This window comes from Homo sapiens, chromosome 10 (genome assembly GCF_000001405.40).
Source record: "Homo sapiens chromosome 10, GRCh38.p14 Primary Assembly".
NCBI lineage: Eukaryota > Metazoa > Chordata > Mammalia > Primates > Hominidae > Homo > Homo sapiens.
This window is the reverse complement of record NC_000010.11, coordinates 60,855,937-61,124,954: the sequence shown is the minus strand read 5'-3', so window position 1 is coordinate 61,124,954 and position 269,018 is coordinate 60,855,937. Positions and strand designations below refer to the sequence as shown.

The following is a 269,018-nucleotide window of genomic DNA, read 5'->3' as shown; positions in this document are numbered from 1 at the left end:
ATGTGCCAAGTGCTTAGAAGAATACCTGGCACGTAGCAAGTATTTGCTAAGTGTGTGCTGTTGTTATTACTATCACTATGCTATCCTGCCTGTTCTGTGTTGTGTGCTTTTCTGTTTCAGGACTAATTGTTTCTTTGTTTTAAGCAAGATGTTATGCTATTGTGATGCCTATTAATAAATGAACATGTGTGTAAATGGCCTTAGAGATGGTTGTTTCACACTTGCTACATGTCATAACCGAAATCCAAGATTAATTAACTTTCTGAATATCTTTCCTAATTTAACAAGTGATTATCCAATTTAATGTACATGGACAATGATTTCAATAAATATATTTTCTAATTATGTTTCACTTCTGTGAGCATGATGTGATAATTTAGTCTTTAGCAGCTAGATGCATGTGATTAGACAAAATTGCTCAGATATTGAGAACATTGTGAAATATTTCCTTTAGATTCTCACTCAGCATAAAATGGATCTATTGTGACTGATTACATTTCATACTCAGGCTAGCTGTTTCTGAGTGCCAACTCTGGTACTGCTCCCTTTGCCTGTATAGTGCCTCCTTTGATTTTTTATTCGATATACTCCTTCCCTTCCTCAGAAACCCAGACTAAATGTCACCTCCAGGAAGCCTTCCAGACATGCTCTTCCTTTCCAGATAAAATTTTTTCTCCCGGGCCTGAAATCCTGAGGCAGAAAAAGTCCATTATCTTCTAATAACTGACCTCTCTTATTACTCAGTTAATGAACTTCCAGTTTGCAGCCAGCATATGGCTTTCCAGAATAAAGACTGTATCAGCCTCTCTTGCTGCCAGGTATGGCCAGTCGTATGGTCAAGGTTTGGTGAACAGGATGTAGTCAGAAGTGCTGTGCTTCTAGAAGTGTCCTTAAAGAGAGGAGAGCATGGCATTCTTCACTCCTTTCCTCTTTCTGCTTGCTAGATTATTGATTTGGTGGCTGATGCTTGAATAGCCATGAGGTGGAAGTCAAGTGTTGATGACAGCAGAGTATCTAGATAGCAGGAAGCTGAGTTCCTGGTGACTGTGGAGACAGTGGGCAGCTTGGACTGCCTACTACCAAAAATTGTCTATGTGGAAAGAACTAAACTTATATTTTCTATCATTTGCATGTGAACCCAATCTTGACTCATTCAATTTCTTTAGCATTTTTAAAACTATTTGTACCTGTATCTCTTTAGTTCAGCACTCACAATATCACATTATATCTACCTGCTACTTCAGCTGTTGCTATACTAGATGTGAGCTGTTAAAAGCAAGAACTGTTCATTAAGCACTCAACGTGGTGCCAGGTTCTTAGTAGGTTCAGAGTAAATGCTTGTTACATAAAGACAACCTGAATCAGAGTGTGTGGAAGACACCAAAAATACAGGTCCTACTGTCACTAAATCAGGAGAATCCTTTTTCATATAAGCATGAAGTCTTTTTTTCATGCACAGACTTAAAATACAAAACAGAAAAGGGGAACGAAGCATTTTGTCTGGGTTGCTGGGCCTATTCTATTGTACCTATTCAGGATGACTTTATTGTAGTTAAGATATTGAATTTTCTTGCTTTACCATTATTTATTTGTTTGGTGGATCCAGCGGGAAAGTGCATATATTCGGCTGGAGAACCATGTAGTCTGTGAAGGTCACCCTCCTTGGGTATGAAGATTTAGGAAGTGTGACTGGTAGCTCTGGAGAAAAAAAAGGCCATGGCATCTTCACATGGTTTTTCGATTTGACCTAAGGGATATGATTATAAGAATTATGAGACTTGGCATGTGTCACAGGTTTAATCATTTGCTGTCTACTTCTACACTTAGTCTAAGTTCTTACCCAGAATACCTCAAGTTTACTGGAGAGAGTTAGTGAAATCAATAATCTATATTAATATGAACCATGGGCTTTACACAGTAGCAAGAACAGGAAATTTTAGGCTCAAAAAGCAATATTTTAGCACAAGATCGTACTTTGGGGAATATAGGGTTTTGGGTTTTCTTATTTTTTGGAAGAAAGCAATCAACTAAGAGAAAATAGAATGTCAGGCATGAGAGCCTTTATTGATTTATCCATTCTCTGCTATGATCCTGTGAGTCTTTGGTAATGCCACAAACTCTGAAATTACTATGTGAACTCTGCAAAAAACACTACTCCAATGAGAATTCAAAACTTAACTCTAGTATAAAGCACTTAACTCAGTTAAATTTCCCACATCTTTGACGTCATGAAGCTCTTCAGAAGGTTTTGAGTAGGATAGAAAGAGGTTTGTTTGAATTTTAGAACTTAATGTGCCTCATTTAAAAGAAAAATATAATCTCATTAGTGGCAAAGCTTTTGAGATACACGTACAATATTGCACTGATTTGGCTGTACATTTTTTTTTCATAATGCTTCTCTAATATATCTTATTTTTCGCTGGATGCACATCACATTCTATCTTTTTTAAATTCTGCTTTAAGTTTTAGGGTGCATGTGCACAGCGTGCAGTTTTGTTACATAGGTATACATGTGCCATGTTGGTGTGTGGCACCCATTAACTCGTCATTTGACATTAGGTATATCTCCTAATGCGATCCCTCCCCTCCTCCCCCCACCCCACAACAGGCCCCGGTGTGTGATGTTCCTCTTCCTGTGTCCACGTGTTCTCGTTGTTCAATTCCCACCTATGAGTGAGAACATGTGGTGTTTGGTTTTTAATGACAAATAAATGAGCCATGTACTTTTCCTCAAATTCACACAAGGCCAGTGGTTAGAATCTTTTCATACCATTTCCTCTGAACCAGGATCGCTTCATCCACGGGACAAAGAAAGAATGATTTAGTACACAAGAGCAGCTTCAGAAAATGCCCTGATTGCCTTTCTCAGGCCCAAGACAAAATGGAAAACGTATATCCTTATGATGTCAGAGTCGCTTAACACATTGCTCATACTAAGGTTGAATGTCCTAGGTGACCATGTATTGGCCAGTTTAAAAACCAGCTCACTAATACCAAGAGCAGTACAGTCAGGGCTAATTCATCCTAGGTATTTACCTGTTGAAAATAAGTATTTTATCTATAGAAAGCAATGCAAATGTCATTGAAACAATTTAACCATGAGGCATAATCATTAAACAACTGGGCCTGACTACATCATTGTAAGGGTGGGTGAAATGCCTTTTAGAATCATCCATCACCTAAGTTATTTTCACAGTGATAAAATATTTACCACCACCAAGGAAGAAAGGAAAGAAAGGAAGCAGGGTTGGGGGTGGAGGAGGGAACACATCTTCAGTAATATGTCATAACTTCTTCAATTTTAAGGGCCGGAAAATCTTCTTTAGACAAGGATCTGAATCCCTAAAGATGTAGCCAAATTTTGACTCCTCTGAGAAACTGCTGCACAGCTGTTGTCTTTGATATTTGTCTCAGCAGAGCTCTAAGGACTTAGGGACCAGGGACCACAAATTTTATCTGTGGCTCTGTCCAACCCTAGATACTTGAGAATGAGTAGGTTCCTTCTTTTCTCTATTCTTTGTCTGCGATTATTGTTTTCAAAGTAGTTTGGGGGATGAATAGAGAGAGACAGAGTGTGAGACAGAGAAAGAGGAAGGAAGGAAAGGAAGCATGAGTAGAGGAAGGGCAATAATATTAACACAGAGGAATAATTCTCATTTGTACTTCAAGTTTTCCATTTTTTCATCTATCTGGGAGGCTTTGGGGGCTGAAAGTACTGAAATGGGGAACCACATTCAGCAACTGGTCTGAAATACTATGTACTCTAAGTACTAAGTACTAAGGTGTGATGAGAGTCACAAAGAATGGCCGAATTATAGGTAGAATCAAATTCCTCATGTATTGTCTTCCATTGAAACACTAGGCCGCAAACTAGAGCCCAAAGGCATTTGTAGAACAACCAAACCAAATGCTAGCACTCCTTCCTGAAACCAAAACCACAGTTTCAGAATTTCTAACCAATCTGAACTTAACCCCAATAGACAGAAGCTTGCAAACTTCTACTGAAATGGAGTCAGCTCCAGAAGTCCCACTGAGATGGTTTTGACTTATGGTAAAGTCTGAAAGAGTTTATAAAGAATTCAACCTGAAACTCTAAAAGAACTTGAAATCAGGTGGAAAGAATTCTTCATCAAATTAAATCAAAGAGAAAATTGTGAGAAATTACATGATTTTTGTGTGGAACAAAGCAAAAATTATTTTGACCATAAACTATTCTTTATTTAATAGATACCTCACACTTGCTAAAATAGTGCCCACCCCTACCTTATTATAACTCAGAATGTTTAGTCATAAAGTTATTAAGCTTCTTAGGTTTGTATCCCTATAAGTTGGTAACAAGATCTGAGCTATGTTCATGGATACAGTAAAACCATGGAGGCCAGGCACGGTGGCTCATGCCTGTAATCCCAGCACTTTGGGAGGCCGAGGCAGATGGATCATGAGGTCAGGAGTTCAAGACCAGCCTAGCCAAGATGGTGAAACCCCGTCTCTACTAAAAATACAAAAATTAGCCGGGCATGGTGGTGGGCATCTGTAAGCTACTTGGGAGGCTGAGGCAGAGAATTGCTTGGACCCAGGAGGCAGAGGTTGCAATGAGTTGAGATCACGCCACTGCATTCCAGCCTGGGTGACAAAGCGAGACTCCATCTCAAAAAAAAAAAAAAAAAAAAAAACCATGGAACTTGAATCTAGAGGATTTCTTTTGTTTGTTTTTAAGAATTTTAATGACAACTATAACTCCTAGGAAAAACATTTTCATGCTAAAATACTGAGTTCCCTGTTTTTGAGAAATCTGTTGAAGCATAAACTTTTTATTTCTAAGTAATATTTCTTAGTTTGGAAAGGGCCCTCCTCACTTCTTTCCTTCCTCCATGCGACTTTCCCCCAACAACCAAATATTTTTGGAAATTTATTCCTTTGGGCTAAAAAGATACAAATTTGGTTTAAATGAAAATTTTGCCTGATGTTCAGTTACCTTGGCCATAAATTAGAAAAATCCAAATGTGGTAGGCAGTACTCTAAACTGGTCCCCAAGATTACAGCTCCCTGCTGTACAAGCCCTGAATAAACCCCTGCCTCCTCTTAGGTATGGAGAGAACCTGTGAATGTAATGAGATATCACATCCATAATTCAGTAACTGATCAGCTGACTGAGTTAATCAAAAGGGAGACTATTCTGGGTGGGCCTGACCTAATCAGAGCATTCTATAAAAGAAGGTGGAATGTCAGAGGGACATTCTCCTGCTAGCCTTAAAGAAAACGTCCATGTTGTTAGAAGAGAGTGGTCTCTAGGAACAGAGAGCAGTCCCCAGCCAACAGCTAGCAAAAAAACAGGAGCCTCAGTCATACAAACACACAGAAATGAATCAGCCAACAACTAGTGAGCTTGCAAGCAGACTTCAAGTCTTGGCTGACAACTTGATTTCAGCGTGGTGACAGTCTGAACAGGACACCCATCTAACTGGTATCTAGAATCCTGACCCACAGAAACTGTGAGAAAATTAATTTGTTGCTATAAGCCACAAAGCTTTTCGTAATTTGTTATGCAGTAATAGAAAACTAATACACTGACAAGCACATGTAAAAGCCTATCAGTCAACAGAATCTGTTACTTGCCTGTGCAGTAAATGGTATTACTTTATGTTGCTGGTAGCAAAAGCAAAGGTCAGATATAGTATCCAATGATGTCTTCTTTTCATTGCCCAATTCTCAGATGTGGTTTAAGTGCCTGGAAAAGCATTTTCATTTCTTTGTTGTCACTCTCTTTCAAGGACCACATAATCAATTTCAGATAGAAAAGCATGAAATGATTCATTTGTAAGTTACTGAAAATCAACCTTATATTAAAAAGAACAAACGCAGTTAATCATCTTCATTAGCTGGAGAATTTCTTCTGTATTTGGTATCTCCTCAAATACAATCAGAATATGGTCTATTGAAAAATATGTGCTTATGAAGAGAGAAGCACATCGTGTCCAGTTGTATATACGGATTATATTAACATTTTCATCATGGATGTATTTATTTGTTTTTCTTTTTCCATTCTGTAAAAATAGTAATAGCTGAAGTAGTAGTAGCAGTAACAGCAGTAATATCCTTTATGGGTGGTTGTACTTCCTTGTTTTCTCTTTACTGAGACTACTGAAGGAAATAAACAGGCTAAATGAGGAGATACCATATTGTAAGTGAAGTACAATGGATTGGATGTTAGGAGACCTAGGTTCTATTACCTGTTTTGACAGTAATTAGCTTGTGATTTTATGTTTATTTATTTATTTTTGAGACAGGGTCTCACTCTGTCACCCAGGCTGTAGGTCTCAAGTGATCCTCCCACCTCAGCCTCCTGAGTAGTTGGGAACTACAGGTGTGCACCACCACCCCCAGATTATTTTTTTTTAAGTAAAAATGAGGTCTTGCTGTGTTGTGCAGGCTGTACTTGAACTCCTGAGTTTAAGTGATCCTCCCACTTCAGCCTCCCAAAGTGCTAGGATTACAGGGGTGAGCCACCATGCCCAACCAAGTTAATGATTTTAAACATAAAATTTTCTTTCTGTAGGTCTCAGTTTTTTATATAAAATAAAGGATTCTATGAGATTACCATAGTCCATGGTTCTTAAAACCTTCAAGAACCCTGAGCTAACACCTTGGTGCAAGCAGAGATTGTGAATGGAGTAGAGGTGGAAAACCAGAGCTCTAGGAGCTCTGCCTCCACTCCCGTACGGGTTAGTTATTCTCTATTTCAAATGCAAGCTGTACGGAGGACTTCACTTCAACAAGGGCTGCTACAGTCTTAAAACAAAAATGTTGGGAAACACTACAGACTAGATGGTCTGTAAGATCTTCTCCAGCAAAGACCTCATGAGTCTCTCAAAAGAAATAAACACAGAGAATAAGTATATGGTCATTCTTTCTTCTGATCATCACTTTGGATATTTGATTCTGTTGAAATAGGAACACATTTTTTTCTAAAGATGATTGAATGTTCTATGAGCTCCCTGGCACTTCACCTTCCTTTCTTATGTGGGTTCTTTATTTTGCATTACAGTAATGCATTTTATAGACAGCCCCCCTACTTGCAGCAACCAAGATGTTCCAGTATAGACCCTATTTCATTTGATTTTAGCTATATCAATAAAACCAATTAAATGGGCATGTTAAAAATGTATTACATCGTAAAGCTGCTTATGTAACGAATTCAAAAATCAAGAAAAAACTATTTTTCTGTCTTTCTCTATTCTTGGCTCTGGTGGCTGAATTTATGTTTGATGCTAGGATAAGACCAGACCCACCATCAAGCAGAGAAATTGCTCAGCACTCTAGGAAGCTGGGTAGAATATTAACAAGTGGAGACCTCTGGGCATGGGCAAAAATAGGAGAAAAACCAGGAAAAATGAACAGGGATAGAGTATATAGGAATTGGTGAAGCCAACCATTAGGGAACAGAGACACAGTTTTGTTATTCTTGCCATACTTCACCTCCACTCTTATTCTGACATAATATTGATAAAACCAAGGCAAATACTTCCTATCCCGTCTGCCGAATGAAAGCACTGCCAGATATTGACATATATCATCAACCAATTTTAATAGAAACTATATTATTATAACAGTAATGACTACTTTTGCCAATATTTGCTGAATTACAGTGTACCAGAAACTGTGCTGAGCACTTTACTAATATCACCTCATTTATCCTATGCAACCACCTGTAGGGAAGGTCTTATGTGCCCCAGTTTGCAAATGAGAAAACCGAGGCTCACCGGAAGTTATTTAACCTGCTCAAGTCTCACATCTGATAAGTGACAAGCATATATCTGTCTGGCTTATAACACTGAACCACTGTGGCTGGAGAAGAAGCTGACTCTTCTCTAGGCACTAGTCTTAGCTGCTTTGCAACAAAAGTTAAGACATCTATTTTAGGATGTCCTCAGTCCCCAGGACACTACCTTGCACAATAAATGGCATTCAAAACTAATGTTTATTGAAATAATTACCCTGATCATTACTGATGATAGAATGAAACACAGTCCATTGGAAGATAAGGAAATATTAAAACACTGTTTAGTGGAGTTAATGTTTACTTGTTGCCATCATGACAGAAACACACACACTCACACACACACACACACACAGAAAAACTTAAGTTTAATTTATATAATCTTTTCTCTAAATTGACTTGTGAGCATAGGACCATTGTCATTTATATTTGGAAATTCCTAATTCTCTATAGCACAATATCTAAAGAAGAATATCAAAACAACTGAGCTAAAAATATGAATAATCTAATCTCTATTGATTTTACTGTCTATAATCTCTTCCCTAAATGGATTTGTTATCATAGAGCCATGGTTTCTCATTATGAAAATTTTTAATTCTCTAGAATACAGTATTATTTAAAGAAGAAAATTAAAGTAATGAATCTAAAATAATGACTGATATAGTCTGGGTTAGTTTGGGCTTTGTCTTAAAATAACATTTAGCTCATTAGCAATAGCAGCCTGATCTATTCTCCCTACTTAGTGTTACATATGGTATTGGCTGTATTTTCCAAACCCCAGATCAGGGTACATGACATAGTATTGGTAGGGAATATCCAGAACATATGGTTGCCATCATATTAGGGAACAGCCACTGAAGATACTTTGGAGTTGCTATTCTGAAGCACATATGTGTTTCAGAGAATAACCTCTTATTTTCCCAAAGATGTAGCCCAAATCTATCAGAAGCCTTCCAGAGCTGAAGTTAATTATATATCCAGGTAGGTGGGCCAGCAAGAAAGCTCAGAAAACAGCTTGATAATACAAGGAATCAACCCTTCAACCATTTTCAGTTTAGAGAAGCCACATCAAACCTTAATGAGAAACCACATGTAGTGGTAAATTCTGGCATTTAATTTTATGATTATTTACAGCCATTCTGGTGCATAGCATATGGCATGGAGCTACCTTTTAAAAGTACCAGAAAGATAAACTAGAAAGGACTAAATACATCACAATTGAGTTTTATTCCTCTTGATAGAGAGATGAGAGGCACATTTAATTAAATAGAAAAAAAGGATAAAATGGTGTGAGCTACGGGTAATAATTTATACTTTTGAAACTGCTTGGCATTATGCCTTGGGTAAAAACTGCTTACAAATATTAAAGAAGGAACAGAAGTTCCAAAGTAATTTATTCTTAGATGAATGTCCTATAGTCTGCCCAAAAGGTTCATTCTTTTAATTCTAGGACATTTGTCATCCTTATAAAATGTTACAAATTACATTATAAAAGCTCTCACCTATTTGGTTTTTAAATTGTTTTCCAAAGTCTCATAGTAGACTTTGGCAGTAGAAGCAACATTAAGCTTCATTTTTCCTTCCTCCACATGAATAATGCTGTCGCTCATCCATATCCTTATGTGTAAAACTAACAGATTTGAGTACATTTACTTCCAAAAGCACTATTATGGTGTGTTTCATTAAGTGAATGAAGAACCATATCACACATGATATGGTTAAAAAAAAAAAGGAAAAAACAAAAACAAAAACAAAGAACTTACAGGTACAGGTTGGGAAACCAGGTATTCCCCTCCCTTTCCATCAAAAAGCCCACCAAAAAAGGACTATAAGCATAAGAACACAGACAATGGGAGAAAAAGGCAATTCTTCACATTTCTGGAATTGGAAAGCAGATGTAAATATGCTGATGGATAAAACAGTGTAATAATCCACAGTCCAGAATCTACCAAAGGGAATATAAGGCTAATGGCAGCCAGGGAGCCAATAGAACTAAACAGGCTCCAGGATAAAACGTTGTGAGCCTATGGACAAGAAGGAGAAACAGGCTGAAAAGAGAGAGGTTGGTTGGAGGACAGTAGACTGAAGACCAACAACTCCAATAGGTCCCTATCTCCACCTCAATCTACAGACATGAAGACTGGCAAGGCAAAGGCAAACTCTTGGCTCTCCGGCAAAAATTAACACATAAATAAATGTTGGCCGGGCGCAGTGGCTCACGCCTGTAATCCCAGCACTTTGGGAGGCCGAGGCAGGCGGATCATCTCAGGCTGGGAGCTCAAGACCAGCCTGGCCAACATGGAGAAACCCCATCTCTACTAAAAATACAAAATTAGCCGGGTGTGGTGGCACATGGCTGTAATCCCAGCTACTCGGGAGGCTGAGGCAAGAGAATCGCTTGAATCCGGGAGGCGGAGGTTGCGGTGAGCCGAGACCGCGCCATTGCGCTCCAGCGTGGGCAACAAGAGCGAAACTCCATCTCAAAATAAATAAATAAATAAATAAATAAATAAATAAATAAATAAATAAATGTTAAGAGAACAGTTCTTACGTTTTCAAAAATACTGGAGCCAGCCGCGTACTTCTGGATATTGGCATCTGAGATCTCACGAAAATATTCACCTCTGTTACTGTAATTGGCTATGAATTTAAGGCAAAGGAAAAAATAATATAGAATTAAAGGTAAAAAAGAAAGTACAAGATTTTCATTCATTATTATTTGGAAACAGTGTTCGAACCTTTGCAAACATTTAGTGCCCATGATGCTTATGCTGAAATGTCTTATGTAGCTAGGAAGTAGACACTATCCAGGCACCCTCTGGGTCACTATTTTTCTGAGTCTATCTATTTATTTGAAATGGTCCATTAGAAACACCTCTCTTCTAAGCCACTTGTAGAAACTGAAAATAGGGCTTGAAAGGAACCTGGTTAAAACCGAAGTCCACAGCATGGGACAGCTGGATATACATACAAGTGCTATGTTGTCTTTTGAAGTCCCCCAGCTAGAAAGAAACAGTTAATGGCAGGCAGCTAAGAATCGAAGGAAAACATCCGCCATGTGCCCTCTGCCTAGATATCAGTAAATGAGTGTTTCACCAAGTAGATTTTCAAGGTGGGCTATTTTTATTGTGGCTTCTCAGAGGTCTTTAAGGAAAAGCATCTCACTTATAGCTGTATCTACTCTCCTGCCATTCCCACCTTCATTCTCATCATCCCCTTTGCTAACCCAGCATGTCTAGCAATGAGTCTTAACTCAAAATCAAACAGCATTGAAATAAAGGATGTCAACATATAATGGCTAAAGGAAACTATCAAACACTTCAGGAAGTAAAATCCACCTACCTCCCAAGAAATTCTATAGTTGATTTGCTCCAGAATTTGTTAACCTATGGTTCTCATCCTGATTTTACAGTGAATCTTCAATGCCCTGGTCTCACTTTAGATGACTTACATCAGAATATCTACAGAAAAGCCAGTAATCTCCTCATAAATGTTCTCCAGGTATTTCTAATGTGTATCCAGAGTCCAAAACCATTGAATCTGCCTCTAGCTATAAAACTATTGCAGATGATTTGAATGAGGAACTACAAACATCGATATAGGACATGAGTATATTCAAGTATTTCAGAAGCATATAACAATTCCAGATAGCCACTCAACAAAAAAAAAAAAAAAAAGACTGTTCTGCATCATAAAATACTGTAATTATAAAAGTCTCAAAAGGCCAAAGGATGAAGAAATGGAGGCTAGGTCACCACAGAACCCCAATTCTCTTCTAACAAATAACCCCTTCACCCATTATCAACTAGCAAACTTCATATTGACTTAACTCCCGTCTTCAGACCTAGGATAGAGTGACCATGTGACACTAGTCTAGCCAATCAGGGCATTTCCTTTCTCTGGCCATAATAATTGTTCAAGGATGACCAAAAGGCCAAATCAGAGCAAATAAGACACAATTTTGCTGCAACTCTGACACTAAGGGAAGTGTTCTTTCTCATGAGACTTGAATCTAAAATAATTAAGTTAAAGTTGGTAGAGGTAATATTTTTAACACAACAGACTACTTATCTGAGAATAACTCCAATAGAGAGAAGAATAGCTAGCTGACAGACTTTGAAAGAGAACCAGGGCCTGATTACATCATTTGGATCCCTGCAGCCAACAGAGATTGAAGCTAAATCTACAACTGAATATTAAGTTACCAGAGCCAACAAATTCTTTTTTAATAGGTTTATGATGTCTTGGATAATCAAAAAAATCCCAAGTGAAACACACTTTCATCTGCACAACAGACAGTTTCTTTCTCCCTCTCTCCTATACTGTTCCCATTACCAGCATAAACATACAACATTATTTATACAGAGTCCAGTGTTCACATTCACAGGCATAAAATCACAAACCAACTCATTCACTCTCCATTCTCAAAAGCCCAGTCCCATCTAGCTCCGTGATAGACAGGCCTAGAAAGATTACTTCCATATTATTGCACAAAGAAAAAGCTTGATTGGAAGGGAATTCAGATCTGATTGTCTTAATCAGTGGTTCCTATCATCAAAGATATCAAGACACAAATACATAATGAGGATAAATGCAAAGAAAAACACACATAGGCTTATTGTAGTAAAACTACTAGAACCCAATGACAAAGAGAAAATCTTTGAAGAAACCAGAATAAAATGCACATTACCTAAAAGGAAATCCTAATAAGATTTACAGCTAATATCTCAAAAATAATAACGAAAATTAGAAGACAATTGAATAACATCTTCAAAATGATGTAGTAAATTGCAATATATACTAGAAATAAAAAATTTCTGTATCTGTGTGTATAATGTAGCATTATGAAAATCTTTATTAGCATAACACCAAAAAGGGAAACCATGAAAGAAAGAATAAACATAACCATATAAAAAGTATATATTTACAAATCTGCATGTTAGAATACATGTTATATAACTATGGAAACTATTATCTTTAATAGATAAATAGTCTTTACAAATCAGTTTTTTAATGCAAACACCCTAAGATTAAAACAAGCACAGGGTATATACATAATTCACAAATAAACAAACATAAATGTCTAATAAGCATGAAAAATATTTAATCTCATATAGTGTAAATAAAAATTAAACCAAAATGCTATAGAATGTTTTAGGTATAAAATGGTCAGTGTTTAAAATAAACTTAACACTGAGATTTCTAAAAAGTTGCTGATAATTAGGCCCCTCACATGAATATTAGGAGTCTAAGCCCATACAATATTTCTTGAGGGCAACTGAGCAGCACATATGAAAAATAAAATGTTTAAAGATATGTCCTTTGGCTCATTAATTATATTTCTAGGAAAAAAATTTTAGTCAATATCCAAGAGGTAATTGAAGATATAGTGATAAAGTTTGGGAAGCACTGTTTATATGAGTAAAAATTTAGAAATGACCTAAATTTTCTACAATAGGAGAATTATCAAAATAGTAAAATACACTCTAATTATGAGGTAGTCACAGGCAGAAGGATCACTTGAGCCCAGGAGGTCGAGACTGCAGTGAATTGTGATTGTGCCAGTCAACAGATACAGACCCTGTCTCAAAAGAAAAAATAATTACAAACAAGTAAGCATAGTATTATTCCATTTTTTGTAGAAGAGTAGACTATATCACATTTTATAGAACAGCACAAATTATAAATATGTTGTCTCTTGGACTCCATTAAATGCCTCTCCAGATTTGCTCAACCCCGTTGACCTCTGCAGTTTAACAAAGTATCCCAGATGGACACTGAGTTAACCAACTTGAATGAGTTTGATGATGAAGCCTTTGGGTGCATCTAGGCAGGGTACATACTGGGAAATGGAAGACTCTTTGCTGATTCTTAGATCACATTCCAAAAGTCCTGTTTACATATCTAGGAAGTGCCAGAGTATGAACATTGAGTGTACAAAGAGTGAAGAGGTGAGACCAGTGTGTTCATGTCTTACATCTTGCTTTTTCTTTTTGTTGGTAACTATGAGGAAGAAAAATAACACCTGAACTTGGAATGATTAAAAGATTACCCTGGAATTCAACACCATTGCCAATTCATGCAATGAATCCTTGAAAACAGTTTGAAAGCATCATCTGTGTCTATGCCCTAAGCAGATTGAATCTATGGCTACCCACAGTCATCATCTAAAATACTCTCTTCAATGTTCCTTGAAAGCAAATCCTTTTGAGCCTTCCCTTTCTTAAACACAATCCTCCTCCATCCCACCTCAAACCTAGGTGGTATTAAATTTTGTTGAAAGTAATAGCAAATGCTGACAGTAAGACAACAAAAGACAAGATTAAAGATTCCTTAATCAGATGTCTCAGAATGTAGGCAAATTTACTCAAATTCTGACCATGCAAATGTTGACTTTAGCATGCTTTTAGAAAAATCCAGTTAAATCCATACCAACATTCTGATTCATAGAATCAAAGTCAAACATTATTATCTCTTATAATAAGTTTCTGTTGCCAAGACACAAATTCCCTTTTTGTGATCTCAGCAGTGGAGATAAAAAAAATTTTTTTTAAGAAACCTCATATGTATATTTTTACAAAGTGTGGCTGAAATTAGTTATATGAAAATACTAAGCTGGGAAACTTTCTTTAGAATCTTAAAGTTGGTGAGAATCCCAAAATATATGAGTCACAAGTCTGTATATTGTCCAAGAATCAAGACTTTTCAATCATAATAGAAATCATGTATGTTAAAGGAAAGTAAACAAAGATCTGCCTTGTGCACTCAAATTACATTATAAATAAACATTTTATAAGTCTATTTGTCTTATCTCCACTGTGGATTCTAAGTTCCCAGAGAACAGCAGATTTTAAGTTCCCAGAGAACAGTAGTGTCTGTTCATTTATTACAGTCCTTTAACAGTCTAGAATAGTATTTTTACAGTAATTTTTAATTGACGATTTTGCATTAGAAATTCTCTTTGCTGCTAAATTTGCCTGTGAGATTTCTTCCCAGTAAATTCTTGCCTCATACACATGATTAACCTGGAAGCAGCCATGTTAGTGACTTCATCCTCTTCAGGAGTGGGCGCGTAACTCAAATAACCCAGTAAATCCCTTCCATAGAATATTAGGACTTGAAAGAGAACAGATTGCAGGTAACGCCTACCTTGGTAACTGAAGGTTTAGGATAGGGAACCAGGGAACTGTCAACAACCATGAAGAGAAAAAGCAATGTCCAATAAAGGCATGATATAACCTGCAGAGGGAAGCTGAAATGGGGAATTAGAGGGAACCTAATGGAATTTTAGTCTTTTGCTGAGCCCCAGCCACAGCCTTGCCATTCTTGCAGTTATGTCATATCAATAAAGTCCTCCTTTGGCTTCAGCCACTTCATGTCAAGATCCTGTCACTTGTACCTGAAAGATTTCTGACTAATTCGCCATTTTTCCCTATAAATCCTCCTTACTTAGTCTTTTCCTGCTCTTTATTTCCAAATTCAAGTTGCATCTCCCTCGAGACAATCTATCTATATTTTGTTAAACAGTGAACCAAAAGAACCCAGATCAGATATCATAGAATTTTATGTTCAAAAGTATGTATTTATTAAACTTATAGCATTAAGAATCACTCAAAACAAAAGGCCTTCAGTTAAAATTTAAAGGTGTTTTCATAACAGCATATAACACAAGAGTAATCACCGAAAACATGTTTTCAATTGATCCAATTACATTTCTTATTAAACTCGATATGAATTTTCAATTGGTACATTTTGATTTTCTTTCCAACCACAATCCCTAACATTTGTCTAGTCTTTAAAATTTTACAATGTCTTTCCCATTTGTTATGTTTGAGGCTCTCAACAACCATATGAAATGTAGAATAGCTATTATTTGCATTTTTATACTGCTCCTGTTAGGCTAACTGCTACAATTCATAACCCGAAAAGCTCAGTGACTCAGAACAATAGAAGTTTGATTTTTGTTGATGTGGAGTCTGCAAAATCCAGGCAGCTCTCAGATGCCCTTGTGACATCACCATCTTCAATACCAACATAGCAAGAGAGAAGAGCAGGGGAAGGCACATCAGATAGCCAACCTCCACATCCCATTGGCCAGAAATAGTCACGTGGCCTTGGCTAAGCTGCAGGGAAGGATAAATGTAGTTGAACAGCAGCTTCCCAGAAACAAATCCACACTATGGAAGAAAGCATGGATTTAAGTTGCCAACTCTGTCATAATTTTATAAGGGAGGACACTGACAATCACATAGAGCGAGAACTGCAACAGACCAGTTACTCCAATCCAGGTCTTTCATATTTTAGATGATTTCCACTCACAGTGGCATGCATGTAAAGTTGATATTGAGTTACCCATACTGCTTTCCTTCTTCTCACTCCATTCATTTAGCTTTTCTTTAGAGACCCTTTTTAAAAAGTCAGTTATTTTAGAATTTATTTTTCTGATTTTCTTTCTCACTCTTGTCTTGCCCCACCACATTCACCACACTATCTCTGTTTGTGCACTTATTAGTATTTATCTATCTGTAATGTATTTCACAAAGATCTGTATTCCCTAATGGAACATGAGCACTTTGAAAGCAATCTTACTGCTTTAGGTATTTGGTACACGAAAGGTGATCAGTAAATGTTTGGTGACTCGGGAAACACTTTCTTCACATCTCAGTTTATTCAACACCTTGATCTCTCTCTCATAGATTAGATTTCATTTTTCCTGTATTAATAGGGAAGATCCAAACCAGGGAGCCAGAGCACACATTTCAGATATAAAAATGTAAGTTTGCATTCTTCTATATTTATCCCACTTTATTATCATTCTTGTTCAGTAGCAGGAACAGTCCCCCTTTTAAAAATGTTTGTTTAATCCTACCATTCAGCAGCCTTGAGAGTCAAGGTCCCTGTATTAGCTCTGAATTGATGGTTGGATGAGCTTTAAATCTTTGTGTTTTTTGACACTGTGCTGAGACAAACTCTTTGATTCAGGAAAACTGCATACTCCATGGAATAAAACTGCAGCAATTAATCAAATATTTAATTATATTGTAACAGAACACAGTTATCAAGCTTTTAACTAACAATAGTAAAGAGTCCCCAGTGACATAGCCAACAGAAGACACTAAGACACAAAAGGCTATTAAAATCTCAGTTCTTGCCGTCTCAGTGGAGAAATGCATGAGTGTTTAGTACAGATCAACACGAGAAGGCTAACAATTTGACAGCCAAGCCATTGAGACAAGTCCTTTCCCTTGGAGATTGCTTATTCCAGAGGTTCCCAATCACTGGTCTAGATTGACCTGGCAAATTTTTACTGCCTTGCACACCCTGAAGCAAAGCTCCTCATTCCCTTTTCCCTCTTGTCTCCTTTCTCACCCATGGAGTTATGGTCAAAAATCTAGATAGCATAATCCTGACAGTTTGCAGAGCGATGTCTTGAAAAGCATGCAACAACAAAACCATCAGAAACAATCCTACCACTCTACTTTTGACTAATTGAAAATCAATTCAGAATCTAAAAACTAATGTGAAACATTAATTTTGTGTTCTTATTACATGCACCTTACATGGTATCTAGATGTCTCCTCTTCTTGATCTCTTTCCCTCCTTTTCTACCTCTCAGCTTTAAACCTAAACTTCTGGTTTATTCTACTGCTGTCTTTCTGTCCAAGGACATAGAAGCAGGTTCCTTTCCCCTCCTGCTGGTAAGGCAAGGCTGGAAATGGATATTCTTTAGACTGGAGTTCATGTAAGATAATTCAATTTCTCTCTCAGTAATATTGAGATGGGTTTAAAAAACTCTTCATAGCAATGTGAGTATGGGGAGAAACAAAAGTGATAAGGGAACAGAGAGTCTCACTCTGCCACAAAAGTTTACCTACACACCACAGTCTGGGATGGGAAACAATTGGTCTATCCAACATAACTCTTTCTCACATATACAGCCCACACCCACTTTTCCAGACCAAAAAGAATTATTTCTGCTTTCCAATAAATGTGTCAAGAGCTGTCTATCAGTGACAACGTTCAGATTTAAGGTGAAGGTTTAACTCTTATGAGGCCAAAACTGAAAAACTCTGTGGTGGTTAACTTATTTTTACATTATATTTATGGAGTTGGAAAGGGACATTAACTGGGTTCCTAGTACATGCATGGTGGTGTAAAAAGTCTTATGAAATAAAAATAGAATCAAACTTCACTTCTTGCTTTTTAATCTAGAAGGAGAAAGAAGAAATATCAACATCTTTACATACCTTTGGTAACTCTTCATTTTCTATATAAAGTCCAAACTTTGTAGCACAGTATGATGGAGTGGATTATCATTTCAATTCTTCACTCCTTTTCTATTAAAAAAAAATGCATCTGCACCCTTAGCCATCTGATTTTCAGTCCCACCTGGTAGAATGAGAAAAAAAATACACAATGCTACACTCAACTTGGTCATGTGGCTTGCTTTGAGCAGAAGAATGTGGATGAAAGAGAGTGTGACACTTCAAAACAGAGAGTTTAAGAGGCATTGCTTGCACCCTGAAGCTTAAGCCCCTACCACGAAAACAACACATCCCATATGTTGGCTCTTCCTTTAGCTTGGGTCTGGGAATGAGAAGGCACGTGAAACCGAGTCAAGCTGAGACAAATCAAACCAAGTCAAGCCCAGCAAGAGCCAGCAAAAGCCTGAGTGCCTTATGTAACATGAGCAATAAATAAATATCTCTTGTAGTAAGTTACTGTAACTTTGTAGTTGCTTATTGCTGCAGCAAAAGCTAACTAATACATATAGTGTCAAAAAATTCGCAATCCCTCCCCAGCATACCTTCTCAGTTGCACCTGACACCCTTCCACTCTCTACAAACTGTGTTTCAGCTAAATGTGCTGTTTCCTAAATGTATGCTGTGCCTGTCCTCCTCTATGGCTTGGCTCATGAAGATCCCCTGGCCTAGAATATACATGTTCTAGTGGAAAGAGCAGAGGCTTTGGAGTCTAATAAGCCAGGTTTTCAAATCAAGACCATCACTCTATTAACTGTGAGGTGCTGTACAGATTACTGAACTTCTCAATCTCAATAGCCCTCTCTGTGTGGATTTGGGGGAGATCAGGGAAAAAAAGCATAGACTATAAAATCAGACCAACTCATATTCTCTGCTAATGATTATTTTGAGCCAATTAATTTGAGCCTCAGTCTCATAATCTGTAAAATCATGATCATGGGGTGGTTAGGATGATTAAATTGCATGAAGTTGGGAGATCAAATAGCATAGCACTTGACACTCAGAAGGTCCTAATTAAATTTTTGTTGATGGAAAACAAACAAATAAGTAAAGTAACAATCCAACAGAATAAAAGATACCATAAAGCAGTTTTAAAATAATTTTTAGATTAATAGATATGCATTTTCTAAATCGTGCTTCATAGAACATTAGTTTTGCTCAAGATATTAAAATGTGTTTCTCCAGAAACGTGTTCTATGGTTAAATAAGTTTAGAAAACCCTGCGTAAAATATCTCCCTTTAGAGATTTATAAATGTACATTAACAATTAAAGGTTTTGAGAAGTCATGTGATAAAGAATCCTATTTAAATTAATTCAGTACTTCCAAAATTACTTGATCATTCCAACCTTCCCCTCATATTGCAACACTTATTACCATCTGCTGGGCTACAATATTTTTTAGGACATGGTTTGTGTCTTAGGCTTCGTGGGCTACCATAACAAAATACCATAGACTGGGTGGATTCACCATAAGCAATTTATTTTCTCACAGTTCTGGAGGTTGGAAGTTCAAAAGTAAGTTGCCAGTGTGGTAAGTTTCTGGTGAGGGCTCTTTTTCTGACTTGCAGATAGCTGTCTTTTCACTATGTCTCTACATGATGAGAAAGAAAGATCTCTCTCTCTCGCTCTCTCTCTTCCTTTTCTCATAAGGCCACAAATCTTACAAGATTAATACCCCACCCTTAGGACCTAATTTAACCTAATTAACTCCTAAAAGTCCTGTCTCCATATACAGTCACCTTGGGCATAAGGGCTTCAACATATGAGTTTGTAGGGGTGGAGAGAGGGGGATGCAATTCAGTTGATAGCAGTTTGGAAAATGCTGGTAAAACATGGAGTATAATAGAGATTTAGTAGGGTGAATTCAGCCTACTTTGGCAGAAACAGGGGCTCTTTTACTGAGAAGGTAGGATTTAAATTAGCCTGGGCCCAAGGGGAAATTTAGCAAGTTATTTGAGGGATCTGTAAAATGGTCTGTTTTAAGCTGTTGCCCTCATCAAATTTCAGGAGTATGAGCAATTTACTGATTCAGGATGAGTAGATAGGATAGGAGTATTTCATGGCTAAAACCTCCAACATTAAAAATCAGATGTGTTCATTCACTTCTCTGCCTATGTATGTCCTTCCACCAACTTCCAACATTGCCCTACTAAGACATTAGGAAGAAAGATTTACACCATGATAATCATTTTGGAGGCTACCAAACACAGAAACAGAAAGAAATGAAAAGTAAATTTTATTCTCACCTTTTGGGCTCAAACCAACTTCCTGCCAAGAAATCTTCTGTTTAGAGGGCATGAATCTGGGGAAATGGTCACATAAATGAACTTGAATAAAGGGCAGATAACTCAGCTCCATGGATTAAGGCCCAAGAACTAAGGCAACTAGGATCATCGGTAGCCTCCCTCCGTAAATGGTTAACTTGATTAACTCCAATGCTTCCTTTTTTCACACATCATGGTGTAGAAATAAAGCAGGAACTGGAATTAATTATGTCACAAAGCTATTGCATCTTATTTGGTGCTAGATCTCTGTTTTTTATCAAGCCATCCATTTTTTTTAATAATGAGAAGAAGCTTGTTTGTTTTAAGTTTACACAGCTTAAGAGAACATTCTAGTACAAATTAACTTAATGTGCTATGAACATATACAGAATTGAAAATGCAAATGTTCACAGGAACAAGCATGGCAAATGCAAATGAATATAATTGGTCAAAAGTACAAATGGTAGGGAGTGGTGGGAATAGTAGCAAACTGGGAGTATGTGCTTCGTCTAAAGGGCCCTTCCTACTCCAGATTTCTAACCAATATTACCTTGTAAATATGTAAACTTAGTGCTGCCACATCTCCTGATTTTTCAAGTAAAGCTTGAAATCTGGATTTTTATGTGAAATATTCTAACTTTTAAATGTTGGCAACCAATTAGACATTTTTAGACTCTCTCTATACAGATATAAATATAGTCCTGCCCCTGACACGTATACATATACATATGCACACACATTTGCAGGACAAGTCCAGCCCACAGGTCGCCACTTTTTAACCTGTGCCATAGGCAATAAATACTTACTAATTGAAGACATCAAAACTATCCTAGAATACACTGCTTCTCCCTTCAATTGAGGAATACATCAGTCCTGGTATTTTCAGACCAGCAGCTGGGATTGTCGGAATGATACAACATTGGTTTTCATCTTTGTTCTATAAAGAGAATTGGCCGCTAAGATTTATGGAAATGACTGAGAGAAGTTGCCATCAAATGTCATTTCTTCTCTGTTATACAAATACTTCATAAAGATCCCTAGTTAAGATGTCATTATAGATGAAATAGGTGTGGACTTTCACCACCTGATTAAATGTCAAATTGGAAACATTACTACCCTTCCCATACTTATGATGAATATTACTTCAAGATGATGACATTAAGTCATGCATAAAAAGTTATGCACATAATATTATGTCATTAGGATTTAATTGCAAGATGCATTACATATAAAACCCATACCTCAAATAACTAACATGGTTTTTGTTTGTGTATTTTTTCTCCGGGATGGATGACTGTCACCCTCAGGAGAAGATACCTCAAGAGCAAAGAAGAAAGCTGAGGTCAAATTTCAGAGGATTTGCAAAATTCTGGTTTTTCTATGGAAAGCTGTGTTTCTTGCATTCCTTTTCCAATTCTATACCTCACCTGTCTCCCACCCAAAGAGAAAACAAGATTCAGGGCGTTGACAAGGTATGTTCTGGTTCATTTCTTAAAGGATCAACTTTTGGACCATCTTCCCCATCCCTCTTTACTGGGAAGGTAGGAATCTTTTCCTCCCCTGCCAGTTGTACGACCCTCACCCACATCCTAGGTTCTCTGCCTGCTACAGGCATCCACTTGGCCAAGAGACTTGCCCCAGGCTAAATAATTAGATCTTTTTACCCCCATAATTGAAGTGGGATCTAAGAAACAATCTGAGCTTTTGTTTTAAATAGAGGAGATGTGAAATGGGCACCTGTGATGTGGCTACCTTCCACCAGCCTAAGAAATAGCAAAGAGTAATGCAGAGAGATGGAGCAATCCTTTGAGACAGGGAGAAAGTTCTGGGAACTGCTGTTCATGTTTCTAAATGCATTCTACTGCCTGTCAGCATTCACGCTGTTGGGCTCCTTGTGACGACTCTATACCCTTAAAACAAATACTCCTCTTCCTTTCATAAGCCAGTTCAAATCTGTTATCAAGAACTGATGAGTTCAACAGCAATTCTCTTTTGCAAACCTTATCAAGTTCAATCCAAGACATTGTATAATATAAAAACTAAACAACTTTTTTTACCTCAAAATGGCTGGCTGGAAAATGAAACTCATGGTGTCTCTTTAGAGGTGTCCATCCAAATTTAGTCAAGTTTTTATGGAGAAAGTAAGAAGAAACATGACATGATGAATCTTTCACTGAAATGGGGACCTCCTTAGGCAGAGCACAGTCCGTACAAACATAAAGCTGCCTCTTTTTCTGTTTTCTTCCAGAGAAGTGAGAGACCATAGCAAAAGTGCAGGCAGAGTGGTTGGGTCCACCTACAACTGGGTCAACTGAAACTTGCAAAACAAGGTAGTAAAGCAGGATTCATTCCATTTAAGGCCATCATTGTTACTGAGTACCAAAATCTGATGGCAAAACCTTGCTATGATTTATTCCACAGAAGAGGGTCCCTCCCTGGTTCTCTTTTCTGGGCCTCAACCCCACCCCCACCTCCACCATAGCTTTATAGTTTTACTTTTAATTTCACCCAGCTCAACTCTTAGCTTTATAATGACTTTAACTGTTCAATATTTAATGAACCAATTAATTAAATAACATTTATTATTCCGTAGGACAGTGGTTCTCATATTTTAGTGTGCAACAGAATTACCAGGGGAGCTTGTTAAGAACTCCAGGCACCCACCAACCCAGAGATTCTGATTCAGTGTGTCTGAAGTGTGGAGCAGGGATTTTATTTTTAACAGTCATTCCTGCTGCATCTGATTTTGGTGATCAGTTGACAACATTCTGGGACACACTACTCTAGAAATATAGAATTATAAGACTACATGCTCTGGAGGTGGTAATGAAAGCTGGCAAGATGTTACAAACTCCTGGTTTGTTACTAAATAGCTGTGTGTTTGGGGGCAAGTTATTAAATGCCCCAAGACTCAGTTTTCTTATCTGTAAAAAGAGAAAAATAATAATATCTAAGTCATGGGGTTGCTATGGACATTAAGTGAGATAACATAGCTAAAGTTCATATTCCAATCTGCCCTGCTTAAGAATCTTGCTAATTCTAGATGCCTCCTGCCATCAGCCAGCAGTTCAAGAGCAACGCGGGAAAAGGGTCAGGCTCTGCTAAAAGAACCATGGAAAGTTCCAGAAAAGCACATATGCATCCCAGTTTATCTGTGGACTGGGGAAGAAAGGGGCAGTAGAGTAGTGTAAGCTAAAATGGTGTAATGAGTGGGAGATGTTCACCCATAAATCACTCACCTCAGGGGATGAGAGGCAGTACTATGTGAAGGTAAACGAGGATGATCACTGCTACCAAGGTGACCCCAAGAAAATCCCTTTGGGATGAGTGACACTTTCCAACCTAAATGATCCTGTACTTGGCATCATTTGCAGTGTATATACATAGATGTTACAGTCTTATATTTAGAAAAAAATGGGTAGCTGGTGGCCGCTGACCTTCGCTGGCCCAGGGTGACCACCTTAAATCAAGAGCTTGCTATAACACAGCTGAGCTTAGCGATTTTAATGAGAAATCTAGTCCTGCTGGATTACTGTTCCTGGGACACATCTTGTCAGCAATTCCTCAGGAAATTATTCAACCATCCCCAATTGCAAAGAAACAGATGGCGTGCTGGAAAAAAAAATACTCTGAAGTGTATGCGCTGGTAAAAAGCAAATTTAAGGACACAAAGGCCAACACTGAAACAAATACTAAAAGTACTTTTTCCCTCAGAAAAATGGTCTTGCAGATATTTTTGTTTTCCCTCCCCTTTTAAACTGTGAACTGTGCCAGTCATCAGCTTGAATACGCAATGGAGAGATTTGTTTGACATTTCAGAGGCATTTAACAGAGACAGCTTTTTTTAATAATATAGAATAATACTGATCAAATGTTTTCATGGAAGATCAAGTTTTAAAATTTGTATTAATGCCCTGCTTTCTTTCTTCTAATATCCTTTAACCAAGACTCTTGGATCACACTCTATTATGCCAACTGCCCATTAAGAAATGCTGAACTATTATTAAAAATTATCATGGCACCTGAGAAAATAGCAGTGTAACCCTCATGAATATTAAATCTTTTCATAATGATCAGTGTTATTACCATGAATACTAAATGTTATGAATTCATTGCAAATTCATAATGCTTAGTGTGAACACTTGGCCTGTAACCAGAAAGTCTGAATTATATTTGGCAAATGTTTGAATCAATTTTAGTTATAAAACCAGAAAAAGAGAAATGGATAAAACTTTCGGTCTTCAGTCTCAGAGGCCAGTGGGTCTTAGGACTCTTGCAAAAGGAATGCCAGTTGCAATTTTCAAACATTTCATGTCAGTGTTTAAATCTTTTTCAGAATTCCCATTCCTATTTAATTATATCCCAGAGAAGAAGAGTTGGAGCATTATTAGGAATGAGAGACTAGCACATTCAGCTCTTAGTCTGTGACAGTACCTACATGGCATTAACTTTGAGAGTTTAATACTACAACATAGCATGGAAGTGATTATGACCCTAGAAGAAACTTGCAAAAAATAATCATGACAAAGCCTGCAGTTATTACAAACAAAGCCAATTTTTGGTCCTTACACCTCCCACTGAAGCAAGCATCAACAAGTTTTGCTCCAATAACTGAAATGCACAGCTACACAAAAACAAATATAAGGAGCGTTTGTTATGATTGACTGATCGCAAACCTTTGACCATGTGTTTTTATAATCACATGACATTCAGGCAAATAAAACTGAATGATTGATTCTCAAGACATTCCAAGAGCAGAGTAACAAACAGCGGCTCTGGCAAATGGATCTTAATGGAAATCTGATGGGAAAGTGGATCTCTCTCACGGGGGTTCCTGCTCAAAAACTGTTGGATGGTTTACAATAAACTGAAAATCTACATTTCATGAGCATCCCTTAATGGAATCCCATACAGTTATCTTTAATAAGTAGGTCTCCCCATTCATGTTGTATGATCAAAACTCATAACAGCCAGACTTTTGAGTTTGCATTCATGCAAAGGAGCTCAAATTCAAATTCTCTCCTTGAAAAATACATTTCAAAATCCATAGATATCCTAGATGTTCAGCATCCTTCAGGGGTTAAAAGCATGTACAATATAGATTTTAAGTACTATAATTTTATCTGAATTAGTTTAAGTGCCACCTGCAATTTTATTGAAAATATCCTAAAATATTCTTTAGGAATTAGAAAAGGTTTTGATTGATGGGCAGATTTAAGCATCTCATAATTTCCTAAAACATTTTCTCACAGTCCTTAGCACTAATTCTTTAAGGTGATGAGGAATAGGAGACAGATGCTAATTTTGCCTCAGGGAATTTCTATGAAGTTATAGGATGGCACTGAAACTGCAAAACAGCAGGATTTAACTAAACAGAACATCAATCAGTAAAGAACAGTATGGTGTGCCTGGAATCCATTCAGAACTTCCTCAGGGCAGATTCCAAGATATTTTTTTCCCTCTAAATTTTAAGTCTCATAAGTAATGTCTTAACATTCTTCCAGTAATTTCTTACATTATACAATCACGGCCAACCAGGTGGCTCCCACAAATTACTAAGCTAACAGTACACTAGCAGGAATTATTGGGCTCTTCAGAATAATTACCCTGCATTCTTCTTAAATTTATCCAGATTCCTTTAGCATCCTCTGAATCCCTTTGGTTTCAACAACACTTTCTCAACAGTTTCAGAAGTTCTTCAGAGTCTGAAAGTCCCAGAGTAGAAGCACAGGTAAAAATTTTTCATAAGTTCCCAGAGAATCAGGAATAACATTTCTAAGTTCAAAAATAGCAAATGTGAGGACACAAAGGCCAATGCTGACACAAATACTAAAAGTACTTTACTTATCAAGGCTAACAAACTGTGTGAAATTTTAAAGCAGTACCATGGGGAAAGAAAAATTTCAAAATCCCAGTTTACATGAATTCAGATGAAAGAGTATGTTAGAAGGAATAAAAGGATCTGATTTTGATTCCTGGGTCTTTCATGTAAAGTGAAAGATTACTTGACTTTTCTGGGTCTCTGCCTTTATCTGTAAAATGGGGATAAATAATTACATACCTTGCAGGATTGTTGTGAGAATTAAATGAAAAATCATTTGTAAAGCACAATGGCAGACACGGAAATTTGGCTTAATAAACATTTATTTTCCCTAGGATTAGAGGGTCCTCTCATAAGTGTTCTTTTTCTGTATTCTTATAGAGGGCTGGGACAGGGACAGCCATTTTTGTTAATCTCCTTTTTATAAAGCCCCCTCATTAAATGATAGCTTCTCTTCTTTATCAGAAATTGCGGACTGCAAAGAATAGACACTCATTTAAACTAAGCTCAAATAAAGCAGGGAGATTGGAAGGATATGGGGAAAGTGCAAGGAAAGGTCTTTGATGACTTAGGAACACAAATGTCGTGTGACCAAGGCAACTGCTCTGCTTCTCTCTGTCTTTCCCTCTGAAGCCAATTGGTCTCTCTTCCCTGCTTCTCTTTTCTTGTCTCCTTTCCTCTCCTGTGTCACTTTGAGGGCTCTTCTTATTAATCAGGAAAGCATGTGGCTGAAAATATACCCTGTCCCAGCCCTATTACTACATGGTAGCTGCATGTAAGCATGCATCTTCCTATGAGTACACACTCAGAGTCTTTAACATCAGACTTGCAAGACAAACAATACGGCTTGTCTCTGGCAAACTGAGTTGATCTCTATTCTGATAGATTGTGACAGGAGGGGGAAACAGAAGAAGCAGCTACTCAGACCCATCCCTTCAGCAACGGCTATGACTCGGGGCAGTTCCCAAGGAAGAAAGTGTAAATTAGGGATGCAACCCAAAGAAGGTCAACTCAGCTTCTCAATAAGATGTTATCTTTGGCTTTGTTTCTTATGCCTCAAGAGCCCAGAGATATTGGTAAAGCTGCAGCACAGTGCTGTTGGTCAATGAGCATGCATAGTTGTCATGTCTCTCAAAAACTAAGATCATGAACAACTTTGAAAGTCAGGCCCTAAGCAACTGCAAAGCAGGTTCATGTTGCACTGGTTATCCCTTCAGCCCATTCATCTTGGGTAGTAATTTCTACCTGTTTCATGAGTGAGATGGAATACTCACAAAACGAGTTGAGTGAAATAACTTTATTACTCACAGGTAGGCAACAAGGGACAGTAGAAGCCAATGATTTAAGACAAGCCAGTTTTCCAAGGCTCAGGAAAACTACACGGGGCAGAGGGAATCTTGTCTGTGCATTCCACATATCATACTTCAGCTGAGGGACCCTGAAAAGTAGCCCACTCTGAGTTATATACCCCAGGATTATGTGACACGCTGAGCTACAGTGTGTAAAATGTCTTGTTCTGGGAAGGACAGAAACAAAGCCCAGGGTGTTTTCAGCCAATTTCTCTTTATATTGAGACATTGCATTCCCAGCACATTCTACAGTTTTTCTTGAGAACTATAAATGAGAAAGGAAAAGGAAGTGGGTCAGTCCAAGGCTATTCAGATAACTGTCCCACAACAACCACAGAAATTCTCAAGCAGCTCCAAAATTAGAAAATAGTGCTAAGCCTATTGCCTTTCCCATTTCTTCTCTCACCTATTGTAAATATGTCTAGTCACTCCCACACATATATTGCACACAGTCACCCCCTTGCACAGGTGTACCCACAATTCACAGTCTGTAATGAAGCCTTCTCTTCCTCCCTTAACCAAACATTTTAAATCCCTCTCCTTCTTTCCAACTACTTTACTTAACATTTCTTCTATTCTTCCTTCATTTTCCAGTTTTTCAGCCCTCAATTCCATCCAGAACTAAATTGGGATCTGTATACAATACTAAAATCAAGTTATAGTAGCTAAGTTTTATTGATAGATGTCTAAGGGATATCAGGGATAAAATAGATGTCTAAGGGATAATAGGGATAAAACAGATGTTACCTTGCTTCATTTGTTCTAAATCAAATTTACTCTTGTGCTAAGCCCCTCACTAATCAGAGAGTTAATAAATTGAATCTTAGACATGCAAATGTTCTTTGTAAAAGTTTATGGAAAATTATGACACAACTATTTATGAATTTCAAATTTTTTTGCACCAAAATAAACTCATACTAACTTGTTATAACATGTCTAAATAGGATTTAGTTTGAAGCACTATGAAGGATAAGAAATCACTTTGAAAGAGACCCTATCATAGCAACATTAATTCTGCTAAAATTAAAGCAGAGGTAAACATCAAGTTTATAAGGAAGCTTGGGTGGAAGAATGGTGAAATTGTTGGTGCTTCACAGTTTATGAGGACAATGATCCAAAGAAATCAGATTACAAAGGGATATGACGTTTTAACAAAGAACAAGGCAATGGTGAAGATAAAGCCCTCAGTGACAAACCATCTACATCAGTTTGTGAGAAAAAAATGCATCTTGTTTGTGCCCTAATTGAAGAGGACCAACAATAAATAGCACAAACAATAGCCAACACCACAGACATTTCAATTCATTCAGTGTGCACAATTCTGACTGGAAAATTTAAGTTGAGCAAAATTTCCACTTGATTAATGCCAAAACCATTCCACCAAGATTAGCTTCATAAAAAGAGCAGAGCTTTCAATGGAAATTTTAAACAAGTGGGATCAAGATTCTTAACCATTTCTTCAAAGAATTGTAACAGGAGATGAAATGTGACTTTACTAGAACAATCCTGAAGACAAAGCACAATCAAAGTAATGGCTACCAACAGATGGAAGTGATCCAGTCAAGAGCAAAGGTTACGGCAACAGTTCTGTGGGATGCTCAAGGTATTTTGCTTGTTGACTTTCTGGAGGGCCAAAGAACAATAACATCTGTTTATTGTGAGAGTGTTTTGAGGAAGTTAGCCAAAGATTTAGCAGAAAAATGCCTGGGAAAACCTTCTCCACCATGACAATGTTCCTGCTCATTCCTCTCATCAAACAAGGACAATTTTGTGAGAGTCTCAGTAAGAAATAATTAAGCATCCCCCTTACAGTCCTGATTTGGTACCTTCTGTTTTTGTTTTCTAATCCTAAAAGAATCCGTAAAAGGCACCCATTTTTCTGCAGTTAATAATGTGAAAAAGACTTTATTGACATGGTGAAATTCCCATGACCCTCAATTCTTTAGGGATGGACTGATATCATCGCTTCTAAAAGCGTCTTGAATTGATGAAGCTTATGTTGAGAAATAAAGTTTACATTTTTGGTTTTTATCTTTTAATTACATTCTCCATGAACCTTCTGAAATCCTCTTATATTTAGGGAGTTCTCCTTCTCTCTAGGGAGTTATTCAGTAGAGCCAGAGGGTATATCCAATCTTTAAATTGGTGAAAGAGGACTCTTTTCTTCAAACCATCATGACTGTCTTTGAGATGCTTGTTAGCCAGGGTACACACATTCATACACAAACACACACATTCACACATAAATACATACACACACTCTAGGCTCTCTGAAGGCAAGTGTTTCTCCCTACGTCTTGCTAAGCTTGGGCATGGGACATTTTGCCCTGGCTGGGATGCAGTGGAGAGATTTTTTTCAAGTATTTATGTGAACATGCCCACCTGGAGTATCTAGAAGGTAGCCAACCTTGAATAGGAGTGAGGAAATCCGGTTCTCTCCTTTCTGGGTCAAACCACATCTCCTTTTTCTGGTGTTCTGAGACCTATTCCCTTTTAGGCAATCCATTCCCTCAGTGAATTTATATTTTCAAAAACATAAAAGTGGTAATTTCCCCCTGAGGGCACAAAATGCCCAACTTCTGGCACTCTCAGCTTGGTCACTCTGTGAAAGTTAAAAACAAAAAAAAAAGAGAAAAATAACCCTCATTTATTTTCCAACTCTCTTGTAACTGTGAGAACAAAACAGATATTAATATTACGTGTCTTAGCAACTCCTTATAAGTGAAACTTTTAAAATGACTATGTTCTGGGCCTCTTCCCAAGCTGCTGATTACAGGGGTATTTTCCCAGAAGCTGAAGGTGAGCATTTTGACCATTTAGTTGGTCTGTAAGGGGTCATGGAAAGGAGATATTTCTACTGTCTCCAACACTGGTAAAGAGGCCAGTGCCTTCAGGCAGCTAGAGTAGAGTGGTGACTGCACAGATGTTCTAATGTGCCCCTCCATTTCTTTCTTTTTTTTTTATACTTTAAGTTCTAGGGTACATGTGCACAATGTGCAGGTTTGTTACATATGTATACATGTGCCATATTGGTGTGCTGCACCCAATAACTCATCATTTACATTAGGTATATCTCCTAATGCTATCCCTCCCCCATCCCCCCACCCCACAACAGGCCCCAGTGCATAATGTTCCCCTTACTGTGTCCAAGTGTTCTCATTGTTCAATTCCCACCTATGAGTGAGAACATGCAGTGTTTGGTTTTTTGTCCTTGTGATAGTTTGCTAAGAATGATGGTTTCCAGCTTCATCCATGTCCCTACAAAAGACATGAACTCATCCTTTTTTATGGCTGTATATGTGCCACATTTTCTTAATCCAGTCTATCATTGATGGACATTTGGGTTGGTTCCAAGTCTTTGCTATTGTGAAGAAACATACGTGTGCATGTGTCTTTATAGCAGCATGATTTATAATCCTTTGGGTATATACCCAGTAATGGGATGGCTGGGTCAAATGGTATTTCTAGTTCTAGATCCTTGAGGAATCGCCACGGTGCCCCTCCATTTATCTATTAAGCAGGAATAATATTACGTATGGCTGTTGTAAGAATTGAGTGTGGTAACACTTGAAAGTGTAACTCATACTATGTTGTGCAGGAGTTGACCTAAGAGTAATGCCGGCAGGGTATTTAATGATATTACAGAGGAAGTTTCTTATGCTGTACAATCAGGAAGCCACTGTCTCCTTGAACTCCAAGAACTATCTTTCTGCAAGAGAGTTTTAAAACACCCACCCTTGAATAGTTGCAGGTCGCAATGAATGCTAATCAGTGCAGAAAAAATGTAAGGCTAAAGCAAAAGCTAAAGACTACCTAAAATAAGAGATGGGCTCCACAGTTCAGCAATAAAGCTGGAGCCAGCATTTTTCAAAGAATATCATCCACCTGCCTTCCACCCTCCTCACTGTCTCTCATCAGTGTCCGGGGAGATAATGTCACATGTGAAAGTATATGAGCTCATCTGTTGGGGTACTTGGGGCAAAAGTAAGCTTTTTTGTGTAAAAACAGGTTTGGGAAGCAAGAAAAAGTTTCTTTTTCTTTTTTTTTTTTAAGTGAAGTTCTTGGATGCAGTAGAAAAGAAATGAAGGAAAAGAGATGTCTTATCACATGACACATGCGTGGGCAGGTAAGGCCAAGAATGGGCAGCTAGAAAGCATTTGCTGAGCCAACCTGAGTAAAGTTAGAGGGCCTTTAACAGGAGAGCCCGGAGGTCAGGGTGGAATGAAAGATCAGGGAGGGGAATCATACTCAAACACTATAGATAAATGCAAAGCTTTCATTAAGAATAGTGATTTTAACGCTACTGATAAAATACTGCTAACGTATCTGGCTTTTTGTTGCTGGGCATTATTTGAAGCATTTTAATACTTTACTACATTTAATCTCACAATACCTTGTGAAGTAGTTCTATTGTTATGGATAGCACAGCTAGGAAGTGGCAGAGCTGGAACTAGAATGTAAGAGGTCTGACTTCACAGTCCAAATGCAGACATGGTCCTTATTAGATGTACAGAACTTCTTCGGGTATTTTACATATTATAACTCACTCAGTACACTTAGCCACTCTATTACATAAATGCTATTAAAAACCAATTATGTATCTACAGATATTCATGGGAAAAGTACACTACCCAAAGATTATATTTTGGTCACATATGTAAGGAAAAGCTAATAACATTCAGAAATTAGTTGGATGAGCCCTGAAGCATGAAGCAAAAATCCTAGGTCAGACCATCTTCTGAGGATGACCTGGACCAGACTGGCACAAGGGCTAGTAGTACAGATTACTAGCATAATCTGTAGAATTATGCTTTCTACAGATTATCACCAAATCCTCTATGAAGATGAATCTGAGACTCAAATCACCATGAAAGAGCATTTATTAAATACTTCATTAGATATAAGAGAAATTCACTTAATGCATATGACATATATATACATATATGTAGATATATAGATAGATAAATAGGTATCTACAGATAGATACAGACTTATAGGTATCTATAAAAAGATATAAATATATACAAAACACCTGGATCAAGCTAGAAATCCAGGTAAGCAGCACATTCTTATAGAATTCAATCTGAGTTCTGAGCAGTTATAAACCAAAAACAACAGCAACACACACACAAATAGCCAGCACAGTATCTAAACCAGGTAGGAGATAAACAAACTAACATTTATTGAGAGCTTAATTCCGTGTGAAGAAAACTTTAGGCACTTCATTCTAACTGGTTTAAATTGTTACTTACACAAAAGTATATCTATTTAAATCTAAGAAATTTTCTTTCAAGACCATCGGCTGGCTTTCCAGGGGCCAAAAATGAATGGCGAAAAAACTACTGAAATTAAGGTATTTTAAGAAGACATAACTCTATGTCAAGGTGTAGCTTAAAAGTGATAGAGGAGAGAGGATGATGTGCCTTAATGGGGAGAAAGTTTCAGGCATCCCAGCACAAGGAACATGTTGCAAAATTCTGCTTTGGCCAAAGAGACTCAGAACCACACCGGCATTATGGTGATAGACTGTAAGCACCTCAATAGTGTCAACAGGAGACTAGAGCATTGCTGAGACAGAACTGGGGTATTCTACCTGAATTGGAGTGCACAGACCTTCACATTGTCAAGAATGTGCTGGAAGAAAGAAAAACAAAGATCAGAGAAATAGAGTGATGCTCAAAGAAATGGCAACAGAAGAACATCTCTGTGGCAAGGCAATGATGTGCCCTGACAGCTCAAACTTTGGGGTTTTCAGATGCAAATTTCAAAAGGAAATGGCCACCCTTTCAGCTGAGCTGATGGTGAATAATTACTTCATGTCTATACTTATGCTCAAATTAGATGGTTTTTAAAATATTACGCTGACAGGCAGGTCTCATAGCAATCATAATTCAATATTTTGATGAATAATTTTCTCTGAACATCATGACTACTGCACTGGCCTGTCTTTCTTATGTCACATGGAATCCAAGTGAAGGGAACTAATGTGGAAGTGAATTATATGACCCACCAGGTGAGCATATAAAGAATACCTTTGCAGGGTCAATCATAAAAGTAAGGTTTTTTTTTCTTACCTTTCAGTTCTTAAATAAAGTGAGGGGCCTCTCAAAGAGGCAAATGGTCTGAGACTGCCTGCTGTTTGGAGAATGAAGGCAAGGTAGTGAAAGAAGCTGGAGATACTGTAGTACTAGATCTTGATTTGAATCCTGACTCTACCATTGAACCAGCATTGATGTGCTTGGCAAAGTGACTTTTCTGGGCTTCTGTTTTCCTTCCTGCTTAACAAGTAGTTTTATCTATTTCACAGGGTTTTGTGAAGAGTTCAAATCTAAACATATTTGAGTGTGACTTTCACTGTCTCCAGAAGGTTTACCTGGGGATCGCATTGCCAAGCCTGCAACATACATCATATGAAAACTGTGCCTTATCAGTTCCTATGTCAATAATGAAATATGAAGACATTGCTTTACAAATCATTCATTTTTCTAAGCATTTGTTCACTTAATTTTTAAAATTCCGTCTTATAATTCCTACAACTTGTAATGCTAAAATGTTCTTCCCTATTTTAAAAATGATATAGTGCATAAAACCTGTGTAAAACACTCTATGCATATCTGAGGTCTCATAGGAAGAGGCACTTGACAAAATCTACTTTTACCTTACAAAACTTCATTTGTGCAGACAACTAAATACTGCTCTCTCTAGATTTTGACCACTGGATTTATTAAGTGATGTATCTGAAAGAATAAGATTGTTCACTGGATGTATAATGATTTATATTAATAAATAATATATAGCATTAATAAGTAGTTAAAAATTATTAAGATATATTGGAAAGGCATATGTTATACTAGATACCTAGTAATATATGTAAAGTATCTAGTACAGTAGTGGCATAAAGTGAACACTTAGAAAATGATAGCTGGCATCAATGAGTGTCCTATAGAAGTTAATAGTCAAAACAAAGTGCTAGTCTGCTCACTTGGAATATGCTTTGCCTTTTGTAAATAGCAGCAGCCTACATCCTGAAGGAAATGATCTTATCTTGATGTGAGAGTATTTAACTTTTAAAGGGCTATTAGAAGATCCACTATAATAACTGTGCACGTTTTGGGGTCCCTAATTATCTTTTTAGGCAACTTTGATGTTTCTCAGCATTTCAAAGTCTCAGTCAGTATATACTAGTGCATTTTCTTTGTCTTACAATCTATTAAAAATACTAGAATCTGTTATTTTGTTATTAAAAACATCACTTTACCTCTGACCACCTATTTTTGCTGTGCAACATACATCATAATTGTCAGCTATTGCTTTTCTGAATGCATCAATTGAATAGAATTTGTGACTGTGAATGTCTGAATCACAATCCACCACCTTTCAAAAGCAACAGATCTCTTGTCACTCTCAATCAAAAGTTATATCCTCCTTCCTCTTCTAGGGTAATACTTGGTAGCCTGATGCTATATGAAACCTATGTACCTATTAACTCTTGTATTGTATGCCTCTTGCTAGGATATTGATAGCCTCTAATTGTTCTGAACTTACAGTCCAGAAAATTTCTTAGACGAAATTGTAGCAGGGGCTTATATCTCAATATGGCATCAGCGTTTATCTCCTCTCTCTTTTGGGACACCATCATACTGTTACTAAAGGAACAGATAGATATAACCCAACAGCAACAAAGAGAACGAGAGTGAAATCATCTGTAATCAAGACATTTCATAAAATTTTTATAAGACAAAAAAACAGACAGATGAGTCTGAAGACTGTTGGAGAAAGACGGAGAAGGCCATAACCAAGGATACTAGTTAAGTGGATTGCAATCTGTAAGAGAACAAATATGATGGAGGACAGATTCAAAGCATAGGCTTGAAAAGAGAAGGGTTAATTGAAAGCCTATAGATGGAATTGTCAACACTCTTTCTCTCATCTACCCAGGCAGAGCACTCTGAAGTGAGATATATGTATCCTTTCCCCTGGGGGTTGGGAAAGGAGTGTCCTCTGGATATGTTGAATAAATTATCTGTGAAGAGGTAGGGCAGTCAGTGAAGGAATGAGCAACATGGAGCAAATCTCTCGTCATTCTGGTATTTAGGAGTCCCAATGCATAATCTCTGGTTTCCTATCATCTCTTCCATAATTTATTCCTTCCCCTTCAACAAGTCATATTCACATACACAGGGCTTATGGTCAGTTTCTTAATGCCCCCAATGATGAGATTTGAGAAAAAGCTGAAACATGCACAATAAAGGCAATAGACAAAAGTGACTGAAGATAAAATAGAAGTAAAGGGGGAGAGAGTGAGAGTAAGAGAGAGAGAACAAAAGTACTTCCAATTGGTCTTCAAAGAGAACGTTGAGAAGATATTGCAACCATAAGCCAAAAAGAGGGTACCATGAAAAAAGTACAAAGACAAAAGAAGACTCTTAGAAATCCAAAATTTCTCAAATTTTGAAAAATTAATAGACATATTGTAATAGTAAATTAAGCAAATCTCCCAAGTAGAACAAAGACATTGAGATGGAAAATACTGTTATATCCTGTTTAAATAATATGAATTATCCTTATTTTAAATTTTTAGAATCATCTTGTAGGCAAAGTACAAAATGCTTTACTATAATTACTGAACAGAATGTATACATTTCCAACCTTACCAAGAACAGAATAGATGAAGGGAGGACGAATGTGGAAGAAGTGTAGGAACATGGATTCCATTATCTTCATGATAAGAAATCAGTAGATACTGTCAATTATAATGGAACAAGAAATGATGATGTAATATTGTTGAGTGGTGCAAAAATGACCTGTGAAGGACCTATGTGTACCTTTGGATAGAGGTGAGGATGAGACTATAAAGGTCAGTATTATTAAGCTAAATAAATCCTTATCTACTGTTAGTAGACAGAATAGTGATAAATTAAGAAAAATAAATTTGGAAACAGCAATATGAAAATTTGTATATGAAGAAATGGAAAAAAACACATGAATAGACAAAAGCAGAGATAATGATAAGTAGTTATCTCTGAGAAGTGGAAATGGAGTAAGGAAATTACCGGAAGGCAAGAATTACGGTTTTTCCTTCTATGTGTTTCTATACTATTTGATCTTTTAAACCACGAGCATTAAATAAAATATATACTTTTATTTCATTTTAACGCAAATGTTAAGAAACCAAATAGCCTCCATAGGCCTCAATCTCAGACCATTTGAGGGGCTATCTCTGTCCTTTTGTATTTCTTTGGTGGCTGTTCAATTGCCTCAGCATTTTAACATCATGGGAGTCATCTTTCAGCCGTTCCAAACCTCCTTAGCAACCATCTTCTACCTATTTCACAGAGTGATCTATTTCTGAATTAAAAATAAAGTGGTAGAGAGAAACCAGAGGAAATAATCTCATTTTACCTGCAGAGTCAGATATGTTCAGGAAGTATTTTAGTACTTAGCCTTTGAAAATATGCTTAGTTTATTACAAAGGAAGTAAATTCTTGATTATTTAGAATTCAGTGTTGTAGAACCCTCGGAAACTAACCAGAATTGTTGCTGTTGCTGCTGCTGTTATTGTTGTTGTTTTGTTGCATTTTACCTCTAAGAAGAAAGGAAATATGCATGTACACATCTCAATCCACTTCCAATCTAGTGGAAATACTAAGTTCCTGAGCATACCAGTATAATTTCATTTCAATCTTCCTTGACTCACTGAGGTTCAGAAAGGTGACTCGGTGGAACTGAGGGACTTTTTTCTGCTTCTTTGTATCTTTTAATATTTTTCTGATTGTGTATAATATAGACATATTATCTTTGGCATTTTAAAAGAAAATAAAAGTCGTCAGGGAAAAAATCCAATGAAAACTTGAGAGATCTCAATTATGAAAGGAAGAGGGATGCATTTTAATTACATACAACATATTTATAAGACAAGAAAGGAAGTGCCTACATTTCGAATTTGTCTCACATGGTTAGACAGCTTTCTAAAAGAAATTCTAATCAAGGAGCTCAATATCAGTCTCACTCTTTACTGAGCTTGGAAACTGCAAAACACTCTCTCACCATAATTTTATTCTTCATTTTCATGCAGTTCCTTGTCAGAAAATTTCTTTCTTCCTGTATTGTATGTATTGGATGGGTTTCTTTACATATTACAAAACTAATACATGCTCAATGCAGAAATACTGGAAAATACTGAAAAGCAAAAAGTGAAAACGACTCATTATTCTACTACCTGGAGACTACCATTATTAACAGTTTGGTGAATATCTTCCAAGTTCTTTTAATATGTATATAATTTTATACAAAAATATGCATATATTGCACATGTAATTTGGTAGCCTGCTTAGCAAATTATTGTAAACACTCTAAATATATTTCTCCAATATATTTTTTAAGACATAAGATCTCACTCTGTCACCAAGGTTGGAATGCAGTGGCATAATCACAGTTCACTGCAGTCTCAAACTCCTAGGCTCAAGGAATCATACCATCTCAGCCTCCAAAGTAACTGGGAATATAAGTACATGCCACAGAAGTCTGTTAACTTTTAAAATTCTTTGTGGAGGTAAGGTCTTGCTATTTTGCCCAGGCTGGTTCTCAAAAAAAAATTCTATTTTTCACAAAATATTCCATCTGGTGTCTGTTTTACACTTTTCTCAACCAATCCTTTATTGTTGGATGTTTCAGATGTTTCCAGTTTCTGACTATGATCATGAGTACATTCATAAATGTATTCATACATACATTATTATACACATCTCTGAGAATTTCTTCTGTATGAATCATTAAGTAAGAAATTGCAGGATCAAAGATTATACATATTTTTAAGTCTTTCTTAAAATGTATTACTTACGTTACACAATTGGACATAAAACACTCCTCAGCAAATGCAAAAGAATAGAAATCTACCAAACAGGCTCTCAGACCACAGTGCAATAAAAATAGAAATCAAGACTAAAAAAGACTAAAAAAAATCACTCAAAGTCATGCATTTATATAACTTTGGGGTAAATAATGAAATTAATGCAGAAATAGAGAATTCTTTGGAACTAATGAGAACAAGGATACTACATACCAGACTCTCTGGGTCACAGCTAAAGCAATATTAAGGGGAAAATTTATAACACCAAATGCTTACATCAAAAAGTTAGAATGATCTCAAATTAACAACCTAACATCCAACTAAAATAATAGGGAAACAAGAGCAAATCAACTCTGAAACTAGCAGAAGACAAGAAATAATGAAAATCACAGCTGAACTGAAAGAGATTGAGACATGAAAAGCCATTCAAAAGATCAATGAATGGCTTTTTGAAAAAAATTAATAAGATCAATAGGTCACTAGCTAGATTAATAAAGAAGAAAAGAAAGAAGATCAAAATACACACAATCAGAAATGACAAAGTATATGTTACCACTAACCCCACAAAAATACAAATAACCATCAGTGACTACTACATACAAACAGCTTTAAGCACACAAACTAGAAAACCAAGAAGAGACGGATAAATTCCTGGACACATACACCCTCCCAAGACTGAGCTAGGAAGAAATTAAATCCTTGAATAGACCAATAACAAGCTCCAAAATTGAATAAGTAATAAAGAGTCTACCAACCAAAAAAAGCCCAGAACCAGACGGATTTATAGTCAAATTCTACGAGATGTACAAAGAAGTGCTGGTACTATTCCTACTGAAACTATTCCCAAAAATTGAGGAGGAGGGACTTCTCCCCAGCTCATTCTATGAGGCAAGCATCATCTTGATACCAAAACCTGGCAGAGACACAACAAAAACAAAACTTAAGGCCAATATCCTTGATGAACATTGTTGCAAAGCTCCTCAACAAAATACTTGCAAACTGAATCCAGCAGCATACCAAAAGGCTAATCCACCATGATCAAGTAGGCTTTATCTCTGGATTGCAAGGTTGATTCAATGTATGCAAATCAATAAATGTGATTCATCACAGAAACAGAACTAAAGACAAAAATCACATGATTATTTCAATAGATGCAGAAAAGGCTTTCAATAAAGTTCAACACCCTTTTATGTTAAAAATTCTCAAGAAACTAGGTATTAAAGAAACATATCTCAAAATAATAAGAGATAAACCCACAGCCAACATGGTATTAAATGGGCAAAAGCTGGAAGCATTCCCCTCAAAAACTGGCACAAGTCAAAGATGCTCTCTCGCACCACTCCTATTTAACATAGTAGTGGAAGTTCTGGGCAGAGAAATCAGGCAAAAGAAAGAAATAAATGGCATCCAAATGGGAAGGGAGAATGTCAAATTATCCCTGTTTGCAGATGACATGATTCTATAACTAGAAAACCCCATAGTGTTAACCCAAAGCCTCCCTCAGCTGATAAAAAACTTTAGCAAAGTTTCGGGATACAAAATCAATGTACAAGAGTCACTAGTATTCCAATGCACCAACAACAGTCAAGCTGAGAGCCAAATCAGAAAAGCTCCCCATTCACAATTGCCACAAAAATAATAAAATACCTCGGAATACAGCCAACCAGGGAGGTGAAAGGTCTGTACAATGAGAATTACAAAATACTGCTCAAAGAAATCAGAGATGACACAAACAAATGAAAAAAAAAATTCCATGCTCATTGATAGAAAGAATCAATATCATTAAAATGGCCATATTGACCAAAGCAATTTACAGATTCCATGCTATTCCTGTCAAACTACTGATGACATTCTTCACAGAACTGGAAGAAAACAATTTTAAAATTCATGTGGAATAGCTAAGGCAATGTTAAGCAAAAAGAACAAAGCTGGTGACATCACATTACTCAACTTCAAACTATATTACAGGGCTACAGTAACCAAAACAGCATGGTATGGTATAAAAACAGACACATAGACCAATGGAAAAAAATAGAGAGCCCAGAAATAGGACTGCACACCTACAACCATCAGATATTTGATAAAGCTGACAAAAACAAGCAATGGGGGAAGTACTCTCTGTTCAATAAATGGTACTGGGATAATTGGCTAGCCATATGCAGCAGATTGAAGCTGGACCCCTTCCTTACACCATACACAAAAATCAACTTAAGATGGATTAAAGACTTAAATGTGAAGCCTCAAATTATAAAAACTCTGGAAGGCAACCTAGGCAATTCCCTTCTGGATATAGGAATTGGAAAAGATTTCATGATGAAGACATCAAAAGCAATCACAACAAAAGCAAAAATTGACAAATGGGATCTAATTAAACTTAAGAGCTTCTGCACAGAAAAAGAAACTATCAACAGAATAATAAACAAAATGAGAGAAAATATTGGCAAACTATGCATCTGACAAAGGTCTAATATCCCACATCTATAAGGAACTTAAACAAATTTACAAGAAAAAAACAATCTCAATAAGAAGTGGGCAAAGGACATGAACAAACACTTTTTAAAAGAAGACATACACATGTCCAAAAAACATATGAATAAATGTTCAACATCACTAATCATTAGAGAAATGTAAATCAAAATCACAATGAGATATCATCTCTCACCAGTCAGAATGGCTATTTTTAAAAACTAAAAAAATAACAGATGCTTGGCAAGGTTGCAGAGAAAGGGGAACACTTATACACTGTTGGTGGGAGTGTAAGTTTCAACCATGTGGAAAGAAGCGTGATGATTCCTCAAAGAGCTAAAAAAAGAACTACCATTTGACCCAGCAATTCCATTAGTGGGTATATACCCTAAGGAACTGATATCATTCTACCATAAAGACACGTGCACACACATGTTCATTGAAGCTCTATTCACAATAGCAAAGACATGGAACCAATGTAAATGCTCATCAGTGGAAGACAGGATTTAAAAAATGTGGTACCTCATGTACCCTTGAGCCTAAAATAAAAGTTAAAAAAGAAAGAAAAAAAAAAGTTAAAAAAAAAAAAGAAAATATGTGGGGATAAGATTAAGAACAGAAATAGAGGAATTGGTATTGAAGAAGTGGAATAATATTTTGTCTTCTGAAATGGAAAGAAAAAAGATTAAACATTGCTATTGGGCTATATTCAGAGTTGTAGAGGCAGGAAGTTGATGAGTTTTTATCAATAATCAACTAAAATTTTCCGTTAAAATGTAAAGTAAATTCTTTGTTGGAAGAAAACAAAAGATTTTCTCTTGTAGCATTTTGAGATCTATAAAATAAAGTACTGGAAGTAAATATATCAAAATATTTGCACTGGACTTTGGGTAATGAGATTACGAGTGATTTTGTTGTTTAGCCTTTGCAGAATTTCCCAGACTTTCTTCAATAATCACATATTATTTCTTAACTTAAATTTGTCAGCATTTAAAATAAAAAATATAAACATTAGTATGTGTAGTATATATGATGTCAGCCAATCTATTTCCACATTTAACTTCCCCTTTTGTCTTAATCTAACCTGCCCATGGATCTTTGATTACATTACGTTCTGCCTCAACCCAACTCAATCTCTGTCCAGCCATTGGTAATTGGACCAGCAAACAGCTGTTTACCCAGGGAAACCAATTCATAGCCTTACCTCAGCCAATCCAGTTCTCTAGAGTGAGATATAGAGACTGCCATCCATTGTTGGTAGGTTCTGGAGCTAAAAAGTCATGTATGTGGAGCAGCATTACCTAGAAATAGAGGAAGCTGGTCTGCAGAGAGAAATGGAGGGGTGTTTCTAGAAAGGCAGAAACACAGGACCATGTGGCTTTAGAAAGACACAGAGACAGATACTACAATTCCCAATTTCTGGTTCCCAGGCCTGTCCCCATGAACCCTGGGGGTTATTTCTTTCCAGTCATATATAATGTTTATGAGACAGCCAGTTGTATCCTTACTTCCACCCCCAAAAATTACATATATATATATGTGTGTGTGTGTGTGTATATATATATATGTGTGTGTATATATATATATATGTGTGTGTGTATATATATATATATATATACACATACATACATATATTTGAGTTTTGGAACCACAAACTGCTCACTTGAACAACATATGACCACTGACTTCATAAGAAGTTTGGTGTAATACTGACGTTCTAAACCGAAAGGTGCAAACCTCCATCATTTTCTGCTTGGTCATATCATGTTTTTATGAATCTGGACAAGCATTTATATATAAGAAGATTTTACATAAGATCTGGATCTTCATCTTTTTTGAAAAAAAATTTCCTAGATGGAGCATCACTGAGCCCACATTTCTGCGTGACCTAAATTGGGCACTTTTTGAGCAGTTGCTGACCCTTTGGGGTATAACATGTCACCTTCAGTTCACATCCTGCACCACCCAGGTGGTACTTGCTTTGTTATTTTCCCTGCCCAGCTGTGTTCCTGTCCTTTACCTTTTAGGCCTCCATAGGAGTTAAGTTCCCCACCCTCTCTTCCAAAAGATCTACTCTGAATTTTTTCCCTCTCCTTCGCATGCTTCTGAAGGTCAGATTCCTGGGTTCTTCATAAGAGATTACAGGCAATCTCGCTCCATCGCCTGCATTTTCACCAGAGCACCACTTTTTAACTGAAGTTAATGGCTTGTCATTAAAAGGTGATGTTGGTGCGCCCGAGGAACAAGACATTTCATTTGCCTCAGCAGTATATCCATGGCAAAAGATAAAAGCTAGAAAAATCAAACACTTCCTCATTTCTCCAGAAAACCTTTCTTTTACTAAACTAAAAATACCTCCTTTGGAATATCTTTTATTTTTTCTGCAGAGTGAATCTTTGTCACCACATTATTATCCCAAATCCCAAACACAAGCCATGAGGTTGGAGGTTCTGATGAAGGATTCAATCTGAACATTAAAAGTACTAAACCTCAATTATGAAACTGCCTGGCTTAAAGAACTAATGAGATATGCATTTTTTTTTTTTTTTGGCCCTGAGAACCTGTTTTGAAGAAGCAAACAATGTGTCATGAATTTCCCTGCTTCAGATGGGAGCAGTGGATGCTGGCCTTGAGCACTGGCTGGCCCGAAGCCCTCTTCACGCTTTAATGCCCTTGGAATAAACCAAGGGCAATATGGATTAATGAGGGGAACTCACAGGAGATCTTAATCTCCAAAGTCTTGAAAATCTGAAGTCTTGGCATCTATTAAACCACAGAGGAAAATTTTTTGTTAAGAATGGATACTTTTTGAAGACTATGTGTAAAGAAGCAGATTATTCCTTTTACTCTCAAGTTTTTGAAAGCTTTTGATCTGAACCATTGACATCTTTCATAAGGAGCCCAATCCTTGGCCAGCTAGCACATTTGGGAGGATAGTCTTTGCTCTTAAGATCTGAGTGAACTTCTCCAGCTTACCACTTGAGAGCAGGAGATCAAACCCAGAATTGAATGTAGTTTAGGCTAGTGAAGAATGTCCCACCTTCGGCCGGGTGTGGTGGCTCACACCTGTAATCCCATCACTTTGGGAGGCTAAGGCAGACGGATCACAAGGTCAGGAGATCAAGACCATCCTGGCTGACACGGTGAAACCCCGTGTCTACGAAAAATGCAACAAAAAATTAGCCGGGCATGGTGGCACATGCCTGTGGTCTCAGCTACTTGGGAGGCTGAGGCAGGAGAATTGCTTGAACCTGGGAGGCAGAGGTTGCAGTGAGCCAAGATCATGCCACTGCACTCCAGCCTGGGCAACAGAGTGACAATCTGTCTCAAAAAAAAAAAAGAAAGAAAGAAACGAAAAAAAAGAATGTCCCACCTTCTATCTATAAAGCCGCACCTCTATGAGGTAGGAGGAAAAGGCATCCACTATGCCACTGCTTTCCATTAGTCAAGGTAACATATTTCTTGGCAGAAATATTCATAGTTGTGAATTTCAAACACAGTCAAAGTAGAGGTTCAGCCCAGGCTTACCTGTAGTCAATATTACCCATCTTGTAATCAGGTTATTTTAATATTTTGTTAACAATAAAAATAACATGGATTGTGTATATTTATCCAATTCACCATTTTGAGTCTCAAGCGGACACAAGGAAAGATTGGCGAACTGATCCAGCAACGTACAGTCACCCTCAACAAGAATATTAGGTGTTAACATACCTGACTTGAAGGTGTAATTAAATGTACATCTGAAAGCTACTGCACAAGAATCTGGAGGGAATCAGACCCTTTCATTCTTTACTGACACCTTAACATTCTACACTGAATATGGAATATCTCTGCTTGTATTCATCACTATCGAGATTTGCACAGAGCTTTAAATTATAACTTCATTTGCATAACCATAGGCTTGTTGCTAGGTATTTGTCTCATTTTTAGCAAAGTGAGAAATTAGGGACTCCAGTAGGTAAAGAAGAAATAGCCAAGAGCCCCCTAGGATATAGCCCTGTGATTTCTGCCTGGTAACAACTATGGACACCCAAGACAACTGGATACAGCTTAGGTCTCCACTGAAGTTCAAACCCCAGAATTCCAGCTTCGCCCCACAAAGAAAGAAGTTTCCATTTTTAGGAAGGAACATTTATAATGAAATGTGAAGCATGTTTTATTAGCAGTAAAGACCTCAGTGATAAGTAGTTAAGTCAGTTTCTGATTTGCTGGTTTGCTAGAAAACAATGTTAACTAACAAAATAGAAAACAGATATTTAAAAAATATATATGTATCACTGTTTCTTCCCTAGACATGCTCCTTCCTTCATGAAACATTAGATATTGGGGGAGATTAAATAATAAAATGCCATAATGTCTCACTTAACAGAAACAGAATAGTAAGTTACAGGTAAATGAATTTTTGAAATAACTGAAATTTACTGCATTAAGCATCAACTTCTTAAAAATACATGAGATAGAGAAATAAATTTTAAATTACATATATTACAAAAATATAAATTACAACTTTATAAGGTTAATACATGTTATATAATTATATACATACAAATTACAAATTTACGACTTATTTTTTACCATTTAAAGCAGAAGGTATTGACCGTGGCTACTTCTTGATAACACGGGCTCCCTAATCAGGACCATGTATCTCTGTGGCACTCTCAGTATCCTAATATTTTCATTCATTCATTTTGATTTGGCTTTTTATAGTTCTTTACTTTCCTTTTTACTTTCAGCTGTTCAGCATTATTTCAGTCTGATGGTTCTAAGAATCTTTCTCAGCCACCCCAAATGCTCTTGTTCTGAAACCTTAGTTTTGAATCCTGTTCTGAATCCTTAGTTCTATCTAATCTGCTATGTACAAGTAGATTAAATGTTAGGGAGCATGTGTATGTGTGTGTGTGTGTTTGTGTGTGTGTCTGTGTGTCATAGGATTGTAAATCAGCCTTTAAGGACTCTTCCAAGAGTAAAGTCAGGAGTTTTAGTGACTGGGCATGATAGCCACACTTTTGATGGCTCAGAGTTCCCTTTCTTTCCCCTGGCTCTTAGCTAGGCTCCCAATAGTCGATGTGGCTGATTAAGTGGCATTCCGATAAATGAGGTATCAATGGGCCATGATAGTATATAAATTCTTTTCAACTGAAGCTTTAAGTACACAATTCAACTTTCAAGACCAACTCATTTCCATCTCCACATTGTGCAACCTTGATGTGCAATGTAAATAAAATATTATTGAGCATAAACATCATTTAACACATAAAGAGCAAAGTATTAATTTTGGGATCATAAATGTTTGGAAAGAGAAAAAAAAAGGCAGCATATTGAAAAAAAAAGGCAGCATATTAGTAAACACTCTTCTGATGAATCCTCAAAGAATTATACCAGTCACATGCTTCAGAGTCCCAGGAGGAGCTTGTTGGCTTGTTCACACGTGTCTGTGGGCCCCAGCTGGAGACTCTGCTTCTGAAGGTCAAGGAGAAACAGTGCCTCCCTGAGTTTTTTAATTTTCACAGTTAATTCTGACCATTGTAAACCACAAGAAATGAACCCTCCACATTCTTACCCCAGGGTACTCCTTGTCTCTCTGTATGCTATTATTTTTCTCCTTTCTCTCCTCTTCATCTCCAACTCTGTTGTCCATTTCATCCCCTTTCTATTATATTTCTTGTTCCTTCTGCCCTTGCAGATAGCAGAGGCTCCCATGCTCTCTTCAAGAACTGTGAGATCTTTTGGTTTACTAAGGCACTGATCTATGTTCTAAACTTTTTTTTGCTCAAAATTAATATATTCTAACATTCCTTGCCTTCTCCACCCACATTGCTCTTTAGTAATTATTTCCTCCTGCTTTTTGTTATAATGAATGATTTTTTTCCCATCAATATCCCCAATACATTTAAATTCATTGAGAACAAGCATTATTTCTTACTTACATTGATATCTTCCATAACACCTACTAAAGAGTAGTCATTAGCTCTATATACATATACATGTAAATATAAACATATATTTAATTAAATTGACCCTATTAATATACAGTAATAATAATTATATTAATATAGTACATTTATGTGTTGTTTCCAAAGCACTTCAATATTCATTGTCTTAATTTAAGTATATAGCAAGCCAATGGTTTTAATGGAACCAAAATAGGCATTTATTATTTTGCTTGCCCAGCATTCATTTACTTTTCTTCTGACACCAATACTCTGATTTTCTATGAAAAATAATCTCTACCCTACTTTTATTCCAAGTGTTAGATGTGGCACTAACTCCTGCCCTGAATCCAGAAACAGTCAAGTGATGGATGTCTGACCTATCAGAGCACTGCATTCCCTGGACTGTAGTGATTGCTTCAGGGATGAACATCAGGTCCAAAAAAGAAAAAAGGGATTAAATCCTGGGACTTTTGTAAAATTGTCAGTAACACAAAATAGCTCATTTCTAATTGGTGTTACTGTGATTTTTAGAATGTAAGCCAACTTGGCAGTGTAAAGAAAGAACCAACAAGGAGAACAGCAGAACTGAGGGAAGGAGAAAATACAATTGACTCTTGATGACATCATTTGAACCCCATGATCCAGCCATACCTAAAGCCTGCATAGAACTTTCATTGCTTTATGAAAACCAATACATTTCCTTTCACCATGAAGCCTTTTGAATAGGTTTTCTCCACTTAAAAAAGGAGTCCTGACTAATCCAAAACTAATATCCCTGAAGATTAAAATTGTCCCAAGATCCATCTAAAATCATGTAATTAGTCCTCTCAGGATCAGAATCAGTTCTTAACTAGTGTTTTTTCAGATACCCTTCTCTCACTCATGGACTTTAAACTGCAAAAGGTTTTGAGGACCATGCTAGATTTTTCCTCTCCTCCAATGCACCCCATACTATTACTTCTCTTTGACATAGTGTTATAAAATACCAACGTCCCTTGGCAACATTCAAGGAGAGTCAGAAAACAACTTTCAAAATAAGTTAGTCAGTGGAGTTTTGAAAAAGTCAATTTCTTTGTATATAACCAGACGTGAGACTGTTAGATAGTATTGTAGTTCTTTATCTGCATTCCCATGTTTATTGCAGCAATATTTATGATAGCCAAGAAACATACTCAACCTATGTGTCCATCAACAGATGAATTTAAAAAAGTGTCATATATACACAATGAAATACTGTTCAGCCATAAAAAAGAATGCAATCCTGTAATTCACAGCAACATGGGTGAGCCTGGGAACATTATGTTAAGTGAAATAAGCCAGACACAGAAAGATAAATACCATATGTTCTCACTCATATGTGGAAGCTAAAAAAGTTGATCTCATGGAAGTAGAGAATAGAATAGTGGTTACTAGAGGCTGAGAAGGGTAGGAGGAAGTGAGCATAGGGAAGTGTTGGTTAACGAATACAAAATTACAGCTAGATAGGAGGAAGAAGTGCTAGGGTTCTATGGCACTACAGGGTGACTATAGTTAACAATAACTTAACTGTATGTTTTCACATAGCTAGAAGAGAGGATATTTAATATTTTCAACACAAAGAAATGATAAATGTTTGAGGCAGTGGTAATGCTAATAATCCTGATCTGATCATTACACATTGTATACATACATTGAAATACCACACTGTACCCCATAAACATGAACAATTATTATGTGCCAATTAAAAATAAATTTTAGGCCAGATGAAGCGACTCATGCCTATAATGCCAGGACTTTGGGAGGCCGAGGCAGGAGGACCACTTGAGGCCAGGAGTCCAAGACCAGCCTGGGCAACATAGTGAGACCCGCCCCCACCCCGATCTATACAAAAATAAAAAATAAAATAATAATTTTTTAAAAGTCCACTGTTGCCACAAATTTATTTTACACAGTTAAAATGAGTCTACCAAATATTGACAGCTTTCACAATTTTACTTATCCATAGTATGGGTGAATACAATCAGCCATGTTTCTTTCTATAGTTTCCTCCTGATCCCACATGTTAACACATGATTTGGTCTTTCCCTCCAGATCCAGGTAAGTCACTGTACCATGTGATAAGAATAGAAATTATTCAAGCAGAATAGATTTTTTAAAATGTCATGAACTGGGACAAAGGAATGAAATTGATCAAACCCTGCCTATGTGGCATGACTAAATAATTCAACAGCAGATAATTCTGGCAATTCGGGCGGCTCACAGTAGTTAAGAGTTTAACATCTCTGCCCCAGGCAGAAAGAGGCTTGCTTCAGCTGCTTCAGCAATGCCTATCTGATATCAGCCCAAAATACTGGTCACTGTGTACTCATCTGTCTTCTTTCATAAAACAGAACCTACTGGAACAAGGAGAAAGGAAAACAAACCTGGAGGCTCTTGTGACATGCTGGCTGCCATAGCTGATAGGAATAGGAACTGTCCTTCCACTGGGTAAAAGGTCAAGGTCAGGCTTGTCAGTTTTTATTCACCTGTGAAGCTGAAGAGGTAATCAATCTTGGGGGATTACTTTTGTTTGCTGTTTGCCCATAGTACACACACACACACACACACACACACACACACACACACACAGGAAATCCTCATTATTGGTGGATTTACAGATTCTGTATTTGCAAATTTGCCGCTGTGATAAAATCTGTCACTCCAAAATCAATACCTGTGATGTTTTCATAGACATACTCAGAATGAGAAAAAATTTTAGTTGCCTATGCAGTCCCAACCGAGGTGAACAAGGCCACAACACTTTGTCTTCTTGTTTCAGCTCTCATACTGCTACCAAGCATCCTTTCCACAGTCTATTCAGTGCCATGTTTTTCTCATTTTTTTTGTGCTTTTTGGTGGTGATTTCACTGTTTAAAATGGCCCCCAACTGCAGTGCTGAATTGCTGTCTACTGTTCCTGAGTGCAAGAAGGCTGTGATGTTCCTGACAGAGAAAATGTGTGTTAGATAAACTTCCTTTAAACATGAGTTATAGTGCTGTTGGCTGTGAGTTCAAGGCAAATGAATCAAAATATATATTAAATAAATAATCACATAAAACAAGGTTACATATTGAGCAGTTGGTAAGAATGAATATTGTGAGCCCACAGGGAATCTAACTGTATAATTTTCCTAGAAGTAATGGTTCAGTATTTCATACTGAGTATTTACAGTTACCATACAGAATGTAACTACTTTGAATAAAGAGACTTGACCGTACAAACATATATAATATGCATATGTGAATGTATATACACATTATTTCTTTTCTTATATATTTATTTACTTGACAGATAAAAATGGTTTATAATTGGCTGTGCACAGTGGCTCATGTCCTTAATCCCAGCATTTTGGAAGGCCAAGGCAGGAGGATCCCTCGAGGCCAGTAGTTAGAGACCAACCTGGACAACATAATGAGATACCCTCTCTACTGAAAAAAAAATAGCCGGGCATGGTGGTGTGAGTTTGTAGTCCCAGCTACTCAGATGGCTGAGGTGGGAGGATCACTTGAGCCAGGGAGGTCGAGGCTGCAGTGAGCCGTGATCATATCACTGCACTCCAGCTTGGGTGGCAGAGCAAGAGCCTGTCTCAAAAAGTAAAAAAGAGATTTTGAAAAATTGTATGTATAACATGTTGTTTTGAAATGTGTATACATTGTGGAATGGTAAATTGAGCTAATTAACATATGCATTACCTCACATATCTTTTTTTTTTGTGGTGAAAACACTTAAAATCTACCTTCAAGATTACAGTAAATTATTATTAACTATAGTCACCATATATACATAGATCTTTAATTGGCATCATGTACAGGCAGACTTTCATTCAAATTCCCATTTCTTAGGAGAAATGCTACACTATCCTTTCTGTATTTAACATGACATTCCAAAAATGGAGCTGTGGTCAGAAAACTCAGGGTCTACTCCATCCAGTGCCAGCAGATAAGAGGTTATAAAATACTCAGTGTGGGACAATCTTGACGAGGGTATGAAAAATGAAAGATCTGACTTTGAACCAGTCAATCACTGCTTCTGTTATTTGTCCCAGTAACGATATTCACTGGGGAACCATGGAAACTGTTTATCTGAGAAATAACAAGAAGGTACAAGTTCTACCACGCTCCATTTCTCTGGACCTGATCCTAACCTCTGAATCTCCTTCACCACATGTGGCAATTACAGTGGGATCTTTTCGCCCACTCCCTACCTCCCAAGTTTAAGTGAGGCATTGATTTTTCTATCAAATCTAAGAGATTATAGTCATATTGACCAGAATTTTATTGTCAGCCTCATAACCACAAACCCATATGGCACACCTGCTAGGGAATGCGTGGTGCAAGGCAGTTTGAGGCAATACAGAGAAGTTCAACATAGGATTAGTATTTTCAGAAATCATACAATGATCACAGGAAAAAAGCGGATATAAAATTCCAATTTTAAACTTTTGAGGACCTTAATTAATTTGATATTTATGTGAGCTAATTCAGAGTTCCCATTAAAATAATTGAAAGCACAGTAGCAGGTCCAATGTCATGACTCAGGCAGAAAGTAGAGTCATGCGCTGATTAGCAATGTTTTGGTTAATGACAGACAGGGTATTCAATGAGGGTTCCATAAGATTATAATGGAGCTGAAATATTCATATTATCTAGTGATATCATAGTCGCCCTCACATCATCATAGAGCAACAAATTACTCATGCATTTGTGGTGCTGCTGGTGTGAATAAAACTGCAGTGCCAGTCCTATACAAGTCTACATACATATAGTTATTTTTTATTTTATTCTGCTTTAAGTTCTGGGATACAAGTGCAGAACAGGTAGGTTTGTTACATAGATATACATGTGCCATGGTGGTTTTCTGCACCTATCAACCTATCACCTAGGTTTTAAGCCTAGATGTAGGTTTTAATGCTCTCCCTCCCCTTGCCCCCATCCCCCAACAGGCCCTGGTGTGTGATGTTCCCCTCCCTGTGTCCACGTGTTCTCATTGTTCAACTCCCACTTATGAGTGAGAGCATGCAGTGTTCAGTTTTCTGTTCCTGTGTTAGTTTAGCACATACAATTATGTATAGTACATAATAGTTGATAATGATAACAAACAACTATATTACTGGTTTATGTATTTGCTATACTTTTTAATCATTACCTTAGAGTGTACTCCTTCTACTTAAAAAAAGAAATGTTAACTGTAAACCAGCCTCAGGCAGGTCCTCGAGGAAATATTCCAGAAGAAGGCATTGTTATCATAGGAGATGACAACTCCATGAGTGTTATTGTCCCTGAAGACCTTCCAGTGGGACAAGATGTGGAGGTGGAAGACAGTGATATGGATAATCCTGACCTGGGTAGCCCTAGGCTAATGTGTGAATTTGTGTCTTAGTTTTTAACAAAACCGTTTAAAAAGTTAAAAAATAAATAAATAATTTTTAAAATACAGAAAAGCTCATAGCATGAGGACATAAAGAAAATATTTTTGTGCAGCTGTACAGTGTGTTTGTGGGTTTTTTTGTTTTGTTTTGTTTTTTTGAGATGGAGTCTCGCTCTGTCGCCAGGTTGGAGTGCAGTGGTGCGATTTTGGCTCACCACAACCTCCACCTCCCAGGTTTCAGCAACTCTCCTGCCTCAGCACCCTGAGTAGCTGGGACTACAGGTGCGCACCACCAATCCAACCAATTTTTGTATTTTTAGTAGAGACCGGGTTTCACCATGTTGGCCAGGATGGTATCGATCTCTTGACCTCGTGATCCGCCCACCTTGGGCTCCCAAAGTGCTGGGATTACAGGTGTGAGCCACCGCGCCCGCCCTGTGTTTGTGTTTTAAGTCAAGTGCTATTACAAAAGAGTCAAAAAGTTTAACAAAATTTAAAAGCTTATAAAGTAAAAAAAAAAGTTACAGTAACTAAGATTAACTTATGATTGAAGAAAGAAAAGATTTTATAAATTTAGTGTAGACTAAATGGTTAGAAAGCCAATAGTAATGAACAGTAATGTTCTAACCCTTCATTTTCACTCACCACTCACTCACTCACTAACCCAGTGCAACTTCCAGTCCTGCAAACTCCATTCAAGGTATGTGTCCTGTGTAGCTGTACCCTTTTTTTTAATCTCTTATATCATATTTTGACCATACCTTTTCTTTATTTAGATGTGTTTATAAACACAAACACTTACCATTGTGTTACAATTATCTGCAATATTCAGTACAGTAACATGTTGCATGGTTTTATAGTCTAGGAGCAATAGGCTATACTATATAGCCTAGCTCAGTATAGACTACACACTATCTAGGTTTGTCTAAGTACTCTCTATGATGTCCACACAATGGTGAAATTGCCTAAGGATGCATTTACCTGAATGTAATCTCATCATTAAGTGATGCATGACTATATTAGCACGTAAGCCTTGTGAGATAGAGTGTACTATTTTATTTTTTATTTGTTTACTTTTCTTTCAGTGGTAATTATGTGGAATGCTAACAAGGGAGTGCAATACATTGTTGTTGAATTAAATGGAAGGTGTCTGATATTTGGTGATATCATCCTAACTCAAAGCTCTGGCCTTAGACAAATATTGACGGTTATAAATCAATTTTTTTTTTGAAACGGAATCTCACTCTGTCTCCCAGGCTGGAGAGCAGTGGCACGATCTCAGCTCACTGCAACCTCCGCCTCCCAGGTTCAAGCTGTTCTGTCTCAGCCTCCTGAGTAGCTGGGTTTACAGGCGCCCACCGCCATGCCCAGCTAATTTTTTTGTATTTTAATAGAGGCGGGGTTTCACATGTTCCCTAGGCTGGTCTCAAACTCCTGAGCTCAGGCAATCCACCCGCCTCGGCCTCCCAAAGTGCTAAGATTACAGGCGTGAGCCACCGCGCCCAGCCTTAAATCCATACTGCTTTTTTCCAGATTGCTTGAAATGCTTAAGAAAAACAAATCTTGAATCCCAGCACTTTGGGAGGCCAAGGCGGGCGGATCATGAGATCAGGAGATCGAGACCATCCTGGCTAACACGGTGAAACCCCGTCTCTACTAAAAATACAAAAAATTAGCCGGGCGTGGTGGCGGACGCCTGTAGTCCCAGCTACTGGGGAAGCTGAGGCAGGAGAATGGCGTGAACCCGGGAGGCGGAGCCTGCAGTTGCAGTGAGCCAAGATTGCGCCACTGCACTCCAGCCTGGGGGACAGAGTGAGAGTCTGTCTCAAAAAAAAAAAAAAATGATAAAGAAAAACAAATCTACTGCAAAAGTGTCCCCTGAACATGATACGAATATGATAGAAGGAATGAACACAGATAGACAAGGAAGGAGAGAGAGAGATAGGATATCGGTAAAGGGAGGCAAGTTGGAAGACAAGCACCGAAGCTTTATTAGGCTCTGGTAATGTTGCAGCTAGTTTAGAGTATACCAGCCAGAACATCCAGCTAAACATTATGGATTGAACACATGCATTTACTTTCATTTTTCTCCCCAAATCTATTACAAATAATTATAGACACAAGAACTTAGCAGATCACAAGTTTTTCTTCCTTGCTCATAAACTTTAAAACCTTTTTTTAGTTCCTCATTCCTTATCAGTAAGAGAAAAATTAGAATTACCAAGTAAATAAGAAAGTTCTCTAACATAAAAAGAGGGTGGAAAATACATTAAAAATGACCATCAAAGATGAAAAGATACAAAAATATTATCATAAGAAAACTTAGAAAATTATCATTATAGCATCAGAGAAAAGAGTAGATATTGAAACTGAAAGAAAGTAAAGACCACAGGAAAAAAAAAAGGTAGAAAATTATTAAAGTAATAATTTATACCAAATTCCTAGAACTGGAAGGCAAAAGTTTCCAGATTTGTTGGACTAACCTAGTACCCAGTATAATGAAAAAGACCAATTGAAGACCCATCACCAGTACACAAGCAATAAAAACTGCTAGAATGAAAAACTGTCATATAGAAGGAATCAGGAGACAAACCAGTATCAGTCATTTTAATGCCAACACTAGAAGCTAAAACCCAAAGACAAAATGTCTTCAAAATTCAGAGATCAGAGTGATTTCCAAAATTTTGTACTGCTATGGTTTGGATATGGTGTGTTTGCCCCCACTAAGTCTCATGTTGAAATTTGATCCCCAGTGTTGGAGATGGGGCCTAATGGAAGGTGTGTGGGGTCATGCAGGAGGATGCCTCATGGATGTCCTGGTGCCATTCTTGCTGTAATGGGTGCCTTCTCACCCTATTAGTTCCCAGGAGAGCTGCTTATTAAAAAGAGCCTGGCATGTCCTCCACCCTTTTGCTTCCATTCTTGCCATGTGATCTCTGTACACACTTGCCATGAGTGGAAGCAGCCTGAGTGCCTCACTTGAAGTAGATGCTGGCACTGCACTTCTTGTACAGCCTGCAGAACCATGAGCCAAATGAACTTCTTTTCTTTATAAATTACTCAGCCTCGGGTATGCCTTTATAGCAACACAAATGGACTACGACATTGACATGGTTTTGCTGTGTCCCCACCCAAATCTCATCTGAATTGCAGCTTCCATAATTCCCATGTGTCATGGGGGAGACCTGGTGGGAGGTAATTGAATGATGGGGACAGGTTTTTCCCATGTTCTTGTGATGGTGAGTAAGTCTCATGAGATCTGATGGTTTTATAAAGAGAGGTTTCTTACACAAGCTCTCTCTTGCCTGCCAGTTTGTAATATGTGCCTTTCGCCTTCCTCCATGATTGTGAGGCCTCCCCAGCCATGTGGAACTGTGAGTCAATTAAACCTCTTTTCTTTATAAATTACCCAGTCTGAGGTACGTCTTTATTAGCAGTGTGAGGACAAACTAATACAGACATATATCTAGCCAAGTTATCAATAAGTGTGGAGATAAAGACTTTTTAAGCATGGGAGACCTCAAAACCTTTATCATCTATGCCCCCATACTCTAAAAGATGCAGGACAATGTTCTCCACCAAAAGGAATATATTAACCAAAAAAGAGAAAGACATAGAAACAAGGAAACTCAGGATCCCACATAAGAGAGAGGCAAAGCAAGTCCTAAGATGGTAGTGAAGTCCCAGGGTGACCCCTGTGCCCAGGCTCAGAAAGCACAAATCTAGACTAGAGCATGAGCAAAGAAGGCTCCCCAGAAGTTCCCTCTACAAAAAAATAAATTAAAACAGATATATCACCTCATATGTTCCAATGTATTCAGAGTTATTTAAATATGACAGAGACTGGAATACATTTTTTCGAACATAAAATTAAGGATTGGACTAGCAGATCTCTAAGTCTTTTTCACCTCAAACAACCTATGATCTATAACCCGTGACCCTGCATTCTTGCAAGATAAAATTCATATTTTAGAGCCAAGGTCAAAGATATATGGTTCATGCACTTACCCGAGAAAAGAGCCAAACAATAATATTAAGAAAAACATTTTATTTATATGAGGATTTTAAAAGTGAGCTATTTTGCCATATAAGCTCTGCTTTCTCCAGTCAAACCACAGCCCATTTCCCCACCTTCTTTCATGCACAGATTCCTTTTCAAGCAGTTTTATCATATGTACTAATCAGGGTTCCCAGAAAGAGGGCTGTAAATAGACCACAAGAAATACCTTTACTAATACTGGAATCTCCCATGGACAGACACACTGGTCTGCAGACTAAGAGAATTTAAGGATTAGGAAGCCACTTAAGTATAAGACTCTAATTAGCCAATTTATCCTTCCATTTGCTAATGACCAAAAATAAAACTTTAAATATGTGTGAAGGGTTCTAAGTAACTAGAAATGTAAGTCTATTTCCTTAGAAATCATTTTTTTCTCTTTAGCTTCCATATAATCCCAGTTATGAAGATTGGTTCACACATTTCATATCTAGCAGAAATGAATGCCCGACCTTAGCAGTAAGTATAAAAACAGACAAGAAAACTCTTCTTTCTTTTCATTTTCCACTCATTTCTAGCTTCGTTTCCACTCTAGTTGTTGTCCTTAGCTGTACCTTTCCTGTTGCAGCCTTGGCCTGATCCTACTTGCCACACTTTCTCCAACCTCCCCACTATCTTTAGTCTGTCTTTGTCCTCAGATCCCCTCTCCTTCCGGGATGATCTCCAACCCTGCTGCTCCTTATGCCAAACCACTGGGGAAGCACCATCAACAAGTCTTAGTGACAAGGACATTGGTCAAGGGCAACCTGTTCAGACGTTTCAGGAAATCAGGACAAAAACCCAGTCAATCCTGGGGTTCCCTTCATACTTCAATACTGTCACCAAGAAAACACAATGCAAATTGCATGTAATCTGAAGAATCAGGAAACCCAGGAATGCACAGGGCACTCAAAAGGTAAATGACCACATATGCCTTGGGTTTAGGGAGATATTCATCTGAAGATGTATTTGCAAGATGTCACGTCTGCATTAAAGCTGTAAATTCTTAAATCTGTCTAAACTGGGATTCTTAATGTCAGGGGGAGGCATCTTCTGCTTTGAGTGTTTGCAGTAGACTAAGGTACAACACAACAGCCTGAAAGTGTTCATGCAGACAGCAGAAGGAACAATTCATTACATTGGAAGAACCTAATCCTTCTAGATAAGTATACCTTTGTATACAAAACTTACATTTAAAGAAAAAAAAAGTTAAAGTCCATGAGAGGAATTGCAAATTCACCTGCTTACGGGTAATTTGTCAGGAGGTAACAGAAATGACTGGCTATGGGCACGTGTTATGGATGGGAATGGGGGAACCATAGGGTATTAGAGGGGAAAGATCCTATATAGGAGCAGTTGCTGCTTAGCTCCAGCCATTTGCTGTCATGCAATAACATAAGCCTAGTATCAACCTCTGTTTCACTCTTTAATTGTAAAATTTCCCAGATTTTAAAATGCTACAAAGGAAAAAAAAAATCTGTAAACTTGCACCAATCTAACCTGTTACATTTTAGAGAGTCATGCAAATTTTTATCTTTCCCAGCCAAACAGCTCAACAAATGAGCGGCATCAGTAAGGTTTAGATAACCCTCTTGGCAACATTTCCAAATTTCAGATACTTCAAACGTGACCTCTGGCTCTTTACACATGCCCTTCTCTCTCATCGACGTCAGCGGGAGTTAAGAATTTATCAGATCAATTATATCAAGATTTTCAAATGTCAGATCTTCTTTTCATCTACCCTATAGCAAACACATTTATTTCATAATCCTTTGAAATATGGGATTTCAGCCTAAACAAAGAACATTGAATTGTTTCTATTTAAGAAAATATTTATATTAATCAGAGGCCAAAAGAGACTTATGTGAGTTGACCAACGATCAGTTCTCTGTGAGTTGCATTAAAAACGTTTGACATCAAGTTAGGTAAAAGTGTCAGGAAGTATTCTTAAAGCTTGGCTGCTCAGGAAGGATTTAGGGATGTGAGTGTTCAGTTGAGCATTAGGACATTATTGGTGTTTTTCCCCAGCAAGTGTTTGGCAGATACTGTTTCCTCAGGATATGATTGTCCAATTCCTTCTTTAAATTTAAGCTAGTATTTTTATTAGGGCACATGGATTAGAGAGGATCCATGTGCCCTAATAAAAAGAGAAATTGCTTGGCAAAAGATAAAATTCAAACACTAAGCAACATCTTAAATTGAATTGCCTTGAAATAACCTTACAACAAGGTTATAAAAGTTTAAAACATTTTAAGGGTCAAAAGCTCTGAATCCCATGGCATTTCTAATTAGCAAAATTCAGTTCATAGAGGGGAACTAAGCTCTCAAAATTAAATCCAGCTGACGCTCCCAGCGCTCCTAACTAGTACACCTGACTGAGCCATGGTCTCCATTTTTTCTATAAGACATTTGACTGACGTTACAATGAACAATTACACTTAGTAAGTTATTTTCTAGAATGTCTACTCACGGGTTTTATGCTTACAATGAGTTGCTTACATTTTTCTCAAGTCAGTTTATGCCAGTTTACTATTAGAATTACACAATTAAATACACACAGACTGAGGAAATATGAATGTGGAAAGAGAGACTTTGGTTTCTATAAAAACCTAGTTGAGTACATTAGAAAGAGTTCATAAAAGCAAGTTTGAAAGAAAATTAATCAATAAGATGTGGGTGAGATATCCATGAAAGAGTAGGATACATTTGTAAAACTTTAGACAGACTCTGCTTTCAGACAGCTTTACAATGGTCTTTAACTTCAAGCGCTGCTCTTAATAAATGGGAACTAGTAGAAACAGTAGAAAATGTATTGTGGGTATAATTTATACAAGAAAGATGAGTGAGCATTCCAATCAGTGTACCTACACTCAAAGGAAAGGCACTGGCTTTTCATCAGAAAAAATTGACAAATAACATAAATACTTAAAATATGTGCATCTTATTTTCACGAATCTCTTTTCAATTACTGACAAATTTATCCACCAATGGCAATCACATTAGATAATAGAGCTGCTACTATGGACATTTCAAATAAACCTTATGTTTAATCTAAACAAGGTAATATTTCTACCAAATGTATGATGTTTTAAACGCTTGTCAACATAGAAATTATCTCCTCAACATACAATCATGTCAACCTACTGCAAAGTTTACATTGCAGCGGACTAAAATCAAGGTAATGCCTATGGAAAATTCTCCATTGTGAGGTGGCTTTTTACTCCATGATCTCATGAAAACTTTTATGTTTACAAATAATACAAATTGATTAAATGACTTTATATTTCTAAAATAACTCTGTTATAGAAATCTCTGAAATACTAATAATTAGGGCAAAATTTCAAGATTTGGTCATCATTAGTAATATTATGTACCAGACACTTTGCTAAACACTATCCAAGTTTGTATGTTTGTTTTCAACAGCACTTATTTTATACATGAGAAAATTAAGTTCCAGAGATAATAAAAAGTTGTTCATGGTCACTGTGTGTGATGTATGGGGCAGAGCCAGAGCTTGGCCTTCAGTCTCTTGAGCTCTAAAGCTGGTGCTTATTGTCGTTATGATGTTATCAGCAGTTCTACAGAATATGCCTCTTTGATGTTACTCAACTAAAGGCCCCTAGATTCTTCAGGCTATCCAGATTTTATCTTTAAAAGTTACCGCATACAGTTTTGAAATCACTGGTTGTAATGTGTAATTACATAATTTTAAAATACTAGATAATTCTTCACAAAATTTCTTCAGAACACAAAGGTATTCATACTCATTATTAATAAGAAGTACTTCCAAGGAAGGATATAAAGAGAATAATTCTGGGATTTTATTTTAATTCGTTTATCCACACATCTACTCTGGGCCTTATGCTCAGCACCGAGAACACAAAGGTGTCTAAGACATTGTCACTGGATTTAAGAAACACATGGCCTGAGTGAGGAAGAGACAATGAAGTAGTTGTAACATAATCTGACAGCAGTTCTAACGGAGATTCCATAGTAAATGCAGTAGAAACTAGGAGATAGTGAATGTGCAGGAGGGTCACCTAGGCAGGGGTAGCTGACACCTCCCACATAGAGGAGTCTTTTGTCACCGACATTCTTTCAGTTGCTGGTACCTGATGCTAAGAAGAAGCAGATGATTTTACTCAATTTTGATATTAACTTTCTACAGAGTGCATTTACTACTTGCCGTCTCTACAGAATGAATTCACTACTGCCCGCACCCAGGTGGAGCATTCCCACCACACTGCCCTCTCTACCCTAGGGCGCCACTGTGAATTTGAAGTAGGTCTTGCCTAATAGCAAAAATGGGGACAGTCATTTTAGGCAGAGAGAGAAGTCCTATATTTGAACAGGCATGGTAGTATGAAAAAACAACTAGGCAGGGCAAGAAATTTGTTATACCTAAGCACAGGATACAAGGAACCAAATTACTGTAAGGATAACCTAAAGTCAAGCCTGAATCTTAGCGGACTGGCTCAGGAATCTGGATTTTATCCTATAGGCAATGGGCAGACTGGGTGGTCTGATGTCTCTAGAGTCCTAAGTTTAGCTCTTGGCTCTGCCATTTAGCTACCACACAATCTCAACCTGTGAACCTATTGAACCAAGGAAATGACATAAGGCCTAACTCATAGTGTTGTTGTGTGGATTAAGGGAGATGATGAATGCTGAATACCCTGTATGGTACTTGGAAATGAGTGGACAACACACATGAGCTTATTGAAGGAGTTTAAACAAAAGAATGATGTAATTGGATCAGTGACTTAGGGAAAAAAGACACTCTGGCAACAGTGTGGAGTCAGGAAGATAAATAAGAGATTTATTTTTGCAAAACTACAAGTAAGGAATGGGGAACGTCTGAATTCTAGGGAACATTAGTGGTACTTGAAGCAGGCAATAGGTTCTAGGGATATTTGGGGCAGAAAGGGTGGACTAAATACGAGGGAGGGAAGAGCTATTTTATTAGCAAACTAATAATCAAAATGATTCACATAATGTGTGTGTGTGTGTGTGTGTATAAATGATTTCTTCTACATTAAACTCATTTATTTTTACATCTGGGTTGGGAATCAACTATACCAAATCCAGTTCCAATTCAGCGCTAGCTGGCTCTATGACCTGTGCCTCAATTTCTTCATTCATAAATATGAACAAAATGTTCATTCTACCCACACATAGGATTTTGAGAAGAATGAGGAACTGTATTAACAATAATTGCAAGTTCTATAATAGGTATTGAATTAATAAGAGTGTAGTTGTCCATGGTTATATACAATGTTTTGAAGGAAAAAGTTAATAGGAGCTCTATGCTATTTATTGCACCTTTTCTTTAAGTCTCAGATTATTTTGAAATAAAAAGTTAAAACAATGATAAAGGTGTGAATACATCTGAAACCCATGTGTGAATCTTAATAGCTGTCATCAGACATGCGGTTTGCGGAGAAATGGGCCTATTCAAGCTGAGTTTAAATGATGTTCCCCTGGTGGATTGAACGACTGCCCAGTGACACACTGACTCTTGGAAGCTCCCTTTTGGCAGCTTGCTGAAATTTGCTCTTGCCAAACATTTCTTTCTTTTCATGTAAGAATGACAGTAAACAGCCAATTCAAACAAGAACTGTTTGGCTTGTTTTAAAGAAGCCTTTGGAAAACTGCTTTGAGTTGCCATTTGTCATTGCCACCAAATCCTGGGGAAGTGGGGGGTGAAACTGCAGTGTCATTCCTTAGCCCATCTCCAGGAGCTTTTCTTATTTGTTCTTTCACACAGATCAGAAGGTCCATGTGGAATCTTCTTGGAACCGAAATCGCCGGCGCAAGAAGGGCAGATGAACATTTTTTAATTGAAAAGTAATACGGTTTAGCAGCTTCCATTTCCCTTTGAACAGAAGACTTTTTTGAAGTTTTGATTAATAGGGCACATTAGTAAGAAAATAAGATTTATGTGTGTGTTCTACCATGCTGAGGTTATAGGTATGAGCACAGAAAAAAAATAAAAATAGTTGCTGCCTATTGCATGTTTATAATATGTCAGCTACTGGGCTATGGATTTTCCACATATAGTATTGCTTTGTTTCCTTCTAATAAACAAACAAGCAAACAAAAATACTTTACTAAAAAGTAAACAGGAGTTTAGCATGAAGCAACTTACTAAGAGTCTCTACTTTTAAACTCTTAGACTAAGTAGACTCTTTTATTTCAGAACAGTTATTCTTATTTAACACGATATGCGGCAACTAGTCGGGGTAGATCTGAGTTGTACTTAAAGTAAGAAAATAAATACATACAAACAGCCTTCATCGAAGTCATCTATCATTGCTGTGAAACTACTGCAGATGAGCCCATCTTACAATCACCCACTCCCCCATCCAACGACAGGAAAAATATTTTAAAGCACCAGCACTGACTGAAGCAGAGCCTCTCCCAGCAACATAATCACTGGATTACAATTCTCCTCACACACATGTGCAAAGGAAGGTCTTTCGAATAGAGCAAATACTCCATTAAATACTCAATTAAAGCCATTTCCAGAACGTAAAAGAATGTGATTTAGGTCACACACATGATGTCAGAACTATGGGTTGAATCTCATCAATGCAATGAAGCAGAAGAAAATAAGATTGAAACCCGTTGTTTGGCTTCATGTAGCTAAAACAACTGCCTGATTAACTAAATTTTTCTCTTTCAAACCCGTTGTCATGGTACTGTGCAGAGAGAATCTTAGACAGAGCCTGCAGAAAACAAAAAATTTGTGACATCTTGCCCTGACCCTTATTTTGCAATTATATTAGGGCTGTCATTCTGGGATGACGTAAAATCACTACAGTCTCTTAAAAAATCTCAGAAATTCAGGAGAAAATAGTCAAGGCATCAGTTCAAGGCCATATTTTAAATTATTTTAAAGATGGCTTTATTATTTTCAAATATTGTGTACATTTGAAACTCAGATATATGTGAGTACTAAAAATAAATCCAATCAAGAAAATGAAAAAATGACAAAAGTCCTCTATTATAAAGTAATATATCAAAAATATACAGTTATTTCAGTACCCAGACATCGATTGCTTTACTCTGGGATAAATGAACTACAGGTCAGGCGCAATGGCTCATGCCTGTAATACTAGCACTTAGGGAGGCCAAGGTGGGAGGATTGTTTGAGCCCAGGATTTGGAGACCAGCTTGGGCAACATAGCAAGACTCTGTCTCTGTGAAAAATTTAAAAATTAGCCAGATGTGATGGCAGGTGCTTGTAGTCCTATTTACTCAGGAGGCTGAGGTGGGAGGATGACTTGAGCCCAGGAATTGGAGGTTACAGTGAACTATAATCACATCACTGTGTTCCAGCCTAGGCCACAGAGTGAGACCGTGTCTCAGACAAAAAAAAAAAAAAAAAAAAAAAAAAGACACTTTTACTCAAACAAAATTATAGTAATGATGATAGTCATTAATGTTTATTGGACATTTAGAACATGACAGAAGTTTTACATGTATTTTCTCACTTAATCTCACTATAGCAATTTGACATAGGGTCTAAGGTGATGATATTTTACAAATGAAGAAGCTGAGATTGAAGAGAATAAGACTCCTGTCCAAGATCACACAACTAGCAGCGGTGGGGCCCCTGTCCACTAGATGTCATGGCCTAAAGCCTTAACTCCACCCCGAATCACCTCTAAATGAGCACACTCTAAATTGATGGGTGTCATGGATATAGAGAGGGGAATGATAGACAATGGAGACTAGGAAGGGTGAGGAGGTGGGAGGGGGGTGGATGATAAGACATTATTTAATGAGTACCCTGTATGTTATTTGGGTGATGGATATTCTAAAAGCCTTGAGTTGATCACTACACAATCTATGCATGTAACAAAATTGCACTTGTATCCTGCAGATTTATATAAATAAAAACAAGTAAACTGGTGGGTATCCTGAGCTGATTCTTCTCAGTTAAGTTTCTCATCCATCTTCAGCCCCTCTTTCCAATCTTACTAAAACTAGAGGGCTCTTTTCAAATAAAGACTCAATGAATGATAATCTATTAATAAGTTTAAAATGTAAAAGCAAAGCTCGAAATCTAAAGCAGCTAAGCTGAAATGCCTAACTCAAAATAAAGGCATTTTACTTCAACAAAAACTTTCAGGATTTTAATCTGCTTTCTCCATTGTTAAGAGACACATTTTTTCCTTGTTTACTGAAACTATTAAAGTGAAGTATTTGGGTGATGGGCACACTAGAAGCCTAAACCTCACCATTACACAATATATCCATGTAACAAACCTGCGCATATACCTCCTGAATCTATAAAAATAAAAAAAAACCTCATAAAAATCTTGTTTAAAAGACAGGAAAAAAGAACACAGTTAATAATTTCTCTACACCTTGTTTTCTTATTTTGTAGAATGATAACAATAAAACATAATTTTTTATAAAAAAAGAGTCTTTAATGAATAGAATTCTTTTTGTTGTTGTTGCTTTATACGGAAAATTTCTAGAAAACTTCACCTTTCTTTGTTCTCTGGGTTACATTTTATAGAGACCATAAGCATGCGTTTATGAGGGTGACAATCTTTCTTGCAAAAGAATGGAGCAGCAGGTCTGTGGGAAATATTGGAAAACATAACTACTTAAACTCGAATAACAAAGAATAATTTTTCTCTAAGCCAAGAAAATTCTCATTCTTTAGGATCCACATTCAACTTGATACTTTCTGTAATATATTTTAGCGAGTGCCTTGGAGATGTGGGTAGCGACTGTGGAAGTCTCTCTTTAGTCCCCTTCCCCAGACCCTGCACAGCGAAGATGGCAGTAATCCCATGCCGTCCCATGCTCTGAAGATGCAAATAGACACCAAAAGAGAATTAAATCAGAACACACACTGCAGCGTGTTTTTTGCCCCTAGAGGTTCAAAAGTGGAAGACTGACAAAATATGCACCGTGTTTCTGTTGGCAGAAGTGACAACTCATTATTTTAGAACACAATTCCTAATGTTCATAACTTAACAATAAAGGGAAACGGGCAATAATTCCTCATCTGTAATGTGTTTGATAGACCATGACTCTGATTTCCCCTCCCCACTGGATTATTAAGTAGAAAGTCAATATGAATATGCAATAGAGTTGTATCATTCTTTCTTTTTTTTTTTTTTTTTTGGCAAACTGGTCTTTGCTCCTAATTCCCAGTAGTATCAATTAACAACGCATAATTTTATAATAGAATGCTTGAAAGTACCAGGCTGGTGCTGTAAAAATTAATTGTCTTGAGCTGATTTCCTGTAGACACCATTAATCAATATTATGCCACCTCACAAGCAGCTGCTCGCCTTCTTCCCAGTGATTCAAGAAAGGAAGGAATGTGAATAAGGTGGTCACATGGTCTACAGGTATGTGGGTGACATTTGAATTCTTAACATCTTAGAATATACAATCCTAGCAAGAAAGTGAACATTTTGGTTTTTAAAGCTGTTAGCTAAAGTTCTTAAGAAGTTCTCAGAGTGGACCAGGCGCGGTGGCTCACGCCTGTAATCCCAGCACTTTGGGAGGCCGAGGCGGGTGGATCACGAGGTCAGGAGTTTGAGACCAGCCTGGCCAACATAGAGAAATCCCGTCTCTACTAAAAATACAAAATTAGCTGGGCGTGGTGGTGCATGCCTGTAATCTCAGCTACTCAGGAGGCTGAGGCAGGAGAATTGCTTGAACCCCAGAGGCGGAGGTTGTGGTGAGCCAAGGTCATCACGCCATTGCTCTCCAGCCTGGGCAACAAGAGCGAAACTCCATCTCAAAACACAACAACAACAACAAAAACAAAAACAAGTTCTCAGAGTGATCTAGATTAAATGACTGAATTAAACAAGGTATGAAGAAAGACTTCTCATAACAATGGGAACTAAAATTTGGTCATTTATTGATGCCAAACTCTGGAAGTTATGCACAAATATGTCAAGAAGTGCTGCATACAATCATTTGGTATATTCAGACATAAAATGATGCAGTGTATATCACAGAGGATTTCTTTAAATCTCTATATCAGCATGAGTATTTGAAAAGGGCATTCACTATAGAATGAGAAAACATGAATTCCATGGCCCTGCCACCTTCTATGGGGCCACCTACATTCCATAAGACAATGTAGAAACTAATGTTGCCCCTTCCTGGATGAAGATTTTCTCATCTATATTCAGATGGAAGATGGGGGTAATCTCTAAAGCTCTAATTCCTTGATTTGAAAACAAAGGGTTTAGAGTGATTCACACAAGCTTAGTCTCAACCAAATCTTTTCACACATATTCGCCCAGCAAATATGGAATAGCTGGGCATGCTAGTTTTCCAGGCCTGTGCTGCCCAGTGCTGCAGCTATGACACACATGTCACTATTGAGATGTGCTGTGTCAAATACACATCAGATTGCAAACAGTCAGTATTTTAAAAAAGAATGCACAATATCTCCATAATTTTATATTGATGACATGTGGATATGCTATTATTTGAGATATATGATTAAACAAAATGTGTCATCAAAATGCATTTTCCTTGTTTTCTTTACTGTTTGTAAGGATTCTTCTGCTATTGGACAGCCCTGATCTAGCTCCCTACTGCTTAGCAGCAAGTGAAACAGACAAGCCCTCTCTCTTAAAGAGCTTTCACTTGAATGGAAGGAGAAAAGAATAAACAAGCAAGTAACACTATGTTGAATAGGAGTGGTGAGAGAGGGCATCCCTGTCTTGTGCCAGTTTTCAAAGGGAATGCTTCCAGTTTTTGCCCATTCAGTATGATATTGGCTGTGGGTTTGTCATAGATAGCTCTTATTATTTTGAAATACGTCCCATCAATACCTAATTTATTGAGAGTTTTTAGCATGAAGGGTTGTTGAATTTTGTCAAAGGCTTTTTCTGCATCTATTGAGATAATCATGTGGTTTTTGTCTTTGGCTCTGTTTATATGCTGGATTACATTTATTGATTTGCGTATATTGAACCAGCCTTGCATCCCAGGGATGAAGCCCTCTTTTTCTATTGATTGGAATAGTTTCAGAAGGAATGGTACCAGCTCCTCCTTGTACCTCTGGTAGAATTCGGCTGTGAATCCATCTGGTCCTGGACTCTTTTTGGTTGGTAAGCTATTGATTATTGCCACAATTTCAGCTCCTGTTATTGGTCTATTCAGAGATTCAACTTCTTCCTGGTTTAGTCTTGGGAGAGTGTATGTGTCCAGGAATTTATCCATTTCTTCTAGATTTTCTAGTTTATTTACGTAGAGGTGTTTGTAGTATTCTCTGATGGTAGTTTGTATTTCTGTGGGTTCGGTGGTGACATCCCCTTTATCATTTTTTATTGCGTCTATTTGATTCTTCTCTCTTTTTTTCTTTATTAGTCTTGCTAGCGGTCTATCAATTTTGTTGATCCTTTCAAAAAACCAGCTCCTGGATTCATTAATTTTTTGAAGGGTTTTTTGTGTCTCTATTTCCTTCAGTTCTGCTCTGATCTTAGTTATTTCTTGCCTTCTGCTAGCTTTTGAATGTGTTTGCTCTTGCTTTTCTAGTTCTTTTAATTGTGATGTTAGGGTATCAATTTTGGATCTTTCCTGCTTTCTCTTGTGGGCATTTAGTGCTATAAATTTCCCTCTACACACTGCTTTGAATGCGTCCCAGAGATTCTGGTATGTTGTGTCTTTGTTCTCGTTGGTTTCAAAGAACATCTTTATTTCTGCCTTCATTTCATTATGTACCCAGTAGTCATTCAGGAGCAGGTTGTTCAGTTTCCATGTAGTTGAGCGGTTTTGAGTGAGATTCTTAATCCTGAGTTCTAGTTTGATTGCACTGTGGTCTGAGAGATAGTTTGTTATAATTTCTGTTCTTTTACATTTGCTGAGGAGAGCTTTACTTCCAAGTATGTGGTCAATTTTGGAATAGGTGTGGTGTGGTGCTGAAAAAAATGTATATTCTGTTGATTTGGGGTGGACAGTTCTGTAGATGTCTATTAAGTCCACCTGGTGCAGAGCTGAGTTCAATTCCTGGGTATCCTTGTTGACTTTCTGTCTCATTGATCTGTCTAATGTTGACAGTGGGGTGTTAAAGTCTCCCATTATTAATGTGTGGGAGTCTAAGTCTCTTTGTAGGTCACTCAGGACTTGCTTTATGAATCTTGGTGCTCCTGTTTTGGGTGCATATATATTTAGGATAGTTAGCTCTTCTTGTTGAATTGATCCCTTTACCATTATGTAATGGCCTTTTTTGTCTCTTTTGATCTTTGTTGGTTTAAAGTCTGTTTTGTCAGAGACTAGGATTGCAACCCCTGCCTTTTTTTGTTTTCCATTGGCTTGGTAGATCTTCCTCCATCCTTTTATTTTGAGCCTATGTGTGTCTCTGCAAGTGAGATGGTGCTGGGAAAACTGGCTAGCCATATGTAGAAAGCTGAAACTGGATCCCTTCCTTACACCTTATACAAAAATCAATTCAAGATGGATTAAAGACTTAAACGTTAGACCTAAAACCATAAAAACCCTAGAAGAAAACCTAGGCATTACCATTCAGGACATAGGCATGGGCAAGGACTTCATGTCTAAAATACCAAAAGCAATGGCAACAAAAGACAAAATTGACAAATGGGATCTAATTAAACTAAAGAGCTTCTGCACAGCAAAAGAAACTACCATCAGAGTGAACAGGCAACCTACAAAATGGGAGAAAATTTTCGCAACCTACTCATCTGACAAAGGGCTAATATCCAGAATCTACAATGAACTCAAACAAATTTACAAAAAAAAAACAAACAACCCCATCAAAAAGTGGGCGAAGGACATGAACAGACACTTCTCAAAAGAAGACATTTATGCAGCCAAAAAACACATGAAAAAATGCTCATCATCACTGGCCATCAGAGAAATGCAAATCAAAACCACAATGAGATACCATCTCACACCAGTTAGAATGGCAATCATTAAAAAGTCAGGAAACAACAGGTGCTGGAGAGGATGTGGAGAAATAGGAACACTTTTACACTGTTGGTGGGACTGTAAACTAGTTCAACCATTGTGGAAGTCAGTGTGGGGATTCCTCAGGGATCTAGAACTGGAAATACCATTGGACCCAGCCATCCCATTACTGGATATATACCCAAAGGACTATAAATCATGCTGCTATAAAGACACCTGCACACGTATGTTTATTGTGGCATTATTTACAATAGCAAAGACTTGGAACCAACCCAAATGTCCATCTATGATAGACTGGATTAAGAAAATGTGGCACATATACACCATGGAATACTATGCAGCCATAAAAAATGATGAGTTCATGTCCTTTGTAGGGACATGGATGAAATTGGAAATCATCATTCTCAGTAAACTATAGCAAGAACAAAAAACCAAACACCGCATATTCTCACTCATAGGTGGGAATTGAACAATGAGATCACATGGACACAGGAAGGGGAATATCACACTCTGAGGACTGTTGTGGGGTGGGGGGAGGGGGCGGGATAGCATCGGGAGATATACCTAATGCTAGATGACGAGTTAGTGGGTGCAGCGCACCAGCATGGCACATGTATACATATGTAACTAACCTGCACAAGCACATGTACCCTAAAACTTAAAGTATAATAAAAAAATAAAAAATAAAAAAATAAAAAAATAAAAAAACGAGCAAGTAAATAATTAATTTTAGATAGCAGTGCTATGAAGATTACAAAATATTAAATAGTGCCAGAATACTTTTCTTTAGATAGAACAGTCAGGATAGATCTTTCGCCAGGTGACATTTAAGCTGAGACCTGAATGATAAGTCATGGCAGCTCTACAGAGATCTGGGAAAAGAATGCCCCGGGAGGCAAGAAAAGTAAGCCCAGAAGCCTTGAGGTGGTTGTGGAAGCAGACTTAGGATGTTTGTTTTTACTGGGCCATTAAATGTTTACATTTGTAACACAACCTTTATCAGAAGAATTATTTAGACTCCATAAGGTATTTATGGGGAAGTAAGAATTGTTTTAGAAACTCTCATATGTATTACCTCTTCATGACTCTTTCTATATATAAAATTGTGGTGACCATTATACAGATGAAGAAATTAAAGCTCAGAGCCACTTAGGGACCTGTCCAAGGATGTCCAACATGGAAGAGAAGTGGGGATTGAAGCCCCCATCGTCACCCCTTGGATCCAGGGCTCTTTCCTTCTGGCTGCCCTCTTTTATCTTCACCCAAAGTATACAGAGTACATAAAAAAGATCTCCCAGCAAATGGGTGATATCTTTGCCATTCTTTTCCTGGCCTGTTGTTTATTGCTCAGTGGCTCACAGAAGAAGGAGAAGTGGGTTTGGAAAAATACAATCACCACCATCAAATACTTGACAAATTGGGGACGCATATTTGCCCTCAGGTCATACAATTATTACAACACTGTTCATTTGCAGAAACGAAGAAACTCTTAGTCCCTTTTCTCCTTCCTCTCTTTTTAATTATTGAATGTGAATCTTATCCATTACGCTTGTTAGATGCCATAGCAAGCTTTGTCATTTGTGGTTGAAGATGGCCTTAGAGAGACAGCTGATCGGTGCAGATCCGAAAAACAAAGAAACCTGGGTTTGAGTCATCTCAGCACCACCACTTACAGCCTGTATGATCTCAAACTACATAACCTTGACAATGTAAGTCTCTGTTTCTTCAGCTGTAAAAAGGCCACGAAAGTACCTGCCCGTAGAGTAGTTGCGAGGGTTAAATTAGAGGATCTGGATAAAGTTCCCAGCCCAGAAGCCCATGGCAACCCCTCAATAAATAAATGCTGCTCAATTCTAAGTATGAACATACTTCCAAGGCTGCTTTTTGGAAGCAAGTAGGTTGTCCTTAAGGCTGTATATGAGGTTCAAGGGAGCTTTAGTATCTCCTTCCCCAAGTTACCTCCTTGCCTTATTTACTGATGTGTCAGAATGGAAGCGAGAAGGCAATTTTTCCAATTTCTTCTTCTGGAATTCTGCAAACTCTTTTGGAAAACCCTTAAGCATCATCTTAGCTCTAGTGCACAGATCTAGGATCCCAAACTTACAAAGGACTCCAAAAATCTAGTACAGCATCCTGTTATGCACAAGTATGTCCTTAAGATAGCCTTTTCTCATGGAGTGACAGAGATTGCAGGGAGTGTGCTGGAAGGCCCATTTGCTTCTCAGTGGATATCTGTTTAGCTCTGAGGAGCATACACAAACTCCAGTTTGCTTAGAATTTGGACCTTATATTTTAAGTAGAATATCTAGCCTGAATTTCCAGTTTGCAACTTTGACATCAAAGACATGGAACTATCATTTCTTCTGAAGGCAATTGCTTTTCTAGTTTGTGTGTCCACTTTTTTCATTTATCTTTCCCTCTAATGCCTCCACACAACTGGCCCCAAGATGAGTCGTATCATTGAGAGATCATTTAGCTAAAGCCTCCTATCAGAGTTATTCCTTAAAAGGTGGAGTTCTGGAATACTTAGGAGGTGCTCAATGGGCCTGACTTAGACCATTAACCTTTCCAGTCCTCCTGCTAGCCAGCTAAGAGTTTTCTGCCATTCTTCATCTTTATGTCCAGATAAAGTACCTTAAAATGATTTGCAAGGACATCCAAAAGAGGGCATGGACAGCAAAGAGAAGATAGGATGGAATTTAGAACAAGAAGGGATCTTAGGTTCATCTACTCCAACTTCAGCATTTGTCTGTGAAGGAAATGAGGCCCAGACAGATGATGACTTGTCCAGTAACACTCCGCTCACAGCTCAGGAGCACACCCCAAATCCCATGACTTCCAAGCTAATGTTCTTTTCCACTATCCAATTTACCAGCCCCAGGAATAGCTCAGACTCTTATCCTAAGACTATTCTCCAGCTGTCCATGTCACAAAAATTTGGAAGCCTCAGCACTGTGAACTGAAAGGACCACTGCCCTTAGTGTGAGGAGATGGAGAGTCAAATCGAGCTCTGTCATCCAGGGAAGTAACCAGCAACCTCTCTGAGCTCCTGTTTTCCTGATACCTACCTAGCAGGTATCAACTGGGGCTTATACCTGCCTTTGCTGCTTCTCTGAATTGTTATGAAAATCAAATGCTACAAGGAATGTGAGCTTGCTGTGAGAAGTGTTAAGTGTACTTATTCTCAAATTCCACTGACCTAAAAGGCAGAGAGCTCTGGATGCCTGAAGGGAAGGGATACAGCATCTGCCAAGAATGCCACCATCCTAACAGACATGGAACTAAGGGAAATGGCAGCTTTGGGGAGGGAGGAACACCAGGAGGGGGAAGGAAGAAGGAAAAGGCCTATGATACATGGTGTTATTTGGGTGACTAACTATCCCAGTTATCCTGGTTTCAGCACTGAAAGCCCCATGTCCCAGGAAACTCCTCAGTTCCAAGCAAACCGGGATGGTTGGTCACCGTAAAATAAAATACTTTGTAAGACCCTACAGTTTTACTCACTTGGTCATTATAATCACTTACAGGACATTAAAAATATTTTAACTTAAGAATTATTCAATAGCTGTGAACTTTATATTACTCCCTCTTCTCTGAGTTCAAGAATGTGAGGCAAACCTAGGTTAAGGTTTTTAAAATACATTTTTCTGCATCTGATGGCCACTGGTTTATCTCCCACCTGATAGAACACTGTAAACAGCAGCAAAACAACAGCAAGGTAGAATGAGCAAGTAAAGATCAGGGTAAGAAGATTAGAAAACATCAAAGAATACTATTGATAGTCATTCTGTTCTACCCAATCAACTACCACCTTGCATCATGGTTGTCTGTGTATAAAGGTTAAGAAGCTTGTCAAAGCTCAATATCCAACATGTTATTTAATCTTACATTCCCTTCCCTCTCTACTCTTCTAAAGCCCACCGAGATTCGCAGTTGCCGAGTCCCAAAAACACAGAATATCTCTAACATCTATTGTTAAGTGTGCACTTTCAAAATGAAAGGCAGTAAAAGGCATTGTTTCAACTCTATTTATTCCAATTGGCTTTTCTGGTCAAGGCCCTTAGCGTATGATTTCTCTTGGCCAAGACTGGAAAGAGTGTCATATTCAATATTCTAAACTATTCATCCCAAGTTCTGAATTAGGAACGGGCAGTCTGCCTGAATATATACCAATTCTAAAATCTATTCCAAAGAGGTAATTTTGCAGTGGGAAGAATAACTTTTTTAGAACTGTGTGCAGAAAGCGTACCAAGAAAACTGAAGGGCTTTGGAAAACTTCTGGTGTGCAACCACATTTCTAATTTTCACCAAAATATTTATTCTGGTTCCTCTTCTCTCTAGAGCAGATTTTTGAACATATGGCTTGAGGACATTTTCTCTATCTTTCCGCCTCCCTCACCACCTTGTATTTCAGTTTTGTAAGTAGAGACATATATGAAAACGATGTGTGCTTTTTTTCCTTCAAAATATGGGAAAAATTAGAAAATAAAATATACTAACAAGTGGCATTCCTAAAGAACCTATACGAAATGCTTGCAATGAATGCTATTGCCATACAAGCTATAGGGAGCATTTTAGATTTTGTCCGATGTTATTCTCACCATGATTTTTTTAGATCATATACAATTATGCCCATGTGGAACTAAAAATAGGTTTAAATTCTGATGAGGTACAAAAGCAGGATAAAATGACAGGCATGGTACACTGACTAAAATAATCAATAGTACCCCATAGTTCTGAACTTTCAAATGTCCTTGAGAAAAAATGTTCTGTATATGTCAGAGTGAATTATTGCGGGGGATGAATAAGGGGGTCAAAGAGGGCCCTATTTGCCTATGTAAACATCTGATGAATTCAAAAGACCACAAAAAAGACATCATTTGTCTTTAAAAATAAATCCAGTAATTTGTGCACTACACATTCCATCATCAGGCGTTAGTTTGTGATGTGCCTTGAAAAAAGATGTTCTACTATATTTTATCTTTTTTAATACCTTATTTGTGACTGATTTCTCTGAAGTCCTATACACAGTCTGGGCTTGTGTATCTCTATGTCTCTCTCTTTGCAATCTCATATTAACAGCACTGGCTATGTAATGAGAGTATTTACTATATAAAAAGTCTTAAGGATTCTGCAAATATTAACTTAATAAATTTAGTTAATGTCAAGAATAGTTGATACTATTCTTATCCCCATTATACAGAAGAGGAAATCAAGCCCTGAGAAGTTAAGGGACTTGCCCAAGATCACAGACTGAATGCCAGAACCATGATTCAAACCCAGATATTTGCTGCTCATACTCCAGATACCCTCTTGTTTTCCAGTCCTTTGATCCCTTAGAGGCTTTCGCCAACCTGGTGACTTTGTACACGGTCTCTTTGCCTGCAGAACCCTTCCCTGCTGGTATCTTCTCATCTTTTCGCTCAGAGCCTAAATGCTGCCTCCTTAGGAGGCATTCCTTTTACCCTATTTAAAGTTAAGCATCTCTTCCCTGTCATTCTCTGTCTCTGTCCCTTACTTGTACCTTTCACATAAAATACAGCATAATTTGTAATTATTTTTTACCTTAGTCAGCTTGTTTGTTTCTCTCAGACTCCTGCACAAGAATATTCTTTTTTTTAAAATTTTGTTTTCTTGAGACAGGGTCTTGCTCTGTTATCCAGGCTGGTGTGCAGTGGCGTGATCATGGCTCACTGCAGCCTCGACTTCCCTGGCTCAAGCAATCCTCCCACCTCAGCCACCTGAGTAGCTGAGACTGCAAATGCACACCACCACTCCTGGCTAATTTTTTTTTTAAAAAATTTTGTAGAGACTGGGTCTCACTATGCTGCCTAGGCTGGTCTCAAATTCCTGGGCTCAAGCAATCCTCCCACCTTGGCTTCCCAAAGTGCTGGGATTACAGGTGTGAGCCACCACAGAATATTCTTTACACAGGTACATTGCCTGCCTTGCTCACAGCATCATCCCCAGCACTGAGTGCAGTACCTGGCTCATAATAGGAGTCCACTTATATTGAATGAATGAACGAGTATTAAAGAACTCTCTACATAGTCTGGAGAGATCACCTACTTGAGGCAACTATCATGCTAAACTGAAGCTGTGTTCAGATTTTGGTTCAGGAAATGAGGTTCTGGATCAGGGTCATTTAGAAAACATGACTCCAGCATATTCCATGAAGCTGGGTCCAATCTCAAGATTTTGTAGATAACCATCTTTCTGCAAACGGCAATAGTCATGTTACAGTACCCTGCATCAAATGCCAAATGCTGCCTGGACCTGCGCCATGGAACTGGTAAATTCAAACCTAGAAGTAACAAGGCTGGGCTGGAAGGGAGCCAGTCTTGCAGCCCCTGTCTTCTTGTGATGCCTGCAGATATATGTTTCTGCCTCCAATTCTAATTTTTATATAAAGCCCACCTAAAAGTTTGGTAGTGTACAGACAATTAGGTCCTCAGCTATTCCCCTCAACCTTGGAATGAAGGTAAGACTAAGAAGTCTTACTTTTGAAAGAATTATCACATAATTATCTTATCTGTGCTTCCAAATGGAATAGGAGCTAGTCCAAAGACTTATGTTGGGCAGAAATTACTGCCCCTAATTATTGGCAATGTAGGCCTTGTCTAAGATCAGAGGTTCCTTTTACCTGGCTTCCCATCCAGCATGAAGAGGAAAAGTGTCCTCAAGTGCAAGCTCTGTTTGCTCTCACAGCATCCTCCAAAGCTATGCCATCATTTTGCCGGGGCAAAAGCTAGTTTAATCCGAACGCGACATTGATCAACCAGTGACTGTCTCAGCCAGGGGTCTGACAGGAAACAGATGGGACTCTCAGACTGGGTAATGTGAGGAGAAGTTAATAAAGGAATTGTTTATAAAATTGTGGGCAGAATCTAAGGAAACAAAAGAAGAGATATTGCAGCATTACAGGTCCAGCAATAATGGAAAGCTATTACCACCCCTAGAAATGAAAAGACAAGAGGAACCTGTGGTTACCAGAACCAGAATCCAGGGTAATTAGCTGTGGGGAGTAGCTGCATGAAGATGACCATCTACAAGGAGTTGTGGCCCTCAGAAGAGGGATGCGACAGCTTCTGGCGGCAGTGGCAAGGGGGAAGCAGGAGAATAAATACCCTCACCTCTTCCTAATAATACCACCCATGATCCAGCTCATCTGGAATCCAAAGGGTAAGGGATCCCTTTTTGGGAAACAGAACAGGGTAGAAAAAGGTGAAGAGAGGATCTAGGGGGTGAGGAAGCAATATGAAGTTATTCAGCATAGTGACCCCTCAAGATACTGGGTGAGCAGCCTAGTGGGGGTGACCAACTAGTCCTAGTTTGCCCTAGATTCTACTGGTTTAGCATTGAAAACCTTATACACCAGATACCTTCTCAGTTGTGGACAAAATGAGAAGACTTCTAATTGTAAGCATAGCTCAGTTGATTCCTCCAACATGGATTGGGAATGCCAGCGGCCAGCCCATTGTGGCTCCCCACTAGACCCGGAAGAAGCCAAGCTGCAGGAAGAAGCCACGTAAACATAAGTCGCTGACATGAGTCACCCCACTACGAGAGGCCTCTATAGATCCTCTCTGCATGCACAGAGTAAAGCAGTGAGAACCTTGGGCCAGAAATTGGGGAACAAGGCTCCCAAGGCTGCCTCTGCCATATATTGGTGTGTTACCTGAGCCTCTGCTTCTCTGCTGAGTCTTCAGCTGCAAAATGAAAGGGTGCAACTGGATCAGCATTTACAAAAGTACCTGCTACAAAGCACAGAAATTGACAAAAGAATTCTGTGTTTAAATACCTATAAAGAAGTCTGCATACTGTCTCCTTCTCTTGGAGACACTCAGAGGGCATTGACATCCTATGGTTTTTGAAAAGTCATGTGGTAAAGAAAAGTCACGTGGTTTAAATTAGCTGAACCCCATGATATGACCACACATCTTTGCCCCGCAAAGTCACACCTCACAGCATGACACAGAAGTGGTGTTCCGCAGAATGGGCTTTGGAAAATGCTGGAGAAGGTGACCCCTGTTGTCTCTTCCAGCTCTGGTGTTTTGTGACTCTGTGACCAATAGTAAGTTGGAAAGTGTAGGATATATGTGACGAAAAGTCAAGTAATGGCATTATCATCTTGTGTTAACTGACACTACTTATACAATTACAGCAAGACCCACAATTCATGATGGACTTCTTGGCTGCTGGATTAACAACCATAGAGAGTGGGGAAAAAGTCTTTTTGGATAAAATAGCTGAAATTCATCCAAATTTCTTTTTTAAATTAGGCTGGAGGTTACTGAGAACTCACAAGAACCTATTAATTGCCTTCCCAGAATCATGATTGTGACAAGAGGTTCATACCAGATGCTCCTAAATATAATGAGACTAATTTGTAAATGTTCTCATAACGCACTAATTCTGAAGGAGCTCGCTGTCAGGGAAAAGTTTCTCCTGACCTCAGTTAATGACCTCCTTACATTGTGAAGCATAAAGATTGATAGATCTTGTAATTTTATCCCTGTTAATTTAACTGCAGATGCTATTCTTAGGCAACTTGGTGATCACAAGATTTAAAATATTGATAAGAGTCTATAGGACAGCAGTAAAGAAATAGCGGTTTTTAACAGACTGTGAAGGAACGTACAGCTTGTTAAAGAAAACTGGCTGTAGCTCAAAAATGCATGGGAAACTGACAGAGTGGGAAGCATTTAAGATAGAGTCAAGGAAGTAAACCATAAAATTTATATTTATGAAGCCAGGAATGCCAAATGAGCAACAGGAACCGATGTGGCTGAGTGTGGAAGAGAAGACATAGACAGCAGCAGGGAAGCAAGGAATATTAGAAAAATAAAAATCACATGTTTACTGTAATATTTCACCACCTCCAAATGTGCAGTTCAGAATTGTTGACAATATTCCCGACTTGGAGGCAGCTCTGCCTGGGAGAGTGATAGACTACACGGCATCCAAGCCACCCAAGCACCCGGGAAGGGTATTTACTGGTGGTCCCTACATTACCTCTGGACCAGCTCCCCTCATTCTGCCACCACCCTGGCTCCCGGGACATCTGTATATTGGAACACCCAGCTGTCACATTAGGAAATTCAACTGCACAACCTTCTGAGCTGTGATAGATAAACAGCCTTTGTGAGAAGAAAGCCTCAGAGTATAAGGAAATGCACTTTCTGTACAGAATACATTTCTTCTAAGTGTTGTCAGGTGATGCTGTTGTTCTCTTTAAGCTGTAACTTGCCCTTGAAATAGAGAGGGACTGCAGCTGACTGGCCAAGAAAGGAAATACCTAACAATCATCAGTTAAATTATCTGCCCCTCTGCTTAGAGGTACAGTATTATCTCTGTCTCAGAGATGAGGACACCAAAACAGACAGGCAAAGCCTGAGGACCAGGCAGTGAGCTATAGGTAGTCATCGTTGTAGCCAAGAGGGAAAGAGTCTGTAAGTTTGCATGATTTCCTCTGAAGTCTTTATCCCTAGAACTTGAAAAAGAGAAGAAATAAATAAAAAATGGTACATTGAGCTCTTCTTCCATCTTATGTTACCTGTTTCTTGTGAATATGGGAAGGAAATGTGAGGAAAGAAAAGTGGAAGAGGACTTATAAACAAATTTGGAGGAGAAGCGGAAGAGAGAGTTGGTATTAAAATCGAATGGTCAAACTGGTGGAAGCATGGGTTCCGTGGAGAACCCTGTCATTGGAACTCTTTAGAAAAAGGCAAGAAACTCTGAAGTGGTGGAGATCTGCTCAGAAATGAAAACATAGAATGGCGTCTGCAATTAGGCACCATAACACCAAAGGGCAAAAATATTGGACTGAAAGTCCAGGGAGCCTGAGTTCTAATCTCAATCCTGCTCCCCTCAAGAGCTGCGTGATCATAGCATATCTCTGAGGTTGTTTGCCCAGGAATGGACGTTTGCTCCTTCTTCTGTCTCTGACCTCGACCTCTGTTCATAGCTAAAATATATTTAAGCCAAATGGCCAAGCAGAACTGAGCTTCTCCAAAGTCTCCCTTCAGGCCGGACACAGTGGCTTATGCCTGTAATCCTAGCACTTTGGGAGGCCGAGGCAGATGGATCACTTGAGCCCAGGAGTTTGAGACCAGCCTGGGCAACATGGCGAAATCCTGTCTCTACTAAAAATACAGAAACTGAGGTGGGAGGATCACCTGAGCCTGGGGAGGTCAAGGCTACAGTGAGCCATGATTGCGCCACTGCACTCCAGCCTGGGCAACATGGTGACACGGCTTCTCAAAAAACAAAAACAATGAAAGTCTTCCTTCAGATAGCTGACAAATCAGCTTCCTATGGCTTCTGCTAGCCAGCAGCTATACTCAGCAGTATGATAAGCCCCCTGGATCTCAACTGATGTTCTTCATTTTCCCAGATTCTCTGAAATAACTGAGCTCCTGCCTGTCTGCTGTGCCTTTAGGGAAACAAGTTGCCTGAGAATGACCCAGGGTGAGAGTGCTCACACAGCTTGAAGAATCAAGACCAGAATGCTACAACATCCACCACTCCTATAATGGAGTCCAAACATCCACTCCATGTACCAGAACTCACAATAAATAAAATTGATAGACTGTTTTTGTCAATCTGTTTTCTTTGAGTTATGAATGTCTTGGATTCAATATTAGAGGTTTCCTTTGTTCCTTTGTAAAAGACATTGCCTGACAAGCACAGAGAAAAGTATAGTGACATGTTTTTATAGAACTTATCACCAAAGCCTTATTATGAAGCTTGAAGCATTAAGTTTTTGAATATATATTTTAAATAAATAGAAAAGTAATGATGGGCTCCCAACAATTGTAAAATTAGAGGTTCCAACATTATTCTAACAGATGGCATCCTGCTTTGTGGTATCGTGTTTGAGTTAGCAACAGCCTTCATTATACAGAGATATTCTTCATTGTATGATCTTCATAATAGGGATTAAGGAAAGGATATAAATGCAGTAATTTCGCAGATCTTATTGTTGGAAAGTGCTCATTTACTTCTAACTTGCAGCATGACTCTGTTGCTTAAAAAATGTTTTCCTGCTGTTTTTTAGCAGCAGGGAGAATACAACACATTGTTGTTAAGGTTGTTGATTCTAACCAGCTTTAATTAGGTATAAAAACCCATAAAGAATCAATAAATACTTTGTGTTTTTCTAAAGAGCATTCAAGGGTGGGTACTGTTAATGTGTTCATTGTGTCCAAACAATATTAGCCCAAGAGAAATAATGAGGAAAAACTTGACTAGAAAATGGAAAATACTCTATGTTAGTAATGCTTTCCATGCAATAAAACATTTCAAGTCAATAATTGCTTACTACTTACAGGCTGGCACAATATTTTTAAAATTCCCTTACGTAACTAGCCATCGATGTTTAATAAGATTTCTGCACAAATATTATATAGTTCCTAATAGAACTATTAGCTGTTCATGGCAACTGTCCATCCTGATGCTATTCCTGTCAACTAGCCTTACCCACCCCACACCCATTCCCTCATTTAAAAAAAAAAAAAATGCTACCAGCCAAGCGCAGTGGCTCACACTGGTAATCCTAGCACTTTGGAAGGCCAAGGTCGGAGGATCACTTGAACCTGGGAGTGTGAGACTAGCCTGGGCAACATAGTGGAACCCCACCTCTATTTAATTTTTTTTTTAATGTTATGGTTTCTTCAGATCTATCTCAAGATTCCACATTGACCCTACAAGGGCTAGTGCAATGCAATGACCATGTTAGGTTTTCAATAAATGCTTCTTGTATAGAAATAAATTCTCTCAAATTGTTTGTAGTGAAGCTGGATTCTTAGAAATATTATCTGTGGATACTGGACCAAGACAATAAATAATATTTTTAAAATACTTTTTATTAAATTTTTTATAGAGACAGGTCCTCACTCTTGCCCAGGCTGGTCTTGAACTCCTGGCCTCCAGTTATCCTCCTGCCTTGGCCTCCCAAAGTACTAGGATTACAGGTGTGAGGCACTACTCCCAGCCCAAAAGAATCATTTTTAGTGTCAGAGATTCTTTTGCAAATTTGATGAAAGTAATGAACTCTCTTCCCAGAAAAATCTACATGTACACATACACATTTGATATTACATCAATTTTAGGTAATACACCTTTTAAAGTACTTAATTCCAGATTAAGAATTCCTGTACATCCAAAGCAATAAAATGATCATGGAAATGCTGGTGATACACATGACATCAATTTTAGTGGTGTCTACGAGACTGGATCTGAGCAAACAATGACGAAATTCTTTATGGTGTTTGACAAAGATTCTCTCCTTGACCAAACTTCAGCCAGGCTCCTTTGAGCTCTCTTCTGAACTAGGCTTCAACCTTGGCCAATAAAGACTTGAACACATTCTAGTATCATTTCTAACAGCTGAAGGCCATATCCGTTAATGACCCTAGGGATGACCCTAGCCCTGCTTAAAGTGCCTGCCTGAGAAAACTCAAGACTGCCCAAAGCATTTACTGTTTTTTCCAGCCACCATGTAGATACAAGTCCTGTCTCCAAAGTCTCTGGGGTGGAGAAGCAGGGAAAGAACTGTACCTTGGATAAGCTACAACTACTGAGCCCAAAGGGAATGAACATGGACCAACCTCATGCAGCTTTTTATAATTTTTCACTTCCCTCCCTACTCCCTCATTCTCCCTTTAAAATCCCCAGTCACCCCTGTACAAATTGAAATTGAGTTCAGTTCAGGCTGGGTACTTTTCCCTGTTATAATAGCTATTGCTGATAAATATCTATACTTACCACTTTAAGTAGTTATCTAGTCTTGCTTATTTTTGACAGTTATATAATTCAATTTTTAAGAACATCCAATATATGTATATTACAGAGCATTTGCATGTGAGGGCTGATTATTTGCTTCTCAAAAGACTTTTTCAATCTACCAAAGACAGTAAAGATCTTGAAGACAGGAGGTCAGTGTCTTTGAATCCACAGCCTCTGCCACTTAGTTGGCATTCAGTGCTTGCTATGTTTGTTGGATGAATATATGGTTTTCTTGCAGTTTCTGAAAATAGTTATGCTTCATTTAAGAGTTTGCTTTTAGGTCATTAAATGCTTGCACAGAAGTGCAAAAAGCCTTTGTCAATAGGAGGTTACTCAGAAAAGAAGATAAAGAGTCTCTCAAGTTGTAATGTGAGTCAATGGGAAAAGTGATTTACTTTACAAAAATGAAATTTACACAAAACTAGAGCATAAATCAAGATCTTCTCTCTCTCATGAATAATTTGAGTCACCTAGTAAAATTCATAGCCTTTGTCATGAAACCAATTTAAAGCCCTATTCCAATTGAGTATATATCCTCTGTTGAAGCCAGCACAAAGCCTGATGCAGAAAACTTTTTGAATTGCAGAAAATTTTTTCTGGAGTAAGGGACACAAGCTCTTTAAATATCAAGGATTTTTTGTTTTGCTTTGCTTTTTAACTCTTTGCTGAGGCAAATTTTGATATTTGCTAGATCACTGTCACAAACAATTCTCTTTATGTGCCGGTAATACATAGCTAATAGTCTTTCCAACTAAAAAAGCAAGTGGCATATTGAGGAGGGTTACTTCACTCTTCTGGAAATAGTAGCCAATTCCAACCTTCTGATTAGGGAAAAATATCCATAAGGGAGAATTTTACTTACTTCAAGCAGGAACACCTTATTAGGGTACAATCCCTTTACTGACAAACCCCTCAGCTTTTAGGTGCCAAACTGATTATCCAGGAATTTAGCATATTCGTTTGTTAGCACTGCCATAACAAAATACCTCTGATTGGGTGGCTTAAACAACAGAAATTTATTTTCCACAGTTCTCGAAGCTGAACATCCAAGATCAAGGCATTAGCGGGCTTGGTTTCTCCTGTGGTCTCTCTGCTTGGCTCGTGGATGGCTGCCCTCTTTCTGCCTCTTCACATAGTCACCCTTTTGTGCACCCACATCCCTGGTGTCTCTCTGTGCATCCTAATCTCCTGTTCTTAAAAGGACAACCGGCTGGGCACTGGCATGTAATCCCAGTGTTTCCGGAATTGGTGGGTTCTTGGTTTCACTGACTTCAAGAATGAAGCCGTGGACCCTCGCGGTGAGTGTTGCCGTTTGAGTGTCACAGTTCTAAAAGGCGGCGTGTCTGGAGTTCGTTCCTTCTGATGTTTGGACGTGTTCGAAGTTTCTTCCTTCTGGTGGGTTTGTGGTCTCGCTGGCTTCAGGAGTGAAGCTGCAGACCTTCGTGGTGAGTGTTACAGCTCTTAGGACAGTGCGTCCATAGTTGTTCATTTCTCCCAGTGGGTTCGTGGTCTCACTGGCCTCAGGAGTGAAGCTGCAGACCTTCGCAGTGAGTGTTACAGTTCATAAAGGCAGTGTGGACCCAAAGAGTGAGCAGTAGCAACATTTATTGCAAAGAATGAAAGAACAAAGCTTCCACAGTATTGAAGGGGACCCAAGCAGGTTGCCACTGCTGGCTGGGACAGCCTGCTTTTATTCTCTTATCTGGCCCCACCCACATCCTGCTGATTGTTCCATTTTACAGAGAGCCCATTGGTCTGTTTTACAGAGAGCTGATTGGTCTGTTTTGACAGGGTGCTGATTGGTGCATTTACAATCCCTGAGCTAGACACAAAAGTTCTCCAGGTCCCCACTAGATTAACTAGATACAGAGTGTCAATTGGTGCATTCACAAACCCTGAGCTAGACACAGGGTGCTGATTGGTGTGTTTACAAACCTTGAGCTAGATACAGAGTGCTGATTGGAGTATTTACAATCCCTTAGCTAGACATAAAGATTATCCAAAGCCCCACCAGACTCAGGAGCCCAGCTGGCTTCACCCAGTGGATCCCGCACCAGGGCTGCAGGTGGAGCTGCCTGCCAGTCCAGCACCGTGCACCCGCACTCCTCAGCCCTTGGGCGGTCGATGGGACTGGGTACTGTGGAGCAGGGGGTGGTGCTCATAGGGGAGGCTCCCGCGGCGCCAGAGACCACGGTGGGGGGCGGGGGGAGCTCAGGCATGGCAGGCTGCAGGTCCCGAGCCCTGCCTCGTGGGGAGGCAGTTAAGGCCCACGAGAAATCGAGCACAGCAGTTGCTGGCCCAGGTGCTAAGCCCCTCATTGCCCGGGGCCGCTCTGAGTGCGGGGCCTGCCGAGCCCATGCCCACCAGGAATTCTAGCTGGCCCTCAAGCACCGTGTGCAGCCCCGGTTCCCGCCCGTGCCTCTCCCTCCACACCTCCCCACAGGCTGAGGGAGCCGGCTCCTGCCTTGGCCATCCCAGGAAGGGGCTCCCGCAGTGCAGCGGCAGGCTGAAGGGCTCCTCAAGCAGACAGAGTGGGCACCGAGGCCAAGGAGGCGCCAAGAGCCAGCGAGGGCTGCGAGGGCTGCCAGCATGCTGTCACCTCTCACCAGCACTTTGGGAGGCTGAGGTATCACGAAGTCAGGAGTTCGAAACCAGCCTGGCCAAGATGGTGAAACCTCATGTCTACTAAAAATACAAAATTAGCCAGGTGCAGTAGTGGGCACCCGTAATCCCAGCTACTCAGGAGGCTGAGGCAGGAGAATCACTTGAACCCGGGAGGCAGAGGTTGCAATGAGCTGAGATTGTGCCACTGCACTCCAGCCTGGGCAACAGAGCAAGACTCCGTCTCAAAAAAAAAAAAAGACACCCATCTGGTTGTATTAGGGCCCCACTGTAACATTCTCATTTTAACTCAATGACCTCTTTAAGGACCTTATCTACAAATACAGTTACATTCTGAGTTACTGAGCATTAGAAGGTCAACATTATGGATTGTGGTTGGGGTTTGGGGCACAATTTGTTGCACAACACTTAGAAATCCAGGAATTTGAGTTTGCCTTCTCATGTTCCTGTCAGCACTGACACCTCTGGCTAAATCTATTCTCCTAAGGTCAGGCTTAGACTCCCATGACTTCTCTGTAGCTTCTCTGATCCCATGGCCCATGCTGTCTGTGATGCCATTGTGACAGACAGGACCAGCTGGATTTCCTAGACTAAGAATTCCTAAGCCTAGCTGGGGAAGGTGACCGCGCACCCACCTTTAAACACGGGGCTTGTAACTCAGCTCACACCTGACCAATCAGGTAGTAAAGAGGGCTCACTAAAATACAAATTAGGCTAAAGCAGGAGATAAAGAAACAGCCAAATCATATATCACCTGAGAGCACAGGGGGAGGGACAGTGATCGGGATGTAAACCCAGGCATTCGAGCAGGGAGCAGCAACCCCCTTTGGGTCCCCTCCCATTTTATGGGAGCTCTGTTTTCACTCTATTAAATCTTGCAACCGCACACTCTTCTGGTCCATGTCTGTTACAGCTCAAGCCGAGCTTTCACTCGCCATCCACCACTGCTGTTTGCCGCCATCGCAGACCCGCCACTGACTTCCACCCCTCCGGATATGGCAGGATGTCTTCTGTGCTCCTGATCCAGCAAGGCGCCCATTGCTGCTCCCAATCGGGCTAAAGGCTCCCCATTGTTCCTGCGTGGCTAAGTGCCTGGGTTCTCCTAATCGAGCTGAACACTAGTCGTTGGGTTCCATGGTTCTCTTCTGTGACCCACAGCTTCTAATAGAGCTATAACACTCACCGCATGGCCCAAGGTTCCATTCCTTGGAATCCATGAAGCCAAGAACCCCAGGTCAGAGAAAAAGAGGCTTGCCACCATCTTGGAAGCAGCCCACCACCATCTCGGGAGCTCTAAGAACAAGGACCCTCCCAGTAACATTTTGGTGACCATGAAGGGACATCCAAAGTGGTGAGTAATATTGGACCACTTTTACTTGCTATTCTGTCCTATCCCTACCATACAAAGGTCTGACCAGACCTAGGAGGAACTCCCTTCAGGACAGGACGATAGATGGTTGCTCCCAGGTGATTGAGAAAAAAACCACAATGGGTATTCACTAATTGATAGGGAGACTCTTGTGGAAGCAGAATTAGGAGAATTGCCAAATAATTGGTCTGCTCAAACGCTGGAGCTGTTTGCACTCAGCCAAGCCTTAAACTGCTTAAAGAATCAAAAAACTCTATCTCAATCCTGACTCAAAAGGTTACCTACACCCTCTCTGAAACGAATTTGCATAAGAACTGTTGTTTGTGGGAATGCATCTTAATGGGGCAACTGGGTTGTTATGAAATACTCTGGAACCCACCCCAGCTCTAGGACTCACCACTGAGCACAAAGGCAATGTTGGGCATGCTGGTAAAGGACCACTGGAGTCCAGCAGCCCAGACCCCTTTCTTTGTGATCAAGGAAGGTGGGAAAAGGGGTGCAGGACTGCTACATGGTGAGTGTAACTAATCCGATAAGCAGAGGTCCATGGGTGGTTATGCACCCTGGAAAGGAATAAGCATTAAGACCATAGAGGACGCTCTAGGACTAATGCTCATCGGAAAATGACTAGGGGTGCTGGCATCCCTGTGATTTTTTTGTTTTGTTTTTTGTTTTGTTTTTTTTTTCAGATGGGAAGCATTCCCCCTAAGGCAAATGCCCCTAAGATGTATTCTGGAGAATTTGGCCCAGTCAGAGTGTATGTACCTTTTTCCCTGTCAGACTTAAAGCAAATTAAAATAGGCCTAGGTAAATTCTCAAATAACCCTGATATCTATATTGACATTTTACAAGGGTTAGGACAAAACTTTAATCTGACATGAGAGATATAATGTTACTGCTAGATCAGACACTAACCCCAAATAAGAGAAGTACCACCATAACTGCAGCCCACGAGTTTGGCGATCTCGGGTATCTCAGTCAGGTCAATGAAAGGATGACAACAGAGGAAAGAGAACGATTCTCCACAGGCCAGCAGGCAGTTCCCAATGTAGACCCTCATTGGAACGCAGAATCAGAACATGGAGATTAGTGCAGCAGACATTTGCTAACTTGCGTGCTAGAAGGACTAAGGAAAACTAGGAAGAAGCCTATGAATTATTCAATGATGTCCACTATAACACAGGAAAAGGAAGAAAATCCTACTGCCTTTCTGGACAGACTAAGGGAGGCACTGAGGAAGCATACCTCTCTGTCACCTGACTCTATTGAAGGCCAACTAATTTTAAAGGATAAGTTTATCACTCAGTCAGCTGCAGACATTAAAGAAAAACTTCAAAAGTCCACCTTAGGCCCAGAGCGAAACTTAAAAACCCTATTGAACTTGGCAACCTCTGTTTTTTATAATAGAGATCAGGAGGAGCAGGCGGAACGGGACAAACGAGGTAAGAAAAAGGCCACCACTTTAGTCATGGCCCTCGGGCAAGCGGACTTTGGAGGCTCTGGAACGCGGAAAGCCTGGGCAAATCGAATGCCTAATAGGGCTTGCTTCCAGTGCGGTCTCCAAGGACACTTTAAAAAAGATTGTCCGAATAGAAATAAACCGCCCCCTTGTCCATGCCCCTTATGTCAAGGGAATCACTGGAAGGCCCATTGCCCCAGGGGATGAAGGTCCTCTGAGTCAGAAGCCACTAACCAGATGATCCAGCAGCAGGACAGAGGGTGCCCGGGGCAAGCGCCAGCCCATGCCATCACCCTCACAGAGCCCCGGGTATGTTTGACCATTGAGGGCCAGGAGGTTAACCATCTCCTGGACATTGGCGTGGCCTTCTTAGTCTTACTCTCCTGTCCTGGACAACTGTCCTCCAGATCTGTCACTATCTGAGGGGTCCTAGGACAGCCAGTAACTAGATGCTTCTCCCAGCCACTAAGTTGTAACTGGGGAACTTTACTCTTTTCACATGCTTTTCTAATTATGCCTGAAAGCCCCACTCCCTTGTTAGGGAGAGACATTCTAGCAAAAGCAGAGGCCATTATACACCTGAACACAGGAGAAGGAACACTCGTTTATTGTTCCCTGCTTGAGGAAGGAATTAATCCTGAAGTCTGGGCAACAGAAGGACAATATGGATGAGCAAAGAATGCCTCTCCTGTTCAAGTTAAACTAAAGGATTCCGCCCCCTTTCCCTACCAAAGGCAGTACCCCCTTAGACCTGAGGCCCAACAAGGACTCCAAAAGATTGTTAAGGACCTAAAAGCCCAAGGCCTAGTAAAACCATGCAGTAGCCCCTCTGATACTCCAATTTTAGGAGTACAGAAACCTAATGGACAGTGGAGGTTAGTGCAAGATCTCAGTATTATCAATGAGGCCATTGTCCCTCTATACCAAGCTGTACCTAACCTTTACACTCTGCTTTCCTAAATACCAGAGGAAGGAGAGTGGTTTACAGTCCTGGACCTTAAGGATGCTTTTTCCTGCATCCTGTATATCCTGACTCTCAATTCTTTTTTGCCTTTGAAGATCCTTCGAACCTAATATCTCAACTCACCTGGTTCACGGATAGCCCCCATCTAATTGTCCAGGCATTAGCCCAAGACTTGAGCCAGTTTTCATACCTGGACACTCTTGTCCTTTGGTACATGGATGATTTACTTTTAGCCACCCATTCAGAAACCTTGTGCCATCAAGCCACCCAAGCACTCTTAAATTTCCTTGCCACCTGTGGCTACAAGATTTCCAAAACAAAGGTTCAGCTCTGCTCACAGCAGGTTAAATACTTAGGGCTAAAAGTATCCAAAGGCACCAGGGCCCTCAGTAAGGAATGTATCCAGCCTATACTGGCTCATCCTTATCCCAAAACCTTAAAGCAACTAAGAGGGTTCCTTGGCATAACAGGCTTCTGCCGAATATGGATTCCCAGGTACGGCGAAATAGCCAGGCCATTGTATACACTAATTAAGGAAACTCAGAAAGCCAATACCCATTTAGTAAGATGGACACTTGAAGCAGAGCAGCTTTCCAGGCCCTAAAGAAGGCCCTAACCCAAGCCCCAGTGTTAAGCTTGCCGACGGGGCAAGACTTTTCTTTGTATGTCACAGAAAAAAACAGGAATAGCTCTAGGAGTCCTTACACAGGTCCAAGACACCAGCTTGCAACCTGTGGCATACCTAAGTAAGGAAAATGATGTAACGGCAAAGAGTTGGCCTCATTGTTTATGGGTAGTGGCAGCAATAGCAGTCTTAGTATCTGAAGCAGTTAAAATAATACAGGGAAGAGATCTTACTGTGTGGACATCTCATGATGTAAACGGCATACTCACTGCTAAAGGAGACTTGTTGCTGTCAGGCAACCGTTTGCTTAAATATCAGGCTCTATTACTTAAAGGGCCAGTGCTGTGACTGCGCACTTGTGCAACTCTTAACCCAGCCACATTTCTTCCAAACGATAAAAGATAGAACATAACTGTCGACAGGTGATTGCTCAAACCTACACCACTCGAGGGGACCTTCTAGAGTTTCCCTTGACTGATCCCAACCTCAACTTGTATACTAATGGAAGTTCTTTGTAGAAAAAGGACTTCAAAAAGCAGGGTATGCAGTGGTCGGTAATAATGGAATACTTGAAAGTAATCCCCTCACTCCAGGAACTAGCACTCAGCTGGCAGAACTAATAGCCCTCACTAGGGCACTAGAATTAGGAGAAGAAAAAAGGGTAAATATATATACAGACTGTAAGTATGCTTACCTACTTCTCCATGACCACGCAGCAATATGGAGAGAAAGGGAATTCCTAATTTCAGAGGGAACACCTATCAAACATCGGGAAGCCATTAGGAGATTATTCTTGGCTGTACAGAAACCTAAAGAGATGGCAGTCTTACACTGCTGGGGTCATCAGAAAGGAAAGGAAAGGGAAATAGAAGGGAACTACCAAGCGGATATTGAAGCCAAAAGAGCCACAAGGCTGGACCCTCCATTAGAAATGCTTATAGAAGGACCCCTGGTATGGAGTAATCCCCTCAAGGAAACAAAGCACCAGTACTCAACAGAAGAAATAGATTGGGGAACCTCACAAGGACATAGTTTCCTCCTCTCGGGAGGGCTAGCCACCGAAGAAGGAAAAATAGTTTTGCCTGCAGCTAACCAATGGAAATTACTTAAAACGCTTCACCAAATCTTTCACTCTCACTGCACCTCCTCCATGCCGCTGTACTACCAGTAGCTCCCCTTACCAAGAGCTTCTATGGAGAAATGTGGCTTCCCAGAAATATTGATGCCCCATTGTATAGGAGTTTTTCTAAAGGAAACCCCACTTTCACTGCCCACACTCATATGCCCTTGCACTTCAGGCCATACATTTCAATCCCTGTATCTTTAACCTCCTTGTTAAGTTTGTCTCTTCCAGAATTGAAGCTGTAAAACTACAAATGGCTCTTCAAATGGAGCCCCAGATGCAGTCCATGACTAAGCTCTACTGCGGACCCCTGGACTGGCCTGCTAGCCCATGCTCTGATATTAATGACATGGAAGGCACCCCCCCTGAGGAAATCTCAACTGCACGACCCCTACTATGCCCCAATTCAGCAGGAAGCTGTTAACAGCGGTCATTGGCCAACCTCCCCAACAGCTCTTGGGTTTTCCTGTTGAGAGGGGGAACTGAGAGACAGGACTAGCTGGATTTCCTAGGCCGACTAAGAATTCCTAAGCCTAGCTGGGGAAGGTGACCACACCCACCTTTAAACACGGGGCTTGTAACTCAGCTGACACCCAACCAATCAGGTAGTAAAGAGGGCTCACTAAAATACAAATTAGGCTAAAGCAGGAGGTAAAGAAACAGTCAAGTCATATATCGCCTGAGAGCACAGGGGGAAGGACAGTGATCAGGATGTAAACCCAGGCATTCGAGCAGGGAGTGGCAACCCCCTTTGGGTCCCCTCCCATTTTATGGGAGCCCTGTTTTCACTCTATTAAATCTTGCAACTGCACACTCTTCTGGTTCATGTTTGTTACAGATCAAGCTGAGCTTTCACTCGCCATCCACCACTGCTGTTTGCCGCCATTGCAGACCTGCCACTGACTTCCACCCCTCCGGATCTGGCAGGATGTCTGCTGTGCTCCTGATCCAGCGAGGTGCCCATTGCCGCTCCCGATCGGGCTAAAGGCTCACCATTGTTCCTGCATGGCTAAGTGCCTGGGTTCTCCTAATCGAGCTGAACACTAGTCGCTGGGTTCCACGGTTCTCTTCCGTGACCCATGGCTTCTAATAGAGCTATAACACTCACTGCATGGCCCAAGGTTCCATTCCTTGGAATCCATGAGGCCAAGAACCCCAGGTCAGACTACAAGAGGCGGGCTGCCATCTTGGGAGCAGCCCGCCATCATCTTGGGAGCTCTAAGAACAAGGACTGACGCCCACCCCCCCCCGCCCCAGTAACAATTGCATAGTTACTTCTGCCAAAGTAATCAAGGTCCAAGAAAGGGTATTCTATATAGAATTCTGAGTGACTTGCTTGTCACTTTTGAGTGTGTGTGTACTCTTCTTAATATGGAAAACAAACCTCCCATCCCTTGTTTGAATTTAAACATCAATAAATTAATGACAATAATTCCACTTACATTTGTGTAGAGCTCTACAGCTCTTTAAAGAGAACTATGGAGGAAAGTTGAGCAAAAGATACTAAGAAAGAACAGCCTGGCAGAAAGTAAGAGAACACTAAGGGAATGATGTCAAAAGACAAATGAAGAAGGAGAATCAAATATTGCATAGATGGCTTTAGGGATGTGGACCAATAAAAGGTTACAGAGTTTGGAAATTAAGAAATCATTGATGATCTTAAGAACCATTTCAGTGGAGGGGAGTGAAATGTTGGATGCCAAGTACATTTGGTTGAGAATTTAATGAGTAGCTAATCAGAATAATAAGTATTAGACAATATCTTCAAGATGTAAAAAGATACAGAGAGAAATAAAATAGTAAATAACTTGAAGGGTGACCACTGGAACACAGAGTGGAAAGAAATTAGTTGAAAGGATGGGTGAACATTGAATGAGGTCATAGGCCTAGGATGAGGAGGAAATATAAAGAAATTTAATGAGAATTAGATAAGAAAGAATATGAAAAATGAAGCAAAGTTTGGGAAGAAGAAAGGCCATCCAAGGGATAAAGCACATATAAGAAAATCCTGGAATGCAGTATTGAAGACAATAAGGAAGAAAGCCCACACCCTTTCTTAATAGGGCCTGTCAGGGAAGAATGATTGTCAGCACAGCTAAAAGGAAACATATCTAAGGCTCTCCTGGGGTAGGTAACACCCGGCCATTTTAGCAGTTCCCATTCAATGCCCATTTGAGATGATACATGACACGTTTCAGAAGGCAGCTTAGAAAAGGAGGCCTTTTGGGAACTGAGCAAGTTTTTAAAAATCATTTTGCTGAAAAATCAATTAAGCAAAGAATCAATTCACCAAATTTATCAATTCATTAAAAATGTTTTTCTCTTAACTATTTACAAGTTTACAGCAATTAGTATTGAATGAGATTCAGCTGATTTTTGAAGATTGGGGGGAAGTTTTGGTTGACTAGTTATTTTTTGTTCTTCACGCTACCATTTTAAGGAATATTTACTCTATTAAAAACTAAGTATATTATGTCGCGCTTTATGTATAATTCAATAGCAGTAATCAAAATTTCAGTGCTACCTATGGAGTTTTTATTATACTGACTCAAATATACACTGAATAAGGCATATAATATCAGATTATACTGATTCAAATATATTTTACTTATTTTTTGCCTTGCTCACCCTTTGTTATATTTAAGACTCTTTTGCCAATATATCAAGTGGAATAACCCAGTAATACTGTTATTATAGCAATTAGTGGCCAAAATTTAACTTATGTACATCCCTTAGCTGTGTCACTTGGGCTATTTGTGGCTGTGGAAGAGGCAAGTTTGAGATTTGCTGCAAGAGTACCTGGGGCAGCATCAGCCATAAGGTCACTGGGGGACCCATGATTTCAAGGATAGAATGTGTAATCAGCTTCCCAGAAAACCAGGACACCAGGTTACTAAAGCCCAGAAAAGACCGGAGCTGGAGTGACTCGTGGAGCACTGTTAGCTAACATATTATTTGATCTCTACATCATAATTTTGTTTTTAGATGTAATATACTTTAAATTTAAAGTCCCAACCACACGATCCTTTATAATAATCCCATCTGAGCAGCCTCACTTTCTTTTTCCTTCTTTGAATGGCTTCAACCTTTCCTTTCTCTGCCACTGTCAACAAGTCTATGCCTTCAGATGCTTTCTGTAGTAGCATCAACATCTTTTCCTAAAAGACTGATATCAGAATAAGTGAATGCCAAAATCAATTTTATTTGGGCCAGAAATAAACCTCTTTAATGAGAGAATAACAAATTGGATTATATAAGCATATTTGTAGAGCCCTTTGGGGATGGAAAAGGGTACCTTCTGGCCCATTTCTTTTGAGCATTGGCCCCATGAGGAAGCTGGTGCATGGCCTGAGTCATTTTGCTGGGTCACACTCACAAAGTCAGCCACAAAGTAAGTAGGCAGGGCAGCTGTCCACAATGCTTGGAAAACTGGAGTTGGATTTCCCGTGCTTAAGTTCTGGTCAGTAATAAGTTCAGCTCACTTATTAGTAAATATTCGGCAAATGATTTAATCTCTCTCTGCCTTTTTTTTTCATTCATGAAACTAGGTAAGAATTCAGTGAGTTTACGTGTGTGTGTATGTGTGTGTTTGTGTGTGTGTGTATTTCATGCTTATGTGTGTGGCACATAATAGACACTGAATACATTTTAGTTGTTTTGTGCATACTGGAAAACAGCTTAGACTCACACTTTACTTTGTAAGTTCTTCCCTTGTTGTTTTGCATGAGGTAAGCCTAAAAAGTGGAAATTAAGTTAAATGCTATTATTTTTCTGATATAGGATTTATTTATTCATTCAAGAAATATTTATTGAAGGCATACCACATGTCATGCTTTGTGTTGAATGCATAATGAAATAATAGAGGAAAATAATTATAGTGTCTACCCTCGAGGAGTTTACAGTCTAGTAGGGAGGAGGTCAAACCATAAATAAAGTGCAGTTAGAATGCATGAGGTGAATGATGTGAAGGAAAAGAACAGATGTAAAACAAATGTAAAATGCAAAGCTTCCATCAGTTTAAACCTGTGCTTATGATAGTGGCAATTGGAGTTACTGGTGGCAAGAATACAGGTACTTTATTCTCCTCTTCACTGAAGAATATCCTAGTAGAAAATTAATCATGTCCAGAGTTAGTCTCTTATATAATACATTTGTATCTCTAGATGCTGAGGTTGTTATAGTAGGATTCACTTATATGACCGAAGAGTTAGCTATTAAGCAGTGAATCTTTCCTCAAAAGGAAAGTACAGATTGAAAGAGAAGTAGGTAATATGTACCATGAGAGAGGATGCACTTTGAAAGAGGGAGAGAGGAAATTGAGGAGAGGGTGGAAAGTCTCCCTCAGACTCCTCTCCAGGCTAAGTCTCCTCCATCCGAGCCATTTTTTTTTCCTTTTTTTTGAGACAGAGTCTCACTCTGTCACCCAGGCTGAAGTGCAGTGGCATTATCTCGGCTCACTGCAACTTCCGCCTCCCAAGTTCAAGCAATTCTCCTGCCTCAGCCTCCCAAGTAGCTGGGATTACAGGCATGCCACGCCACACCCAGCTAATTTTTGTATTTTTAGTAGAGATGGAGTTTCACCATGTTGGCCAGGCTGGTCTCAAACTCCTGACCTCAGGTGATCCACTAGCCTCAGCCTCCCAAAGTGCTGGGATTACAGGCATGAGCCACCGTGCCCAGCCTGGAGCCATTTTTCTGTGCCGTGTTTATGTCCTCATGGACACCAAAGAGGGCTGAAAAGTGTACTCCTTTAAAGGGTCTTGGGTTCCTCCACACCTCTGACTCCTTCCAGTTTGGGCTTCACAGAGATAACATGACAAGGGAGGCATAGATCCCTTGGACATAGTGGTGACAGGTTTTTCCATTCCCAAAAGAGACCTAGATTTGCACCAGCAGCATTTGTGACCAGTTGTTTCAATTTGCCTGGAACTGAGATGTTTCCTAGAATGTGAGACATTCAGTGCTAAAACTGGGATGATCCCAGGCTAATCAAGATAGTTGGCCACGCTGATGGCAGAGAAGTCTCACGAAAGCAGATAACCTGATCTGCTTTACGCTCTGGAGCATCTCCATTTTTGGGCCCCTAGTAATGGAGTGTGGTGGTTAAATATGGGGGATTTGGGGATCAGAAAACATGTATCTAAATCTGCTTTTCACCTACAAGCTGTGTAACTGTAAGCATTTTACTGTACCTTTCTGAGCCTCTATTTCCTCACCTGTAAAATCATGACATACTTCACAGGTTTTTGTAAGGATTAAGTAAATAATGAGTGCAAAGTGTTCCACACACCACCTGACACACCACACTGTCAGCACATTCTGTGTGTTAGTCATTAATTTTACTACTTCGGTAGACCTTCAGCAAATATCTGTTACTTGGCTCTATCATGTTTCTGACAGTTACTAATGTTTTTTTCCCTGGAATTTGGGGGTTAGGGAGTAATGAATATGACACCCCCATTGCCTACCGCTATAGACTGAATGCTTATGTTATGTTCCCCCAAAATTCATATGTTGAAATGCTAACCCACAATATGATGGTATTAAGAAGTGAAGCCTTTAGAAGGTGATTAAGTCATGACAGTGGAGCCTCCAAGAATGGGATTAATACCCTCATAAAAGAAACCCCAGAGAGCTTCCTTGCTTCTTCTGCTATGTGATGACTCAGTGAGAAGACAGCCGTCTATAAACTAGGAATCAAGCCCTCGCTAGACATGGAACCTGCCAGCACCTTGATCTTGGACTTCTCATCCTTCAGAACTGAGAAAAATACGTTTCTTTTGTTTATAAGCCACCCATTCTATGGTATTTTGTTAGAGCAGCCCAGATGGACTAAGACACCCACTCTCCCCAACCCAGACTACCTCACATCACAGCTATGATCATGCCTTCCTACGTTCTTTGGAAACTCAGTCATATCCCTTTGTTGTCTCCGTATCTCACCAAGGAGTGTCTTGAGCAGAATACTTCATTGTCCCAGCAACAGACAGAGTCACATTCTCTCCACCTCTCCTTCATCCTGGGACCACCTTCCCAGGAAGACAGGGCTACCTCATACTCATTACTATTGTTAGCGTGGAAAATATTTGGCTGATTCAGCCAGGATTCAGGGGGTAAGCAGAAAGGAGAGGAGCACACTGTGCTCTTTCAAGGGTGTAGGGAAACGTATAGCCAGAAGCCAGGTCACAATCTGTCAGGAGAGAGAGGTTGGGTTTCACTGGGCAGCAGGTTGGCTTTGAACCAAATCCCAAATAATCATTACGGCAAAGGGCTCACTGTATAAATGAAACAGCCAACATATATTATATAAAAAGTAAGTCCAACGAGGAAGCATTTTAGCTTCCCAAGTAAAAAGATTTCTGGACTCCCAAGGGAAAGCTTAGGAGGTATAGAATGAAAGATTTGGGAAAAGCACAGAAAATGCATTAATGCTACTATGATTTTAAAAGAGTAGGGGATTTCTTGGAGCATTTTAAAACTACACTCAGTAACCCCACCAAAATTCTGAGACACCCCCTTTGAAACACCCCCTCCAACACACATACACATGTCCCATGAAAATCTCTAGAACTGTGATATGTGATTATCCATGGAGTGTGTCTCATCCTCACATCCATGATGCCAGTGGGGAAGCAAGACTGAGACTTCATGGCTGGTGAATAGAGCACTGGGCTAGGAGACCAGAGATCTTCATTTCAACCCAATCCATTTGTGACAGTGGCAAATCAACCACTTCTTTGTTCTTCAGCTGCTCCAGCAGTAAAAGGATCACAGCCATTTCTGTTCATTTCTCCTGCAGAGGGTACTTGTAAAAGGGAATAAGATCTCATGTGTGGAGACACTCTTCAGAAGATGAGAATGTGTGCATACCTTATATTATTAATAATAAAAATTGGATTCAAAAATTCTGCCTAGACACTTTTGTCAAACGGCCAGGCATGTGTAATTCCTCTGTAATGATACCAGTTATTTGTACTACCTAGTCTTTGGAAATTTGAAGGTACTTTTTTAAGCAACAGGAGATCACTATATAATCACTTTATACTAAATATAGTAGAAAGAATATATTACATTCTTTTTATAATAGAAAGAATATACTATATTCTATAGTATAGAAAGTAGTAAAGAATATACTACTTTCTACTATATAGTAGAAGAATATACTACTTTCTACTACATATATATATACTATATTCTTTCTACTATAGATTGCTATATAAGCACTTCCCACTAAATATTTCCAATATGATCTTTGTTCAAGCGAGTTTTAACTTTTTTTAAAATAACAAGTTAGAGCTTTATAATAGATATTAAAGAAGTTTCATCTTATAGCATATGTTATATGTTTATTCTTCCTTTATAAAACATTTAGTTCACATGGAGAGAAACAAGTGGTTTATGATTATAAAACATATTGAAAAACACAACCATCTTCAGATATTGTATGTTGGATAAATAACAATCATGGGAGTCACCAACTATTGTGGATACAAATATATTTTTTGAGTCATGCTGGCCATTAGACAGTGGTAACACCAATGAACAGAACGAAAAATTTTATCCTAAGCTGACTATTGAAGTGTTGCTTATAATACTGCCCATTCATTCTCCATGTAATTAGTCACATTGCTAGTTTTGATAAGAGAACTTAGTTTCCCATATCTTTTCTGATTTCTTGGGTATTGAACAGTGTTCTATGAAGGGATAAGGACAGAATCTGATATCAATTCCACTTGTGATTTGAAACCTTGTGCACATCAAAATCACACTTGGAATAGGTGGAGCCATATTCTGAGTCTTTTATACACCTATCCGTTCAGTTATATCAAGTAAATATTGCCGTTAGTAAAAAGTATGCACTGTTTTCTGAATCACTGTGCCTGATGGCATTCTTTTGTAAGAATGTCAGCAGCCTAGGATCCATATCTTGACCTTTCAGAGCAAGAGCCCAACTTACCACCTGATTGTGCTACTTAGACTTAACTACCTACTCATGTCCATGTTCCTGAACGGTTTCCTCCTCTGAGTCTAAGACCAGACAGAATCAATGATCAATTAATAATTGACAGAGCTCCATATTCACAAGCTGAGTACTAACTTTGGCTATGTGGATTTAGATTTGGCTCCTCTCTGAGATACAAGATACTGTTTCTACTTTCAAGAAAATTACAACCTCCTGGGGAAGTCAACACAAATACTTGGAAAGTTAAATAACCATGCAAAATATAATAACAAGGTTGCAGTGCAAAAAATATCAAAGGACAGTAACTGGTTAAGTGTTAAGTGAACAATATTGAGATCAGTAGTTTGCAAACTGTGCTCCAGGTAACCCCAAGTGTTGGGGTGGGAGTAGGGTAGCTCTCAAAGCTGCACAGAAAATAAGAGAAGTATCAAATACATCGAGTTTCAGCCCAATCCCACATCCTGGCTTCCACCTCCACCACGGTCACTCTCAGGTTTTTTTGGTTGTTTTTTTTAATTTTACTTTCTATAGTGGATCTTCACACACACAATTTCATATCAGAAAAGGACCTTGAATTTATTTTTTGAGCCACAGATATATTTTTAAATGCTATAAGTTTCAAAATTACATAGTATAATCACTATGATCTGTTGTGGTGTAAGGTTTCTTGGTGAAGGAGCAGTGAAGACTCTGCAGATGTAGATGATTTGTGTAGTTAGAAAGGTTCCAGTTAAATGATTTCATAGAAATAATAACAATAAAATAAGAAGGGTGACTTAAGAGGCATCATCTTGGAGAAAAGTCAAATCAAAATCCACACTGTCATCATTTTATAGGAGAAATCCATGTACAAATACATGTATAAATATCTTTCTCTAGGAAAACTCGAGGAGAAAGAGAAGTTTCCTAGTAAATGAGCAGAGATTTGACTGGCCCAACAAAGAGTCTGTGTGGGTGCAGTTCCTGGCTCAGCTAAGGCAAACATGACAGCTAGATCAGTTTCCGAAAGGATGAACGGGTGTCCTGGCTTGCCAAAAACCACTGGAATGGCAAAATAGGAAAATTGGGTCTTCTCTCAAAAACGTTTTACGCTTGAATTGAGTAGACACCCTCCAGACAGAAAGGTAAGCCGAGGACACTCTATGAGGCACCATTTCTCTCTTCAGCTGACATCAGGACCTAGGAACAAATAGAATATCAATTCTGCTGTCATTGACTGAAGAGATAGAATGGGAAGAAGTCAAATTCATTCCTCTCAGCATTTGCAGTCAATAACAATGGAATTCATGTGTATTATTTGAGCACAGGTAATGTGTTGTTCTGTTATACAAATAGAGCAAAATAATATACCAAGTTATCATCGGTATTTGTTATGGACCACATGTTTTTGTTCCTCCAAAATTCATATGTTGAATACCCATTCCCCAATGCCATATTATTTGAAGGTAGGGCCTTTGGAAGGTGAAGCTATCATGCTGGGATTAGTACCCTCATAAGAAAAAGGATAGAACAGCTATCTACAAGCCAGGAAGAGGATCCTTATCAGAACCCAACCATCCTGGCACCCTGATCTCAGACTTTCATCCTCCAGAACTGTCAGAAATAAATGCTTATTGTCTAAGCTAACCATTCTATGGTAACTTGTTACAGCAGCCAGAGCTGACAAAGACAGCGAGCATTCTTGGGCTGCAAGCACAAAACTGAAAATGCATAATTTAAGGCAAAAAAAGAAGAAAAATAGAAGAATGCAAGAGTTTCTTGTAGAATTAAAGATGATGACCAACCAAACCTCAGAAAGGACAAGAATAGGGCTGAGATTTGGGGAATCTCAGCTACAGAAGCCTGACAATCTCCTCTCTAGCAAAAAATCCAGGCCATCAGCGATCATCCTTAGAGGGTATTGATCATGTGCCCTTGTGGATCATACTCATCTACTGAGAACTCTTAAGGCAAAGGAACATAGGTTATAATGAGCTCTTTGTGTAACTTCTTTAAAAAATTGCTCTTTCTAATTAATTGTTAGACTGTGAGCAAAGCCAAAGACCCCTAGTGGCCACAGTAAAGGCCCACAGCGGTTGCAGCAAACAGTGCCTAGAGCCCAGAAGAAATTTCCTCTGTCCCGGTATGGAAGCACAAAGAGGGAATCTGGGTCAGGAGGCAGGCAGTTCCTGATAGTCAAAGAAAAAGATGAGAATATTATTAAATATAGTGTGAATACATAAAATGTAACAACACTTGAAACCAAATAGCAACTCTCTCCTTGAAAAAAAAATTATATTGCTTTCTTGGGAAGCATATATCTAAAATTATAATTCAGATTGCTTTAGGTTCCACTCAGAAACATTTTGTTAAAAGATTGCCTTACATCAGATTTGAAAAACATAAGCAGACTTTTACCAAATATAGACACAAGGATCATAAACTGAAAATAGAAACCATAAGACAGACTCTGGAAAGGAAGGGGATATTGACATTGTATTATACTTGGCAGTAAAGAAATAGAAATCCATAGTGATTTACAACCTTTACATAATAATAAAGAATTAACTGAAAAAATATTCAAACTATCAGAAATAGCAAGACACTTTTTAGCAATAAGTAAGAAAGAAGATTTATTTAACTTTGGAGGGGTTTGGCAGAAAAGGACTAAAATGAGAAACAATAATATTACATATTAACTTTGTTCTTAAACATCCACATTTAATGTATCAACTTTGGCTGTTGTTATATGCCTTGGCAATTCAATAAAGTTACTGAAATGGAAAATTGAAAAATTTTATTGTGATTTTTCCAATTTCTCCACTAGTGGAATAGTTTAATAATAAACCATTGCATATGCTTACAGCATTCTCATTAAAATGAGTGAGCTATCATTTTTCTTTCTATTCTTAGTTATCAGCTACTTTATTTACCAGTGCGTATTAAGTAGAACACAAAGCTCAGCTAACCGTTTTTGGAGGTACCTTTTGAACAAGCAACTATTATCTACTGAGAAGACATCGAGTTTTTAAGCTGGAAGGAGCCCTAATAGTTTTATATTACATATGTCACATTTTAAATGAGGAAATTGAGGCTCAGTGAGATTTAGTAACCTGTCCTAAGTCAACAGCTACTCGACGGCAGAGAGTCACGCTTCCAGACTGTCTTATTACAATAACTATCCTAGAGTCCTAATTTTTTTCTCTATCAGCTGTTGAATATAGGCCTACAGATTCCTGTGTGGCAAAAGAAGAAAAAGGTCAAGAAAAAGAAGACAAAGAAGACATCCTTAATTTATTAAGAGCCTACTTTAGCCTTATCACAGGGAATTGTAGTTTGAAAAAAAACAATTCCATTTGTATTCACCTCTGACTAGGCATGGAAATTTTCCTATTGGATTTATAAAACTGTCCCCAGTTTTTACATTTTTTAACATTCTACAAAATGTCTCTCGGCATTCACATCAGATTCATGCAGAATATTGATGACTCTCTAATTTGTAAGACAATATCTTCATAGAGTTGCATTAATTCCTTTGTTGGTCTTTGCAGAGTAAGTCTATTTCTAATCTGGTACCTGCTATTAAGCTGCTCATATCACTAATTTATTTTCCTTTAAAATAGCCATTTAGGCATGCTTTATTTGGCTCAGACTCTACATAAAACATTTATGTTAACTATTAACCCTCCTGAGGCAGTGGGCTTGATCAGAAGAGGAATGGCTTGGAACTGAAAGAGCCAAAGGTGGATCCAACTTTCAGTTCAGTTGCCAATAACCCATGTAACATTGAGCAAATCATTTATCTTCTCTGAACATTTTGTCTTGTGTAAAATGAAGAAGGTCAACTTTATGACCCCTAAGATTTAAATCTCTGTATTTCTAAATTGATTATTTTTAAGCCAAGCCTAACAACAATTATTATGCTTGTACCCTAAACTTACATCCCATTTGCCCCTATATACCTGGTTCATATTTCAGCTCTAGCACTGAGACAAGAAAATAAAATACAATATAGTGTGATGTCTCTGTTACTACACTATGAACCCCATGAAAGGTTAACTCATTTTTATAGGCTCAATGCCTGGCAGAGCAGATATTCTATAAATGTTTGAGGTATGGACGAATAAAGGAATTATTGCTACAACTTAATAGTAAGAAGAGCTTAAGTGTATGATTTAACATTATCTCTGTAAATAGCCCAGAGATCATAATCCTGAATCTTATCTGAAGAACTAGCACTTACATATAATTTTGCCTGTTCACAGCATAATGGACTTCACAGTACATCTCTTAGAGCTTGAGCTCTTCCTGCCTGATCACATACTCTTAACCTTCCTTCTTGACCATAAGCTTTTTGAGAACAAGATCTGTGTGCCTGATTAATCCTACAGTTGCATACCTATTCAAAGCACTTATGAAGTCTTCCACCAATTTTAACTGATTAAGTGAATTTAAAATAGTGGTCAAATAAAATAAATGATGTATTTGTAACAAAGTACTTTTTTCAGGGAAAAAGGTTTGGAACAAGTTATCAGTGACGATAAAATTCTGACTTGTTACCCTTTCACTCTATATTAATCTTAAATTTTCATCTCTGAAAAGAAATCATTTATTCCTGGTTACTTTATTTTTCCTTCATATATGGTCAGTTCATAATGAATGTATCCAATAAGATCTCACAGAGCAGAGAAAGCATGAAGCCTGTGAAATTTCAGCTGTGATTCCAAAAAACAGTCTTAATAGAATTGTATTTTCATGTTTTCATTTTATATAAAATGCAGTGTTGTGGCATAAGCATTTCTCCTGACTTGCATGCAAATTATCTCTGTGTTGCTTCAATAGAGTCTTTGTCAAATGTTAATAGTCCACTACTCTGCATGCTATGAAAGAATAGCACAATATTGAGTCCCAGTGAGATGTCTTGCCCTCTCTTGACTTACCATGTGATTCCATTTTCTTAAAGAAAATGTCTTTTTATTTTCAGGCGTGTCTATTTCTCTGGTCGAGGGTTGTTTTTCCTACATGCAGTTCTTTTTTCAGGCAACATAAGTTCCTTGAGTGCTATCTCCTAGCTTTCACAAATTTGCAATTCCATATTGGCATAAACAATCTATATTAACATATATATAATGTTAATATTTTCTAACTCACTTTTAAATAGTTACCACAATTCTAATTATGCTATTAATCCATTATAATTAGACTCATTATTACAAATATGATTTGTTCGTAGGGATCTTCATTATTGTAAGTAATATTTTATGTTACTGTTATAAATGCTACCAATAAACCACAATTGTTAGAAACATCCTTAATGTATTTAATATTTGTTTTATCAGGTCCCTCATAATCAACATGGACATATTTATGTCTATATAAACTTCAAAAGAACCAAATGATCTTTTACTCCTAAAAAGTTCCTGACATGTTAATAAAAATAATAGCTAAGATGTATTGAGTTCTTGCCATGTGTCAGTTACTCTTCCAACACTAAATGCATTAAGGTAGACTACCTCATCAATGTTCACAAAGTTGCTAGGAGGTAGAAGTTTCAATTACCCTCATTTTACAGAGAAGAAAACTGAGGCTTAGACAGGTTAAATAATTACACAAACATTTAAACTAATAAGTGATAGAGGTAGAAGTCAAACCCAAACCCTTTCATTCCATGTTACTGTGCTTTGAGGGTGAGGATGAATCTGCCTATTTTGGAAGTTATCCATCATACTTCTTGTATCTGCATAATTATTTCTCTAAACTCAAGTTTGCATATCATTTTAAAATTCTGTCATAAAACCAAAAGTATGTAAAGAGTGCAAATTGAAATCTTTGCAATAGAAATTATAGGCTATCAAAAATATAATGAATTATTATTACTGAGAAATTAGCAAATAGAGTAAATCAAATAGGAGCATAATGTAAGTATTATATAATTATCAGCATAGTTTCCTAACTGTGAATTTGCTAGTGTTGACTGATTAATTTTAAAGTTAATAAGCTTATTCACTGTGTACCTTGGAAGCGTTTTCTCTTTAGTGTGTAAGGTTTAAAGTTTAATTTCTTTCACAGAGATTAATCAAAGGTTTTCTAGCCGCCAAAAGATAATAAAGCAAAAAGTTTAAAAGTAAATTTAACCACAAAGGTTTTGATAGCACCACATTACATTCCATCCATTTCAGGAATTGATTTTTGTAAAGAAGCAAATATGTAAAATCTGATATTCATTGTTTCCTTTATTATTTTCCATTTACTGTAGTCCAATTAGTATCATATTCATGAGGATTATGTGCATAAAATAAGTATGAAACCATTTTCTCTCTGAAAGTTTAAAAACCTATGAGCCCTTTAGAAAATATGACTAACATATTATCTTAATAAAGGTAGCTTACAATTCAGGAATACTTCCTGGTTCACTATCTGGAACCAAAACTATACGACATTTAGCTAAAATACTGCTTGCTTTAATTTTGTTTTATGAAAAGTAAAAAGTTTAAATATTTACACTGGGGAGCAAATTAAGTTACTTGAGAATATAAGGATTTCACCCAAATAGACTTTAGAGCAAAACAATGCATTATGGTCTATTTCAAAACCACTGTTCTAGTCACGCATCAGAAACTTACTGAAGGTTTATCATATTCAAGACCCTATGAGGCATACTCTATGGGATATGCCTTCAAAGATCTCATCTTTTAGACTATTTTGTTTATTTTGTTTGTTTTTGTTATGAAAATAATAAAACAGACATCGCTTCCACAGCAGCTAGATTTAAGAAAGGTTAAATATTTATTAGCCTATTGTTATTATGTAAAAATCCAGTAGACATATCGACAACTCAGTTTTTCACTTAGAATTCTGTACACTCCAGCCTTCTGAGACATATGGCACTACAAACATTTCTGGTTTGCCAAACCGTCCATTAAGACTGCCTTTCAATTGAAATAGAAATGATACTTATGTACAAGGGTGATTTTACAGGAGTACATTTTTAAGAATTGTATTGCTTTTTTAAAGAAATGGAAGGTGAAGGAGAACAGGGATAACGTGCTAAGTGGTTATGAACTAGTGGACTATAGGAGACACAGCTGGATCCAATGCTAGTTTTTCCCCCTACCAGATACATAGACTTAGATGTGTTTTTCTCATCCATAAATAGACATAATTGTGCTATTGCCCTAATAGAGTTTTTGGGAGAATTAGATGATGTAATTGAAGCACTTAACACAATGATAGGAACAAAGAACTTATTCAATAAATGGTAGTCATCTTCATAATTATTAGAAATGAAGTAATCTGGAGAGGAAGAGGTAATATGTCATTTTTCAGGGATGCCATAACAATAATTTTTTTTTTTTTTGAGATGGAGTCTTGCTCTTGTCACCCAGGCTGGAGTGCAATGGCACGATCTCGGCTCACTGCAACCTCCAACTCCAGGATTGAAGTGATTCTCCTGCCTCAGCCTCCCAAGTAGCAGGGATTACAGGCGCCCACCACCACACTTGGCTAATTTTTGTATTTTTTTAGTAGAGATGGGGTTTCACCATGTTGGCCAGGCTGGTCTCAAACTCCTGACCTCCTGATCCACCCGCCTTGGCCTCCCAAAGTGACAACAATTTTTAAAACTGCAACAACAACAAGAATTTACATCACTATCTATACTTCCTTGGTATATTATTGTAAAGCAACTAAGTTTGGGTTGGGCTGAAGAATGAAGTGCAATTCCTTCATGATTAGTGATTTTGAGGGACTTTTCATGTGTCTGCTGGCCATTTATATGTAAATTAGTATAGCCATTAAGGAAAACAGTATCGAGGTTCCTCAAAAAATTAAAAACACAACTACCGTTTGATCCAGCAATCCTACTTTTGGGCATATGTTCAAAGGAAATAAAATCAGAATCTCAAAGAGATATCTGCATTCCCATGATCATTGCAGCATTATTCACAACAGCCAAGATAGGGAAACATCGTAAGTATCCATTGAGGGACAAACGAAGAAAGAGAATGTGAAATATATATAAAACACAATATCACTCAACCATTAAAAAAAGAAGGAAAGCTTGCCATTTTTGACAACATAGATGAACCCAGAGGACATTATACTAAGTGAAATAAGCCAGACACAAAAAGACAAATAATGTATGATCTCATTTATGTGTGGAATGTAAAGAAGTCAAATTCATGGAAGCAGAGAGTAGAATGATGGTTGCCCAAGTCCAGGAAGAGAGAGAAACAGGGAGATGTTGGTCAAAGGGTTCACGTTTTCAGTTATAAGCTTTAGGAATCTAATATACAGCATGATGACTGTAATTAATCATACCATATTGTATACTTGAAATTTGCTAAGATAGTAGATCTTAAGTGTTCTCAAAAATAAAGGTAACTGTGAGGCGATAGATGTGTTAATTAGATTCATTGTGACAATTATTTATTGACATATATCAAATTATCACATTTTTTCTTAAATATATAAAATTCTTATTTGTCAATTATATCTCAATAAACCTGGGAAAAAATAAACTTCACACATCTTTTATTACTATAAGCCATGTAGTTAAGAGATGTGAAATGAGTAGTTGACCTAAGGAAGAACCACATGTTCTGAAGAAACTGGGGATAATTAACTTGTTAAATAATTCACTAAAATTAACCATTGGTCATGTTGTGAACCCTTTGGTCATGGTTGAAAAGGTTATGTAAGACAGTGATGCTTACAATACAAAATTCTGTGTATAAAATTCCTTACTTGAGCTCAAAGATCCCATTATAAGACCCAGATTGGAGTTACACCAATGCAAAAAGGTAAAATAAGGGAAATGGCAATGTTCTGGTTATTTTTCTACCTAATATTAACTATAAAGATGAATCATAGAAAATTGCTTTTGGTAATAAAAAATAATTAAATAACAGTAATTTCATAAGGCAAACTAATAGTTTGGCTGGGCTTCTTCATGACATAGTCTGAGTTCAGCATAGCATTGCAAGTCTACATCACAGACCAGAATAACTTAAATCTATTCTTGTAAAGGCCATTGCCCAAGTGAAGAGGTTAGACAAAATAGCAAAGAACCAATTTTCTGAAGGAAGCTGAAGAACGTAAGTATAATAACATTATGAAAATGTAGTTGGCTATGTCAAATCTGCCATAAGAATGTATTTTCTTTAAAGCAATCCTTGCACAATCCTTAGACTGTCAATTATCCTCAAGTGGCCAATAATCCAATTCTACTGGTTATAAACTTGTATGCGTGTCAAACCCTCTTTTTGAATAATTTTGAGCTCTGAGCTAAATCCTTTGCTTTAAAAAAAATTAATTTGAGGAATGATAGACATAGCTAGCCTATATATTTCAGGTTCCTAGCTCCTTCCACAGCACATGGAAAACCTCACTTCCCAATGCACTTGCAGTTAGGCAGGACCACGGGGCTGAGTTCTGTCCGGTGAAATGTGAGCAGGGCTGAAAAACTGAAAAGGCCCATATAGCCCCCTTTCTTACTGTAACAATCAAGGAAGCCTTGAATTGAGATTTTGAGTTTACAGAGAAACAAAATCAAAAGACCTTAAATTGCCAAGCCACCTTGTGGAAGACAACTGAAGAATCATTCAAATCCCCTGGGTCTGCATGAGGAAGAAATTAACTTTTATTGTGTAAAGGCATTGAGAGATTGGAGTTGTTTGTTACCTCATAATAACCTAATCTATCCTGACTACAACTAACTTCAAAAACATACAGGGCCCAAACAACTGGTAATTCCTCAAATACTCTGCTTATTACTAGGCTATTAAAGAAATGCATATAAAAAGAATATTGAATGGAACTACAGTAAAATGACATCAGAAATTAGAATATAATCTTTTTAATTTTTTAATTCTTCAAATTTTCTCTACTTTGGAGAGTTGTTTAAAAAATTAAAAACAGAAAATTTAAACATCCCTCCCCACAGCATATGCCCCCTTTCCAGAAAAGTCTTGGATGTGTAGGTATTTGGTTTTGTTTGTTTGTTTTCGTCTTAAGGAAGAGTTAGTTAGGGTTGGAGACTGAAAATTTGCAACTGGGACCTGAGATTTGAGATCTAAAATCTTCAATCCTGTTTTATAAAAATGTGTCTAGAGAGGATTGGATTAAAGCCTTTGGAGAACCAAGCCCTGGAGATATTTTGTTTGGCCCTGATCCCTCTATCTATATGTAATTCAATATGGCAAAGCAAAGTCATAAATATGAGTAAGGAATTCTAACCAAGTTTAGATGTTTTTTCTTATAACTACACTGTTGTTCCTTATTTCTCTTTCTTATTTTTTAAAACATCAAAGATTAAACTGTTTTCAAAAGAGATTTTTTTGTCCATTATTTTGCTATAGCCCTAAGCACTGTGCCTATATAACTTAGAACAAACTACCATCAAGTGATCAAATAAGGTTTGTGTAGTCACTAAATTTCAGTATGAAATTGAGAAGAGTCATATACATATAAAAGAGGATAGTTTACCTCACAGAATAATCAAATTAGGCTCTTCTTAGTTATTTAGAACAAGATAGATAAAATATCCAAAATAGTTTCAAAAATCAACAAACAAAGTAATGTAAGTTTCACCTGTAGAGAATCAGTTTCTAGCCTTGCTTCTGGAGTTTTAAGCCAAATAGAGCTACTCACGTGCAATCCTGCCAATAAAAATGGACTAAATCCCACTAGCAAACACTGTCTTCAGTGTTCTCCCTTTCCTTCATCCTTGCTTCTTGCTCTCACCTACTCTACCCAAATTCTGAACTTTGGATGTTTGCACTTTTGAACTTAAACAAAAAGAATTTGTTCTCTGGTTTTTACGCCCTGGCATGCCTCAGGATTCTCAGTGTAAATGGCCTGCAGCCCATCCTGCTCTGCTACTGTTCTGCAGAAAAACTATTATAGCTACTATTTAGTGAGCAATTGCTATATGCTAGGCATGTGCTGAACACTTAATATATTATCACCTCAAAATAATATCCACCATAGCCTGATTGATGAGTATTTACCATATTATCATGATTGGGGCAGCGAAGAAACTTGAGAAAATTAAATGGCAAGAGACCAGGATTTGATCACAGATCTCAATTCTATACTTTTAACTACTACTTATATCATTTCTGCCACCATATTTTCATTAAAAATATATATTTACCAAGCACCTACTATGTTCTAGGTTCTGTGCTAAATAATGATTATAGAGATGTGAACATATAGACAGGGTCTCTAGTTTCATGGCAATTGCATTTTAATGGAGATTATGTCATAATATGTAAATAAATAAATAATCCCATTTTCAAAATTGGCTTTTAAAAATAGGTTAAAGTGATGTGGAAGGACTGGAGGGGTATGTGGCCACATTAGATGGGTAGGGAGGAAAGGAACATTGAGAAGGAACCAGTCATTTGAAATTTTGGGCTCTGAACATTCCAGAGAGAATTACAAGTTTACAGATGCAAGGTCAAAAATGAGCAAGCTATCTTCAAGAAATGAAAAGTCATCTAGTATCACCAAACTTAGTGATAAGAGAGTAGATAGAGTTAGAGTTGGTCCTACAGGGCCTTGCCAGCTATGCTGAGAGAATTTAATTCTAGGTGCAATGGGAGCCACATTTTAAGGAGGGAAGTGGCATAACTGTAACATAATTTTTTAAGTATAGGTAATGCATCCTTTTTAATAATGGAGAGAGGCGCAAGAAAGATATTAAAGTATAAGGTAAAAAGACCAAAGCATAAAAGCCTAAAAACAAACAGATTTTTGTACCTTTAGCAATCCGTTCTATCCTAGGAAATAATGGAGTAAGTGGGAGACGAAGGATCAGATTTTAATTTACTAATATTTAATGATATTAAGATCTCTGGCTGTCATCTCTTCAAGCTTGGATATCCTCTTAAGGTCAAATACTTGCTCTCATATTGGCACTCTAACATTATGGTTTCAGAATTCCAGGTACTCCCTGCAATAAATTCCAAGGTCTACAGTTTCTACTCACAAAGCATGTTATAGGTGGAAAATGAATACATTACTACCATAAAATAATTTATTAGGCATTGCATATTGAGAAAGCAAAACAGACAGAATCCTTATAATCAAAGACTTATCTTCTTTTATGGAATGAAAAAAGTTGGTGCCCACATGTACAAAATCCACCTGGACAGAGTTTATAGAGATGTCATTTTACTATTCAATGTTTTCTTTTGTAATAAAACTCAGAAGGCATAGTACTGTAAAAATATGTATTTTTTAAACTCTGAGACTTTGTTAATAAGAAAATGAAATGAATCTTCTGCACAATCCATGGGAATTTGGTTACAGAATTTACAAGTCACCTTTGTAACAACTACAAATAAATTTCCAAATTCCTTTCAGACATACACCATCCTATTGCAGCTTCCAAGGCTGAGAAAAAAAAAAAAACTATCAAAGTTAAAAAGATAAGACTACATCCAAACCTTAACATTTTTTTTCTTTAATCCATGGCATAAAATCTCATATTAACTAGCTTATGAGGAATATCATGAGAAATAACTATCAAGCTTAAAATCCGGAGTCTGGAGCCAGAAATTCAAATGTAGAGGGAAAACACAGGAACTAAGGTGACTTCCAGAATAAATATGAGTGTCCTAGAAGTAACAAAGAAAAATATTCAGTGTATTTTAACAACTAAACTGCAGGGTAACTTCATGCCCCTGGGAAAAAGAAAATCTTTATTTTTTCATAAAAGAATAAAGAACACACACATTTTGAGAACAATAAAAGCTGTAACTATGGAAAGGCCATCTGGGCAACTAGATTATCTCTACAATACACTCTTCACTATTCTATTTAGTCGTATTTTAAGTACCTCAGTAAATTAGGTTTCCATTCACTCTCCTTAAAAATTTTCTACCAAACCATTAGGTATTATTGCTAAGCAGTAACCAATAATCCCTACCAACTAGTTTAAAGTATGCTGCATGCCTAGGTTTTACTGATATTCTTATTTCTATTTTTTTTCACTAGGATCATCTTATCAAAATAATGTTTTTTATGAAGGTTAAAGTTCTAATCGGGAAAATAGAAGCTGGCAGCGGCTTAGCAGTGAGTTAATTTCTAAGACTCCAAAGGGAAAAATAAAATAACCTATAAGGTCTCCTCTCATTTTGTATTAGTTGTAAAATAAACAAAAATCTAGGAGAGATCCCTTTTCCTTCATGGGCACCTTTTGGGGTTGGGATATTTGGGGAACTGAAATTCCCTGGGCTGCCTAACACACGTATGTATGAGCACAGTGAGGCACAGCCTAAGACCTCCCACTTTCTCTAACTCATACTTGACAAGAAAAACAAGATTCTCATCAAGCTCACTCTGCAGCAGCGTGTCGCAGTAGAAAATACGCAGAATGAGAAGTCAGAAAGCTTGATATCTAGTCTCAGTTCTGCCAGGATCTAGTGGTTTGACCATGAGCAAGCCCCTCGGGCATCTCGAAACTCAGCATCTTCATTCACACAGTGAACTGTAGCCAAGGATCCCTCCAACCTCAAAATTTTATGATATGATGATACTCAGCTAAGAAACTAGAACTAGACAGTCCTAATTAAAATATTATGCCAATAGTTACACAATACATGTGGCTGAATATGAAAATGTAAAAATTCATGCTGCCAATGAACATGTAAAATTTTAGAGTGGGAAGAAGGGAGTTTTCGATAGCTTGAAAAAGTAGGACAAACCTTTCTTGTATGTGAGAAGGAACAGTGAGAAGAATTTGACCATGTATGAATATTACTTCAAATCTCAAGTCCTATGGGTACATTCCATTGTAAGAGAAAAATCAACAAATTTAAAGAAGATGGGTGAATCTCAAGTCATATTATTATCATCCGTAAGAATTCAAAACTGAAAAACCCCTAAATAGATATCAAACTTCTTTTATTTGGCAAATTAAATTTCCTCTCCAAATATCATGGTAAATTAACAAACTTTCTTCTCTTCTCATTTTTCTTGAAATTGAGAAATGATTAAAAGGCATAGGAGAGAAGAAAGATATAGAAGGGTGCTGAATCATCCATACCCTTAGCAGATATCCTGTAATTAAAATGTTGGATTTGGGCTGGGCACGGTGGCTCACGTCTGTAATCCCAGCACTTTGAGAGGCTGAGGTGGGCAGATCACTTGAGGCCAGGAGTTCAAGACCAGCCTGGCCAACATGATGAAACCCCGTTTCTACCAAAAATACAAAAATTAGCTGTGCCTGTAGTCCCAGCTGCTCCGGATGCTGAGGCATGAGAATCTCTGGAACCTGGGAGGCAGCGGTTACAGTGAACCATCACACCACTGCACTCTAGCCTGGTCAACAGAACGAGACTCTGTCTCACACACACAAAAAAAAAAAAAAAAAAAAAAAGTTGGATTTATTTGTTCTTCTCCTTCAAGACCAGGGTTTTGTGTTCTAATAAATTATTTTACCCCTGTATATGTAAATCCATGGTTTCCAAACTTTTATGATACTACATCAGTTAGAAATGTTCATTATATGTCCCCAATATTTATTTATTTGTTAACTTAATAATAAGATTGCTTATTTATTACACACACCATTGTACATTATAAAACATACACACAAGTAAATTTGAAAAATCATTTAATGATTAAACATGTAATATTTATTAATATTTTGCTTGCCACAATGTTTCATATTATCATTGGCATTGGCCTATGTCTCGAAATACAATAAATATATTCAAGGCAAGGTTCATCATTAATAAAAGTAAATGTAAACCTATATCTCAGTGGAAGGGAGGAGCTGACTTTTTGTAAGTCTGAATTAGATAGATCATCAGTGTTGCTAACCTCTCCCATTAGGCTAAGAATACAGTAGGAAATCTGTCAACTGCACTGATTTCCTGTTGTTGCTTAAACTTATATTACTAGTATTGTCTTCTCTGCAGAAATCCTTGTAAACCACTTTTCTATTCTGATACTTCTACTTGGTTAAAATTGGAAAATAGAATCTTCAGTTCCTTAAGTGAACACACATAAACATCAATAGAGGCAACACAGTGGAAATGAAAGAAGTGTAAAGACCACATGGTAGCCCCTCCATACAGTGACTTTCCCAATATTTCCTCAGGATATCTCTGAAAGGGAGGTCAAGAGACCAGCTGACCTCTGGGCAAATAAGGGCACCAATTTCAATCTGTTTATTGCACATTTGCAGAGGCTTAGTTTCTTTTATAATAAAAAATGTAAGTGGAAGCTCTAATACTTATTCCTCATGGCCTACTTTGGAGACCAAGAGTAAAAACAGTTGTGGTAGGTAGCTGTAGCTGTTATTGGAAGCATTTGATATTTTACTTGAATAGCAACAGGTCATGGCTATGTTCTAGGCACCCAGCTGCATGTGACTCCTTCATTGTGATCAGTTGGGAACTTTCATAGAGCATTTTTTTCCCCTATTGTAACTAGATAATTCTTTCTCCTCTGAGCTTCAAGCATTCATGACTTTAGAAAAAATAACAAAAAAAGCTGTAAAAGGTATTCGTTCATCTTGAACACCTATTGTACTCTCAGGTTAAGATAAGAGTATTCTTGAAGCCTCAATTATTCTGAGAAGTGCTGCAAAGGGTTATTTACTGGTTAAAGGTCACACCATTACACCTTTCAATTGCACGAGTGATCCTGAAATGATTTGTGACACAATGTGTGTGTAGATTCTATCTAAACTCCTTGTTTCTTTTGTGCTATATTCTTTGTAATTTGTCTTAGTCTGCTTGGGCTGCCATAACAAAATATCATACACTGGGTGGCTTACATGACAGAAATTTGTTTCTCACTGTTCTGGAGGTTGGAAAGTCCAAGATCAAAGTGCCAGCTGATTCAGTTCGGGCTCCCTTCCTGGCTTGCAAGTGACTACCTTCCCAGTATCAGCTCACACCACCTTTCCTCAGTGTATGCATATGAAGAGAGGGAGTGAGTGCTCAGATGTCTCTTCTCATAAGGACACCAATACTATCAGATCAGGGCCCAGTTACTTCCTTAAAGGCCCTGTCTCCAAATACAGTCATATTTGGGGATTAGGGTTTCAACACATGAATCTTGTGGTAACACAAACCTCCATTCTATAATATAATTTATATGCTTGCTTTCAACAAATATTTATTGAATGCTTTCTATGTTCCTGGCACTATAACCAAGTTGCTGTTCTCACTGTAGGGGGAAAACAGCAGACAATGCACACACACATGTTAACTTATGTATTAAAAGGAAAACTAAATTAATTAAGGAGACAAAGAATGAGGAGGTTGAGAAAGGGGGCTATTTGTAGAATGGGTGGTGATGGATTGCTTCTCCAATAGCAGACATGGGAGTAGACATCTGATGTAGCTGAGGAGCAAGACTCTAAATATTAACAGGAAGAGTTCTAGCTCAAAGGTCAAGAGACAGGAGAATGAGGTTGAAAGAGCAAAAGAAAGCCAGAGAATCTGTGACAAGATGTAGGAGAGGACAGTGGTAGAGAAGGAGGTAAGAGAGGTGAAGTGGCAAGCAGGTAAGGCCTTGACAGACAGGGTCCTGTTGTATTGTATTCTGAGACCAATAGAAAGCCATTGAGGGTTTTTTTTTTTTTTTTTGAGCAGAGGACTGACAAGAATTATGATATATACTTTCAAAAACTGTCGCATTAAATGCTATCTGGATAACAGACTATGGGGCAAGACTAAGAGCAGAAAGACAAGTTTAGAGGCTTTTTCGCAAATCCAAGTAAACAATGCTAGTTTGGAAGAGAGTGGACCTAGGATTTGAAATACCTTTGGAAGATGGAGGTATCAGGATTTCCTAATGGATTAGATATGGGATACGAAAGAAAGGATAACAACAACATCAAAATCTTTGCTGGCTTGAAATAATACCGCCGGGTGCGGTAGCTCACACCTGTAATCCCAGCACTTTGGGAGACCAAGGCTGGTGGATCACTTGAGGCCAGGAGTTTGAGATCAGCCTGGCTATCTTGGGGAAACCCCATCTCTACTAAAAAATATGAAAATTAGCTGGGCATGGTCATGTGCCAGCAGCTTTGCCTCTCTTGAACCTGAGAGGCGGAGGTTGCAGTGAGCTGAGATCATGCTACTGCACTTCAGCCTGGGTGACAGAGTAAGACCCTGTATCAGAAAAAAAAAAAAGAAAAAAAAATAATTCTAGGGTTCAAATCAAAAGAGGAATCTAAAATTAAAACCACGTAGAGGCTGTGCTCTCCTACCACTCCATTTCTCCACACACAACTTTTCAAAGGTGCAATTGGTCATTTTTGTACTTGTCTGTTTAGCAGGTGTCTCCTCTCTCATTAGAATGTAAGCTCCTAATGTCTATCTGGTTCCCCCTTATATTACCTGCACCATGCTCAATGCCAACCATTTGCTGAGCCCTCATTACATTCTTTAAAGAATGAATGGGACCAGCCGGAAGAGGTGGCTCACACCAGTAATCCTAGCATTTTGGGAGGCCAAGGCAGGCAGATCACCTGAAGTCAGGATTTCGAGACCGGCCTGACCAACATGGTAAAACCCTGTCTCTACTAAAAATACAAAAAATTAGTGGAGCGTGGTGGTGCATGCCTGTAATCCCAGCTACTTGGGAGGCTGGGGCAGGAGAATCACTTGGACCCAGGAGACAGAGGTTGCAGTGAGCAGAGACGGCCACTACACTCCAGCCTGGGCAACAGAGCTAGATTCCATCTCAAAAAAAAAAAAAAAAAAAAAAAAAAAAGACTAAATGGGACCAGGTGTGGTGACTCATACATGTAATCCCAGCACTTTGGGGGGCCAAGTTGGAGGATGGCTTGAGGGTGGAAGTTCAAGGTTATAGTGAGCTATGATAGTGTCACTGCAGTCCAGCCTGGGCCACAGAGTGAGACCTTGTCTCTAAAAAGGAAAAGAAAATGAGTGAGACCTTGTCTCTAAAAAAGAAAAGAAAAAGGTCGCTTCCAAGATGGCTGAATAGGAACAGGTCTGGTCTACAGCTCCCAGTGAGATCAACACAGAAGACGGGTGATTTCTGCATTTCCAACTGAGGTACTTGTTCATTTCATTGGCACTTGTTGGACAGTGGGTGCAGCCCACGGAGGGTGAGCCAAAGCAGGGTGGTGTGTAACCTCACCCAGGAAGTGCAAGGGGTCAGGGGATTTCCTTTTCCTAGCCAAGGGAAGCTGTGAGTGACTGTACCTGTAGGAACGGCACACTTCTGCCCAAATACTACACTTTTCCCATGGTCTCCACAACCAGCAGACCAGGAGATTCCCTCCCATGCTTGGTTCGGCAGGTCTCATGCCCACAGAACCTTGCTCACAGCTAGCACAGCAGTCTAGGATCAACCTGGGACACTGGAGCTTGTGGGGGAGGGGTGTCCACCATTGCTGAGGCTTGAGTAGGGGGTTCTATGCTCAGAGTGTAAACAAAGTGGCAGGGAAGCTCAAATTGGGCAGTGCCCACCACAGTTCAGTAAGGCCTACTGCCCCTCTAGATTCTACTTCTGGAGGCAGGGCATATACGAACAAAAGTCAGCAGACAGCTTCTGCAGACTTAAACATCCCTGCCTGACAGCTCTGAAGAGAGCAGTGATTCTCCCAGCACAGCGTTTGAGATCTGAGAACAGACAGACTGCCTCCTCAAGTGGGTCCCTGACTCCCATGTAGCCTGACTGGGAGACACCTCCCAGTAGGGGCTGACAGACACCTCATACAGGTGGGTGCCCCTCTGGGACAAAGCTTCCAGAGGAAGGATTGGGCAGCAATATTTGCTGTTCTACAGCCTCTGCTGGTGATACCCAGGCAAACAACGTCTGGAGTGGAGCTCCAGCAAACTCCAACAGACCTGCAGCTGAGGGGCCTGAATGTTAGAGGGAAAACTAACAAACAGAAAGGAATACCATCAACATCAACAAAAAGGACATCCACACCAAAACTCCATGTGTAGGTCACCAACATCAAAGACCAAAGGTAGATAAAACCACAAAGATGAGGAGAAACCAGAGCAGAAAGCCTGAAAATTCCAAAAACCAGAATGCCTCTTCTCATCCAAAGAAACACAACTCCTCACCAGCAAGGGAGCAAAGCTGCATGGAGAATGAGTTTGACGAGCTGACAGAAGTAGGCTTCAGAAGGTCAGTAATAACAATAACTAAAGGAGCATCTTCTAACCATTCTAACCCATCGCAAGGAAGCTTAAAACCTTGAAAAAAGGTTAGACGAATGGCTAACTAGAATAACCAGTGAAGAGAAGAGCTTAAATGACCTGATGGAGCTGAAAACCACAGTACAAGAACTGCGTGAAGCATACACAAGCTTCAATAGCCAATTTGATCAACCAGAAGAAAGGGTATCAGTGATTGAGGATCAAATTAATGAAATAAAGAGAGAAGACAAGATTAAAAATAAAAGAGTGAAAAGAAACGAACAAAGCCTCCAAGAAATATGGGACTATGTGAAAAGACCAAATCTACGTTTGATTGGTGTACCTGAAAGTGATGGGGAGAATGGAACCAAGTTAGAAAACACTCTTCAGGATATTATCCAGGAGAACTTCCCCAACCTAGCAAGGCAGGCCAACATTCAAATTCAGAAAACACAGAGAACACCACAAAGATACTCCTTGAGAAGAGCAACCTCAAGACACCTAATTGTCAGATTCACCAAGATTGAAATGAAGAAAGGAATGTTGAGGGAAGCCAGAGAGAAAGGTCAGGTTACCCACAAAGGGAAGCCTATCAGACTAACAGTGGACCTCTCGGCAGAAACCCTACAAGCCAGAAAAGGGTGGGGGCCAATATTCAACATTCTTAAAGAAAAGAATTTTCAACCCAGAATTTCATATCCAGCCAAACTAAGCTTCATAAGTGAAGGAGAAATAAAATCCTATACAGACAAGCAAATGCTGAGAGATTTTTGTCACCACCCGGCCTGCCTTATAGGAGCTCCTGAAGGAAGCACTAAACATGGAAGGGAACAACCAGTACCAGGCACTGCAAAAACATGCCAAATTGTAAAGACCATCGATGCTATAAAGAAACTGTATCAATTAATGGGTGACGTAACCAGCTGGCATCGTGATGGCGGGATCAAATTCACACATAACAATATTAACCTTAAATGTGAGTGGGCTAAATGCCCCAATTAAAAGACACAGACTGGCAAGTTTGTTGGAGAGGCAAGACCCATCGGTGTGCTGTATTCAGGAGACCCATCTCACATGCAAAGACACACATAGGCTCAAGATGAAAGGATGGGGGAAGATCTGCCGAGCAAGTGGAAGGCAGAGGAAAGCAGGGGTTGCAATCCTGCTCTCTGATAGAATAGACTTTGAACCAACAAAGATCAAAAGAGACAGGGAAGGCCATTACATAATGATAAAGGGATCAACTCAACAAGAAGAGCTACATATTCTAAGTATGTATGCATCCGATACAGGAGCACCCAGGTAGGGTCATGAAGCAAGTTCTTAGAGACCTACAAAGAGACTTAGACTCCCACACAATAATAATGGGAGACTTTGGCACCCCACTGTCAATATTGGACAGATCAATGAGACGGAGAATTGGCAGGGATGTCTGGGACTTGTACTCAGCTCTGGACCAGGCAGACCTGATAGACATCTACAGAACTCTCCACCCCAAATCAACAGAATATACATTCTTATGAGCACCACATCACACTTATTCTAAAATTGATCAAATGGTTGGAGGTAGAAAACTCCTCAGCATATGTAAAAGAATAGAAATTACGACAAACTGTCTCTCAGACCACAGTGCAATCAAATTGGAACACAGGGTTGAGAAACTCACTCAAAACTGAACAACTACATGGAAACTGAACAACCTGCTCCTGAGTGACTATTGGGTAAATAATGAAATGAAGGCAGAAATAAAGATGTTCTTTGAGATCAATGAGAACAAAGACACAATGCACCAGAATCTCTGGGACGCATTTAAAGCAGTGTGTAGAGGGAAATTTGTAGCACTAAATGCCCACATGAGAAAGCAGGAAAGATCTAAAATCAACACCCTGGCATCACAGTTAAAAGAACTAGAGAGGCAAGAGCAGACAAATTCCAAAGCTAGCAGAACATAAGAAATAGCTAAGATCAAAGCAGAACTGAGGGAGCCAGAGACACACAAACATACAAAAAAAACCCTTCAAAAAAATCAATGAATCTAGGAGCTGGTTTTTTGAAAAGATCAACAGGATAGATAGACTGCTAGTAAAACTAATAAAGAAGAAAAGAGGGAAGAATCAAATAGATGCAATAAAAACTGATAAAGGGGATATCATCACCAATCCCACAGAAATACAAACTACCATCAGAGAATACTGTAAACACCTCTATGCAAATAAACTAGAAAATCTAGAAGAAACAGATAAATTCCTGGACACATACACCCTCCCAAGACTAAACCAGGAAGAAGTTGAATCTCTGAATAGACCAATAACAGGTTCCAACAAAACAGTCCAGGACCAGACGGATTCATAGCCGAATTCTACCAGAGGTACAAAGAATAGCTGGTACCATTCCTTCTGAAACTATTCCAATCAATAGAAAAAGAGAGAATCCTCTCTAACTCATTTTATGAGGCCAGCAACATCCTGATACTAAAGCTTGGCAGAGACACAACAAAAAAAGAGAATTTTAGGCCAATATCCCTGATGAACATCGATGCGGAAATCCTCAATAAAATACTGGCAAACCGAATTTAGCACCACATCAAAAAGCTTATCCATCATGATCAAGTCAGCTTCATCCCTGGGATGCAGGCTGGTTAAACATACACAAATCAATAAACATCGTCCATCACATAAACAGAACCAATGACAAAAACCAGATGATTATCTCAATAGATGCAGAAAAGGCCTTCAACAAAATTCAACAGCCTTCCATGCTAAAAACTCTCAATAAATTAGGTATTGAAGGAATGTATCTCAAAATAATAAGAGCTATTTATGACAAACCCACAGCCAATATCATACTGAATGGGCAAAAACTGGAAGCATTCCCTTTGAAAACCAGCACAAGACAAGGATGCCCTCTCTCACCACTCCTATTCAACATAGTATTGGAAGTTCTGGCCAGGGCAATCATGCAAGATAAAGAGATAAAAAGTATTCAATTGGAAAAGAGGAAGTCAAATTGTCCCTGTTTGCAGATGACATGATTGTATATTTAGAAAACCTCATCGTCTCAGCCCAAAATCTCCTTAAGCTGATAAGCAACTTCAGCAAAGTCTCAGGATACAAAATCAATGTGCAAAAATCACAAGCATTCCTATATACCAAGAACAGACAAACAGAGAGCCAAATCATGAGTTAACTCCCATTCACAATTACTACAAAGAGAATAAAATACCTAGGAATCCAACTTACAAGGGATGTGAAGGACTTCTTCAAGGAGAACTACAAACAACTGCTCAACAAAATAAAAGACGACACAAACAAATGGAAGAACATCCCATGCTCATGGATAGGAAGTGAAAATGACCATACTTCCCAAGGTAATTTATAGATTCAATACTATCCCCATCAAGCTACCAGTGACTTTCTTCACGGAATTGGAAAAAACTACTTTAAAGTTCATATGGAACTGAAAAAGAGCCCACATTGCCAAGACAATCCTAAGCAAAAAGAAAAAGCTGGAGGCATCACACTACCTGACTCCAAACTATACTACAAGGCTACAGTAACTAAAACAGCATTGTACTGGTACCAAAACAGAGATATAGACCAATGAAACAGAACAAAGGCATCAGAAATAACACCACACATCTACAACCATCTGATCTTTGACAAACCTGACAAAAACACTATTTAATAAACGGTGCTGGGAAAACTGGCTAGCCATATGTAGAAAGCTGAAACTGGATCCCTTCCTTATACCTTACACAAAAATTAACTCGAGATGGATTAAAAACTTAAATGTAAGACCTAAAGCCATAAAATCCCTAGAAGAAAACCTAGGCAATACCATTCAGGACATAGGCATGGGCAAAGACTTCATGACTAAAACACCAAAAGCAATGGCAACAAAAGTCAAATAGACAAATGGGGTCTAATTAAACTAAAAAGCTTCTGCACAGCAAAAGAAAATATCATCAGAGTGACCAGGCAACCTACAAAATTGGAGAAAAATTTTGCAATCTATCCATCTGACAAAGCACTAATATCAGAATCTACAAATAACTTAAACAAATTTACAAGAAAAAAACAAACAACCCCATCAAAAAGTGGGCAAAGGATATGAACAGACACTTCTCAAAAGAAGACATTTATGCTGCCAATAGACATGAAAAAATGCTCATCATCACTGGCCATCAGAGAAATGCAAATCAAAACCATAATGAGATACCATCTCACACCAGTTAGAATGGCGATCATTAAAAAGTCAGGAAACCACAGATGCTGGAGAGGATGTGGAGAAATAGGAACGCTTTTACACTGTTGGTGGGAGTGTAAATTAGTTCAACCATTGTGGAAAACAGTGTGGTGATTCCTCAAGGATCTAGAACTAGAAAGACCATTTGACCCTGTAATCCCATAACTGGGTATATACCCAAAGGATTATAAATCATGCTACTATAAAGACACATGCACATGTATGTTTATTGCGGCACTATTCACAATAGCAACCAACCCAAATGTCCATCAATAATAGACTGGATAAAGAAAATGTGGCACATATACACCATGGAATACTATACAGCCATAAAAAAGGATGAGTTCATGTCCTTTGCAGGGACATGGATGAAGCTGGAAACCATCATTCTCAGCAAACTAACACAGGAACAGAGAACCAAACACCGCATGTTCTCACTCATAAGTGGAAGTTGAACAATGAGAACACAGGGACACAGGGAGGGGAACATCACACACCAAGGCCTGTTGGGTGGTGGTGGGCTGCGGGAGGGATAGCTTTTGGAGAAATACCTAATGTAAGTGATGAGTTGATGGGTGCAGCAACCCAACATGGCACATGTATACCTATGTAACAAACCAGCAGGTTGTGCACATGTACCCTAGAATTTAAAGTATTATAATAATAATAAGAAGAAGAAGAAGAAAAGAAATGAAGAATGAATGGATGTCCAAAGCTTTGAGCAATCTTTAAATTATATCTTATTAGAAAGAGAAACAGTTGAAGGAAATAGAGATATTGAAAAGGAAAGAATTCATTAAAAGGCAACTAGGACTATAAAGGTTCTGTTTTCTAGCATAACCATTTGCATAAACTCCAAGACAAAACCAATTTTACTACTTCAAAGAGTTGTTGGATCTCCTATACTATCAGCTCGTTTCGTTCGTTCTTCTGTCAATAGAGTTTTACCCTGATCTGACATCCCAGCTATATCATACTTTTAATCTACTTAATTCTTAGAAAAGCATTATTTCTGCTAAAAATAATAGCTATCTCTAGCCCTTCATTACGCAAGCTCATGCAAAAAAATGGTAAAACTGCAGTTAGGTGTACAGATAATTTTCTAATCTTATTTCCAATGATTGCAGACTGCCTCTCCCATAAAGTTTTACACCAGCTGTTAAAAGCTCTTCAAACTGATTTTGTTGCATCTTATTTTTACCTCTCCTTAATATCAAAGGGAAAATGAAAAAGAAGAGTAAAAAGACCAAAAGTTCTGTAGATGAGGAAGTGCAGGATAGTGATTGGCCTAGATCATCTTGACCACTGGAAGGTCTGAACTATTCAAAGGTGGCCACACTTAGAGCTTGGTGCACAGCAAACGTATAAATGTGCGGGTTTCTAATATTAATTGTTTATTTAAAAATTAAGTTCCTTACACCCTGTCGCTGACATGTCACTAGCTTGGGGCCTCCAAAGGCGAACGTGCAGAAGGTTGCAGTAAGGATGGAGAGTCTCTATGTAAACGACACGACAGGACCATGTGTAACGACTAAGTAACGACAGGACCATTAGTAAACGACTAAGCCATGTGTGATTTGTGATGTCAGCAGAACCCCCTGATGGAATCCTTGAGTTTCCATCAGTTGGCTAGAGAACGTCCCTATAAGAAAAGGCTGACCCTTGACATCGCCAGAAACTTTCCCCAGACTTGGCGTCCATTTGCAGGAGATGCCCCCGCAAGTCCCAGAGGTGGGTGGGTCCTGGGGAGGCCTCCAGGAAGGGCGGCCCCTCGGGCCCTGAGCGGAGAATGGCGAGGCCGCAGGCACTGGGGCCACAGGGGCCAGGTCCAAAGACCGGGGTCCCAGTAGGAGCCCCACGCGCCAGCGGGTGACAGCCCTGGGGGGCGGGGGGAGGCGGCCCAGGGCTCCCGGGACCGCCTAGGCGTTGGGGCCCCGCCCGCAGGACTGTCCGGCAGGCCGCGAGGATGTGGAGGGACCCGTGGTCCCCGCCCCGCAGGGCGGCGGCTGCCGGGCCGGGAGCGAGGTGGCGGAACGGGGACTGTGGCCCGGGATGCAGGCGGGGGAGGCGGCCGAGGTGGGAGAGGGCGGGGTCGGCGGGGCGGGGCGGGGTCGGCGCTGTCCCGGCGGCTTTACAAAGCCCGCGCCAGCCTCGGCCGCCCGGCGGGACCCAGAGCCGCCGCGGGAGCTTCCAGCGTCCCCAGGTAGCGCGGGCGTCGCGGGGCGTGGCGGGGCGGGAGCGCGCCCGGGAGGAGCCGCGCCAGGGTGGGCGGGATTATGGGGGGTCTCTCTGCCCACCCGCAGTCCCCACATCCGCAGGCTCATGGGGACGCGAGAGCTTGGAGCATCCCTTTGCACCCTTGAAAGGAGGGTGACCTGGTTACCTTTCGCTGACCTCCTCACAGCTAGCCCAGCTGCTCTGACAAAGCACAGGGCCCCAGAGGGTGCTTGCTTCCAGAATACTTTGGGTGTCTTGAGCAGCCTCCTACCTAAGCGTCCCCCAGCACACACACACACACACACGCGTGCGCGCGCGCGCACTCACACACACACACACACTGGCGGAGGCGGGGGTGGCCAGAGGGATTAGAGAGATAAAGTCACTGTCAGTCAGAAAAGATAAGAATCTGGGCTGGACGTGCCACACTGGGGTCTTCTGAAAGTAGGCGCAGCATCTGCAGCTCCTCATGCCCGGCCCTAAGGTGATGCGGGATTGATTTTTCTTGGTTTGTTAGCCGTGAAAGCCCCGGGCTGTAAAAAGGTTTGGGTCAAGAACTAGACTTTGATTTATTGAGGCTTGCTTTGCCCTGCTATGCCACACCTTGTGGTGTCTGGAGATGGGGTATTTTGGAGCACTCATACAAAGTTTGAACTGGTATTCAAGTGAGCTTGAATACTCACTTGATTTTTAACACTTGGGAATTAAAAAAAAATGAAGATATACATTCTCTTAGTTTAAATTGAGTTTTATTTTTCAATACACATGCATGTATTTTAAGAGAAGTAATCACTGGTGATGTCACTCAAATAATGAGTCCAGCAGGTGTGGCATTGTTAGAATTTGAATTCGAAACTAAGTTTACCGTATAGTTTTAGAGAAATTGACTGCTTCTTTATGTGCCTTTTTATGCGCTGTATTACTGAGAGGTGTGTGTGCTGAGAATCCTGTCGCATCATCTTGCTCTTGGTGAGAAGGTCTCCCCTGGTGTTGGCCACCAGATCTGGGAAAAAACCCAAAATATATATTTTTTATTACTAGTGTTTCAGTGTGTGCAACTCTGCTTCTTGGGCCGCTAGCCTTAGTCTCTGGTGAGAAGAAGTAGGTATCAAAAATGTGCCCTAGACACATTTGGGAGCAAGGAGGAAGGCTGTAGATTTCTTTTTCCCCATTAAAGTTTTCATGTATTGGCAATTTAAACCCCAAAGCATTGTTTACCACCTGTCAGATGCACTCGGAAGCGTAAGGATTAACTAATAAAAGATTTGTAAAATGCTTCCTGAGTCTAAAATTCTATAAATATGCTAAATAGTAATAATCCACCCATTGTTAAATTTATGTAGCTGCTTATGCCATGCATGTAAGATGATTTAGATGCATGTTTCCTGTCAATTAAACAATGAGTTTGGAGCAAAATAACGAGTTCAGTTCACATCCTATGAAACTTTGAAATAAAATTTCTCCCATAAAGCAACAGCAGAGAATCGTAAAATAAGCTGCATTTCAAAAAGCTGTATATGAAATGGCATTTACCTTACGGTTGGGTGAAGAGGGACCCAGTGAACTTCTGAAACTAAGAAATAGTCAGCCCTGGTTCATGTGTGTCTGAACCATAAACATTCCCTAACAGGGAGGGCATGCAGGTTTTTGTGGAATAGCCTCATAGCTTTCCAGTCTAATCCATGAAATATGCCTCTTGGCATTTTAAGGTTGAATTCAACCTGTGGTTTTGTTCACAGACAATGAAGAAAATCTGTATACCTACTTGGATTAATTATTGATTCCTCCAATATCATGGGCTTGGTTTTGAAGCATCCTTAACACCAGCTATCATTTTAATATCCTGCAGATAATTGGTTTGTTCCCAGTTGATTTAGTGGCATATTAACATTTTTCTCTTAGCATGGTTTGAATAACAAAGTGTGTCGTTCTTCTGTTTACCGACATCCTAGAGTAAAACCCGTTTCTTATACGCTACTTTTAAGTATAAATACTGATACAAGGGATCTTTTTTGTTGTTGTTTTAGGTAGACAACTCTAGATTTACCACTAGCAGGTTAAGCTGTGACCTTAATGAAGTTGGGGATGTCTTTTTTTTGACACTTGTCCATTTTAGTGGACTTTTCTTTTCATTTCCTTCACTAAAATTTGGATGCGCAGTTGCTAAATAGGCTCCATTCCAGTATTCTACAACCTTCCCTCTGCCGCCACTCCTCCTTTATCCAAGTAACTTAACCTCTGCTCTACTTTGTCTTGATTTGACAACAAGTTGGTACAGGTGAAAGTGCACTAGGTGAAAAATAAAAGAGCTTGCATTTCCGGAGCAGCTGTGATATACTAGGCACTGTGCCACAATATCTCATTAAATTCTTGTAATAATCTGGTGAGGCAGGCGTTGTCTGTGTTTCACAGAAAAGAAAACTGAGGCTCAAAGAAGCTTTCATGCCCAAGGATGAGCAGTTTATGAATAGAAAAGCCAGGATTTGAACCACTACAGTCTGGTACTTCCTGCTGCGTTGCAGTCTCTAAGAAGAGTTCACATTCTGCACTGAAGTGTGGAAGAGTTCTTCTATTAATTAGCCATTTGACCTCAGAGAAGTCCTTTAAACCCTCTGGGCCTCTGGTTTCCTTTCACTAGCTTTGGATTAAATTATCTCTCAGAGATAGAAGAGACAGTTCCAGGATTTTGGATGCCAAGCACATAAGCTATTTCTCCCACAGGATCCCAGCATATGCTCTCCCTTCCCCTTTTTCCACCCCCTTCCTTCCCGTTTTTCTTCTTTTCTTCCTTTAGGTCTAAGTAAATTGCACTTCCTCTAGGAGTCTTCTTCTGAACACCTTTCTGTTCTTCTCTATCTCAGCCCTCAGTTATCCCTCACGGAGCCGATTACAAACCGAAGTCTCTTATTTATATTTGTTTAATATGACTGTTGTTTTTGTCTTCTTCCCCATCACTCCTTACTTCCCCATCAGAATGTAGGCTGCATAGGCCAGAACTCTGTTTTCTGACTTTTTTCATTACTGTATTCCCAGGGCCTAGCACAGTGATGAATAGCACATAGTTGTTGGTCTGTAAGTATGTTTGAATAAGTAATTATCTCTTATAAAAGACACGTGTGAATGGCTAATATATTGTCCCTTCCTTGGGAAAGCCTAAATGAAGCATCATTGATCTTATAGTGTTAGAGAGGGTGAGCCTGAATTATGAATGGAGATCTGAGTACCATAATGGAGACGACAGGGCCGCCCTCAGACACACAGGACAAATGGACACACTGCACCTAGTACAACCCCATATTTTACGGCAGAGGAAACTGAAGCTCAGAATGATAATAGAAATTTAGGTCTAGACAATACCTTAGAGATCAGCTAATAGTCTCAGCCATTGTTTTATTGATGAGCAAACTGAAGCCCCCCAAAACAGACCATAAGCTATAGAACCTAAGCCTTCTGACTTATAAACAGCATTCTTTTCACTCAGATCAAAAATAGTGAGGACCACCCAGTCAACAGCAGTAAGGAGCTTTGGACAATGATGCTTTCTTTCAGAAATTCAAAAGAGCCTTAGGTTGCCCAGACCAATCCTGAGTAGCAGCATTAGAACATCTTAGTATGTATAACCTATTTTTAAATTTCTTCTGGTCTCTATAAACTTCGGTGACACATTTACTATTTTAATAATCCATCAAGCAGCCTTTTAATACTTATCATTAGTTTACCAATTCTATTTAAATGCTTGGACAGTCCAAATAGAAAATTTACAGGGCTGAGCATTTAACACTGGTGTGATAGATTAAAGATACATTTAAAAGATGATTGCTAGTTTGAACCTCAAAATATTGATGGCTTATCTTTAAGCACCAAAATGTTAACTTTTCTTCTCTAACATAGACAGCAATCCTTGCTAAAGTATTACATTTTATAAACAAACAGTTCTTAAAGTTTAGAGGGCATAAAAATCATCTGGAAGGCTTTTTAAAATCACAGATTGCTTGGAGCCATTATGCACAGTTCTGAATTAATAGGTTTGAGATTGCACCCACACAACTGCATTTTGACAAATATCTTTGGTGATTTCTCAATCAAATGGTCCGAAGATCTCATTTTGAGATCCAATCACAATTTTGATATCTTTTTAATTTCCCCAGATTCTTCCTAAGAGGATATTTTTAAAAAAGATATTTCGGGAGGAACTCAGTGTGTTTGAATCCAGCTAATAGCAGAGATGATTAAAATTGTTTGCTAGGTATGATGACATTTGTTTCATTGTAGCAAAAGCTGTGTGTGTGTGTGTGTGTGTGTGTGTGTGTGTGTGTGTGTACATAACCATGCTGTGGCTACTAGACTTGATATTGGCTCAAATCAAGCATGTTCAAAAATGTTTCTATTGGACCACAAAAATAAATTGATAAGTAGTAATAAGAGTTGAGTGTTAAGTTTCATGAGGAAATAGTGAAGTCCCTTGTTCTCCAGATGGTTACATTCTGTACAGCTGAGAGATAAGATTAATATCCACAAAACATTCAGGATAAGTTTGCAAATCAAATACAGGATGCCTAGTTAAATCTGGATTTCAAATACACAACAAATCATGTTTTAGTAAAATTGTGTCTCCCGTATAATATTTTTATTTGCTAAATCTGGCATTCCTGATCAGAGAACATTAGTGTTCAGTGTCATTAGTTTCTAGAAGTAAGGGTGCTGAGTGGTGGTTGTTAAGCTTAATGAAATTGATAAAAGCTCTGGACGTCCTCCTGAGAAAAATGCCCCCATGGCACATTCCAACAGCCCTCGCATAACCATCCCTTGGGTTCCAGGCTGCCGAAGCTCTCGGGGACATCAGGTCATCTACAGTGGGGGACATCAGGTCATCTACAATGGTGGACAGCGAGGCAAATTCCTCAGGCTATTTTCTCTGGGCTGGAAAGGTCTGGAAGGTGACTGTGAAAAGTATAGTTGAACTAGGCCTTAAAGAGCAGTAGAATTTAGCTGGATTGTGGGTGGGAAGACATCTGAAGCTTTGAAAGGAGGCAGATTCCCTCAGGCCTTGAGGGTATTTAGTTCAGAATACTGATAAATCAGCTTGGGCAGGTAAAAAAAAGAACTGGATTGTGGACAGTCTTAAGTTCTGAAGGGTTTAGACTGCCCATGTTGGAAAATAAAGAGTCTTCATTGATATGTAAGTGGGGAGAACATGATCAAACTAAAGGAAAGAATAAGAAAAATCATAGGAAGCCCAAGCTCCAGAGTCAATCAGCCTGGTAAGAGCTCCTCCATTTACGAGCTATGAGTTCTTTGACTTGTGAGCAACTTCTGTGAGTCCCCATCTCCTGAGTTGTGAATTGGGAATAATAATAGAAGCTACTAATGGGGTTGTTGTGAGAATAAAATGAAGTTGTTTGGTGCTTAGCACAGTGTGTGATACTGCATAAATATTCAATTAATGGTGCATAAATACTATGATATGCTCCTGCTGCCCCTAATATTGTTCAAGAAAGGCAAGTCTCAGCAACCTGCTTGAACCTGATTTTTTTTTTTATCTTGGGGGAAGTGAAAAAAAGAGGAAAATGATTGATTTCTGGATTTGAATATAGCTTTAAAATCTCCCTTTTCCAAGTTGAAATTGCATTAACAAAAAACAATAAGGGCAGAAACAAGTGAGCAAAATGCTGTGTGTACTTCTGAGATTTTTTAAATAAGTACATTCAACCCTTTATTATTTCTCCTAAGAGGAAATATTATGGATAATTCAGATAATTTACTCTGATCCAAATAAACATTTTCAAATTGTATGTGTTACTCTTAATAGCAGGTTTGCCATCTTTTTTGGCCAATATTTAAATTAATCAGCGTGTGAATGTTGTTCCCCAAAGCCTTTTAAACAGTAAGATAAAATGAGGTTATCAGAGATAATTTGCAAAGCAGCCAGGTTTCCCTTGAGTAGGTAATAAGGCTGACCACTAATTTTGGAAATGATATCTTGGGTGCTCTGGAGCCAGACTGCTTAGGTTCCAATCTCTGATGGTTCCTCCCCCAGGCCAGTCATTTTGCTTCTCTACACCTTAGTTTCTTCCTATAGGTAAAATAAAAGTAGTAACATCCCTTCCTCAAAGGTATGTGCACTGAGTCCTCAGTAAGGTGCCTGGTACACAGTAAGCATTTGCCAGCATGTAAGAATTTCCCAGCATGGAATTTTGTGACCAAAGCAATATAGTCCTCTTACTGGTATATTATTTTCTTTGATATACTCATAAATAATTTAGTTCAAGAAAGCATCTAATAATGTGGGAGCTATTTATGATCTTTAGTCACACCTTAATGTATTGATGTACGCAGCCAGGGTTGTTTAAACCATTTTCCAAGCCATGGAGTACAATGTTACTCCATGGCTTGGAAAATTTGAAAGAATTTTTAGCCGCATCTTTCATTATGTGCTCTGTTTTTTGTTTTGTTTTGTTTTGTTTTTTTACTTATCTATCTTCAACTGTGACAGGGTGATTGGTGCCTTTCTAAAGAGCTTTGGGTTTCTTGTGCATTAAAGTGTCTGGGCCCTAGAATTTACTTGGCTCATAAACTTATGAGATGGAACAATACAAGATTGGTTTAAGGTACATCATAGTTGCATGTATGACAGTTATTTTTTATTTAGTTTATGCTAAGCACCTGGAGAGCATCTCCCACAGTGCCTTAAAGATAGTAGACTCAAATATTTATTGAATGAATTTAATGTATAATAAAATGCATTGCATTTTTTTTCCTGAGGATATCTTTCCCTCACATTAGAAAATCTAACTTTTTAAAAAAAGAGAAGGGAAACATCATGCAGATATTTCAAGACTGAAGTATTATGGAAAATGTGAACTTGGAGATCTACCATTTGTATTTTCTGGAAGTGCTATCATTTTCACAAGCCTGTTTCTCCCATAGGGTCTTTGCATTATTAGCTGTTACGTTTCTCTGGAATATTCTTCCCTCAGATGGTGCTTGGCCCAGATAAGATGTCACCTCCTCAGAGAAGTCCTCCCTGACCACCTAATCTCACTCACTTTCTATTACATCACTTTGTTTTATTTATTGTAGTATACTACCATTTGATTATTTCATTTTTTAATTGCTTATCCTCATCCTTACTGGACTAGAAGTACCCTGAGGTCAGAGGTCAAGCCTGCATGTTTACTGTTGTCTTCCCAGGATCTATTATAGTGCCAGGCATTTCACAGATACTCAACAAATATTTTGTCAATTCGTTGAATTAATAAAGATCAGGATATGGTTTTTTAGTGTTATCCTAACACATAGCAATAATTTCTAATATTTTGAGTCACATTTACCTTTCAGAATTGGATTAAAATTTTGAAACTCCTCCCCAGTGAAAATTTACATACACAATTTTTTGCATATAATTTAAGTTCATGGATCTCAGGCTAAGAACCTCAGCTCTAAAAGTGTATATACAAATATTAAGAAAATCTAATTGCACTATTGAGCTAAATGTCACCAAAAAATTAATTACTACAAAAGAATTATAAATTTTAATGCTCATATTTTTACAGTAATCAATTACATGTTGCCTTTGGAGAATTTTGCAACCCTCCAGAGGAAAAAAAAAAGACTACCTATAAATGTTATATATTTTATTTATATGCTGGAAAGGATTTAGGGCCTACAGAAAAAGGCTAATAAAATATACACCGTAGAGCAATATAAAATGTATTTCAAATAGGTAAGAAAAAATGAGTCAAAGGAAAAAAATAAGGCTAAGAACATAAGATAGGGCCATGAGAGAGATTCATACTGAAAATTTATGCCATGAAATTCAACACTCTTGCTAGAAGATAGTAACAAATTTTGTTCTCAGTTTTTGAGCAGGCAATGCAAAGGAGAAAAAAATCAGTTATGCCTTGCAGAGGGTCATATTTTATATATACTTACACATGAATATATGCATATGTATATAATAGAAACTACCTCTTAAAAGAAGAAAGCTTGAGTATTGTAATAAGGAATAAAGAGATATATTTCTGGTGTTTTGTTTTTGGCATGTGCCCTTGTAGCTGAGCCTGAAATAACCCATTAAAAAATGCTTTAAAATGACTAGCACTTTGAACGTTTATAATTAAGGTTTTATGGCTTATTGTAATTTTTGTCAGCAGTAGACCTTTGGAAAGAGGCCTCATTACACCAGTAAGAAGAGATGGAGCTGGTGCAATGAAGACAATGGGTTTTCTCCATTTTCTTACAGCTCCTCTTTTTACCTAACCAAGCAGAGAGACACGTCCCCTCCATCATTCCACCATTTCCATTGTTACACACTATTTAATAAAATGCCCGAAGCCCTCGTTCTCTTCTTAAAGAGGCATGCACCTAAGACATTGACTAAAGCAAGTTATTCCTGCTAACCTTAGTTTCCTTGGATAGGAGTCTATCTGGGACTTCTACGATTTCTTTCTTTGAGAGAGCAAATACAATAACTGGCTTCTTTAGAACATTATGTGGATTTGTGGCATTCTCTGTGGGGCTATAAATGGATCACATTGACAGCTTTATTTGTCATTCTTAAATGGAATGTGTTTTTTTCCCCTTTGTGTTAGATCAAAATCAGATGGCATTTCTTATTTCAATGTGGAATGTTTTTACTCTCATAATTGCAGAAGTGCATTCATAACTGATACTATTCTAATTTACAAAATTTGTGTTTCATGATTTGGGGGCATGAGAAAAATGTGACTGAGGGAAAACATCTTATGCAACATTTGAGTTTCGCCTATTTATTGAGATCCTGATACAGTTGCTAGAATTCTGTCACCATATGGAAGCAGAGACAATTATATTGCATTTGATGACATAAATTTTAGAAGCTAAGATATAAAAAGGCATATCCAGCAGAATATCTACAATCCAGAGACTTAGGCATTTTTGAAATATCTTCTCTCCTTTGTGTCCCCTCCAGCATGTCTGTGGACTTTGTCCTTCATTCCTCCCCTTGTAATGACTCTTATTCAATATATACAGTAGCGAAAATGAAGATAATAGGATTGGAAAATACTACCTTCATATCTTAGCACACATCTTATATCATAAAACCAGTTACATCTGCTCAGGTGAAATGTTTCATTCAAAAACCCCTATTATTCCCATTCACCCACTACTAAGCGTGAATGAGAAGGTAAATCTTCCTACTTTCGTTTCTTATATCCATTCAAGGCTTTCAATGCTCTTGTGACTGACCCCAGTTCTGTGCAAAATGTACCCCAGGATTTAAAAATCCTGAGTTGGATTTTTAAATGCCAGCCTAGGGGTACATGTTTCTCACTGAATTTATGTCTTTTCATACTGATTTCACACACTCACACTTTCAAAAAAGTTGTCTTTATTGATAATCTACTATGTGTTAGACACCGAATTGCATCAGATACTCTCTGCCTCCATTTAGCCTATGGACTAGAAGGGGAAGACAGACAATAAAAGAATGACACACATGAATATGGAACCGAAACTCTTCTAAGTGCTACAAAAGAGAGTTAGAAGGTTCTGTAAAATGAGATCCAAATGATGCACAGGCATCAACTAGACCGGGCATACACACAGAAGGCATGCTACATGGGGAAGTCCTCTAGAAGGAGACAGAACAGGCAGCATGAAAGACTGAGGGAAGGTCGGGTGCGGTGGCTCATGTCTGTAATCCCAGCACTTTGGGAGGCTGAGGCGGGTGGATCACAAGGTCAGGAGTTTGAGACCAGCCTGGCCAACATGGTGAAACCCCGTCTCTACTAAAAAAATACAAAAATTAGCCGGGCATGGTGGCATGCGCTTGTAATCCCAGCTGCTCAGGAGGCTGAGGCAGGAGAATTGCTTGAACCCAGGAGGCAGAGGTTGCAGTGAGCCAGGATTGCACCACTGCACTCCAGCCTGCGTGACAGAGCAAGATTCTGTCTCAAAAAAAAAAAAAAAAAGTACTGAGGGAAGGCCACACTGTCTGGAGTGCAGAAGAGGAGTGAACTGCTTAAGTCTGGGGATGTCATCAGGTCCATCACCAAGGGAGCCTTTTTAGCCATATCAAGAAATATGCCTTTATCCTAGGACCAGTGAGAAGATTGAGGATTTTTGTTGTTTATCGTTTTTTTGGTGGGGGTGTGGGGAGTGCTGTAGTTAGTTACATCATCAATTTTACATTTTGAAAATATATTTCTGGCTACCGTGTGGAATATGGGTTGGCAAGGGGGAAGAGTATGCATATCAGTGAAATATTTCAGTAGAGAGATAGTGATACCCTGGCCTAAAGGAGAAGGATGAGGTGTCAGTGACTTCCAAAAGGTGAATGGATTCAAGAGATATGTAGGAGGTAAAATTGACAGGCCACCTTCTGTGATATCTATGTGCACCCCATGAGGAAGTGTCAGGGAACAATGGTGGAGGAACATGTGTGTGAAAACAGATGCTAAGTTCAGTGTTGGATGTGTTGAGTTTGAGATGTCTTGAGACATCACGGGAGACAGCAGACAGACATTGGATTATGGGTGTGGGGCTTGTCAGAGATATAAACTTCTGACTCATTGTGACATTCATAGGTCTGGAGGCAGATAAGATTGCTTAGAGAAAGATAATGAAGCAAGTTATAGAAGAAAACACTGAGGCCAAAATGCCTGGAGGAAATCAAACCCATAATGGCCCAGTAGTGAAAGATGAGCCCACAGAGGATGGAAGAATAGCAAAAGAAACAGAAGGAAATGCAGGGATTCCTGGGTCATGGGGGGCAGAGGAGCAAGGGTTCTAGGAAAGTAGCAGTGGTCAGCTGAGTTGAAAGAAGACTGAGAAATGTGTGTTTTATTGAGCACGGATGGAGAATACTGGTCAGGAGAGAATTATTTTTGAATTAAAATAAAGAGAAATTGCTAAGTGATATGTACAGGAAATACAGTTGTAACTGGTTCTGTCTGTCGTCCTGCCTGTTTGAGAGTATTTTACGTGTTCATGTCTTGCATCTGTCTCAAAAAGATTCTTGGGGAGTAGACAAGATAGAGAGAAAAATCATTGGCCTATTGGTGTCCACTAGAAAGAGAGAGAAACTAGGATGGAGTTTGGGCATAGAACAGTCTGAGGTTGGCCGGGCACGGTGGCTGACGCCTGTAATCCCAGCACTTTGGGAGGCCGAGGCGGGCAGATCACGAGGTCAGGAGATCGAGACCATCCTGGCTAACATGGTGAAACCCCGACTCTACTAAAAAATACAAAAAATTATCCAGGCGTGGTGGCGGGCGCCTGTAGTCCCAGCTACTCGGGAGGCTGAGGCAGGAGAATGGCATGAACTCAGGAGGCGGAGCTTGCAGTGAGCCGAGATCGCGCCACTGCACTCCAGCCTAGGCGACAGAACGAGACTCCATCTCAAAAAAAAAAAAAAAAAAAAAAGGACATTCTGAGGTTCTGAGGTCTGAATTGGAGAGAAAAGATTGAACCTGCATACCAAGAGTATTGTATGAGCACAGCCCCACCTGTTTCTCCCATCAGTGGTGCTCCTACAGCCAGGGTAAATAAATGTCACGAAGCAGTGCTGGCTTGCCTCTCCCACCTGCTTGCATTGCTGTGTGGGGAGAGAGCAGGGGTGGAGGGAGCCTAGGACATCACAGAGCACATGTCTGGGGACTTCCCTGAGCTACAGCCTCAGTTTTCCTTCCTGCTTCTGCTTCAGCACCAAAGTTGGAAACCTACCCAGAGTAGGGGCAAAGTGGACGTCACTGTCTCAGCACAGGAAACAAGGTGCTAAGGCAGAGGTTAGACTGAACTGCTGTGAGCTGTCACTGGGTGGTAAGAGAAGAAAGATGAGTGTCTATGATTATTTGCAGTAGTTTGCCTATGAAGAGGAAGTGAGAGATTAGCGGGCAACTGGAGAGAGATAAGGCTGAGTAAACATTTATTCATTCAACAAGTATCAACGTATCTTATATGTACTAGGCATTAGGACTAGGACAGGCACCAGGAAGACATTTTCCGTCCCTCATGGAAAATCTACCATAAAATATACTTATGCAATGAAATAAATTCATGTGATAATCTCAAATGCATTTTGTAATCTGATGTCTTAAAACAAGTGCAACATTTTCCCTCAGATTTAAATACTTACTTGATTTTTATAAAACAGTCAAATTTGTGTTTTAAGAAAGAAAAATAACACATCAACTTCTACTTTTTTTCTCTCTCATTTGCTCTTTTCATTCTTTTTGTCTTTCAAATCAGACAGTCTTGCTGTTGTCACTTATTATTAAAAAATATTTTCTAAAATGGTGTCCTTAACCCAGTGTTCAGAGCCTTTCACAGTGATATTTGACTGAAAAAAATCCTTTAATCTCCTATAATTTTTAGAGCATTGAATATTATCCCATGGAAGTTAGAAATGTGAATAAAGCAAGGTTTCCCTAGCTAGACTGTAAACTTCCTGATAGCAAAGGCACTGCTGGGTGTATAGCTATCTAGAATAAAGCCAGAGTACTATAAATGCGACTTTCATAGGAAGGGTACAATTAAGGATCCTTGGTTTGTAGAAGAGGAGGATACAATGAATTCTTAACCAAGGATTCAGGAAGACCCCTGAAGGAGGTGGCATTTAAACTTGCTATTAATTCATGTGTTCTTCACATCACTATTCACAATAGCAAAGACATGGAATCAACCTAGGTGCCCATCAGTGGTGGATTGAATAAAGAAAATGTGGTGTACATACACCATGGAATACTTTGTAGCCATAAAAGTAACAAAATCATGTCCCTTGCGACAATGTGAATGCAGCTGGAGGCCATCATCCTAAGGGAATTATCACAGAACTGGTAAACCAAATACTGTATATTCTCACTTATGAGTGGGAGCTAAATGTTGGGTACACATGGACATAAAGAATGGAACAACAGACACTGGGGACTACTAGATAGGGAGGGAGGGGCAAGGGCTGAACAACTACCAGTTGGGTACTATGCTCACTACCTGGGTAACAGGAAAATTTGTACCCCAAACCTCAGCATCACACATTATATCTATGTAACAAACCTGCACATGTATCCCTTGAATATAAAATAAAAGTAGAAATTATATTTTTTAAAAAATAAAATCTTAGTTCTTTGAAATAAATAAATATAACTGTGTGTTAAAAGTTGAGTATTTCAGGCCGGGCGTGATGGCTCACGCCTGCAATCCCAGCACTTTGGGAGGCCGAGGCGGGCAGATCACGAGGTCAGGAGGTCGAGACCATCCTGGCTAACACAGTGAAATCCCGTCTCTAATAAGAATACAAAAAAAAATTAGCCGGGCGTGGTGGTGGGCGCCTGTAGTCCCAGCTACCCGGGAGGCTGAGGCAGGAGAATGGCGTACCCAGGAGGCACAGCTTGCAGTGAGCTGAGATCGCGCCAGTGCACTCCATCCTGGGGGACAGAGCGAGACTCGGTCTTAAAAAAAAAAAAAAAAAAAAAAAAAAAAAAAAGTTGAGTATTTCAGACAGCAGACAGCTACTAACCAAGGTCTCAGAGGCAGGAAACAACTTTTGTCAGGGGTTAGGGGGTGGAGAGCATTTGATAGTGAGGGGAGATGGTTTAGAATGTCTGCAAAGGTTATGTGGAAAGTGGTAAAACATATTGATCTCAGATCTTGGAAAGCGTACTTGAAAAGTTTATCCTGTTGAGGTCTGTTGAAGAGCTGTTAGAAGTTTTCAAGCAAGGGGAGAAGCATGAGGTTTAAGAAAAAGACTAGAAGCACCCGGAAACCTGGGAAATGATGGGAGATTGGAAGCAGGAACACATTAGATGAGAGGTCATTGCCTACATGGGAGATGGAGGATGGTGGGTGAGTTTCTGAACTATGACAGTGACCTTGGATATGTCAATGGGAAATAGGGCTTTTTGTATGCAAGGTGGCCATAATCTAATCATTGGTTATGTGTGTTGTGGGGAGTAAGAGAATGAAGATGATGCCAAGTGTTGAACCAGGGAGAGTGGCAGTGCCACTGATTTTAAGGAACAGGGGAAAAAGGCAAATTCAGGAGAGGATGGGGATGAAGCATCCAAAAAGATATAATTTAAGCTCTAGATATGAATAAAATTGCTGCCAAGTGGAGAACCTTGTGGAAGGCCCACGTTTAAGGGAAGGCAGAAGAGAAGCCAGAAGAAGAAAATTCAGGGGAGTTTCTTGAGATGGGAATTGAGGTTTCAGGGAAGTCAAGAAAAAGATGTGGATTTCAAGGAAGAGGCCTCATGCTGTGATTTGTTTCACTGATATAATCACTAGGTTGTGCCTTTTCTCTTTCTCTTCCTTTCCCTGTGGCACAGCCCCACGAAATGGGCTGTGCAGCTGTCCGTTTTGTCTCACATCTGGGTCCACACTTCATTTTTGCAGTTCTGCCCTTACTCATTAATGAGCAGCAACTGGCCTGGAGCCACCGGCAATCAACAATTTCCTTCAGAAACTCCTCCTTACTGTTGAGAAAATGACTTAGTAAGGAAGCTGCTTGTGTCTTTGTTAGAGAGGCACAGAAAGGGAGGAGAGCTGGATGATTTGCTAATTGGGAGTTATTGGTTTTGTATTTAAGGTTTCCTGATTCAAGCTTCAGGTTTGTTTCTAGGAATAATACAGTTTTTACAGCAATAATAACTACCTCCAAGCAAAAGTACTGTTTTGCCCTTCAGTTTTTATATTAGGTAGTCAGTCGTACTCATAAAATAGTCCATTTTATCTCAATGCCTCTATTTCAGGTTTTACATGAAAAATTTCTCAATGAATTTTTTATTAGGAGGATAAAATATTTGGTTTCTTTGGAGGAAGTGATATGTTTTCTCCTAAGAATAGGACTTACAGGGTTTCTCCTAAGAATAGGACTTCGTTTTCCTTTCACCTAAATTACCAAGAAATTCAAATCCATATTATAACTTCAATCACTTCAACTGTGTTGACCAGTATATATGGCCTATATATATTTTATATATATATATATATATATATATATCTTTTATTTATATTTCATTAATTTCTTGGAAAGCACCTCAAATCCTCAAGGTAAAAAGAAAGTCATGGCATAAATAAATAATTTTACTGTTAACTAAATTCCTTTCCAAACATTATCTCATTTGACTGTCAAAACAGTCCCACTGAGTAACTGGTATTATTACTTCCACCTGGAAGATGAGGGAAGCATCACCAGGAAGTTAAGTACTTAAAGTTCACTCAGATGGAAACTATGAGTGCGATTTGACCCCAGATATTCTGTCTCCAAAGGCAGTAGTCATTTCAGCCTTCTTTGCTCTAACTTTTGTAAGCAGCTAGGAGACTTGTAAATGGCATGTAGTTGGCTGGCATACTTCTCATTCTCATGAGAAATAATCACTGACATGAGAAACTAATATTGTTTGAGTGGTTTTCTTCTTGATAGTGAAACATTCCATGCTTGTATATATCTCTTTCCTAGGTTTTATAATAATCAAGAAGCACATGAAAGAGGCCTCTTCATCAAGCATTCTTGACTAAGTTATGAAAATGGAATTGAAGTTTATTTTCCCCCTTCATATGGTAAGTAACTACTAATTTAGGTAACAGAATTGGCTTTCCCCTTTCTTACAATATTTAACAAAGAAATGGAAAAGCATCTTGTGTAAAGATGGCATGACTTATGAATAATATCTAGATTGTCTTCATTATGTTTCACAAAAAATAGAAATATTTCGTTTTTTAGTTCAATTATGGGTTTTATAAATTCTACTTGAATATATTTTATCTGGTTTAGAATTTGAGTCATTTGGACCTACATATGAGTTTTGATTACTAAAATAACATAACTCTTCTATCCACTTTATACACAGTTAAAATTCTTTAGTGCGTAGCATTTTGTACAGGAAATTGACATGTGGACTCTGAAAAGTCATGGCCATATACAAGGAAGATTTAGAAATGACCAGATTGCTGTGCGTGGCATTTCTCTTTTTCCCAGATGCCTTAGCTTGGAGCATCCGCCCTTTTTGGCCTGGGCACTGAATGTCTTTAATTAGAAAATCTTATTAGAACTAGAGTCATCCCAAGTGAGTAAAATCAGCTTTTGAAAAAAGGTCCACATTATTGAGTTTTTTCCCCAGAGTATTGTGCCTAAAAAACGTAGAATTATTTGAAATGGACAGTTTACTCTCCTTTGTCCACCCATAAAATTATTTGTTATTTTCACTCTTCATTGTATTTTATTTTTCTTCATATGTTTATATGTTCTAATGCATATTTAAAAGGAAAACTCTCTGTGTGTAGCTGCAAATATTGTAAAATTTCATTTATTCCAAAGAATTAAGATGGTGGGCATATCTGAATTTGTGGGAAAGCTGAATTATAGATAACTCTTAAACAAATGTGGCTTTTATTATCTTTAACTACATATAGTAACTTCAACAAATCATAATAAAGTAGAAGTCCTTAAGGAGACCTGTTATAATAAATCATATGAACATTTTGTTATTAGCATATAGATTGGATGTATGTAGGAACTTGTAAAGTGCCTGAGGTTCCTTGAAAATTGTTTATTCTGTGTCTAAAATGTGTACATAAGACTGAAAATAAATGTTTAAAACACCATATATTATCCACCTATAAATAAAGTATTTACAAAGCAAAAGTAAATGTCCACCCAGCTCATGAACAAATTATCGAAAGATTTTAAATTTATTGAAGTCCCAAATTAATGAGATATTACCATGTGTGCATAAATAACTTAAAGAATAAAATTTGCTGATCCTTCTCTCATATGGGTATTTGTGCTAATGAACCAGGATCCTATTTACACTATTAGTCCCCAAAGTAATTGCTTATTTGAAGAAGTTCTGTCTTATGGGTTTTCAGTTAATTAAATCTATTTGCATTTTATGCACACATTTCAAATTCTCAAGCCCTACGTTTCATAAGCCAGATTCAAATATGTTCATGTAATAATATCTCTCATTAAGGCTGTAGTCTTTCATTTTTAAAGGAACATTCAGAATAGTCATATGCATAAAACACTTATTAATAAAATCCTTTCAATATTTTAGAAAAGTCAATCCATTAAATGTTATTTTTTTAGTTTAAATTTTCCTATTTGTAATGGTGATTACTATGCTGAACAGACTTCCAATCTCTAATGTTTCCGTTAACTTAATTTATTCAATGATTTTTTTGCTTTGATTTTGCATGTCAGTTTTTAACTTCTAATATGCCTTTAGAATTACAAGCACCCTTTTCAAGGTACGTGCATATTAACTGGTTGATCTTGCCTACCCAATTGGAGCAAAAATATGGAGCAAAACTTTTCTAATTTTAATACTGAGGAACAGAGTACAACAATTCAGAAAGTTAGAGAGATTTTAAGTGGTATAGTTTTCAGGTAGTTGTCAAATATTTGACCAAGAAGTTGGGAATTAAAGTACGTAAGTGATAAAAATTGTAAACGTCTTCATTAGATCCAAACTATGGAAATCTTTCATTGCTATCCTACCTGGGAAGCTTGAAAAAGATACTGAAATTAGGAGATGGAAGAAGTAGAGGGACAGGCCAGAAGGAGGGCGGGGCCGGGAAGCTCTGCAGGGTCCATGCTGTGTAGCAAGGCAAGGCCAGACATTGGGGAAGGTACCCAGGGGCACAATTTGGAAAGCAGGTTTGAAATCTAGTTTTGAAATCATGCCATACTAAACTATCTTTAGGGGGTTATTACATGCTCACCTATTTCAGTGTTTAGGTGTATTAGAGTGCATCTAGGTGTATTCCTCTTTGCAAAGATGTAAAATGCAAAATCTGAATACATTTAGATTCAAAAATTCCAGCCTAGTATTATATCTGAATCAATAAAGAGTAAAGTATCCAAGAGGAAAAAAGAAAGAAAGAAATGATATCCTAAAATCAGGATAAGCATGACACTTATTTTATTCTTTTACATAGAACAATATTGGACAATAATGTGCTTTTGTTCTCATCTTAACATGGGATTATACTATAACTATAAGAAGAAAAACAATTTTTGATGCCCTGAAAAATCATATGTCTTATAATAAGCAAATTTCATTCAGTTAATTGTTATTTATTCATTTAAGCAATGATCTATGTAAAGTGTAATACCAATAGTCTCCTAAGAAGATATCATTTTCACTGGAATAGCCCTAAGGAAGCATTTCTTCTCATTTAGAGAAAGTAGGGATAAAGCACTTGTATTACCATTTGTATAAATTTTTAATACTGAATAAAATATTAGTATTTAGCTTAATATTGATTCCCAACATAATATTCCTCCATAATGGCATGCTAATTGGTTAGAATTAAATCAGACAGATTCAAGAACACTGAGAATAGACCATCTAGCACTTGTAATTTTTTTTCATTAGTTTCCAGAATTCCAGTTAAAATGGAATTAATCTGTCGATTAAAAGACCATGGAACAATAAAAGTTCTGTGCCTTATGTCATGTGCACCGCCTTTCCCTCCCACTGCTCCATGCCCACCATAAGAAGGGAGCGGAAGAGGAAAGAGGGCAAATGAAACGCACATGAAATTCACATGTGAATTTCAACCTCAATGTCATTGTGTTCAAGAGTGAGAGTCTACATGCATTCTAGCCCTGTAACTTACTATGTGTGAGAAAGGCATTTTACATAAGTCTCTGGGAGTCACAATTTCCTCATCAGTAATATTAGTCTAACAGTATCAGCCTCTTAGAGTCATAAAGGAAGTAAAACAGAGGTTCCCAATAGGAGGAAATTTTGCCCATCAGGAGGCATTTGGTAATGACTGGAGATTGTTTTGGCTATAACGATTGGAGGGGTTGAGTGTGCTACTGGTATCTAGGGAGGCCAAGGATGCTTGCTAATATCCCTAGATGCATAGGATGGCCCCCAACAACAGAGTCATCTGGCCAACAAAATCAATGGTATCAAGGTTGAGAAACCCTGGAGTAATGTGAAGTAATATATGCAATGAGCACAATGCCTGATACACAATACACCCTCAAAAATCTTAGTATAATTATGTTGTTACTGTTGTCATTTGAGAAGGAACTCCACATCACCTAAATGGTATCCGTACTGAGTACTGTCAACAGTTCAGCAAGCCCATCCCAGTACAGTTAGTCAGGCCTATCTGCTAAGTTACCTACTTGAAGTGGCCAATATATAGGTGCCTTTAGGAGTAGAGTGACCCACTTAATACTTGACTAGTCTAGAAGGCACATAGATATGATTATAGCAAAGTTCATGGGCCGCCATTTAATTTCTCAGAAAGTAGTCATTTAATCTTCTTAGAAATTGGAAGAAATAGAAAAAGACAAATAAAAAGTAACTTACAGGCCAGCCACAGTGGCTCATGCCTGTAATCCCAGCCCTTTGGGAGGCCGAGGCCAGTGGATCACCTGAGGTCAGGAGTTTGAGACCAGCCTGGCTAACATGGTGCAAACCCATTTCAACTACAAATACAAAAAATTAGCCAGGCATGGTGGTGCACACCTGTAATCCCAGCTACTTGGGAGGCTGAAGCAGGAGAATCACTTGAACCCAGGAGGCAGAGGTTGCAGTGAGCCGAGGTCGCACCATTGCACCCCAGCTTGGGCAACAAAAGCGAAACTCCGTGTTAAAAAAAAAAAGTAACTTATAATACCAAGTGACTGTTAATTTTTTAACTTTTGCTGTTAGTAATGCATCAGGAGTCTCCTGATTGTCATGTTTTACTTTATAAAATAAGCTAATATTTGGACAAATGGCTCAGAAATATGGTCTGATTAATATGAGATCTTGATTAATTGGTTATGTGATACATGAATATTATCAATTTCAAAACCAGTTGAATGCATCAAAATAGTTTTGACTTGATGCTAAACCATTTTAAAGGGGGAAAAAATCTTGGTTAATGCAAGAGTTTTGAGGTCAGACGTGAGTTTGCATTTCAGCTTTACAACCTTCAAGCTGTGTGACCTTGGATAATTTACCTAATTTCTCTGCACTCAGTTTCTTCATCTGTTTAACAGGCATAAATTTACCTTGTAGGGCTCTTGAGAGAATTGAGACACAAAATATTTGGCATATATGAGAAGTGAGTAAATGAAAACAGTTATTATTTTCATCATCTTTATTATTTTGACCCTAAAGTAATTCTGGGGACCTCGCATTGCCTTGGAGTTCTAATTATAGCCTTCTCTTCTCATTGTAAAGAATGATAACTATGATGTTAAGTACTTTTTACTGACAGAGAAACTTCAAATGGCATTTGTTACCTCAATAAACAAAAATCTTAGACTCATTTCAAAAAAATTCATTTCTGAAGAAAAAAGAAAACTTACATATCAAACATAGAATTTCCCAGTAAGGATATTTTTAAGGAAATGGCAGATTTCCAAAATTAAAGAATGAATAATGTACACATCTTTCTAGCATATTTTAATATAGTTGATAATCCACTTTTTAATTAGCCACCTAATTATAAACCATTACAAATTTCCCCAGGTGAATGTAGTAACCTACTTCAGAGAGGGAAGTGGCTCTTTGAATGGGCATTCCTACTATGAAATTTGACACTTTTTCAGTCCCAATTTGTTCTAAACTTAAACAGCTCAGGAGAGATGGGAAAGAGCTCTGTTTCATAACCTAATCATTTCTACTGCCAGAAAGATTGAGTAGAAGGCTAAATTCTAAATTCACCTTTCATCAATGTTTAGGTTTTTCCTTTTTCTTTATTCCCCAGAGAAGACCCCACTTTTTATGTGTGTTCCCATCATTCGTATGTTCTAAGTTTGAAAATAAAACATTTACAATTAATCCAAACTCTGGGTTCCTTCATTTTTCTTGGTGGTATGCTTTCTGCTTAGCTCATGTTTCCCCAACTTAAAACTCTCAATAAGCAAAGGACTGAAAGGTACCTGAGAAGAGCATCTCAATGTCATAATAGACAATTGTTTAATTCCACAACCCAGACAATGTTAAGGAGGGACATTTTTAATCTATTCCTTAGCATTCAATGCTTGAAGTTCCCAAAGTTTAATCATTTTTTTATCGTATATTCATAACCTTAGTCAAAAATGTGTTCAACTTACCAATTGGTCCAGCGGACATTTATTGATTTTTGTATTGAATTCTCTCTTCCAGCCAGTTTTAGCTTTGTGTAGTTACAACTCTAATATGTTTGCATTTAATTTTAAACTATCACCTATCATTAATGTCTTGCTCATATTCATTAAGCTAATGCAAAGCGGAGAGTTGAACTATTAATTTTAATGAATTTAACTGATCACTTTGCTTCCACCCTTGCCTCCTATAGTCTTTTTTCAATAAAGTATAAATCATATAATTTTGCTCCTTGACTCAGAACCTCCATTGGCTCCCTGTTTCACTCAGAGTCAGCCAGCAGTGACCTGCCTGACCTCACTTCCTTCCGGTTCCTCCCTCTCCCATTCTACTATATTCCAGCCACCCTGCCAGAACATATAGTGTGTTTCTGCCTTATGACCTTTTCACTTGCTGTTTAGTCTGTCTGGGACACTTTTCTTCAGTCACACATCCACGACCTGCTCTCTCACTTCCATGAAGTCTTTTGTTCAAATCTCACCTTCTCAATAAGACCTTCACTAACTACCTCTAAAAATGTAATCTCTTCCCACACTTCCTAGTTCCCTTTTCTGATTTATTTCTCTCTTTGATACTTGCCAACTTCTGATAAATGATGTAATTCACTCGTTGTTACAGTCTTTCTCCCTCATCTAAAACATAAGCTGCAGGCAGGCAATGATTGTTGTTGACTTTCACTAGTGTATCCCAACCATGTACTCCAGTGCCTGGTATTGGTTAAATTGAATTGAAGTTGAATTGCACCCTTATTCACCTCATTTCTTTTCCCTCAGAGCCATAATTTGCCATTCTGCAATATAGTGATTGTATATTCTGGTGTTCTGCCTTTATTATAGTTTGTTTAGGAAAATTTTGATCCCCTTACCCACAGCTAGACTTACGAGATGGAGGCCATGGTTTCATTGTATTTTCTTTTTGACCATTGATAAACTTTAACTAGGTAAGTTTGCATTTTAGCCATATTCCTTTCCTTATTATTTTTCCTATTGGGCAAGACACTGTTATCACCAAAATGGTAAATTTACTGGGATAAATTAGAATCATGATCAAAACACTGGGTAAATTCTTAGGCAAAAAAAGGTAGATACAGATGAAAATAACAAGCTCCACAAGCAATTAAATAAAAAAACAAAAGAGGATTAGTTTCCTTTGAACCTAGGCACACTTTTCCTAGCATACATGTTCCTAGCATAAATATTAGAGCCTTGAACCTGGTTCGAGAAAATACCTACCTACTGATGACAAGGAAGCCATAAATATAATTTATGACCAAAAATTAGTCACTGTTTATTATTGCTGGTGACACATGATACATAGGGGGAGATTTGGCAGTGTTTCAGACATCTCCAGCCAGCCATTTATCATATCATAGAAGAAGAGGAGGTATTTCTATATTAATGGCCTCTATAAAAGGAAGTGAGTAGAGGAATGTCTGATATGTTTTGTCATTGAGAATCAAAGGGACATTGACAATGTTAAAAATGTGCTGAGTGGATTACAGGTTTTGTATAAGTAGTTCTTCAAAATAACAATGCTCTATTAAAAAAAGAAAAAGAAGAAGTAGAAGAAGAAAGGAACTATGTTCTATGTTGCTTAGCTCTCTCTTGTGCCCTCGAATGACATTTCTGGATGCGAGCTGAGAAACAAAAGCTTGATTTATCTCTAGAACCAGCAACATTTTGAGCAGCTTGATAGCCTTGAGACCCTGCTGACTCACAGCCATGCTACTGTCCCAGCACGGGTTTACACTGCAGATCGTTTTGATACAATACGCAGAGACCCAACATACCCACTCTCTCTCCCAACTTAGCCTTAATTCTTTATCTCAGTCTATAATGTAGAATAAAACAAAGACCAAATCATGTTAATAACTTCCACTTGATTGAGAAATGCAAACCCATGTTCCCTTTGTAACTACTATGTCTATGCAAGTGGAGACATAAAGCCCTTTGGGAGAAGACTTTAAATATGGGGTTGGAGATGTGAACAGCCAGGAACTTTGTCTCAGAAACGGTAGGAATAAGCCACTAAAAAGTTGTTTTAACATGGCCAATAACTTCTGTGATGCTTTGCAGAATTCTGAAGACGCCATTAAAAATTAAATAAAAAGCCTCAGCTCAGTTTTGTGTATGCTTCAATAGGCAAAAATATATATTTAATGCAGAGGGTGTTGAATCTGAATTAGTACAAATATTATTAATTTAATGTTCATACTGCATTTTATGGTTTATAAACTGCTTAGCAATAATTTTATACATTTTTCCTCACAGCAGCACTGTAAAATATATCGGCATTTTATTTTCCCATTTTATAGATGAGGCAACCTTTAATAAGTGATCTATTTCTTTCCTGTGCATATCAGTTAACGGGTAAATGATTAATTTATGTCTACATGAACTTCATCATGCAGAATATTTATTTTAGTGTGAGTTGGTATTTATTTTACCCACAAAGCATTACAGTATCCAATTATATATGCATGTTTTAAAGGCAGTAAAGCAGCCACCAGTAGTTAATGCAACATTAAGTCAGAGATTTTTAAATCTACATAAATTCTGAGTTAGGGTATTAAATCAACCATCCCTTTTTCACCACCTTGGTTCATGTGGGTGAGAAATGGTCCTTCTATAAAATGACCACATGGCATCTGGGGATTGGGACAGAAAAGATGTATTGAGATTTACAGAATTTACAATATTAACAGTAAAAAAAGAACCAAGTGATTTATAATTACATTTGGTGAGAAAAAAGTAAACAAATCTTATCATTTGCCTCTGCCTGTGGAATAGCTTGTGATCATGAGACATCTTTTTTGGTCTCTTTCTTCTTTCACTTTCTGCCTTCATTTCTTCCTTTTGTTTTCTTTATTAATTTTTGCATCTGTAAAATTGTTGTCTTAGCTGCTTGTATGGAGGAGCATAAGCAGCCATACATAAGTGACATGTTAAGGTTTCATAAATAGGGCAACACCCCATGAAGCTGTCATTGGCATTATTTCTCCATATTGCATTATATTATATTGAGCTATAAGTAAAATTGCTTCTTTGAAAGTGTATGGTACTTAAAGGCCAAGGATCTCAAAATGCTCCCTAAGCACTGACTCAGCTAATACACTTCTAATATCAATCTACTACTCTAATGCTACAATTTAGAGAGGAAAAAGCACCAAAAATTTCAGTCATTTTATTCTAAGTCAGAATTTGTTTAATTAGAAACGTGCCTTCTTTCCATGACAATTTATAATATATAATTCTCCTTCATTTACAGATCTCAAGACTCTTAAATTTAGCCAATGAAGCTAAGATTTTAAAAAATTTATTGCAAGGAGTCCCTGCCCTAATTCCACATGCAAAAGTTTCTGATAAAGTCTAAAGATTGGCTTGTTAGCTGAGCTGTCAAAGGCGCAGATGATTTAAAACACATTTTGTGTGTTAAATATTAAACTCTTTCTGAATCCAGAAATTCTCTCTCAAATTTAACATGTATTTTTGAAACCAAAAAGTACTTACAAATCCAGAAAGTGCTCTGATGTGAATTTAAAGAAAATATTTTTATTATTAAAAATTTTGTATATAGTGAAATATAAAACCCATTACATTAGATCTACCAATAAGACAACATATTATGAGGTAATATTTTTAAATGTGTGATTTCCTATCGGGTCTGTTGGACAATGTCTACTTAATTGGGCATAGAAGTTTTAAAAACTGAATCTTTAAAACAAACAAGGGGCATTACTACAGAGGAATGTCACTGAAATATTTGTTTCAGACTTCTTGCATAAAGACTGGCTATAAAAGGAACAAGACGGGGCTGTACTTCAGTATACAGTTTCTTAACTCGGAGTTAGATACACTTGACCTGTGAGTGGGCATTGGAGATTATTTTTATATAATGAAGGCTTTTACTATATGAATATAAATATGGAGATTTCAGCGATCTTACTCTCTGTGATAAAAATAGAAAAGAATATATATATAATATATATACATATAGTCAAAAGGAGCATTTCAAATATTCGAGTACAAATTAAATATATGAAGTACATAAATTTTCTCCTTTAAAAAATCCTTCCATGTAATAAAATATCCTAATGAAATGCTGTTACTGCTTTCCTTATGTGCCACCGTTGCAATATCTAGTACCCCTGGGCTTTTCCTAGTCCAAGACTTTTTCGATGGCATTTATTATTCCCATTTATATTTATTTGACCCATATTGCAGCTTCTAAATTGGATATATCATTTTCCCCTGAGAATTTCTTGTCCTTACCTAGCCTTACAAGAGAACTGTGAATTTATATCACTTTCTAGTGCAACAATGAACTGACTGGGCAGAGAACCAGATAAGACTCCTCCCTTCCACTTCCTCATTTTCCACCATCCCCTTATAGATCATGAGGTGCAAGTGAGCATCCCATTATTGTAAATGTTGAACTGGGCTTGATTCCCAGGTTCTCAGTTTTGTAATCTCAGAACCCATTATTACAGTGTTTCTGTTTTCATTGGTCATCTTTGTATATATTATTCTGTTAGCTTTTGCCAAAATGAAACATTTCGAAGAGAGATGCTTATATGGAAAAACTGAAAAACCATTTTGTTCCTGCTAAGTAAAAACACTGTATTCCCTTTCAAAGAGAATTTATGTATAATCAGGTATTCATGATTTTTCAGAACAGCACGTGGAGAATGTTACTGAAACTCCATCTTGCTTCCACATAAAGTCAGCACAGCACTTAGTCAGTTATTACCTAGTATTTCCATGCAAGCGAATAAGTAGCATTTTAGCTTAAAATTTCAGCATTTAGTTTACACATCACTTAAAAACTCTTATGAGTAAACATGCCTATCCATTAGAAATTGTTTTTATTTGATAGTGCAAGTACAGAACAGAGAGAGGCAAAAGGGCAAATGCAGGCAGTGTCTTTCCAACAATTGATAGGACAAGGAGATTCTGGGCCAGGAACACAAGTCTCTGGACCATGTAGCAAATGTGTCCCTGGTGAGAGAAAAATGCATTAGGTTGTCATGGCCTAAAAACACCAGCCATTTACACATTCTGACGAATTCCCCTGATTCTGAACCCAGACTAACTTGGTAACCAGTTCATTGATTATGATTCTCCTTCCCATATACCTGGATTTATATCTATATCTATACCTTTAGAGAAAAATACAGCAATCAGTCAATATAGTTCATTAGCTTGATGGACATATTTTTATTGTAAATTAGTATATTGGCATGCTGCTATAAGGAAGCATTTTAATTAATGTGGTTGTTATCAATGAGGTCATTTTAAGATCATACAGCTCTCAGCCACACATACAGAGGTAGAAGTTCCATTTCTGGAACAAGAGATGAGTCATTTCTTATTCACATTTGCTTATAAAAAATACAGTCATCCCCATACATGCCATCACGATGCCTTCTCTACCCCACAGAAAAGAGAACTAATGTTTGTAAGAAATTACAGTCAGTTTACCACTATCCTCAGAGAAATAAAGTCTCTTCTGCAGGTTCCTGCAACCAGTAAGTAATTAGAGGTGACATTAAAACTCAGTTCTGACAGACGTCCTTTCAACTAAACTTGTGTCTCTGTCTAGAATCAACTGCTAGCAACATGCCCTGACTAGGAGAAACAGATGAGATTTCTTTGGCTGCTAGAGAATAAACACTGATCATATTGGTTACTTCCTCTAAACAAGTCTAAACTCAAATCCCATGCCCAAGAAATGGGTGTTCTGTACTGACCCCCCAATCTCGATGGATGTGTAGAAAAACCTTGTCTAATCATTTAGCTATGTATATTTTTTGGAGTCTGATTTTAAAATGAATGACAAACACAAAGGCATTTTGTTCATAGTGAACTTAAGTATTCATTGTATTCTCCTTATCTTGAAATTTGAAAAACAAAGAGAAACTATAGTTATTTTATCAAGCAGTTTGATAGTTGTCTTTCATGTCTATTTATATCTCTTGATTTAGTCAGAGTATGTAATTAGTCATGAACCCAGTTTCCATTATTACGTTTTGTCAATTGAAATATTGTTTTGTTTCCAAGTATACATTTATATTATTTACCTGCAACTAATTTGAAAATGGTTTTAAATATATGTATTTGAAACTGCTGGAAAGAGGGGTGACAACACTCTTAACTGATTATAGACTTAGTGATGCACAGGTAAAATATTTTAGATTTGCACCACACACTTTAGATATTAGGAGTATTATATTTCATGTTATGGAGATAGAAAATTCTGATGACTATTTTTTATCCTAAAGAATAACAGACACCAAATGGCATTTATTCAGTCATTTTGATTTAGTTTAATAAGGTCATTCTTCCATCTTCAGGTAAACTATTTGGCCTAAACTACTTCAAACATTAGAACCTTTACTTTGAGAAAAGATCATCGTCAAAGATAAAATTGTATCACCTACATCGGGAGCTCATTTCAGTGTTTAGTGTCCCTCCTCACTTTGAAGAAATTCTTCCTAACATATAACTCAAGTCAGCCCCCAAATGGCCCATATGTTCTCTTCTGCAAGTAATGTAATAAATACTTAATTATTTTGCTTATTCTTGATTTTTCATCCTTTTAATGCTCAGTTTGAATCTATGTTCTTTTCCCATTATCCCAGGCCACCAGGTTTCTCCTAGTCTAGTATTGCTTCATGGGCCTTCTGTGTTACTGATGGCATTATCTCAGTTGTTGGTGTTGTTTCTTTTGAATATGAAACTCAGCAAGCTTTGCCCTCCTCATTTAGTTCTGATGTTTCTATGATGTAATCCCTAAATTACTTTTTTCAGAATTCCTTCAGAAATGAAGTGCTAATTAAAAACAACAACAAAAAAGAAGGCTGTTAAGAAGGCTCAAATACAGTTTATGCTAAAAATTTTAAAGAAGACGATGGACAGTTTTCTCTCTTGGATGCTGTTTTGAATGTAGACAGAAAGATAAACTAAATGACCCCCTGATGATCTCCTAGCTCTGTGATTTTGTAATAATCTTAGCTTGTAACATCTCATTTTCTGCAACCACTAAAATCTTATCTGCCCTGAGATATGTGAGTGTTTAACAGATGAGAACCTTTTGATAGAGGAAAGACGCTGCTTGTTTTCTCAGAAGTAATTTTCTTAATAATTGCTTACCTTTATATTTGAGGCAGTCCATATTGAATCCTTAAATCTAGAGAAAATCATAAAAAAAAATTAACAGACATACTATATAATGATATGCAATCAATCCTTGGCTTTTGCCTTTGTTGCCCCGGCATTAGAAATATTTACTTCTATAGTCACGGTTTAAGGATTCATGAACCCCATTTTTTCAAACTAAAATCATTCTTGCTTTCGACACTGCACTTGTTTCTATTTAAAAGGGGAGTTTTGTTAACATCAGTGGGTATTTTGCCTCCAAGTGAGGCTACCTTCCAAGCAGGGTTGCCATAGAGCAAATTGCATTTGACAAGGCTGTCTGGGGAAGATTTAGCAGTAGTTAGATTAAGCTTGAGCTTGCCATTTAATCCACCACTACTGGTATTGTGTGCTAAGCTGATGATCATACTTAGAAGCACAACAATTAGGTTATTAGTTTTCTCTCTTTTTTTCTTTTTTTATTATACTTTAAGTTCTGGGATACATGTGCAGAACATACAGGTTTGTTACATAGGCATACACGTGCCATGGTGGTTTGCTGCACCCATCAACCTGTCATCTACATTAGGTATTTCTCCTAATGCTATCCCTCTTCTAGCCCCCCATGCCCCGACAGGCCCCAGTGTGTGATGTTCCCCTTCCTGTGTCCCTGTGTTCTCATTGTTCATCTCCTACTTATGAGTGAGAACATGCGATGTTTGGTTTTCTGTTCCTGTGTTAGTTTGCTGAGAATGATGGTTTCCAGCTTCATCCATGTCCCTGCAAAAGACAGGAACTCATCCTTTTTATGGCTGCATAGTATTCCATGGTGTATATGTGCCACATTTTCTTTATCCAGTCTATCATGATGGGCATTTGGGTTGGTTCCAAGTCTTTGCTATTGTGAATAGTGCCACAATAAACATACATGTGCTTGTGTCTATAGTAGAATGGTTTATAATCATTTGGGTATAAACTCAATAATGGGATTGCTGGGTCAAATGGTATTTCTGGTTTTAGATCCTTGAGGAATCGCCACACTGTCTTCCACAATGGTTGAACTAATTTACACTCCCACCAACAATGTAAAAGCATTCCTATTTCTCCACATCCTCTCCAGCATCTGTTGTTTCCTGGCTTTTTAATGATTGCCATTCTAACTCGTGTGAGATGGTATCTCATTATGGTTTTGATTTGCATTTCTCTAATGACCAGTGTTGATGAGCTTTTTTTCATGTTTATTGGCTTCATAAATGTCTTCTTTTGAGAAGTGTCTGTTCATATCCTTTTCCCAGTTTTTGATGGGGTTGTTTTATTCTTGTAAATTTGTTTAAGTTCTTTGTAGATTCTGGATATTAGCAGTTTGTCAGATGGATAGATTGCAAAATTTTTCTCCTATTCTGTAGGTTGCCTGCTCACTCTGTTGATAGTTTCTTTTGCTGTGCAGAAGCTCTTTAGTTTAGTTAGATCCCTTTTGTCAATTTGGCTTTTGTTGCCATTGCTTTTGGTGTTTTAGTCATGAAGTCTTTGCCCATGCCTGTGTTCTGAATGGTATTGTCAAGGTTTTCTTCTAGGGTTTGTATGGTTTTAGGTCTTATGTTTAAGTCTTTAATCCATCTTGAGGTAATTTTTGTATAAGGTGTAAGGAATGGGTCCAGTTTCAGTTTTCTGCATATGGCTAGCCAGTTTTCCCAACAGCATTTTTTTAATAGGGAATCCTTTCCCCATTGCTTGTTTTTGTCAGGTTTGTCAAAGATCAGATGGTTGTAGATGTGTGGCATTATTTCTGAGGCCTCTGTTCTGTTCCATTGGTCTATATATCTGTTTTGGTACCAGTACCATGCTGTTTTGGTTACTGTAGCCTTGTAGTATGGTTTGAAGTCAGGTAGCGTGATGCCTCCAGCTTTGTTCTTTTCGCTTAGGATTATCTTGGCTATATAGGCTCTTTTTCAGCTATTTTGGAACCAGTAGAAAATTTTATAAATAATTTCTACAAATACAAAGTGAAAAAATAGACCTCATGTATCAGATGGATAATTTACTTAAATTCAGGTGCTCATGTTATTATTATTAATTACATCAATAATGATAATGATGATGGTAAGAGTGTCCCATAAAAACTAGCTACCCTGAGCTAATCTGTGGCAAAACTTTATATGTATGATTTTCACTGAATCGTCACAAAAGTTCTCTGAAGTTTTACCGAAATAAAAATGGTGAGTTATGCATATATTCTGGGACATTTTTTCTGATACTGAGTTTGACTCTCCATGAATATTTTTACAAGGAGTTGTTTAGCATTCAGTTGATTATTTTTTGTTATTTGGTCCAACTGCAGTTTAGATGATACAGAATGAACATAGAAAACCATAGCATTAATCTTGCACTGTAAAAGCCCTATTTGTATTGTGACAAAAATATAAATGTGAAGTAAGCAGAAAAAAAAAGCTATGTAAGCTCTTTTCTGACCACGGAACTGTTAAAAAGTATTTGAGTCTTATGTTGTTTGGTAACGTTTCTATTGTGCTTACTATAAATGCGAAAATAATTATGCTACTGTCCAAAATGATTCTAAAGTTTCATAGTGAACTATTTTTATCAAAAATTTATTAGTTCCTCAGGTAAATGTGAAGCATTGAACTTAATACAATTACCAAGATCTATGAAATACAGAATTAATATTCAATACCGATCTGAATTATATGGATCAGTAAATATTTGATCTAAGGAACTAAAAAGGAAAAATGCATGTTATTATTAATATTCCTGTCTCTTGAATAAATACATGACTTCTGGGTGGAATAGTGAGTTTATATACCTGAAGAGAGCAGGGTTTAGTTATGCTGAATATAAGCTGTGACTACCACTCAAATCACCTAAGCCCCACTGTACTCAAAATTAGGAAACATTTTTAATATAATAAGCAAAATTGGAATAGACTTGTAACCACAAATAACCAATTTTTTTAATTATAGCATTGACAGAAAGGTTGCTATTAACTATTACAGGCAAACAATCAGTGATCACTATGACATTTTGCTAAATGACAGCAAGCTTCATCCACAGCATTGGATGATGCCCTGACCAGATACAACTGGAGAGTGCACTGGAAATACAGTCTTTGAGTAATGATTTTACCCAGTTGGCCTTCTATGTGTCAATCAAACGGTTGGCCCAGTTTGCCAGTTCTCTCCTTGCTGACATCAGAACTGAAATGGGTTGATGTTTGAAGTCCTATAGTCTTCTCTCAGGTGTCCACCTGAGAATGGAGGAAGGGATTATAAGCCTTATATTCCATTATCATCCAAGGTATTATTATTCTATTTCTTTAAATACTAAAAGCATAGCCTAAAAGTGATCCAAAAAGCTAAGTCATATTATGATGTAATAAATGCCTAGTAAACAACTCTAGAACTGAAGACTCTCAAGATTGAAGGTGACTTCAAAGGTCATAGATGATGATCCTAAACTCTTCTGACAACTGAAGTGATGCTAAAACACACAGACAATAGGACTCTCTTGACCTTCCAAATTCAGGCTGTTCTGATTGATAGAAAATCCTAATTGAGCCATAATCTGTCTCTCTATAAATTCCCTTTACTGGTCCCAGATGTAACCTTTGGGGCTAATGAACTGTTGACTTCCTCTTTGATGCCCTGACAAGCTCCTTTCCAACACTTCACTATTTCTTCTGTTTTCCTTCCTTCAACACCCTACTCACTTTCCCCTGAACATACTCTGATTTTTAATGTTTTACAAACCCAGGGTATTGCAAAAACAGGATAAAGCACAATTAGCAACAGCTCATTCTAAGCACTGTCTTTCTCTTAACACCAAAGTTGCTTTTGTGGCTGCTATATCAGAGTGACACCTGAAATTCCTAAGTGCTTCTCAAATATCTAAGCCAAGTCATATGTGCCGCACCCTGTATCTGCACAGTTGGGTTTAGGTTTTTTGTTTGTTTTGGACCTCCATAGGAGACCTCACATCTATTTCCATTAATGTTACCTCATTAAATTTGTTCCATCTCAACTTCAATTTTATTTTCATTTGGAATGTAGACTGTATTCTAATTCTGTCATCTCACTTACTCAGTAAGTGAAATCCTAACTTTGCATCAGCTGTAAATTTAACTAGCATACTTATACTTTCTATTTATTCAAATACCTGATTTTTAAAAAATATTGACAATAACAAGAACACGGGCATCAGCATTAGAAATGTCCTTCTAGACTGCCATCCATTGCCATCTCTAGCTGTGACCATTCAACAAACTGCCAACACCCCTGATGTCTCGCTCATATTTTTTCATCTTAGCCCCAAGGATGCCATGTGATGCCTTGGCGAACATCCTGTAGAAATCCAGATACCTTAATAACCACCATTGGTTAACCTAGTAACTCTTTCAGGGAAAGGAAATGATGTTTGTCTACAAGATCTGTTCCTTAGTGAATCATTTGGTGCCCGGCTGTCAGTCTCAAAATGGTTTATTTGAGGCTTACTTATATGTAGGTTTTGAGAAACTATCTCCCTCCCCATTTTGAAAATCAGATCCACATTCAACAATCCTTTGCTTGTGTACACCTCTCCTGCTTTCTGCAGCTCCTCAAAGATGGTCAGCAAGGGCTCAGTAGGTTTCATTGATAGCAGGGACCTCAGCTTACTCATTGTCCCTAGCACCCAGCTCTGTGTCTGCAACATAAGAGATATCCTGCTATTTTTAAGAATCAAAACACTAAAAACTTGTTATTTTGGTGCTCATACTCCTGTTTTAAAACATTGAACTAGGAATTACATATGTCTGGAAACAAAATTCATTTACACACTACATTTGAATTTTGAATTGAACAAAGGAACACTCCTACACCTGACCACATGCCACGCCCACTTACCACCCTTCCATGTCATCTTTCTGTGGTTTTAAATGACATTCTCTGGGTTTCCAGAAAGATAATTTACATTTCTCCAGAGACACATTGAGCACCAGTTTTCCTGTAGAGGTGCAGATGGAGCTACATTTGAATTGGCTGGTGAAGAGGTAGGAGAGAAAAGCATGGGGCACTGAAGAAAACAAGAGGAAGGCAGAACAGGGTTCAGAGAAGTGGGGTTGTGGGGAGGTTTCCAATTCAGTCCCTCTGTCCTAGGACTGCAGTCCCTCTGCTCCCTTCTTTCCCTCCAGCGCTAAATTCTCCTAGGACCAGACCCCTTTTCTACCAGCATAATGGAACTTCTCCCTTCCTAGTCATCTTAAGTAAATTTAAGCCAGAACAGGGACATTTTGAGTGGAACAACTTCTGAACACAAATGAAAGGGTAATATGACCAAATCTCACATTTCAATAAAATTCTGGTAATTTATTTGGATTAATCAAAATATAGAAACACCAGCATTGTCTCTTTGCCCTGGGGTTGCAATCATTTCTAAGGAATAAAGAAATGGATAAACAGGGACACAGCTCTCACCCCTGAAGGCATTTAGAATGCAAAGTGTCCTCTTACCCTCTCTTTATTCATCTTCTCTTCCCTCTCTGCAATAGTAGTCTATCGTTTCCCTTCCAAACATCATTCTCTCCTTGACATAAACAACAAAAAGAAAAAAATCTTACAGCTCTGTTCTTTTTCTCATCCATCAGGATTGCCATCCTCTCTCAGCTGCCGGTCTGTTTTTTGAGGGAACAATGTGTTCCTTGAACCTGAAAAGCAAACAAAGACTGGACACACTGGCTCACACCTGTAATCCCAGCTACTTTGGAGGCTGAGGTGCAAGAATCGCTTGAACCCAGGAGGTGGAGATTGCGGTGAGCCAAGACAGGGCCATTGCACTCCAGCCTGGGCAACAGAGTGAGACTCTGTCTAAAAAAGAAAAAAAAAAAAAAAAAAACAGGCAAACAAAGAAAAACCTAAATGTATTCTGCTATATTTTTTTTTTCTAATTGGTCTTAGATCATTTGAGAATTTTCCTTTTTACTTGCTATTCCCTTGCCCGGACTACTACTCTTTACCTGGATTTTCACAGGGCCAATGCATACCGTTCAGGTCTCCGACCTAGAGTCAGTGCCTCCTCAAACCCTGACTGCGGTGTCCGAAACAACCATACTGCATCGCTCCCTCACCCCCACCCTGCTTTATTTTTCCCAAAAGCACCATTGTTAACTGGAATTAAAGATGTGCCTTGTTTATTTATAATATTTCTCCCCAAGAACTTTGTCGTGCTTACACTTGTATCCCCAGTGCCTGGCGCAGTGCTGCTATATAGAAGTTTCTTAATAGAACACTTGGACACAGGAAGGGGAACATCACACACTGGGGCCTGTTGTGGGGTGGGGGGAGGGGGGAGGGATAGCATTAGGAGATGTACCTAATGTAAATGACGAGTTAATGGGTGCAGCACACCAACATGACACATGTATACATATGTAACAAACCTGCACGTTGTGCACATGTACCCTAGAACTTAAAGTATAGTAAAAAAAATAAAGATTAAAAAAAAAGAACCAAAAAAAAAAGAAGTTTCTCAATAAATGTGTGCTCAATTAATGAAGCAAAATAGATGGTTTAAAGATTATGTAAAGCAGAGCTACACAGAAACTAGAAAGAAGATCACATAATAACCACTGTAGTGGTTTCTTCATTATAGTTTCCAACTTTTTTTTTTTTTAATTAGAGATAGGGTCTGGCTATGTTGCCCAAGCTGATCTCAAACTCCTGGTCTCAAGTGATCCTCCCACCTTGGCCTCCCAAAGCGCTGGGATTACAGGGGTGAGCTACCACCCCTGGCCTCCAACTGTCTTTCACTTCAGAATTATGTGCAACTACATGGTAGAACTTGCTATTTTAAAGTAACTTTTGCTTTTTTTTTTTTCGAATATAATCAGAATTGCTTTGATAACCTGAAAAGTCACTTTGTAGACAGCTAAAAATATAGACAGATAAACTTGAAAAGAAATTACTCATAATCCTAACATCAGAGAAAACTAATATTAAAAGTTTTTTGGTATGTTTAGAATTTTTGCAAACATCTCAATCTTTTCAAGACATTATTCCTTTCAAATTCTTATGCTATAGAATTCTTCTAGTCTGTTCTTCAAACTTTAAAAAAATCTGTTCTCATAAATTTGCCATATTTGTCTGATTTTTTCAGACCTATCCCCATCACAGTTTTTAAAATTATATATTTATTGTCTGTAAGATTCCTGTTATTTCTGCATGGCCAACCACTTCCCCCGATGAGTTAGAATTTGATTTTTTTTTTAAATATCAGTTCCTCCCTTTATTTCCTCAAATTTTCGAACAATGAAATTGCCAACAAGGCAAGACAATGTCCTATCAGATGTCCTGAGGTTAGCAGAAAATGAATTCTAGGATGGATGGTTAGAGGTTACCATCATAAAAACACTTGTCTCATTTAGTCTTATGACTTTATTCCCCAACTACGGATAGACCATGAGAATTAAGGTAATGGAAAAATCCTGAAGAATTGCCAAGAAACCTGTATTCATTCATTCATTCATTCATTCAGTTATTAATTTTTGAAGACCTATTTTGTGTCAAACATGGAGGCACTTGAAATACTACCTTAGAATCAAAGAGCACATTACTCACAAAAGGCACACCAATTAATTCTCTTACAAATATGTATTGAACACCTACTACATGCCAGGCACCATGCTAGGCACACAAATAGGGAAGAATCATGATACCAACAATACAAACACACTTGAGTTTAAATCTACTACATGCTAGCTTATAAATTGCCAAAGCATTTTTTTCATCTATAAACTGAGGACTTAATAATAGTCCACTTAAAGGACTATTATGAGACTTTAAAAAACTAAGTCATCCAAGAGTCTAGTGATACAGAGATGAGCAAAATAAATGCTCTATTCTCAAGGTACTAGGAGTTTAGTATATAATATATATAAAACCTAAGCATTTCAACAATACTTATTGAATACAATTAAATTTAATACATGGCAAAATATGCTGCTATAATATTTGTCTTCTCTACTGAATGGTAAGTTTCTTTGTATATGTACAACCCCTAACATACTATCTGATAAGTAATGGCATACTCAACGAATGTTAAATGGTTGAACAAATAGATGCCTTATAAGTAACTCACTCTTCCTATCACCCTAAAGTTGTGAAATTCTCTCCCAAAGGCAGAGGGTTTATTTCCAGAGACTTTGTTTTAGTATTACTAATTTAAATTCTTCCTTAAGACTTTAGGAATGAAAGAGCAGATTAATTTCTGCCTATAAGGTAGGATTACATTAGATATTATCCCTAATTTTTATAAAGAAGGTTGAAGTTTAATCCACCCTGTAAAAATCACAAGTTGATCTTTGCTCTCCACTTGAAATTATTGAAGCTTCTCTTCCCAGAAATAAGTAACAGTTTGGAAATTTTCGCATATTTTTCTCTATACAAACTAACTTCATTAAGAAAGACTAAAAGAGCTGGAGTTTCTGGTTTCTGGGGCATTGAAAATGAAAAGCTGAAAGTCTAAACAATGACTAACACATTAGTCATAGTAAGCAGCTGTTTTCTAATAGAACAAGAAATGACGTGTTTAAAATGCTGCAGGAAAATTAGGATAGACATAATAAAGAAATTTTTATCTGGCAAGAGTGACTCCAAAGCAGGTGGCCTTAGAAAAGCATGCAATGTAAAGTTTTTAAGGGTTATACAGCAATCCTTGAAGTAATTGTAATTTTAAAATTGTCTTCCTTAATACAAGTTGATTGGATGAGATGATTTCCCAAGGTCTCAAATTTTTGGCTTGAGAGACTTTGCTTATTTTCCATGTGTCCCCTAGAGGGCAGTGGTGGCCCAAAACCCAGGAGAGCGTTTATAATCAGTTGTATCCTCTCTGGCGCCAACCTTCTCTCCAGCCTCTTTGCTAATTCACCTCACAAATCTGTCTTCTGTGAGCAAATTGGCAGTAACATGTTTATTCCTAAGTACCTAACGAGCAAAACCACTACATATTAGAAAATAACGTTGCATGCGTTATATTTTTACAAAGATGGAAAAGAAAAATCTCATTTTGCTAAGATTATATTTTATGTTTGCATGTATTGCCTGCCTTAACACATGCACCAAGGTTGGTAGGTCTTTTTTGTGCATTTTTCATGAATTTGGGGGTAGAGAATGTTGTGAGACAGTGGGGAAAGGTGACAAGATGTGTCAAGGCAAACAAATCAAGGTTTTTTCCCTTCAGTTGGAAATTCATTTTGAAACAATCCTTAAGTATTACTGAATGACTACTCACCCAATCATTTATTCACTGAGGAGTTACCTAATAGTCTAAGAACCATTATTAGATGCTATCGTTGGTAATGTGTGGAACAAAGAAAATATTTCAGGGAACTTGTAATTTGGAAAGTGATACTAAATTACTTGATACAGGTATAAGGAAGGATGACACAGGAAGGTATCCAACTTGTGAATTTTAGTAGCAACATAACACAAAAACCATTACTCCTTTTACAAATGCTTTGGATATCTTTTGGAGGACCACAGATCTGAAATATTTTTCCTGTTCCAATGGAACACATGACCTCATGTTTTAAAGGTGATGACTAACCACAGGAAGCTTCCTAGATAGACAAAGGGAGAGCCTGAATATGCATTTTTCTAAGGCAGAGGCTTTCTGTTGTAATGTTGCTGTCTAAATATTTTATTCTTCTGAGAAACATTTTTATGCAAAGGGTGCAACTTTCAAAGGAGCCTTTTTGCAGGGTTGCCCTAAAAGCCTCTTCTAATACCTGAGAATTTATCTTTCAGGATCTCTTTTATTGTAGTCAGAATATTTGCTGATTAAATTCACTTTCATCGTCTGAAATTGGGAGCAAGATACAAACCTCAAGTATGCAAAGAAAAAGATTGATGACATCAAAATTATAATTCAGTCAATACTTGCTGAGCCATTTGGGTCTCTGTATGGAGCGGAGGGCAATGAAAATTGCCTACCCATACAGCAATGAGTGGCTTTGAGAACATTCCTGCCATAACTTTTGGTCAAACCAAATGGTGTGGTTTGTTTATGTGATCACTTGTTTATGAAGATTGCTTTGGTTGCAAATTATACATATTTGCAATACTTCTTGGAAGAATTCTGCCATCACATCTGTAGCCGTGGTCTGTATTACAATCAAGACTATTTAGATGTTAGAAAATAGATTTTCAGTCCTAACAACATGGCTGGGGATTATTTATGATATTCTAACTCTAGATTAGGAATGGCATACATTGAAACTGGTAGATATTTTAAGTGGCATTGCTTTGAAGAGTTAAAGTAGTAAAATCACAGTATTGTCAGTGTACAGGTTATGCTTAGGAAACCAGGACTGACTCAGAAAGAAGACAAAATTGTTACGATGGGACCAGAAATCAGAACATTTTAAAAAACTATTTCTACTTCCCCAAAATTGACTGGGCCAGCAGTTTTTTCCAAGATCATGGTAAATTGTTTTAAGACTTTACCGAAGGACAGAAGCTTTAAATACTTCTTAAATGGAAAACTTCTTTAGAGGAAAACAAAATTAGGATAAAGACCTAGAAAATTATTTTATACAGAAAAAAATACTATATAATTTGCTTCTTCCTGAAGTATGGAAATTTCCCTAAAAAGCAACAAATATTATTTTGTATAAAGAGCATACTTTATACATAAGATCCAATTTGGACTTTATAAATACTTTCGACTTTATTTTGCATTTGCAATTTGAGACAAACCTGTAAATGGTTACTGTTAAATGATCATTCTTCCTCCCCTGTCATGTCTGCGCACTTGTATTTATCAGTCATTGGGCATATTTTGATATATTATCTATTGTAGGTAAGTATCTCTTTTTCTGTTGGGAAGAGTTATATTGGTGGTCACAGACAACCAGATTATTTTAATTTTAGTTCCAACAAAGAATTACAGACTGCTAGCTGCATATAAACTTTATAATGCATAGACATTTTCTAATTTGTGGCTCATTATGAAAATTTCCACTTACAACGATCCTATCATTGGATCTCAGGTACAAAAAAAAAGCCATTATAAATGGGCCAGGCACAGTGGCTTAGGCCTGTAATCCTAGCATTTTAAGAGGCCGAGGCCGGCGGATCAATTCAGGTCAGGAGTTTGAGACCAGCCTGGCCAACATGGTGAAACTCCATCTCTATTAAAAATACAAAAATTATCCAGGCGTGGTAGTGCATGCCTATAATCCCAGCTACTCAGGAGGCTGGAGCAGGAGAATCATTTGAACCCAGGAGCGGAGGTTGCAGTGAGCCAAGATCATCCCATTACACTCCAGCCTGGGTGATAGAGGGAAACTCTGTCTCAAAAAAAAAAAAAAACAAAAAAAGGTTATAAATCACCACTGCATTAATAGCATTGCAATAATATATTCATAGAAAAATAACTTATCTTCCTTAGAATGTATAGCTTGTGAAAGCACTTTCATATATACAGCAATGCATTTGAACTTCATGCTAATCCTAGGTGGGTATGGTTAAGTCCCCCCATCTCTAAGAATTTGAGAGGATGGGGGAGCTTCTCAAGGTCACATAGTTTGAAAATTGTTAAGCTGGTTCTCAGACAAGCTTTCATTCTGAATCTAGATCCATGTGACATTCTTATGAGGCTGTATTTACTACATCATTGTATTCATTTTATTGTACAAGGCAGCCTACTTATATGTTCATGTAAAATATTCACAATGGTGTTATTATTGTGTGAATGGCAGTATACTTAATGCACCGGTGTTATTTGCCCCCCTTTTGGAGAGGAGAAAGCAGAGCTTCAGCAAGGTCACATAATACATCCAGAATTGTACCGCTAGTAAGCAGTGGAGCCAGGGTTCTAATCCAGATGTGTCCAGCTCTAGGCATACTGTGTCATCTCATAGTATGTTCTTCCTGAATACAAGGTTTCCTATATGTTCACAAGGACATTTTTGTGAGCTCTATTTTGAGTGTAATTTGCATGGCATGCCACAGTGCCTCTTGAACATCAACAGAAGACCAACTGAAGTCACCTGGGAAGCCCCAGGGTCCTTTGAGAATGACAGCCCCACACCCCTTTCCTTTGGTTGGTTGAAGGGCTAGAAGAAAAAGAGGGGCTGGGTAAAGCACAGTTGACTCTCTGAGTACAGTACAGATAGAGTTAGTGAATCCCCATACTTAACCACCCTCCACCCCCACGAACCCCAAGTCAATGAAAAGATAAAGAAGAGCTTTAGAAGGGGAGAGTTTGACAATGACCACAATCCTGCTGTCAGCTCTGTGGACATGATGGTGACAAAAAAATCTTCCTGAAGTGGTAATAACAAGCTCATGGATATTAGCAGTGGTAAGCAACAAGGTAGCTGCCAAGAGGCAGCACCCACTGACATCAAAGGGTGCAGGCCATTAGGGGTAGCTGCCAGGGCAGCCCAAGAGGCTACAGAAAATGCAATCTAATTGTAATCATTTCAAGTTCTTTACGACTTGGATTATGATCTCCCATAAATAAGAAAGCATCAGATGTATGGTGGGGACATGATCCAAGAGGAATATAACTTAAACCCCACTCAAGAATATTTCCAGTATTAATATTCCATCCAACCAAATAGTTCAAACTCTCAGACAGATAGTATGAATATGACTTTCAGACAAAACAGTCATTTATTTGGTACAATATATTATGTTACAAATACAGATTATTAAATTTCTAGTTCTCTAAGGGGCCATTTTGTTTGTGTGAGTAGTTTATTTACAACTGGCAAGATCCACATGTCTGACTAGACGTCAGACTCTGTTGTGTTACTTACGTAAACATACTATTTGATTAAATTCGCCAGCATAATCAATAGGGGGTTCTGGTTGTCACATTAATTACATTCTATGGAAATTCTATGGAAGCATCATTTAATTAGATTTTTCACTTAGTACTTAACAGAGTATAAGAAATGTCATCATAGTTTTTTGCACATGGTAATGAAATCATTGGTACATTACCAAGATTAAATCATACAAGAATGTCTACCCTTCTGTTTTCCTCTCTGCTAAAATTATAAAGCTTCTTACAGTACCACCTGTGATGATAGGCAGGATACACAGAATTTCAAAGCTTTCTACAACACCTACCAATCTCCATGTCAGAACAAATTAGTATTTCCAGCCTACTGTTTATTATTATGGCATTTTAGAGCTTAATAGCTCAATCTTAACATTAATACATCTGCCTTTATTGTGTGTTTAATATGTGCAGTGAATATGTTAAGTGCTCCATTTACATAATTGTATTTAATCTTCAAAGAAACACTTTGAGGTTTCTTTCCCATTATACAGAGGTGGAAACTGAGGCACAGATCACTTAGATGGTAAAGAATAGAGCCAGGATTTACTCAGTTCTGATTCATTCCAAGTCCCATCTAGTTATTTTTTAGTTGCAGAAACAGGCCCAGAGAGATAAAGTGTCTTTCCAAAGTACACATAACTGGAAAGTGGCAGAGACAAAACTAGCACTCAGGTTTTCTGACTCCTGCCTGTTAGTTTTATTGCCAGAGCCATCACTGTAGGACTGAGAAGTTCAGCTATTTGTTTGTTTGTTTGTTTCATTTTTGTTTCAGCCAATAGCAGCCAGGCTCAGAGACATGTGAGCAACATCCACTAGCACTGCTGCCTGTGATGTGTAGAGCAATCACATTTTTAATGGACTGTGTGTCTGAGTCCTTTCTTGTCCACGTAGCTTTTAAAGTGATCTGGAGTAAATCTATTGCTCACTTGGCAATCAGTATTTGGCATTGTTCCTCAAATGGTGGAGTTAGATATCTGGATTTTGCTTTCTCCTACATCCCTGGAAACTTTTTCCTGAGAGTGCCATACTGTAGGTCCGTTTTCCAAGAGCAAGAACTGTGACTGTTTCATAAAGAACCTTTCAGTCTAAGCAGCAAATATGTGGCCATGTCTTTCCCTTGCTTTAAACACTCAGATAAGAGTTTGTTTTGTATTTTTTTAGTCACAGATGGGTGTTACATTTTACCAGTTGCTTATTTGTATCTCTTGAACATATGGTTTTCTATTTTACTAATGTGGTGATTTATGACTGATTTTTGAACGTTGAGGCAACTTTGCATTCCTGACCACTTAGTCCTGATGTACTATTGTTTGTATATACTGGGAGGCAGGGCTCACTGGAGACCACCAAAGTAATAGTTTACCAAAATGAAGATGCCACTATATTAATTACAAAAATGAAGTCTTTTTATTTAAATATCCTACTCTGGGCCAGGTGCGGTGCCTCACACCTGTAATCCCAGCACTTTGGGAGTCCTAGGCAGGAGGATCACTTGAGCTGAGGATTTGGAGACCAGCCTGCACAACATGGCAAAATCTCATTGCTACTAAAAATACAAAAATTTACTGGGCATGGTGGTGCACACCTGTAATCCCAGCTACTCAGGAGACTCAGGTAGGAGGATCACCTCTTCCTAGGCAGTCAAGGCAGTGAACTGTGATCATGCCTCTGTACTCCAGCATGGGCAACCGAGTGAGACCCCTTTTTGAACAAACAAACAAAACAACAACATAAACCCAAAAAGCTTCTACTCTGTCTTCTGTGTTGAAGATGTGGTTGATGGTTGATATTTTGTGAGATTCTCCTGAAAAAAAATGTTTTGGAAATCCATATCTATATAGTGTTTCAATTCCAAGTTTTGCCCTATAGATCCATTTATTCCTACTCTTCAAATAAAAAAGTAAAATTTTAACTTCTCTGACCTGTGCAATATTAAGATCCCAAACCTCTTAAAAACTAAAATCTGTCAAGTTCCTTTTGCAAGACGGTTGGCTCAGAAGTTTGGGCTTCTAAAGAAATGAGAGTTTAACATTTTTATATTGGACATATTTTCAGAAAATTTAGAATCCCATTAGTGTTCTTTGTAACATGCTGTGCTCAAAACTAAATTTTTTCAGGCTTCAACCTTATGCATATAAAAATGGGTTCACCTCAAGTTCCTTATGATTTCTTTCCTTTAGAGGTGCTTGACTTTTCTACCTCCTTTAGTTTGACGTTGGCTGTTTTGTGTACTGAGTCTTTTCACCACATGTCCCGAGGACCCAATTACTGGCTTTTTAATGAGATTAACTGTGGGGTCTGTATCTGTTCTGGCAGACACTCACAAGTGGTGTCTGCTCACAGTAAGTCATTCCACTTTTCAGTAATATTGTATTATGGTTGTGAATTTGAGTTTCATTTAGACTTTCAGTTTTAATCCTTGAACTCCCCTTTCTAGGGATGTGGTATTGCACAAGTGACTTAACCTCCCATACCTCAGCTTTCCTGTCCGTACAGTGGGAATGGTAAAGGAGATACAGTGGGAAAAGCACTGAACAGTGTGTCAGCTATGGAGTGAGCATTCAATAAATATCATTACCATTGGACAAGTTATGAATCTCTTTCAGTTATTCAGAAGCAGGTTATTAAATTTCCAAGTTATCCAAAAACCTTTTTTTTTTCTTTTACCACTACTTACTCACTTGGATCTGCTTTTTAGCACTTTCAATATCATTTTAGCATTTGATTCAGATTGGTTGGTTTTGAGGATGGGAGAAGAGGGGAATTTGTATTGACCGTAAGGCTTGGTGGTGGCTGCACCACTGCACCAATCTGGGAACCATTTAAGTCCCTCAGAAGACTACAGTCCTGCACCATATAATGACATTTCAGTCAACTGTGAACAGCACATACGACAGCGGTCCCATAACATTATAATGGAGCTGAAAAATTCTTATTGCCTAGTGACATTACAGCCATCTGAACACCACACATTACTCACATTCTATGATGCTGCTGCTGTAAACAAATGTACAAAGCTGACGGTCATATAAAAGTATAGAACATATTAATACAATTAGGTACAGCACATAGTATTTGATAAGGATAACAAGGGACTCTATTACTGGTTATGTGTTGACTATCCTTTTTGTCATTATTTTAGAACGTACTCCTGTTTGTATATATTTTAAGTTAAGTGTCAAACAGCCTTAGGCTGGTCTTTCAGGAGGTATTCCAGAAGAAGGTATTGTTATCATAGGAGAGGACAGCTCCATATATGTTATTGCCCCAGAAGACAAAATTGTTATAAATATAGCAAAATGTTTAAGTGAAAAATACTTCATCAATCATGATAGCACATTCTTAGTGTTCAAGACAGCGATATGTTGGTTTTTCAAGCTGTAAACAAGTTTGATGCACATATGGGTTCCTGTTTCCCTTGCATTCAAACTCTGGACCCTTCTGAGTATCTGTAACTGACACATTGTAGACCACAAATTTAGATGGAGGGAATGCTTTCTAATACTGAGTCAGCTGCCTCTCTGCTACCCTAATTACTGTTTGATAATAACATTTTCCAGTGGGACAAAATGTGGAGGTGAAAGACAGTGATATTGATGATCCTGACCCTGTGTAAGCCTAGGCTAATGTGTGTGTTTGTGTCCTAGATTTTAACAAAAAAAAAAAAGTCTAAAAAGTAAAAACATGAAAATAAAACACTTTTAAAAATAATAAAACTTATACAATAAGGATATAAAGAAGATATTTTTGTACAGCTAAATGTGTTTGTATTTTAAGCCAAATGTTATTATAAAATAGCCAAAAGGTTTTTAAAAATTAAGCTTACAAAATAAAAAAGTTATAGTAACCTAAGATTAATTTATTAATGAAGAAAGAAAAATATTATCTTATGAATATAGTGTAGCCTGAGAGTACAGTGTTTATAAAGTCTACAGGAATGTGTAGTAATGTCCTAGGCCTTCACATTCACCCACTATTTACTCACTGACTCACCCAGAACAACTTCCAGTCCTGCATGTTCCATTCCTAGTAAATGCCCTATACAGGCATACCATTTTTTTAGTCTTTTATTCATATTTTTACTGTACCTTTTCTGTGTTTAGATACACAAATACTGATCATTGTGTTACAATTGCCTACAGGATTCAATCCAGTAACATGCTGTACAGGTTTGCAGCCTAGAAACAACGGGCTATACCATATAGCCTAGGTGTGTAGTAGGCTATGCCATCTAGGTTTGTGTAAGCACACTGTATGATGTTTGCACAACGATGAAATTGCCTAAGGACATGTTTCTCAGAATCTATCCCTGTTGTTAAGGGATGCATGACTGTATTACCAGACTATTAACAAATGAGGCCCACTGTGATATTTTTGCAGAATACCACATGATAGTAGTTCAATGTGTTGAGTGAGAAAATTAATAATTAAAAGTTGTTATAAATGTAACAAAATATTTAAATGAAAAATACTTCATCAATCGTGATAGCACATCCTTAGTTTTCAAGATAGTGATATGTTGGTTTTTCAAGCTGTAAACAAGTTTGATGCACATATGGGTTCCTGTTTCCCTTGCATTCAAACTCTGGACCCTTCTGAGTATCTGTAACTGACACATTGTAGACCACAAATTTAGACTAAGGGAAGGCTTTCTTACACTGAGTCAGCTGCCTCTCTGCTACCCTAATTACTCTGTTTTATAATCAGCATTGCTGGTACACAATAGTCTGGCAATTCAAATGGAAGTATTTGTGCTTTGTAATGATAGCTAGCAACTCTCTGTGGTTTGGGATAGCTCAGGACAGATACTCCTTGAATAATTACCCTGCTCAATCAGAAGGAAGCATTCTTGTTATATTGCTGTGCATGATTGATCCATGTCTGTACAGCATTTTTTTGTTATTTACTCTGATGTTCACAAAGTGTGTTCAGTTAACACATGAATTGAATTGTGGCATTTTAAAACCATAAAGAAGGTTCCCCTTGCTGGCTGGGTGTGGTGGTTCATGCCTGTAATCCCAGCACTTTGGGAGGCCGAAGCAGGCGGATCACGAGATCAGGAGTTCAAGACCAGCCTTGCCAACATGGTGAAACCCCATCTACTAAAAATACAAAAATTAGCTGGAAGTGGTGGTGCACGCCTGTAATCCCAGCTACTTAGGAGGCTGAAGCAGGAGGATCGCTTGAACCCAGGAAGTGGAGGTTGCAGTAAGCAGAGATGGCACCACTGCATTCCAGCCTGGGCAACAGAACAAGACTACATCTTAAAAAAAAAAAAAAAAAAAGAAAGAAAGAAAAGAAAAGATTCCCCTTGTCAAATAAGTATGGGTAGCTCAAAGTGGACTATTTCCCTCTTATAAATGCATAATTTACTTTCACATATAAATGCCCTGAGAACCCTTATTAGAAATTATAATTTTCTTTAAGAGGAGGATAAAATATGAACTATTTCCGAAACTTGACCATTTATGTTAAATAATAAAAGACTATTTCCCTTTTTTTAATAGTTTCACTCAGGGCTGGTACAACAGAACACACTTTGGGAAATGTTACTTGACCAACTTATCTCCTTTTATTTATTAAATTCACTTTTTGGGTAATTTCAAAAATAATTTTGTCACATTTCCTTCCATCCAATTTTTCTCCTCTTTCTCATCCATTTTTTCAAGTAGGTTTCCAGATTTATCAAATAAGAATACGCGACACCACTGACACTTGAATTTTAAACAAACTGAATAATCTCTTGGTACAGGTATGTGCCAAATATTGCATGGGATATTTGAATGTAATGGGGTGTCCTCTATTTTATCTGGCAACCCTAAACCCAAGCCAAATGATAGCAATCAGTGAGTAAATAATAAAACTGTCAGTTTAATTTAATAAAAAGAACATGGAAAGAATTCATTCAGTGCTCATTGAATATGTTTTTAAGTATTTCCAAAATAAAAGTGTAAAGCCTTTTTGAGACTGCTATATCTTCTGTATTTTTATAATAATTTCAACATGAAGAGTGTAATAACCCTGGTACTCTGGTCTGTCATAAACTCTTTTACTCCACTCAGAGCACTTTCATTTTACAGAGGAGGAAACTGGACTCAGAGAAGTGACTTGACTTGCCCAAGGAAATTCTCCCACAGGAGCTGATAACTGCCAGGCTTGAGGCGTTTTCTACTTTCAAGCCAATGGTCTATATTCTCACCAGGCTAATGTTCATTGTATTTGTAGAGCCAAATAAATAAATAAAACTACACACAAACACACACACACATACACTTTTAAAAAAGGTAGTGGTTATAATTAGCCAAGTTTACCGCTTTAATTGATTAAACCACAATAACATGGAATAGAGTTAAAGTAAATTTAAAGCTTAAAATTACACTTTATATAACTTAATGTTTCTTTTAACAGGACATTTTACCATCTCCCAATATCTCAGTCCCTCATTAATGTGTAGTAAGAAAGAGTATAAACTGAAAGTGAATTTCAAAGGGTTTTTCATGTGTCTTTGTGTTTCTATTTATAAACTATTGTTCAGGATATATATGCTTTTTTTTTCATCATTAGCCACCTCAACTGTTTTATCGAGAAGAAACATCAAGCCCAGAAATATTACAGTATAAACAAGATACTGTTATGACACTAGACTATTCTGTTATCACTGTAATAACAGTATACTGTATACTGTAATTACAGTGTAAATGATAATGCTTATAAAAACAACAGGTGTGATAGATTTCTTTCAATAGAAAACAGAACTCCTTATCTTCACAGTACATGGCATATCACCTCTGTTATTAAAAAGAGGAATTGTTCGGATTGAGGTATTGAAAACTGTTAAGACAAAAGTCGCTTAGGTACTACTTTTTGTTTCCTAGGAGTGTCTCATTTGGTATTCATTCCACACAAATGCCACTGTTTCTTCAGGTGCCATGTAACTTCAGAGAAAGGCATGAGAGAAGCCGGGCCTTCAGCAAGGATATGGGACTGGCTAAGAATTAAGAAGAAAGAAGCCTCACTTTAGAACTAATGGGGTCTTGTATGTATAGCTTATTCCCCCACTGGATAGATATGGATACTTAAACATTGAGAAATCTTTATTCTCTACTTGAATAGTTGAGAACAAACGATACACTCACGAGGAGGCTAACCTTACCCATGTTGTCCATATATTTAAATGAAATTTTATAATAACTCCATCTGTTGAAATGGGCTGTGTGTTTTTCCGCATGACTTTCCCATTTTATCTCATCAACCTGACCTTGCTGGCACAAGGTACAATCACTGTAGTATCCTGCTTGTTTCATCAGGAAGTGGAGCAATAGTTTAATTTGTTAAGGAAATCCCAAGGAATGAACTAAAGCTTGCGTTGTGTGTTTTCCCACAAATTGTGTTTTCTTTGAATTTGTGGTTGTGAGGGCATATCGCTCATCGACACCTGATCCACAAGTATTGGCTGTTTGTCAAGGACCCCGAGAATCCTGAAGTTGTCACGTCATAGAGATCAGTTCTCTTCAACTCTACTCAACCTTTAATCTACATGAAACTTTGGATATATAAAATACTAAGGTAGTTTACCTGAGTTTAATATCAGAATTTAAGATGAGCTGTAGCCCATTAGTCTTTCAAGTATATAGGATGATGTCATGCATTGTAATCAGCAATACTTTGAATGAATAGGGAAGGGTAAATATGAAATGCTAATTATATGAAAGTAGAATCTTTCTCTGTCAGTAGTACCTACTTTAAGATGAATAATACTTTCTAAGTATTTGACCTGTGGCAAGTGACTTGCTCTTTTTGATCCTCGGCTTCCTCATCTATAAAATGGGGATAATAGTGGTGCCTCCTTCATTAAGTCATTGTGAGGAGTTAATGAAAGTGAGTATAAAAGCATTTGGCTTCATGCCCAACACATAGTGGGTACTTACTAAGTGCTAATTAGTATTATTACAGCTTAAAAAGACAGGTGGTGATCTTGGTGTTTATTATTATCATGTGCACTAGTCCCATACTTGTTTATGACACTGTAATCTTTGTGAAACATTTTTTTATGATCTCAAAGTGCCTTTTCATGGGTGATCAGTGTTGACAGTGATCACAGTAGAACAGATAACACCATAAAAGACAGTTTTAAAATTCCAGCTTTAAAATTCCAGCTTTGCATAAATCATATAGCTGGCCTTTATATATGAGTGATTAAAAGAAATTATAACTAACTCATCTTATAAAAGTTTTATCATGTACCGTTCTTTTTTGGGGGGGTGGGGGGCTGTGACAGAGTCTCGCTCTGTTGTCCAGGCTGGAGTGCAGTGTCATGATCTCAGCTCACTGCAACCTCCACCTCCTGGGTTCAAGCAATTCTCCTGCCTCAGCCTCCTGAGTAACTGGGATTACAGGTGCCTGCCAGCATGCCCGGCTAATTTTTTGTATTTTTAGTAGAGACGGGGTTTCATCATGTTGACCAGGCTGGTCTCAAACTCCTGACCTCAGGCAATCTGCCCGCCTTGGCCTCCCAAATCATTTACCATTATTAACAACCATTTACCATTATTAACAACCATTTACCATTATTAACAACCATTGGGCACTTTCCTGCCCAAAGTGCCATTCAAAGCACCATGGGGATGGAGAAGCATGAAGCTTCCGTGCCTCTCACCAAATCTTCAAGCTCTTCTAAGATGGATACCGTGACAGGATGTGAGCCTTAGCCTCTGATCCCTGGAATCATCGGCTTATGTTTACAAGCTAAGTGATTGTGCACCTTCGATGCTGACCCTGAAGTGTTTAATGGCTTATGTCACCCACATGTGATGCAGTTAACTACTTGACCATAAAGGGGGAGTTTACCAAATGATAAATTTAGGTCATGTGAAGTATTAAAGTAGGCATAAATATTTACAGAGCTAAGGATACTCTGAAATTGTGTGCAGAGAGAAGGATATTATTGAGTCAGGCGCAAGAAGTGAGGTCATCTTTGCTTTTAGATTAGGAACCATTATGAAAGGAGTGGTGGTGCCAATTAAGGAAAGCCTCACAATTCAGCTTCTTTCCAAGAACTGATGGGTAGGTCTCCTTCCAGGACACTGGTGTTTCTAAAGCACTTGTATTCCTTTTGAAGTGGTATCTATATACAAGTTAGTGTACTATACACTAAATTACTTCAAAAGCTTTGCATCCACATAGTCAGAAGATCAGGGTTAGATTAAATGACATGTATATTACAGATGCTTGGTATGCAGGAAAATGTGATATGAACATAGGGGAAATTATTTTTCTGAAGTAGGGTGTTTGTGTATGTATTTGTAGTCCACTTATTTTCCTAGTTTCTGCATGTAGTTTAGCTAACTTGTACAGATGGGAGAAGACACAGCAGTTGCAAGTCAACGGCAGAGCAAAACATTCAAACTTCAAATACTAAACTTTCTACCTCATACAATTTGGTGGAAGCTTTTATGTATAATACTTACAGTCAGCATTTGGGGAGGGAGGAATTGGGGGAATGATACAGTTGCTATATTATTAATCTTTGGCACTCCTAAATCAAATGATACCCTATGCTGCACAGCATTGTTTAAGGGGCCTCATAATGAGCCCGTTTTTACACTTATGAGTAGGTATAGAGCTTTACATCTTACAAAACATTTTCCACAAACATCATTTCATTTAGTCACCTTAAGGACTTTTTGGAAAGTTATTATTCTTGTCCCCATTTGACATATGGAACTTTGCGGTGTAGTGGGTTAAGGAAGTAGCACAGAATTACATCCTAGTTAGTGAGATGGCCAAAATACAATACCGCTTTCTTTCTCTTTCTGTTACCCTCTGATCCCTTTAATCTTTGTTTCGTTTTTGGTTTTTTAAACTTGTTTCATAAAGAGAAAGTTATATGAAACAGGTGGTCAGGCAAGATAGCCTTAAATGTGCTGTGACACATAAATGTAATTTATTTTTAATTAGGTAAAGTTGAAATCTAGCATTAACACCTTTTGTAATATTAAGAATGTAGTTCATGAAATAAATTTCTCTCTCAAATGTAGATTTTTTCCAGTACAAAATCATATTTTTGCTTTTTAAAATGTCAAAGATACACATTATACATTAAATTGTTGTCTTTTTCTTTTCTAGAGTTGTGACATACATGTTTTCCAATCTGCTATGCCATGCCTAAACAAAGTCAGACAGATGACCATAAAAACTGTTTGCTACCTCCTCTTATGCATGTTGAGCTAGACCAGTGGAACACCATCTTGGTAGGACAAATTTTGACAGAAAGACTGCAGTTAGAGTTGCAGAATTTGCAAAATCACATTTTTACCAAACTCACCCTACCCCAACAGAAAACCTAATGAATGAATCCACACAGAAAGGACTTTAGGTAAACCTACACAAATAATGTAACATGCTATAAGAAAAGGATACCTTTTGGTCTATTTTCAGTACATAGCCTACATTTCATTGGTGCCCAGTAAAATAGAAACTGCAATGGAAAAGATACTTTGTCTTCACAGAACTAACAATGAAAAGTACACAGTATCTAATGCTTCTGTCTTTAAATGGGTAATCATAGGAAATGCCAAGAATAGATCCATTAGGTTAGCTTAAGTATTTATCTATAAATTTGTTTCCAAAGTTATGCTTTAAAAAAAAAAAAAAAAAAAAAAAAAGCTTCACCTGGAAACCACATCAATACCAACAGTCATAACTGGACTGCAAACCTAAGAGTTAATTTCCAGCTGTAGCTTTTAGGAAAAAGACATCACTTTTTAGTTGATTCCTACACCAAAACTTGCTCCAATTTCCCCCAGAACAGTGGGAAGAAAATAGGAGCTTTAGAGATCTGAAGAGTTGGTCTGAGTAATACCTGAGATAATTCCCAAGTAGTCAAAATCCTGCAGAGCTGGGCTACTCACGCTGAAGGGTCTTTCACTTTTACCCAAGTGCAAAAACTACGAACACACAGATTCTTTCAAAGACAGCCCGTGGTATTTGGGACAGAAAGGGTTAGTGATGGTAGGTTATGCCTTGATGTTGACATATCCATGACATGAAAGCTGGGGAAGGGACCCTAGATGGAAGGCTGGACATCATCTTGTTTGAGACTTGTCTGACTCAGAAGCACCTTGGAGAAGCATCTACTTTAGCAGGAATACTTGAGTGACTGAACGCAATAAGGTATTTTAGGAGAAACAGAGGTCCCAGGAGGTCAAGTCATTTTCTTTATGACCCATCAATACTTAGCATTAATGAAGAGCCTCAGAACAGTCAGTCTTTCCTGTTTGTCATCACTAGCTGGAGCCCAACAGCCTATTAGACCTGTGCTGTCCAGACTGACCTCATTGCTAGAAGCTAACATGTAAAATGATTTGTTCAAGGAAGCTGCCACTAAACCACTGCTAAAGGCCAGTGCCCAGCCTTCTTATTCTCCTGTGTAGTCCAGAAGTATTTCCTTAAAAGTCAGAAAATCCATAAGCATGAGCAGTATAAATATGTCACCAGCCTCTTCCTCTTTAGGAAGCCAGAAAGTTGTTGGGTGTTATTAAAGCCACTGGCTTAACTGCAAGAATCTACTCCAACAACTGTTTCCCAATATACCTTTCTACCAAACACTTATTCTTTAAAATGGGCCATACATGAGCTTATTCTCTTTCGTGCTTCAAACCCCTGTTAGTACTAGTCCCCAAAATTTCTCTGTAACTCCTGGAACTCATCATCCAGGATAATTTCTCCTAAATAGCCAATGACAGCATCACATGCTGCATCCAGAGCAGAGAGATGGACAGCATGAATCTCTCTTCTTAGGTTAGTCCTGATTGGACAAAGCCACTGCTGTGACCAGCTGCATTGGCCCCAGGAGGCATCTGCACCTGTCACAAGGCTCAGCCTCGACTACACGTGGCTAAGGTCTCCCTGTTTCTTACCAACCACTGAAATGCAGTCTTATAAAATAAACCTGAAAAGACCCTTTCTATAGGAGTTTTATGTAAGTACTTCTCTTACCTAAGAATGTTCTTGATAAAATTGATGGCAATAGAAATGTTGAACAATATATTTGAGTTGAAAATAGAGTTCCCTTGGGATGGTAGTACTTAATTTGCAATTTGAGAATTCTACCACCCCAGAATGTATTTTTTTAAACTCTTAAAAACTCAACAGTAAAAAGACAGACAATCCAATTATAAAATAGGCAAAAGACTTGAGCAGATATTTCAGCAAAGAGGAGATAAGAGTGGCAAAAAAAGCCAATGAAAATATATTCAACATTATTATTCATTAGGGGAATGCAAAGTAACACTACAATGAGTTGTCTCTACACAACTATTATAACAAGTGAAACTTTGTAAACAATGATGATAATACAAATGCTAGTGAGGATGTGGAGATCTCTCATACATTACTGGTGGAAATGTGAACGGTGCAGCCATTCTGGAAAATGGTTTAGCAGTTTTTTATTTAGCATATGACCTAGCAATTGCATTCTTCAGTATTCATCCCACAGAAATAAAAACTTATGCTCACACAAAACCTATACACAAATGTTTACGGAAGTGTTTTTCATAATATTAATAGCAAAATACTGGAAACTACTCAAATATCCTTCAGTGGGTGAATGGATAAACAAACTCTGATACATCCATGCAATAAAAATTTAATTCAGCAATAATAAGGAATGAACTATTGATACATTCAATACCATGGATGAAATTCAAGAGCATTAAGCTTAGTAAAAAAACAAACAAACAAAAAAAGTCAATCTCAAAACATCACATACTTATGTTCCGATTAATATAACAGTCTCACAATAAAAAAACTCTAGAGATGGAGAACAGATTAATGGTTGGGGATTGGGGGTGCAAATATGAAGAGGTAGTATGAGAGGATTCTTTTGTGATAGTGGAACAATTCTATGTCTAGCTTGTGGGATTTTTTTTAATCCTATGACTTTGATAAAATATTTGCCATAAAAACTAGTCAAAAGTTTTAAAATCACCTTTGTGCAACAGAAACATGAAAAGTGTTTAAAGATACAATGTTGCTTGAATTCCATTTAGGTACCATTTTTTATGTTTACTTAAAGGAATGGTACTGATTCTATCAGCAAGCAATGATTTTAGTATACAAAAATGGATCTTTTCATGGAAATAACAAGAGCAGAGATAAACTCATGACAGTGATTACAGGCGTTATTTGATATGATTCCTTTTCTCTCTTTTCCTATTAGCAAAATACGGTCTGTACTACTTGCTGCATTTTCTCCAACTTTTCCACAGTCTGAGATTTTATAAGTAAAGTTTGGGGCTGCATAGTACCATGTGGCAACGTCTTTCTCTGATCACTGCCCTTGTTTGGAGGCACTTTCCAGAACAATGACTTTTCCTCTGCTCTATCTGAATTACTGTTGATACCAACTTATTTTCTTGAAAGGTCTTCCAGTTTCCCTCAGATTTAGGCATTCAACTAGGTAATTCCAACATGGCTGACTGTTCTTTATCCCCTTTAGAAGGAGCATCTTTTGGAAGCCTGTGAGCCTTGGTGTGCCCTGGGGGTGGAGGTCAAGAGCTGAAGGGTACCCTGACAAGTGGGGTCTTTGTGTGTCTTTCTGGTATAGGCACCTGCCTATTATTTAAGAGAAGCATGACACTGAACTTTTTTTAACTTAGAACTGAGAAAATGGAAGAAACTGAGGAAAAGCAGGCTGTTAAAAAGCAGGTCAGTGATAAAATAAGACTTTGGCACAGACAACCCCAGGTGCAAATGCAACTGTCAAGACATCAGAAAACTAACTTCTGCATGCCTGTTACCTCGTCTGTAAAATAATTAGGATAATTATAGCATCTGCCTCATCAGTTGTTGTGGGGATTACATGAGAAAATGTGTTTTAAGCCACTCAGCCCTGTGCCCCCCCACATATGAGGGCCGTGATACATGTTGATTCCCATTTCTTTTGAGTTTCTACCCTATTTTTTAGCTGCCAGGGCAGTTTGATGAGAAATAGCTTGTAATGAAGAGGACTGATTGCTAGGAGTGAACAGGGTTAATTAACTTTTCCCAAGAAATTTGTACCTGAAAAGAATGTATTTTGTTTAAGGCTTTCAAGATGGAGTCATTTTGCAAAATACTAAGGGAAGTCAGTTTTTTGTTTTTTTTTTTTCTGAGAAGGAGTCTTGCTCTGTCGCCCAGGCTGGAGTGCAGTGGCGCGATCTCGGCTCACTGCAACCTCCGCCTCCCAGGTTCAAGCGATTCTTCTGCCTCAGTCTCCCAAGTAGCTGGGACTACAGGCGTGCGCCACCGCGCCCAGCCAATTTTTGTATTTTTAATAGAGACGGGGTTTTACCATGTTGGCCAGGCTGGTTTCGAACTCCTGACCTCGTGATCCGCGCGCCTCGGCCTCCCAAAGCGCTAGGATTACAGGCGTGAGCCACCCGCCTGGGCCGGGAAGTCAGTTTTATGCCAAGTAAATGATCACCCACCTCTTGGATGTGTTCTTGGAGTAGACACCTGTACTTGACTTTTCACTACCCTCTCTTTCTGATATCAAAGACTAGGGCCTTGGTAACTCCATTTTCAAAAATACTGCCGTGGGAATGGCTTAAACAAATGAGGTTGCCGGTGATAACTTTCCTCGTAAAAACATTGGATTCCACTATTTTCTGGGGTCTCTGGGGGATTTAGAGAGCACCAGGCAAGCCTTTGACTTCAAGAGAATACAAGCAAGTGAGGAAGAGTAGAAATATCCACTGGACTGGAAGTCACCTGGGAATCTTGGCTGGAGGGTAATTCATCAGGAAACTGAAGACGGTTTCCTGGAAGAAACTGAGGGACCAAGAAGTGTGTTTGCTTTTAGAATTTTTTCACGCATCCTGTTTTTGGGGGGATAAGCCAAAGAAGCATCCCTTATAATAGGATGGACTCTCTTTTCCCAGTCCTTCAGTATCTTAGGAACACATTACCTGAGAACCGGTGAGGCCAAGAATGACATTGTTTCCATCTTTGTATCCCTAGCTCTCTGCACACAGCCTACTCAATAAAGGTTTATTAAATGAATATATTCATTCCTCTCGGTAGCTGAACACAGTTGTGTCTTTATTCCCCAGTGATCTCTTTACAGGCTAGGAGTGATGGGTTTCATAAGGCATACTAATTTTAGCAGGCTGACTGAAAGCTCCCTGATGGCAGGCACCCGGTTGTTTGCTTTCACTGTCACCTCCGTAGAGCTTGGCCAGGCACCTGGCATCTTGTCACTCTATAAGCATTTATGTGAATGCATGAAAACTACCCCTGGTTCTGTCCTCAGAACTCACGGTCAGCCTGGAAGAGAGAGAAGTTTCTGTGAGGAGGCATGGGCTGTCTTGGAAGACCAAGACAGCCCATGGAGGCCACAGTCAATTTCACCTCCTCACTCAGCCATTTGCAGGAGGTTATAAATCACCTCTGTACCCGGGTCGGGGTCAGCGGTGCGTCCCTACGCCCCCTGGGGGGACCCCTCCCGCCAAGTCGCGGAGGAAGGTAACCCAGAGTGGAGGAGCCAGCCAGCACGTGCAGCCGCCCAGGGAGGAGGAGGCTGGGCTAATGCAGCCCTTAGTCAGCAGCTGGGCTCGGTTTTGAAACAAAAGCCAATGTCCTCCCTCGGAGTCCGCGGCCGGTCAGCTCCTAGGGGGAAGAAAGCCATGCTGCCCAGCCGGTTAGTGGCCCAACTTACTTTTCCAGAGCCTGGGACAAAGGGCCAGCAAAGGCACGGGAGTGGGTGGGATGTTGGGGCAGGGGTACGGGGACACAGATGGCCCAGACTCTCCCCTCCCGGCAGCGCGGGGAAAGGGCCGGGGTCTCCCATGCTCTGTGTCGGTTTGTCCCGGGCGATCCGCCTCCGTGCCCGGGCCCGTCGGGTCTGCGTAGAGCCGAGGAACCTTTGCCACCCGTGTCCCAGAGCACAGACACACCAGGCCCCGGTTTCATGAATGAAATCCAATCGTGTGGATATAAATAGCCGCGAAGGCTGCTAACGTCACAGTGCGAGCGGCGGCCGCCACGGCGGCGGAGCGAGGTGCCGGGTGCTCCGTTCCGCCTGGCTGCCCCGCCTGGGAGCGGGGTGGGGGCAGGCGAAGGGGAGGGCTGCGGGTGGAAAGGGGCGAGCCCCTCTCGCCCGGGACTGGGAAGAGCGGCCACGGCGCCGGGCGAGGCGGCAGGGCGAGGCAGTGCCATGCTGCCTTTGTGCAAAGTTGGGCGGCGGGCGGCGCGCCGCGCGCAGGGGCCCCGCACACCCGCGACCGCGCGCAGCCGTGGCTGCTGCTGAGTGGCGGGGGCCCCCCCGCTCCCCCCGGCCCTTGAAGGCGGAGAGAGCTCGCGTCTCGCTCGGCTTCAGGGTAGGTTCTGTGTCGTGAGTGCTCTATGCTATGAAACTTCTCCGAGCAGCCGCTGCGGAGCCCCCACCGCCCCGGCCCCAGCGGGTGGCAAGTGGGGGCCCTGGGCCGTGCCACGAGGCCAGCAGCGCCCCGAGAGAGAGTTGTGGGACCGAGCCGCTAGGGGGGCCTCCCTCGCCTCTCTGAGAGGCCGGGGACCCTCCCATCAGAGGCAAGCACAAGAGATTTCTAGGAGCGCCCGCACAGCCGCACCCCTAACTTGGAGCTGAGAAAATGTACAACAGGCACCCTTAGCAGGCTGGCTGCGCCAGGGAGGGGGTGGTGCCGCGCCGACGAGAAGGCGCTTCCCCTTCGAAGGCCAGTATGGGGAGGCCGGGCGGGGACCGGAGGACCCGGACAGGGGAATACGCTAGCCCCTTTGGCGCTTGCACCCTCTTGAGAGTTGACTGGCCAGCCCACAGTCGCTCCCCTCCCCTCCCCCGCAACCCCGTGTCTATGGAGTCTGTTGTGAGTTGCTGTGACAACAGGAGGAGCTGCCATGAGGGGCTTGCAGAGCACCTTACCTTGTCTGTGTGTGCTCAGCTTTGGGGAAAACAACCAAGGGGTGATGTGCAGACAGGAGAATCCAGCCCTCTGCCCCCCGAAAAGAAGTGGAAGGCAACTATGTAGAAATATATCATTAGATCCTACTGTTAGCTGCACCGTTTCCATCCCCAGCAGTATCAAACATCTCAACTGAGGAGCGATGTCAATATTTAGACTTGGACAAGCCAGAAAGTTAGAAGGGAGCGCCAAGCACAGGGTTTTGACTTCGCTTTGCACGTTAGCACACAAGCTGTGCCTTTGGAGCTGACTGTACACAATTGCTGGGGGCAAAAATGCATGAAGGTTAATATATACACAGAGGCACCCAGATCTAGGAAAATCTAGGAAGTTAAGACCAGAAGAGTCGCCCTGACTTTGAACTTCCCCATCCTGTGCTGTTCACTGAGCCTTGTTGAACTCCAGCCAGACGCTCAGCTTGAGATTTCACTGGTTTGGGGCTCCCCCACCCCCAACCGCTGCGGTGGTGTACGTTCTGCACTAACATACTCTAAACAGAAAAAAAAAAAAATACCGTTATCGGTGGTTTCATCTTTGTATAAGTCCTCTGACGAGCAGCAGATAGTAAATAGTCAATAGGCTGTGTTTGTTTGGTCTTAGCAAGGCTTAGACCTTTTTAAACATACTCTGGTAAGTTTGTTTACAAACCCTGTTTAGAAATTTGGAACTACGTTTCATTTCCAGTAACCTTGTAGATGCCTAAGAGAGTCACTGGTTGCTAGAAAATAAACACAAGCTCTTTTCAGCATAAATAATGTCTGCATTCTGCTCCCCAGGTGGAGTGGGCAGTAAATTATTATATTAAACATGGTTTCCTCTGAGATTCCTGAATCATATTTGGACATATTAATGGGAAAAAGGTTTAACCAGTTGATCCTAGTGCAGAAGGCTTTGGAAAATCATTAGGAAGCAGGAATATCATAGTCAATATACTAATTTTGCCCATGATTGTTTTCCCAGAGTTTGAAGATAGTGTAAAATTTTTTAAGTGCATAACACAGGCTCTGTGATCACACAGGTGGAAATAGAAACACATGTAACAGTTTGATGTTATTGGCTCAATAATACAAATTATAAGCTATACAAATACAACAGGAAAAGCCAAAATTGTTTGGTCTTTTAATTATGATTATATTGTCTAAAAATGCTATTTTGAATAGGATGACCACATCTATGAGTTCTGTATTGTAAAATGCCTGTAAGATTTTCATTGTTATCTATCGGTTTGTGGCCAAATGTTTTTAGGGTTTTGTTTTGTTTTGTTTGTTTTTTTGGTATCGTCCCAAGAGCTCAAAAATATATTTTCACAAATCCTGCAAAATGTTAACCTAGCTATTTCAGGATGTATTTGACCCAAAGAAATGCCACATTAACACTGGCACTTAGCAAAAGTAAAGCAGATTCTTCCCTTTCTCGGGGGAAAAAGAGAAAACAACGTATGTTGAAAATTTTAGTGGCTCCCCATGTACTCCTGGCAGGCAGTAGAATTTATAAAGTATTTCTCTCTTTTATGTAGGTAAGTCCAGCTGTGAGCAGAGTGTTCTGTTCTTCACTTCCAGCAAGCCAGGTCAGTGTCTTTGTGCAAACCCATGACTATAGATTGGTAACATCCTGTGTCTAATTTTGAGCATGCATTTCAGAACAGGTTTCTTAATCATTTGTCTTTTAAAAATTTTGTCTTTGACTTTTTTATGGACTCAGTTATGAATGTCATAAGTTCAATGATTATTAAAATTATTGCTTACTCTGGGAGTACAATGGTACAAATATGGGCCTCAAACCAGTTTGTCCATCATACGACTTTTTATTTTTCACTTTAGGCATCAGAGTGGTGCCCGTGGTTGAGAATACTGGGGATCTGGATGCTTGATAATTGAGGGTTTACTTCTATCCTAATCTTAGCACTCTGGGGCTGGAAGAAACTTGATATAGTAATAATTGACTTATTGAGCATGAATCACGGTTCAGGTAATGTGCTGCATTCTTTATGTTAATATTCTTATTCTGCTTCAGAAAGAAAAAAAAAATCTCTGGGAGGTGAAACCACTGTCTTGAGTCCCAAACTATAGGTGAGGAGTTGGAAGTTTAGAGACATTAGATAATATGTTCAATTCTTACTTCTATTAAATGGCACAAATAGGATTTTTTAAAAAGTTTTTGTCTTACTCTAAGACCTAAACTCTCTAGTTGAAAAATTGTTTTCCAGTAGGGAAACTGAAGACAAAGAAGGTTAAGTGACTTGTCTAAGATAGCTTGGTAATTACTAGCACATATAATAACAATGGCCCAGTTGTTGCAAAATAATAAATTCTATTCTCTTAAGTAAATTAGTGAAATTGTAAGTATTCATGTGTACTTTCTGGCATGACACTGTCAAAGATATAAGAAAGTTTTTATTGTGGGGTCTCTGGCCTTGAAGATTTTATGGAAGATTTAAAAGGCAAGATGTTAAACATTCAGGTATGCAACAATAGAGAATAAATCAAGATTATACTTGCCAGAAGGCTGAATTGGGGATCAATGGTACATTTATGAGAAGTTCAGCATTTTCCACTCTGTGGAATTACTTTGCAATTCCATATATGCATGAAAAAAATTTCCAAGCACATTTTTTTTGTCTGGATAGATGATTAATCGGTGAGAGTTTGGGAAAGGACAGAATGTAGAATTTCAACCCAACAGGGAGAGATTATGTAGTCATCCAGAACCGCTAAATTGCAGTATCTCAAACTCAAAGATGTTATTGCTTCACAAGCATGGTAACCCAAAATTGTGAGCTGTTTGAATCTGCACAGCATCTTTGAGAAAGCATAATTTGGCATGACATTTAAAAGTACTGGATTTTTCCTGGAACCTCAGTTTGTCTGAAAGGCACCACGTAGATGGATTTGGATACATAATAGATAAATCCTAACCAAAGTCCTGATAACAACCAAATATTAAGCAAGACTTTTTCAGGTTTTGCCTGAATTAACAGGCTTCTCTCTCTTCTGTTCCCCTACTTCCCTTCTCCCCTCTTTCTTTTCGTAGAGTAATTTGTAACAGTTGTTAATCCTTCTTAGCTAATTTTATATAAAGGGGTACTAAAAAATGAAATGGGGAACAAATTATTAAAGCAAACCTTAGGATATCATCTTTTTTAATGTGCTGATAACCCCCACTCAAGCTAATAGCTCTAAAATCTTAATTAGTGAAGATATTTTTTAAGCATTTAAAGGGATATTATAAGCTGTCCTATAACACGTCTGTCCTGTAAAAGTTGTTATGTAATGGATCATTACAAAATAGGTCACATTCTATAACAGCACTATTATTATTGGGAAGATCCCATTACAGGCCAAGACCTCATCAACATGATTAGTTGTGATAATGGTATATAATAAAAATATCAATAAAGCAACCATAAATCTATAAAGCACTAAAATTATACTTTGAATCATATAATGTTATGAACAAAAGAGATCTAGGAATTAGCATGGCATCTCTAATAATAATCATTTAGCAATCATTTGTTTTCTCTTTTGAACTTCATAAGGCTTTGGTTAGTATGCATGACTTACCTCTTTAAAAATGGCTGGAAACATTTGAAATTCTGCCATTTTTTGCTCAAGAAAACAGAGAAATGTTTAAAACTGTCGCTTGGTCTTCCTTTTAGAAAATAGGCCATTCACGTTTCCCTCTGGCTCCATGTTTTAGGGTTTAAAGAGCATAGGTGATTTGAATGTGGTTCTTTTGTTCCTCTTTTCTTCTCTGCCAGGCTTCCCACCAACATCACAACACCAAAACAAAACTTGGAGAGGGAGGGAAAAATGAGTTCCAAAAAGTGTGTGTAGACAAGGGTAGGAGATGGGCGAGTGTGTGGGCAGCAGGGAAGAGGAAAAGGAAAGGGGAAGCTTTTAAGGGAAGGGTCAAGAGGCAGTCACTCCAGTGGATGGGATATTTACAGATTAGTTATTTGTTAGCATCATAATTTTTTTATTTTTAGTTTGTAAACAAATAGAACCCACTTCCTCCTCTTCCTGGCACCTTTTGTTTCTTGTGCCCATAGGACAGAAATTGGAAAATTGGCAAAAAGACGCCAAAAATGATGGATGTGTGTGTGAGTATGACTGCCACTTTTTCCAGATGTCCCAGGACACTCCTGTCTTCAGATACTTTCTTGAGCTCTGTCATCAAATACATCACCATGCCTCTGATCAGGCTTTATCCACTAAAGAACGAATTAGCAAGTTTTACAAAGAAAGCGATGCCAATAGGTCTAGAAGAAAGCAATTACATGTCTCCACTCTGCACCTGAGTTTACTTATTGCATAGACACAGGTTAATGGCAAGTTCCCAGCGTTAATGAGGTTATGATCTCAGGTTCCGTCTCTCTGTGGAGAAATTTCCTTTGAATTGGTACCCAACTGTAGACCAAACTCCTAATGACTGCTGTGATAACAATAAACTAGCATTTATGCCCCTACTAGATGCCAAACACGTTAACTAAATTACAGCTAATATTCATTATCAATTCCAATTTTACAGAGGCAAGAAATGGAACTCAGAGATTTTAAAGAACTACTAGGAAACAGAGCTTGGATTTGCACCCAACGCTGTCTAAGAACTTGAATATATATTTGCTCTAAACAAACCCCCCCTCCAAAAAAACAACACTTTAAACCATTTCATTCCAGGTTACTCTTGCAGATGTCGGAGTATAGAAGTTATTCTTCTGGGTTTGTTTCTACTTTGTAAATTTTGTATTTAAATTTGAACTACACAACATTTTTGCCTGGATAAATTGGCTAACTGCTTAGGTCATTTTAAATGTATTTTGATGGAAGTTGTCACAATCTTAAACAGTTGAGTCATAGAGAGTTGAATCATGGAGCCAGGAATGTCCTTATTAAGGACCCTTAGCCCAACCTCATGTGGATGGAAAACACTGGCACCCAGAGAAACAACGTAACTTGACTACTCTCATAGTTAATAAGTGACACAGTCTGAACTGAACCCAGGCTTCCAAGTCCCAGCCAGAGCCCAGTTCCATTACATAACACTGCCTGAAAAGTGCCAAGTCTTCTAAATCTTCCAATGTAGCCTGAAATACAACTAGCAAGTATGATATACATCTGAAACCCAAGGTACATCCAGAAATGCTGATAAGAGAATTCCAGTCGTGCAAAGATATGGTGGGTACTAGGAGAAACCTCACTTATCTTCAGTGGTGCTGAGATAAAATAGTCTTTTTCTCTTATTCAAAACATAACACCCTTCTAAGCTGTCTTTGTTACATAAACCCTTCCAAGCTGTCTTTCTTAAGTGATCTGTTCGATGCTTTTTCATTTTGACCAAACTCTGGCATTTCATTAACTATGCAACTTCGGTGAAATATGACCTTACTTTCCTCAACTGTAAAATGGGAACAGCATCCCCTCCCCCCTCAGAGGGTTATGAGGATGTTATAAAATCCTCATGCATGTAAAGCACATAGTAGGTGCTCAGTAAGGGTTAGCTCTCTTCTTAGCCTTCCTAGAGTATCTCGAAAGAAAGTCTTTTAACATATTAGGCAGTTGTATCATTTTTGTCTCTAAATTTACTGGAGTCATTTGAATTCTGATATTTTAAGGAATGGTTATAGGAACCTTTTTTTCTTGAACACAACAGGCCGAGTGGTCTCTCTGGGTTCCAGTGGCCCAGTCTCCATTACACTTGTTTTCTTCACACTCTAAGGTTGCCAAAGTTTACTTGCATTGAATTATTTTATTGCCTTAGTTTCTGCTGCAAACGAATACCAAGCTTCTCTTGCAGATTTGTGGCTCTCATTTTCTTCCAGACACTGTTCCTAAGTAGCTAACGTGTTTTCTACATGGAACTTTGTATCTCAAAGCCACTATTTCCAGCCAGATAACTAAGAAATATTTCCAGAGAATATTATTGCCAGTAGAAAATTTTTGCTTTCAATTTTGAAACATGAGACTTTCCTACCTTCATTTCAATTCACTGTAGTATTGAGTATTTGAGGTATGCTGCTCCTGTTTTTTCTTTTTGTCACGTGTTGCTGACTGATATATTGATAGGAAAAGCATAAACACCACAATTTCCCCATTTCATCTGCAGCACTTGATAACTACCCTGGCCTAAATTACATCACTGGGAAGTGTTTTGTGCACTCCTCTCCCCAGCTGCCACATTTTCTCATGTGGCACTTGCTGCCCTGCTTTGGACTTTTGGAACCGAGTCCTTGCCAACACATCCAATTCATCACATACGCGGAAGAAAGCTACTGCTTTGATATTTTTTTTAAATACTTGTACCTGTTCTTCCTTTTTTAGTAATAATCCAAGTGGCCTAGAATAGACTATATTATCCTGGTGGTGCAATTTCACTTTTAGTATTTGGTAAATGCATATTGCAAGATGGATGTCCTTCTTCAAATTTAGAAGTAGCAAGTATATGTCTTTCCCAGTGCTATGAAGTGGCTGAACTGGGGCTAGGTGCTGAGAACTCACCAACTGCTATGTTGTCCTTAACCTTCTACTAATCTCAAATTGATTATATGTAAGTTTTTATTTTTACCAAGGAATTAATTGCTTTTAGAGCTGTGCTCAAGCTTTCATGTGCATACAACAAAAATGGGCATCTTGTTAAAGTGCAGATTATGATTCAGTAATTCTGGGATGGGGCCTGAGATTATGCATTTCTAACAAGTTCCCCATTGATGCCAGTGCTGCTGTTCTGTGGACCACACTTTGAGTCATGAGGTTCTAAAGAATAGTGGTTACTATATCTTACGCTGAAATTCATGCTTAATAGGCCATAACCAGACCGCCTTATTTTATTTGCTTGTTTCTTAAATCATAATAGAGTCATGGAATCTTAAATATAGGAGGGATGTAGGCGGTGATGACCTGGTAAATCAACCAGCTCTCCTGGAAAAAAGTAAAATGCATGTATGTGCATACGCAAATTGACATAAATTTTAATCACATAAAGAATGTGTGGTACACACTTTACAAATAATAATAAACTCTATAATACTTGATATTATAAATTCAATATAGCCAGTTGGGTCTCACAGAATGCCTTTGTTGTTTTTTGCAGAACTCTTCTATCCATAGGCCAACCTATGTTGCAGTTGATTAAGGGGTGCAGCTCCCATATAAATGCTGGCAGGTATTTTCCTTTATGTTAATCAGTAAGACAAAAGTGAAACATCAAAGACGTACGTCAGAACTCTACTCATTCATCCATGATGGGAATCACTTCCTTGCTGAACCAGATGATAAATTTTAATACTGAAAGAATATTTTTCAAATGTACTATTCATAGTGTAACACCTACACATATAGCACACTTTAAAGTTTAATCTCCATTATTAACACTGTTAAATTATTTTCTTAGATCTAGAACAATAAAGCAAGCACTGATTGGTAGTGGCTGCTGATTTCTGTGGTGTAAATATTCCCACCATGGCCAATTTCAAGCTACTGATGTGGCTGAGCACAGAGTTGGAAAGAGATGATGCAGTGTCACACCATTATATTGTACTTTCACCATATAGATAAAATTGGCATGAATAGCCTCAAAATATAGTTAATAGTAAATAGAAATAACCAGAAAATGATGCATTTTGAGTACTTATTATCTTTGTTTTTGGTATAATTTATTTAATTGTAAATTTATGTAATTTAATTTTTAATACTGGCACTAATGGGCCTGCAAAATTCCTAAAAATTTAACAACTAGTTCTTGTGGGCTAGTAGGGGCTGGCTTCTGCACAGATCATATAGATCATCTGGTGTAGTGATTCCCAACCTTGCTTTACACTGAAATACCTCAAAGAACTTAGAGCCCACAGTTTTAGTAGATCCACATTAGGGCCCAGGAATCTGAACTAAAAACGTTTTTATTGAAGTATATCTTATATTTAAAAAAAAATTATCAGTATATAACAAAAAGTTTTCCTAAATTGAACACACTCACATAACCAGCACCTAAATACAGAAACAGAACATTACCAGCACCCAGAAGCCCTTCTCATGCCCCTATCCAGCCACTACCCAATCAATGTAACCCTTATCTTGACTTCTAATACCATAAATTAGTTTTGCCTGCTTTTGGACTTTATATAAATGAAATCATATCCTATGTATTCTTTTGTGCCTGGCTTCAATATTATGTTTGTGAGATTCATCCATAATGTATGCAGCAGTAGTTCATTCATTTTTAGTAGTGTATAATATTCCATTGTATAAATAGTCCTCAATTTATTATTTTTAATCCATTTTACTGTTGATGGGTTGTTTCCAGTTGTTGGCTGTTTTGGATAGTGCTGCCAAGAACATTCTTGTACAGATAGCAGTATGCAAAACAAAACAAATCCCCCAGTGAGTCTAATGAGCAGCCAATCTCGACTGCCTTCTCTATATCTTCCCCTCCTCTCTATGTCTCATATAACATGCCCACGGCTGTTGATCCTTTCATGTGAATGTACTTTTAAAACATAAGCAATGAAGCCCATGTGCTTCCATTCATTAAAGTATGTTCTCCTGGCTCTTTACAATACACGTTCACCAGCTCTCCGTTTCATCAAGATATCTGCATTTGTTCTCTCTAAATAGGGATGAGATTTGGCCTCACTTCAGTAAGCATGGGAGAATAATAGACACAGTGGACATGGAGCCAAAGGCTAAATTTGGCAGCTGATCATTAAGGCTCCTGGAAAGAGGCTTCAAGTAAAGGAACTTGTTTCCCTTTGTGTATATCAAACAAAAGTCAACAATGAACCGTTATATCAGATTCTAATATTCTTTAAACTCTATTTATTTGAAGTAGACCAGGGACTCTCTTCTGACATGACTACTGAAATCTCTCAAAGTCTCATGTCTTGATCTGGAAAGATTAGAGAATGTTTTCCCATGGTCTTGTTCCTGTACCTAGCATTCAACAGGTGTATCCTTGTTGCATTGTTCTATGCTGAGGGGCTATGTAGGTTTTGTGGTTGGGCCTATTGAGGTATTAGTTCCTTTGATATAAGTAAAGGGAGCTGAATAACCAGGAACTCCAAGATGATATATTGATGAGTGGGACGTCTGCTCAGGACTGAAAAGAAGGTTTCAGGAGCAGCAAGCCTGTTCCCTACCATATGAAAGGCAGTTCACATAAAGTTCTTAAGGTACACAGAGAGAAGGTCAAGAGTAGATGTTAATTTCACATAATGAAGGAAGAATGTTTTCTCACACACAAAGATATTTTATTTCCTTGTTTTCCTACCTCCTTGCCCTCTTTTTTGTAAAATTTCTTTATGTCACAAAGAACACATGTTCACTATAGAAGAGATGGAATATATAGATGAGAAAAATGAAAAAAATTAAAATGAATTATAATCCTATCCTATAAAAAGTTGTTGGCATTAATATTTTAGTATATCTATATCTCAATCTCTTTGTGTGTATTTAGGCACATAAGTTTTAAGGAGTGGTGTTATTCTGTAAATTTTTAAATCTCTTTTAATTTAAAGATTGTTCATGAACATCTCAATATAACAATGAGTGTACTCCTATAACACATTTTTGATGGACATATATTAGTTTTTTTTTAATCCATCTCCTGTGTTTGGACTTCTAAAGTTATTTTTGTTTCCACAAATAGTGATATGATGATGAACATTCCTTTTTTTTTTCTTTTTTGACGGATTCTCACTCTCACCTAGGCTGGAGTGCAATGGCGTGGTCTCGGCTCACTGCAACCTCCGCCTCCTGCCTCAGCCTCCCGACTAGCTTGGACTACAGGCACGTGCCACCACACCCAGCTAATTTTTATATTTTTAGTAGAGACTAAGTTTCACTATGTTGGCCAGGCTGGTCTCGAACTCCTGACCTTGTGATCTGCCTGCCTCAGCCTCCCAAAGTGCTGGGATTACAGGCGTGAGCCACCGCACCCAGCCAATGAACATTCTTTAAATGAAATCTTTTTCTATACATTTATTATTTTTCCAGGAATAAAACCTTAAAATTGGATGAAAGTTATGACATTTTAAAGTCTTTTGCCTTAAAATTTCTAGTCGCACTCCAGACTGGTATCATTTTCCACTTCCACAAACAGTGCTTCATCCTGCTTTTTAAAATTGTACAATCTTTCATGTAATAATTTCTACCTAAAGTTGGAAGGTATAGGAACATGCCCTGAAAAATACTAGCTAGAAGCTATTCATTGTTATTAGCCAATAACTTCAAATAAAGTAAGAGATCTTAAGAAGTCTGGTTAATTTTCCACCAGCACTTTTGCATTTATGGTCTAACGTTGCTGTGAAAACCTGAAAAAAGTTTCTTGTTTGCCTGAATCAAAGCATAGCCTAGTCCTAACGAGCATATGATAGTCTCATAAATGTTTACATACAATTGCTTGATTGTCATTGTATCAGAAGACCACAGCAGGTGGTCACGCTGCTGCTTCAGAAGCTAACTCGGTAACATCTTTAGAGAATGCTTTCAGTGAGTAACTTACTACAGAAGGTAGTGGAGACTTTTCTTCATGAATATGGGTTTTTAAACACCCATAGTCTACAGCCTTGATATTAGCTTTCTCAAATGAGTGCTTAGTATATCTCTATCTCAATCTTTTTGTGTGTATTTAGGCACATAATTTTTAAGGAGTGGTGTTATTCTGTAAATTTTTAAATCTTTTTTAATTTAAAGATGTATCATGAACATCTTTGCCATCTCTAAAGACTTGACCAATATTTTGATTATTAATTCTTGACAAAGCTTCCCGATCCAGCCCTTAGATGTGCCCCACCCCCATGAGGACGATAGGGCCTCCAAAATCCATGTGTAGGGTTTCTTGTTTCTGTCTTTTTTTTTTTTTTTTTTTACTTTAAGAAAGTATTGAAGTATAACACATAGAGAAATGTATGCAGATCGCAAATGTACAGCTTGATGACTTTTTGCAAACTGAACATATCTATGTAACTGGCACCTAGATCAAGAACCAGTACACCACCAGTGCCCTACTTCTGGTCACCACCCCACTCCACCCTCAGTGTGTTTGAAACACCTCACATTTTATGTCCAGGGTAAGTCCTTCATTTACAGAATTCTATGTTTGCCTGAACCATTACTTTATATGAGCTAGCTACTGTTAGCTTACATCAAGGTGTCTCCCTTGTCACTGAAAATGTGTAGACGTCTGCCTAAGTAAAGATTACAATGTTAAATTTGGGCACTGAGTGTACATCAATATTTATGTGTTTGTGATTTCCAGGTACACAAATACATACATGGCATGCATACCAACAAATCTGGAACTACTTTCTTCTTAATGAATGTAAAACTGAATTATGCTATATTGATCTAAGCTTAGAATATCTTTAACTACAATTGATTGCCACAGAATATTTCATGTGCCCTGTTTCCAGTTTTTTAAAATTGCTCATTTCAGTTACCATAAGTATTCCTTTTGAATGCTCAAGATTTCAAAGCCAAGAATTTTTCATCTTCTGTTTGAGGTAGAATTGTATGTGTTTGTCCTGAATATCCACAGCTGTCTTTTTATATGGTTCAATTTCTGTGTCTGATACTCAGAAAAACATCATTTTGATTCCTGTGGGGTTTTTTTTATGTGAGAGCTTGAGTCAGAGAAAGAAACAGGTTTAGCAGGCTCTCTATGCTTTATATATACATATAGTTTTGAAAAAACAATTTATGTGTTATCAAAAATCATGTATTATTATTGGGTTGTATAAGTGTACTCTTAGAAGTGAAAATCAAGGGTTATACTTAATATACCCATTAGTTTTTTAAAAAGCTAAAACGTCTTTCTCATTATAGAAGTAATATGTCTAAGAATATTTTTCAGCCATAAAAAGTAATGGAGTAGTGAAAGGTGCTACAATATGGATGAAAATTGAAAATACTATGCTAAGTGAAAGAAGACAGACACAATAGGCCACATATTGCATGATTCCATTTATATGAAGTGTCCAGAATAGGAAAATCTGTAGAGACAGAAAGTAGATTCGTGGTTGCCAGAGCTGGGGAGAACGAGAATAAAGAATGACTGCTAGTGGGCACAAGGTTTCTTTGGGGGATAATGGAAATATTCTGGAATTAGATCGCAGGAATGGTTGCACAACCCTGTTAATATCATAAACACCACTGAATTGTATACTTTAAAAGAATGAGATGTGTAGCACGTGGATTTTATCTCACATTTTTTTAAAAAAATAAGACGTGCATTGTAGAAAATTTGGAATCAAAAGAAAAGTAGAAAATGGCAGGAACAAGTTATAGCCTCATTGTCCAGCAACAATTACTGTTGCTTTCTAGTGTATTTCCTTTCAGTTTGTTTTGTTTTTCATGTATTGTTGTTGCAGAGGGAAGACTTCAATATTGCTTCCTGTTACATGACAGAGATACAGTTATTAAATGTTAAATAGTCACATATTAAAATCAACCCAACCCCCTTAAAAAAGGGCAGGTCCCAAGAAAGATTCGTTTATTTGTCGGAGGGAATAATGGATGGGAATGCCAATAAGACAAGCAGAGAATGATGGCTAGCCCTGTAAGAAGGGATGAAGAAGAACCTGAAGGGAAGAGATCCCAGGTCCTGAGAGGCAGAAAGACAGATTTGAGCAGTTGCCATGAAAGGTGAGACTCCAGAGGGAAACATTTCAAAGAGACTTTTTTAGGAGGTTCACTGTAAGGTGCATAATAGGTGAGGTAAGCCATGCCTCTCTATTCATAAGCAGCTACATGGTTCACAGCTTTCCAAGAATCAGTTTGTGTTTCTTTCTGCTATGTCACTCTGCTAAGACAGTGCTTCATGTGAATGCATGAGGCCCAATTTTATTTGGGTTGCACATACTTATTTACTGTTGTTTCAGTCGAATGTATTTCACATTACTATTCCACACTTTCCCCTCAATAATAGCAGCATTTCTCTGGATTATTGCAAACTCATCATAAGCATAACTTCTATGACAATATTAATAGATAAGACTTACTGATGTTCTCTTGATACCAAGCACAGAGATTGAAATATTTCACAAGCATTATCTAATATAATCTTCACAACAATCCGTGGAAGGAGATAATTATCCCCAGTTCACAGATAAGAATATAGAGGCTCCGACAGATTAATTTGCCTAAAATCACTTAGCAAGTATCTTAATCATTCCCTCACTTGTCATAGGTTGTTTTCATTTTTTTTCTTAAAGATGTGGTAAATATATTTGCTTTTAAAACATTTCCCATTTATAAAATTGTTACCTTAGATGGATATATTAGAAAGTATTTTCTTAATTTCCAAGGGTTGAGATTTTTTTGTTCATATTATAGAGCTTTTCCTTTCAATTGTTTCATTTACTTCTTTGCAGCCAGAGAATTTGGTTGACAACAATTTACACTTTGGGGGATTTGGGGCCTTATGGCCCAGTATGTGGTCAGCTTTTTAAATGTGCCAAGAACACTTGAAAGAAAGCTGTCTTTTTGTAGGTTTAAAAAATGTGGGATATTTATTAATTTAGCCTTAGTATTTGTTATTCAGATCCTCCATGTGTTGTTTATTTCACTTTCTTAATCTGACATTGGTTTATTCTGATTTTTTGTTCCATATATTTGTTATTGTTGTGAATTTCTCCTTATACTTAAAAAGTTTTCTTCATTTTATTATATGCTTTTTGGTCTATGAAGGTTCATGTTACTTCTATTATGAATTGGCCTTTTGTAACCTTCTAGATTATCTCTGGCAGATAATTTTTCTATACCATTTTGTAACTAAATTCAAAATAACTATGTAGGATGATCTTACATTTTTTTGGCTTTGGTTTCCATAGTTCTTTAAAGCCTGGGTACCTTTTGTTTGTTTGTTTTTAGTATTTAATTTTCAATTATCTCTAGGTGTTTTCGCTAGTATCTTTGAGCAGTTTCCTTAAGGGAACTTGGGTTTTTGACCTGAGTCTTTGATATCTAAGAACAACTTTATGTTGCTTTCGTATAAATATCAATTTGGCCCAAGTCAGAAATGTATTATTATGTCCTTTTTCTTTCAAGAATCTGTTTTTTTAATTTTTCATTTTCAATTATTATGGATGCATGTTAGTTGTACATATTTATGGGGTACATGTGATATTTTGCTACAAACATAAAATGTGTAATAATCAAATCATGGTAATTGGGTGATATGGTTTAGTTCTGTGTCCCCACCCAAATCTCATATCCAATTATAATCCCCACATGTTGAAGGAGGGGCCTGGTGGGAGGTGATTGAATCATGGGGGCAAACTTCCCCCTTGCTATTCTCATATTGGAGTTCTCAGGAGATCTGATTGTTTAAAAGTGTATAGCACTTACCCCTTTGGTATCTCTCTCCTGCTGCCATGTGAAGACATGCTTGCTTCCCCTTCACCCTCCACCATGATTTTAAGATTCCTGAGGCCTCCCAAGCCATGCTTCCTGTACTGCCTGTAGAACTGTGAGTCAGCTACACCTCTTTTCTTTATAAATTACCCATTCTCAATTCTTTATAGCAATGTGAGAACAGACTACTACATTGGGGTTTCCATAACCTCAAGCATTTATCATTTTTTTGTGTTAGAAACATTCCAATTTCACTCTTAGTTATTTTTAACTATACAATAAATTATTGTTAATTTACTATAGTTGCCCCATTGTGCTACCAAACACTAGATCTTACTCCTTCTATGTAACTGTATTTTTTACCCACTAACCATCCCCTTTCTACTCCCCTTTCCACTACCCTTTCCAGCCTCTGCTAACCACCATTCTATTATATTCTCTACTTCCATGAGCTCAAATTTTTTGGAGCTCCTGTATATGAGTGAGAACATGAAATATTTGTCTTTTAGTGCCTGGTTTATTTTATTTAACATAATATCCTCCAGTTCCATCCATGTTGTTTCAAACAACAGGATTTCTTATCCATTCATCTGCTGATGGACACAGGTTTATTCCATATCTTGGTTATTGTAAGTAGTGCTGCAGTAAACATGGGAATGCAGATATCGCTTTGATATACTGATTTTCTTTTTTTTTTTGTTTTGGATATATACCCATCAGTGGGATTACTGGCTCATAAGATAGTTTGATTTTTAGTTTTTGAGGAACATCCATATAGTTTTCCAAAATGGCCGTGCTAATTTGCATTCTCAGCAACAGCTTGCAAGGGTTCCCCTTTCTGTACATCCTCACCAGCAATCATTATTGCCTTTTTCATAAAAGCCATTTTAACTGCGGTGAGATTATATCTTATTGTAGTTTTCACTTGCATTTCTCTGATGACGAATGATGTTGAGCATTTTTTCATATGTGTTGGCTATTTGTACATCCTTTTCTGAGAAATATCTATGCAGTTCCTTTGCCATTTTTAAATTGGATTTTTTTTCTGTTGAGTTGTTTGAGCTGCTCATATATTCTGGTTATTAATCCCTTGTCAGATGGGTAATTTGCAAATATTTTCTCCCATTCCGTGGATTGTCTCTTTACTTTATTGACCGTTTCCTTTGCTGTGCTTGATGTAATCCCATTTGTCCATTTTTGCTGTGAGATCTCAGGAAATCTTTGTCCAGCCCAATGTCCTAGAGTGTTTCCTCAATATTTTCTTATAATCGTTTCATCGTTTGAGGTCTTAGATATAAGTATTTAATCTATTTTGATTTAATTTTTGTATACAGCATGAGACAGGTGTCTAGTTTCATTCTTCTGCTTATGGATAGCCAGTTTTCCCAGCATCATTTATTGAAGAGACTGCCTTTTCCCCAGTGTATGTTCTCAGCACCTTTGTCAAAAATAAGTTGGCTGTAAATGTGGGAATTTTTTTCTGGGTTCTCTATTCTCTTCCATTGGTCAGTGTGTCTGTTTTTATGACTGTCCCATGCTTTTTTGGTTACTATAGCTTTGTAGTATGATTTGAAGTCAGATAATGTGATGCCTCCAGCTCTATTCTTTTTGCTCAGGTTAGCTGTTATGGTTAATACTGAGTGTCAACTTGACTGGATTGAAGGATGCAAAGTGTTGATCCTGGGTGTGTCTGTAAGGGTGTTGCCAAAGGAGATTAACACTTGAGTCAGTTGAATCTGTAGATTGCATTGGGTGGTATGGGCATTGTAACAATATCGATCTTCCCATCTATGAACATGGAGTATCTTTCCATTTTTTGTGTCCTTAATGTCTTATAGCTTTCATTGTAGGTAACTTTCACTTCTTTGGTTAAGTTTATTCCTAGGCATTTTGTTTTATTTGTAGCTATGATAAATTGGATTACTTTCTTGATTTCTTTTTCATATTGTTCATTGTTGGCATATAGCAATGCTACTTATTTTAGTATACTGATTTCATATCCTGAAACTTTACTATTTATCAGTTCTGATAGTTTTTTGTGGGATCTTTAGTGTCTCCTAAATATAAGATATCATCTGCAACCAAGGATAATTTGACTTCTTCCATTACAATTTGAATGTCCTTTATTTCTTTCTCATGTCCAATTGCTCTGACTAGAATTTCTAGTATTATGTTGAATAAAAGTGGTAAAAGTGGGCATGCTAGTCTTCTTCCAGATCTTAGAAAAAAGGCTTTCACTTTTTCCTCATTCAGTATGATACTAGCTGCCAGTCTGTTGTATATTGCTTTTATTGTGTTGAGATATGTTCCTTCCATACCCAGGTTTTTGGGAATTTTTATCATGAAGGATGTTGAATTTTATTGAATGCTGCTTTGGCATCTATTGAAATGATCATATTGTTTTTTTCCTTCATTCTGTTCAGATGATGTGTCACATTTATTGATTTGCATATGTTGAACCATCCTTACATCCCTGGGATGAATTTCACTTGATCATGATGAATAATCTTTTTAGTGTGTTGTTGAATTTGATTTGCTAGCATTATATTGAGGAATTTTGCATCTATGTGTATTAGATATATTGGCCTATAGCTTTCTTTCTTTGTTGTGTCTTTGTCTGCTTGTGGTATCAGGATAACACTGGTCTCATAGAATAAGTTTGGAAGTATTCCTTCCTTCTTGATTTTTTGAAATAGCTTGAGTAGGATTGCTATTAATTCTTCTTTAAGTGTTTGGTAGAGTTTAGCAGTGAAGCCATCAGGTCTTGTCCATATTTATTTATTTATTTATTTTGGACAGAGTGTTGCTCTGTTGCCCTGGCTGGAGTGCAGTTGTGCGATCTCAGCTTACTGCAACCCTTGCCTCCCAGGTTCAAGTGAGTCTCCTGCCTCAGCCTCCCGAGTAGCTGAGATTAGTAGCATGTGCCACCACACCTGGCTAATATTTGTATTTTTAGTAGAGACGGGGGACGGGGTGCACCATGTTGGTCCGGCTGGTCTTGAGCTCCTGACCTCAAGTGATCTGCCCGCCTCGGCCCCACAAAGTGCTAGGATTACGGGTGTGAGACACCACGCCCAACTATGTCCTGGCCATTTATTTGATGGGAGACTTTTTATTACTGCTTCAATCTGGTTACTTGCTATTGGTCTATTCAGATTTTGTATTTCTTCATGGCTCTATCTTTGTAGGCTGTATATGTCTAGGAATTTGTCCATTTCTTCTAGGTTTTCCAGTTTATTGACATATAGTTATACATAATGGTCTCTAATGATTCTTTGAATTTCAGCAGTATCAGTTGTAACATCTCTTTTTTATATGTGATTTTATTTATTCGGGTCTTCTTTTTTTTCTTAGTCTGGCTAAAGATTTGTCCATTTTACTTATCTTGTCAAAAAAATTCATTTTGTTGATTTTTTCTATTTTTATCTCAATTTCATTTATTTCTGCTCCGATCTTTATTAATTCTTCTACTAATTTTGGGTTTAGTTTGCTCTTGCTTTTCTAGTTCTTTACGATATATTATAAGGTTGTTTATTTGAGGTTTTTCTACTTTTTCGATATAGGCATTTATTGCAATAAACTTTCCTCTGAGTACCATTTGTGCAGTGTTCCATAGGTTTTGGAATGTTGTGTTTGTATTTTCATTTATTTCAATAAATTTTTAAGGTTTCTTTTTACTTTCTTCAATGACTCAACATTCATTCAGGAGCATATTAGTCTTTTCTTGCATTGCTATAAAGAAATACCTGAGACTGAATAATTTATAAAGAAAAGAGATTTAATTGGCTCATGGTTTTGCAGTCTTTACATGAAGCATGGTGCTGGCATCTCCTCAGCTTCTGGAGAGACCTCAGGAAGCTTATAATCATGGTGGAAGGTAAGAGGAGAGCAGGAATGTCACATGGCCAGAGGAGGAGCAATAGGGAGAGAGAGCATGGGGTAGGGAAGGAGCCACACAGTTTTAAATGACCAGATCTTGTGTGAACTGAGAGCAAGAGTTCACTTATCACCAAGAGGATGGCTCAAGCCATTCATGAGTGATCTATCCCCGTCATCTAAACACTTGCCACCAAGCCCCAACTCTAACATTGGGGATTACAATTTAACATGAGATTGGGTCAGGGAAAAGTACCCAAACTATATCTAAGAGCATATTGTTTGATTTCCATGTGTTCATAAAGTTTCCAAAGTTCCTCTTGTTATTGATTTCTAGTTTTATTCCGTTGTGGTCAGAAAAGATACTGGATATAATTTTTTAAAAATTTTTGAGACTTGTTTTGTGGCCTAACATATGGTCTATCCTTGGGAATGTTTCATGAGCTAAGGAGAAGAATATGTATTCTGCAACTGTTGGATGAAATGTTCTGTAAATGTCTGTTAGGTCCATTTGGTCTATAGTGCAGACTAAGTCTGATGTTTTTTTCTTGGTTTTCTGTCTAGATGATCTTTCCAATGCTGAAGGTGGGATACTGAAGTCCCTGGCTCTTACTATATCAGGGTCTCTCTCTCTCTCTCTTTAGCTCTAATAATATTTGCCTTATATATCTGGATGCTCGAGTGTTGACTGCTATATCCTCTTGCTTAATTGACCCCTTTGTCATTATATAATGACCTTCTTTGTCTCTTTTTACAGTTTTTGTCTTGAAATCTATCTTATCTGATATAAATATAACTAATTCTGCTCTTTTTTGGCGGGTTTTATTTGCATGGAATACCTTTTTCCATCCTTAAGTCTCTGTTACATGTTTTTAAAATCGTCTTCAAATAGTGTCTTGGTGAAATTTATAGTCATTCGTATCATTATTTCTTTATGGAGAGGGTTTGTGTCCATTAGTTTTGGAAGACATTTTGATAAGATACAATGGGATTCTTGTACAATTTGTTTGTCATTGATATGTAAACATTTTACTGAAAAAAAATACACAGATTTGGAGTCTTCCATTGTTTTTCTCCTCCTTCTTCTCCTCCTTGCTTTTCCCTGCTCCTTCCTCTTTTTTGTAGTGGGAACATTTTGTTCTATTAAATCACACTCCGCTCCTCAGTTCTTCAGGAACACATACTATATTAATCCATTTTCACATGGCTGATAAAGATATACCCAAGACTGGGTAATTTATAGAGAAAATGAGGTTTCATGGACTCGTGTTCCATGTGGCTGAGGAGGCCTCACAATCATGGTGGAAGGTGAGAGGCAGACAAGGAAAAAAATGAGATCCAAGTGAAAGCAGAAACTCTTTACAAAAACATCAGATCTTGATCTTGTGAGACTTAGTCACTATCCCGAGAACAGTATGGAGTAAACCACCCCCATGATTCAATTATTTCCCACTGGGTCCCTCTCACAACACATGGGAATTAGGGGAGCTACAATTCAGGATGAGATTTGGATGGAGACACAACCAAACCATATCGCATACTATTCAAGAGATTGCATTTTGACAGTCAGTCTCTTTATTGTCTTTGGTCAATCATGAGTAAAGACAAAGAAAGATTGTCTTTACTTCTGTATTTAGAGAGAACTTCTTAGGCTTGACCTGTACCTCACTAATTAATTTTACAACATTTTCAAGTCTACTATGTACTGTTGCCAGCACGGCTTTCAATTTGGTGACCTTATATTTCATTTGTACTTGGTCTTTATCTTGTCTCATTAACTACTTATAATTTCATCTGCTATTAGTTTATAAATGTACATTATCTTCTTTTACATGGTTAAGTACATGAATCAGATGTTTGAAGTTTTTTTCTGCTGTTTTATATAGCATGTTTATCTAAGTGGAACACCTGTTTTCTGTGCCTTTAGGTAATTGCTTGTACATGTCTATGCTTCAAGGTTTTTAATAGGTCATATGTTGAATGGTCTCTGTTTACACTATCCATACACAAAAGGATTCACAAAGGCCAAGGATTGAAGTATATTCCAAATACTTGGATAACCATAGGCTCTGTGAAAGATCAAGGTAGGGCTCTATGATAGCATCCCAGGAAGTCACCCAGTTCCAGAGCAGACAAGCAAAGCTACTCAATATAATGTGAGTTGAGAGAACCTTTGAGGGTGAATTAAGGACAACAGTGAGGAATGTGACCATGGAAGTTATACTAATGTTCAGTCTTAAGAGGCAGCACCCCCTCACCTGACTCCTTCTTGGATTAACCCCAGAAGATCAATCAGTTCTATCATAGGGTCAAAACTGAAAGGGTCTGGTTGAGTGGGCTGGAGGAAGCAAAAGCAGAACAGAGAGAATCTTTTTCCATACTTTGTTCTCTCTACCTGGTCCATCCTCAGCAAGGGATGGTCAGCAAGCTCACTCCATGCTGATAGCAGCAGGCTGGTTTCCTATTGGAGCCACTGGGAAACCTTCTTCCTCCACCCTTCTCTCTTCACCTTGGTCCCAAGTCAGTGTGGCTCTCATTACTCCAGATTATGGGCATCTGTGGTGAAGAATGTCTCCCTACTTCCTGGGCCAATTCTTTTCCCCGTGGACATGGCAGTCTGCTGGTCATCAGTGGTGTTATCATTTGGCTCCATGGAAGTGAATTTGGCGGAAATCCTTCCAGTTTCTGGTATGTGGTTACTTTTCACCCTTAGTTTCTGGTACTGTTGTAGAGGCTCCATACAGACTAAGGCTACTTGCAATGAGATGATGGTAAAGGAGGGTTCAAGGCATCAGTGCCTTCATTGCCATCTTGCCTTGAAGTGCAGCTAATTGCATTTTGTGGTGTGGCTCTTTTGGGCATAGAGTGAACTCGTTTATTCAAGACTCACTTTCATATTAGTTATAAATCATTATCCATATGTAATGGGTACGTGTGCCTCCCTTTTTTCCTTTCTTTTCCAGCGAAGTAGTGACTCACCAAAAAGCGCTGAGAATCCCTTGAATTAGGATGTTTAAGTCTAAAAGTGGATGAGAACTTTATGAGACCCTTATATATAAATATTATTAACATTTATAAATCGGCTCTAGAAACTAGAACAAAATAAACAAGCACTCATTTGTTTTTCTAAATCCAATCCAATCCTATGCCCCTCCTGCCTGCAATTACTGGGGCTCTCCTCCCCACCACCACCTTCCCATTTGGTGAAAGGGTGTGGCCTTTGGTCTCTGGTGGCTCCCATGGTTACTGATGCACTTCCTGTTAGGGAGCAATGGTTGGTGCAATGCCATCTGTCAAACACTGCTCTTGTGATGGGCCACACAGATGTCCCTCAAGGTGTTTCTCTCACCAACTGCAGGCTTAGCCACACGCTGCTGCTTTCAAGGCCACAGGGCTTAATGATCAGTCACCAGAGATAGCTGCATGCAAGTTCTCTGCCAGCCCCAGGTGGAAGGTTTTCTAAGAAAGGTGGAGTGGCTGTATTTTTATATTCAATTCAACAAACGTTTATTGAAAGCTGCCTATAGGCCAGGCACTGTGACAAGATTTGAGGATTTAAAGATGAATAACAATTTCTGTTGCCAAAAATTTATAATCTCAGTGGGGTGGAAGTGGAATGCATATAAACATAATAATCAGTATTACAAATCAGAATTTGATAAACCCTCTTAAAGACAGTGTAAAGGAAGGATGTTTGCAGTGTGTCTTCTTCCAGAATGTAACTTGAATCTGTACTTGGCCGCATCTCTGCTGATTCTGCCTGTCAGAGGCACCATCCTTTCTCTCCTGGAGAACTTAGGGCTTCCTCACCATTCCTCTGCCATTGCACCCCTGCCCTCATGACATGTTCTCTGTACATACAGCAGTCTCAGTGATATTGGGGATTCCTTTAAAGAGCAAATCAGGATCAGGCATGGTGGCTCATGCTGGTAATCCCAGCACTTTGGGAGGCCAAGGAAGGAGGATCACCTGAGATCAAGAGTTCAAGACCAGCATGGCCAACATGGTGAAACTCCATCTCTACAAAAATACAAAAATTAGCCAGGCATGATGGTGGGTGCCAGTAATCCCAGCTACTCAGGAGGCTGAGGCAGAGAATCACTTGAACCCAGGAGGCAGAGGTCGCAGTGAGCTATCATGTGATTGCACTCCAGCTTGGGCAACAAGGCGAGACACTGTCTCATAAAAAAAAAAAAACAAAAAAAAAACAAATCAGTCCTGTAATCCCAGCATTTTGGGAGGCCAAGGTGGGAGGATCGCTTGAGCTCAGGAGTTCAAGACCACCCTGGATAGCAAAGTGAGACCCCCATCTTTACCAAAAATACAAAAAATTAGCCGGGCATGGTGGCACATGCCTGTAGTCCCAGCTACTCAAGAGGCTGAGGTGAGAGGATGGCCTGAGCCGAGAGGTGGAGGTAGGGGTTGCAGTGAGCCGAGATTGTGCCACTGCACTCTAGCCTGGGTGACAGAGCAAGCTTTGACTCAAAACAAAACAAAACAAAACAAAACAAAACTTAAAAAAAAAAAAAAAGCAAATCAGAACCTACCACACTTCTGCTTAAACACTGCAGTGGCTTTTCACTGCATTTAGAATAAGATCCAAACTCCTGACTATGGCCTGAAAGGCTGAGTATGATCTATCCCCACCTACCTTTCTAACCTTCCGGCTTCCCCACTTCCTATCCCTCGGGCTCTTCAGGCCTGTTTCCTCTCCCATCTCTTGAACGGGCCCTTCTCATTCTCCAGATGGCAGGAATGAGGCCTCTTCAGACAGGTCACCCAGTCTGCCCTTCAGGCTTCCCATCCATTATTTTTTCTCGACATCCTTTGGTTTTTTTCAAGGACCCCCCAAATTTGTGATGATGTATTTGTCTACCTGTTTACTTGTTTCTTTCCACCTGACTGTGAACCACCGCTGGCTTGCTTTTCACTGTACACCTATAGGCCTGGCACTCATTCAGTGCTTAGCATGTAATTTTTAAATTAAGACTGCCTTAGTGAGAAAATTTCAGCAGGTGAGTTAAGGGCACGAGGAAAGGGCCTTTGTGCAGAAGTAATGACATAGGCAAATTGTCAAAGGAGAGGTTCCCTGGTGTATTTGTAGAAGAAAGTAGACCCATGTGTCTGAACCCAGCACACAGTTCACTTATGGTGGTTTTGAAATCTGCCCTGGAATTTTCATGCATCTTTTAAATTTTTGGTTTATTTTTTCAAGAAATAAATGAAGTCTTTATTTTTTCAATGAGGGCAATGTTTATTAAGAACAGCACATAAGGTAGAAAAGAAGGTTGGTTTCTAATCTTGGTTCATCTCCCCCACTGATCTTGAGTTTTAAAAGCATAGAGAGCACGATCTTCTGTGGGTCTCCACTGTCAGAGAGCCCTGGTGAGAATCATGAGCGGATGTAGTAAAAAGTGCTTCTTTCATATCAGCAGGTGGTTCTGTAGTATTTGCATCCATAGACTTCTATGCAGCATCCTTTCTGTTACTTACTCTTTTCTTTTTTAATCAAAACAGTCCATTGAAAAAATAATGTTGATTACAACAATGAATTCTGTTGATTTAAATGGTGGAAGGCAATGTTATCCTGGAGATATAATTCTGTGAAGTTTTGATTCAGGGAAGTCCAGCCCAGCCCTTGCATCTCTTTCCCGGCTCTGGGTCTATTCTTTATTCCAGCTGAGATGTTTATTTTATGTATGAAACAGCTCCCACCTACCTACAACTGCTGATTAAAAGCTCAGAATAATGAAATCTGCACAATCGAAACTTGGCTGTTGGCTATAGTTATTATGCAACTTTTAACATTTTCCTTTTTTCCTGTCAATAATATAAAATTGTCAGTTTTTTATTTCAGGGCTAACTCTTTGAATACACTAAAATTTGTTGCACTAGTATTTTTTAATGGCTGAGCTAAATTACTTCTTAAAGTTCAGATTATATGCTTTTGGGAGGAATAAGAAAATGTAGTGTCCGTGCAATAGCATCATTCAGACTGTCTGTGAACAGCTAAATGGAGATAAGACTACAAAGGTCCCTCCATGGGCCTTCAATTTTTGTCTTTAAGCAGACTGCTCACCATGCCTTGATAGAAATAGCAAATATAGGGCCAGGCATGTTGGCTCATGCCTGTAATCGCAGCACTTTGGGAGGCCGAGGTGGGTGAATCACCTGAGGTCAGGAGTTTGAGACCAGCCTGATCAACATGGAGAAACCCCATCTCTACTAAAAATAAAAAAGTAGCCAGGCCTGATGGCAGATGCCTATAATCCCAGCTACTCGGGAGGCTGAGTCAGGAGAATTGCTTGAACCCAGGAGGTGGAGGTTTGTGGTGAGCCAAGATTGCGCTATTGCACTCCAGCCTGGCAACAAGAGTGAAACTCCATCTCAAAAAAAAAAAAGAAAAAGAAAAGAAAAGAAATGCAAATATAACAAGAGACATAGTGTAAGTGATAAGATGCAGCATATTCCAATGGCGGGATGATTCACAGCAATTAGGAGACCCCTAGTGGGGTTTCTTAGACAAGTGATAACTCTCTTCCTACCCACTCATCTTAATTTCTGAATTTCTAATGTTAGAGGAGTCTTGCACGCTTGCCTGAAATCAATTAGTGGCCCTACACTGAAGTGCGCCTGTCTGAGCAAACAAGTACATCAGCCACAGTGCCCTGAGTTATTGAGTTATGGGGGCAGAACTCCAGAGGTCTTCTAGGTGTCTTGTGAGTGAGGGAGTGGGCATGCGCAGAACTTCCTGGGAGTCTCTTTCATAAGAGAGGGACAGAACACCATGAAGGTCATCAAGGCAAAGACTGAAGGTTGGGTTGGGGTACCACCAAAGGAAGGGAAATGATTTGAAGAGGAGACCAGGCTAACTAAGGTCACATTTGGCTCTGTCCCTATTTTTCCAATGGGTTGCCCTCAGAGAGAGTCACCATTAAATTAGGGGACCTTTGGACCAGAGGGGTAGTCAAGAAAGGCTTTGCAGAAAAGGGGTGTTGTATAAGCATATATTCCCAGCACTGTAGCAAATAGCTATGCCCCACAAACACTTGATGATTCGTTCAGTGTATGAAATGGGCACTTTGAAGGTATAACCACACACACATGCACACAGATTCACAAGCTACCATTCCATGATTTGTTAATATAAGAAAAAAATGTGTGTATGGATGCGTGTACATTTGTTTTTGTTTGTAATTGCTTCTGCTAGAACTCTTTATTGATACAGAGAAAAAAGTAAATTAGTTTATGAGGTGGAGGGTTAGTTAGGAAATCTTTCCAGGGGAGGTGATGTCTGAGTAAGGTTTTAAGGAATGACTAGAATTTGCAAGACAGACAAGGAATGGAGGAGGGTTGGTAAGAAGGAGTGGCGTGTGTATAGGCACAGAGATAGTGCTACAGGGTGAATGTCTGCCCCCTCCCCCAATTCATATGTTGAAGCCCTAACCCCCAATGTGATTGTATTAAGAGGCGGGCTGTTGGAGAGGTAATTAGGTTTGGATAAAGCCATGAGGGTGGAGCCCCATGATGAGATTAGTGCCCTTTTAGGAAGAGGAAGAGACACCAGAGCTTTGTGTCTCTGCCTGTCATGTGAGGACACCACAAGAAGACAGCTGCCTACAAGCCAGGAAGAGAGCCCTCACCAGAACCTAGCCACACCAGCACCCTGCTGTCAGACTTCCAGCCTCCAGAACTGTGAGAAATGAATTTCTGTTGGCTAAGCCACCTAGTCTATGGTATTTTGTTATGGCAGCTGAAGCTGACTAAGGGGGTAGTTAGAAAAGCTTTTTAGAGGATAGTTAGGAAAGCTTTTGTGACAGAGCTGCCACAGTAGGATATCTGAATAAGGTTTTAAAGAATGAATAGAATTTGCCAGGCAGACAAGGAATGGAGGAGAGTTGGCAAGAAGGAAAGGTGTATATAAAGGTAACAAACAACATTTAGAATTTGAGAAAGCCATTTTGTGTGGCTAAAGTGTGCTACGTTAGTTTCTTATTGCTGCTGTAACAAACGTCAAAACTTAGTAGCATAAAACAAAGTTTATTTTCTTATAGTTCTGAAAATCAAAGGTCTGACATGGGTCTCACTGAGCTTGAAGTGTTGGCAGGCTGTGTTACTTTGGGGGCCTTAGGGGAGAATCTGTTGCCTTACCTCTTCTAGCTTCTGTGGGTCACATACATTACCTGGCTTGCAGCCCCTTCCTTCATCTTCAAAGCCAGCAGTATAGCAACTTCATATTTCTCTCTGACTCTGACTTCCTGCCTACCTCTTCCGCATTTAAAGGACCATCGTGATTGCGTTGCACCCACATAGATAGTCCAGGATAATCTGCTTATATTAAGGTCGGCTGACTAACAACCTTAATTCCATCTGCAACCCTATTCCCTCATGCCACACAATGGAACATATTCACAAGTTCCGCGGATTCCGTGGACGTATTCAGGGAGGCTATTATTCTGCATACCACATATGCAATGCAAGAAATTGAGGGCGACTGTAAAGAGAAAAGTTGGCATGACCCATCATCCCTAGGTGGAAAAGATCATCCATTCAAAAGGGACCTATCATCTGACATTTAAAAATAAATAGAGGAGTGAAGGTACTGGAGATTTCCCTAAGGTATTAATGGGTATGTTTCTGTTGACTATTGGTTCATAAACCCAAAACTTGGTGGCTTAAAACAGTAATGATTTATGATTTCTCATGATTCTGAGGGTTGGCTGGTGATTCCACTGCTGGTTTCACCTGGGCTCATTCATAAACTACATTCAGCTGTAGGATTGGCTGAGCTGGAAGGTCCAAGATGGCTTTGCATTATCCAGCACTTGGTGACAGCCATTGGCAGGGCTGCCTCAGCGGTTTTCAATGTGAATTCTCATCCCTGCTGGGCTAGGCCACTTTCCTCACATGGCGGATTTGTGGCAGCATTCCAACAGGAAGAAGGTGGAACTGCAGGGCCTCTGGAGACCTAGACTCTAGACCTCACACAGCATCACCTCCACCACATTCTTTTGGGCGAAGCAGTCAGAAGCTTAGCATTAATTCAAGAGGAAGGGAAATAGATTTCACCTCCTGATGGGAGTTGCTGCCGTGGCCTTATTTCATCCAGCACAGGCTGTAAAGGTAGGAGTTTTTTTTCTGAGAGTGGAATTTTGAAATTTGAGATTTCAGAGGCAAAATGTTTCTGGATGACAACAATATCCAGCACGTGTCCAAAAGGATGGATGGCTCAAGTAAAATGTGGTAAAGATCACTGGCACTGAAGGAGAGAAGAAATGGTGAGACTAGGATGTGGGCTGCACCATCCTGTAGGCCCAAGAACGCTGTGTGGGCAGGGAGTGTGGAGGAGTGGCTTGAAGTCCAGGAGATGACAGCAATAATAGCGGGCAGGTATAGGATGATCAGACCAGATGGGGTGATTCTGTAGACCATGAAGAGCATGATCACGCTTTTCTAGGTCAGCCTTGTGAGTGGTGGGGACCAGAACCACTCCACCATGCCCTTCACTTCCCCACCTGCACTGTCTTGTTTATTTAACAATTTTTCAAATAAGCTTGTCCCTTCTGACTTCTGAATACTGTGCAAGTGGATTCATCGGGTACTGGTGAAAATATGAAATAACGTTCAAGTCAGTTTTGAGTAAGATGACAGAGCTGCCATAGTAGCAGATTACCAGTGTCCATTCTTTCAGGCTTTTCTTTTTTTTTTCTTTCTACCTTCCTTGTCTCCTCAGGTATGTATCTAAGTATGAGAGGGTCTCCACATCGATCAGCAGGATTTATAGTGATGACATTTATTAATAGTGTTAAATGAATAATACTTATTACTCTCATTCTACGTAAATAAAAATCAGAAACCAGACAGTCATTATCCAGATGGTCCTAAGAGTACACTCAACCATCAGAATGCTAGATATGAATAAATTAGAGCCTATAACAAGCGGAGAAGGATAAAATTGCATATTTTTATAATTACTACCATAATTTAATGTTTCTTTATGTGTAACAAATGAACAAATGATTTACAACAATGCAACTGTAGCATGAGTTTCCATCCTTGGCTGTGATTTCACATTCTTAAAATGCTTTTTAGAGAACCACAAGAGAAATTTCTACTCCAAATAAAAGATTTTCAGTATTTGGGAATTCAGTGAATGCTTCCTGGAAATTCCACATCTGGAGCAAGTGATCTGGGCCCTGAATATTTAACTCTGCCCTGCCTTTTATTTTCCCTTACATATTATCCCTTTTGCACAAGGGTCAGCACCTTTGGCAGTCACTTTGGTCTGGAGCGGACTGCTAGGGATTAGAGGACCCATAGATGTTATTCTCACCTTTGACACAGAAATTCTTCTTAGGACTACTCATGAAATGTGTCTAAAAATAAGTGAAGCAATGATAGTTTTTGTAATCATAGCCTTAATACAAAACTAGAAGGGCTCCTGTTACTCTCAAAGTAATCTTCAGTGAAAGCGACACAGCCATTCCGTCAGTGCTGCTATGATTCAGCTTATTTGGGGGATTCCTTCTTGGGGGCTGCTATCAGGGCTAGTTTGCAAGCCTACCAGAAAACTAATTCTGCATTATTAGTGTCCCATTCTCCATTTTTACTAAGTCTAAACATTCTCCCAAATTTTAGGGATTGGCTCTATATGACATTTATCTATCAAAAATAAATAAATAAAAAAAATTCACCCTTAAAAGAGTAAGGTTTCCCACCACTGAGGACATTTAAAGTAATGAACCTCCATTTCCAAAGTTGGGAGACTCCAACTAGAACCTGTGTTTCTGATTCAGGCTACTACCCCATGCTAATGTAACCAGAAACTTGTCGAAGAGGGTTAGGTATTACTATTTTTATTCTGGAATTGAGAAATGCCTCAGACAAGCATTTTTAACCCATCTTTCCAACTCTATTATCTTCTCATTAACTGTGACCTCCTCCCTGCCCCCTCCACACCCAAAACTTTTTCTGTCTTCTTTGCTTAAGATCAGCTACACCACATCTTGTTTCTGTATTCTTTAATTTTCAGTGAGTTACTGCTTGGTTAATTCTTCCAAGTTGTATCCTTTTTATAGATCTTTGTCATTATTAGGTTTATGAGTTTGCATCTAATTCTGGCCTTCCTCCTGACTCAATTTTGTTGTCATCTGAAGACATTCGTCTTCAGCATCATGATTATAATTTTTGAAACCATCAGTGTGTCAGTTACGGCACTGAGGACTTAATTCATCAGTTCACGTAATCCTCACAACAACCTTAGGAGATGAGTATTTTTATGATACCCACTTAACAGATGAGGAGACTGAGGCTCAGAAAGTACAAACAACTTGCCCAAAGTCCAATGACTGGAAAATGGGGGAGCTAGGATTCAAACTCACATCCTTCTAAGGCAGGGTTTCACAACCTCAGCCCTGTAACATTTGGGGCTGGGTAATTCTTTGTTGTGGGGTGTTGTCTTGTGCATAGCAGCAGTGTCTCTGATCTTCTACCCACTAGAAGCAGAACTCCCTCCTCAACCCCCCACCAAGTGACAACCAGACACGTTTCCAGACACTGCAGTGTTCCCTGGGATTTGTTTAGGACCTACCAATCTAACACCAAATTCATGCTTTTGCTATGTTATACTGTTAGATGGGTAACTAAGAAAACCATAGAAGTTTAAAACTGAATTTTCAAGAAATCAATTTTAGGAGTCACCATGCCTGGCCGATCATCAGAATTGGAGATTTTTAAAGACTCTTTTTCCCCACCCAGGATGTTCAGGATAAGTATGTGTCAGGTGGACAGGTATCTGACTGTTTTGAGCCTCTCCACAGTGTAGGAATTACAGATCTAATCCTAACCTAAGCACATATCTGTTCCTTGAATCACTCTACTCCATTCCTGCCAAATCGTTCTCCAGCCTCAGCTTTAACACCTCCTGTGATGGCGTTACAGTCGACAGTTCCATACCCTTCACTTCTGAGACAGTCCATGTTCCAATAGTCCTAACTGTGAAAAAGAATTCTTCTTAATATTCTTTCTATATATCCTTGTCAATGCCCTTAATCTCATTATCCAAGTTATCATTTTTCTCAATCAGATGAATTAAACAAACACTTGAGTCCCAATTATGTATTAGGCTTTACTCTGAACAGTTTCTTTACCATAGCCATTAAAATCATTACTGACTCCTTAAAAATGACCGCCCACCCACTTTTCTCAGTTTAACAATGGACTTCCATTGCTTGTCAGCCTTTTGGCTAAGATCAAGTGTAGCATCTGTTCTTATTAGTTTAACAATAGACTCCCTCAAAAAGGCAATTACAATTAATTAAAATCTTAAAATCATACATGGCTGGCCTCCTGTCCAGCTGCTACTGGTAAGCAGCCTGCACCCCTGTTTGTGGAGGGTCCTGTCCCTGGGGAGACCAAGCTGGCAGGTGCTTTTTTTCTTCCTCTTGGCCTCTCATCAGCAGCCCTGTTTAAACCTTCTTGGATGGTCTCAGGAAGATTCCAAAGTAACTCTCCTGGTAAAATTATTCTTTGCCATATGTTCCAGATTTCTTGATGAAAACACAGAAGATAATTTTTTTGAATCTTGCTTTATTGTGGGCCCTCAAGAATATCTTTTTTAAGGCTAGGCATGGTGGCTCATGCCTATAATTCCAGCACTTTGGGAGGCCAAGGTGGGGAGATCACTTGAGATAAGGAGTTTGAGACCAGCTGGCCAACATGGTAAAACCCCATCTCTACTAAAAATATAAAAATTAGCCGGGCATGGTGGTGGGCACCTGTAATGCCAGCTACTCAGGAGGCTGAGCCAGGCGAATCGCTTGAACCCAGGAGGCAGAAGTTGCAGTGAGTGGAGATTGCACCACTGTGCTTGTGCTGTAGCCTGGGTGACAGCGTGAGATTCCATATACATATATATATGTGTGTGTGTATATATATACACATATATATACACACACACATATATATTTATGAATTATGAATTTGATTAATACAAATAAATATAAGTTAATTTGATTAAATTTAGACTTAGCAGTTTACTCTTCTTTGACATCAGGTAGTCTTTCAGCCTGCACTTTTGATTATTCTCTAAGTCCCCATAACAGTTTTGAACCTATAGAAAACTGCTTTTCAACAACAGATATTGGCTAATGAGCGATCTTGTGATGAAGTAGATGCTAGCATTGCCAAGGCTACCTATTGCCCAATGTTGAAGTTCAGCCCTACAGGTGACCGGACTTGCTAGCAGGCCAACGTGAGTATCCAGTAGGCTATAAATGTGTGCCAGCTGTCCCGACAGTGGCTGAATGGAGCTCCAGTAGGCAGGTTGTGTTTAGAGAAAACCAAGGAGAAAATAACAGTTAACGGGAATAAACTGTTTGGGGTCAAAATAACAGTCCCATGTTTTTGTACTTGTGTGAGATATAAAAAGAAAACTTGAGTGTCAATTAGGCTTAGTACGAACTTCCAAACATTCTTTCCTGTGCTTGTGCACCTCCAAGGAAGTGGCTGGACGAAGGCAAAACTCCCTGAACCTCTTACGTCTTTGATTGCTCTGGAAAGCCTTGGTGTCCTTACTGTGGTGTTCACTCTCTTCTTACAGAGTTTCATAAATGGACGCTGACATGGACTACGAAAGACCCAACGTTGAAACTATCAAATGTGTGGTCGTGGGTGACAATGCCGTGGGGAAGACGCGCTTGATCTGTGCCAGGGCGTGCAACACCACACTCACGCAGTATCAGCTGCTGGCCACCCACGTGCCAACAGTGTGGGCGATTGACCAGTACCGCGTGTGCCAGGAGGTAAGATGCACAGAGTGTCTTCAGCATCCCTAGGGCACATCATTGCTGGTTGCCAGTCTGATTTTTTCTAAAGGAGGAGCGTGGATAAATTACACATTCAAAACAAAACTAACCTTTTTAGTGCCACGAGAGAAAACAAAAGCAAAATGCAAACCGGAGACTGTGGCTCTGGTATCCTGAATGAGGGTTGAGACAGATGATTCCAGGAAGGGAATTAAGACTTAGCTTAAATCCCGTCAGATAGAATAAGGAAACTTAATGCAAGTGAATTGATGGCACTGAGGGTGCTGACTTGAACACGCTTCTCCTGGGGAACTTCTGACTGACACCGAGCACAGATGCTCTCTCTCTCTCCTGCAGGTCTTGGAGCGTTCTCGGGATGTTGTTGATGAAGTGAGTGTTTCTCTCAGGCTTTGGGATACTTTTGGTGATCATCACAAAGACAGACGCTTTGCATATGGCAGGTAAACCAAGACTAGTACAGCGTGGTTGAGCTTGAATGCAATTTCCTTTTCAAAACCAGCAGCGGGTTTACAAATCAACAAAAACCACATCATATGGCCTTGAAATGTGCTGGGTTCTGCACTGTGTCTAAGAAAAGGAAAAGAAAAAAAAATGGTATTGTTTCCTGATGTCAAGAAAAGAAGCGTGCCCTGCCAATGAGGAAGTACTGTGTTGAAAACAACCAGTGGTCAAGCTGGAAGGTTTGCTAGATTAGGATTCTGTAACACCCTCCAACTGCGGGCTGCTTTGATTGCTGGTTCTCTGAGTAACACTTCACTTGCCTTCTGTTAGAATGTTTTAAGTTATTTTGGCACTTGGTCACCCTACTTCAGAAAGACTGTTTGGTCTTTTCATGACCATATTGGCAGAGTCTAATGTTATTTGCTTTGGATTTTGTGTTATCTGAAAAGTCTATTATTTTTATTAGAAGGTCATTTTTAAAAAGAAAGAAAAATATCTCCAAAGTCCTTCGCAAGACATATTTCCAAAATGAACAGAAACACTAACGTTTATTTTTTTAAAAAGGAGAAAAAAATCTAGTAATGGGAAAACTCCTCTAGAAGGACATTAATATGGGTAGGAACATGGTCAAAGTGCCTTAAAATATTTAGCAACCTCTCCTTGCCACCATAACTTAACGTCTCTCTCAATGAATGGGTTATAGCTGTTAAATTCTGTATTAATGGAGACTTTTTTTTTACCACTTAATTATAAATGAACACATTTCATTTTCAGTGTAGAACGTAGATATCATGGCCTTGTTGTCTCTTCTTAACATCAAACATCATATCACCTTACAGGATTTTATTAGTTAGGTACTCCAAGCACGTGAATTACTCCTTGGTATTGAGATAAGCATTTCTGAAGATTCTTCTATTTCTACAAGCCAGTAGCTCTTTGAACGGACTTTTATTGTCATTTATCTAAGTGGCCTAAAATAATGAATAAACTGCTGAAAGAGTTTGCCCTATTCCCAGGAATTATTTCACACACTGAAAGAATCTGTGACTTAGACCACTTTCTTTCAAGGGGACTCAGAGAGTTATGGAAGCAAAACACGATTTTAATGTCCCCTTGGTAACAAGGACTTTTGAACTTAGTATCCTACATCATAGATAGTTTTCTTTTCCTTGAATTTCCTGGATTTTTTTTCTTTCTATAATGTTGTTGATTGTTATCTTAGGTGCCATTTTGCTTTTTTCTTTTGTCCAATTGTTCTACATGTAAAAATAACAATTATAAATGAACCTGCTTGTAACTGCTGGGCAGTCAGGTTTGTAACACCTATGGTTTTGAGGAAGCTTGATTTGATGACTTTAGGCAGTGTAAGGATAAATACAGTAGATTTCAAAGGACTTTTTTATATCCCCACTTCTAAAACAGTGTCATGAAAATGATGAGCCTGATGATGAGTTAATGGAAATATTTGGGTTTAGAATCTAGAGACTATTTCAACAGCTCAGTGGTTTGTTGCCACTAGAAATTTATGCATTTGTCAATACCTGTGAAAAAATAACAGAAAAAAAAAGAGAAAACAACAACAATGAAATGTATTCATTTCAAACAACGAAATTTAACATGACCCCTCAGCGTAAAGCTGGTGTGGTGGTAATAAAAGGGCTGCTTCATTATCTTGTGAGATTCCTGCATAGCATTTATTTAATGGCACGATGGCCTTCATAGATCCACACTGGGCCCCGTCCAGCTCTCTGACATAGCTGGAGTCATTTTACAATACAACATGCCATACCTGCGTGTGTGTTCCCTCCCAACAAAAATAAGCTGCTCTTTCCTGTGACTCCATCGGTTCAAAGTGCATTGTTCTGCTCCCTTGTCTGTAACATTTGGTTCTGTCAACTGTAACCCATTATCCCTTTGATAGAAACAGGAAGTGCTCCCCCAAGCCAAGTTTGATTCTCTGAGCAACATTGAGGGGCTTCAGGAACACTCCTGTGTTTCTGGCCACGTTCTCCTTAGGGCCTTGCTTTGTGTGCATGTTTGTACCTTGTATTTCCTCTGCCTTTTCCAATTCCTCACAGCCTCCAGGCGTCCTGACACAGACCCCACCTCTAGTTAAAGAATAAAAACCAGAGCTCCTCTCTCTTGCACTCCAGCATCTTTCTGTAAATGCTAAATATGTAATATCACATTGACGTAATGCCAAAAAGTTACATTTTTATGGAAAAAACTGAGAGAAGTAGGAGTTTTTTAATTCACTATAGGTCCCTAACCAGTACATTTCCCGGCTCTGAGAGAGCTGTTTAATTTCTTAATGACTTCAAGTTTTACCTTTATATCATTTGTGAAGGAGAGGAATCATAATTATAGCTTTTACAAACCTTTTTTGTTTTTGCAAAACTTGTTTGGTTTGCAAACCTGTTTTGTGACTGACATTTTTACTGTACTTAGTGAGAATTACAGTTCAGTGGGATGTACTCAAGACATAAACTTTGAGGCATGTGAAATACATTCCCTATTCTTGAAAATGTATTCGAAACCTTTTTAAAATAATTAATTTGATTCTTGTGGTGACAGTGAGAGAAGCCAGATTTAAACCAACATGTTTTAGACCTTGCCTTCGGTTTCCTCTGCTTCATAGCAAAAGGTAGTTAATAAGTTGCCCCTCAAACATTCTTTGGCATGGACAAGCTCTAGTTTGCAGAGAGGATTCTGTGGGATGAGGAGTTGTCAGTGGTAGGCAGTTGGCCAACTTGAATTTGCAATGTTCCTGATGTGGTATAACCACAGTGTTATTGCTCTCTTATGATTTAAATGGAACTATTCTACCCATTCTTTTGCCAATTAGAATAAAAGCTCCAATTTTTCAAAAGCCTACTGTGTGCCAGTCAACACATTAGGTGCTTTGCCAACATTAGTTAATCCTTTCAGGAACTGTAGGAGGCAGAGATGATCTTGGTGCTACCATTGAGTAAAAGGTTGAGTTCTTTTACTACCATAAATTTGCCCAACAAGTGAGTCTCAGAGGCAGATTCAAAGCCACTCTGCCTGACTCCTGGCTCTCACTCTTTCCACTGTGCCAAGCTACCTCAACCTACTGGGACCCTACATTGGTGAGCTGGATTTCTATTTGCTCTTTTGGATTTGTGCAAAGATTGGAACTAGAAGAGATTTCAAAAGGTCATCTGGTTGACCCCATGTCTTCAGGAAGGGAAATCATCCATCTATCCAAAAAAAAGTATTGATAGGAGCCCTTCTATTCCATGGAGATGAAGGAAACAGAGTAGCATGAGTGTTGTAACGCTCTGCACTTTGAAATCTGTCAACCCTCTCTTCTCTGGGGTGAATAACTCCAGCTCTCTTATGGCCTTTTTTCCACCACCTACTTTATATCCACTTTTGGATGAACTTTTGAAGCTCTTTTCTGGATCTTTTAAAATGTCAGGAACAAAACCATACATAGTAACCATGACTTTGATCAGCTGCTCTTTTTTGGCAAGGAAAGCGCCTCTTCTTAAAGGGATGTCGCTCAACTCAAGAGTTGTCTCCTGGAGCTCTTATAAAAATGAAATGTCCACATTTAAGGACTTAGCACTGAAAATATAGGCAAACAGGATGGGCTCTGCCTTTATCAGGAATCTGGCCCTTCAGTCCCTGTATTAGTCTGTTCTTACACTGGTAATAAAGACATATTTGAGACTAGGTAATTTATAAAGAAAAAGAGGTTTAATGGACTCACAGTTCCGTGTGGCTGGGGAGGCCTGACAATCATGGCAGAAGGCAAAGGAGGAGCAAAGTCACATCTTACATGGTGGCAGGCAAGAGAGAGAGCATGTGCAGGGGAACTGCCCTTTATGAAACCACCAGATCTCATGATACTTATTCACTGTCATGAGAATAGCATGAGAAAGACCTGCTCTCAAGATTCAGTTACCTCCCACTGGGTCCCTCCCACGACATCACGACATGTGAGAATCACGGGAGCTACGATTCGAGATTTGGGTGGGGACACAGCCAAACCATATCAGTCCCTTTTGTCTAGTCACACATAGGTAAATAATTGCAGATTTTATTGTTTTTTTTTTCCCCTATAAAATTTCCTTCATTGATCTGTCTGCAGGTCAGAGAACCTTCAGACACTGAATAAAGCCTATGTTGCTGACAGTGATAACAACTACAGTTTAATCAGGGTGCCCCAGGCACCAGGCCTGTGCTACGTGCTGCATGTGTCCTGTCCTGCTTCACTCTTGTGGTGAGCCTGCAAAATAGGCTCATTTCACGGTTGGAGAAACAGGCACAAAAAAGGGCCAAGGTCAGACAGCCAGGACAGAGTGCAGCTGGACTTTCCTCTTGAATCTGTCTGACTCCAAAGCCCATATCTTCCCCATCCACCATGCTGTTGTAGTTTGTGATGATGATGGATGACAAAATTACTTGAAATTTCCTCCTGGTACATTCTGAATCTTACACAGTACTGTGTAGACCCTGAAGACCAGCACTCACCATCTATTACGAGCTCTGATATTCCAGTGTTCCTCTTAAATTCTTTATTCCACAACAAATAACTTAATTCTTTATATGCATCCATTAAGTAGCGGAGCATGAGTCCTTTTGCTTTCAGTAAAAATGATACATCCAAGCAAACCTTCTGAGAGTGAATGGGAATCTTGGCATGTTTTCCCCAAATCATTTAACAAAAACATTCAGAACCACTGTACTTGCCCTTATCCCCAGCAATTTCTGGGCTTATTTTGAGTCCAGTTAGAACCCATTTATTATCTAGTTTATTCTTAGACACTGATTTTTCTCAAATGTTGTTGGTTCCTATGAGAAGTAAAGTACATGTTTTAAATGATAACATTAATCAGAGCTATGGTTTCTGTATGTCTAGTTTCATGTTGAAGTTACCTGTAATCAGACACGAATGAACACACCCCATTCTCAATGCACAGTTGAGGCCCTTTAAAAAATTCAGGACTGTAGTGACTGGTGTTTGTATCTTTGCCTGGGATTGGTTGTGCTTGTGTTTTACGGCAAGCAAAAAAGTAAGGATCAGTGAGTGTGTCTAGATACAGCATTTTGAGTTAGCTCTTAATGTTCATAGCACATTCTAAAGCCTGGGCCAGAAATAACATTGTAATGATGATGTTAGGATGGCAAGCAGCCCGTTGCACAGTGAAACTTCAAGTGGACCAGGAGGTGGACCAGGGCCAGGACTAGGGCATACTGAGGGAGTCACTCGCTTTGGGCATAAAATGTAAATAATAATAATCTTAAAAAGACAGGATCACAATTGCTATTTTGGTTTTTTTTTCCCTTCTGCCTCAGACACAATATGGCACTGTTACTCATGCTGACTTTATTTAAAATTTTGATACTTTGTCCACCATGGATTTTTTTGCCTTAATTTGAATTTTTTTTTTTTTTTTTTTTTTTTTTGAGAAAGAGTCTCTCACTATTGCCCAGGCTGGTGTGCAGTGGCGCGATCTTGGCTTGCTGCAACCTACGTCTCCCAGGTTCAAGTGATTCTCCTGCCTCAGCCTCCCAAGTAGCTAGGATTACAGGTGCCCACCACCACACCCAGCTAATTTTTTGTATTTTTAGTAGAGCTGGGGTTTCACTATGTTGGCCAGGGTGGTCTCGAACTGCTGACCTTGTGATCTGCCCGCCTTGGCTTCCCAAAGTGCTGGGATTACAGGCATGAGCTACCATGCCCAGCCTGAATTTTTTTTTTTTTTTAAGTATTATCTGGATCACTGAAGTTTTTTTGGTACCCTCTTACATTTTGCACTTGAAGAAGTGCTTCATTTTCTTCACTCAAGTACTGGCCCTAATGGCAGACTTTATAAATAGATAGCAAAGTAACTAAGGGAAGAAAGTTAGCAATGCATGTGCTTTTTATGGAAAAGTAATCCAAACCACACTTTTAAATATATGGTACCAAGAGGTCTTGGAAAATTATTACTGGTTGTGTCTTAAAGACATTCAGTTCAGTGTGCTGCTGTAACAAAAAGAACTAAAAATTGCTCAGGTTATAGAAAAAAGTAGAAAGGCATGAAAGAAAAGCAGCAATTTGAACCAAGAGATAGAAATAGTTGTTCCCTAAGAGGTTAGGTTAAAACTGTTAGCTCTCCTATTTGAACAGAGCAGTCATTCGGATGTAAGAGTTCTGGAAGAGGTGAATCAGCCAATTTTAGCCAGTACCTAGAAGACTCTGAGGCAGATGGTCCTCTGGCCCCACTTTGGTAAACACCGTCCTGGAATTTTCTGATACTCGTTACCAAACCTCAGCCAGAAGGGAAGAATTTTTGACGATTAGAGAGAGAGCTTTTGAGTAAGGGACGCCAAGCAAAAAAGAGCACATACTGTGTGATTCCATTTCTGTAACATCCTAGAAAATGCAATCTAATCTATAGTGACGGAAAGTAGATCACTGGTTTCCTAGAGAAGAGGATGGAGGGGAGGGATGGATCACAAAGGAACATAAGGAAATTTTAGGGGTGATGGAAATGTTTGCCATTTTGATCATGATGATGGTTCATGGGGAATACGTATGTCAAAATTAATCAAATTAAACAATAAATATGCAAATTTGGTATATTTCCATTATATCTCAATAAAAATTCTTTAAGACGAGAAATAGGCCAGGTGCAATGGCTCATGCCTATAATCCCAGCACTCTGGGAGGCTGAGGCAGGTGGATCACTTGAGGCCAGGTGTTTGAGATCAGCCTGGCCAACATGGTGTAGCCCCATCTCTACTAAAAAAATACAAAAAATTAGCCAGGTGTTGTGGCTACTCGGGAGGTTGAGGTGGGAGAATCACCTGAGTGTGGGAGGTGGTGGCTGCAGTGAGCTAGGATTGCACAACTGTACTATAGCCTGGGAAACAGAGCAAGACCCTGTCTCAAAAAAAAAAGAAAAGAAAAGAAATATCCTTATGGACAAAGTAGTCTATGATATATGAAGAAAGGTTTGTGTGTTAGACTATATATGTTTTAATTATTTATGGAACTTTAAGTTAGTCTCGTTGAAAACGTAAATCACTATGTGAACTTAAAAAAATGGAACCAGATCCTTAATAGCTGAATATAACCCTGAAACTAACGATGGGACACTGTCATACTGTCACACAAAATCATGCTGGTTCCCTTTTCTCAGAGATAGAACCCCCCCTGCCTCAGTGGCTCATAGTCTGACCCAGGGGCCCATAGTCTGACCCAGGGGCCTGTTTCTCAGCCTGTGGTTATGTTTATATCTTTTTCTAGCAAGAAACGTTTCACCAGATACCCTGTGATAGCCAAATAGAGAACACCACGTTCTGTGAAAATTTTCCGTTTCTTCATCAAATAGTAACAATTTTGTCTTTTGTAGCTGGTTCGTTCTGGAACTGGTGAACATGGTGGTAATCTCTGGCAGCATGCACGTGACCTCTGTTTTGTACCCAGTCACTCTGACTAGAAATTGGGTGCCGAGTTGAGTGATCAAGTGGGTCCTCTCACTGGGGTTGGTTACTAGACTCATGGGCATGAGACTCCATTCTTATTTGTTTCTCTGGATTGAATCCCAGCCTGCCTTCCCAGCCTCCTGTCTTGGTCCAGACATAACAAAGTATTTGCAGTTCTGTGCCCTTTGTACCCTCCAGGCCCACAAACATGCATTATGTTAGAATTTAGGCCCCTATCCCACCTATTCTCAAGCTAGCTAATCACTACTCATATGCTAAGAATTAGAACAAGTGTCACGTACTCCTAGAATTCCTCTCTGCACTCTTCCCACCCTCTCTGTCACCTTCGGAATCCAGGTGAGGTGTCTCTCCGTATGTTCCCATAGGACAGCTTTGCAAATCCCTATCGTAGCAATAACTGTATTGCGGGAAAATTGGCTCCTTAATTTTCTCCCATTCCCCTTATCCTATTATCCTAGTATATTTAGGACAGAGATTTTGTCTTTCTATTTTCTATCCCCGATACGTGGCCTGGTGTCTTGTAGGAGCTTGATCGATGTTAGTTGAACGAGTTGACAAATCTCTCATGTGTTCCAGGATCTTCTAAGGCATAGACAAGGAAATAGTCTTATAACAAATGCCAAATTATTTTACTAAGTTGAATTTTATATATGCCCTTTTGTAATAAGAATAACAAATGATGGATCAACCTGCAGGTGATGAAGATGGAAAATACTGGTGCTTAGCCTCTCCTTAGTGAATTAGCAAACGGAAAGATCAGCTGCCCCCAGGAGAAAAAGGAGAGAGTTACACTCAGCCACACCCTCAAATCCTCCCTTGTTTTCCCCAAGTTTTTGGACTTGTAAATTTTTTTGGTAATGCCTTTTGTGAATGAGTATTCTTAAACAGTGAATTACTTGTATGAATAATAACGCTTTTCCAATTATAGGTTGTTTCTCCTCTGGGTATCATTTTCAAGATCTTTATAAGAATAATTTTTAAGAATAATTATATAGAGAAACATTTTTTAATCCATTTGCCTAAAGATGAGAGCATTAAGTAGAACAATTAAAGGTGGATTATTGCTGTTATGTGATCATCCAAAACAAACAGATACGTGTTAGACTACATGCATACAAATAATTCAAAAAATTAAATCTGTGATGGAAGTTTAGGGATTCTGTACTAAAGAACTCAAGCATAGAATTGCAGTGAAGCTGAATCATCTGGCGCACAGAAGATACATGTACCATTCTCTGTGCCACCCTCAGCCTGCTGTCCCACACTGTCCTTCGCGCTCTGAACTGGTACATCTTGTATTCTACCCAGAAGGGAAAAACAGAAGAGCTGGGATTCCTATGCCTGACCCAGCCTTGTCCCCAGGATGAAATTGTCCTTGGAAAGCGGAGTGCCAAATGAGATAGCAACAGGGCTTGATTGATGCCTGGGGCTCACCCATGTGCCAGGGCCAGGAAGGATTTTGGCTGCTGCCCAAGCACCAGTCACATGGCTGGGTTCTTTGTGGCTCAGCCCAGAAAAGCATTGATGGGCCCAAGAGAGTCCACAGGAGTGCGATTAATGAGGCCACTGCAATGGGCAAAGAGAATAAGGAATATATGCATTGTTCAGTACATTAATGTCTTATGTTCTGCGTTCCTTTTACTTTTTTTCTATTACTGCTTAATAACAGGAAGCTTGACAAGTTGGTCAAATACAACTAAGTATGTTGACTTTTCATGATGAAAGAAGAAAAGAAAACATCAGTTTGTGATGTGTTTATACTGGAACTTTCTGATGAAGAAATATATTCCAGCCCATACAGTTTTTCCTTTCAAAGTAGGTGGTGAAAAGAAAGAGACTGTTAAATAATTCTGCATATCCTCAGTGGATAATTCTGTTACCTATCTTTCAGCTATTCCATATCAATAAAGGACACAGCTGGTAATCCAAAAGGAAAGGATCTCTTGATGAAAGTGTTCTGCCATTCTTATTAAAGTCAACATACAAGATACACTCTTAGTGATTTTTGAACCCATAATTATATTTGTCTGATAATAATTGGCACTTAACGGTTACAGAACACTTTCACTGATATTTTCCTTAGTGAATCTTAACAACAATTCTACCAGTAATTTCTAATATTTGCCATGATTAGACTTTCAAAATTAGTCCACCACTTTATTCTCCCCCAAAAATGCCTCTGCCCTCAGCCTAGAGAGAATAAGTCAGAAGGAGGAAGTTCTGAATTGCAGACACAGAAATCACATTAGTGAATTCTTTTTTCAATGTATCATCTTGACTATGCTTTTAGTGATTTGCTTGTTTGTTTTGTGTGTTTTTTAAAAGCAAGATGGTCTGTGCAATAGAGGGCTTTCTTAAGCCTTAATTCTGTTGTAACTTACCTGGAATTAATCCTGAAAGTAACCTGTCCATTTCTTTACATTTCCTTTGCTTCTGGAGATAATCTAATTCCTGGAAGAAATTATTAATGCATTATTATTCTGATGTTATGAAATTATCCAATTACATGGGGTAAAGAGATTTTTTAGAGAAATTCAAATAATTAAAATATATAGAGATTAACCGGTTAACCTCTGCCGTATACCAGAGGTATTACATGGCAGTCTTTCAGCATTAACAGTCTGAAGAACTGTAATGGCTCACATTATATTTTCATTCTTTATTGAAGTTCCAAGTGATTCTCTGACTTACTTTAAGCCTAAATTCATCTGTTTTAGACTTTGAGTCTGCAGACACATTTGTATATGCAGGTTTTACTTTCTGATATCCATAAGGCCTTTTAATTTAATAAAAATTAATTGAGGGCCTGTTTCCTTACACTGTGTGCGCACAATGAGAGAGAAATTAATAGGAACAGGACAAAATCCCTGAAAATGACCTCATAGTACGGTGGAAAAGACAGCTACATAAACCATTACAATTCAGGGTTAACAATGCTGAACTAGAGGTGTCAGTTCCCGGAACAGGGAAGCAGAAATAAATAGCTCACGAAAAAGCTTATCATTATTCTGAACTCTTTTGGTTCACATCACACATCTGATCCTCAGGCTATACCTTCAGTGTGTGTATACAGAATGCAGCCACTTCCACCTGTAGGGGACCCCTCCCAGGCTCAGCAGAGTCACCATCCTCTCTCTCGGAATTCTTACCTCTTAATTGGTCCTCTGCTTCTTCCTGCCTTTCCCTCCCTATCCGCTGACCCTCCCAGTCCTCTCCCACTCTTACCTTGCCACCAATTTAGTCCATTCTCATTAAAGCAATGGACTGACACTGTTCAAACATAAATTATATCACTACGTTCTGCTCAAAGACTTCAGTTTCCCCTCACGACTGTGCTCCAGCAGAATGGCATGGTCCCTTCCTCCAGGAGGGCACCACAGGCAGGCTCCTACCTCGGGCCTTTGCTCTGTTTCCTCTTCTGCTAGGTTCTTCCCCCAGATACTGGCATACTGATTCCCTCCCTTCCCCAAGGGCTTCTGGAAATGTCACCTTCTCAGCGAGGCCCTCCCTAGCCACCTCATTTTCAACAGCAATTTTTGCTTCCCAATATCTCTGTCCCCTTTCCCTGCTTTATTTTCTAATTGGCACTTAGCACTACCTATTTTTAATATTTTTCTTCTTGATTGTCTGTCTTCACTAGAATGTGAACATAATGAGATCAAGTGTGACAAGGACAGCAGTTTGTGTCTTTTACTAATCACTCTATCCCCAATGTCTAGAAGAATGCCTGGTACACAGTAGGTTCTCAATTACTATTTCTGCAAGAAATGATTAGATGGTTGATGAATAATACTGGATAAGTGACTTGACCATTCCTGATACCTTTACTGATTCAAAGAGAGTTGCCAAGGAGGCTGGGTAGAGTCCTTTTGTCATCATGGTCAAATGATCGTGCTGGTTTACCCAGTTTGGTCTCAGAAGAGTCGGGGAGGTTAATCCCAGAGACCTCCCATGTAGCGCGGTAGCTGACACTGAAGTTTTCTTATGCGTGCAACTTGCCCTCAGAAGAAAACATGAAAAGTAGAGGAAGGAAGTTCCTCAGTCATTCAGCTTCAGGGAATGCCAAAGAGGAATATGAACTCCAGACGGAGTTGAAAGAGAGTTTATTACCACAATTTCACCTTCGTCTGTTTAGCAAGCCTTCTTTACTTCAGTGCCTCCTGCATTCGTTGACCAGGAGTTAAGTAGGACTGTTTAAGCTGTTTCTTTTAATAAATTATTTGTGCTTCACGCAATTTCACATGCATTCAACTTCTGATGATTATGTGAGGTGTAAGAATAAACTAACGGGAGTATGATTTGCCAAGTATAGAAAATGAGATTTTGAGTGGAAAATGGCCTGATTTCATTGGATGATAACCCACAACCTTCTTTGGCAAGGCCATTAACCCCTATGATATTTGTACTATGATGGTAGAACCAACCATTTCTAAGACTCAAGTATTAGGTTGGTGCAAACGTAATTGCGGTTTTTGCCATTGCTTTCAATATTATCTACCTTAGGGTTTGGTGGCATTGCTGGGATGCTGATGTGACTTCCCTGCACTTAAGAGCATGCATTGCTTTGGCCCCACTTTCAGAGGGTGGTGGAAGACTGGTTTAAAATATTGCTTCCTACTAAACATGCAGATACGGGCTTGGAAAAAAATAGTTGCACAAGCTAATCACTCACAAATCTGGATATATTTCAGGATGTTTTGACAGTTTTCCCCACATAACATCTGTACTTAAGAAGCCTCACGCTATTGGTAAAGTATTAACTTGATTTATCTGCTCACATCCAGGGCACTGCATGGTTCTGCCCTGCTATCCCCAGATCCCCTGCCAGGCGCTCCCCTACAGGCCTCTCCATCCTCCATGAGTATGAGCTTACACGGCCATTCATCTCCTGGTGGTTATGTGCACCATCACTGACAACTCCCTCTGCATCTCATACACACTGGGCTGCTCCCCTACTAAAATTTTCCAAAGCCACGTGTTACACATTCCTTTTCTCTGCCATGCTCCCAGCTGTTTTGTGCTGTTTTGATCTGTCTGTTTGCATAGCCCTGTCAGACTATATGCATGAAAGATATGTTGTCGACATGAATGGTTTTGAAAATGTTTCTGTAAAGAACCTACCTCAGTTACCAGCAGGGAAAAAGAAGCTTGAAGCCCCAAAGAAGGTCAGACACTCCTACTTGAATCTTTGCCAGAGGGGGACTCATGCACAGTGACAAAGAAAAGAAGCCCATTAAAATGTGACCACAATGTCTGTCCATATACTGGATATGGGGAGTCTCTCCTAAAAAAATAAGTAATAATAGTCAATGATGACATATAAAGAGGTGGGATCCTACCATGGAACAAAAGAATTTGTACAAATGTACATTGAAAGGAGATACTTCAAGCAGAACTTGGGTAAATATAATTATTAGCGGCCAGGCGCGGTGGCTCATGCCTGTAATCCCAGCTCTTTGCAAAGCCGAGGTGGGAAGATCACAAGGTCAGGAGTTCAAGACCAGCCTGGCCAACATGGTGAAACCCCATCTCTACTAAAAATACAAAAAATTAGCCAGGCATGGTCATGCGCCTGTAATCCCAGCTACTCGGGAGGCTGAGGCAGGAGAGTTGCTTGAACCCGGGAGGTGGAGGTTGCAGTGAGCCGAGATTGAGCCACTTCACTCCAGCCTGGGCAACAGAGCAAGACTCCATCTCAAAAAAAAAATTATATGTATATGTATGTAATTGTTAGCTTATTCTTGGTCACCAAGTGTTACTGTATCAAGAGACCCAACCAGACTCAGACAAACTGGAGAAGGGCATTTGGCTGTCCCACTCATAGCTTTCTGGAGAACTTGGTGGAGTCCACTGTCCTTCTCATTGCCCGTAAAATTTACCTGATCTGAAGCTTCTAGATAAAAAGATAATGTCAGAATTATTCTTTCACTTAACCAGGTAAGAAAACCCAAGGCCCACAGCTCCTCAGCTGGATGATAGTGGCAAAATAAATGATACTAGAAAAGGAAAGTCAAACTAAGAAGACAGTACTTTTGTGACAGGAAAGAATTTAGAAGAAAATTCATTTAACAATAAAAGTTTGTTACTGATTATCAATTCTTTTCCGACCATGTCTTCAAAGGATGAATCTGGTATTTCAGATTGGAAAAAAAGTTGAGCTTCTGGTTGCTTCTCTGATCTTTTCCCACCAACTCTGCTATATTTGACTGTAGACATTATAAAGACAGTCTCTGAGAACATGTGTGGTATTTTGCTGTTCAAAGTCTAGCTAGGGCCAAGATATGTGGGTAAGATGCACTTTTTTTGGATTTTTTTTTCTTTAATCCTCCAACAAAGATTGGTCCCAACTTTGCATGTACTCCTTATGTTATTCAAATATCCTTGCCAATCTTTCACATGCTATCTTTGGCCAGTGTTCCCCTCGAAAGATAACTGAAAAAAAATGCTTTTTTTTGTTTGTTTAAAATCTGAAGTAAAACTGATGCAGCTGAGCTTGGCTTTATCAGCTCAGGCATTTTTGGATGACTTGGTCTCTCTGATTCACTCCCACTCCTCTATGAAACAAGATCTCCAATTGTTTCAACATTTCGATTTATTTCAGATTGTTTTTGATTTGACTAGTCAAAACATTATTTCATGGACATTATTTGATGTCTTAGTACCCAGCGAAATTTTTATATTGATATTTTCTCCTTAGAAAGAAGAAGTCATTTTTCCCTAAGATATAAACATTCCGTGGGCAAGGGCAAGCAACTAAGACCATATATCCTTAAGTCCTTTGTAATTCTGGCTTTCTCTAATAAAACTGTTTAGCCCAGTGAAACATAAAATATTTAATAAAAGTAAGTACAATAAACATTCCAAACTCCTTCCTACCCCTTTTCAGTATTCAGGTTCTGGAGTTTACAATCTCATGTACCCTGTACTCTGCCTCTGCATTCTCGAATTCTTATGCTTTTTACCCCAAATATCTGTAGGACTCCATTTAAATCCTATTTGATTCTTTTACAGCTGAAACAGGACCCCTGAGGTCATTTCTAGACTAACCCTACTGCCTGATATGTGAGAATGTCCTCATCACACTCACCACTCCCAATTATTTTTAAACTGACTCTTCAAAGTTAAAAAATGTAACAGAGCCATAGAAATAGAAATGCTAGAACTTGCCTGTTTCTTTTTATCTTTCAGAGGAATGGTATTTTTTAAACACAAGCTTATGTCAGACATTGAACAGTCTCCACATGGGAATGAATGTTTTGATTAAAAGTTATTTAATATCTCTAGTTCCTTGGCATTCTGCCTAAAGCTGGAGATATTCTTAGCTGCAGGTCTTGTGCCTTCTTTGACTAGATTAAAAAAAAATGGCTCAAAATCTAGAGGGAATAAATGGCATTCTGAAAATAGTTACTTGATTGTATATGTGTTTATATCACAGAGGATACTGATGTGTTGAGAATTAGGAGTTACAAAAGAATGTTGGTAAGGAGAAATGCATCAAAGCTGCATCTTTCTATAGCTCTGTCACTGCGTCCATTGATTCCTAATGCTTAGCCTTTTGGTTAAACTTGGTTTTAGGGAGCTACGTTCATATGGCAGACCTTAAGAATAGAATTCTGTGTAATCTTTATGTAAAGTTTTCTTAACTTGCATTTGTATTTAGATCAACAAGGGTTAACCACAAGACATTTAAGCATTGTGATACTTAAAATATGATCTTGGGCCGGGCGCGGTGGCTTGCGCCTGTAATCCCAGCACTTTGGGAGGCCAAGGTGGGTGGATCACCCGAGGTGGGGAGTTTGAGACCAGCCTGACCAACAAGGAGAAACCCCGTCTCTACTAAAAATACAAAATTAGCCGGGCATGGTGGCACATGCCTGTAATCCCAGCTACTCAGGAGGCTGAATCAGGGGAATTGCTTGAACCCAGGAGGCAGAGGTTGTGGTGAGCTGAGATCATGCCAGTGCACTCCAGCCTGGGCAACAAGAGCAAAACTCCGTCTCAAAAAATAAATAAATAAAAAATAATCTTATTTTTAACTGCTTTCAGTGTAAAATAATGAGCACAGATTCTCATAGCACCTAAATGTGAATATGAAAAAAAAGAAGACCTTTTTTCTGATATACAGATAGAATTTTGACTCAATAAGTTATTTTATCTTCAGAGGTAGTATTGCTCTCAGCACAACCTCTTTTCTTTAACTATCATTATTTTGAGGTGAAATATTTACAGGACATTGAATTATTTTTCCAGCTTTCCAATGGCATTTCATGCATTTAGATATTGATGTGACATAGTTAGAAGTTGGGCCCTCAGGACCTGTATTGTGTGATGGCATTGTGCTACTATCATCACAAGATTCCTTTTTTTCCAACCCCCAAGGTCCTGTCTGTACTTGTTTACAGGTCATCTGGATAGCAACTAGTATGTGTTCAATACCATGAGTGTTATCATGGTAACCTTGACAACCAAGCTAGCTCTGATTTCAAAACCTCACATGCTGTATCATAAAATTAGAGAACAGAATTGACATTTAGCTACATGTCTGTCATATAAATTAAGCTCTGAGAATGATTCCCCTTAGAGCCATGTGTCTTAATAGGGAAATAGAAGGCACCAATTAGAACTATTTTATACATATTATAACACATTTAGGTGCTGGATATATTTCCTCAATTCTTTTTGTATAATTTTGAACCTCAGATATTCTCATTCTATTCTCACTGTACCAAAATTCATGGTGGCTTTATTTTGTGTTCAGGATGAAGCTTATAGCAGAGTTTCATCAGATACCTGATATAAATATGATTATGAATAATAGAAAACTCAGCCCATAAAAAATGTAAAATTCAAAGCATTCTTGGCTTTACTGGATACTGTTATTTATGCTGATTGTAAGTAAGACTGAGCGCAGAATATTTCACTAAGTAAATCAGAATCCCAAAGACAAGACATGTTTCCTTTTCATTTATATATTTATGCATATTTTTGCTCATATTATCCCAGCATCCAAAAATCTTGATATCTTTATTCAAGATGATTCTGAACATTCAGATTAATACATTCATCTACTTTAAGTCCTAGGTCCTCTCTTATAATTTGGAAATATTTTAATCTCAGGATTTTCTGCTCTATTTGTTGTGGTCTGGTGCAGCTTTTCTTGGATATAAATTTAAAGACACAGCTTGTGAATTACATTTAATGTAAGCACCCTGCAGTTTTCTGCATTGCAAGTGATTATTTTTAGAAATTTTATGGTTGCCTGCATATATTTGTTTGTCTTCATTGATATGTAGGGGGGGAAGCTCATTAATGATTTAAAAGGAAGGTGTTTTGATTCATCGACTTGACTCTTCTCATTACATAAACAGTAAAGGCAATGGCAATAAATTAACATCTAATGAAATTGTAAGAGTTTATTTCTGAATTTAGCTACAAGATAGTCTTGAATCCTTGGGCGTAACTTTTCTTATTCTTTGTATCCTTTTGCCTCAGTGTTTTGAAAGTCATCATTCAGCACATTTTAACCTAGAATGATGGTTTATAATTCCTATGAAAGATTCCTTTTAGCAGCTATTTATCAAACACCATAATTGGACAACTGTTTTGTAAAATAGTTCTTTGACTCCTAGAATGGTAAGTTATTATGTAAAAATGGAAGACCCTTATGTCAAAATTTACTATAAAGCAGTTTTTCTTTTCCCCATATACCTGCTTTGTATCTCATGTAACATTTGAGAAATCTGCTTCCAATATTTTCTCATCTTGTTAGTCATCAATCTAATTCTCGCCTAGTTATATGTTAAATATTACCTTCTTGCCTTACTTAGTAAAGAGTCAAAATTCCTGCAAATTCAGGATTTTTCTTTTCGGAAACAGATAAGTGGCTATGCTGTCTACATGTGTGCATAAGTGGGAAGAAGGGCAGAAATCCTTCTGTGTATTTGCTGACCCTGTACAGCAAATACTTGTTACATTTTCAGTAATGTTTAAATTGTTTGCTTTATCTCATTGGGATGAGTCATCATCACCTTTATGTTTTTTAAACTGGTGAAAGGTAGTTTGTATTTTCTTTTCTCTTGAAACTATTTCTTGTGATGAAGAGAAATAGTTCAGCATGTTGTGGTTCCAGGACTGAGACAAGTTTGGGTAATCATCTCTACCATAAAATAACTTCATCGGAAACGTCAATGCATCAGCATTCTGCAGTGCAATATGGAAATGAACTGTTAGGCTGTGTTGGTGCTGGAATGTGGGGGCTTATCAGGCTGTTTGCATGACTCCAAGATGTTTTTTAATATCTGGTCTTTTTTTTTTTTAATTGTGACATGAGATGGCATTAGAAGGATGGGGTTTGAGAGGAACCATAATGGTAAAAGAAAAAACCTGTTAAAAGGCAATACAAGCTTCTTTTATGATTTCCTTTTAGGTCTGATGTTGTGGTCCTCTGTTTTTCGATTGCTAATCCCAATTCCCTAAATCATGTGAAAAGCATGTGGTATCCAGAAATCAAGCACTTTTGCCCTCGAACACCCGTTATCCTTGTTGGGTGCCAGCTTGATCTCCGCTATGCCGACCTGGAAGCTGTTAATCGAGCCAGGCGCCCGTTAGCAAGGTAAGCCAAGGGACTCAGTGTTTCCCTGTCCTGACCAAGTTAAAATTTACAGGCAGCAGGTGTCTCTGTAGCCTGGTGTTCTGCTCTTCAACACTCCTGGATCCCATCAATCAGCCATGGGTTTTAAGTCAGCCCATAAATCATGAGGAGTGTGCCCTGAGCCCTTCTAACAGGCACCATCATCTCTGGTGTCAGAACTCATTTTTGTCAAATGATTGGACAGCACTTGAAGTAAATTCTCTAATTATGAAAGTGTGTGATTAAAAGCACTTTGAAAAGTATAAAGTATTAGACAAAATGTTGGTTACTCATAATAATGTCATCCTTGAAATTATAATTATTACAATAAAATTAGTTAACACTTAGAGGTATCTGGGCCCCAGAGAACATCAGATTCATACAAACACACATATTGAAGGGTTTTTCATCTTCCTTATATTCCTCAGTCCAACCTGTTACAGTATTTCATTCTCAAGATGACAGTGTCCACTTTTTGAAAATCATTCGGACCTATAGTTGCAAAACAAACAGTTACTACTTTTTAAATGTCTCTAGTGGTTACATTTTTAAGTGTCACAAATGTAAAATACAACTTGAAGGAGAATTTGTTTCACTATATATAAAATGTCGATATTGATTTTGGTGGGGTGTATTAGTCCATTCTCATGCTGCTAATAAAGAGATAATTGAGACTGATTTATGAAGGAAAGAGGTTTAATTGACTCACAGTTTAGCATGGCTGCGGAGGCCTCAGGAAATTTGCAATCATGGCAGAGGGGAAGAAAACACATCCTTCTTCGTATGGCGGCAGGAGAGAGAAGAATGAGAACCGAGCAAAGGCGGATGCCCTTTATAAAACCACCAGATCTCATGAGAACTTCCTCACTATTATGAGAATAGCATGGGGGAACCGCCCCCACGATTCAGTTACCTTTCACCAGGTCCCTCCCGTGACACATGGGGATTATGGGAACTATAATTCAAGATGAGATTTGAGTGGGGACATAGCCAAACCATGTGGAGGGAAATACGTTTCTTTTAAAATGTCAGTTCCCTCAAATCCCCTTTATAAAAAAACAACTTTTTATGTTTTTTTAATGTTGAACTTTTTGGCTGGAGAGCACTCCTTTTCAAAAAATTTTGATATTAATACCCTCCTCTAGGCTGGGCACAGTGGCTCATGCCTGTAAACCCAACATTTCAGGAGGCCAAGGTGGGAGGATCGCTTGAGGCCAGGATTTTGAAACCAGCCTGGGCAACATAGTGAGACCACGTCTCTAGAAAAATAAAAATAAAAATAAATCAGCCAGGACTGGTGGTGCACACCTGTGGTTTCAGCTACTTGAGAGGCTGAGGTGGGAGGATCACCTGAACCTGGGAGGACAAGGCTGCAGTGGGCCATGATTGCACCACTTCACTCCAGCCTAGGTGACAGAGCAAGACCCTGTCTCAAAAAAAAAAAAAAAAAAAAAAAAGCAAACAGCAACAACAACAAAAATCCCTTATTTTGACATTTACCTAATAGGCTTATTACAAAATTTTATATTGACACAACTTTTTATGCTCTCCAAGCAATAGTAAATGGTACTTTCTTTAGACAATTTCTGATGTTCTAGGTATGTTTTGCATTAAATTTCTAAAAACACTTTATATTCAGTTTTCACAATCCTTCTGTTCTTCAGTGCATGGACTAGGAATTGAATATTAGGGGCCATGTAGAGGTTAAGAAGTCCACAGTAAATGAGAGACTGTCCTGGCCTCAGCAACTTTCTGTATAAAAATAGGTTATGATAATCAGTCCTCACAATCATGGACTGGAGGAGAGTTGCAGAGCTATAGAGAACAGTGGAGGGGACAGTGCCTTCTACAGAGCAATTCTAAGAAGATTTTGTGAAGGAGTTTGTATTTGAGCTAAGCCTTGAAGAGTTTCATCAGTTGGTAAATTTCAAGTCAGTCTTAAGAACAAGGAACACAATGCTCTCAGGAGCGAACTTTTGAGTTAAACCTTCTTCCCTGAACTTCCCTTCCACCTTTGTCAACACCCTATAATTTTCCCTCCTTTTCATCTAAGTCGTCAAATCCAAATTCTATCCAGTATTATCTTTTTCCTCCTAAGACCAGTGTCTGTCCTATATATTACCTTTGGTGTTAAAGGCCAAATATTTATATAAGAAGGTAAGTTCCTAAGGGTGTGTGTTAGAATCAATACTTTGTGATGTGTGTCACAATAAAGCACTTCCTGCCTGTGTTCTGGAACCCATCTATGCCTTTGCCATGGTTATGCCATAACCCCAGCACTGTACTGCATCTACTGTTTCCAAAGATTTGTCCTCCCAGGGTTTGATTAGGTTGTAAATGGGCCTTGTGTGCCAGCCTAAAGGGTATGGACTTTATTCCAGGGGCTTTGTGACATCAGAGGAAGTTAAAACAGAACTGCCGCCAGGTCATAGTTGTGTTATGTAAAGACTTTTCTTGCAGCAGTGAGGACTGTGGACTAAAATGTGAGGAGTGGGTGTGAAGAAAGATTAGTTAAGGGGCTAATGCACCAGTCCAAGCAAAAGAAGGCTTGAAGAAGGGATTGGAGGAAAAAAGAAGGCAAAGATTTGAAAGAGAATTCACAAATCCAACAGAGAAGAGCTGTAGGAAGTGGATCATTTAACTAGAAGTGGGAAAGTCTTGACTCTAATTGCTTAATAGAGGTCTCTCAGCAGCCTGAAAATGTGACTTCAGACAAACCCTTTAACCTTTCTGCCTCAGTTTCCTCAGAATGTAGAACAGAAATAATACCTCACAGGGCTATTGTGAGGCTTACATGAAAAATGTATATGAATGGATTTTAAAGTTATAAAGTAAAATTCAAGTATGAGATGCTGTTGATAAAGGTGAAGGTGATGAAGAGAGTAGTGATAATGATGATAACAGCTAACATTTATCAGGCACTTACTGTCGACAAAATACTATGCTTAGCATTGCCATGCTAATAATTTAAACATTTCAATAGTCCTTCAAGATATAATTACTCATTGTTATTATTATTCCTGTCTTACAGATGGAAAAACTAATGTTTAATGAGGTTAAGTAACTTACCCAAGATTAAATAGCTAGTAAAGTGATGATCCTTCAGTTACTGTGGTTACGGCTGACAGCATTTTTTTTTAAAGAAGTAAAACACTCTCTATTTAGGCACATGGTCATGTAAATGAAAAGTTCTAAGGAATCTACAAAAAAAGCTATCAGAATTAACCTATTAATTTAGCAAAATAATAGGATAAAAGGTCAATACACAAAAATCAATTTTATTTATATAAACTAAGAAATGAACAATTGGAAAATAAAATTTAAAAAACAATGCCATTTATAATAACATAAAAACATGGAATATTTATGGATAAGCTTCACAAATTATGTGCATTGAAACTCTGAAATATTTGAAAGCATTATTTTTTCCTTCAATCATAACTCCTTTATAGTTCAAAGACTTGAGGTGGTGGCAGATTTTTCCAGAGACTAAAAGCCTGACTGGAGTTTTCAGTGTATAGTTCCATTAGGTGCTTAGATAGGCCCTTGTTACTGTTTTTTTCCTAAAACAAGGCTGATTATAATTTTTAAAATGTTCTATTTCAGGCCCATAAAGAGAGGGGATATTTTGCCCCCAGAAAAAGGCCGAGAGGTAGCAAAGGAACTTGGCTTACCATACTATGAAACAAGCGTGTTTGACCAGTTTGGTATCAAGGATGTGTTTGACAATGCAATCCGAGCAGCGCTGATTTCCCGCAGGCACCTGCAATTCTGGAAATCCCACCTAAAGAAAGTCCAGAAACCTTTACTTCAGGCACCCTTCCTACCTCCAAAAGCCCCTCCACCGGTCATCAAAATTCCAGAGTGTCCTTCCATGGGGACAAATGAAGCTGCCTGTTTACTGGACAATCCTCTATGTGCCGATGTTCTGTTCATCCTTCAGGACCAGGAACACATCTTTGCACATCGAATTTACCTCGCTACCTCTTCTTCCAAATTTTATGATCTGTTTTTAATGGAATGTGAAGAATCCCCAAATGGGAGTGAAGGAGCCTGTGAGAAAGAGAAGCAGAGCAGAGATTTCCAGGGGCGGATATTGAGTGTCGACCCAGAGGAAGAAAGGGAGGAGGGCCCGCCTAGGATTCCTCAGGCCGACCAGTGGAAGTCTTCAAACAAGAGCCTGGTGGAGGCTCTGGGGCTGGAAGCCGAGGGTGCAGTTCCTGAGACACAGACTTTGACCGGATGGAGTAAGGGGTTCATTGGCATGCACAGGGAAATGCAAGTCAACCCCATTTCAAAGCGGATGGGGCCCATGACTGTGGTCAGGATGGACGCTTCAGTCCAGCCAGGCCCTTTTCGGACCCTGCTCCAGTTTCTTTATACGGGACAACTGGATGAAAAGGAAAAGGATTTGGTGGGCCTGGCTCAGATCGCAGAGGTCCTCGAGATGTTCGATTTGAGGATGATGGTGGAAAACATCATGAACAAGGAAGCCTTCATGAACCAGGAGATTACGAAAGCCTTTCACGTAAGGAAAGCCAATCGGATAAAAGAGTGTCTCAGCAAGGGAACGTTCTCGGGTGAGTGGGCCGCGGGGCAGAGCCATTAATACCTTTGATTGTGTTTCATTGAACGTTAGCCAGACATGAGCAGGAGAAAGAAGAACGATAGCTAACATTTATACGTACTTATTTTTTCCCATGTACCTTTCTAAGCTACAGGCATTAACTTCTTTAATCCTCATCAGACTTAAAGGTTAAATATGATTGTCTCCATTTTGCAGGTGGAGAAACCAAGGGACAGAGAGGTTAGGTAATCTGCCCATGGTCACACCAGCAATAAATGGTAGAGCCAGGATTTGAACCCATGCTCTTGTGGGTATCAAAACCTGTTCCATAAACCACCATGGTACCACACTGCTCCTCAAGAGTGGATCAGGGACCCCAAGCCTATCTCCAGTGGGCTTGTTGCATACAATTCCCCTTCAGAATCTATTCTCTGACCAATTCTATTCTCCATTGACCCTTCAGCACTGACCCATGACAAAAATCAGTGATCTCAAGTCCTGAGGCCACTAAAGTCCTTGAGGCAATTTTGGTGGCCCTCCATCTTCCTACAAGGGGTGTCTCATCTGTTTCCATCCCCTCTCCTTTTCCGTCCTCATGCTCCTTGGCCCTGCACTTCTGTAGTTTTCCTGCACCTCCTTTGCCTTTGATAACTATGCCATATGCTGCCCGCAGCACCCTTTCATAATTGTTAAGCATGCTGGTGGCCCGCATCCAATATGGGTTATTGACCCATGCTTGTACTGTCTTACACTTGGACTATTTTTGTTCTGAAATTGTTCTCTGGGCTGGTGTGTGGGTGTGTGTAATTTCATCGTAAAATGTTGACTTCCTGACTTCTATTTATATGGATACCTCTACCTTTGTCTTTATCTTTTATAATCCCTGCCAGGGCATTACACATTTAGTAAGTGGTTCCTAAAGACTCAGTTCATTCATTTTAAAGCTTATGAGTAGTATTTACTTCAAACACTGGCCATTGTGTTACAGAAACAGTCTTGAAAATTAATGAAAAGAATATGTTACAAACCTACAGTAACTTAAACAGTGAGCTTTAGGTAGAGTTGATTAAATCACCTCCTCCTTACTGGAGAGGCATAATAATCAAATACAATGTGGGAGTCTCAATTGGATTCTGTTTTTTTTTTTTTAAAGCTATGAAATACGATTTAGGGATAATTGGAGAAATTTGAATATGAACAATATAGTGGATGATAATAGGGAATTATTTTTAATTTTCTTAGGTGTAATCATAGTATGGTTATTTAGGAGACTGTTGTTATTTTGGGAAAACTTGTGATAAGGTAGTTAGGAGTGAAGTGCCATGCTATCTGTAAAAAAAAAAAAGTCTATACACATACACAAAATTATACAAAAATACACATATAGCCAGGCATGGTGGCTAATTTGCCCACAGTCCCAGCTACTTCAGAGACTGAGACAGTAGGATTGCTGGAACCCGGCAGTTTAAATCCAGCCTGGACAACATAGCCAGACCCACCCCCCCCCACATCTCTTAAAAAAAACAGTAATTCGGTTACATTTTGGTATAGCATACGAGTAGAGCATATTATAAATGTAAGGTTTAATTGAGTATTAATAAGTAAAATGGTGTAAATTAAAAATATACGTAAAACAAACATGCCAAAATGTTAACAAGGATAAATGAGTGGTCATCATACTGTTCGTTCCACTGTTTTATATGCTTGAAGTTTTGCATAGCAAGGAGGAAAAAATATTCCCTCCTTTCTATTACTTTCTGGTTCAGAGAGTTTGTGCCGTGACTTTATGTGTGATGATGTCAAATACAGCATGCTGCCTTAGGTGGGAGCTGGGTGTGTCAAAGCTCAAAGATGGGGATTGACATAAAATCAGTAAGTAAAGACATGCAAGAGAGAGTAAGGGAGTCGCAGTTTGGTGGCTATGGGAGCAGAAGCCTTGGTTGAAGCTCTCAGCAAAGTTGGCTCATGGTTGTGTTTCCTCAATCCCTTGGCAGACGTGACATTTAAATTGGACGATGGAGCCATCAGTGCCCACAAGCCGCTGCTGATCTGTAGCTGTGAGTGGATGGCAGCCATGTTCGGGGGGTCATTTGTGGAAAGTGCCAACAGTGAGGTACGTGCCTTCCTAAAAGCATAGTGGTGTCTTTATGAATGTATGTGTGCCTGTGTATTTATATAAAGTGGGTAAACAGCCAGATGACTTTAATCCTTAAACTGGCTCCATGAGTGGTCATCATACTGTTAGTCATAATCATAAGGAGCTATTGCTCCTTAGTAGTGCTTGAGGGTTTGGTCACCTTTTTCTTAGATCTGCAGTTTTGAGGAGCTATTGTTTATTGGTCACTGGTGTGGGGGCACCTGGGTGCTTTACATGCCATATATCTTTTCATCCTCAGAGCCGTCCTCATCCATGAAGACAAGATCAGCTGTACCTCTTGGCAAATGTCACCAGGCATGGTACTATCAAAACCAAGTACAAGAGGAGCATGTCTCCCAGTAGTTCAGAAAGGGAAAAGAGTTCTTCAGCCACCTAAGTCCTGGGCTTAGCTATGCCCCTAACCAGACAGGGGACCTTGAGAAGCCGCATTCCTGTGCCTCAACCTCCTCATCTGCAAGCTGAGGGATGCACTAGATTGTCCTTCAGGTTACCATGTGCTACAATACTGTCTAAGGCTCTGCCCTGACTCTGCCTGTGTTGAGGGGATATGAGGGTTTGTTAACTTTAGGGCAACAGTAATGGAGCAAATGTTTACTCCCCTGAACACACCTCTCAAGGTACTTAGGTCTAGCGGAAGCAGCTACATCACTTGTCAGCCCCTGGCTCTATCTCTAGAAGAGACATATGCTTAGAGAAGAGCAAACAGCATCTTGGATACCCTGTGTCTTTGTCTTTCTTGTTGTTTTACTTTTAACTGACAAATAATAATTATTATACATAGTTATGGGGTACATGATGTTTCAATATACATATACTGTGGAATGATCAAATCGGGTTAATTAGCCTATCCATCACCTCAGATGTTTACCATTTCTTTGTGATGAGAACATTTAAAATCGTCTTTTAGCTATTTTGAAATATACGATACATTATTGTCCACCATAGTCACCATACTGTGCAATAGAACACCACAAAAAAGTTACAGGTGCATTAGACTATATGCAACTGTGGTCCTAGGTACTTGGGAGACTGAAGTGAGAGGAACACTTGAGCCCAGGAGTTCAAAGCTACAGTGAGCTATGATTGTGCCACTGTACTCCACCCCAGGAGACAGAGTGAGAACCTGTCTCTAAAAAAAAAAGGACAAAAAAAATGTACACTAGAATTTATTCCTCCCATCTAAGTGAAACTTTGTATATTTGACAGATGGCTTTCCTTTCCCCATTCACCCCCTAATCCCAGCCTCTGGTAATCACTCTTCTACTCTCTACTTTGGAGTTCAACGTTTTTAGATTCCACATATAAGTGCAATACTGTGATATTTGTCTCTCTGTACCTGGCTTATTTCACTTAACATAATATCCTTTAGGTTCATGCATGTTGTCTTGAATGACAGAATTTTCCTCTTTTTTAGGGCTATATAGTATCCCATTGTGTATAAGTACCACATTTTCTTATTCATCCATCTGTTGATGGACAGTTAGGCAGACTCCATATCTTGGCTATTGTGAATAGTGCTACAGTTAACATGGGAGTACAGCCTCTTTGTCTTTTTACAAACTGTTGGAAAAGAAAAAAATTCAATTCAAGCACTTCTAACTTTAGGAGTGAGCAAGCATTTTTGTGGAGTTTTGCAAGTATTTTTAACATCTTTTTTAAAAAAGTAGAAATGAAAACATGGGTACACCCACCCAGTTTATTGTCCTAAGAGGCTTGTTTTACTTGTCTCAGCATCTTTCCAAACTTTTCAAAGAAATGCAAAAAACAATAGCTAACTTTTCACATGAGGCACTAGCACAAGAAATTCGAGCACTCCCATTGTGACCCAGGAGCCTGCATTTGCATCCCCAAGTAGGGAAATAGAATCCTAGAATCACAAGCCTTGGATAGCAGGGGCTGAGAAGATCACTAGGCCACTCTCATGCACCCATAACAAACTGCAGCTGCTCCTAAACCAACCCCCCAGCAAAAGGCTATCTGCTTTTCAGGGAAAAAATATTAGAGTTATCCTGATGGCCTCTTATGGTGTCTAACAGCCTTTCTAAACCAGGAGACTCTCACCTGTGACTAATGAAAATCTCTCCTGAGCTTGGGTCAAAGGTGTTTTGGAGCATCATTACTGAGACAACTGCAGCACATGGAATCTGCACAGTTACAGGACTGTGGGACTCAAATCTCAACTCCTCCACTTACAAGTGACTTGGGCAAGTGACTTAACCTTTCTTGGCTCTAGTATCCTGATCTGGAAAACACAGTTATAACCCATACTGTGGTTGTGGGGTGTAAGAGTCATTACTTGCAAAGCAGTTCAGAAGCATTCAATAAATAGTAGCTGCCGCTGGACTTATTCTGATGTTGTTGGTAGTGATGGTATTCTTTACCTCTTGTATCCAGAAAAAAGCTAGGGTAGCCACCAATTTGTAAAACCTCATCCAGTTGGTATTTGACTGACTTCAGCAATCTCTGGAGATAAAGAGCTGGGAGGATTGCTCCCCTTCTTTGTCCAGCTCACTGAAGTGCATGCTGATTGTGCAGCAGAGGACCTGCTATTCACAGAGTAGGGAGAAGTTGATCGAGGTCAGGAACGCAGGCACAAAGGGACACTGTCAGAGCTGACCTCACGAATGCTAATCTCCTTTATCCCTTCCAAGAATGGACTGTAATCGTCTCCAGATTAAAATGTGCAGTAGAGGTGACCAAAACAAAAACTTGGCAGCGAATGTGAATGCACATGTATATGGTTGTTTGATGGCCTCTCCTGGAGGAGGCCACCTGTTTAGCACACCCTGCTGGAGAGATGAGGTCCCTCACCACTTAGAACTGGAGTTGAGGCTAATAGGTTTGTATACATTCAGACCAGCTCAAAAGACAAAGACCACGGAACCAAGCCACTGAAGACCTGTGCCACAATTCCTTTAGCCAGTATATTGAAAATGCAATGAGCTGTCGACATTCTCGCCCCTTCCCGTCCCTTCACTTTATTTCCTGTGTAAACTATAATATACTCTCAGCTTGACGTTGGGGAAGTGGCTCACTCTAAACCTGTTTCCTCATCTGTAAAATGGGGATAACAAGAAAACCTTTGTCAAAGGGCAGAGAAGGCATGAGAGGACATGTGTAAAGCATTGAATTTGATGCCTAGAACATACAAATGTTCAATAAATGTTAGCGACTATTATGCTAGAGTTTTCTTGTTAAATTCTTTCCATACGGGGTTAAGGGTATTTGTCCCCGGAAAGCTCTAAGTTAAAAAGCCCCCAGTTCCCTTTCTGAACTAGGAAAGTACAATACAGGTGGTTATAGTTGTAGGGGAAAGGCACTCAGTTAATGCTCCATGATTAACATAGGTCCATGTTCACACTTGGGATTTGGCTGTTGTAGGCCACCTTTTAACTTTCTATTATCTTGAGAAAATCTGAAAATCTGATGCCAGCCACCCTCCCACCCCCCACACCATGAAAATCAGCCTTTTTTGGAGAATTAATAGAATTAATGTGCATATCCAGAAAAGAGTGAAATATGCCTATGTCCAATGATTTTAATTTAACTTTTTTGTCATTTAATATTCAGGAAAACATTGTATCTTACTTATATTTTTTCTCATTACTTTTAATGTAGCAGTAAGCATAATTCTCTCCCCAGAGGTACTCAGCAAGTGGTTCATTAAAAATGCATGCCTGGGTTGTAGTAAGCAATGCTTTGGATCTAGGATACTTTCTCATTCTCTATGAGACTGCCTCTAATTATAAGCCTAATAGTCTCAGCTAATCTTCACAATTAAAATTTTACACCAACTAAACTGCAAGATAGAACATTGTTTAGGGTAGCATTATATTCTCTTTGATCACTCTTTTTTTTTTTTTAAGAAAAAAGAAACTATATCCAGCAGGTAGGATAGAAATTTTTTGATTCCATTATTTATGAAGCTTTGCTTATATTATTTTTAAAGTGCTATAAATAAAGGTCTTTCTGTTGTCATGCAGTTAATTATAAATGTTGAAATCACAGAAACGGGCTTTTTTAAAAAATCAGCCATGAGGGGAAAAAATGCATGTTCCAAAAGTGTTCTTAGTTTATTCTAATTTAATGTTTTTTTCTAAAGGTCCCTAATGTTGTTTGCCAAAAAGAGCCATCACTTCAAAAAATGTTAACGTTATATTCAGCAAAAAGAAGATAGCAGGTCATAGGTGATTACAAACATCAGAACACTTTGAGGGCATTGAGGGTGTTTGGGCAGGGCTGCTCACTGGAATCTGTCATCTGCTGCAGCCGGAAATAGTTTCTTTTTATTTAGGATGTTCATTTTGCTATTTCTTCTTTAAGCAATGACTTAGAACACACTCTTGCCAAAAAACGCTAAGGTAATCTGAAGATTTTCAAAACCCAGAGTTTCCGTGAAGAAGAAAAAGCTTTTAATAGCATCTATTCCAAATTCCTCCCATGTAACGGATGAAGAGACTGAGGGTGAGAGAGGGTGAGAGATGTATCAAAGGTCACACAGCATTTTAGTGATATATCCCTGGGCCTGCCCCAGGCTCTTGCGCTATCACGAGAGGCATTGTTTTCAGAAACACCAGACATCCCCATCTCTGAGAGAGCAGGTATTAACAGGAAGCTCTGGGACTTGGTATATTAACAATTACTAACATCTTAGAGCACTTAGCGCTTTGTAAAATGTGGATACTTTCACTATTAAAATGGTTCAAATTTTAAAGTTTCACAACTTAACCTTCAATTATTTAAAAAACTATACTAATTGTATTAGTCCATTTTCATGCTGCTAATGAAGACATACCAGAGATAGGGTAATTTATAAAGAAAAAGGTTTAATGGACTCACAGTTCCACATGGCTTGGGAGGCCTCACAATCATGGTGGAAGACAAAAGGCACATCTTACATGGCAGCAGGCAAGAGAGAGAGAACCAAGTGAAAAGGGGAAACCCCTTATAAAATCATCAGATCTCATGAGACTTATTCACTATCACTAGAATAGTCTGGGGGGAACCACCCCCATGAATATCTCCCATCAGGTCTCTCCCACAACACGTGGGAATTATGGGAGCTATAATTCAAGATGGGATTTGAGTGGGGCACAGCCAAACCATATCACTAATCCAAACATTATTTCATCAAAGAAATGAAATGTTACATGTTCCTACACACAGAAACAAATTTGTATGGATACCTGTAAATAAATCCATTATTTGTGTAAGATAAATGCATATGTATGTAAACATATATGTATGCGAGCATACACGCAGTGTAACTGGTGCTAGATTTAGTTGAATAATTAATTATTCATATGTACATACAGCTGGTTGAAGGGAAGAATAATGTTCCAACATCTGTGTATTGCAGATGATCTAGCATGCACAACAGCTACTTTATTTCAAAATAATCCCAGTAATAGTTTCAACTCATTGAGTTCTATTTGTTGTCGAGGTTGTGCTGGAAACCTAAAATGATCATGCTTGTCAAATCGTTTATGGTAATGACTTATGTAACTTATTTATGGAATCATAATTGTCGTTTTCACCAACCATGTCTGAAAGTGGGGGATAAATTTCTTATTATTTCTAGGAATTTTTCTAAACCTTCCCTATGATACGTTAAGGGATGGGTCTACCTATCTGAAAGGATATTCCCTCTCTGAGGTGTCTGGTGGCTGCATAGGAGAATAACAAAGAAAGTTTCTATAGCTTAAAGAGCTCTGGAGCCACACTGCCAGAGTGCATAAGCCATAAGCACCTTGTAGAATGTGGGGCCATTATACATACATACACTCTCTCTCTCTCTCTCTCTGTCTCTCACTCTCTCTCACTCTGTCTCTCTCTCTCTCTCTCTCTCTCTCTCTCTCTCTCTCACACACACACACACACACACACACAGTCATCCCTCAGTATCTGTGAGGGACTGGTTCCAGGACCACCCCCCCAACTCAGACAGCCAAATCCATGAGTGCTCAAATTCCTCATATAAAATGGCATCGTATTTGCATAGATCTGTGCACATCCTCCTGTATACTTTAACTTATCTGTAGAGTGTTTCTGGTACCTAATACAATGCAAATGCTGTGTAAGTAGTTGTTTACTGTTTAGGGAATAATGACAAGAAAAAAGTCTGTACATGTTCAGAACGGAAGCAGTCATGCCTTTATTTTTCAAATATTTTTGATCTACAGTTGGTTGAATCCACAGATGTGGAACCCACAGATAGAGATGGCTGGCTCCATGCATGTGTGTGCCTGAGTGTGTGTGTGTGTTTGTGTGCAAGTGCATGTGTATGGAGAGAGAGGTGCAATCATACAAAATATATAGATGTAACCATGTTATAAAGATGTAATCATACATAATATATAGATATATATCTTTATATGTTGTATAGATGTTTATTAAGTACCAGAATTAAGAAGTTCATAACCGGCCAGTCACAGTGGCTCATGCCTGTAATCCCAGCACTTTGGGAAGCCAAGGCAGGAGGATCACTTGAGGCCAGGAGTTTGAGACCAGCCTAGGCAGCATAGCAAGCCCGCCATTTCTACAAAAAAAAAAAATTAATAAAATAAATTAGCCGGGCGTGGTGGCACTGCCTGTAGTCCCAGCTACTAGGGAGGTGGAGGTGGGAGGATTGCTTGAGCCCAGGCCTAAGCTATCATCAAGCCACTGCAGTCCAGCCTGGGCAACAGAGTTAGACCCTGTCTCAAAAAAACTAAAATAAAAAAGAAAGAAAAAGAAGCTCATAATTGTTCATCCTTTTGAAGTAGAATTCTTACAAACCATTAATAAAATATGATGCTTTATTGTTCTGTAACTCAAACCTTTGTTTCCTTGGCATTAAACATTTCCAGCACCGCAGAGAAATTCTGAACATACACTTTCGCATCATACTCCCTGGGTTTAAATCCCAGTCACTACTTCCTAGCTCTGTGACCTTGGACACAAGATTTAAATTAACCTCCTTGAACCTCCATTTCCTTTTCTGTAAAATGGCAAAAGTAAGTCCCTTCTCTCTAGGGCAGATATAAGCATCAAATTAAAGAATATGTGTGGAAATCTTAGTGCAGTGCCTGGTGCATAGGATGCCTTCAATTACGATTAATGTTTATAATTGTCAATGTTCCAAAAATCCAAGTGGTACCATTCTGAACTACTCCAGGGCCTGTCTCATGGAGTTACAGACCTAAAATAAAGAGTAGCTGCTACGCAGTGTACATCTCCATTAATCCATGCCCACCTCTACAGCTCTCCACCTCCCAGGCAGTGCCTGGCTCTCTGGCGAACTCCAGCATGCATTTATATGGACAACTACAGGCACTCAGGAAGGAGACTGTGGGAATCCTACAAGGGACAGTTCACCTGTACCCAGTCATACTCCCCTGGAAGTCCCAAGCAAGGAGTCCTTTGGATTCTCCGAATCTACTGATAACTGATAACGTTCCAGTAGTTCTGAATCCATGTGGTTGTAGTAAAAAATAATGAAGTGTATACGTTGTGTAGTACATTGTAATATATTGTGCATATACTGACAGAATTTCGAAATCAAGCTGGTCACTGTGGCAGCTAGGGTGGTTGCTCATCCTCTCTTTTGACATCTTGGAGAACTAGGCTCCATCATGTCAGCAACAGTGTGGTTTGCAGCTCCGCCCAACACCTGTCATGTTGCTAGGAGATTTCTTTCCCCACAGTAGAGTATTATAAGGTGCTTGGCATGAGGGCCCCTAATGTCATCATACATTTCCAGTCCATTTGTCTGATTTAGAAGTCCAAATAGTCATTTAAAAATTCCACATCAGGCTGTGTCAGGCAGCTCCACTCTTTTGTCAACTACAAATCAAACCATTATGTTTAAAGTCATAAATACTGAAGGATTCCTATGCACAGCCTCAAAGCAGGTGTCCAACACTCACCAATATCAAGTCACACAGGATATTTATAAGCAGCATAGCCTGAAAATGTGCCCACTCCCTGCTTTCTGCAGCAGAATTTAGCTTTTTGTATAACATTTCAGGTGTATCTCCCGAACATAAACAAGATATCAATGCAAGCAGTATTGGATTATCTCTATACCAAGCAGTTGTCTCCTAACTTGGATCTGGACCCGCTGGAATTAATTGCCTTGGCAAACAGATTTTGCCTGCCACACTTGGTTGCACTTGCAGGTAAGGATGATGACTCAGGGCCATGCAGTGTCTGTCATATTTGTCAAAATCACATTTAAATAAAAATATTCTTACAGAGAATAAAAATTGATTTTTTATCACCCAAAATAGGACTGTCTTGTGTAGAATGATATGAATTAATCAAATTGCATCAGACAGCCCAATTCAATTCAACATATATTTCTTAAGCACCCACTCTGTGGTGGGCCCTGTTAGGTGATACAGCTATGAAGGTGAGTAATGCATGACCCCTGCCCTTGAGGCACACGCTGTATGCATGCTGAATCATTTGTGCACCCCAGAGTTTGAAATAAAACTATTTTGTCAACATTATCTCCATAATAAGTGCACAGACACAGTCTTTAAGAAGGCAGTAGATGCACTGTTTAGGAAAACAGATGACAGAGCCAGATTGCCTAAGATCAAACCCTGACTCCACCATTTACTGACCAGGTGACTTTGTCCTGTAACCTTAGCTCTGTGTCTCAGCTTTCTCGCTCTTTAAAATGGGGCTAATATTATTCAGCCATAGAGCTGTTATGGAGATTAAGTGAGTTAAAATATAAAGTCCTTAGAACAGCGTCTGGCACATAGTAAGCATTATGTAAGTGGTTTTCTTAAAGCTATTTTAGAAAATGTTCTGACATTGTCAAGTTCATTTTGGGAGAAAGAGAAAAAAGGGAAACTTGGCTTAACTTCACAAAATCTTATGTATCATTTCTAGATTTGTTCAGTTGGGAAGCTGAAGCAGGTCTGCATAGGATATATGAACTTAAATGCCTTTCTCTGGAATTCAGATCTTCAGCCTCATTCACTTTACACCAGAGGAGTTAAGTTGCAAGCTGGGTGTTTATCACAATGTTTAGTTGATTCCTGTTAACCACCAAAGTAGAGATAAACAGTGCCTGTCTTGTTCACTGGCCTTTCTTCTGAGTGCCTGAGCATATTAGCTTTCGATAAATATTTGTTGAACAATTGAATGAATGAAGATGAATGTATGAACAAACCAACCAGTCCTATCTGCACTTGACTTTCTGGCAATGTCTTTAGAAAAAATAAAAGATTAATTTCTCTGTCCTCCAGATTTCTACTACACACAACCACCTGGAGATCAAAGTCCTCTCTTTGTCCTACTTCCTCCCCAGTTAGATAGAAAGAGCGAGTTGAGGCATCAATATTAGATTTATTTTTAAAAACTGTTTTTAACCAATATACTTAATAGATCCAAATGAGTGCACTAGTTTTTTAAAATACTCACTCTGGGAGGCTTCCATGGGCAATTACTTTTTTCAGAAACATGAGTTCCAAGCCATCTAACTATCCACAGGTTTTATAAATTATTCCTGAGGATACATTTTTATTTATTTTTGAAACTGTCAAATGTAATTTGGAGCCAAATCTGCCCAACAAGGTTTGTGATCAATCTCAGACTAGTACCAGTTTTGCTTAAATATTAAGTCTGGCAATGAAAACATGGGATTGATTTCTCCATGAAAGTTTTTTTTTAACTGACCCAAGTAAAGCTTTTTGTGTGAACTCTAGACTTCTATGAACACTTAGTTTAGTTATTAAATGCTATTATTACTGTTATGATTATTTAATATACAGCTTCCCAAGATGATTCCTTTAATCCTTTATAGTATTTGCTTTGTACTGTCTAGTGTAGAGTGTTTAGAACATGGTGTTTAAAAATCAGTTTCTACAGTGACAATGCTTTGTGAGCCAGTGTTAAATAAATGTCAGGAAATGTTGCAGTTACTTAAAACGGCAAAGCCCAGATGACTTCTCTGGGAAATTTAGTTCCAAATAGTTCAATCTAGTTGAGGAGGTTTGTGCCAAAGAAATCATTCCATTCCCGATACTGTATTGACCAGATATAGGCATACTGACCAATAAGCATGCAGAGCTGGAGCAGAAAGTAAGCATGATTTGGACAATGTGCTGGATTAGAAGAACAAATGCAATGCTACAGATGACATCAATGTCAAAGACCTAGAAATGCTGAGCCAAGGCTGTACCCTCACACGTCAGTCTCAGAGGCAGGTGACAGCCCTTACAAAGGCAAGAGATGGCCTAGCTTCAGACCAGAACGTAAATTCAGCTTGGAAGCCTTGGACTCAAGCTCCCAAGCAAAAATGGCTCTTCCTACTGCATTTTTGTTACTTCTAACTGCAGGTCTCCCCAGTCTTTAGAATCCAAGAGGCTGAACAATATGTTATCCATCTGTAGCTGTTGAGACAGACGTACGCAATCACATTTTTAATTCCTCAAATAGACTCATTCCTCTGTCACTCAACCTCTTCACCATCAGGGATATTAAGGATTGCAGTGATGTGAGTGGGGAAACTGTCAAACAGGAACGTGTCTAAAGTCTAGAGGACTCTAGGAAGGTGCTAGACTGTTTAGAGCCACTCCATCCAGTAGAACTTTCTGCAGTGATGGAAACATTTCATATCTGGATGGTCCAAACAGCGGCCACATGTGGCTGTTGAGCACTTACTGTGGCTAGCGTGAATGAGGAGCTGAACTTTTAATTTCATTTAATTTTAAGTAATTTAAGTTTAAATAGTCTCGTGTGGCCAGGAGTTATCATCCTGCACAGAACATTGCAGGACTGGAGGATTCTGGCTATTTCAGAGCCATGAACTAGAGTCCCCAGAGGTGTGGGTGAAGTGGCTGGCAGCAGAACCCCAAGTAGTGAAAGACCACACATCAGAGCAGCTTCTGGATTTAATTCAGATGCCTGCCCAGAGCTGTGTCCCACATTTCCTCCCTTCTTAAGTCGTCCCAGACCAACCCTCCAGGCAAGCTACCTGGCTCGCAGGGCGTGGTTTAATGTTCTCCTGCCCCCTCTCTCTTCCCCAGAACAGCATGCCGTTCAGGAGTTGACCAAAGCCGCCACGAGTGGCGTGGGCATTGACGGAGAAGTGCTCTCTTACTTGGAATTGGCTCAGGTTTGTAACAGTTTGCTTTTTACCTTTTAAGTGTGTTCAATCAGTTCATTTAATGCTGATAAAACATTCCATTGTTGCATCTGTCTAAATGAAGATGTCACCACTGAGTCACAGAGTCCCCCTGTGTACACTAAGAAGATCTGAGAGTTTTACCTTTTATGTACCATTCAGCCTGCTGGGCTTCATTTGAATAAACAAAACGGTCCCCACCCCCATGCCAGTCCCATTGTCCCCTAAGGCACCAGCTTCATATGTAGGAAAATCACTTGGGGGAGGTTTTGTCTCTCCTCCTTCTTTGAATTCTTGGACATGTATTTGGCCAAGAAGAGACAGTTTCTAGAATTCCATGAAGCCCCGTAGTGCCTCCCCTGTTAATGAACATCTCATTGCAGCTGTTCTGGAGTTTTCTAAAGTCAGAAGTTGCTAATATTGAGATTGTAATAACATAATCCCAATACAGACTTGCCCTCTTCTTCCAGAGAAGGTCCAAGATTCAGCTTTAGCTTCACCATGGAGTAACTTCCCCAAAGCACAAGCTAAACTCTGCCTCACTTTCCTCATCCACAGGAAATGGGATGACAGTTTGCATCCTACCAACCTTACAGATTATTCTGAGAATGAAGTGGGAGAGAATGTTCAAGAGCGAGCACTGAAGAGTGTAAGCCCTCTTACAATGCCAGGCACATCTGCAGAATTATCTAGTCCCTGGCACAGGCTGATTAACAATGAATTTACACTCTGAGGAAACTAAGAATAAATTCCTCAGTCTTTTCTTCGGCCTGTTGGGTTTGGCTTCCTGTGCTCCCTCTTTCTGTTAAGACAATGACTTACTAAGTCTTAGGTCAGTCCATTTAAATCAATATTTCTCAATCAAAGGAAAGGAGGTGGTTTCAGGGAGAGGAGGTGGCATCCAGCAGGTGCTGCTCAGGCCCTTCCTACTGTGGCCAGAGGAGATTGCTCTGGTGCAAAAGGGGGAAAAGGCGGAATTGAACTTTACAGCGACCTATTCATTATGACTTAGCATTCAACAAGTATTTGTTATTTTTCTCCCCAAATACCAGGCACCGCCCTAGGCAAAGGCCGTGTACATATAAATGGTAGATCCTCTGCCCCAGGGCAATCATAGGCAAGTAAGGGAAACAGACACAAACACAAATTATTAAAATCCAATTAGGGATTACAGTGAAACTGAGAATAGACATCTAATGCAGTCGAATCAGCAAGCCCCCATCAAAACTGGTTGTTCACACTTGGAATTTGGGGTCTTTTGAAACAGTTCCAGGGGATGGTTTATAACCTGTACTCTCTCCAGCAAGTATTCCTCCTAGAGAAAAATGTAATGATCCAGAATTTCATATTGGGACCATTCACTTGAGGGAATGATTTGCAGTTGTGTCTGTTTGTTGCACTGTGTTCCCACCTTACCCCCATACACACCCACTACAAGGAAATAATATGATTATTGCTAAGCCCTGACAAGCCTTGGCAGGAAGAGCTTAGGATGGATTCTCCCATGCTCATTCATTAGACCCTAACCTAGTGATGTGCTGGTAAGTGTTTAACAGTCAGCTTGAGGGCAAGTGGGACCCCAATCTGTTGCGTTTGCCAATTTCTATGATATAAATACTCCCATCATGGCTGATGATAACATATGAAGTCACTAAACTCAAAGTAGGGAAGAAATGCACACAATTGGTTCTCTCAAGCTGGAACAAACCCACCTGGCAGAACACTGCCCCAGCCTTGTTTTCAGAGAGAAATCTAACAGCAAGAGAAGTTGGAAGCACCAGCTAAAACTGTCTCTGATGTTTGGGTTGTGATTTTCAGTGAGTCTCTTGAGTGGGTTTCTGAGGTCTCTGGCTTTTCTATTGGCCTCACAGTGGAGATATGGGGCCACAGAGGAAGCATGCTGTAGGTTCTAGGGATCCACCTGACCAAAGAAACATCAAGAGCGACAGACAACAGAAGGGAAGTCAGAGAAGGGCACAGACAGAAAGTGAGGGATCGCAGCAGGCCCACCAGGTCTGGGGAGGGAATGGGGGAGTAGATAGTTGATTTTTGAGGATCTAGTCTTTTTTAATCATAGCCACCTCAGCTGCCACCTTCCTGAGCATTGCTTAGAATGGAAGGGTGGAGTATCTGGATCTCTCCACCCTGCCCATACCGCCTGCTCTTCTTATGTAACCAAAGGAGAGGTATAGGACAGTCACACATTCTGCAGTCTCCTCTTTCGGATCTTGGCCCCAGCAAGCTGAGCTCTGACATGCGACACGAAGTATTCCATTGCGGAGGCTTCCTTAAACAGAGATGACATCGCTGCTTTCTGCTGTGGGCTGGTGCCTTCCAGAGGCCACGGTTGTTTAGCACTAGAGGGCCAGGTGGCAGGGGAGGGCGGGAGGGCGAGGCATACTTTAAGCTCGTGATTCGATATTAATTATTTTTGTGCACCTATGACAGCAGGGAAAGGAGGGGTGTGCCCAGCACTACATTGGCTGGCATTGGAGCCATGGCCAAAGTCAAAACATTGAGGTCAAAACAAGAGGTTTACCGAATTAGTTATATAAGCCCTTCATTTCTTTTCACCCTTAAAATGGCTTCCCCAATTTCTTTGTAGCCCCTCTTTAGAAAATAGTCTTACCCTCCTTTTGCTCACTTTTCTGCAGTTTCACAATGCCCACCAGTTGGCCGCCTGGTGTTTGCACCACATCTGCACCAACTACAACAGTGTATGCTCCAAGTTCCGTAAGGAAATCAAATCAAAATCTGCAGGTGAGACTGTGTGAGGCCCCCATTCATCCAGCTCTCCTCACCTCTCATGGAAGCTTTTATCTTCTATGTCCCTGGAAAGGAACATGGTCAGCAGGCAGCTCATGGATGATTCCTCGAGACTGGCTGGTGGTCACATATTAATGTGAGATGACATAAGGAATTGAAGGCTGGGAATTGTCTTTGGAGAACTTGATGATGAGGGGAGTTGGGTGGGCTAGAGTCCAGGGTGCCCTGTTGCAGAGAGTGCAGAGGTGGTGGCCTTCCCCTTGTTTAGGGAGACAAGCTTAGGAGCAGGCTTAGACTCTGAAATCAGGTGGTCCTGGGTTCAGGTTCTCTGTGCCCAGCTGCATGACTACAGGTAAGAGATTCTTCCTCTCAGAACGTTAGTGTCACCTTTTGCAAATGGCCCTAATCACAGTCTCTGCCGCATCACGTTTTTGAGAGGATATTTGAGAAGCTTTAAGCTCAAGGCCTAGCACATAAAAGGCATCAATGAACCGCAGGTCTTATGGTCTGCATCTTTCCTTCACCAGACAACCAGGAATACTTCGAGCGGCACCGCTGGCCCCCTGTGTGGTACCTGAAGGAAGAAGATCACTACCAGCGTGTGAAAAGGGAACGAGAGAAGGAAGATATTGCACTAAATAAGCATCGCTCAAGACGAAAGTGGTGCTTCTGGAATTCATCTCCAGCAGTGGCCTGAAGAGGAAGAGAAAAAAAACAAAAAACAGAAACCAATCGGTAATCTGATCCACCACTTTTCAAAGCACTACTATAAAATTCGTCTTGTTAGAGATACGACATAGTTCAGGTTTCGGGCACTGATCTTCCTCCACTTTTGTGCATTTATCTTTGTTAGGATCAAAGCACAAGCTCACCATCAATGAGCCTGGACAAAAAGGGAAGCTGACTCTCACTGCATTCCTTAAACTGATATGTATATTTTTTTTGTTAGGAGGCTTAATAAACTTTAGTCTGTTATTTTGTTTCTTTTTATACAAAGAAAAAAAATTCAGCTTTCATGTTTCTGATTCCAGATTGGAAAATATTTTTATATGGTCTGTTGTATTTTGTTGAAATGAAAATACTGTGTATTACTTTATTTTACAGGCCACAATTGATTATGAAGTCACCCTGTGATTCTCTTTGCCCACATGACCACCGAGCATTATTACGTAATTAGAGGGTTATCCTTTTGTTGTGAAAGGAAGGAGGGGACTGAAATCTCCCAAAGTGCAAATTGGAGAGTGTTTAATCTTTGTTCTGTTGAATAACATCGGTGTAATTACAAAGTCAACTCCAAGAATGTGTATTTACAATATTTGCCATGTTAAGTGCTGGTAATTATATGGTTATATGTGCCATGTAAAATATAGTGATATCAAATATTCTGTTGTTTCCAATGTCTAGTTTCAAGAGGACAATCTTTATAATCATTAGAAGGGCTTATTAAATCCCAGCATTATCCAGGGCAAACTCACTGGTGGACCTGAATACATAAGATACCATTAGTGCGCTGGTGTTCGGATTGCTGTATTAGGGTTTACATCTCTCAGTATTCCTTGAACTTGCCATGCTTCTGCATGCAGATTCTTCACTGACTTGAATTGAGATGGGCAAGGGAAAAGGTCCCTGGACTCCCTCCTGCCATCTACAGGCTTGTCACATCTCACCACCAGAAACAGGCTTCCTCAGGCTTCTCACCTGTGGCCAACTTCACTTTGTAAGACCCATATTTTTAACTCTTCCCAGGGAAAATTCATGTTGCTGCAGAAGTAGGCTAAGGCAGACCACCCACTTCTGCTGAAATGCATTGGGAGCCTGTGAAAGCACAAAGCTGGAGGCTGGGCGCCTGCGTTCTCCTACACGGAAAGGAATCTAATTCCAAGAGTCTAGGAAATGGTGCTATTGTGAGTTCGTTCTGACTCTTTCTCATTCTGAGTTTTCAGTGTTAAACTAGGAAGTGTGACAGCAGGGGAGCTTTCGTGAGGCAGTCAGTCATTGCTTCTCTGTAAATTAAAATGTTACAGCACACACATACACACACAGAGAGCATTTCAAGGCCACAGCTCCACACCTGCCATGGGATGTTAATGTGGCAGGGGGTGGGGCTCATTCTGTTGGGAGGTCAAATTACCAATGCCAAGGACTGTTGATTTTGTTTTTATTTTTATTTTTTCTTCTAGCTTTTCAGAAGATGGAAATGAGACAGTTGAGTCCAAACCCCAATGCTGACAGCCATATGCATTTGAAAATCTATCTAGATTACAGATGGGCATTTATTACTGGCAGTGGAAACACCAGATAGAAGATCTTAGGAGAGGCCCAGAAATGCATCACCTTGTCATGACAAAAGAGAAGGCAGTAGAGTAGGGATAGTTACAAATGCATCCATCTTAATTATTTTCAATAGGCTTGTAAATCTTATCGATGGAAGGAGAAAGGAGACAAGATGTGGAAGAATTGACATGTATCCCACCATAAAATGGTAGAAGATGAGTTTTCAATGAGTAGTCATAGTTGAAATTTTACAACCAAAGCTCCCATTTGATTGTAATCTTGCCAAAATATAATGGATGTATAAATGAACTTGGGGTATAAGCAATAATATCCACTAGTGTTGTTATCAGCTACTGTAACCAAGTGGCTGGTTCATTTGGTTGATGCTGATTATGGCCTTTAACCATGGTGGTTTGTTGTGTGTTTTTTATTTCACAAAAAGCCAATAAAATTGTTTAGCTATAAAATGCCTCCAGTTTTGTTTTAAGGACAGACATCATATTGTGTGTGTGATTTAACAGCTTTTTTTAAATTATCAAAACATTAAGGGTGCTGGGTCATGGGGGCTTGTGCATGCTCCAGTAACAAAGCAGCTTGAATGACTTGTCATTTTTGTATTGGGTATTGTCAGCAGAGATTCCAGTGTCATAATGTAAATGAAGTGCCTGGTGCTTTGCTCTTGGCTAATACAGTATGTCACTAGACATAGTACTGCCTGGGGCCAGAGAGCGGGTTGGGGGAGAAACTAGAACTATCCTACAGGACTTAGTATAATCTGGGTTTGGATAATTTCTGCCAGCAGTTGAGTGATAGGTCTGAGTTGCTGAGTTCATGAAAAGTTTCCTGCAAAGCAGGTCTGAGAAAGCCTTTGTGAAAATATCTGGACAATTTCTGGACTTCTAGGTAATACAATGTTTACCCAAGCTCAGAGGGAAGAAAGTCTCAGTGAGATGTCATTGAGGGACTTTTCTGAGTGACAGGCTACCCATAACTGTATGGGAAGGTGCTGACCACTGTAAGAAATAGCTGTGAAAAGAAAACAATGAGATGTCCAACACATTTCCACCTTTTAGAGGTGGATGGTCCCAATCATGGCACCTTTTACATAAAGTATACCGGTTTCTTCTTACCTTTAGAAAGTCTTGGTCTAAGTTTCTGGGAGTAATGTCTGGCAAATCATCAGGGATGTCAGCACCCTTATGTTGGCATTCTTTTTCTTTTATACAACTTCAGCAAAGTTTCCTATACTGGCATTTTGAGAACCACAGACCCTACTGGTCTAGCTGGAACTCAAATATTTTCATTATGGACACTCAGAAGCAAAAGTCCAATGTTTCTAAGAGATTTTTTCATGCTTGCTTCCAATATATGGTATATTAGTTGTCAAAATTCAGTTTTTCGTCACTATGACATTGGCTAGGCAGAAGAAATACTACTAGTCAGAGGGAAAAAACAAAGTGAATCTTGAGTTTGGAAACAGTTTTATGAGTTCAGCACTTCTGAATGAATGCTTGCCTGCAAGCTGAAGATTTGTCCGCCCTTTCCATGAATTGGATTTTTTTTAATTGGCACAGAGATAGATAGATGATAGATAGATAGATGATAGATAGATAGAGAGATAGAAGATAGACAGATAGATAGATGATAGATACAGATCTCCTAGTTGGATGTTAGAGGGCAAATAGCAATAATTTCTCTTTTCTAGAAGAATGTGACTATTGCATAAAAGTCATAGAGGTAAAAGTTAGCCAGAGAGAATGCATTTGTGTTGTATGTCTATGTGTGTGTAACCAGAAACAGCATAATGAAGAAAAGGGCAATTTAAAAAGAAAGAAAGAAAAAAAGAAGGAAGGGAGGGAGGGAAAGGGCCACTGAAGAAAGACACAGAATTGAATTAAACACTGTGAGCCACAGATATATTATTTATTTCAAAGTGCTAACTTAAGTCGAGAGATTACTGCATATCCCTCGACTTAATTTATTGTATGATGAAGACAGCTTTCTTGAATTTCCAATTAGGAAGCAGGTGATATATGCATCATGAAAGGTTTAGACTTAGAAGTGAAGACACTGGTGTGGCAATACTAGTGACCTCCTTTAAAAGCTACACTTCTGTAGAAGTAATGCTATATCCCTTGGCTGCATTAGAAAATTCTCCCTTGTGCTGACAGTGCTTCTAAATTGGATATTTTTACTTGAGCCATTTAGATGCATAGTTTTTTACTGGGCTAACATACAGGTGCTCATCAGTTAGATATTTATAGACTGTAGTCTATGAAATATGAAAGTAATTTATGAACAGATAACTCTTGGGTGGAAACCAAGCGATCATGCAGTTGCATATCCACAGACGTGAAAGAATTATCAACAACAGTAGCAGACGTGAAGCGACTTGCCTCTCCTGTCGTTCAGTTTCCACAGCGACATGGATTTACAACAGAACATAGATGAAATGGGTGCTACCTAAATGTGGCCCCATGCTTCGAAGGAGTATTTAAGTTCTTTGAATATGTTCTCAATCCCAAATACAAGAATGGTTAGATATTACAGGCAATCGATGAGGACAGAACTTGATTCATTTCTTTCCACTTGGAAGCCAACCAAAGTTTGACTATTCTTAAAATTCCCTCCCAATATGATAAAAAATAAATATATCCTTTGATTTGATGATTCATGGTAGTCCCAGTTAGGGTGATACTCCCCTGGAAGGTTAAGTTCAACTGTCATGTGAAAAGATACACAACTTCTCTAAGCTTTAGTCATCTAGAAAATGGGAACAGATATCACTGAGTTTTCAGTACAAGTTAAATGAGATGACTTAGGTAAGGCACCCATATGCCAAGTACCTTGGACATAATAAGTGCTTAGTGAATGGAAGCGAAACACAAATGAAATGGAACCTGTGTGCTCAGCATTTTTGACCTTGGTTTTCAAGGCCAAAACCAAGGCCAAAAATCCAAGAGAGAAGACAATCATGCATGTTGCAGAAGAGAGCAGTGTGGTCTTTTCCTGCCAATCTCTTCAACCAAATGCTGACCTTGCTGCTTAGTGCTTCATGACAGTGGTTTAACAATTAGAAAATAGGAGCTATGGTAAAGTAAATAATAATTATTATTAATAATAATGGGCTGGAGGGAAAGGTGGGTGGTGGGAGAAAAGAAGAAAGGGTGACCCTTTCTAAGAGAACATTTCCCCTCACTAGGGCCTCCATGTTTTCTATTAAGTAAAGTCAGCCCACTTCTGGGCTGAGCTTGGCTGAACCACTGATTCACTCGGGAGCAATTCGTTTTCATTGCTCCCAATCATTTTTTTCTTACTTTTCTTGAAGATTGGATGCAAAAAGTCTAGTTAGCCATGCTTCTCAGTGCTTGTCACATTGTCATCCTCAGTCAACGCAAGGCCCTCTCTTTTTATATTTTCTCTTTCTTCCAAAATACCCACTCCCATCTTCTGTTCAATGTATGTCTTTAAACATGGGTTTCTTTATATACAGTGTTGTTTCATGTGCATAATTGTTACACAAATGGTGTTACATAGCAAATTTCCTTCTATCTACTTTTCTGACTCCACACTGTTCTGGAAATCCAGCCATTTTACAATGTGTGCATCTAGTCCATGGCTCTCCAGGGCTGCCTAGCCTCCCATAGGCTGCATCCATCCCTTGTGGTTCCTCCATTCCACCGGTGATAGAACCACTAGCCAATTCCCATTCCTTGGCGCTACAGTGAGCCTTCTTGTACATGCCCTGGGTCCAGATCTAAAAATGAATTCCAGGCTGGGCACAGTGGCTCACTCCTGCAATCCCAGCACTTTGGGAGACCAAGGCAGTCATATCACTTGAGGTCAGGAGTTTGAGACCAGCCTGGCCAACATGGTGAAACCCTGTCTCTATTAAAAATACAAAAATTAGCCGGGTGTGGTGATGCATACCTGTAATCCCAGCTACTCAGGAGGCTGAGGCAGGAAAATTGCTTGGGCCCGGGAGGCAGAGGTTGCAGTAAGCCGAGATAACACCACTGCACTCCAGCCTGGGTGACAGAGCGAGACTATGTCTCAGAAAAAATAAAAATGAATTCCAGGTCCCACTCCAGATGTACTGAATCAAAGCCTCCCAAGGTGATAGGCATGTGTGGGAAGGGAACACTGAACTCAATGACAAAAATCTTTCCCTACCTTAGCACTAAGACAATATGCAAAGAATCTGAAAGGCTATGGGCCAGCCTGGAGACTGGTTCCTCTGACCAGCAAGAAGAGAAACTAGGTTTAGCTTCCTGCCATCTGAGAGGCTTCAAGAGGCTTCCCTGATTGTGAAAGTTGTTACCTATTACAATGAGTTATTCCATCCCATCTGGCCTTGGCCTTTTGTATCATCTGACCCTCGTGAAAGGCAAGAGGCCAAGATGACTTCTAAAGAGTTCCTTGAATACTAAGATGCCTGTTTTTCTGCGTTTAAAAAACTTCCCTAGCTTGATTTAATCATGTCACAATGTATTCAGATAGCAAAGCATCACATTACACACTATAAATATGTACAATTTAATTTGTCAATTATACCTTAATAAAGCAGGAGGAAAAATTCCCTAGTGAGATTGTGCACATGTGTTGAAGGATATCTTCTAATTTTATTTTACATATGAAATCTAAAGAAAAAGTAAGCTTCCAGTACAAATTTTGGAGATTGTTAAAACTGTCTCAGAAGTCCTGGATAAATTATTTATTGGACATAAAACATCCCTATCTCCTAGTTTCCTGTCCCCCCACAGAGCATGCCACCTAATTAGATGGAGAGTGCTGAAATCACTATGTTTTCTCTCTCAGCCCCTCTCCCATTACCAGGTTTGGACCCCTTTGCAACTGTCACCAAGATATCACTTCTCTTTATACACCTGAGATTTCTTTTAAAATAAGTAGTCAAGCCGGGCACAGTGGCTAAAGCCTGTAATCCCAGCACTTTGGGAAGCCAAGGCAGGCAGATCACTTGAGGCCAGGAGGTCAAGACCAGCTTGGCCAACATGGTAAAACCCCATCTCTAGCAAAAGTACAAAAATTAGCTGGGCATGGTGGCAGGCACATGTAATCCTAGCTATGCGAGGCTAAGGCAGGAGAATCACTTGAACTGGGGAGGCGGAGGTTGCAGTGAGCCGAGATCCCACTACAGCACTCCAGCCTGGGCAACAGAGTGAGACTCTGTCTCAAAAATAAATAAATAAAAATAGATAAAATAAAATAAGTAGTCATCTGAAATTTTTAACTCTTAGAGAAATGGGCTTAACAATCCAAAAAAGAAAAAAAAAGAAAGAAAAATTAATGTGAACTTTCTCCTCAGCAAATGCTATTCCGCTGGTTGCTTTTGCTCTTTTTTTGCTTATATTTGCATAGTTACATAGTTACCCCAGTGGCAAGGTCTCAGGCATGTTAAGATGCACTTTTATATGCTCTTTCAGTTTTATTCAAATGTTTCCGTTTTATTCAAATATTTCCATGGCCAACTGGATGGATCAATGCTGTAAGTCTTGGCACCACTCTACCAGAGTCCAAAAAACTGATGTGAGACTCATCATAATAATAATAACATTTTTGAGTCTATGTTATGGCCATGCGTTGTGATAAGTGCCTTGTTTGCATTTGTCTCATTTAGTTCCCACAACCGCGCCTTATGGGGAGGATAGTGAGTTCCCCAGAAACAGAGCCTGAGGTGAAGATTCCCAAGCAAGTGGTTCACTTAAGAAATGCCCTTCCATGAGACCAGTAAGGAAGGGGGCGACTGGAAAGGGTGAGAAGCCAAGCCAGGAAGCCCCACTCAGTCTGGTCTCAAGGGGTGATCTGGAGTAAAGACTATGCCATAGAGGAGGCTTTTATATTCCTGCACGAGTGGTCGAAGGCTAAGTGCTCAGGCAGTGGAGGGGGAGGGGATAATGGAAACTCCAGGCATTTCAGGCCGGAGGCAGGGAAAGCAGCTGCAGCAGCATACGAGGAGTCCTGCAATGGGAGTCTCCAATGTGGACTCTTAAAGGCAAACCAAAGAACACAGAAGCTGGGAAGGGGCACCCAGACAAGTTTAAAAGGATGCAAGGGACCAGCCAGTGGATCATGCCTGTGATTCCAGCACTTTGGGAGGCCGAGGTGGGCGGATCACTTGAGGTCAGGAGTTCAAGACCAGCCTGGCCAACACGGTGAAACTCCATCTCTACCAAAAATACAAAAATTAGCCAGGCATGGTGGCAGGCACCTGTAGTCCCAGCTACTCGGGAGGCTGAGGCACGAGAATCACTTGAACCTGGGAGGCAGAGGTCCCAGTGAGCTGAGATTATGTCACTGCACTCTAGCCTGGGCAACAGGGAGAGACTTCATCTCAAAAAAAAAAGGGGATGTGAAGACCCCACGGAGGAGCTCAGATTGATCTGTGCATTAACCACTATTTTGAAAATCTGAGAACAACCTAGACTATTTGATGGACACACTAATGGAAGTTTTGTGCGCTATCAGCAGACAAAAAATAAATACGGATGAAAAAAATTGCATCCTCTGTTGCCACTGTGTAAAAACAAAAAAAAACAATTTAAAGATCAAAAAATAAATTCATTGTAATTAACGTCTCAAAGTTATAGAACCTAAAACATAATTATTTGTACTCCCCCCAAATAATGTACATAAGGCTTATTTGAAAGGGCTTCATTAAATTTCCTCTAAATTGTGCAAAACAAATTTCATGATTTACTTGAACCTAAATGAATTTCTGCCACACAGCATTTTACAGATCTACAGCAATTTCTTTCTAAAAAAGGCCAGGATGGCAATTCTAGTTCTCCACCACCCCCATCATCACCCTACACATGCACAGAATCAGTCCAGGAGAAATGAATCAAAAACTAAAAATGGGAGGTAAACTTTTAAAACTTGTATTTAAATACCAACAGCCTGATTTCCATGGGTTTTTCTGCCTGATTTTTATTTCACCCACCATATGACAAAAGAAGAAAGAAGAAAAGAAAGAGGAGAGGGAGAGAGAGAGGAGGGAAGGAAGGAGGGAAGGAAGGAAGGGAGGGAGGGAGGGAGGGAGAGAGGGAGGGAGGAAAAGAATGAAAGAGAGAAAAGAAAGGAAAAGAAAGAAAGGAAGAAAGAAAGAGGAAAAGAGGAAAAAGAAGGAAGGAAGGAAAGGGAAGGAGAGAGAGAAATAGGAAAGAAAGAAAGAAGGAAAGAAAGAGAAAAGAAAGAGGAAGTAAAGAGAAAGAGGAAAGAAAAAAAGAAAAAAGAAAGGGAGAAAGGAAAAAGAGAAGGAAGGAAGGAAGGAAAGGGAAGGAGAGAGAGAAATAGGAAAGAAAGAAAAAGGAAAAGAAAGAAAGAAGAAAGGAAAGAAAGAAAGAAAGAGAAAGAAAGGGAGAGAGAGACAGCGTATTCTTTCTAAAAGGCTGAGCATGGTGGCTCACACCTGTTATCCCAGCACTTTGGGAGGCGGAGGTAGGCGGATCACCTGAGGTCAGAAGTTCGAGACCAGCCTGGCCAACATGGTGAAACGCTATCTCTACTAAAAATACAAAAATTTGCCAGGCATAGTGGCAGGCACCTGTAGTCTCAGCTACTAGAGAGGCTGAGGTGGGAGAATCACTTGTATCCAGGTGGTAAAAGTTTCAGTTAGCCGAGATCACGCCACTGCAGTCCAGCCTGGGTAAAAGGGTGAGACTCCATCTCAATAAAAAGAAAGAAAGAAAGAAAAGAAAAAAAAGAAAAGAAAGAAAGAGAGAGAGGAAAGAAAAAGAAAGAGAGAGAGAGAAGGAGAGAGAGAAGAAAGAGAGGAAGGAAGGAAGAAGGGAAAGAAGGAAGGATGGAACGAAGGGAGGAAGGAAGGAAGGAAGTCATTGCTTAGAGCCCATGTAGAACCCGACCTGACTCCTAGTTTTAATAAACTAACAAAGATCTTCTCCAGCTCCAACTGCCCAAATTCTAAGCAACCCTGCCAGCTGCAGCAAGGAAAGGCAACATCTTTCCTTGGATCATCTTTCTGGTCTTATTCATGCATTTAAGTTGGGAATAAAATGGTTTTATTGACCATTAGATCTTGCAATTTGCTGGGGGAGTGGAGGGAGAGTAAACATTTGAACTTATTTTAGTGGGTATCTTTTTACGTTCTTTCACAGTTTGGGTGAGTGATGGATACATTGGTAATATGGGTGAATGATGTTTCTATATGTAATAGTAATCTTTGTTGAAACTAGCTCTTTCCAAAAATGGCATTTATCTCTCAGTTTCAACGGGATGTTCTTCTTGACTAGGCATGTTCCAAAGGAGAAATGATTGCAATCACAACCAGTTAGGATCTCTGTCCTGTCTTAAAAACACTCAGCATGAGCAAGGCCTTCAGATGAAAGCCATGAAAAGATTAAGAGGTAGATTCCATTGAAATCTACCCAGGAAGTGAAAGCCTGCCAGGTTAAAGATAATTTCACATCTCATTTCTCCTAAAACAAACCACCTAATAACAGGCTCATTGATCTTCAAGTCTGGAGAATACATTACAGCTGTCAGTTTCCCCTTCCCACCTTCTCCCTCACCCCAAGCATCTAGGCCTGGCCCTAGAGAAATTCCATTTGACCAATATCGGAACATATGCAAACAGATGATGCAAATGAAGTTCTAGATGTTTTGTGGTAGGATAAACGGAAAACAATTCCCAAATCTTACTGAGGTTCAAACAGAACGTCCTATAACCTAAAATCTCTGCCTTCCCAACTGACTTTCTCATCTTCACCCTATTTTGCAGGGAGGTAACCGGTTCCGTCAGTTCTGGAAATTTCTTCCACCAGTGTGCTGCCAATTATCTACCTCTTATCTTGGGAAGCCTGGTGATCATATCTTGATTCAGCCTTCCTCCTGCCTTGCCAAAGGCTTGATCTGAAAATTATCACAAATAATTTCAATTCATCTAGGACTTTTTGAACTTCTATATGCCAAAAATAGTATGAGACTCAGTCTTTGGCCTCACAGAGCAACTAGTATCTGATTGTACACACCCAAATACCAATACAACAATAAATGAACATACCCAAATTAATGCTATAGACCAGGTATGGAAAATTGGTTTCATCTCATCTACTGACCCAGATCAGTAATGCATGATTGTGTTATGAGGGATTCTGAGGCACAATCCAAGGCAAAGTTTAAGGGCAAAGAGGGCTGAGATTGTACAATAGCATCTGATGTGGCTCTGGGAAAATGAACTAGTGGCATAATTGTCAGGTGTTTATTCATTCACAAATATTTATTGTACTGATACCTGCCTAATATGTGTTGGGCACTTTTCTAGGCACCAATGTCCCTATCATTATGGAGTTTACATTCCTTTGTGGGAGGTGTGCAATGAAAACTAACAAACTAATATGTACTTTTATCAGGTAAGTGCTAGAAAGGGAAAAAAAGAAGAGGATAGAAGATGATTAAGAATATCATTTTAAACAAAGGTAGTCAGAGATATTCTCTCCAAGGAGGTATTATTTGAATAGAGACCTGAATTAAGAGAATTTGGAGAAGACACTGGGGATAGTTGGTCTGTGCTCCACAATGTTTGTAGCCTCAGCTAAGACTTGAAGGCTCTTGGCTGAGACTTCAGCAGGGCTGTTGACTAGAACACCTGCATAAGTCTCGCCACATGAATTAAGTGAAGAAGTGAGTCCAGCAAACAACTAGGAAAATGGCATCTGGAGGCTAAGTATGTGCAAAGACCAGAGGACAAGACCCGACTTAGTATATTAGAGGCTGGTCAAGTAGACCTGTGGCCTGGAGATAAATATGAGCAAGAGGAAGAATGGTAGACATATTTAAGGGGTTAGTCAGGACAAATCACATCAGACAGTTGTTCTCAATCAATGTGCAATAGAATTGCACAGTATGTTTTAAATGTATGGACATCCTGGCACCATCCCATCTGAATTTTTTATTGGCTTTAGGGTCCCCGTTTCCTTTACTGAATATAATATTGTTGCTGCTGCTGCTGTTGTTGATTATAAGGAAATTTTTTTTTTTTTTGAGACAGAGACCCACTCTGTTGGCCAAGCCGGAGTGCAGTGGCACGATCTAGGCTTACTGCAACCTCCGTCTCCCGGGCTCAAGCAATTCTCCTGCCTCAGCCTCCTGAGTAGCTGGGATTACAGGCATGTGCCACCACGCCTGGCTAATTTTTGTATTTTTAGTGGAGACAGGGTTTCACCATGTTGGCCAGGCTTGTCTCGAACTCCTGACCTCAGGTAATCAGCCCACCTCAGCCTCCCAAAGTGCTGGGATTACTGGCATGAGCCACCATGCCTGGCCAGAAATATTTATTTTCTGAACTTTTACTGAACCAAAGACCACTATCTCAAAAAGTTAAATTCCTCTCTGGAGAGTTTATATAAGGATAAGAGAGCATGGCCTTTAAGGTGGTTGTTTCTCATCTGGGAGATATTATAGAGAAACAGCTGGGTTGGTTAGGGTCGATAATCTTCAAATTGTTGAAACTGCTAAATCAAGAGGGTGCTCCACCTGGAGAGGTGACCATCTTAATGACCAAAACCTTGGGTGAGGAGGGCAAAATTTCTTTTGGTTAAGTGGTCATAGGTCAATGCAAGAACCAGGGAAGAAAGACCAGGCAGTAGTTCTGGCAATCACATTTCATGTGAAAGAAGACGTCAAATAATAAAGTATGCAGTGGCAGAGTTCTTTCTTGCTCTGAGCCCTGACACCACCCCAGGGACTCTTTTTCTCCCTTAAGACATAGAGTATCCTTCATTGCCTCTCCATCTCCTTTTCATCCTTTCTCCAGTAAAAAGCAAGCTCTAGAAAACCATCAGACTCGGCCGGGTGCGATGGCTCGTGCCTATAATCCCAGCACTTTGGGAGGCCGAGGCGGGCGGATCATGAGGTCAGGAGATGGAGACCATCCTGGCTAACATGGTGAAACCATGACTCTACTAAAAATACCAAAAATTAGCCGGGCGTGGTGGCGGGCACCTGTAGTCTCAGCTACTCGGTAGGCTGAGTCAGGAGAATGGCATGAACCCGGGAGGTGGAGGCTGCAGTGAGCCAAAATCATGCCACTGCACTCCAGCCTGGGTGACAGAACGAGACTCCATCTCAAAAAAAAAAAAAAAGAAAACCATCAGACTCTTTCACTCTAAGGTGTTTTGGCAGGTGGTGGCAACAATATCTCCCATTGCACATGTTCTTCTTACTAGGGGACCTTGACACTCCTCCCATTGAGTTATGGAGTCACTGGCCCTTCCTTTTGAACCTGGGTGGATCTTTTTTACTACCTCAAGCAATAGAATATGGTAAAAGTGACACCACATGACTCCCAAGGCTAGATCAAAACTATGCCATGTGCTTCCACTTTCTTCTCCGAGGACACACTCTCAGAATCTAGCTGCCATTCTCTAGGAAAGCCCAAATGAGCCCAGGCGGAGAAACCACACAGAAAGGTCCAGTGTAAGTGTTCTTCTAATCAATAGTCTCACTGAGGTCTCAGCCAGAAGCCAGCATCAGTCACCAAATATATGAGTATAGGCACCTGCAAACATTATGGAGTAGAAACAAGCTGGTACTGCTATGTCTTCTCCAAATTTCTGACTAACAGAATCCATGAGAATAATAAAAATGGTTGTTTTATGCCACTAAATTTTGAGATGTTGTGTTATCCAGTGCTGTAGTTTGGATAATTGTCTCTTCAAACTTCATATTAAAATTTGATCCCATTGTTGGAGGTGCAGACCTAACAGGAGGTATTTGGATCATGGGGGTGATGATCCCCCATGAATAGAATGAATAGAATATGCCCTCCCTGGGGGTAGAAGGGTATGAGTGAGTTCTCACTATTAGTTCCTGCAAGAACTGGTTGTTAAAAAGAGCCTGACTCCTCCCCCACTTCTCTCTTGCTCCCTCTCCTGCCATGTGATTTCTGCACACATTGGCTCCCCTTTGCTTTCTGCTATGAGTGGGAGCAGTCTGAGGACCTCACCAGATACAGCTGCTGGTGCTATGCTTGCTATACTTCTTGTGCAGCATGCAGAACCATGAGCCAAATAAACTTCTTTTCTTTATAAATTACCCAGCCTCAGGTATTCTTTTATAGCAACATGAAATAGACTAAGACATCCAGCAGTAGTAACTAGAACAAGTATTAATGACTAATGAGGTTTGAAGTGTCTTCCCTTCTCATTGAATAATAATAGGAAACAGTGCAGTTGGTGTAGAAGCTCTTAGAGTCAGGTTTGGGGTCAAATCCTGGCTCAGGCCACTTAATAGCAGTATAAGTGCTGGGGCAGGTGATGATCTCTTGAACCTCTGTTTCTTTACCTGTAAAATGGTATTGGAGGCTGAAGTGAGGGATGAGTATATAAATGAATATGTAAAAGAAGCCCTCAATCTCCCCCTTTCCCTGTGCTCCTCTCCCATCCCCACCAGAAGCGTGGGAGGGTTCATGGGTTAGTCCTCGCCCCTATACCAGGGCCATAAAGCTTTGCGTAGTAGCTTCCTCCTCCCTGGATGTCCCACCACAAGGATCTCTTTGAGTTTCTGTCCACTTATATAACCATCTTCTCAGGGGCCCAAAGGGCTGGTGCACAAATAGAAGCAGCCATCTCAGCTTAGAGTTGAAAAGAATTCAGCCTTGAAGTTCTACAATTACACACATCACTGCTTGCTTGTCTATTTCACCATCAAAACAAAGAAGCAGCAACTTGGTCTCCTACATGTCTCCTTCTCTGAAAATTGTCTCTCAGTGATTTCTGGGTAGTCTCATTGTTCTGCCTTTGGACCAGTCCTCTGGCCTGACTGCAGTCCCAGCCACAGTCTGGTGGCTCCTTTTCCCTAATTCTAAGGAGGCTGGATGAGTATGCAGAGGATGCAGGATGGGAAGACACGGCCAGCAGGGACACCAATTAGGAAGCCTCAAAGCAGTGATGGGGGCCAGAAGAAGGGAGTATTAAGGGAAAAAAAGTCCCCCTTTCCCAGGGTAACCTTTCCAAAAACAGGCATCCTGTTTCTTACTATCAAAATCATATATATTCTTGGGCATCTGGCACTATAAAGCTTCAGAAGTTCTGCCCTTGGCTTTTACAGATCTCAACAGGAACTGATATTCAGATCATTCAACGTGAATGAGAACAGGACAGATTATGCCTAAGACAGGTGTTAGGCTACTCATCCAATAGAATTCCTAGAGCCATCCAATTGTCTGACTTGGAAATATTTTGAGCCCAGTCTCTTCACCATAGTATAACTGATATTTTCATCACAAGAGGCACAGCCATTTTAGGAGGGAACCCTCAGCCACCTGTCCATGCTTCAGCAGAGAAGTGTTTTCACACCTGTCTTAGTTGGCTCAGGCTGCTATAACAAATTACCACAGACTGGGTGGCTCAGACAACAAACATTTATTTCTCAGAGTTTTGGCAGTTGATAGCCCAAGATCAGGGAGCCAGTGTGGTAAGGTTCTGGTGAGGGCTGTCTTCCTCGCTTGTAGAAAGCCATCTTCTCCTGGTATCCTCAGCCAGGAGAGAGAAAGAGGAAGCAAGCTCTCCTGTCTCTTCTTATAAGGGGACTAATCCCATCATGAAGACTCTACCCTCATGACCTAATTAACTCCCAAAGGCTCCATCTCCAGGTACCATTCCCATTGGAGGTGATTCGGGGGTAGAGGGAGCCACAAATATGCAGTCCATAACAACACTCCCTCCACAATTGTGGATTACTAAAACTACAATTCCAGAGCCCCTCCATATACACTAAGCTTGTCCAACCTGCAATCCATGGGCTACATGAGGCCCAGGATGGCTTTGAATGCAGCCAACACGAATTCATAAACTTTCTTAAAACACTATGAGATTTTTTTTTTTTTTTTGCAATTTTTTAAAGCTCATCAGCTATCGTTAGTGTTAGTATATTTTACGTGTGGCCCAAGACAATTCTTCTTCCAGTGTGGCCCAGTGAAGCCACAAGTCG

The 269,018-nt window shown here is 39.0% G+C and overlaps 1 protein-coding gene, 7 long non-coding RNA genes and 1 pseudogene across 62 annotated transcripts, besides 8 other annotated features; 3 read left to right on the top strand and 6 right to left on the bottom strand.

Moving 5' to 3' along the window:
• Nucleotides 1–21,098: 21,098 nt before the first annotated feature.
• Nucleotides 21,099–26,021, bottom strand: LOC105378323 (uncharacterized). Its single transcript, XR_945997.2, has 3 exons — nucleotides 25,911–26,021; nucleotides 22,362–22,400; nucleotides 21,099–21,241 (listed from the first exon to the last, which is right to left on the bottom strand). It is a non-coding gene; the product is annotated as an uncharacterized LOC105378323 (long non-coding RNA).
• A 30,993-nt stretch (nucleotides 26,022–57,014) lies between these two features.
• Nucleotides 57,015–62,156, top strand: LOC124902434 (uncharacterized). Its single transcript, XR_007062154.1, has 2 exons — nucleotides 57,015–57,062; nucleotides 61,914–62,156. It is a non-coding gene; the product is annotated as an uncharacterized LOC124902434 (long non-coding RNA).
• Nucleotides 88,318–88,866: an enhancer, noted in NCBI's record as "OCT4-NANOG hESC enhancer chr10:62795847-62796395 (GRCh37/hg19 assembly coordinates)". NCBI's record gives its function as "activates a minimal SCP1, AML or CMV promoter by ChIP-STARR-seq in primed H9 embryonic stem cells {active_cell/tissue: H9 hESC(primed)}" and the evidence as "EXISTENCE:reporter gene assay evidence [ECO:0000049][PMID:30033119]".
• Nucleotides 98,538–108,680, bottom strand: LINC00845 (long intergenic non-protein coding RNA 845). Its single transcript, NR_108052.1, has 2 exons — nucleotides 108,614–108,680; nucleotides 98,538–99,163 (listed from the first exon to the last, which is right to left on the bottom strand). It is a non-coding gene; the product is annotated as a long intergenic non-protein coding RNA 845 (long non-coding RNA).
• Nucleotides 111,278–111,478: a silencer, noted in NCBI's record as "peak951 fragment used in MPRA reporter construct". NCBI's record gives its function as "represses an SCP1 promoter by STARR-seq MPRAs in K562 erythroleukemia cells {active_cell/tissue: K562}" and the evidence as "EXISTENCE:reporter gene assay evidence [ECO:0000049][PMID:32103011]".
• Nucleotides 122,988–264,095, top strand: RHOBTB1 (Rho related BTB domain containing 1). Of its 55 annotated transcripts, none has more exons than XM_047426083.1 (15): nucleotides 123,515–123,556; nucleotides 139,010–139,110; nucleotides 183,101–183,151; nucleotides 188,671–188,742; nucleotides 192,551–192,643; nucleotides 193,943–194,216; nucleotides 213,403–213,604; nucleotides 213,965–214,068; nucleotides 231,960–232,145; nucleotides 235,770–236,743; nucleotides 238,725–238,843; nucleotides 246,897–247,047; nucleotides 249,913–250,001; nucleotides 252,665–252,770; nucleotides 253,304–255,517. In XM_047426083.1, exons 7-15 carry the CDS (start codon nucleotides 213,413–213,415, stop codon nucleotides 253,471–253,473), a joined length of 2,091 nt encoding a protein of 696 aa, XP_047282039.1. In that variant the 5' UTR covers nucleotides 123,515–123,556; nucleotides 139,010–139,110; nucleotides 183,101–183,151; nucleotides 188,671–188,742; nucleotides 192,551–192,643; nucleotides 193,943–194,216; nucleotides 213,403–213,412; the 3' UTR covers nucleotides 253,474–255,517. The 55 variants fall into 55 exon arrangements, 52 of the variants coding, with proteins under 52 accessions (XP_047282042.1, XP_047282039.1, XP_011538726.1 ...); XM_047426077.1 differs by lacking the exon at nucleotides 123,515–123,556 and adding an exon at nucleotides 123,958–124,054; XM_047426088.1 differs by lacking the exons at nucleotides 123,515–123,556; nucleotides 192,551–192,643; nucleotides 193,943–194,216 and adding an exon at nucleotides 123,958–124,054 and having other exon boundaries at nucleotides 253,304–253,511; nucleotides 253,630–255,517.
• Nucleotides 135,070–135,329: an enhancer, noted in NCBI's record as "active region_3395". NCBI's record gives its function as "activates an Ori minimal core promoter by ATAC-STARR-seq in GM12878 lymphoblastoid cells {active_cell/tissue: GM12878}" and the evidence as "EXISTENCE:reporter gene assay evidence [ECO:0000049][PMID:35858748]".
• On the bottom strand, nucleotides 149,501–151,845 carry LOC124902433 (uncharacterized). Its single transcript, XR_007062153.1, has 2 exons — nucleotides 151,805–151,845; nucleotides 149,501–149,650 (listed from the first exon to the last, which is right to left on the bottom strand). It is a non-coding gene; the product is annotated as an uncharacterized LOC124902433 (long non-coding RNA).
• On the bottom strand, nucleotides 154,941–182,066 carry LOC124902431 (uncharacterized). The gene is made up of 3 exons (XR_007062151.1): nucleotides 181,545–182,066; nucleotides 157,395–157,481; nucleotides 154,941–155,048 (listed from the first exon to the last, which is right to left on the bottom strand). It is a non-coding gene; the product is annotated as an uncharacterized LOC124902431 (long non-coding RNA).
• Nucleotides 156,530–156,824: a silencer, noted in NCBI's record as "tiled region #5027; K562 Repressive DNase matched - State 8:EnhW". NCBI's record gives its function as "represses a minimal TATA promoter and a strong SV40 promoter by Sharpr-MPRA in K562 cells {active_cell/tissue: K562}" and the evidence as "EXISTENCE:reporter gene assay evidence [ECO:0000049][PMID:27701403]".
• On the bottom strand, nucleotides 179,689–180,581 carry LOC107984236 (uncharacterized). The gene is made up of 2 exons (NR_160732.1): nucleotides 180,324–180,581; nucleotides 179,689–179,932 (listed from the first exon to the last, which is right to left on the bottom strand). It is a non-coding gene; the product is annotated as an uncharacterized LOC107984236 (long non-coding RNA).
• Nucleotides 180,517–180,846: a silencer, noted in NCBI's record as "silent region_2391". NCBI's record gives its function as "represses an Ori minimal core promoter by ATAC-STARR-seq in GM12878 lymphoblastoid cells {active_cell/tissue: GM12878}" and the evidence as "EXISTENCE:reporter gene assay evidence [ECO:0000049][PMID:35858748]".
• Nucleotides 180,877–181,056: a silencer, noted in NCBI's record as "silent region_2390". NCBI's record gives its function as "represses an Ori minimal core promoter by ATAC-STARR-seq in GM12878 lymphoblastoid cells {active_cell/tissue: GM12878}" and the evidence as "EXISTENCE:reporter gene assay evidence [ECO:0000049][PMID:35858748]".
• RNU2-72P (RNA, U2 small nuclear 72, pseudogene) lies at nucleotides 212,028–212,190 on the top strand (annotated as a pseudogene).
• On the bottom strand, nucleotides 223,027–225,440 carry LOC124902432 (uncharacterized). Its single transcript, XR_007062152.1, has 3 exons — nucleotides 225,356–225,440; nucleotides 223,915–223,984; nucleotides 223,027–223,099 (listed from the first exon to the last, which is right to left on the bottom strand). It is a non-coding gene; the product is annotated as an uncharacterized LOC124902432 (long non-coding RNA).
• Nucleotides 254,093–254,592: an enhancer, noted in NCBI's record as "OCT4-NANOG-H3K4me1 hESC enhancer chr10:62630121-62630620 (GRCh37/hg19 assembly coordinates)". NCBI's record gives its function as "activates a minimal SCP1, AML or CMV promoter by ChIP-STARR-seq in primed H9 embryonic stem cells {active_cell/tissue: H9 hESC(primed)}" and the evidence as "EXISTENCE:reporter gene assay evidence [ECO:0000049][PMID:30033119]".
• Nucleotides 254,593–255,094: an enhancer, noted in NCBI's record as "OCT4-NANOG-H3K4me1 hESC enhancer chr10:62629619-62630120 (GRCh37/hg19 assembly coordinates)". NCBI's record gives its function as "activates a minimal SCP1, AML or CMV promoter by ChIP-STARR-seq in primed H9 embryonic stem cells {active_cell/tissue: H9 hESC(primed)}" and the evidence as "EXISTENCE:reporter gene assay evidence [ECO:0000049][PMID:30033119]".
• Nucleotides 264,096–269,018: the final 4,923 nt, after the last annotated feature.

Bases quoted from the DNA above. Each gene is read 5' to 3' on its own strand.
- RHOBTB1 (XM_047426080.1), top strand. From the start codon at position 213,413: ATGGACGCTGACATGGACTACGAAAGACCCAACGTTGAAACTATCAAA. The intron at 213,605-213,964 runs GTAAGATGCACA...TCTCTCCTGCAG, and splicing joins AGTACCGCGTGTGCCAGGAG to GTCTTGGAGCGTTCTCGGGA. The intron at 247,048-249,912 runs GTAAGGATGATG...TCTCTTCCCCAG, and splicing joins ACACTTGGTTGCACTTGCAG to AACAGCATGCCGTTCAGGAG.